At 33.9% G+C, this 288,358-nt stretch overlaps 1 protein-coding gene and 1 pseudogene across 1 annotated transcript; one reads left to right on the forward strand and one right to left on the reverse strand.

Moving 5' to 3' along the window:
• Positions 1-865: 865 nt before the first annotated feature.
• Positions 866-137,351, forward strand: LOC149578732 (hyperosmolality-gated Ca2+ permeable channel 4.1 pseudogene; annotated as a pseudogene).
• Positions 137,352-199,741: 62,390 nt separating this feature from the next.
• On the reverse strand, positions 199,742-201,529 carry LOC149578733 (uncharacterized). The gene is made up of 3 exons (XM_089805103.1): positions 200,939-201,529; positions 200,117-200,533; positions 199,742-200,021 (listed from the first exon to the last, which is right to left on the reverse strand). Exons 1-3 carry the CDS (start codon positions 201,476-201,478, stop codon positions 199,950-199,952), a joined length of 1,029 nt encoding a protein of 342 aa, XP_089661229.1. The 5' UTR covers positions 201,479-201,529; the 3' UTR covers positions 199,742-199,949.
• Positions 201,530-288,358: the final 86,829 nt, after the last annotated feature.

Genomic DNA, 288,358 nt, shown 5'->3' on the forward strand with positions numbered 1-288,358 from the left:
GAAAGTTAAGAGTGACCAAACTGAACCTGCCACCTCTTCTTCAATCTCTTCCCAACATATCTCAGATCCTTTAAAGTTTAGAAGGATACACATTTGCACAAATATCACATTCGGGTGTTTATTATTATATTGATGATGAGATGCCCTGGTGGAAATACTTGTGCAGGAAGGCAAACATTTTATAATCTCAACTGCCATTTCTGAGATGAGTGAACTAAAGACTCGTATTGAGGAGCTTGAGCAAGGAAACCAAACTCAAATGAACTCATTCATGAGGAATATGATTCAAAGCCACAATAGTCATGCAAGAATTTCTTCAGAAGAGGGTGCATTGATGCATTGTACATCTGATGAAGTTTCTGTAATGATTGAAGAGACCCACATTAGAGATGAAGCAGTCATGGAAGTCATCCTGAAGAAGATAGCTTCTAATTCTACTTATATGGATCTGGTTGCTGCCATTCTCAAGTTCTTAAGGGATATGGAATTGGAGGCTGTAAGAGTTCATTGCAGGAATTTAGAGTCAACAAGCCAAGTGATTCAGGAGTGCATTCGTACTAGAACAAAGGTAATACTAACTTTATTTTCATAATACTGATCTAAAATATCAATGAAAAAATATGCACACAATAAACTTTTTCCATACTAACTTCTATTCTATACTTAAACAAGATTGACACTGGATCAAAGATTCATTTTCCTTGATTTGATGCTCATATTATTAACATAAAGTCTCTGGTGACAAAGGGGGGACGAGAGACATTTGAATGGAAAAAGATCGAAGAGGAGGTGAAATTGTTGCTCACTGCTTCACGAGGATGTAATACCTTTTATTAGGGTGGACATAAGAGGATCAGTAGGAGATATGTTTCTAAAGGATACACAGTTAAATCCTGATAATATCAGGATAAGAGGATCATTTTGTGTCTCAAATCGAGCTTTTGATGACAACCTTCATCCAGATTGGGATGCTTCATTCATACTTGGATACTTGATGTTAGTGCGACTGATTCATGAGTGTTTAAATTATATGCATTTCTTAGTTATCACAGAGAGTTCAAGTTTGAAATGTTAAACAATATACCGTACTCATATTTTTTTAATGTATATGTAAAATTTTGGCTTATTAAATATATTCCATTTTTGTGAGGTTTTGAAAGCTCATACTTGAATCCTTCGATTATTCTTTAAATGATTTATAATTTGAATATGCTTGTATTCAAAGTCAAGGCTTCTTTAAATAGTCTTAACGAGTTCAAGGCTCCGACATCATAAGGGATGAGGTCGGGATTGTGTCCCAAATGTCCCTCAGTCTTTAGCTCTAAGCCGAAGAAGTTTTAGGCACGAGTGGGCCCGTATTGGGTCCCTAAAAAGTCTATGTGGTGGCCTTCACTAGTTGGTTGCTCGCAAGCTTCGTGCCTCGCAGGTATGAACCCTCCATCAAAAAAAAATCAAGGCCTCTCTTTAAAATTTAAAAATGTCTAAATTATTAAATTCATTTTCTAAACATGTATTTATGAAGTTTGTGGTTGTTGAATGATAAACATGATATATAAATTTATAATATCATTTTAAATATAGATTGATAAAATGTGATTTATACTATTTTATTTTATTTTATTTTTAAACTTTTTTTTTAAAAATATCTTATATTTTTTATGTTTTTAAATTTTTATCTCATAAACATATGTTGTATTTATGATATCATATTCATATTTTATTTTTGTACTAATATGATAGGCATATTTAAATAAATGTAACTTTGATTACACAAAAATAATAATCTATTGTTCTGGTAAAATAACAAATTAATCTTTTTCAAATCTAATCATTTTTTGACACTTGAATTCATATAAAATTTGAAAGCTCTATTATATAATAGGGCTTCACAAAATTATTGATTTTCTTAGATTCCAAAGTGACATTAGGTTATGTCAATGATATTTGCTAATAATGATGGAAATGATGGCAATTATGCTAGAGACTCCTGAGTCACCTCCCAACTGCTATAGGGAAAGATGATAACAATAAACTACTAGCTTTCATTTCTAAAGAGAAAGTCAAGATTACATTTATTTCTATGGTTGCATACAAGGTCCCTAGCATAGATGTGTTCCCTCCAACCTTTTTCTAGGATTTTTGGGACATTCAAATTTGACATTACTTTGGAAACCAAGGATTTTATTTGGACCGGTATGATGCTGAGAAAACTAAATAGTAATTTTTATTGTGTTGGTCCTAAAGTCCAAGGTCCTACACACATGACTAATTTTAGACCATTAAGCTTGTGCAACATCATCTATAAGATATTTTCTTAAGTATTGGTTAAATGGTTTAAGTCTATCCTAGACAAATTTATTAGCAACAACTAAAAGAACTTTGCCTTGAGGTGAAAAATCCTTGATGTTGACATTTCCACCCATGAGATTATCCACTCAATAGACAAGAGTCATATCCATGTATGGTTTGTAATGCCTACCCCTACTTGATTTGTTTGATTTGTTTTGACTGGATTCTTTTAAGCCTGTTCTATTATTATGTTTTATGATTAGTGGTGCTAGATTACCAGAATTGATTAACTGTATTTCATATTCAATTTATATATGTATATGTATATGTATATGTATATGTATATGTATATGTATATGTATATGTGTGTGTGTGTGTATATATATATATATATATACACATATACATACATACATACATACATATATACATATATACATATATATGTATGTATGTGTATATATATACATACATATATACATATATATATATGTATGTATGTATATATACATACATATAGATATATATGTATACATACATACATACATACATACATACACATATACATATACATATACATATATAGATATATGTACATACATACATGTATATATATAGATATATGTATACATACATGTATATACATGTATATATATATATATATATAGATATATGTATACATACATATATATATATATATATATATATATATATATATATGTATATATATATATATATATATGTATATATATATATATATGTATATATATATATGTGTATATATATGTATATATATATATATATATATATATGTATAATGTATACATACATATATTATACTTATATATATATACATATACATATATATATATCTATACATATACACATATATATCTATACATATATATCTACATATATGTATACATATACATATATATATATATATGTTGAGGTACTTAGTGCCAATTATTTCAGTTATTGAATGATGTTAGTTAGAAAAATGATTTTTATGTGGTTTCTAGGGATACTTATCTCATATTTTGCATGTGTATGGTGTGCGCGTATATTTTCTTCATGTTTGACATTTCTGATGCGGTTGAGGAAAGGAGTCGTCGTCACCTGCTAGTTGGGATCTACACAATGAGCCACTTCCTGTCATTTCTTGTTTAGTTTAGAATATTGTGTTTGTACATGTGTGGATTTTATACAGATTGCAGGTACTAGTTATCAACTTCCTTGAATTGCCAGGATGAGCGTACCCTATCACAGTATTTCAATGGTATAAGTGGGGAGATAACTTTTGAGTCCAAATCCTAACCTAAGTCAATTGTCTTAGAAAATAGGACAAGTATCTAAGTTAGTTTCACCTTTTTGAATTCGTCAAATGACATGAACTCATGACTTTGACCTTGGATTTTGACTTTCAATTGAGTTGTCGTATTTGGTTTTGTGGGTTTGTTGTATTTTTTGTTATAATTAAATCAAATTAAAAGATAATTTAATGGAAATTTTATAAATAAATTTGATATTTAATTATATTTAATTAATTGATAAATTAATTAAATAAAAGAATCAAATTTAAATATTTTATTGAAGTTCTATTTTTGATGTATCTATATTTATTTTATTTAATGATAATTATTTAGGAGTTTTATTTGAACAATAAACTCTAAATAATGTTATTAATTAAGCTAATAAATATATTATTAAAAATATCTTGTGAATTACTTAAATAAAAGGATAAAATTAAAGATAAAGTTATAGTTCTAATTTTGGCACATTTATAATTATTTAATTTAATAATAATTTATTTAGGAGTTTTATTTTAATTAATAAACTCTAAATAAAAATATTAGTTAGATTAATAAATATGATAATTAAAATGTCTCATGATTAATTAAAGTGAGAAAGAAAATTAATTTAATAAAGATATTTTAATTTAAATTGCTTAAAGTTGTTGCATGAAAATTGTATATAGAAAATTCAATATTTAATTATATTTAATTAATTGAAAAATTAATTAAATAAAAGAATTCAATTTAAAAGATTAAATTAAAGTTCTAATTTTAGCATATTTATATTTATTTAATTTAATAATAATTATTTAAGAGTTTTATTTCAATAATAAACTCTAAATAATATTATTAGTTGAGTAATAAATATTATTTTATTAAAAAGAAAATATTAAAATACGTGAATATTTGATTAATTAAAAATTAATTAAATTTATGATTTAAATAAAAAATTTAAATTTAGAAGTCTAAATTAGAGGTCTAAATTTAGAAAATTGGTTAAAGAAAGATTAGAATATGATGTTATTTAATTAATTAGAAATTAATTAAATATGTACTTCAGTTTAAAATATTTATTTTAAAAGTCTAATTTAAGAAGTTGGATGAAAATAGAATTCAAATAATAGAAGATTAAAGAATTAATATTGTTTTATTATTATTATTTAATTAATAATTATTACATTAGAGTTGCATTTAAATAATGAGCTTTAATTATTCTTATTAATTTAAATAATAAACTATGCTTTAAATAGTGCTTACACTAATTAATGAGTGGACGAAAAGAAAATAGAAAAGAATATTTTAATTAAAAAGTTTCTAAAATGTGCATGAAAAAATTAAATTTAAAAGATTTGATTAAACTTCTAATTTAGACGTATTTACATTAATTTAATTTAATAATAATTTATTTAGGAGTTTTATTTTTAATAAACTTTAAAAAATATTATTAGTTAAATTAATAAATATTATATAAAAAATGTCACATGATTTAGTAAGGGAGAGGAAGCTTTAATTTAATAAAAAATATTTTAATTAAATTGCATAAAGTGTGTGCATAAAAATTAAAATATAGTAATTAAAGACAAAGGGTTTTCGCATGATTGCATGATCAAAGCCTTGATTTGGGAGAAAAAATCTTTATTAAGAAAATTAGAGCTCATTTCTAGACACACAGGTTTGGAGGAGCCAATTTCTAAAAAGAGATTTTTTGAAGGAAAAGGAAGATTCTTGCGTGTTTGTGCGTTCATTGTTTTAGCATTAGATCCAGGTAGGATCTTGTGGGTTTGTGCAATAGTTGCTCATTCTTCAAATAATTGTCTTCTTCATGTTTGTTGTGTTTCTGTTTTCATAATTTCTTTGGGTTGAAACCCTTGTTTGAGAAAATTGATTTCCATTATAGAATTCTCTATGATTTAATTTGAAAACCTTTAGTAAATATTGAACTTTAGAGTTTTCAAAACCTAATGAATTATGAAATTCACTTTTGTATGCACTTTATGTGACATGTGATTTACTTGTGTTGGGGTTTTTGGGTTTGTCTTAGCTTTAGCTAGTCAGGATGTTTACCAGAGGCTCAAGAGTTCTATTTTGTGATGTCATGATGATGTTTTGATCTCAATCTTTTATACTTAACCATGGTAATGTGTCTGGTATGCTCTATGAGATGTTTTGATCTATTGATTGTTATTGCTTTCCAATGTTCTTGTGTGAAACTGAGGTGAATGGTGTGACCTATTTGATATAACCTTTGAGTCTTCAATCAATTGTATTTGGATTGCTTTCTAGTTACTTTTATAGGATTGAGGTGTTTCTATGATTTGTTCTTGGTGATGTCATGTTATGACATGGGTTGGTTTATGTATACTTGATTTTGGGATCAGTCTTATTAGGATGATCATATTGGTAAAATTCGTGATTATGATCAGTGTTTTTTCAATACTTGTCAATTGGTTGTTTAAGAATTGATGTATGGTATGTGGTCTTTTGTGATCTTTTGATTTTACCGAGCTTAGGGTAGGTCATCTATATGTCATGTTGGGAAGTGGCTTGCAATGGAGGCCGGGGCCCAAAGTGGCTACCAGGGTAACTCTTTGTAGGTTATTTAATAAGTGATAACATTTCATTAAATGGGTTTAAAATGAATTAACAAGATATTGGTACCACAAAAAGTCACTAAGGGGCCGAAGGATTAAAAGACTATTCGAGTAACCTTATAGTTGGCTCGTCAGTATGCCTTGTCAGTATGAAAGGGTATTAGTGCCACATAGAGTCACTAGGGGGCCAGAGGATTAAAAGACTAGTCGGGTAACCCTAGAGTTGGTTCGTACAATGACACTTGTCCACTTGCATAGTAGATTTCCTACGTGTCTATGTTGCCTCTGGGATTATTTGATAGTTGTGTCTTGGTACCCTTTGAGATAGTTTGCTTTTAGGTGATTCTTTGAACCTAAATGTTGGTTTTTGACTTTTGAGTTTGTTATCTTATTTAGGACTTGAGACTATCTCCTTAGCATGATGGGAGTGGGATTTTTTGGGGTCCACGAGATCGGGTGGTAACACTTTTTCTTATACTAATGAGATATGACCGTCAGATGCCACTGCTGGATGTGTTTGTGTAGATGTTCCTATCTATATGTTCTTGTATTTTTATGATGGATGGTTATATTTAGTGTATTGTATTTGATTTCATAGATCTTACGAAATAATGTGATCTATTTCATGATGTATATTATTTCAACCTTTCATACCCTGTGACCTATACAGTGGATGATTGTGCATTTTGTTTATTGCCAAGGGGCATCAAATATAATTGTATATTATTCAAGTGGATTCATACTGGTATATTATTATTTTATGTGGATTTATTATATATTAGATTTATTATTAATTAAACTTAAATGTGATCCAACGTCATGGGACCCATAAGAATTGTAATCTATTTTATGGTATGTGTTTTTGTGAATGTTAATTGCTTCTGCTATGTTATAATTGTTATTGTTAAGTTATTATCTTTAACTTTTAAAAAAAAATGTGTTTGACAAACTTAATAAAACTTTAGGCTAACTTCTTTTGGGTTACATGGCGGGGTGTTACATGGTCTTTAAACATGATATCTACAAGGCTTACAAATAGAGTTAAATGACATGTTTTGTATATGATCCTAGCTAAACTTGGGTTTAGTAATAAATTAATTAGAAATATTAGAGAATGCATCAAGTCTATGCATTACTCAGTTCTAGTGAATGAGGTCCCTGTTGTTTAGTGTGGAGCCTGATCAGTCCCCAAGTGGGAGATTGTTAGATTGTGGTGACTGATCAGGAAAGTACTGTACATACTTCATAAATAGTGGGCGAAATTTTTTTTTGGGTAGTGGCCGATATGGTAGCTGACATATTATGGCCGACATATGGCCGACATGTTATAACCCTAAAGCGGTTTAATACTTGTATAAAAGGGCTTAGGGTTGGGTATTTTTCATAATGTTGTGATGCGAAATTGGTTCTTGCAGTGGTATTGAGCTGTAAGGGATTACGGATTGTAATCAGGTTGTAATCACTGGATTGTAATAAGATTAGACTTGCTTTTTGGTGGACGTAGCCCAGGGATTGGGTGAACCACATTAAATCTTGGTGCCTTGTGTTCATTTTTTGCGTGTTCTATTATTTTCTGTTATTGGTTATATTTGCATGTAGTTTTTATTTCTGTCCGTGAGTCCCTTGTGGGTTCTTTAAAGCTTATAAGGACATTAGGAAGGTTAAGCCACTAACACCCTATCTCTTTATCATAGTTATAGAAGTTCTTAGAAAATATTTCCTTAACCTCCCTCCTTGACTCTTCAATAGTTTGTCGATGATATGTTTCTCTTTAGAAAATCCTTATTGGTTAAAGAAAGGGAGTGAAAATATCTCTTCAATTATTATGTCAAGGCTTTAGGTTAGTAAAATAATTATGAAAAAAGAGAAACTTATTTCTCTTTCACACCAAGATGGATCTACAGGTTAAGACCAAGGGTATCTTAGGTTGCCAATGTGTTGCACTTGTAGCCACCTACCTTAGCTTCCTTTCTATTAAAGAGGTCACCCCATATTTTTGGAATGCTGTAATATTCCCACTATTAGGGTTAGTTTGGGACAAGTAATACTTGAAAAATAAATGTTAGAACTTAAAAACAATAATAAATCTAACTGCACTACTCTACCCTCTATCTTAAAACCCAACCTTAAAAGCATCTATATATCGGGTCTCATAACCCTTAGTTATTCCATTGTCTTTCCTATAGCATAACCCTTAGATTCTTCTTTAATGAGAAATCCTCTATCCAAGACCAATCATATATACATATGTTGACATCATCATAATATACTAGCACATGGAAATTATCTATTAATCCTAGTCATGGTGGTCAGATGGAGACCTTAACACATCACATACCCCATGATAAAGATTACCTTAATCTCCATGGTGTCAGTCTAATGGATTAACACAATATTATTCATTTCTCATCTAGCCATTTGCATAGGGTTATCTCTCGCATTGGCATGAAAATCATTCATATGGGGATCTCACTTCCTACACTAGCAAGTTATGAGTATACATTTATTCTATGTTAGTCATTCATATAGAGATGTTACCAAACCCTACACTAGCACATAACCATTCATATAGGGATGAGCACAATCCCTATATTAATACTATAGAAAAATGTTATATCAATATTATAACATATGGATTTATTATTTCTAATCTTTAAATATCATTATTAAAATTAATTTTTTTTTTTCCAATGTTCATAATCTTGAACTTAAATGTCTTTCTAAAATTCCATATAATATAACTAAATTTAATAACAAGAAAAAAATGTCGCATAATAATTTTTCCTTATATCAACCTTTCTACTGAATAAAGCACATTACCATCATATTACATACCCTCCATTTAGTACTCCCTATAATTTTGGGATTTAGCTCTATATTTGTTGGTTTTGAATACGGTATCCCCTTTACATTTTCCCTTGTATCCCTTTATTCCTTAATTTCCTTTAACATGGTGGTGGTTACTATGGTGGCACCTACTTGGAATTGATGTTACAAAATAATTATTTGTGATTGAGTGTAAATGTTATGTTTTCTTATGCCAAGGTGTTAGTCATGTAGATGGAAAGTTGGGTATTCACCCTTCTATAAATTACTATTGGTATTTTTTTTTAAATATCTTTCTCTAGGATGGTCTATTGGATGGTGGGGTGGGTGTTTATATACCACCTATTCCCCTTCATAAAAGTCATGACCATGCCTGAAATTTGATAGCTACCCCTACTTGTCATATGATTTTTTAATCAAGACAAATTTTTTTCATGTCTTTCATTTTATGTTTTAATTAAAAAGATTGATTGCCAATTTTTTTTATTTCATTTTAAATTTAAATATTTTATAAATTAGAAAACAATAAAAATAAATTAGTAATATTGCTTATAATTATAAATTAGCAATATATATAAAATCTCAAATAAAAGAAACAAGTTTCTAAGTTCATGTATGTTACTTTAAACAAAATATAAATTAATGTAATTATATAACAAATAATAAAAATGAAAAACCAAAATTTTAAAACTTATTATATTATATATATTAATGATATTCTAAATTAATATAAATATATAATCATCATAATAGAAACACATCTAAATGGGAAAAATAAATATATCTAGTACAAAATAATATATATTTATTGTACATATACATTATACATGTTATAAAATTACATTTATCTATATTATTAAATAAAATACTAAGTTTCCTTTAACAAATATTAATAGTTTAGTAAAAAAATTACTTGGACCATATTGACACTTCGCTAAAAGTTTACCTTATCAATTCATATGGTCTTACAAAACTTTAGCCTTTCACATACGGTTCAAAAGTGCAAAATTGGCGAATATGACCATCAAATTCCAGGCCTAATAATGATCCTTCTTTCCATGATGTTGCTAAGTTCATTTATAATTTAAGGAGTGATGAAATTTAATTTATATTGATTATTAAATGTAGCTAAAATACATTGAGGATCCCTCACTTTAATTTAATAAATATTGTAAGTTAAGAGTGTTGATTTAATTTTTGATAAATATATTGATTTAAATAGAATATGGATTGCAATTATAATACTTAGATACGTGTTATCCATTTATACATGGAATAGTATCATCAATAGATGGTGGTGTATTTGATGACTTATAAATGGTTTATGAAAATACATTTAGCTTTTGTATGGATAGATAGGTTTGTATTTATTACCTATTTTATTTATTATTATAATTTATAACTTATATTTTATCTCAAGGAGGGGATATTACAAATGCTATCACAAAGAGAATTTAGAATAAATAGCTCAATAGAAGGGAGAGCTCCTAAGTAGAGTGAGTAAATGCCAATTTCTAATTTCTTCCCTCTAGGGAATCCCGATCTAATTTTTATCCCTTCTCTAAATTTTAAGAAATATGGATATGAATCTTGAATGAGTCCAAAGGACCTTCCTCTAGATAGGTGTTGAAGATAAAAAGAGTTTGGCTCAAGTGTTAGGTGTGATACATTTTGTAGACATAAAAATAATGTTTGACTTGAAATAAGGAAGATGACTAAATTGAATAAATATTTAGTAACTAAAATCAATTGGAATATGCCAATAGTGGCATGTTGTGATGGTTAAGTTGTTGCATTGTTATTCTTGCCATCAAGGTTCAAATCTCATGGGGATGAGGTCCCCCATTTGTGGCCTCACTAGTTCATAGCTCTAGGTCAAAGTGTTTATTTAAAAATAAATAAATCAATTGGAATATGAATATTGAAAATATAGATTGGTTTAGTATTATGAGGGATAAGTACCTTAATGAGGTTACTTTTATAGAGTTCCTGATTTAAATGGATTTGTACTAAGATAAAAAATATGGAGCACCATTAAATAAATTGTAGAACTCTCATTAGGGAAGGTCTAAAATAGTAGATCAACAATGAAGGGTTAATTAGATTTTGGTAGGAAAAATGGACTAGGGAAAAATATCTTCCTAATAGTCTATATAATAAACTTAGGAGAATGATGAAGAACTTAGTTGGAACTTATATTATTAGCTATATTAATCCTAGAGAGGGAAGTGGAAATTTATTTGTCAATGTTTTATGGATGAGCCAATCTTCTTCCCAATGAATTCTATTAGGATCCTTCTCTCCCTTAAAGAATATAAATTATATGAAAAAGGAATAAATCTAGAGTCTTTTTGGTCAAGTCTTCTTACAATGTTTTGATAAAGGATAATGGATATCCTTACTATTAGAGGAAAGTTTGGAATTCTCATTTGATGCAAAAAGTTAATTTTTTTTGTGGGCCTCTATGCATTAATCTAGAATAATCATTCAACCCGAAATGAGAATTCATTTGTACCCCTACATACATTGCTAAGAGGGCATTTTAACTCCCTTATAGATGTGATCTTTCTAAAGAGTAGGAGGAAATGGTTCCACATATATTTATTCACTTCTATTTCTCTATACATTTTTAGTAGAATGACCTCCAAAAGTTTGGAATTCAATGGGCATTGAACAGGAATATTAAATAATTCATATTCAAATATCATTCTCCATATAAGGACCCAATCATTACAAAATTTTGGAAGAAAAATCCCCCACATTCTTTCTAATCTACATTTGGGCAAAAAGATAGAACACAATCTTTAGGGATATTGAGAACACTATTAATGCAATGTTTATAAGTTTTAACAAGGTGTCACTGAAGAACATTAATTTTATTAATTTCAATTTTTTGAATATCCACCCAAATATTTGGGATTGTGTGAATAATAAAAGGTGTCATTTCCCAGAGGCCTTCTATATCAAAAAATATTGGGTCTATAGGGGACTGGGGGTGTTATTTGACCCTTTATATACATTAGAGAAAGAGAAAGAGGAACCTTCAAGCATAATCTTCAAGAGAACCCAAATTGGATTAGTACAACCCAAAATGTATGTAGGGGTACAAATGCTAAAACTAGGTCCTTTCAAATGTGTATATTGAAAGGTTCACTTTTAATAGTTTTTCTTTCCCTTTATTGTTACAAATTGATTGATTATTTTGGATTAATGCAAGTTGATTGACTAAATATAGCAAGTAAAGTTGAGTCCTTAATTAAAATCAAGTACACAAAGATATCTAATATAATATACCAAATTAAGTGCTCTGAAATGAAAAATAAGAAATCAAACTTACCTTGAGGGATAATAGAAGAAACAAGATCAGATATTAAAATAGACCATCAAAATATAACAAAAATAGAAAATGAGATCCATATCTAGAAACTTTGAACTAGAATATGCTAATAACAAAAGTCTAGAAACCCCAACAATGGGTTAACTTCTTGGGTTTAAGTAAACTTGGGTATATGTAGAGGTGAACCTATACTTTCTCTATACAAAAAATATTAAAATCCAAAGTTTTGACAGAGATTGTAGCCCTAGACTTGTAATTTCCAATTTTGTGGATCTAAAAGTTCACGAAACTTCTTCCACATAGAATAAAAATAGAATTTTTTTTTTTTTTTTTTTTGGGGGGGGATTGGATTTCCTTGGTCAAGTAATTATTCATGAATTAATCTTGAAACTAGAAACCATGCAAAAAGTAAGACAAATATAAATATTTACTTTGGTTGAGAAACCTCCATAGATGGATTCAAATCCACTATCCATGAAGATGTGTTAATTATTATACATAGGCGCATGTATAATCTATGATGTATTCACAAATTCAATATATCTACAAGTTCCAAATCATAGATCATAGATGTACCTGTATGCTCATGAATTTCTTTAATGAATAAATACTTGGTCCTCATGCTTGTACAATGTTGATGAATGTAGATCACCTTGTTTGATGGCCAACTCCACCATCTCTAGTTTAAAAATCAAACTCAAAAGGGATGACTACAATGGGTAGGAAAGAAATGAAGAAACCCAAAATGGGCCTAGATTCCCTAAAACAAAACTCCTCATGTATAGATCAAACTTGATCTACTAGGTATAGACTAACTCTGACTATATGAGGATCATCTCTATCATCTATAGAGTAAGAAAAAACTAGTTTAAAATAGAGAAAATCACAAAAAAAATGTGTCAAATCAAGCATAAATGCATCCATGTTCTAGGAGATCTCTAAAATAGGGCCTAAGAAGTCTTTGAGCTTCCAAATTAATGAGTTCTAACTTTTAAGATGGTACACATCTCATAAGACTGATATGATGAATAATATTTATGGGAGTAAATGCTAATTAGGAACCTACTCATCAAGTATAGTATAAACTAAATATTAATGGTATTTTTCTAGAGGAGAAAAATGGTTTGGGGGATGTGTGATTAAAGTGATAAGAAAGGTAGGTTATTGGCTACCTATATTGAAAACTTAAAAAGGACTACACTAATAATCAACCAGAGGGTATGATTTTGCTATGGGGTCTTTGAATAGATTTTTCAGTTGATGTTGAGGTCATCAACATTGAACATGAATCTAGGTTGATTATTAAGGTGAAAAAAAAAACGCTGTGACTATTTGTTGGAATTTGGAGGTCTAATTAATTAGATTTGATGAATTTATCATACAAAAAAGTTTAGTGAAGGAAGTGCTATTGTTGAATAAATGGATGTCATAGGGATGAATTTAGATGGCCTAAAGTGATAAAGTGAGGTTAATTCATTTCTCTTTAGGGGAACATAAAAACCCCTTGATCTCATGGAAATTAATAAAAAAATGTGTTATTTACATCCTATGGAGTACATGGTTCATGGTCCATACTATTGCCAGGGATTTTGATTTTAATAAAATCCATGTATTCCTAAAGTATTTTATCATGGAAAGGTGTGGAATGACATACTTTCCTAACTTATTTAGTCCCTTATTATATAATAATGGTTTGACATTATTGGCTATCAATTTCATTAATTTTAATGGTCCCATACTTGGTGATATAATAATAATTCCTATCTCCTTAAAGAGTTATGAAAGATTGCACAACATGTCCAAACTTTGTATTTCCATTAATCCCATTTTGGTGACAAATCATTCACATAGAAGAGATATCATTTGTGGGTTGGAAGTTGAGTGTGGCACAATTTTTTTCATCAAAGAATATTTTTCTTCAGTCATCTCAAATTCATGTGTCTTCCTTCTTCATTGGATTTAATTTGAGATTTATACAAATTAGAAACATCTAATCTCTATACTATAATACTATGGCTGAAGATATGGTGAATGTAGACCACTTAAGAATGAACTTTTCAAAAATAATCTTTTAGTATGACACTTGTACAAAGAAGTAGTTGTATAGTTTATAGGAAAAGTTAAAATGAACTATTGGTTGGTAATAAATATTTTATCAATTCTTTATAGTTGTTAAGACTACAAAAACATAAAGAGTATAGAGTAGGGACATGATTCTATGTGTTATATATATCCTACATGAAGAGATCAATTAATCTCACATCTTCACAAGGGAAAGTGATGTCAAAACTTGTAAGGGTGCAAGGATATAAATGAATACCATGTATTTGTTATAAAAAAATCAAGGTTAATAGATAAATAAGAAAAAAAAAATGTATTCACAACTTTGTTGTGGTTATCAATGATTGCAAATTTTCCTTGCAAAGCTGCAAACTAGTTTTATGATGCATATATATATATATAATGATCTTGTGATTACACTAAAACCTGATATGAATTGGCATGTGAATGAAAATGAAGATATTACCTCTTAGTTTGGTTTATTACTATACAAGAATAAGACTAGTTATTCTAAGTGTAGAAGAGTAATTAAAAATTTAGAAGAATAATAAGATAATGCTTGGATTCATGATGAAAATTTGTACGGATTAATACTTTTTCTTGCTAATAAAATAGGGTTTTAAGGGACCTAAAACCCTCTGCAATTTGATTACAAAAGATATTTCATTGAAACAGCCTAACAAGAAAGAAAGAAATGAAAAAGAAAAATAAAACCAATCACAAAACTAGCACATTCCCAACATAACCAACTCGAAGTGAACTCAAAGCCAAAAAAACACAACATAGAAAAAAAAATAGAACTAACCCAAAGTATTAAGGTCACAATGGCCTCTTCTTCGAATTAGCTCATTCTCTAAGCCACATTCTTTAGATCCTAAATATCCTTGTACAAAAGAGAAACTTTCTTCTTTATATTGCCCATGATTATCTGTCTAGACCCTTCAAAATCTCCAATAAGTGCCTCCTACTCTTGATCAAGATCTACATTGGTCTTCCCTTCATGAGTATCTTCCATTGTTTCCATGATAAATTTTATGTTCTCACTATAAAACTTTAGAATTTTCTTATTTTTGTCCATAATTATATTGAGGGTACCATCATTTTTCTCTACCTTCTTATTTGCTTCAAGGCTCTAATTTTTATTCATTCATTTCTCTTTCTTTTCCTTCAACCTCATAATTGTCCATTAAAAAATTCTTCTCATGAGAAGATAAAAGATAATAAGGTGGAAGATCAAGAATGGACCAGGTGGTATTAATCTCAACTTTCTACTGCATTTCTTGAAATCTATCCAAGAGGGAATGACATTTCAAGTTTACGATATTAATTTTGTAAAAGGTCCATCTCATAAGCTTGGAGGATTATATGGGACAAAACTTCATGGTCTGCAAAACCCCAAGAGAGATTACCCTCTAATCTTCAAAGTCAATAAGACAAAGTTCCACACAAGAATCCCAAACATTACCCTTATAGTGGGTTAAGGAATTTAACTCATAATCGAAAGTTAAAATGTACAAATCATAATAAACTACGTTATCATAGTCCACTAAAATAAGGATCCTACTCTTACTAGCCACATCTTTTCCAGTGTTATTAGTGTCCACAAAGATTAATTATTTTTGTTAGGAATATTATAATTATAATTTTCTTTTTCAAGATTTGTTTTCCACATCTTTTGAGGATAAAGATAAAAAGTTAGTTTGATTATGTCCTATAATTTTGAAGAATCTAATACCATCCTAAAAAGTAAGCACCCTTATTAGGTGCTCATATTTAGCCCCATATTAGTATGCATGTGTTACTACATTTATTTCACATCCTTCTAACATTTATGTATCCATCAAATCAACATTATTTTTTTCAAAACATGAGGTTTTCTCTAACTATTATGTATGATTTCCCCTTTTTCAATCCAATAACATAATTAATTTTCTGCCTAGTACCTTTCTATTTTCATATTTTGGTTTTCTCCCTAATCCCCTTGCAAGTTGTAAATTTTACCACCATTTATTATCACACTTCTCACCATCTCAATAAACTTTGAGGAAAATTTACTATACTAGGTCAACCAAGTTAATATTATCCTAGCTTTTTTCAATCAAATTTGGCTTGGAGCTTGATGGGGGTATTCTTCCAAGGTGTAAAATTATAGTTGACCTTGATTAAATTTAAGTCATACATTTTTTTGTAAATATATTCATTCATCTCATATTTACATCTACATCTACAAGAAAGTTTTTATTATCTATTGTATATTCAAGACATCTAAGTGCAAGAAAGAATCCATTAGTGAAGGCATCCATTATCAAGAATCTAAACCGATAAAAAATTCAAGTGCGAAGAATCCATAAGGAGCCATAAAGGATTTCAAAGCTTCACTCCATTATATATTCAAGAAATTTCCTTCTATATATCAAGCTTGTTTACCTCATTGGAGGTCATGAAAATGAGTTTTCAATTAAGGAAGGTGATCCATATTCATCCATCAAGTCCTCTTCTCCTCTTACTTCCTCGATCAAGAATTAGTATTCATTATTCAATGGCTTTTTTTCTATTGATCCCTAAAGTTTGTTGTCTCTTAGTTTCAACAACTTAGTCATTCATTTGGAAGTGTTGGTTAGTCATCACTACATCCAATCCATCCAATAAAGGCCAACCTATGTATGTTAAACTTATTCATATTTCAATTAAAGTTGAGAAATTTTTATTGCCAAGCAAGTCTATGGTCATTGAGTACTCCTATACATGTCAAGAAAGTTAGAAGACTATACATGTTGAGTGAGAAAAAAGTCAGTTTAAGTTGAGCTATACAAAGTTAGTTCATGCCAAGTCATACAGTAAGTGGAAAGCATACAAAAGATTAGGGACAACATGAAGATTAGTTATGACTAAGCATCAAGGTATTCATGCGTTGAGTGAACCACTTTTGACATATTTGTTTGGAATTGCACAAACTCTAAGGTAAACCATTTTTGGCAAACTTAATACTTGTTTTAATGATTGAGTAATTTGTGGTGGTGATTACACATTTTGGCATGGATCATCAATACCTATGCAAGGTGATTAACCATTAAAAAAAATGGAAGGTTTAAGAAGCAAAAGGGAGAGATCTGGATTCTTGATTTTGATCTAGAAATTTCTCTAGTTGATTATAAAAGAGGGATCTAAACCCTATTTTCAAGAAGTGATTGTGTATGTGCAAGATGCGAAGTTTGGATGCTTGAAGAAAGTTTTGAAGGAGAATTAGACAGAGCAACTAAGGAGAGAAGTGAAGTGCAGAGTAGAGTTATATCAGATTAGAGAGAAAATCAAACATTGGAAGGAGAAGACCCATTATCAAGTGTTAGAGTGCTAATTGAAGGATACAATACTGATACATTTTCACAAAGTGAACAAGGGTAAATATCTTAATAGAGTGGTCCTAATAGGCCTATTTAAATCTCCTAAAAAAGTTAGATTAATTTGTTTTAAGTTTTAAATCCTTTAATCAAGATAATCTGAATAAGTCTTGTAAGCTCTGAACAGGGTAGACCCCTCATAGGGCAGATCATCAGAAGTAATCAAAATTGTAGCCCTAACATATGAAATTTGTTACTATATCAGTGAAGATTTGTGGTTGTCATCCCCAGCCCAATTTTACCTTCACCTTGGAGAGTTTCTAGGTTACCAAATCTTTATGTTATGTATTGATCATTTACTTTCATGTTTATGGATGTGATTAGCTATTAGATCTAATACATCATTGCAGTAAATGTTTATGTGATTCATGTATTTGTTGAGATAAGGGTTAGTGGTGAAAATCTTATTAGTTTGATAATTGATTTAAAGGATAAAAGTTCTATAGATCTTGATTCACCTCCCTCTCAATATCTCACTTTCCCAATAGACTCCCAAAAATTGGTACCAGAGCATTGTTCTCTTAGCAAAAGTCTAACTACTTGAGAGTCAAGATCTTGGAGATGGAGGCCTACAAGTTGGGAAAGATCACTAAAAACTAGAAGTTTGATATACAATTTGTACTATAACTTAAAGAAGAAAGAGAAGAATTGGGGAAATCCTTAAAGAAAAGGAAGGAGTTGGAAATTTATAAGAATGATATTCAATATCAAGAAGATAGTGAAGGTCTAATTGATGGTAGAGATTCTAATAAAAGTGATGCAACAATAACATATCTATTGGAGAAAAAGAAAACATTGAATGAAAAAGTAAGAGCACTAAAGAGATAACATGAAATCTAATTAGTAATATTGTGTGAAGTGACCAGACCAAAAAAGAAAGCTAAAGAGGACATGATTTATATGTCTACAAAATCTTGATGAAAGGAACAATTAAGTACAAAGGCTTAGTGAAAATTAGCTAGACATTGCTAAAACATTGCTCCTTACAACTCAATAGTTCAATAGGAATGATGTGGAGATTACAAATCTGAAATCTAAAAATGAACATCTTAAGAAAGAATTGAAACATGAGAGACAACTCATTGAAGGATTTATCAAACCTAAAGAAGCTATGAGATACTATGAAGAATTGATGAGATCATAGAGAAGACCCCATGAAACATCTAGACTAGTCTATATTGAGTACCTATCATCTATTGAGGAATGAGAGTCATCAAAGAGTGGAGAGAAAAGAAATGCTAAGCCAAAGAAAAAACTCACATGCTTTCATTGTGGAAAGATAGGCCATACAAAAAATATTTGTAGAAGCAAATTTGGTAAGAAAAATCCTAAGCCCAAACTTACTGGTAATTATTTTAACTACAAGAAGAAATGACATCAAACACATGAGTGTAGATTAAAGGATGGTAATACACCAGTTGCACCTAGATTTGAAGGTTATTTCTATAATTGTTAGAGGTATAGACATGAGCTCAAGAATATAGATAAAAAATAAAACCTAACTGGAGACCAAAGAATCAAGGAAATTCACCTAAGAAAGGAAACACAATAAATTGGAACTAAAACACATGGTATGACTAATAGTTATGTGGTGAGTATGGTGATGTTTTAATAAATTGCATCAGCACAAATTTTAGAGGAAAATCCAAGAGTTGGATGAATGGAAGTTTGGTTTGTTATGGTTGTCACAAGATAGGACATGTGAGTAGGAGCTACAAGACCTAAGCACCAACACCTAGTAGTGAAAAAAAAATGCAAAAACATGGTTGAATAGACAAAGAGCTAGATGAATCAAACTTGGAAGAAGAAGGACGAAGCCAATAATAGTGGAAGAAGTGAAGTTGAGATTTCCCAATCAAATGGATCAAGTGATCACTCTACTTCAAACTAAGAAAATAAGGTATGTGAAGAATTGTAATTCAAATGATTTATCATACATTAGTTCCTAGCATGTGATGTAGTGAAGTCCATATCTATATAATATAAGATGCATAAGGATATTTTTGAAGTGTAAATTGAGAAAAGAACACATATACTGAGTTTGAGCATAGTTGATATTGGGCACCAATAGCAATGTTATTTGTGACTGAGTCATAGTGTAGACTAAGATACTATGTTGAACAAGCTATTATGCTTGACTGAGCAAGTGATTGAAAATAGGGATGTTTTCATGACCAAGATAGTGAATGGCATATGAATGCTGAGTTGTCTTATGTATACTATGACAAATGCCATACATTATGTGTATACCTACTATACGTAAGGAGCATTAAATGCAAGGTTATTTTGACTATTTGAAGGTATTTAGTCAATTTTGAGTTTATTTCTTCATTCACTTAGCAATTTGAGAGTTTTTAGAGCAATATCAAGGTGATTCTAGAGCGATTTGTGCAAATTTTAGAAGGATCTAGTGCATACCATCGACGAAAATGTGTACGTTTTAAAAGTCTTTTGAACCAACTTTGTTTAGTTTGTGAAATCACTTATAGTTTAGAAAACCTAGTTTGCAATGACTTCATCTACATCTAGAATTGGAAATAAGGAGGCACTAAAGAACATCAAGGCTTGGATTGTGTGAAATGATACATGTCCTCCTCCAAAGTTCAAAGCATATCCAAAGACTGTGATGATTGGAGACAAATTTGGAGCATTATCATATATCCCTCTATGAGTCATTATGGTGCATGATGTGAGATCATGCTAAATGTGTAAGATTGGAGAAATTAGTGATTTTGAGCTGAGGAATGCATATGAAAAGCTATGCAAGAATGGAGAATTGAAGGAGGAAAATAGAGTCATGACCGAGAAAGGGTTAACTCATGCCCTAGCTTTTCCTAAAATTTTAAAGGTTGTGTGGATTAAGATTATTTTGAGAATATTAAACAACATGAAGTTGTGTTTGGAAAATGGGCCAATGAAGATCACTAATTCAATCACCCATCAAGTTATTGGTTACCCTACCCTTGACTGAGTGAAGAATTTATGATGCTAGGCTAGTAATATAATTGAAGAACTTACCAAGGTGAAGTGAAATGGCCAAGGAATGTCTATTGATACAATTGATGATATTGTCATTGAGTTTGCAGTCCAAGTTATTTCTCATAAATTCTATCATTCAAGCCGATTGAACAATATGCTTTGTGTAGTTGTTGATTTGGGATATAAAATTGTCAAGAAGGACCATAACTATGACTTGGATGAGTTTTAGTTGATTTAGTTATTAGAGAGTCTTGGAGCCATTAGGAAGGTAAATAATACATCATGTATGTTTGGCTCACTTATACTGTGCATATTCTTTTTATAGAATTTATTTCTTATAATTGGAGATATAGTATGGGATAAGGATAGATCCATAACTGAGAAGATTAATGTATATATAGAGAAATTAGGTGAAAATTCTGATACAATTTTGGATGATTATTTTGATGAATTTAAAAGGAAAATGAAGAATAGGATGAGAATGATCAATATTATGATCACATATGCTTCATAGTAGATACTGACTATACTTATGCTTAGGCTACCATACCAAGAGTGGCATGGCTAAGGCCAATGAAATGTGAATTAAATGTTGAGGAAGTACTTGCAATAGTAACAACATAATTATTAGAGGAGATTGACAAAGGTGCCAAGCCATTCAACACATTTTAAAATACAAAGACTAAGATGATGATGTAGAAAAAGGTCCCCAAGGGCCAAAATGGACAATAAAAATAAAATTATTCAAGATCTAGAAGGAAAACTTGGAAAGGCACCCCTACAAATCACTGAAGGTAAAGGGGAAGATCAAGATAGTGATGATGAAGATGATGAAGAAGATGAATCCAAAGGTAAAGATCTTGTAGTTTCCAAGCCTCAAACACCAAAAGGTAAACAAAATGTGATTGTTGATTCTAAGGTCAAAATGAGCATAAAGAAAGTGGTTACACCACCCACTTATACACCATAAAAAAGAGTGACAAGACACGAATCCAAGAAAACAACCCTTATAGCTGCTAAGCCAAATAAAGGGACAATAAAGATTACTAGACCAAAAAAGAGAAATTCTCCCACAAAGAGAAAATTAAAGGTCAAGGAGACCAAGAAAGATCGAAAGAAGAGGTTGAGGAGGAAACTTATTGTTAAGCTTGATGATGAAGGTGAAAGGATGGAATCAGATGATCTGAGAATATTTTAGATTGTTCCTAGGCAAGCTCCTTAGGATGTTTACAAGGTATGTGAAAATATTAGAAGTTTAGTAGGGTTAATAGGATTCAAATGTGTTAAATATGATTCTTTAGATAGAGGTGATAAAGAAAAGTAGAGTAGGAAGTTTTGGATATGATGGTTAATTTTAAATACAAGCCCATTGAATTAGGTAAATAATTACTTGAGGAGTTATATAATAAAATTCATTCTATGTGGAAATGGGCATTGACCACTACAAAACATATGAGAGAGGCCACATTGGCCCAAGTAATACTAGACATAGGCAAGAAACATATGGATATCGCCATGAAGGAGTATGTGAAGAAGTTTATTCCTAACACTAGGGCTTATAAATTTCTGAGGAATAGGATTGAAAATGTAGTTTAAGAAAGCAAGGTTGTGTAGAAGAAAGTTTTTTGGATTGATGTCACCAATTGTAGAAGAGAAAAAGGAATATGAATAAGTAGAACTAGATAATATAGAGGACATGTATAATGATGCTAAACAATTGGTAGAGACAATGGAGAAAATAGCTCAAGACAAGGAAAAACATACATAGACAATCATCATTGAGGATGAAACCCTTGCTACAATAGTTCCCAATGTGACTCTAGTGTCACCCGAGTCATAGAAGATAATGTCTACTAAGCTAGAGAAGATAGTGTCTATCGAGCAAGAGAAAGGGGAGAAAGCTCCAAAATCTATAGAAGACACTCTAATAGATACCTCCAATCCATTTATTGTGAAAATTAAATAATATCAAAGGATATGGGAGAAAGGAATGGAGCAAAAGGTAATAGTGACAATAAATGAAACCCATAAAATTACTAAATTGATTACAATACACAATTGCAACAAAAGACACTAGTCATAGATTCTGAGGAACAAAGTGTGCTAGCTACTAAAGAGAAGAGAAATGAAGACCCATATAAGAAGGATCAAACCATAGAGGGTCATACTAATGTATAGAAAGCTCAAGTAGATAATATTACTATACGTGAAACAAGACCAATAGTCTCAAGACCTCTTATAGAGGGAATAAAGGAGATAGAGCTATCTATTGCTTCAATGACTAAGGGACAGGGTGAGGAACAAAAGAAAATAGTAGAAAAAGAGGAAGGACCAAGTGTGGATATTTCCTTCACTCTTTGCAAGTAGCACTATCGAGAAACAACACCCCAAGGAAGAAAATGCTAAAGAAGAAGGAAAGGTCACATAACAAGCCAACAATTGTAGACACCCTAAAATTTCCAAAGACCTAAACAATGAAAATTTAAAGCAAAATCAAAGAAATGAGAAAAATAATGGACTTTCAAATCAATTCAAATGTTAGTTCATTTGAGTAATTAATTACCTAAACCCTTGATCAAATACAAAAAGACCAAAGTCACCTTCAAAGAGGAAATTCAATTCATAAAATCAAAAAATAAAATAAAAAGGAAAAAGATAAAGACAACAAGTTGAAAAGAAATGCAACATTTAATAAATCAACTAAAATTATTTATCCTCTAAAAAGTAAAATCCACCATTTTTGGAATTTAAAAGAATTGAAAATCCTTATTTATCCTCACAAACCAATTTTGTTGGACTGTTCCTCTTGGGATTTTGTGACATATTTTCATTTTCACTCTTACCCTATTAAAAGGTAAATCCTAGATCTTTACCCCAACTCCCTTCTGAAATCCTATAAATAAAAAGGAAAATAAAGAGCAAAAGGAACCAAGTTTTATGCATCCTTACTATAGGCATACTAAAGCTATCTTTTTAATCATATTTTTAGCATCATTGTTATAGAGATTTTAGTATCATTTAAACATCATTAAAGCATTATTTAGCATTATTTAGCATTGTTTAGTCTCATGCATATACACATCTATAGAAATTTCATGTCCTGATCTTAATATATATTGCACTTCATATATATCTCATATAGTGTTGCATAAATCTACATAAATAGAATAATCTCATTCTAGAATTATCACTAGGATGTTGGTCTAAGAGAGATTTTAGTAGTTGTAGTTAGGGAAACATGAGATGTTTGTAGATGCATTATATAATGATTGCTTCTTTAGTCTAGCTTGGTTATTATTATTCTAACTGTATTCTACACCAAGGTCTTACGAATACACATTTACCCTGTACACAAATTGATGCCCATCATGGGGCTTTATTTTGAAGCCTTATTCTTATTTAACTTTTCATGCTATCTTTGACTCTCTTTGTAGATCTGTGTGTTGCTCTTATTTCTTGTATAGATCTAACTTATTACAGGCTTAACAACATTTGGGAAGACTCATAATAGGTGCAACAACCTTTTAAAGACACTTCCAAACTCACAAATACCAGATCTGAGATCTTTATGATATTTTAGCACTTTCAAACTATGTTTTGATGTTTTTGAAATATTTTATTTAGCATTTAAAGTGTTCTATAACACATTAAAAATATTATATAGCACGTTTGCAATATTTTATAGCACATTCAAAATATCCTATAGAACATTTGCAATCTTCTTTAGTGCATTTGAGTTATTCTATAGTACATATGATCATTTTTATAACAGATTTGATTAGACCTAAAATTGGTCATATCTAACTAAAAAATTTGATTTCTTGCTACTTAGAGGTCTCTTTTGAATTGAACAAGATTTCCCAGATCATTGACATTGTAGAAAAGGAGTGAAGAAAACTCAAAAATGCGCCTAGCCTTTTGCTAGCTCTGAATTAGGTAATCCTAAACCCTCCACGCATCTAGTACTTAAATTTCAACATTTTCACTTTCAAATCTAGGTTAAGCTAAGAAAAACTATTTCAAATCTCAGGCATGGTATTAGGCCTATGCTCTTGACTTCTAGGAGTGAATCAAGATGCCAAAAATGCCTAGTTTGTTATGAGGATTAGCTAAGGAATGAAAAAAAACACATAGCCTAATCAAGAGTTTCCTTCTATCCATAGATTAAAGGCTCTAGAATTGAATAGGTCATGTTTGGTGTGTTTAGAAGTTAAGATAGTAGGGATATGCTCTCACCCTTATAAGGTGATCAAACTCTTGGACCTATTTCTGATTTCAATTTTTCTCTCTTTTTCATGTGTAGATTAAAAAGCATACCTCCTAACATTTGCCTTAGCAGGGCAAGTGAGAGGGAAAATCTTCCAACTTTTATTCTTAATGGAATGCAAGATGGCTGTGTTCAAAATATAGCTTTCCTCTAGTAGTCTCGAAAGAGATTGCACATTCCCCATGTTGGTGGGAAGCTCTTTTTCTTAAAGAGGTAAATTTGAACATAATTGGATAAATACTAAACCTCATAGTCACCAGCCTTAGCAAGCCATTATCAGGAAGCCATTTTTTACATCCCAGGCTTGTGTGTGGAATATTTTATTTTTACTATTGCTATGATTGAATATGATTGTTTTAATACAAGTTAAAGAACTTAAGATTACAAATATTTAATGCAAAATTAGACAAAACTACAAACTAACCCTAAATCTAGTCAAAACATTATTGTATACCATAAAATAACACCTTTACAACCTGAAACATTGCATTTTCATAATAATATATTACATCTGATACACAAAATAACACATTTGAATAATTTAATAGTGCATTTGAACCCTGAAATAACACATCTTGATTTAAAAAGAACTCTTTCACACTATAGAACAACACTTGGTAGAGAAAGATATGACTCATCTGAGTCATAAAATAGCACTTATAAACATTTCTATAGTGCATTTGAGAGAATTTGCAAAATAGTGGCTACTTGCACATAAAATATCCCAAACTTGAGAGCATATCTAAATACCCTTTTCCTTTATTAACGCTCTACAAATATGAAGAACTTTGAACATGACTAATATCTTTAAGATCAAGCAAGAAAATTTCCATCATCCAAGTCATTTAAATGATCCTACCTAGAGATTTTTCCCAACAAACATCATTGATCCATCCTCATACATCAAGTCAAATACAAAATGACACACACATCCTTTCACCACTTGACTTCACGAAGCTAAATCCTATCGCCAAAGTTTCATGATTATTGGTCTTGTTAGAAATATTTGAAAGATAGCTTGATACTTCATCATAACTTGGTCTAAAAATAATCTCCACATTATGCAAATGTAAGAGGATTAAATGGTTTTCATTCACATCTCATGCCACTATGAAAAACCAATATAGGTGCTAAACAAAAGGAACTGAAAAGATTGGTCACATGAGTAAGTGAAAGAATAGCAAAGAAAACTATGAAATTTTCTCAATATTTAGACACTATTGATCCCATAGTACCCATTGACTTTTTGTTAGCCATCATTGAAAAAGTATCACCCCTGTTCAAACAACAAAATTTAGAACCCACTAGTGAAATGGGTTCATCCCAAATCTAGAGTGAGAGTAGTCTTGAGTCAAGGATTCAAGACTTTCAACAAAACCCAGAGTTTGTTGATATAATGGAGAAGCTTCTTGAAAGACATAAATAATGCTACTTGTTATCATTGGCACAAAAATGTGCAAAATTACCCATTGATTTTGATATATCTAAACTCAAGAGAGATTAAGAGGATTCACCTCTAGAGGTCAATACCCAAAAACTCCAAGATCTAAAAATAGAAATGGAAAAGATGAAACAAAGAAAATTCCAACCGACCGAATTCAGTCTAGAGAGGATATGCTCTCTCCCATTTGATAGAAGTGTCATCTTGATGTTATGATGTGGAGCCTAATTAGACTCATAGTTTTTTTCATCATGGTTTCTACCCAAATTATTTCTATGAGGGTTTGGGGGTAGTGCCCCTGTGGGGTACTAGGGTAGTGCCTTAGGTGTGCTCCCTGTTGTAGTATATGGTGGGGTCAAGGGGAAACACCCCTACAAGGGTTTTTAGGGGCAGTGCTCCCAAAGCCAAAAAGGACTTTGTATTGTAAAATGCATTGGTTGTTATTTTTCTATTGGATGACTTATTCAAGCCCTAATTTTGTAAGCCACAAAAGCTTGTAGAAAATGGCTTAGGGTTAAGGATTTCATAATGAATGGTTATATTGTAGCTTCTTCTAGTGGTATTGATCTGTATGGGATTGCAAATTGTAATCACTCGATAGTAATAATATTTGACTCACTCCTTGGTGGATGTAGCCCAAGGATTAGGTGAACTACATTAAATATTAGTTTCTTGTGTTCTCTTATGTGTGATTTATTATTTTATGACATTGGTTATATTTGCATGTAATTGTTATTTTTGTCCATGGTTAACCCTAACAAGTGGTATTAGAGCAAGACTATCATTATTATTTTTTAGCTAGATTGTCATTATTATTATTTGAGCTATCCTCTATAAGAAGGTTTCATAGTTGAGTGAGAGTCTCATAGTTGAGTGGGAGAAATGATAGATGAGGGTAGGCTAAAGATTGAGAAGTTTAATGGGTAGAACTTTGAGTTATAGAAAATGCAAATGGAGGGCTATCTTTATCAGAAGGATTTATAGAAGCCATTGGAAGGAAAAACCAAGAAACAAGGAACTATGATAGATGAGGACTGAGATATTTTAGATAGAAAGGAACTTGGAAGCATTCGATTATGCATGGCACAATCAGTGACATTTACCATTACAAAAGCAAAGACAATGGAAGAGTTGATGCAAACCCTAGCTAAAATATATGAAAAACCCTCTGCTTCAAACAAGGTATTTCTAATGAAGGGTTTATTTAATATGAAGATGGTAGAAGGCATATTTGTTGCTGATCATTTAAATGAGTTTAATACAGTTACTAGTTAGTTATCTTTTGTGAATGTCAATTTTGATAAAGAAATTAGGGCTCTTGATTTTGTGTTCATTGCTAGAAAGTTGGAATGGCTTGATAATGACTATTAGTAATTTTGTTTTTGGATCTAATACCCTAAAATTTGATGATGTGATTGGTGTTATTCTAAGTGAGGAAACTCATAGGGAAACCTCAGGTGGATCTACATCAAGATTTATTTGAACAGACAAAGTAGAGGAAGAACAACTGAGAGAGGAAATAATTTTGGAAATTGTGGGAAATCAAGAGGAAGAGCAAAGGGGAAGAGGTCTCAATGTAGAGGACCAAGATATTGCTGATTCTATCAGAAACTAGGGCATAAGAAGATAGAAAATAATTATGTAGTGCTGGATGATACTCAAAATGAAGATGTTCCACCAGTCCCTCATGCTTTGCAACAAACACAACAACAAATACCACACACCCCTATGAATGTTAGCCAATCAATAAGGCTAAGTAGACCTCTAGAAAGATTTTCTCATTCTTTTTACTCTACTTGACTAACTAATACTAGTAAACCTCAATGTTATGATGAATTTGTGCTAATGGATACAAAGATTCAGTGGGATTCTATAATGAAAGAAGAAATGGACTCTTTACTAAAAGATAAGACATGAGATTTATGCAAGTTGCATGTAGGTAAAAGAGCTTTAAAAAATAAATGATTGTATAGGTTGAAAGAAGAGGATGGAGGTAAGAAAATATTTAAAGCTAGGTTAGTGGTAAAAGGATTTTCATAGAAAAAGACATTGATTTTAATGATATATTCTCTCATTATGTTGAAATGACTTCTATTCACACTATTTTAAGTATTGTGGCTACTGACGATTTGTATTTGGAGCAGGTTGCTATTTAAATAGCATTTCTTCACATTGATTTGGATGAAGAGATACATATGGCATAACCACAGGGATTTGAGATCAAAGATAAGGAGAACTTAGCACACAAATTGCAAAAACATTTATATGGCTTGAAGCAAGCACCTCAACAATGGTATCTAAAATTTGACAGTTTTATGTATGAGAATGGATACAATAGGTGTCATTTAGATCATTGTGTTTATTTTTAGAGGTTGGATGATGACATCTACATTACTTTATATTTATAGGTTGGTGATATGCTTGTAGATGGGTCTAACATGGATCCCATTAAGAGGTTAGAAGAATAGTTAGCACATTCATTTGCTATGAAGGATTTGGGGGAAATGAAGAAAATCCTTGGTATGAAAATTTGCAAAAATAGAAAGAAAAAAAAACATTATCTTAAGTTGATTATATTGAGAAGGTGTTGCAACATTTCTCTATGGAGCATGCTAAAGTTGCTAGCACACCTTTACTTGGCCATTTGTAGTTGACTAAGGAGATGTGTCCAAAGATACAAGAAGAGGAAGATATGATCTATTTGAGGTACCTTATGCTTCACCTATAGGAAGCTTGATGTATGCTATGGTATGTACAATGCCATACATTGCACACACAGTGGGAGTCATTAGTAGGTATATGAGTCATCCAAGAATTGAGCATTGAAATATAGTCAAATGGATTCTTAGATATTTGATAGGAACATCCAATAAGTATTTACACCTTGGGGGCTCTAATACTAACTTATAGGGATATGTTGACTCAAATTCGGTAGGGATATTAATACTAGATGGAGGAATAAAGGTTATGTATTTACTGCTAGTGGGGCAACAATGAGCTAGATTTCTTGATTATAAAACGTGAATGCTTTATCCACTACAAAGGTAGAGTATGTTGCTTCTGTAAAGACAACCAAGGAGATGATATGGCCTTAGTTCTTAATGGAAGAATTTGGAAACCCACAAAGGGATACTTATTTGTTTATAGATAGCGAGAGTGTCATCCATCTTGCAAAGAATTGTACTATACATTCAAAGAAAAAACACATAGAATTGCAATATCATTTCATTCTATTATTTTTGGATGATGGATAGTTAAAACTGGAGAAGATACATATAGATGATAATCCAAAAGAAATGTTTACCAAGGTAGTATCAAGAGAAAAGTTGAACTCCTCTTCAACTTTTGTTAATCTTCTAGATTAAATAGAATAAGAGAACAACAAAGTCCAAGATGGTTTGATATTCCAATGGGAGCTATACATTTAGTGGTGCTATGATTAGTCTCTAAGTGGGAGGTTATTATTATGGAGTTTGATCAGTCTCCAAGTGGGATATTGTTGTGATGTGGAGCCTAATCAAACTCAAAGGTTTTTTTGGCACAATTTCTTCCCACATTATTTCTATGGGGGTTTGGGGGTAACACCCCCAAGATGAGGTTAAGGGGAAATTCCCCTGTCAGGTCCTAGAGTAGTACCCCAGGTGTGCTCCCTATCACAATATAGGGTGGGGTCAAGGGGAAATGCCCCCAAAGCGAAAAATGACCTTATATTGTAAAAGGCATTGACTACTATTTATCTATTGGACGAATTATTCTAGTCCTAATTTTGTAAGCTAAAAAAGCTTGTATAAGATGGCTTAGGGTTAGGGATTTCATAATTAATGGTGATATTATAGCTTCTTGTGGTGATATTGAGGTATAAGGGATTGTAGATTATAATCAATAGATAGTAATAATATTGGACTCACTGTTTGGTGGATGTAGCCCAAGAATTGGGTGAACCACATTAAATATTGGTGTCTTGTGTCCTCTTCTTTGTGATTTATTATTTTCTAATATTGGTCATATTTGCATTTAATTTTTATTTCTATCTGTGGTTAATCCCAACACTTGACACCTTTTCCTCAAATCATGCAAATACTAAAATATGACAAATATTTTGGTACATCTAACCTTGAAGGTCATCTCCACTAGTTCTATACATTTAAGTATGGGTTTCATGCACTATACAACCTACCTTATGTATCTATTTCCTATAATTTTGGGAGAACACTTGCCATGGAGTGGTTCTCAAAATTCCCCTCAAATGTTAGATTGTTTGATCAACTAGCCTTTGTCCTCATTGCACAATACTCCTATAACATCAAGAGAGAGGTTACTACAATTGACTTATTCATCATGAAACAACTTCCAGACAAATCTTTCAAATTTTTCTTACAAACATGGCAGCATACCTTCACCAAGTACTATCAAGACATCATAGACAAAGATAGAACTAATATATTTGTCAATAGCATCTCTAAACCTATGAATTATTGGTTGCAACTTCAAGGTCCTAAGATTTCAAAACCACATTAGAAAATGCAACCAAAGCTGAAGAAACCTTGTTGAACAATGATATCATTAAACTATCAAAAGATGGAAAAGCTTTGTCCAATAAATCCTCCCAACAACACAACTCATTTGAGTGATCAAATGATAAACAAAAATCATGGTGGAAAAATAATAACAAAAAATGGTAAATGATGGGGTGTAGAAGAAAATAATGCTAAAACACAACTTTATCACACCCCCCACCCCCCAAAAAAAAAAAAAAAAAAAAAAAACAATCTCCAAATGTTAATAACACTAATGTACTTACTCCCCAAAAAACACAAAGGCAAAACAATGTTCAGCCATTCTATCAACAACACATGGCTACTCCACCAACACAAAATACCCCCAATCAACAAGTGGCATACAACCAATCCCCTCCACCAAAAGGGTATATGTCTACCAACCCATTTAGAATATACACTCCGATAGGTGAAATGTACAAAAGAGCTTTGCAAACACTCCTAGCTAATAAGATTTTTTGTATTACCAGAAGCTAAGCCATATGAATCACAGGTCAAACCTTCATGGTGGAACACAATTTATTTTTGTGCCTATCATTAAAATCGGGGGCATGCTGCCAATTAATGCTATGCCCTTAAAGGATCCATTTAAAAACTGATTGATGATGAGACCATTGTAGTCCACACTCCTCATATCAATGAGGATCATATGACCCTAAAAAATCCCTTCATGAGCCATGAGAAAGGATAATCTTCCAAAAATAACTAGAACAAATATTCTAATGACAAGGTCAATTATGCCCACGATTATAATAATAAAATCAACATGATATCTTGATTTGATGATGTCATCAATGTTATTGTTGTCAAAGAAAAGCACAAGAAAAAAACCCTTGAATTCCAACACTCAAGGTCAAGCCTCTAAAGTGCTCTTACTGGGGGCAACACCAGTTTAGATAAAGAAACCACAAGCTCTTCCATCTCCAAATATATATTGGTTAGTCAACTACTAAAAATCCCTACCCATATCTCCATCTTTGAATTTTTACAAATATCTCCAAAGCACAAAGAGATCCTAACCAAAGCCTTAGTGCCAAATGATATTGATGTAAATAGGTTCCAAAATATGGTAAGAAACCTTGTTGCACCCCATTGTGTATCCTTCTTAGCACAAGATGACATGTCCTTCACCCATCCACAAAAATACCCATTACATATTGAACTCTTTGTACATAGAAATAGAGGAAAGAGAGCTTTGGTTGATGCTGGGGCCGGTTTAAAAATCTACACACTAAAATTGGTAAGATCACTAGGATATAGAGAAGATGCCATTGACCCTAAGAAAAAAATTACAATTAAGGCTTATGATGATGAGGAAATATCCTCTAAGGGCATGGTCATCTCGCTAATAAGGGTTGGCTTAGTCATGAAGGAAACTGTCTATCAAGTTCTAGACCTAAAGTTAACCTACAACATTCTTTTAGGAAGACCATGCATCCATGAAATGCAAGTTGTTCCCACTACTTATCATCAATGTTTAAAATTTCCATATATGGGTCAAGAGGTAACTGTTAAGCACAAATTCCTCCTACCAAATATTTGAATACAAATGCCATGGTCCACCCAATAGTCACATTCCACATTTAAATATTAATTTTTTTTAATGGAAATATGAAATAAAGCTTTAAATATTTCTATGTTCTCCTAAGTTTGTTTCATAGGCCCCACAATTTTCTCCACTATCAGATCTTGCATAGATATATGGTGGTCACTTTCCCATTTTCTAAATAGGCAAGGCTTTTTAACAATATGAGGAAGCAACATTGTGCCATGTGGATTTGTGGGTCTAGCTTCCTTCAGTAGGCCATCAAGACAAATAGGCTAATGTGTTAGGGTTGAGATGGCGTACGGGTGATTTTTTTTTGGCTACAAGTACTAAAATGAGTTATAAGTGGATCGAATGTTTCTAGGTTATCAGACTGAAGATGATCTATGGTTGGTGCTTTCCCACTTTATCAAGATGCAAGACTTTTAAGGAATGTGGGAAGGCACCTTGCCACCACATGGATTTTTTGATGTCATCTCGTTCAATGGGTTGCAAATTTAAGCTTGTTAGAGCAACTCAAAGACATATCATGATGTGTTGGCATACCTAGAGTATTTCAGTGGACAAAGTTGATGACTGGACTAGGGAATAATGTAGATCTTTCCTAACCATTGATCTTGTGGAGATTGATGGTTTTTGTTTCCCCATTTATGAAGTTGCAAGGTTTTAAGGAATGTGGGGAAGTGTCATGAGGACACGTGTCCTTGTGTTCCCTGGTTGTAAGTAGTAGTAACTTTTATGTTGACATCACAGTTAAGTCATGGTTTCATGGGTAGGCAATTAATGAGCTAACAAGGTAGTCAACACTTGAAGACTTTACAGGGTGGAAAAAAGATAAAAGACTATTGGTCCACATGGCTCATATTGGTTTCTTGAATGGGTTGACCTACTAATTTTGATGATTTGTCAAGCCAAAAATGGGAGAAAATTGGTTTTTTTGCTCGATCTAATCTTCTTGATTGATTCCAACCACTCCCAAATGAATGCCATGTGTGGTAAATGAAGGAAGAAATCTACCATCTCTTGTTTTATCCATCTACTTGGTTAGAGCATTAATGGCCACTACTTCTCAAGAATCTATTTGTGAAATATATGATTTCCTACATCTAGCTATCTACCAAAGATTAGATTTTCTTGATCTATAGTGATTGTTTCTTGCAAATCTTAAGGGTAGTGGTTGAATCATGTCTTTCAGTTAAAGATATCTCAATTATGCTTGCACTAGAAAATCAATTTTTGGTAATCTTTGTTAGATTCAACTTTTCTCTATTTTCTTTGATATTGCTCTACAAGTTCACTATAAATCCCCTTTTCCTTTGGACCTAATGACATTTTTCCTTATCTCCTTCAGCCATTGATGATTGTAAGTGATCTATTTGCCTCTCTTCAATGTTTTGTGGTTATCTACAATTTGTATGATTGTATCTCTTTTGACCTATGAATGATATATAAGTTAACTCTCTTCTTCCTTACATTATTCATTTTGGTTGTCTGATTGGCATGTGATTGTTGGATTTAAACAAGTTTGAATCTGTATATCTTTGATGGCATAATAGTTCAAGTGTGCATGTATGGGTAGAGAATGGTTTGAACACTCTATTTTGGTACACCACCTCCTTAGGATAGATTAGGTTAGTGTCTTGTACATGTGTTCTCCCATTTTCCCTTGCAAAAGTAGTCAGGTGCATCTTGATAGTAAAGGAAGCTAACCTTCTCCAGAGACTCAACCTCATAGTTTAAGTCCCACACCTTGGAGGTTGTTTCCATGTTTCACAAGGTTTTCCTTAGGTAAAAAATTTGGACAAGGGTGCAATATTTTGTGAAAATAGTGACCATACCTAGGGGCTAAAACTACATGTATATTGCAATTCTCTTGTTCCTCATAATAGGGAAGAAACCCACATCACTAGAAGAAATTTCAAGTAATCTATACCAATAGAGGCTTCAAATTCCACAATTCAACACAAAAACCACTCTTCCACAATGACTAAGGGAAAAGAGAAAATGGGTTGTTCTAGTTCTTCCATCCCGTCACCTCTTCCACCAAAAGAATTTAAGCAAAAACATCACTAAGAAATGAGTTTCTTAATGAAGGAGTTTGAATGAAAGTGAAAATTTAAATGCAAAGGGGTAGGATAATACTCATTTTCTTTGTCTAACCCACCAATATCTCCTAAATCTCATGGAAAACCAACTTCAACCACTCTTCCTAGACCCTATAATGAAAACTTTGTCAAAGGAAGTTATATATCTCTAAGCATCAAAGAAGAGGAAAAAAAGAGGATACAAAATGTCCAAATTTCCCCATAAATTTTTGGTAAGGGTTATGACTTAATGAAGAAAATGGGTTACCCAGCTGAAGGTCCTTTGGGAAGAGACACATGTATTGTTGAACCACTAGTAACACATTTCAAGCCAAATAAACTAAAGACAAGAGATATGCTATTGAAAGAAATAAAATGAAGGGTTTCTACCCTATCCTAAGCCACCACCTCTTGATAAGTCATGACCTAAATATGGAGGTCCATCCTCGTCTACTTTGATTTGGATACCCAAAGAAAAAGATGCCATATATTAAAAGGAAATCGATCTAAAGAATGTAAACCTATCCTTCCAAGATCTCTACCTTGTAGAAGGACCATTCATGGATGCTACCAATAATGAGGATGGTGATGACTCCACCAAGTGGGAACTTGATTCATTATCTAAGGAATCTAACCATGAAAAAGAATGTGATGTAATTCACATTTCCACATAGAGCACTGCCACAAAACAAGAATCTACTTCTAGCTCAGACTCCAGTCCACTATAAAGAGTCATTTCACACCATAATGGTTTTAAAAAAAGTGTGTCATAGAAACATGATCTTTCATCCATGAAGAAAATTAAAATAATGATGCATTCCAATTCCAAACCCTATTTCTAGATTTCTTTCTGATGGAAATTTAAAATGAAGATAGTGAGAAGCTCAAAAGCTTTAGTTTCCTAGATAGTTTAGAAGAAGAAAATGTTGTAGACTTACCTAATAAAATGTACAAGCCATAAAACAAGGTTATGTCTTTGAATCTAGCCACACCATATCCATACCTTGATTCATTACCCTTCACCCATCCTAAGCTTATCAACTAGGACATGACTAAGCCTCATGACATCCCTAACTTTGACATTAACCAAGACATCTTCATATACCTCAATATAGTTGAATCATCTCCAAGACTAGAACCAAGTGAAGTGCCTATGAATAGGTCAAGTATCAATTATATCTATCACACAAAAATGGGTTAAGAATATCAGAGATCTAGCAGCCCAAACAACATTGTGGTGGGTCTCAATGAAAAAATATAAGAAAAAATGTAAGTTATGTATTTGAGGGTGAAAACCTAACTGTGACACCCAATGATGAGATAATTGATACTTTACCTAAATATTTAGAAGAGAGGTCATCTATTCTAATCAAGCCAACATAGAAAGTAAACATTAAGATAGAGGTAGAACCCCAAATTATTCACCTAGCTCAGTCATTAACATAAAAAAAAAGAGGCGAATTGATTTACTTCTTCAAGGAAAAGAAAATCAAATTTTCATGGTCCTATGCTAACATGCTAGGTTTAGATCCTAATTTGATTCTCCATCATCTTAATATTTTCCCAAAGGCCAACCAATCAAACAAAATCTAAGAAAAATGAATCCACATATAACAGTATTAGTCAAATAAGAGTTGGAGAAATTACTCCACACCAACTTTATAAGGCCATTGACCTATGTTTCATGGACCTCAAAAATTGTGCATATTTCAAAGAAAGATGGTAGCATATTGATCTACATTAAATTTTGTGATGTAAATAAGGCATGCCCCAAAGATTATTTTCCTTACTAAGAATTGATGTCATTATTGACCTAACTACATGACATTCTATGTTCTCTCTCATGGATGGCTTCTTTGGTTATAACCATATATAGCTAGCATTTGAAGACCAAGAGAAAACAACCTTCACTTGTGCATGGGGAAAATTCTATTGGAATATCACGCCCTTTGGTCTCAAGAATGTAGGAGCCATATGTCACTGAGCTATGAACATAATATTTTATGACATGATGCATACATTTATGGAAGATTATGTACATGATATTCTAAAAAAATGTCATACCCATCAAGACCATCTTCCAATTCTAGACAAAACTTTTACTTGTCTAGAAGCTTTCAAAGTTAGGCTAAATCCTAAGTGCACTTTTGGGGTGCAACTAGAAAACTCCTAGGCTATATTATCTCCACCATAGGGATAGAGGTAGACCATAAAAGGTACAAGCTATTGTTGACATGAACCCTCCCAAGAACTTGAGCCAACTACACTCCCTCTAAGGAATACTTCACCTTGTTCGAAGATTCATATCTTAGTTGGCCAAAAAATGTGTACCCTTTACTCAACTCCTCCACAAAGATGTAGTCTTCAAATGGGATAGTCAATGTCAGACAACTTTTGACCTCCTCAAAAACTATTTAATGAATCCACCTATCTTACTTACTACTCAATAAAAACCTTTGTTGTTGTATATCTACCTCACAAATAAATCAATCAGAGCCCTCTTGACACAAGAAAGTGACCAAGGAAAGGAACAAGCCATCTTCTACATTAGTTTAACTTTGGTTAATTATGAGCTCAATTATACTTTCATTGAGAAGGCATATTTGGAAGCAACTTTTTCTTTCCAAAAACTATACCACTACCTATTAACACACATAGTGAAGTTCATAACTAAGATAGACCCTCTAAAGTACCTTTTGAGAAAAACAACATTAATAGGAAGGCTAGCCAAGTGGGTAATGATCTTGAGTTAGTCTGACATAGAATATGTTGATAGGAAAGCTATCAAAGGAAATGATCTTGCAAATTAGCTAGTAGATGCACCCTTAGAAGATTTGAATCATATACTAGCAGATTTTCCATATGCACAAATTCTTCATATAGAGCTAGTCACATGGAAGTTTTATTTTTATGGTTCTTATACACATCATGTCTTATGCATAGGTATTCTATTCATCACACCTTTAGTTGTCACGATACCAAAGTCATAAAAACTTTTTTTCCCTTGCAATAATAACATGGAAGAATATGAAGCATTAGTTCTTGGCCTCAAATTAGCATTGGAATGGAATTTAATAGCAATAGATGTATATGGAGACTCTCAGTTGGTCATCAATTAGGTAAATAACACATATCCAACTAAAGATGAAAAAATTCTTCCGTACAAACATTTGGTTGACACAATCAAAGAATGCTTTGTTAAGATTACTTTTAAGAAGATTCCTAGAGATAAGAATAGTGTAACCAATGCTATGGCTACTTTGGCCTCTTTTCTCTACTTACTCGACCAATGTAAATGTTATGAATTCTTAGTAGAGATGGTGGTTCAACCTACATTTACTTAACCTAAATCCCACATCATTTTCTTCCTATACACTCCCAAATCCCCTTGGTATGATTACATTTCCACCTACTTGAGAGGTAACCTTATGCCCAATGATCTATCCAAAAACCAAAAATGAAACTTTATATAACAAGCCTCACATTACACATTGGTGGTTGACACATTGTATCAAAAATTTCTAGATGGAACTTTGTTTAGATGTCTAGAAAATGATGAGTACAAAGCTTCTCCACAATAGGTTCATGTGGGTATTTATGGGTCACATTATAGTGGGTTCACTATAGCTAAGAAAAATCCTTAGAATGGGCTATTTTTGGCCCACCATGGAAAATGATTCTATTGATTATTTCAAAACTTCTAATAATTGTTAGATTCATGGTAACCTCATTCATGCATAGGCTAGGGAACTCAACCCATTGGCCACACCATGGCCTTTTTATTAGCGGAGTTTTGACCTAAAAGGTATGATTCATCCACATTCATTTAACATCCATAAATATATTCTTATGAAAACATAATGCTTCACCAAATGCGTTGAGGCTATGCCACTCACAAATGCCATCAGAAAACAAATTTCTTTCAAAAAACAAATTTCTTTGTTATACTTAACCACACCATTTTTTGGTTTGACATACCTCATGCCATTCTAACAAATAATTCCCTATACTTCAAAAACCAAATAATTGATGAGATATGTGAAAATTTTCATATCATTCACCATTCCTCTTTAACTTATTATCCCTGAGGCAATGGCCAAGTAGAGGCCACCAAAAAAAAAATCATTAAAATCCTCACGAGAACCATCAACAACACTAATTAGGACTGACATTTACAATTAAATCCTACACATTGGGCCCATAGGACAAGTGTTCAAATGCCTATTGGGGCAACCCCCTTCTCTTTGGTCTATAGAAATGAAGCGATTCTCCCCTTGGAGGTTGAAATTGCATCCTTAAGAGTCACCCTACATGATGTCATGATAGATGAAGATTACAGAGTTGCCTGCTTGGAGGTATATCAACATACCACCTACAAACACCTCAAAGTGTATAAGAATAGGTTGTCTAGATACTATAACAAGAAAGTAAAACCACATATCTTTCAAGTCAAAGATTTAGTCCTCTGTAGGAACCCTAAAAATTAAGTAGATCAAGAAAAGAAATGAAAGTGGGAAGCCAATTGGATTGGCCCTTATATCATCACAAAGTCTTTTGGGATAGATACCTACAAACTTGCTGATTGTGATGAGAATGAACTAGCATAACCCCTTAACATCATCCATCTCAAAAAGTTCTATGTCTAAAGCCTTGAGAAAACAACTCATATATGAAAATATAAATAACAAGTAGAAAACATACAAAAATAAATAAATAAAATAAAATATGGTATAAAAGGAGTTAGAGATAACACTTTTGAGCTTCCTCCAAACAACACAAGTCCTTCAATGTGAAAAATAAAACAATAGTGGCTATGATAAATGGTTCATGCCAATTTTTCTTCTTTATGGCCTTTTCATTGCTTACTTTAGCACCACCTAGTGCAATTAATAGAAGACAGGAAAAAGGGGAAAGGGTTACTAAATGCGAATTATTTATACACATACCCAATTGAGAAACACTTAGGGATTTTAGACTGGTGATTTTTCAGCATTAGAAATAACTCCCAATAGAGACAACCAACAAGAAAGAAGAGAATGGGTCAAGGAAACATGTAGTCCAATAAGTTTTAAGATACCACATGCATAACTTGCAAGAATATCAATGCACATCTCCACCTTGTCAAACATATCATGCCTTCTCTGTGGTCCCAAAAAACTATTTTAGTCTCCATAAATACACATGTGATCCTAAAAATCCATTGTAGCCTTCATAAACACATGTGGTCCCAAAAATTCACTTTTAGCCTCCAGAAATATCCATGTGGTCCCAACATTCCAAAAAACTCCCATCCTTCCCCTTTCCACCATTATAAGGCCAAAAACATCAAAAATACCGAAACATAAAAAACATAAAAAACACCAAAAAAAAAAAAAAATAGTCAAAACCATAAAAAAATCTAGAAATATAAAAATCAAACAAACAATCAAAAGCATATAATAAACATGCTGTTAATTTTGCATTTCAATCTGATGATCCATTGATTTCATGTTGAGATTGTGTCCTATAATTGATGCTTCTTTGGGATGGATTTGCGTACCTTGACTAGTTTTATATGAAAGCAATGGTGAGATCCCTACATTAAAAAATATTTAAATATTTTATGATAGAATCCTTTCCTATTAGCTCTTAAAATGGGGATGTCACTACCATCCATTTTGCTACAACAAATTAAGAAGCAACATCATTATGTCTTGAAACATATCTCTGAGCTTGGGAGAATATGGCACAAGGTGGATACTGAATGAGTTTTTCCTACATTCCTCTTCACACCCTTATATTCCTCAATAAAAATAAAGAAGGATTTCCAAACTTATTTATGTTGTAGGGACCGCGATTGATCAATATCCTTTAGTAAATATATCAATACTATCCTAAAAGATCTCATGACCCCATAACTTTGGAACACACTTGTAGTTTTGGAAAATTAGGAATCACTCAGATTGCCATAGACATCCATTGCAATCTTTCATCACCATCCAGCCAGGTCACCATTTTGCTACACAATAATTATGCTGCTAGAACTCTACTAGGATGGCCTACTTCCTAATCGTAGGAAATAATACATGATAATAAATTCCACATAGGTTGAACACTTGACCCTTGGAGCTGACAATGCCTTAGAATAATAAGTGTTTCAGAGGCTGCATGAACCTCCATCACCTTTTTTGCCTCCCCTAGCATATTTTTTGGCTATCTAATGTCTTTTCAAGGCCCAAGAACCCTTTTCAAGGCCCCTAGCACCTTTTCGGGCCCCCCTCACACCTTTTCAAGCCCCATAACACCTTTTTAGGCCCACATGCCCTTTACTAGCCCCAACATGTCTGTCTCGTCCCACACCTAGAGAGTAATATCTCTTTTGGTTATAACTTGTCTGTGAATGCTATCAATATACACAGAATTTCTCACATCAAATTCTACCCACAATTCATGCATTAACACTTCATGTTTTTTTCACCTAGTGCACTTTTGCCTTCAAAATGTTGCACAAGTTCATACACATCTTTCATTAAGAGCCCACCTTAGATCCATTTTTTTTTCTTGGCATTCAATTCTAACACATAAGTGAAGTCTTCCTCAATATCCCTCATTTATGCTTTTTGTCAATATTGACAACTTTCCATTCTTGCAAATTATCAAAAAAAAAAAAATCTAGCAAAAATGTCAAAAATATCCAAAATAAACCCTAAAAATATAAAAAAAAATCCAACAAAAATATCAAAAACATCCAAACAAACCCTAAAAATATCAAAAAAATTAAAAAATCTAGGAAAAATGTCAAAAAATCCAAAATAAACCCTAATAAAAATCAAAAAATCAAATATACAACAAACGTGTCACAAACATCTAAAAAAAACCCTAAAAATATTTAAAAAAAAAAATCCAGCAAAAATGTGACAAACATCCAAAACAAACCCTAAAAATATCAAAAAACAAAATACAAAAAATACAACAAAAAGGCCAAAACATCCAAAACAAATGCCAAAAATATTAAAAAAAATTAAAAATTCAACAAAATACCAAAAATATCCAAAACCAACCACCCAAAGTACCAAACAACCTAATAAAAATAAACTCTTGAAATATACCAAAAGAACAAATCTGACACTTTTAATAACATGTCCAACAAAGCCAGTTACAACTCTATTCTCATTGGGTTACATACATGCTACTTAGACACACAAAACACACAATGTACCCTTTTGTTTGCAATGGAAAACACATTTTTAATTTATGATGGGGACAGAGCTACAATTACATCCAATGCAACACCTAGCAGAACCCACATATTCACTCCACCAACCCACTGCACCAATACAAGGTACATTTGCTGCTACACTTTGATATTACTATGCCATGGTGCACCTACCCTTCCACCACCAACACACATCTTCCAACACATTCACCACACATCCCACTACAAAATCACTAATGTTACACTCCATGAATTTTTTTAAGAATCATACAACAAATTTAATCCATAGAGACTAAAAAAATGTGACACTATTGCACATAAATGATGGCATAATGGTCCACAAATATTGGCTTTTTTACTATTGTGTATTTCTAGTACCTTGATGATGTATTTGACTGGAGGGGCTAGGATGAAACCATGACATTTTATTTTCCTTCTACTCTCATTTTTTTGATCTAGTGATCCTTTGATCTTATGCATTATTGGTGTACCTCAACCAATTTTTTGCATAAAATATTAGGTGAAGTTTCTTATCTAACATGTGTCTATCTGCGTGTGTATTAAGCTTATCTCTATGTTTTCTTTTATTGTGACAAAATTTTATGGTTACCATATTTTCCATGTATATTATTCACTTTCTTTGGTGATTCTTGTCATGATAGAGTATTCATATTACCATAGCTAAACTAGTGGTGTGATGTACTATATTACTTTTATCTAGTTGTTGAATGATGATATTTAATTTGCATCTCTTTACAAGATGTGATAGTTAGCTGCATCCATGTAGATTTCATTTCATATGGGATCACTTAAAATAAATGGTTGACACACAAATAGGGAATAAACAAGAAATATTACATAACATCATGCAATAGAATGGTAACAAAATTGAGACATGGAAGCAAATTACTAACAACAACATCACCATCACAATAGGCTTTCATCATTTAAGTATTGCGGACTTTGTTTTTCATCATGACATCACCACATTTAATCACACTTTATTGCCTCATTATCATACAATATTCATTTTGCCAGCTACATTACATGGCCTTTGAATCTAAAAAAAATGTAGGTTATGATTTCCTCTCATCAGCTTAATTTATTATCATTGATCATGTTTCATTCCTTCATTACTTCACATTAATCATTAGTTCATCACACGTACCTCGAGAATTCTTTGTGACCTTTGAATCTCAAACATTTGAGTTACACTTCTATCTCATTCCATGTATTTTCATCATACCTTCAATTTTTCCATCTCATTTTATTCATCCCTTCATTTTATTATCATTTAATTAACCCATTTCCACTCATCCTTATTTCATCCTTTTAATTGTTTCATTTTATTTTACTTAACCCATTTTATTTTATCATCTATCTCATTTTTATATCATCATCCTGAACTCATTTAACATTCATTTCATTAATCTATTTTTATTTTAATCATTTTATTTTCTTTTCATTATCCTATTTCATTCCATTTCATCTCCTTACATCATTTTATTTCTCATATCATTTTCATTTTTTCATCCTCTTATCATGTTTCATTACATTCATTTTTAATCACTCTAATCAATCTTCATCTCATCATATTGCATCATTTCTTTTTCATTCCATTAATTCATTTCCATTTCATTATTTTAATCATTCAATTTTTATTTCACTTTCTCATTTTCATATCATCTTCATTTCATTAACTCATTTTCCTCCCATCTTTATTTCATCATTTTAATCATCTAATTTTCTTTTCATTATCTCATCTTCCTATCATCTTCATTTCATTTTGCTTTCATTATCTAATTTTTATATCATCTTCATATTACATCATTTCATATTCATTTTCTTTTTCATCATTTTAATAATTTCATTTTCCTTTCATTAACCCATTTCATCCTATTTTATTTACTTATATCATTATCATTCCATTTCTTTAAATCATTTTCATCTCATTTTCATTTTATCATATTTCATTGTATTCATTTTTACTTAATCCAATCATCTTCATTTATTCATTTCATATAATGATCATCTCATTTCATCATATCATTTTATCACATCATTTCCTTAATTCATTTCCATTTTTTCATCATTTCATGTCATCATATTACAACATTTCATTCATTATCTCATTTTCATTTCATCATTTTATCAAACCATTTTTTTCATTCCCATACATTACCATCTATTCCACTATCCTATTTTTGTTATCCATATTATTGCATTCCATTAATCCATTTCACTTATCTATTTCATCATCTGCTAATTGTTTTGCTACACTATACATTTATTCCTGTACACATCCACTACATCCATATTTTATCCACATATAAGAACATCATAAAAATTAAACAACACATGAATATCATATAAAAACATCCATCACATTTTTGCATCCCACTATATAACATATAAAGTCCATGATTCAAAAACACAAAAGTCCAACATGAACACAAATGTGAAAAGCTCGATTTGTATGCTCATGTATCAAAAGGTCATCCTCAAAACATATATGATACATCTGATAGCCAACACATACAATAAAAATCATACAAAGGCTCTCCCCTATGTCTCATCACTTGAACCACCTGCACCATCTATCTATGTTCGATTAGGAGGTGCTTGATCTCTAGGGGCACTCATCCCATCTCGTTGAACATACACCTCTGTACCTACACCTTGTTTCCCTAGTATGGCTGGGGCTACCTAAATAGTGGTCACTCTATTTGTGCATATGATGGAGGTGGAGGTGGAGGCCTCATTGTCATAAATTCTATGAATGCTTGAATTGTACTCACCAACAAATTGATTTGAGATCCAATCACTCCAACCTGTGCCTCTATCATACTCATATGGAAACCCAAATTGGATGATCCACCTTGTATAACTATCAAAAATGCTGGAGCTACAAACACCTATGGCTATACCTATGGTTGTGATATTTATACTCCTATAGAGGGCTCCTATGCTCAATGCCTCTTTCTACTCACAAATTGCACCTCAATTGGTAGCGGCCCTGTGCTAGACTATCCTACCTTAACCCATATTATTAGCCCTCATGCTAGGACCTACACCATGAGTTGTTGTACTACCCATACTGGCTTCTATGCTTGATCTCATCACTGTCCCACCTTTCCCATAGACCTCTCTGGGTCTATCACTACCTACATCCCCTAGTCTCTATGCCAATATCTACCTCTATCTTAGAACCTATGGTTGAACTATCTATTGCGACAACAACACAACCATACCTCTACCTTTGTACCTCCCTTGACATCTCAGTCCTCTAGCTCTAACTCCAACCCTTCTTCTCTACCACCCACCCTCACTATCATCATCCTCCCCCCCATTCAACTACTATTTAATGCCTAGTATTGGCCCAACTAGATCTTTATATATCTAAAAGGGATTCTCTTTGAACCATTGGGCATAGTCCCCCTCCATCATAGCATCGACCTCATCATCCCTCAATGACCATCTCTATAGAGTTGCTATCATCTAAATGAAAGCCTCTCAACATTCCACATACTATAATGTAGAACCCCATAGTATCCTCTTTGAATGAACATAGACATAGCTTTCTACCCCTTGTGGCATCCCCTACTAACGCCTAAAATATTTGACTACCCTCATGAAACAAAATCTTTCAATCACTAAGGGGACCCAACCAATAAAATATTACAGATAAAAGAAATACACCATCTCATCATCATCCTCCACCCATGGCTTTGTATACCTATAAGGCCTCCACACGACCTCATCTATATCATTTAATATCCATCTCCAATACTCTATCTTGCCCAGATGGGCTGGACAATAATACCTAAATACACATATATGAAAGGCATGTCCCATGTCTACTAATGAACACATATAGGCTAGGTGATGGGAAGGTTCTCCCATGTCCATATCTATACAAGTACAATGCTCACAAAAAGTAATGCAACCCTTGAATATAGTACCACTTGATGTAAATCATGATACAAGTAGGCTAGAGTGCAATTACCCCACAAAAATCTCTGTGGTCAATCAATCATATCTTGAATAATGTGACACCATCCAAATAGACATACATGCCCTCACTAACCTCTCTATCAAATTTTCTAGCACAATTGGTAAGGGATCATCCTAAAGCATCTAGAATCATGACACACTATCATCCCCAATATCATCATCTGTAAATAGATCTCTGAAGGCTATCCCATTATCTATAAATAGATCTTTGAAGGCTATCCCATCATATGTTTGATAATAATATACTAGATCCCCCACTGTAGAAATAAGAAGAATCCTATATACATCCTTTGGGGTCATCATCATCTCCCCAAGTGGCATATAGAAGGTGTTGTGGTCCGAATACCACTACTCAACCACCACTATCAATAATCCTTAGTTCACCTAGAACTAAGGCATCTAGAAAAGATATGTGAATCCACATCTATCAATGATTTGTTGATCAACCATTAACAATCTATTAGTGGACTCTAATGGCTATGGATATAATCCCTAAACCATGAGCTTACATCCATGTACCTATTTAAAAAAATCAAATAATTACATCAATTTTTCATTACAAGTGATTATCATCCATCAATCTAAGTTAACTTATAGCTGTCCCAATAATGGTTCAATCCCAAATTTGGTATTTGTACTCCTTTATAGCTTGAGATGGACATGTTGGTTTTCCCTACTTTGTATCCTAAAGGGGGAACCTTTTCTATCTATCCAACATACTTGATTGATCCTACATATCACTTTGTGATGACCTATTTTGTCTAGGTTATGGCATGCACAAACTTAAGGGTTGACCTCAACATTATCATTACCCATTGGATATCGGGATTTTATATCAAACTATGATTGAACAATCACCATGTTCACATTTACCTATCTAGACACTTTTCTATTTGAAGTGTCCTACATTAGCTCTTGCAACATCCATTCAACCTTCAAAGACTTATTCCTTAAAAGTGCTAAACTACATCATGAAAGTGCTATAAGACTCAAAAGTGCTATTATAATAACTAGATGTGTTATCTAATGCCACATATGTGCTAAAAGATTCCTATGTGCTACAACATAAAATATATGTGCTATCTACAAACACAATTGCTATTGTATATATAAAGTACATTAAAATATTTATAAGTGCTATTAACCTCAACATATGTGCTATTCCACTCATCAAATGTGCCATACTATAGAGATGCACTATGGAACTTTTCTTATATGCTATAGGATTCCTATTTCACAAGCCTACATTCCTCACATTGGTGATATCCTTCCAAAAAAATCAAGTGTGCTATTGTGCCTTATGAATGCACTATAAGAGACTACTTATGCACTACAAAACATAAAATTGATATATTTCTATACATATGCACTACAATTTTAACATACACACTCTATTATCAATCTAGTGCATCGTTAAACACACTATTTCACAACACAAATGCACTAATACAATTTACATATGTGTTAAACAAATTTAAATATGCCACAAAAAGCTCTAAATATGCTAAAACACTTAGAACATGCATCTACTAATTCAAATCATGCAAAAATTCAAAAATTCCTATCAAAACTCAAAAGTTTGAATCATTGAGGATCTCGACAACTTACCAGGGCCCTAGTGTCAGTTGGAAGCTCGTACCTATGACCTCTCTCAAATGTGTGCTCTCATAATGGGACCACCATTTTTGTCAGATTAGAGTTCAAAATGGAGGAGGGTGAAAGGGGCATGTAAAAATGAAAAGGGTAAAAGGTCTTTTGACCTATTTAACCCTCACTAGGGGAAGTTTATGACATTTTTGAACATTCTTTTCTTTGTTTGATGCCTTTAGACCCATTTTATCAATTAGGGTATTGTTCCATTAAATCAAATGATATACATACTATCTAGTTCATCTTCACATTTTTTCATCACCATTTTTCAAAAATAAAATTGGATTTGAAAATCCATATCTTGCAAATCAACCTTTCTAATTTTATTTTTGAAGGGGCAGTAATATATCAAACCAGGGCATCAAAATTTCTCAAGAACGTTCCACCCTAGCCAAAATTCAACTTCAATCAAAATTAACTAGGCTATCCATTTTTTTTAAATTAAGGTTTTTAAACATCATAGTATTAGGATTAGGCATAAAAAAGGAGGGGCATTAGTAGACACCCTAAAATTGGCAAAGACCTAAACAATGAAAATTTAAGACAAAATCAAAGAAATGAGAAAAATAATTGACTTTCAAAAAAATTACAATGTCAAGTCATTTCCCTTCATCAAATTCAAAAAGACCAAAATCACCTTGAAAGAGGAAATTCAATTAATAAAATCATAAAATAAAATAAACAGGAAAAAGAGAAAAACAAAATGTTGAAAAGAAATGTAACATTTAATAAATCAACTAAAATCATTTATCCTCTCAAAAGTGAAATCCAACCTTTTTGGAATTTAAAAGAATTAGAAATCCTATTTATCCTCACAAACCAAGTCTGTTTGATTGTTCCTCTTGGGGTTTTGTGAGATATTTTTAGTTTCACTCTTACCCCTAGTAAAAGGTAAATCCTAGATCTTTACCCCAACCCCCTTATGAAATCCTAAAAATAGAAGGGAAAATCAAGAGCAAAATGACCCAAGTTTTATGCATCCTTACTATAAGCATATTAGAGCTATCATTTTGATATCTATTTGACATCATTGTTATAGAAATTTTAGTATCATTTTAGCATCATTTAAGCATTATTTAGTATTTTTTAGCCTCATGCATACACATATTTTTAGCATTTTTATTCCTTATCTTAATATATCTTGCACTTCATTTATATCTTGTATAGTCTTATATAGATATATATAAATAACATAATTCCATTCTAGAACTGTCACTAAGATGCTAGTCTGACAGAAATTTTAGCAGTTGTAGTTAGGGAAATGTGAGATGTTCATAGAAGAATTATCTAATAGTTGTTTCATGGGTATAGCTTAGTTATTTATTATTCTAATTGCATTCTATACCAAAGTCTCATAAATACACATTTTCCCTGTGTATAGTAACATTAGACAAAATTATAGTGATCCCCAAGTTTGATACTAATCAGTTGACCTACAAGAAAATGTAAATTTTGCAATATATGTTGGGCAGGAAGACTAGAAAAGAAGAATTAAGAAGGGACCATCAACATGAATAGGTACTTAAAGACATTAAGAATATCATTGTTGATGCATGTGATATCAAAGATGTTGATGGGCAAGGCCCACTAATGGACCAATTAGTACATATTGTTGAAAAGATAAATAATAATGATACAGATGCAAATGAGAAGTTATTGCAATGGTTTGAGAATAAATTTGAAAAGAAAGTATCAATTGAAATAGAAAGAACACAAGTTGAACTTTATAACCTTGTAAAAAATGTAGAAGGTGTAGTGAAGAATATTCAAATTTTGTATAAGACACTATCTGATGTACCAATATTTACTCAGGATACTCAAGATCAAATTGAGAAGTTGTAATTGGATCTGAAGTCAATAAGACATTCTTTGAACATGGACACATGTTAAAGTTCCATTATTATAACAGATCAATTTTTGCTCAAGGGAGATTGGCTGAATTGTAAGCCATAGATGACAGAATTTGAGAAAAACTAATTTTCATTTAGTCAATGTTGATACCTAATTTGGAGGTGATGGAGAGATATTTATCACTTGAAAAGGACATAGCTAAAAGAGATTCATATTTCTCCATTGAAAAAAGTTTAGTTGACCTAGTTACCTAGCTAGATTTTTTTTAAAGTTTTGCAATCTATTAGATCAAGTTGGGATAACCCATTATAAATGATTATAAAGATTCAAGAACCATTTTTGAACAAGTGTGGTTTGACCCCATCACCCTAATGGACATAAGTGCCAAAAATAAGGGGGAAGTGATTTGAAAAAAGTGTGATGCACAAGGGGTAGATAGAAGGAAATAAAAGTAAAGAAAGGTATAATTATGTGATTTATACTCATTTTAAAGTCAGATTATGTTAAAAATTATGTTTATATGTTTTATATAATAAAGTCTTTATGAAGACCAAGTCATAGTCTAAGGGGGAGTACTATTTTTAGTCATGGATGTAATGCTAAATCATAACAAAGTGTTTTTGCCACTAATGTCAAAGGGGGAGAATGTTTATCCCTAAAGTTTGTTGTCTATTAGTGTCAAACACTTAGTCAATCATTTGGAAGTGTTGTCCAATCATCACTATAACCGATCCATCCAATGAAGGCCAAACTATGTATGTTATACTTGTTCATATTTTGGTTAAAGCTAAGCATTTGTTATTGTTGAGAAAGTTATGGTCACTAAGTACTCCTATACATGCTGAGAGAGTTAGAAGACTATACATGTTGAGTGAGACATAATTTAGCTTAAGAGAGTTAGTTCACATCGAGTCATACAGTAAGTTTTGAGCATACAAAAGCTGAGGGACAACACAAATATTAGTTATGACTGAGCATAAGGGTATTCATGTGCTGAGCAAACTAGTTTTGACATATTTTCTTGGAATTTCACAAACACTAGGGTATAGCATTTTTGGCAACTTAATGTATGTTTTAATTATTGAGGATTAATTTATAGAGGTGATTAAGCATTTTAGAATGGATCATTAATCCCTATGAAAGGTGATTATCCAATTAGAAAAATCAAAGATTTAAGTATAAAAATGGAGAGATCTAGATCATTGATTTTTATCTAGAAACTTTTCGAGTTGATTATAAAAGGAGGATCCAAATCCTATTTTCAAGAAGTGATTGTGTATGCATGAGAAGTAGAGTTTGGATGCTTGAAGAAAAGTTTGAAGGAGAATTAGATAGAGTAACCAAGAGGAGAAGTGAACTATAGAGTAGAGTTATATCAGATCAGAGAGAGGATCAAATATTAGAAAGATGATATCCATTATCAAGAATTATAGTGATAATCAAATGATCAACTACTAATACATTTTGGCAAAGTGAATCATGGTAAATCTCTTAACAGAGTTGTCCTAATAGGTATATTTAAATCTCCTAAAAAAGTGGTTACTTTATTGTAAGTTTGAAATCCTTTAATCGAGGTAGACCAAATAAGTCTTGTAAGCCCTTAACAGGGCAGGCCCCTCACATGGTAGATCATCATAAGTGATCAAATTTTTTTCCCTAATAGGAAAACTTCATTATTGTAGTAGTGAAGATTTTTTGGTGTCATCCTCACCCCAGTTTTACCTTCACCCTGGAGGGTTTATGGGTTACCAAATATTTGTGTTATGTGTTGATCATTTACTTTCATGTTTATGGATGGAATTAGCTATTAGATATAAAAAATCATTGCAATATATATTTGTCATATCCTTATTTTAAGATATAATTTTAATAATTACTAGATAATACAATTTTATTAAATAAATAATAAAGTTATATGAAAATGTCATGTCCTCTTTTCAAATAATTAAAAAATAATAAACTTTGTTAAGGCAGGCAAGCTCCAAAAAGGTGAAGTTTCGGCAAAAGGGGCTAATCTTTGGAAACCAATGGACTAATAAATAAAAATTATTATTGAATTATATTTTATTAACCCCTCTTGGACATGATTTAGGGTTATGCCCTTTTTTAAGGGGTTTGGAGGCATTTTGGGCTTATTCCAAAACTTGATTTTTGCTCATTTCTTTGTTGTTCTTCAGAGGCTGGCAAACCTGTGGAGAAGGAGACCCAAGAATGGGAGTTTGTAGGTTTATAGGAAGGCTAAGGATGGGAGTTTGAAGCCATTCCATGTGCATGCTCATACAGAGTTTTCCTTTGTGCTGAACAGTGCAGATTTGTGGGTTTTTGGGTGTGTTTTTTGTATGAGTTTGGTGTTTCGAGTTGAGTATTTCATATCAGTTTGGTTTGCTGCTGTATTTCAGACTTTAAGATATTAAAATAGATTTGAATATATGTATTGAGACATGATTAAACTTCTGAGGTAGAATTAGTGTTTTTGTGGTGTTTTCGGGCATTTTTGTGTTAATTTCGGGAGCTTGATGAACATAGTTTTTGTCCTACATTTGTGAACTATTGTGTAAAGGCTTTATAGATCTCAAAATTTCATTTTTTAGGCTGTTATGCTGCTGAAATTTCTGTAAAAATGTCCATTTTCAGATTTATTAATAATTTGTGAAGTTGTGAAGTTTTTGGTACTATTTTGGACATACCCGATTTGGGTTTTATTGAGAAATTGGTAGATCTTCGTAATATTGGATTGTTTGATTTTAAAGATCTGATTTGAGGCTTGAAATATCATAAAAAATCAGTAAAGGGACATTTCAGTGATATCAAAGCCATGATCTTGCCAGCCTGAGGGTTTGTAGAAGTTTGCATGTCAGTTTTAACAACTACCCACATCTTGCATGTCAGTTTTGACAACTACCCAGATCTTGCATGTCAATTTTGACAACTACCCAGATCTTGCATGTCATATTTTATGTGCATGTTGCTTCTAATCAGTTGCATGTCAAAATTTATGGTCGCATGCAACTAAGTGAAAGAGAAAAAAGATATTTGCAGCGAGAAAAGAATAAAGAAATTTTGATCAAACCTCCAGTTGAAGGTAAAAGTACAAAATCCAAGGAAGGAAAAAGTATGGCTGATCCAGATGAGATGGAAAAGAAATTCTTCCAAGAGATCCAAAATACTTAGAAGCAAATAGTGGATGGTTTGGCAGAAACTAGAGAGGCTTTGTGAATATTGACAGAAAAAATACAAGGAGTTGGATCTATTAATGAGAAAGGGAGCACTTTAGAGGAGCCAAGAAATCTGAAATCCACACCATCTAAATCAACCAAAACTATTTTCTTGCCTGTAGATGAGCCACCAGTACCAAATCTAGCCATTAATCCCATGGAAGAGGTTACAGGTAACTTGATTGCATTAAGAGCTACTTATAATGGCTTAGATGATGACTTTCGTAGTTTGGTTCCTTTTAGAGAATATGTGGATATGATGAACACTTTGATGCCTAAGAAAGAGAATAGGAGGGAGCATGACATAAGTGGAAGAGAGCTCAAAAATAAAATAAGCAAGTTTGTAGCACCTACTTTTGATGGAACAAATAAAATTTCAGCTAGAGCATGGCTACAAAAATTATAGACTTTCTTCACACTTAACCCCATGAAGGAGAGTGATGCTGTTCAATTTGCAAGTCTACACTTGGAAGATGCAACTTATGATTGGTGGTATCATGGAATGACTACTCAAGGTCATGATCAGGTAACTACATTTGATGATTTCAGTCAAAGAGTGATAGATAGATTTGACCTCAAGGATGATGAAGAGTACTTTAAAGAATTGTCAAAGTTGAAGCAAACTAAATCAGTTAATGAGTATATAGAAGAGTTTCAAAAAGTGGCTGTTATGGTACCTAATATGAGTGAAAAGAGGATTTTTTATTTGTTTCTTGATGGTTTAGAAGATTTTGTTAAGGGTTTGGTTAAGACTTTCTCACCCTCAACCTTACAGGAAGCTATCAAAATAAGCTTGCAACTTGAAACTTGCATGCCTATGAAATCAATCACTAATCAAAAAACCCCAAATCTTTGGCAACATAAGGTAAATTTTCAGAAAAAGACTTTCCCAACACTACCACTAAAAGATGTGATAAATGTGGCAAAAGAGAAGGTAGATGAAGAGACTAGGAGTGAATTATGAAGGAAAAAGCTTTGTTTTACTTGTAGAGAACCATGGGTTCCAGGACACAGATGTTTGGGGAAAGGTCAAGTGCACTATATTGAAGTTGCTTCAGAATCTGATTCAGATGAGCATGAGGAATTTCATGATACTAAGGAGGATGTAGAAGAAGAGAAAGAAAAAGAAATCAGCAAGGATGGCACTTTAGTAGCATTATCGGGAGTCCCAAGATACCATCCCTTTTGAATTTGAGGGGTACTAGCAGGGCAAAGGTTGACAATTCTTCTTGATAGTGGGGCAACTCACAATTTTATTAATGAGGGATTTGTCATGAAAAAAGGGCTTAAAGCAGAAGATTTTGAGGGATTCAATGTTACGGTAGTTGATGGATTCACTATGCCTTGCACACGGGTGGTGAAACAACTCAAGATGACCTTAGGAGATTATGAGTTATGTGATGACTTCTATGTGGTTGGTATTGGGGAGACAGATCTTGTATTGGGTGTTCAATGGTTGCATTCTATTGGAGGTTATTACATGAACCATCAAACTATGGAGTTTAAATTTCATTCCAATGGGAAAGAAGTCATATTGAGAGGTTTATCGAATGGAGCACCTAAGGCGGTCTCTACAAAGAGGATGGAGAGGACTTTTCAAAGAGGACAAGTAACATGGGCAACAGGAGTCATAATCCATCCAACAAGCTCTCCAAAGAATCAGGGTAATTTCCATTTTGAAATTCAAAATATTCTTGATAAGCATAGTATAGTTTTCAATGATTTGCCTCTAGGATTACCACCAAATAGAGGTTTTGAGCATGTTATAGAGTTAGAACAGGTTGCCAAACCAGTTATGACAACCCCATACCGCCATCCAAGAGGTTATAAGGAAGAAATTGAAAAAACTATTAAAGAACTCCTGGACATGGGATTCATAAGGCCTAGCTCTAGTCCATTTGCATCATCTGTGGTACTTGTCAAGAAAAAGGATGGTACAATGAAAATGTGTATAGACTACAAGGCTCTAAACAAGAAGACCATAAAAAATAGGTATCCCATACCATGCATAGATGAACTCATTGATGAGTTACATGGTGTTGTATACTTCTCAAAAATTGACTTAAGATCAGGGTACCATCAAATCCGAATAAGGAGTGAAGATGTGGAAAAGATTGCTTTTAGATGTCACTATGGGCACTTTAAATTTCTTGTTATGCAATTTGGCCTCACTAATGCACGTACAACATTCCAATCTTGTATGAATAAGGTATTCAGCCAACATCTTTGAAAATTTGTTTTGGTATTTTTTGATGATGTCTTGATTTACAGTAAAACATGGGAAGAGCATCTAAAGCACATAGACACTGTTTTGGGAATCTTGGAGCAGCAATCCTTCTATGCTAAGCTATCTAAATGTGAGTTTGGTTTGATAGAGATCCTAAATTTGGGACATACTATAAGTTCTAAAGGAGTACAGGTTGATCAACAAAAAATCCAGGCAATTTTGGATTGGCCTCCACCCACTAATCTTACACAGTTGAGAGGTTTCTTTGGGTTATGTAGCTACTAGAGGAGATTTTCCAAGGGATTTTCTCAGCTTTCTGCCCCCTTGACTTATTTGACAAAGAAAGGAGCTTTTTTTGGACAGAAGAGGCACAAAAAACATTTGATAAGCTTAAGGAGGTAATGAGTTCATGCCTTGTGCTTGCAATTCCAGATTTCTCTTTACCTTTTGTTTTTGAATGTGATGCTTCTGGAGAAGGTATAGGGGCTGTCCTAACTCAAAGGGGACATCCAATAGAATTTGAGAGTAGAAAATTAAATCAATCAGAGAAAGGTTACTCCATCTATGATAAGGAAATGTTGGTAATCATGCATGCACTTCATAAGTTTAGAGAATATTTGGTATGTGGGAGATTCATTGTTAAGACAGACCATAATAGCCTTAGGTTCTTCTTGAACCAAATGGATTTGAATGACCATCAACAAAAATGGGTAAGAAAATTGCAAGCTTATGATTTTGATATTGAATACATGAAAGGAAAGAATAATGTGGTTGCTGATGCTCTCTCAAGAAAGCCCACTTTGTGTTCCTTATCATCTATCTCTATTGATTGGAAAGTCTCCATAATTTTAGAGTATGCTAAAGATTCCTTTGCAACCAATATTTTGGATAAGTTAGTGGATGATAACAGGTACAAGGTTGTTGATGAATTGATTTATTACAAGAACAGGATCTTCTTAGTGCCAGGGTCAAAAACTAAGGAGAGGATATTGAGGGCCTTTCATGACACACCTTTGGCTGGTCATCAGGGATACTTCAAGACATACAGGCAAATTTGAGAGCAGTTTTCATGGAAGGGTATGAAGGAGGATGTCTTTAAACACATTAAGGAATGTATGGTATGCCAACAAAGCAAGAGTGAGCAAAATTTTCCTGCAGGGTTGTTGCAACCACTTCCTATTCCCGAACAAAAATGGGAAAGTATTTCCATGGACTTCATCACTGGGTTGCCCAAGGTTCAAGGTAAGGATTGCATATATGTGGTGGTAGATAGACTAACTAAGTATGCACATTTCTTTCCTATCACATCTGATTTCAAGGCATCACAAGTGGCCGAATTGTTCTTCAAGGAAATTTTTAGATTGCATGGTTTGCCTAGAAACATTGTTAGTGACCGAGACAGTAGATTCCTCAGCTCTTTTTGGAAGGAGCTCTTTCATTTGGCAGGAACTAAACTCACTCCCAGTACTAGCTATCACCCTCAAACAGATGGACAAACAGAGATAGTTAATAAATGGATAGAGGGATATTTGAGGAACTATGTTTCAAATCAAAAACATGCTTGGGTGAAATGGTTACACCTAGGGGAGTATTGTTACAATACATCTCATCACATGTCTATTGGTATGCCTCCTTTTCATGCTCTTTATGGTTATGATGCCCTTTCCTTTGTCAATCTAATACTTTTCGATAGCAGAGTACCCACAGCAAGTGATTTCGTCAAGCAAAGCCAAGACATAATAAGGTCCCTCAAGGATAATCTACAACATGCATAGAACCAAAAAAAGATATATGCTAACAAGAAAAGGATTGAAAGATATTTTGAGGTGGGAGATTTGGTATTTGTTAGGTTGTAGCCATATAATCAAAGCACCTTGAAGAGGAGTGGGGTAGAGAAACTCAAGCCAAGGTTCTATGGGCCTTATAAAATCATCAAGAAGGTAGGAGAGGTAGCTTATGAATTGGAGCTCCCACCAAACAACAAAATACATAATATTTTTTATGTATCTTGCCTAAAGAAGGTTCTAGGCCAGAAAACCATAGTATCTATAGAATTACCACCTCTTGATGATGAAGGGAAATTAGTTTTGATACCAGAAGAGATTTTGGATACAAGAGAGAAAAGATTGAGAAATAGGAGCATCATAGAGCATTTGGTCAAATGGAAAGGATTACCACTAGAGGATGCAACTTGGGAAGTAGCACATATTCTTGAGAATTACAACCTTCATTGCTTGAGGACAAGAAATATTTTGGAGGGGAGGACTTGTCATGTCCCCTTTTCAAATAATTAAAAAATAATAAACTTTGCTAAGGCAGGCAAGCTCCAAAAAGGTGAAGTTTCGGCAAAAGGGGATAATATTTGGAAACCAATGGACTAATAAATAAAAAATATTATTAAATTATATTTTATTAACCCCTCTTGGACGTGAGTTAGGGTTATGCCCTCTTTTAAGGGGTTTGGAGGCATTTTGGGCTTATTCCAGAACTTGATTTTTGCTCATTTCTTTGTTGTTCTTCAGAGGCTGCCAAACCTGTGGAGAAGGAGACCCAAGAACCGGAGTTTGCAGGTTTCTAGGAAGGCTAAAGATGGGATTTTGAAGCCATTCCATGTGCATGCTCATACAGAGTTTTCCTTTGTGCTGAATAGTGCAGATTTGTGGGTTTTTGGGTGTGTTTTTTGTATGAGTTTGGTGTTTCCAGTTGAGTATTTCATATCAGTTCGGGTTGCTGCTGTATTTTAGACTTTAAGATATTAAAATAGAGCTGAATATATTTATTGGGATGTGATTAAACTTATGAGGTAGATTATTAGTGTTTTTGTGGTGTTTTCTGGCATTTTTGTGTTAATTTTGGGAGCCTGATGAGCATAGTTTTTGTCCTACATTTGTGAACTATTGTGTAAAGGCTTTATAGATCTCAAAATGTCATTTTGTAGGCTTTTATGCTGCTGAAATTTTTGTAAAAATGTCCATTTTCAAATTTATTAATAATTTGTGAAGTTGTGAAGTTTTTGGCACTATTTTGGACATACCCAATTTGGGTTTTATTGAGAAATTGGTGGATCTTTGTAATATTGGATTGTTTGATTTTAAAGATCTGATTTGAGGCTTGAAATATCATACAAAATTAGTAAAGGGAAATTTTAGAAAACTAGTACTAAACTATAAGGTAAATTTTAAAGAAGATAATTTAGAAAGATGGATGGAAGATTGTAGGAGGGTGATTCTTGGCCTACGGCTAGGGCCTATGTGCCCTAGCTCGACCCACAACTTTTCTTGCTCCTTGTGCATTGTGTCTACTACTTTGGGGTTCATGGTTTGCTATAGTTTGGGGGTGTGGTGGTGTTTTGGTCATTGGTTTTTCTTTTTGCTATGGGTGATTGCTGACATATTGTTTCTTTTTTTTTTCTTTGCTGCACCTTTGGTGGAATCTGTGGTAGTGCGAGGTTGAGGGGCTTCTACCCCATTTTTTACCTCATTTTCTTGTTTAATCTAGGCTTGAGGTGAATGGGGGACCTTGGTGTCACCTCTCCCCAACCTTCTGGTGGAGATTTGGAGATGGGTGAGCTAGCTTCAAGGGTGCATGCTAGTAGTAGGGCTCTGAATGGTAAATCCTAATAAGGGGAAGGAGAATCCTCTTCAAATGGGAAGCTCTAACTACAAAAAATTAATGGATGTTTGCAGAAAGCTAAGGTTTGGCCAATTCGAGTCATTCAACCTAAATAGGTTTCAGAGGATGTTGAGTACTAGAGTAATCATTCTCTTATCTACAAATTTCTAGGTCTTCGTGTTTCATTGCTTGTGTTGGATTCCTGGGTCTGTCAGGTGTGGAACCTAGAAGGAGATATGGAGATTCTATTAGTAGCTAATAATTACTTTATGGTCATCTTCTCATGCATGTCAGATAGGAATATGGCCCTTATTTCTTTAACTAGGTGGGGTTATTCATGAAGCCTTAGCACATGGGCTTTAACTCTATCAAGGAAATCCCTTCTTGATTTCTAGTGTGGGTTCACTTACCGAGGCTCCCTTTGGAATTTTGGAGGGAAGATATTCTTCACTTAATCTCTACGCTTCTGGGAAAACCTGTGGGATCGGCTTCATAGACTCAAGATCAAAAGGTAATTTCTTTTGCCCATATTTGTGTTGAAGTCAATTTAAATAATCTATTTCTAGATTCTATGGAAATTTGTATGGGCTCTATTTCCTAGATTCAATAGTTGGATTATGAGACCCTACCATTTAGATGCAGAATCTGCCATGAACATGGGCATCTTCTTCATAGATGTCCTAGGTATAAGAACCCATCCTTGGATGCTCTAGGCCCCCCTAGGGAGGACAAGGGAAAGGCCATAGTATCTAATGGACCTATTGATAGTGAGGGATTTACTCAGGTAAGAAGAGAACTTGGATGGATAGGAAGACCGATGACACCTTTAATAGGTTTAAGGCTCTTAGAGACATGGTCCAAGAGGAAGGTATCTCGATCAAGCTCTCTTTTGAGGCTAAAAGTTAGCATGAGATTCAAGAAGTAGATATGTAAAGAGAGGATTATATTCTAGTTATAGGGGACCTACAAGCTAGGCAATTGGATATTGATTTGCTCCCTCTTGTTCAGGATATTAGGGATCTTCATGGATCACAGGGTTTGTAGGGCCTAGTCTTGGTGGTCACTGACCCCCTTAGGTCTAACGGGACATCTAATTCTACAAAAAGTAATAAGAGTCCTCTTGTTTTAGGCATTCAGCAGAAACCCTTCAAAAGGGGGCCTTTAGATAAACCATCAAAAAGTGGTAGGAAGATTGATTAGGAGAAAGTGAAGATAATGGGTGAAAATTTGGTTGAGTCTGGGTCTATGAAACCCATTGATTCTCATTTCTCTCAACCCCATAAATGATTGTGCTATCATTGAATGTAAGGGAGTTAAACAACATCCCTAAACAAAAGGTTGTTCACAGATTAACTGAGTCCCAATCTCTTGATATGGTCTTTATTCAGGAAACTAAACTTTCTTTGGATGGATTGGTTAATTGTGCTATGTATATCTAGCCCTAGGGCTCTTGGCAGTGGGTGGGTGCCTTGAATAGTTCAAGTGGGGTGGCTTGCTTCTGGGACTCAAGAAAAGTCTCCCCATTATGGTGGATCTCCAGTCAGTCATCCATTTCTTTGATTTCCACTAGCTTTGAGAATGGAGAAAGGTGTTTCTTATCCAATATTTATGCTCCTACAGACTTTCTAGGTAAATCCTAGTTATGGTCCCATATTAGATTCATCCAATCCCTGGAACCTTATCTCCCATGGATTATGGTAGGATATTTTAATGTAGTTGTTAGCCTGGAGGAAAAATGAGGAGGGTTAGCTAGGCTGGACTAATCCTCAAATCTGCTTAGAGATACAATTGGCTCATTTTTTCTCATTGATGTGAAGCTGACTAATGGTGTCTTTACTTGGAATAATTAGAGATGTGGTGGTGAGGCTATCTCAGAAAGGCTTGACAGATTTTTGGTTTCTTGTTATTGGATGGATAACAAGTGGATCACTAGTTCTAAAATTCTTGACTGAAGGGGATTGGATCACTAGTCCATTAAGCTTTCCATCACTTCATATAGAGTAACCATCCCTCTTTCAAATTCTAGTTGATGTGGCTTAGAGACTTGTCTTTACTTAATCTTATGGTGGATTGTTGGTATAAGGGGATGCCTAATCATGGTACGACCATGTCTACTTTCAATAAGAGGCTTTAATATGTGAAATACATGCTTAAGAGATGGAATAAATAGTGTTTTAGGTATCTACATGTTTAGAAGACTGCTACTCAAACCAAGCTAGATAATATTACTTGCCAAATTTGGGACCATGGGTTGAACTCTGAGATGAGTGAAGTTGAGTCCCTAGCTCTTAAGTAGCTAGAAGAATGGGAGCTTTGGGAGGATATTTTTTGGAAGTAGAAATCTCATATTGAGTTGCTTTAGGAGGGGGATAGGAATACTACCTTTTTCCACAACTCTGTTAAGGCATGAAGGCATGGGAACTCCCTCTCCTCTCTTATCTTAACAGATGGAGTTCAAATCTTTTCTTGTGAAGATATTTCTAGGGAAGTAGTTAATTACTTCTCTAATCTTTTTTCTAGGGAGGATCCTTGTGCTAGACCTAAAGAGCAAGACATATTGGATTGTATCCCTCACCTAGTCTCTACAGAGATGAATGCCACCCTCTTAAGCCCTATCTTGCTTCCAAAATTGGAGAAAATTGTGTTTAATATAAAGAAAGGTAAGGCCCTTGGTCCAGATAGGTTTCTAATTGAGTTTTTCCAAGAATTCTAGGAGATAATAAAGTATGATATCCTAGATGTGGTCCAAGAATCATATAAGAATAAATAGATGTTGAAGTCTTTAAATTCTACCTTCTTGGCTCTCATACCTAAGAAGGAAGGGGCTAATAAGTTGGATCAATTTAGGCCTATAGAATTATATAATGTTGTCTACAAGATCATCACCAAATTGATTGCTGAGAGGCTCAAGACATTCCTTGGTTTTTTGATCTCTACTGAACAGGGTGGCTTTGTTGATGGAAGATAAATTTTGGATGGAATTGTGATAGCAACAAAGGCAATCCACTCTATGGCTATTTCTAAGGAGAAAGCTATGTTCATTAAACTAGACATGGCCAAGGCTTATGATTGAGTGAGTTGGGAGTTCTTACAAAAAATCGTTTTGACCTTTGGGTTTGCCATGGAGTGGGTCAAATGGGTTCTTAGCTGTGTACATCACCCTCCTTCTTAGTTCTTATTAATGGAGAACCTTCAAAGTTTTTTGGTGCCTCTCGGGGACTTCAGAAAGGTGACCCTCTATCTCCTTACTTGTTCATTATCATGGCAGAGGGTCTTGGTAGATTTTTAAAAGCTCAAGTGCGGCAGGGTTTTATCCAAGGTTGTAGCTGGAATAATAACTTTCCTTCGTATTGTCATCTTCAATTTGTGGATAATATCAAATTGATGGGTATGGATAGAATTAATGAGGTAGTGAATATAAGGAAAGATTTGGATATCTATTTGAAAGCTTCAAGATAGAGAATTAATGATGACAAGTCTTCTATTTATTTCTTTAACACTCATCAGCTTATTTAGAATAGGATTGCTATAATTCTTAGATTCCAAATTAGCTCCCTCCCTCTGATGTATCTTGGGATCCATTTGTTCTTGGGTGCTCAGCAGAAGGATTACTAGTAGGGGATTTTGGATAAATTTAGGAGTAAGGTTAGTCATTGGACCTGTAGATGGTTATCTTCTATTGGGAGAGTGGTTCTACTAAAGACTGTAGTGTAGTCTCTTCCCATTTACAAGTGCTATGTTCAGATTTCCCCTTCTAATTTTTTGAGGGACTTTGATGCTTTATCTTGGCAATTCCTTTGATCTAGTAGTCTTCTATCCTCAAAGTGGATCTTGGTCAAGTGGGAGTATCTGTGTAGGGCAAAACATGTGGTGGCCTTGGGCTTCACTTGATGGCTCTTGTTGTCATGGCCTTGGCTGCCAAATTGTACTAGCGATGGTGTAACAATCAAGATCAAGAATGGCCCAAGATTCTCACCCATAAGTACTTTCCTAGTGCAGATTGCTCTGAAGTGCCACATCTTCCTTTGGTGGGTAAAGGTTCCTATATTTGGCATACTCTTAAGAAGGAAGCCCAACTTGTTAAGGAGAGACTCTTCTAGATTTTTAATAAAGGCTTAGATACTTTGTTTTGGTAGGACTTGTGGGATGGCCATCCTCCCATTCTTTCTAGTTATCCCCAATGTCTTCCCCTTTCTCAAACTTTCACTAATGCAGGTTGGCTTAAGGTGGAGCATTTTAAGACTTTCAAGTGCCTAGGACAGGTTGAGATGACTTGCTAGAAGGATTCTCAGGAGTGGCCAATGGGTGACTCTAATGAGGATCGAGCCCTTCTCTCTAGAGCTTTGGAGGATAGGTTTTACAACTCTCTCAATGGGAGAGAATACTTGACTTGGAGTCCTAGTCCAAAAGGTAAATTTATAGTGGCTCAAGGCTATGCTATTCTTGACAAGAACTTACAAGGTACAACTGATGTGAACTGGTGGAAGAAGGTTTGGAGCAACTTTTTGTGGCCCAAGTGTAACTTTTTCTTATGATTGTTGGCTTAGAAGAAATGCCTCACTTAGGAGAATCTTTGCAAATGAGGTTTTTAGGGACCTTCAATTTGTGTTCTTTGTTTGCATAATGAGGATTGTGTCTCCCACTTGTTTTTTGGTTGCCCTTTTTCGAGAGAGATATGGCATAGATGGTGGGAGGCTTGGTGTCATGGTTGTATTCATGCTACTTCTATTATTGATTTCTAGGAAAGCTTGGGTAAACCTCTAGCGAAGACTTCTTTCTTACAGATTGTCTAGATGGTTGGTCTGATCTTCATTCTTTGGAACCTTTGGCTAGAAAGGAATCACATACTCTTTTGTGATTCCAAGTTAGGAAGCTCCCAGTTATGGAAGTTGATTCTTAATAGGATCCAAGAGACAATTTATGCAAAGTGTGATATGTTTGTTAATATAGATCCTAGGGATCAAGTTATTGTGAGGAATTTGAACCTGGGATATAGCTATTGGGGATGCATTCCCAGAAAAAGATTGAGCTATAGTAAGTAGTGGGTGTATCAGGATGGGAGGTGGTCTCCTCCCCCAACTAGGTTCTTGAAGATCAATACAGATGGGTCTTCTTAGGGGAACCCTAATCATGTTGATATTGGGGCTGTTGGTAGGGGCAATGATGGGGGTGCAATTTTTCTCCTCTCTGTTTATAAGGGTCAACATTCTAATAATCTGATGGAGGCCCTAGCTATTAAAGTTTCTATTGAGCATGGCTATTCATTAGGGTGGCACAAGATCATCTGCGAGTCTGACTCTTAGATTGTTGTGGATATGCTAAATAAATAGATGTTTGATGATGTTAGTTGGAAACTTGCCTCTCTGGCTAGACAAATTCTTAGTCTCTATAGTTCTTTGGACTCTATCTCCTTTCATCATATCCCTTGTGAATGGAACAAAGTGGTGGATTGTCTGGTAAAGTGGGTTTCAAAGAATGTGGGTAGATGGGTCATTAATGGGAGGGATGAGTTACCTTCTAAGTATTGTGAGATCATTGATTAGATGTTACTAGAGGACATGAGTATGTAATGTTGTTTTGGGCCTTCGGCCTTTTCTCTATATCTTGGATTTGATTGAATAAATTTTTACCCCTCTTTAAAAAAAACAAAAAGCACTAAAATATAAAACAAGAAAATAATAATAATTTAAATCTATATTAATAATAAAATAATATTTAGTATGATATTTTAAATAATTAAAAAATAATAAAATTTCAATGATTAAAGAAATAAATAAAATTAAATACAAGAGACAATAATGTAGAAAGTATGTTAACTTTCTAAATAGAATTTAATAATAAATAAAATAAACACAAATAAGTAAGTGAATAATTAATATAATATAGACTAATATAAATTAACTAAATCTAATGAAAAGTCAAGAGTTGTTTAAAAAATAGACATGACTCCTTAAAATTAAGATAAAAAAGGGAGGAGAGTTTATTTTAGAGAGGAGAAAAAAGGAAGAGAAGAGGAGAGGAGCACAAAAGGGAAAAGGGAAGAGGAAAGTAATATCATGAAGAAAATAAAGAAGTGAATTTTTAAAAAGGTATAAATGATATTAAAAGGATGTGAATCTTTGAAAGGGTCATAATTATGAATGGTTGTGACTCTTAAAAAATAATGTGATTATAAAGTATTGTGATTTTTCCAAAGGATTTTAGTTATGAAGTGTTGTGACTTTTCAGAAGGATTATAACTATGAAGTGTTGTGACTTTTCAAAGGATTTGTATTATGAAAGGTTGTGACTCTTAGAAAAGAAAAATGGTAATAAGGTAAACATTTATTATTTTAAATTTTGTTTAATATTAATTATGATAATAATGAGGTAACATTATTATATAGAAATACCAAGGTAATAAGGAATGAAAATTTTAGTTCATTTGACATAATTAAATAAAAGAAATAAACATCTAATAGATGTTATTTATTAAGAGATGATAATGACTTGAAAATAATCCCAAGAATTACATTAATCAATAAGAACTAGGTGGATAATAGGGTAGGGCTAAGTCCTAAGGCAAGAGGGGAATATACTGACTCTTGGGCTTAGGTTTATCGAGCTATGGGACCCCACCACAATGTTCAAGGACTGAGGTATGGTATAGCATCTAGGCATGGTGAGTGATGGAAATCACTCATTTGAAAGGCGATGACCAATGTCTTGTCAAGCCTTTAATGTAGTCTCCTTGTCCAATCCCCGAGTGACCTAGCATATATGTACAATGTAATAGATTGGGTAGGAACATATACATATATAAAGGATAATTAATAATACAATAATAACCTTTAAATTAATTATTTGGAAAAAATAGGACAATATTATAAGCCCTTGCAAGTAGGGACATTACAATATTTATGTGATTCATGTATTTGTTGAGATACAGATTAGTGGTGAAAGATATCATTTTGATAATTTTTTCAAAGGATAAAAGTTTTATAGATCTTGATTCTCCCCCCTCTCAATATCTTGCTTTCTCAATATAATTCCAATAGGTTTCATGATTTACTATTGGGTTTTTGTAGTGTCCAAGTTCTTACATAAACACTTATGATCACCTCCAAAAATTCATTTCAGCATTGAGGTATAAGGTGATTTATGTTTTATATTTATATTCCATTTCAAATTTCCTTATGTAATTTCAATTTCATTCACCAAGGAAAACCCCTTTCAAAAAAATAGTTCCCTTCAAAAATATGTATAGCAATAATATTGGGAGTTGAAAAACTAGATTTAGGAGTTGCATAAATTTTTGGCTGAAAATTACATAGTAGATAATTATAGGCATCAAATTCATGAATCCAAAGTTATAAATAATTTTTACATTTTGATGATAGTGAAATTTACATTTTAGGGTCATTCTTACTCTTTTTATTTTAGGGTGAGTTTATTCTTTCTATTTTATTCCTTCCCTTACTTCATAGATCAAACTTAATATCATTTATGTTGGTGTTTGAAAATGCTGGAGGATTTTCAATTATCCCAATGAGAATATGACACATCTAGGGGTAGCTAACTCCCATTTTCAACATGCCATTTTAGACACCAGGCCAACTATAAGGCTAAACCCTTCTTTAGGCTCTGCAAAACCTAAGTGGGTGGACCTCAGATTCAATCAATATGGTACCAGTGCAAAACATACTCCTGAATCTAACAAAGTAGATAAAAGCCCATATATCTCCTAATGACTTATGAAATGACATAAATCTATAGTAGCTGAATGCAAAACCATGGAGTTCATAAGCTGCGTGAGGGTTAAACTGTTCTAGCTCTTCAACGTAAAATTGTAAAGATGATTTGAATTTTATTTTGATTTTAGGTGGGTGGGGAAAGTGGATGAAAACCATGTATAGACAATAGCTTAATGACCTTGTAGCTGATCAGTGCTTGATCCATTGGGCAAATTCATAAATCTCTCTTATGAATTTTGGATATCTGATACTTATTCATATATTTAGATATCTAATCTATCCATTCACCTTGTAAATAGACATCAATGTTCAACTTAAATCTCATTCTTACCTAATATCCTCCTCAATAAACCTACAACCCTGTTGAATCCCTAAAGCATTTACATAATTCCTTGAATTACAAGCAACAATGAAACAACATACAACCTTAAGGGACTACAACTATGATCTAGGCTCTTTGTTCAAAGATCATAAAATGTTACAACTCACTGAGAATGGAGACAATATTTTACATGAAACTCAACCCTTATTGTTCTTTGTATTGATTTCCTTGAAATAATACATGAAAATGCATGAAATTAACTTACAAATCATCTAATAAATTAGACTATACAATAACATATGCTTTAATACAAGAGAGAACATGGTGGGAATGAGAAATTGATGGGATGGGAAGGGGGTATCATAGCCAAAGCAGAGCTTCATGGTCTAGAACCAACACATCCTAGATCTTCCAGTCAGAATTCATCAATTCCAAGGCCAATTTTACTAAATACCTTCATTCCAAATAAAAATTTCCAAATTTTTCAACCCCTACAATGAATGAATGAAAGAAAGATATAGGAAGAAGTGAACTCCTAGATCTGATGTGAGATTGACATGTGTCCACTTGAAATTCCCTCTCCTAGCAAAGAAGAGACTCTCTGTAATCTCTCTCTTCCACGGGTGAATCAAATCCCTCAACTGCTAATCATATCCTTTATGTTTTGCCTTTCCAAATGTAAAATATCTCAGCAAAAGACAAAGATCTGCTAATAAACTCAGATATGTGCCAATTTATCAAATTGAAGCCAAAACATCACTAAAACTCAAAATAGTTTGATACAAGAATCACTGAACACTTGAACACTTTTATGATATTTTTTCACTGAATTCTACAACTGGTGACTTGAAACACCTTATAAAACATGTAGATCAGCCTCCAAAAGAAAACCTCTTGTAGCATGAACTAGTGGAATTATGTGCAAAAACTAACTCCATATTCAAAAAATTTGGTTTCTCCCAGTTTCAGTGATATATAACATCACATGTTTTGCTTACCAGGAACCTCCAAAATATTTGTTTGAAATATACTCCTCTGCTAGGGCTCTGTGACTTGTAACCTTTAAATTTTTTTTAAAAATCAAATATTTATAAAGGTCTGAGGATTGAACTTTAGAATAAATGTCTTTTTTGATTTAAAAGCCCTTTGAATGTGCAACCATTTGAAAAATAATAAAATATTTATTTTTTCTTATTTCCAAATTTTCCCTTTATCCTCTAAAAATTGAGGTCAAACTTTTGTAGACTAAGCACCATGTGGCGGCCTTTGATTAGTTGCTCAAATATGCATCCGCCATGTCAGCACCATCAGGGGCCATTGCCACATGGCGCACACCTACAATCTCACATTTTTTATCAATTGACCACTTTCGTAATGCGGGCGTGTGTTGACTGTCAAATCATGACACGTGTCATGATCCTATGCTTTGCATTTGAACTTGCACATCTCTACCACATCATTACCAGTCAAGACCCACTGCCACATGTCAATTAGGGGCATTCTCACATTATTTAACTTGTGAGCGTCTTCATCTTGTGGGTATGCGCCAATTGTCTAATCTGGACACGTGTCTAAATCTCATGCAATCTCCATTTTGTGCATGCTATGTCATCATTTTTTCTTTTCCATTTAAAATTTTGTACACCTCCAGCTGGTCGACCAAGGTGGTTCCCTCCTTACATCATGCGGCTTCCAAAAGCCCAACCCTTTAAGACACAATGTATTATGTGTTAGATAGTATTTAAACTTTTAAAATTTAACCGCTTGTTGCATGTGGGATATATATGACTTCAATGGTTTTCATATTGTTCTCTGGTGCTTCAAATTTGGATACTGCCTTCCTTTGCCCATGCATAGTTTTGAAACATTTGGGCACCCTGCAACTTCAAACACCTTCATCAAACTCACATATAGTTGAGATTGGAGATCATTGCCAATCATATTGAACTTTGGGTTTTATACTTGGTTCTGAGTTTCAGGAGATTGGAAATGAAAATAGGGAAGGAAATTAAAAGCAAGAAAATCACAGAGCACATTGTGGTGGCTTTTCTTCACATGTTGTAGCTTTGACCTACTCTTTCAATGAGGCATGTAACTTGTTAGTCTCCTTTGTAGATTTGCTGTGGATAAAGCTTTTATTTTTACAAAATCAATTTTGTACATATTCCACAAACCCTACATTTATTCTTATTCCTATATCCACCTTTGCGTGGCTCTAATCTTTTTATGGCTTTCTCTAGTGGAAATTTCAAATTCTTCATGAGTGGCTCACAGACATCAATTAGCAATTTCATACGTTGAAACTCTTTTTCCAAGCTGTGGGCTGCCTTGCAACTAACATGCCTTCCACTTGGCTGCTACCTCTTGACTTATTTATGTTTTTCCCAATATGCGTGGGCTTACATTCTCCAACTCTCCTTCTTGGCATGAGTCAATGTCCCTCTCTATTTAGAAATTGTATCCAATAGCCCCATGATCCAACTCTAGTGTTTCCAAAGAATCAATAATATTCACTAACGGTAAAGATGTGTCAAATGTTTTTCCCTACAAGTTTCCAGTTGTAGAATTGGATACAACATCCATTTTATCCTCCTTAGTAGGATAATCTGATAGTCTCTCATTTTTCCAGGGTTATTATCATTAGGCAAGGAAAGCTTTACAAGTTCATTGACAACTGATTCTGCTAGCTTTGCATCTTGATTGATTTGAATTGGCTTATTGGTATCTAGTGACTTGACCAAACTATTTTCTTGAGATAGAGATGAGCCATCTCTATGGGAAAAGCTTTTAGATTATGGAAGTTGTGTTGCAACTTGCATGCTATCCTTTTGGAAACCATTGGCCTTAGCCAAAGGTTTAGCTCTAGAAATCATTTTAGATCTCTTGCCTACAAAATTTGGTGGCTTTGCCCTTCCAATCATATCTTGCTCAGATGTTGCTATCTATGCTTCTATCTGTTGATCTTCCACTCATATAATAGCAGTCTAGAGTCTCCAATTCTAGTTCTTTCTTTGCAAGCAACTCTACTTTCTTTGCTGATTCAAAGATCGCTCCCTAGCTGCTCACGGCTTCAAGATGGGGCTGCATTTTTTAAATTTATGTGAATGTTTTTTTCTTTGACTTCTACAAAAAGTCGCTCATTCATTTTTAAAAATTAAAAATGAAACTACATTGCCTTTCAAAAAATCCTTTAACGTCATAGGGTGTTTTCATCATGTAGACACTCTTTCAATGTATTTGAGAAATTTAATCATGTATTCAAATAACTTGAATTATAATAATGTTTATTTAATATTCCCAATCATCCATGCCTGAAGAAATTAGTTGGATCCCAAAGCGGGTCTGGCTAAATTTTTTTTGCCTTACAAACAACTGGCATCCTCAGATTTGTCACTTGACCCCATTGAACATCTTAGACTGACCGAATTCAAATTCAATCATCAATTCATTATTTAAAACTCACTTTTAATCAAATCTGAAAATTGTGAATTTGTGTCTGGAGGCTCACCAGTTGGCTTTAAAAACTGATTCAATCAAGTAACCAAGCCATGAAAATTGGCATGAGTGTTCAATCCTACACACTCTACCATACTGCAAATTCTCAGCCCATAATGAATTCCTAGTCAAAATATTTTAATTGCCGAACATCCATACTTCAATTACCTTGCAGGCAAACAGTGTTAAAAAACATAAACTGGGCTCGGGTTCGATACTATAAACTGGTTTATTAATCATTTGAGGTTTTGAAAACTAGGATACAGGTTCTTTGCCATGAGGAGAATATAATTCTATGTTTTGGGCTCATGAAGAATCAAAAGATGCATTTGGCGAATTTTTGAAAACATGGACTTGGAAATTTTAAACTGGCAAATATGTCAAAAAGTAATTTTTTGCAAACAGACAGACATAAGAAAGTATGCAAATGGATTCATCATGACTTAAGAATTGGCATAATTCAAGGATTTCTAGGACAAAACCAAATGGTACAATCCATTTAGGCTTTCCAATCACAAGATCAAAGTTATAACGTGCCAAACAGTGATACAGATCAATCTGGATACCTTAGCCGTAACAAAATTATGCAAACTAGGTTTTTAATCATGTTAGCAAATTGATCAAATGGATTCATCATGATCTCAAAATTGGAACATATGAAGTGTCTGACCCCTGGAACACAATGCAAAAAGAATTTTTTCATTTGGGTCAATTGGGTCAAAGATATCATTGGTCGAACAGGGCTTCCCAGAATTGTGAACAACTACACAAATGCACAAAATAGTAAATGACCAACTTTAAGGGGTTCAAAAACTAGTCAAATGGATTCAAAATGACTTGAAACTTGGAAAATAAGTTCTTTGATATGGAAAATAAATAATCCTAAAGCGGCGAGTTATAAAAGATTTATGGGTAAAAGATATATGTGCTCTGTTCACTGATCTTGTTACTAGAAACTCTCTAGAAGAAACCACAAACACTTTTCTCATTCCTTGGTGTATTCATAGTAGGATGGGATAAATTTTATGAGATATGTGGCATATGGTATTTTACCTACCACCATATAATAATTATGAGTTACCTTTATATTTTTTGAGAAAGCTAATCTATGAGTTCATCCTTGGTGAGAAGCCAAATTACTTTTGTTGGAAACTACAATTGGAACAATTGTTATATTTTTATTGATGTCAAACCTTATTGGTGAGATAGTTTTCTATCTACTTTGAATATCACATCTAGATGATTGATGAAGAGGATTTGAGAAGTTGGTCATAAAAAAAAAACCTAGAGGAAAAGTTGAGTTATGAGAAGAAACTAGAATGGATGCTTGATTAGTTAGACTTTGACAAGATAAAGTGACTATTTAAATCATGTTGCAAATGAAGAAGACAATTTTACTAAAGCCTTGAAGAAGTGATAAAATAGTTATCAAATGGATAGGCTTGACCAAGAAAGAAAGAAAAAGATTAAGGAGCTTAAAGTTTGTGTCGAGTGATGCTAGTGTTGACCAAGCCACAATATGTATGGATCGGAGATAGTGTTTACCAAGCATCAGTAATGACCAAGTGATAGTATATGTGACAAGTAGAAAGTTAGTAGTGACCAAGTAACCCAATGATGACCTAGCATCAAAACATAGTGTTGGTCAAGGGACAATAATTTGATAGTTTATGAGAAATTATAATTTCTAGCCAAAAGAGTTGATTTCTTGCAATATGTAAAGCATATTGAAGATAAGGATGGATGACCTAGAACATTTAAATCAAGGGAAATAGTGTTTTCATATTTCTATGAAAAGATTCAAGGATAAGTTTCTAGAGCGAAAAAAAAGAGATGAAATATTGGAAGGATTCAATGAATCATACCTAAACCTAAGATCTATGGTGGAATTTAAGTGGAAAAAGATCAAAAAAACTTATTTAAGGAGGGATAAGAGCTAACCTAGAAAAGTTGGAGTAGTTGTTGATGTTATTGATTGATGTAACCTAATCTTGTCAAAGAATAATTCAAAAATTGAGACAAGACAGATGTTTCAAAATACCATAACTCTTCATTAAAACTTCTACAACTCTACTTTGCCTCCACAATGAAAACCAACACCTACTTATTAAAATTCTAAAAATTACCATATTTGGCAGATTTTTGGGAAAAATAGATTGTTTCCATTTTTGGTAAATTTTAAAACTCATCCTATGAATCACAATTTTTCCTAGGAAAAGCCCCCAACTAAAGCAAGATGAATTGCCAACTAATCAACGAAATCAAAAATATGATTTCAGATTTATTACAAAATTTTTTTTCTAAGAAAAATTAGAAAAAACATAAAAATCCAATTTTAGAGGTCAAGATGATATTTTAGGCTCCTGAAAAAATGTTAAAATGGCCATCTTTTGAGCTAAGCTCATTAACAATCCAAATAACTTCTTCTAGTGCAACTATCTATAAAATTTCAGCCAAAACCCACATTCGAGTCAAAACTTATGACCCCCGAAAGTAAATCTCAACCAAAACCCACATCTGAGTCAATAGCCTTGACCCTCGCCTACCCCTCCATCATTGATTGGATAACTTAAGAAGAAGGCTAAGAAGAGTTGAGAAGAGGTGAAGTGTGATTGCTTGAAGGGTTGCCAAACGAATCAAAGACTGAGATGAAAATGAAGTCCAGTCAATGGATCAACATTTGAGCTAAACTGAGATCTGTATTTACAAAGTGAGTTGTATTTTTGAGATCAAACATGTTGTTACTTTCTAACCATTGTATTAGTCTTGAAATCCTTTAATCAAGGTTGACATAAAATTTATATATAAATCCTTTATTCAAGGTGCTATTCTAATGGAATGTTCTAAAGTCTGAAACAAGGCCATCCCTAATAGGGTGATTAAATCATTTAACAATGTGTTTTGTAACCTTTAACATGGTTAGCTCCTAACTGAGCTCACTTCAAAAAAGTGAAAGATTGGTGGTATGATACTAATGTTTTTTTTTTCTTTTCCAAATTGGGCTTCCATGTTAAAACCTAGTGTCAAACATGTGTGGATGTTATTTTTGATGAATATTTGTTAATATTTACAATTTTCAAGTCTATTATATTTAGGAAAGTGGATTGCTAGTTTATGTTACTAAAAGTTTACTATAGAGGCAGAGCCAATGGATGTTATGAAATAGTTTAAGTGTTTGTTTGTTCAATTGATAAATTAGGACCCCCCTTTTGGTTATTCTAAACATTCTAACAATTGGTATCAGAGAATTGGTGCTTGTAGAGAAAAGTTTGAAGGTACATAAAGATAAAGATCAAGATGTACCAAGAGGAGGTGCCAACGTTGAACAAAGAGAGCTTCTCTGGATGAAATTTTTTGATGAGGCTACATGTAGTAGGAATTGGAGAAGGTGCAATACATTTTTTGGACAATGTATATGTTGAGATACAAAAAGTTCATCTGACAGCTCAGTGGCTAAAAGAGAAGCAAGAACACAACCAAGATATGTTGTAGATTGCATCAACTCTATGCTATGATGAGTTTGATGACATTGAAAGTTTCAAGACTACCAAGGAAATGTGGGATACCCTTTAGACCATCTATGGAGGAGACAAGAATATCTTGAGGGAAAAATCAAAGAGCTTGAGATGTAAGTTTGGTGAAATGAGAATGATAAAAGGTGAGAATATAGTCTCATATTATGGAAGAATCAAAGGGGTTGTAAATTCTATAAGAGGAGCCAATGGAAAGATTTATGATGAAATTGTGATCAACAAGGTATTGAGAAATCTATTTCCTATTTATGCTATTAGGGTTTCTGTAATACAAGAACTAAGATGTACTCTAGGTAATGACCTAACTCTAGAAGGTGTGATTGGTAGGCTTACTGCTTTTGAGATGTCAAATTTTGATAATTTCAATCCTACCACTATTGAATCTTATTTTAAATCACAAGTTATTCTTCATAAGAAAAGAAAATGAAAATATGTAAAAAGTGACAATGATACTTCTAATGATGAACTTAATGAGCATGAAGCACTGATGGCTAGAAGACTATTAGAAACAATAGTCCACCAAGACAACTGAGAAGGGGGGGGGGGGGGGTGTGAAGTAGTTATCCAATAATTAAACCACTTATATTCATTAAGAATACTTAACCATTCAATCAAAGTAAAAAAAAACCATGAAAAGATGCACATAAATAATTACACCATATATGTTGACTAGGGAAATGCTTGATCAGAGGGAAAACCCCAGTAGGAATGGTGCTCACAAGATGATGTACTAATTTATAAATATTCCTTGTTAGAGGATGGACCCTATTAGGAGTTTGTTACAACATTTAGTATAATGAGTCACTATTAGAAGACTTTGAATCCCTGTCAGGAGATTCCAATCCTATTAGGAGTTGTGTTATAATGTATGCAAGAAGAGCCCACTACCCAAACATGCAATTTCAACTACAAGAAGAGCTCATTGCTCAAACAAGTAATTTATTGGTATCTACTTCTTTCCTCTATCCTATCAACCAGACCAATCACTATCAAACCTTGTAGACCAAGTCATGAACCTAAGATCCAAATACCAAACCTAGGATCACTCAAGAAAACCTCATCAATGAAGTTTCCTTCACTTCTGCACTGCTCTACTCAATTTCACATTCCACATTCTTTGCTACTTTATGAACATTCACAATTCACATATCACCATATCCACATATGTCATGATAAAGGAAAATATCCTTCCTTTATATCGAGTCTATAAAAAAATTCCTGAGTTGGCTGTTAGTCCTTCTCAATTAATTATTATAGGGCCTCACTAAGAACATAGTACACTTAAGTATAGCCTTAATCTTCCACCTTGCAATTTGAATAACTTTCCATACATGAAATATTATGATGAGAAAACTTAGTCATGTCATCCTCAACATGTTTTCTCCATGTCCTCAACCTCGATCCTCAAGATATCAACTCTACTAAGAGATATAACAAGTTTAGCAGAACATGTCTCTGCAAACTCTATCTCATAACATACATCACCAAAACTTACATATCTTCTTCTAAACTTGTCCTTTTTCTTTTGACATTAACTATACATACTAGATACTCCAAAATATCTCCCATAACCTCAAGTGGTTATCATGCTCAAGTAGCCATCCATACCAACTTAATCTTTCTATTGTTATTCTATTAGATACCACAAAAGACATTAAACATGCTATGTTGATATGAATGACAAACTCAATCATGAATGCAACATGTCATCAACAAACCAATCTTCCAATATTGCCAATCTTCTAACAATCTCCCCCTTTAGCATTGATGGCAACATAGATGAAAAACATCTAGATCCAAGAATAGTAACAAAAGATAAACATTCTTCAAATCCTCTCTATCAATCATATTCCTCCATTGATGTACCTCAATGTTCTTTGTACCAAACTGTTATTACAAATTCATGCCAAACTTCTCCTTTAGTATAATACTTTCCTAAAATGCTTCTCCCCCATAGTATAATTTTTTTCATGCCAAACTCTCCCATAGTGTTATGTTTTTCATACCAAACTCTCCCCCATTGAAATAAATTTCAAAGGTTTCTACAACCAACATCTCTACATCAACAACATCAATAATAGTCCTGAGTGACTTTGTCCATCATATATACTCCCCCATACAAGAAGCATCAGCATCCAATCAAGACAAACAATGGAGTTCTATTACCTTAGACTGATGCACTCCTACATCTTCTTACTCTAATGTAGGAAGGGGCATAACCCCAAGCATACCTCACAAATAATTGAAAAAGTCTCTTTGGGAAGAGGCTTAGTGAATATATTTGTAATCTGCTCTTCAGTACTCACATACTCCAATCTGATTTCCTTTTTTGCAACTTTTTCTCTCAACATATGATAATTGAAATGTGCTTAGTTTTCAAATCAATACTAGATTCTTAGACATATTTACTATGCTTGTATTGTTACAATGTATAAAAATAAGTTCTCTGATTTCTATCCTTATATCCTTCATCATCTGCTTCATCCATATTACTTGATTATAATTATTTTCTGCTACAACATACTCTACTTCTGCTATACTTTGAGATGTACAATCTCACTTCTTGCTTAACCAAGAAACCAATATTCTTCCAAGAAAGAAAGCTACTCCACAAGTGCTCTTTTTTTCATCCATACTACCTGCCCAATTTGCATTAGTATAAGCACTTAGAGTAAAATCATTAGATGTATCATACCATAATCCAAATTTTGAAGTTCCTTTTAGATATCTAAATATCTTTTTTACTACTACATAATGTACTTCTCTAGGATCAGCCTAGAATCTTGCAACAATTCCAACTGCATTTGCTATATCCAACCTTGTGTGAGTCAAATATTAAAAACCTTTAATCATAGATTTTTACTTCTTCTACTCAATAGTAGGTGTCTTATCCTTTATAGATAATTTGTGTCCAGTTACCATAGGTGTTCCAAAAGGTTCACATGTTTCCAAACCAAACATTTTCAGAAAATCCTTCAAGTACTTAGTCTAAGAAATAAAGATTCCTTCTTTATTCTATACTATCTTCAATCCTAGGAAGTATTTCATCTCTCCTATTATACTCATTTCAAATTCTTTTTTCATTTCTTCTACAAACTTCTTACTTTCTTCATCATTCCTCCAAAATATAATATCATCAAGAAATATTATCAAAATTATCAAACCATCTTCAGTTTATTTCCAATACAAATTACTATTTTCTAGATCTTTGCTATATCTGATATTTGTCAGATGCTTCTCAAACCTTTCATAGTAGGTTCTAGGTGCTTGCTTCAATCCATAGAATGCTTTCCTTAGTCTACAAACTATGTCCTTGTCATCTGTCAAAGGACATTCTTTAGGCTGCTTAATGTATACCTCTTCTTCAAGTTCTCCATTCAAAAATGCTAACTTGACATCCATCTGATATACTTTGAATTTCTTCTATGTTGCATAGGCTAAGAATAATATTACGACTTCTATTCTAGCCACTAGAGCATAAGTCTCCTCATAATTTATTCCTTCTTGCTATGAGTAACCTTTACATACCAATATTACTTTGTTTCTTACAACTTCTCCTTGCTCATTCATGTTGTTCCTAAATACCCATTTGGTTCCTATCATATTCTTATCTACTAGTCTAGGGACCAATTCCCATGTCTCATTCTTTACTATCTGATCCAATTCGTCTTTCACAGCTTGTTTCTAGTAACCACCTTTACATGCTTCACTTGCATTCTTTGGTTCAACTTGAGATATCAATCATAGTTCTTCATTAACTCTACTTCTTGTCATCACACCTTTGTCTTTACTTTTGATGACCTATTCAAATGGGTGATGCTTTATCATGTTCTTTCTTGAAGTAGGAGTTGTTATCTCAACTCTTGGCTCTACTAAAGGTTCCAAGCTTTGTTCCTACCTTTTATCTCCTTCATTCTACAAATAATTATTAGTCTCAAGAAATATCTCATCATTCCTTGGCTTAGTGACAACATCCTCATCTAAATTGTAATAAATTATTCTCTCTTGTACTCTAAACTTCTCATCAATTCTTACATTAGCACTTTCCATAATAGTCTTAGTTCTTTGATTATAACATTTATAAGCCTTGCTTTTCAATGAATAACCAAGAAACATACCTTCATAACTTCTAGCATAAAACTTATCAATGTCATAATATCTCTTAATGTAAAATTTACTTCCAAATATTCTAAAATACTTAATTGTAGGTGAGTGACCAAACCATAGATCATAAGGTGTCTTGTTTGTATCCTTCCCGACTTGAACTTTGTTCATAGTGTAGACTTCTATATTCACTACTTCTCTTCTCTCCTAAATCTCTTGGATACATCATTTGTAGCTCTTGTAGCTTCTGTAATAGATTTGTTCTTTCTCTCTGCAACACCATTCTATTCAGGAGTTTTCAACTCAACTCTTTCTTCTACTCTAGCATCAGATCTCTACTCTTCAATGTGATTCCCATTCTATAAATCATTGTTAATGACAACTTCCACATTTTCATGGTTAGCCTCTCAATAAAAAATAGTTACCAAAGCTATCTCTTCTAATAATTTCTTTTCTTTAACCAATTCAAGCTCATTATCTTTCTCACAATCATTCAATAATCTTTGCATACTTTCTTGAAATTCTTCATCTTCATTAGAAAGTGAACTCTTTCTAGATTTCTTCAATCTCTTAGGGTATGTAGATGCATAATGACCAAATTTATTAGATATCCAACAAGAATTTTTTTTCATACCTTCTTTTCCTCTTTTCATAACTAGATCAGTACCTCCCTTGATCTTCATGTCTTCTTCAAATAACTAACCAAGAGCTTCTATGTCAAAATTTCTACTATTTGACTTAGGACTATCTTCTCTCACCATGATCTAGGCAAAGCTATTAAAATTTTTCTTCAAGTACTTGATGCTTTGATACCAATTGTTAGAAATAATAGTCCACCAAGATAACTAAGGGGGGGGGGGGGTGGGGGGGGCGAGGGGGGGTGAATTAGTTATCCAATAATTAAACCACTTATCTTCATTAAGCAGACTTAACCATTAAATCAATGTAAACAATAACCATTCATAGATGCACATAGACAATTACACTAGATATGTTGACTAGGGAAACCCTTGATTAGAGGGAAAACCCAGATGGGAATGATGCCCACAAGATGATGTACTAATATAAATATCCTTGGTAGAGGATGGACCCTGTTAGGAGTCTATTACAAGATTTATTTCAATGAGTCCCTATTAGGAGAATTTGAATCCCTATTAGGAGATTGCAACCCTATTAGGAGTTGTGTTATAATGTATGCAAGAAGAGCCCACTGCCCAAACATGCAATTTTAACTACAAGAAGAGCTCACTGCTCAAACAAGTAATTTACTGGTGTCTTCTTCTTTCCTTTGTCCTATCAACTATACCAACCACTATTAGGCCTTATAAACTAGGTCAAAAACCTTAGATCTAAATAACAAACCTCAAATCACTCAACAAAACTTTGATAATGAAGTTTCCTTCACTTCCGCACTGCTCTGTTTAACTTCGCATTCCACACTCTTTGCTACTTTTTGAACATTCAAAATTCACATATAACCATATCCACATGTTTCCTGATAAAGGAAAATGTCCTTCATTTATATTGATTCTGTAAAACAATTCTTGAGTCAGCTGTTAGTCCTTCTCAATTAATTATTATAGGACCTCATTAAGAACATGTCACACTTAGTGATAACCTTAATCTTCTGCCTTGCAACTTGAATAAATTTCCATACATGCAATATTATGATGAGTGAGCTTAGCCATGTCATCCTCAACATGTCTTCTTCATGTCCTCAACCTCGATCCTCAATATATCAATTCTTCTAAGAGATATAACAAGTTTACTAGAACATGCCTCTGTAAACTCTATCTCAGAATAGACAGCACCAAAAATTACGTATCTTCTTCTGGACTTGTCCTTTCTACTTATGACATTAACTAGATATACTAGATACTCCAAAGGATCTCCCATAACCTTAGTTGGTTATCATGCTCAACTAGCCATCCATGCCAACTTAATCTTTTCGTTGTTCTTCTATTAGATACCATAGAAGACATTAAATATGCTATATTGACATCAATGACAAACTCAATCATGAATGTAACATATCATCATCAAACCAATCTTTCAGTCTTTCCAATCTTCCAATAAAGACTTCAAAGAGGAAAAGGGAAATACATAGGTAAACTTCCTATAATCTATTTTTGATGTAATAAAGTTAGCCATATTGCTGCAAGATGTCATGATAGAGAAGACAAAAATAAAATGAGGGAAAGCAAGTGCAAAGGAAGAAGAGATGACCAAGACAAAAAGAGAAACAAAGACTATAAAGACAAAGGTAAGAAATCTAATTACATTGCTAAAGAAGGAATTGATAATGAATTTGAAAGTAATGATGAAGAAGTTGTCTATATTACCATGAAAGAAGATTTAGATGAAGATAAGAAAAATGCATTGATCTATTTTGTGAATAAAAGAGATAGGTGGAAAATTGATAGTGACTGTTCAAATCACATGATTGGTGATAAAAGTAAATTTGAGACCATTGGACCATACAAGGGTAGTTGTGTTAAGTTTTGTAATGATGTACCATATCTTGTGAAAGGTAAAGCATAAATAAAACTGATTGATAAGATCAAGTGTATTAATTATAACTTGTTGAGTGTTTCATCACTAAATAAATCAAGATACATAGTTGAGTTTCATCACAAGAAGGCCAAGATATTTGATGCTAATGGTGAATTTATTAGAAATCACAATCAAACAAGAGGTAAATCATTCTACCTAGACTTATCTGATGAGACATGTTTGTTTGCATAGTATGAAGATACATGGTTATGGCACAAGAGGTCATGTCATGTAAATTTTGACAATTTGGTTAGCATTGGTAAGATGAAAAGAGTAAGAGGTTTTCCAAAATTTAACAAACCTAATAATTCTATGTGTAAACAATGTCAATTGAAAAAAATAATAAGTCTAATTTCAAGAGCAAGACATATTCATCTGATGATATTTTGGAATTGGTTCATACTGATCTATGTGGACCTATTGGTGTTCAAAGCTATTGTGGAGGAAAATATTTCATTTTATTTGTTGATAATTATTATATAATGATTATTGTGATGTTTCTTAAAGAAAAATTTGATGCTTTTCAATTGTTTAAGTGGTATGTGGCCAGAGTTGAAAAGGAGACAAGAAAGAGCCTGAAGTGCTTGAGATCTTATAGAGGTGGAAAATTCATTTTCAATAAATTTAGTATATTCTATAATAATGGACTATGCTAGAACATTGATGATGGAGAATAATGTGTCACAAAAATATTGGAGAGAAGATGTAAGTACAATAGTTTATACTTTGAATAGAGTGCAAGTTAAAAAAGGTACAAATGTTGAACCTTTTGAATTGTGGTATGGATATGCACATAATGTAAAGTATTTTAATTTTTTTGGAAAAAAATACTATATAGTACTAAAAGATAATAAAAATGGAAAAATTGATGCTAAAAGTGATGAAGGAATATTCTTAGGTTATGCTACTGAGAGAAAAGCTTATAAGTGGTTGAACTCTAACACTAACAAAGTTGTGGAAAGTACAAATGTAAAAGTTGATTAATATGCATAAAATAATGAAGTTGAATACAAGACAATGCCTAAGGAAGAGAAGAAAGCTTCTAATTAACAAAAAAATGCAAATGCAAAGTTACAACAAAAAGTTGATGAGAAATAGACTGTGGGTGTCAAGAAACAACAAAATGATGACAAGCCATAGATAGATGAAGCAAAACATCAGGAAGATAATGCTAAGAAAGAAGTGTTGGATACAATTAAGTAATTTTGTATTGTCTTTGATGTTACACAAATGTCATATCAGTTATCAGACAGAGTCTACCGAGTTCTATCAACCAGGAAAATAGTTTACAGAGTCTACCGAGCTCAGTCGGTCAGTAAAAGCCTTTTGCAGTGTATACCGAGCGTTCCTGTATGTCACACGATGAGTTAGTGTTAACCGAGTTCACACGGTAAGCTAAGGAAAGTTTAGTTCTTACCGAGATCACTTGGGTATCAAAGGATTTTGTAGCGAACGGTTAGTGTTAACCAAGTTCGCACGGTAAGCTAAGGAAAGTTTAGTTCTTACCGAGATCACTCGGGTATCAAAGGATTTTGTAGCGAACGGTTAGTGTTAACCGAGTTCGCACGGTAAGCTAAGGAAAGCTGAGTTTTCACCGAGCTCACTCGATAGTCGAAGATAGCTTTTATTGAGTCCAATCGATTTCCAAAGGAAGTGGCAGGTTTACTGAATTCCCCGGTAATTGTAGTTTTTACCGAGTTCTACCGATTAACACAGGAAGGAAGTTTTTGTTCTGTATTGACCGAGCAGCGTCGGCCAGTGAAGAATTTTGTTTTTTAGTTCAAGCCGACTTTGGAATATGTTTCGTCAAGTTGGTTGGGCAAGCCGACTTTGGAATTGTTTTGACAAGTTGGTTGGGCCGACCTGGTATTATGTATAATATATAAAGAGGTGCTCAAGATGCGAAAAAAAAAAAAGGATAGAGAGTATGTATGGATAGTGCAAGGAAGTGCAAGGAAGAGACTTGCGTGTGCCTAAGCAGAATTGAGCAGAGGAAAATCTTGGAGCTGCAGAGATATATTTGATCAGTAAGGATCTTGTGGAGCTAAACTGAGATCTGTATTCAGCAAGATAAGTTGCATGTATTTTCAGATCATTCATTGTTGCTTTCTAACCATTGTAACAGTGATTCCAAAATCTCCTAACAGAGTTGGTTTAACAGCCATTTCATAAATCCTTTAACAGGGTGGCAATTCAATTGAATTGTTCAAAAGACCTCTTACAAGGCCACTCCTAACAGGGTGATTAAATCCTCTTATAGGGTCACACCTAACAGTGTGTTTTGTAAACTTTAACAGGGTTGGCTCCTAATAGGGCTCACTTCAGAAGAGTGAAAATTGGTGACTAGTTGCTAGTGGTTTTTCCCATATTGGGTTTCCACGTAAATCTGGTGTCTACTGTGTTAATGATTACTTTCTTTTGCATAGTCGCTTATTTCAGTAAATGCTTCATAAATTAACTAAACATCTATCAAGTTTTAAGCAGTAATTTTTGTGTTTATCGAGTAGCAGCAGCAACTAAGTTTAAGGCATCTTTGGGACTTTTGAAAATGTTTTTGTGGTAACTGATTCACCCCTCCCCTCTCAATTACCCCATCTTCATTTTCCAACAATTGGTATCAGAGCTTTTGGTGCTTGCAGGAGAAGATTTCAAAGATCTAAGCCAAAGATCAAGATGTCTTATAAGAGGGAAATGCCAAGGCTTAACCGAAACAACTTCTCAGCATGGCAGGGATTAATGAGACTTCATCTAGCTTCCATTGGTGACACTAGTCTGAAATATCTTGATGAGAAATATGTAGAACCATCAGGTACATTATCAGTCAATGACATTGCTATAAAGAAGACTCATAACATTATGATGATTGATATTGCATCTGCCTTGAGTTATGAAGAGTTTGATGATGTCAAGGACTGCACTACTGCCTATGAAATGTGGGAAAGACTGAAAGAGATCTATGGTGGAGATGACAATGTCAGAAGAGCCAAAGCTGAAAGTCTGAGAGGACAGTTCGATCAGATGAAAATGAAAGAAGATGAAAATATTTCCAAATATGTTGAAAGAATTAAAGCATGTGTCAGTGCTATCAAAGCTTATGGAGGAAGTATCAGTGAAGAGACAGTCATAAGTAAAGTTTTTAGAACTCTACTTCCAGTTTATGCCATCAGGGTATCAGCCATTCAAGAAAGAAGGTGTGAGGCCAATCACAAGATAAACCTAGAGGCCATAGTTGGAAGATTGATAGAATTTGAATTAGATAATTTTGATAATTATGTTCCAGCTGCAAATAACATTGAGTCTGCATTTGAAGCCAAGCTTTCACTCAAGGACAAAGGCAAAAAGAAGAAGGAATCTCAGTCAGAGAGTGAAGATCAATCAGATCAGAGCTCTGACAGCGACCTTGAAGTAATTGAAGCCCTACTTGCAAAGAAATATTCAAGAGGAAGAGGTAAATACAGAGGTAAAGTACCCCTAATCTTCTTTTCATGTGAAGAAGTCAGTCATATTGCTGCAAGGTGTCCAAACAAGAAAGATAAAGATGAAAAGAAAGATAATAAATGGAACAGTAAGAAAGATTTCAAATCATTTAAGGATAAAAGTAAGAAATCATGTTTTATGGCTAAAGATTCTAATGATTCTAATGATGAAGAAGAGGATGAGATTGTTTACATTGCTGTAAAAGATGAATCTGACAATGAAGAAATGGCACTCATCTCTCACATAAGTAAGAATGATACATGGATCATTGATAGTGGCTACTCACATCATATGAATGGAGATAAAACAAAGTTTGATCAATTTGAAGAGTATGATGGTGGTAGTGTAAGATTTGGAAACAATGAACCTTGTTGCATCAAAGGAAAAGGAAGAATCACTCTAACCCAGGAACTTGTATGTGATAATGCTTATTGGGTAGAAGGACTAAAGCACAATTTATTGAGTGTGGCACAGTTACTCAACAATGGACTCAAAGTAGAATTCATCCAAGGCAAAGCAAGACTGCTGAACGGTAAAGGAAAGTTGATTGGATCTGGTATTCAAACTAAAGGTAACTTGTTCTATCTTGAACTTGATGAACATTCATGTTTTATTGTTCAAATAGAAGAGAATTGGTTATGGCATAAAAGATTATGTCATGTGAATTTTGACAATCTGGTAAAGATAAGAAAATTCAAGAAAGTGAGAGGCATTCCTGATTTAAAGAAACCAGAGGTCAGTTTATGCAAGAATTGTCAAATTGGAAAGATGGGTAAGTCTAGTTTCAAAAGCAAAAATTACCAGTCTGAAGATTTATTAGAAATTGTGCATACTGACTTATGTGGACCTATTGAAACTGAAAGCTATACTGGTGAAAAATATTTTATTCTTTTTGTTGATGATTATTCAAGAATGATGACCATCATGTACCTAAGGAACAAATCAGAAGCATTTGAAAAGTTCAAATGGTATTTGGCAAGAGTAGAAAAAGAAACAGGGAAAAGATTGAAATGCCTAAGGTCAGACAGAGGTGGTGAATTTATTTCACATGAATTTAATAACTTTTGTATTGAAAGAGGAATCAAAAGGCAGGTTTCAGCACCAGGTACTCCTGAACAAAATGGCATAGCTGAAAGAAGGAACAGATCCATCATGGATTGTGCAAGAACCTTGATGATAGAAAAGAATGTTGCTATCAAATACTGGAAGGAGGCTATCAGTACAGTAGTTCATACCTTAAACCGAGTACAGTTAAAAAAAGACTCATTCAAAACTCCCTATGAAATATGGTATGGCTATAAACCCAATGTAAGTTATCTGAAAGTATTTGGAAGCAAATGTTATATCTTGAAAGAATCTAGAAAAGGTAAATTTGATGTAAAAGGTGATGAAGGTATATTTTTTGGATACTCATGCAAGAGTAAAGCATATAGATGCTTGAACTTATCTACTCACAAAGTCATAGAAAGTATACATGTGAAAGTTGATGAATTTGCAGAAAAGACTGAAGAAGAAAGCAGAAAAGAACCAGAAGATTACAAAAGATTCGTCTTCAGTGATTCAGATATAATATCAACTGCATCTAAGAATCAAAAATCTTCTTCTATCGAGTCATCACTAACTGAGTTGCAGGAAACATCTACCAAGCCAACATCTACCGAGCCAACGTCTACCGAGTCAGAAAATACCGAGTTAGAGATTACCGAGCCTGAGGTAACTGAGCAGGTACATACCGTGCTAGTTGATACCGAGCTAGACCAAACCGAGCAAGGAGGAGAAATGCAAGAAGATAACGACAAAATTCATCTGAAAGAAAACGAACCTGTTCTAGCCAAATATGTCAGGAGACATCATTCATCAGATCAGATCATTGGAAATAAATCTGATGGAACCATCACAAGAAGTAAGTTGAAAGGTACTTGTTTACTTGCTGATTTTGAACCTAGAACTGTCAAAGATGCATTAGAAAATGATAATTGGATTGAAGCAATGAATGAAGAAATACAACAGATAGAGAAAAACAAAACATGGACTCTCATACCCAGGCCTAAAGACAAAAATGTAATCGGTACAAAGTGGGTTTTCAGAAATAAGTTAGATGAAAATGGTAAAGTATCAAGAAACAAAGCTAGATTAGTGTGCAAAGGATATTCTCAAGAGGAAGGCATAGATTATGGAGAAACTTTTGCTCCCGTTGCTAGATTGGAAGGTGTTAGAACCTTATTAGCATATGCGGCCTACAAAGGATTTAAAGTTTATCAGATGGATGTCAAGTCAGCATTTCTAAATGGTATACTAGATGAAGAGGTCTACATTGAACAACCTGAAGGTTTTATTGATCCAGATAAAAAGAACATGGTTTGCAAATTGCACAAGGCATTGTATGGTCTGAAACAAGCCCCTAGAGCATGGTATGAAAGATTGCATAGCTATCTTATTCAAATTGGATTTCAAAGAAATAATGATAACAGTAGTTTGTATATCAAGGAAGGACCAGAAAATAAGATTGTCCTGGCAAAAATATTTGTAGATGATACTATTTTCACAGGGAATGATGATCTTTGCAAAGAATTTTCAGAACAAATGAGCAAGGAATTTGAAATGTCAATGTTCAGTGAAATCAAATTTTTTGTGGGACTTCAAATTCAGCAGAACAAGAATGACATCTACATCACTCAAGCAAAATATATCAAAGAGATATTGAAAAAGTTTGGTATGGAAGACTGTAAACCAGTTGGAACTCCCATGTGTACTGGACTAAAACTTACCAAAGAAGATGATTCAAAGGAAATAGATCAGACATTGTACAGATCTATGATTGGAAAGTTGCAATGTGTAGTTCATACTAGGCCAGATATTGCTCTTGCAGTTGGAATTGTGGCAAGATTTTCAGCCAAACCAAGAGAAAATCACATGATGGCAATCAAGAGAATAATGAGATATCTGAAAGGAACTGAAGATTATGGATTATGGTATAAACTTGGAGGAAACCTAGACTTAAAAGTGTTTACTGATGCTGATTGGGCAGGAAACTTTGACGACAGAAAAAACACAAGTGGAGGTGCATTCTTTCTTGGAAAGAGGTTGGTTTCTTGGATAAGCAAAACACAAAACTGTACAACTCAATCAACAGCAGAGGCAGAGTATGTTGCTGCAGTAGTAAACTGTTCTAATATTGTTTGGTTCAAGCAATTGCTACAAGGCATGAAGATGGAAATCAAGGAACCAGTCGTCATGTTTTGTGATAACACAAGTGCAATCAATATATCTAAAAATCCAGTAATGCATTCTAAGACTAAGCACATTGCAATCAAGTATCACTTTGTCAGAGAATTGGTGCAGGACAAGGAAATCAGATTGGAATATGTCCATACAAAGGAACAGATTGCTAACATATTCACAAAGCCTTTACCTAAGGATGCATTTTTGTATCTCAGAGGTAAGTTAGGGGTTATTCCCCTATCTGAAGTTCACTAAAATAAGTTTTAGTGATGCATCAGCTCTTACAAAATTGAACAATCATCAGTTGATGCAGGAAATCAAGGAAATATTGCATATGAATTAGTACTAAAGGTACAATGAAATTCATTTGAAATTAGATGGTCTTTGGCATGTGTTTTCAAAGAGGGAGAGTTTTACTATCATATCTTTTTCGAAATTTGAAATTTGATTAAGTAATTTCTTCACAGAGGGAGATTACTGTAAGAGGGAGAGTTCTCTATCTTAGAGGGAGAATTGTTAATTGTGTTGTGTTGCAGTAAACTTACTTTCAAATTTCATTTTTGCTATGACATGTTGTGTTGCCATCAATGCCAAAGAGGGAGATTTTTGGATACAATTAAGTAATTGTGTATTGTCTTTGATGTTACACAAATGTCATATCAGTTATCAGACAGAGTCTACCGAGTTTTATCAACCAGGAAAACAGTTTACAGAGTCTACCGAGCTCAGTCGGTCAGTAAAAGCCTTTTGCAGTGTAAACCGAGCATTCCTGTATGTCACACGGTGAGTTAGTGTTAACCGAGTTCACATGGTAAGCTAAGGAAAGTTTAGTTCTTACCGAGATCACTCGGGTATCAAAGGATTTTGTAGCGAACGGTTAGTGTTAACCGAGTTCGCATGGTAAGCTAAGGAAAGTTTAGTTCTTACCGAGATCACTCGGGTATCAAAGGATTTTGTAGCGAACGGTTAGTGTTAACCGAGTTCGCACGTTAAGCTAAGGAAAGTTTAGTTTTCACCGAGCTCACTCGGTAGTCGAAGACAGCTTTTACCGAGTCTAGTCAATTTCCAAAGGAAGTGGCAGGTTTACCGAATTCTCTGGTAATTGTAGTTTTTACCGAGTTCTACCGGTTAACACAGGAAGGAAGTTTTTGTTTTGTATTGACCGAGCAACGTCGGCCAGTGAAGAATTTTGTTTTTTAGTTCAAGCCGACTTTGGAATATGTTTCGTCAAGTTGGTTGGGCAAGCCGACTTTGGAATTGTTTTGACAAGTTGGTTGGGCCGACCTGGTATTATGTATAATATATAAAGAGGTACTCAAGATGCGAAAAAAGAAGAAGGATAGAGAGTATGTATAGATAGTGCAAGGAAGTGCAAGGAAGAGACTTGCGTGTGCCTAAGCAGAATTGAGCAGAGGAAAATCTTGGAGCTGCAGAGATATATTTGATCAGTAAGGATCTTGTGGAGCTAAACTGAGATCTATATTCAGCAAGATAAGTTGCATGTATTTTTAGATCATTCATTGTTGCTTTCTAACCATTGTAACAGTGATTCCAAAATCTCCTAACAGAGTTGGTTTAACAGCCATTTCATAAATCCTTTAACAGGGTGGCAATTCAGTTGAATTGTTCAAAAGACCTCTTACAAGGCCACTCCTAACAGGGTGATTAAATCCTTTAACAGGGTCACACCTAACAGTGTGTTTTGTAACCTTTAACAGGGTTGGCTCCTAACAGGGCTCACTTCAGAAGAGTGAAAATTGGTGACTAGTTGCTGGTGGTTTTTCCCATATTGGGTTTCCACGTAAATTTGGTGTCTACTGTGTTAATGATTACTTTCTTTTGCATAGTCGCTTATTTCAGTAAATGCTTCATAAATTAACTAAACATCTATCAAGTTTTAAGCAGTAATTTTTGTGTTTATCGAGTAGCAGCAACAACTAAGTTTAAGGCATCTTTGGGACTTTTGAAAATGTTTTTGTGGTAACTGATTCACCCCTTCCCTCTCAGTTATCCCATCTTCATTTTCCAACAAGAAGAACATGAACTAGAGGCTGACGAAGAGAGACAAAATGAGCTTGAAATCATTTTTCAAGATGAACCTATAAAAGAAGAAACAAGGAAAGAAATTGTACAAGAAAAATATGTAAGAAGATATCATACACCCAAGAGAATCATTAGAGATAAATAATTTGGTGTTATGACAAGGAAAAGACTCAAAAGTGAGACATGTTTACTTTGTGAATTTGAATGCAAATATGTAAAATATGCTTTGGAGAATGAGGATTGGATTTAAGTAATGAATGAAGAAATTAAGAAGATAGAAAAGAACAAAACATGGACATTGGTACCTAGACCTAAGGACACAAATGTTATTGGAACAAAGTGGGTATTTAGGAACAAGCTAAATGAAAAAGGTGAAGTCACAAGGAACAAGGCTAGAATTGTATGCAAAAGATATACACAAGAAGAAGGAATGGACTATGGGAAAGCATTTTCCATTTTTATAAGATTGGAAGGAGTTAGAACACTACTTGCATATTCTTCTTGTAAAGGATTTAAGGTGCACTAGATGGATGTCAAATCTGCATTTATGAGTAGATTACTTGAAGAAAAAGTTTACATAGAACAACTAGAAGAATTTTTTGATTCCAAAAAGAAGAATATGGTATGCAATCTTCACAAGGCACTACATGGTTTGAAACAATCCCATAGAGCATGGTATAAAAGAATACACAATTATTTGGTGAAGATTGGTTTTGTAAGAACTAATGATAATTGTAATCTATACTTGAAGATTGGTAAAACATAATGAGGTATTGTTATCTGAGATCTTTTTTGATGATATCATATTTGGAAGAAGGGAAGCATTATGTAAATCATTTGAAGATGAGATGAAGAAGGAAATTGAAATATCTATTTTTGGTGAGATCAAATTCTTTGTTGGATTACAAGTATATCAAATGAAGCAAGGTATCTTCATTGCTTAATCTAAATACATCAAGGATATATTGATAACATTTGGAATGGATGATTCAAGACTAATTAGTACACCTAGAGTCACTAAACATAATTTATCTAAGAATGATGATTCTACTAATGTGAACCATACATTGTATAGATCAATCATTGGAAAATTACAATATATTATTTACAATAGACTTGATATTGCATTAGTAATTGGTATAGTTGCAAGATTTTCTATGAGTCCTAAGGAGAATGACATGATGATAGTGAAAATAATATTGAGATATCTAAATGGAAAAAAAGACTATGGATTGTATTCCGAGAAAAATGGTAAATTTGAACTAAAGGTGTTCACTAATTCAGATTGGGAAGGAAATGTTCACGACATAAAAAGTACTAGTGGAAATAAATTTCTCAATCAATAGCTGAAGTTGAGTATGTCATAACACCAGAGAATTATTCAAATATCATATGGATCAAGAAATTGTTGAAAGAAATGAAGGGAGAGTTACTCATCCGGTTGTTATCTATTATGATAACACTATTGCTATTAACATATCAAAGAATCCTATAATTCACACAAAGGAAAAAAATATTGTTATCAAGTATCATTACTTAAGAGAGCTAGTTCAAGGAAAATAAGTAAGATTGGAGTATGTGAACACTAAGGAGAAATTGGCTGACATTTTCACTAAAAGTTTACCTAAGGATGCTCATGAATATCTAAGAGGTAAATTAGGGGTGATTCCCATAGACAAGGCTACTTAATCCTAGATGGATCTTTGCATCAAATGTGTTGATCAAAATACTTTACAAGTTGTTGTAGACAATCCTACTTTAGGATTTTCTTAAAGTAGCAGTGAAGAAAGAAGGATATAGTGGTGTATCAGTCATACATAGATGACAAGTGATAAATTTAGTACTCACATGAAAATATCCACATGATCAATATGCATGAGATAAATAGTGTCTTTGGAATTGTTGTCAAAGAGGGAGATATTGTGAAGAAATTACCACAAGAAAGAGGGAGAAGATGTAATTCAATTACCTATATAGTGGTTAGTAAGAGAAAGAGATCGAATAAGAAAGAGAGAAAATGACTGTAAGGTGTTGTCAATAATACAACATAATTTGATTGTTTTCATAATCTAATATGATAGAGGGAGTTTATGTGTTTCATATTAGAGATGCATGGATGAAAATTAGAATGAAACTAAAAGAAAGAGAATACTAGACATATAGATGAGAATCATAATGAAAATAAGGATATTAATGAAGATCTGATATTTTACACAGAGGGATTTTTCTTGATTCAGTACATGTTTTGGATTGCATGGTAACTAGAAATGTTTCCATCAATGCCAAAGAGGGAGATTGTTGGAAACTATAATTGGAATAATTTTTATGTTGTCATTGATGTCAAAGCTTATTGGTGAGACAATTTTCTATCTTCTTTGAGTGTCATATCTAGATGATTGAGGAAGATGATTTGAGAAGTTGGTTATAACAAAAGAACCAAGATGAAAGGTTGAGATATGAGAAGAAACTACAACAGACACTTAATTAGTTAGACTTTGACATGATAAAGTTATTGTTTAAATTATTTTGCAAGTGAAGAAGACAATTGTATTAAATCCTTGAAGAAGTAAATAAAGATTGATCAAATGCATAGGTTTGACTAAGAAAAATAGTAGAAAATTAAGTAAATTGAAGTTTGTACCAAGTGATCATTATTAGATGAACTATTAGGGTCATCACAACCTCTTCTAGCTTCATCATCATCACCTACACCACTAGGGTCACCCCTACTTGTGCCACATGCATCATCATCACATGTATCATTAGAGTCATTAGGGCCCATTCAACATACATGTTTTAAATAGCAACACATATGTGATAGGGAAGATAGCAAGGTAAATAAGGATGGATTGACATCCAATCCATGTATACATTATGGGAGGAGATATCATGCATCCAAACCAAAGAATTGATGCTGACTAATGATTTGATGAAAATGGTCTTTGGTGGAGAGGAGACCTAGGGTTATTTATTTGAGTTTTTACATGTTATTAATTAATCACCTAAATATCATAAAAGTAAATAAGTTTTTACTTTATAGAATACTCTAGATTAATATGTGAACAATATGCAATATCAGGTGCAGTAGGTAGTAGAAGTGTTGGAATACTTTAGAATAACTAAGAGGGGGGGTGGTGAATTAGTTATCTAAGGTCTAGATGTATAAATAAAACTTTTCACAACTTAGTGAACCCATAAATCATTTATCATCATGCATGTGTCCATAAGATTATGTAGTCACTTAAAATTTGTAGGTTAGTATCAAATCAATTTGTAGAAATGTAAACATGAAACATAAAAAATTTAGCAACACATTTGACACAATGATTTATGTGGAAACCCAATTTGGGAAAAACCACCATAAACATGCTACCCTTTTTCACTCTTCTAAAGTGATTCTCTGTGAAAGGCCTTCCCTATTAAAGATTACAATACACATTGTTAAATGTGACCCTATTAAAGGATTTCAATCACCCTATTAGGAGTGAGCCTTGTTAGAGGACTTTAGACCATTCACTTGGAATGTCACCTGGTTAAAGGATTTACAAATGATTGTTAGGTCAACCTTAATCCTAAGGATTTATCCTAGATTGATACAATTATTAGAGAGTAACAGTAAGGCTTGATCTGACAACTTACAACTCCATTTGTGAATTATAGATCTCTATTTCAGTCCTCCATTATGCTTAGCCTTCACACATTTCAGCTCTAACAACTTGTTCACCTTTCAAGCATTCATACCCTTAAGCCTTCTTTCTTAACATGCCAATATAGGCTCTTTTCTTAGGTCACTTGATGAAAGAAAACCCTTAACTCCTTGTGTTCCTTAGGTTCTCACACATTACAACCCTTTCTTTTGACCAACCATTCCTATAAATGGGAAATTAAGATCTTTTTATGCTCATTCTCCATTATCCAATTTAGGGTTAGGATAGACTAGGTAGTATATAATGAATCTACCCCATATTTCATATCTCTTCTAGAAACTTCTCCTTCAATTCTCTTTGAATTTTCCTCAAAATGGTTTACCTTAAATTTTGTGCCACCAGCTCATCAATCTTATCTTCCACTTGGTTCACACAATCCAAGAAAAAATAATTGTCAGCTTAGATCCATCAAATTCACAATCTTTCAAATAATACAACCACTCAACATTAACTTTCTTCTGATGCTCGACACATACTATGTTGCTTGACATCCTCTTTAAAATCACTCAGGATGAACTAAAGTTTACTAGTGCTCAACATCAACTAAACTTTACTCAATATCCACTATTTTTCTTGGCATACACTAGAATAGACTTTTACTCAACTCCAACTAATTTTCTACTTAGCTTGCATTGACTTTTCTCGGCACCTACTATCTACTCGGTCAAGCTTGGGAGACAAACTTTGTTTAACTTGTTCTTCTATACTTGCTTAGTGTAGCTAGTCTTTGTAACCTTAAGTAGATTATCAATACATCATGTTATCACTGTCTTAACTAATTCTTGTACTACTTTACATATCATAACCCAAACTTTTCTCTAGGTGCTATTATTACATATTTTGATCAAATCCTCTTGATCAATCAAATAAGTGATAGTACTTAAATCATATAAGCAGCTATCTTACCAGCAAATAGCAAGTTTGACATCAATGACAAAAAAATGATTGGAACATATTGATTATACTTGTATCAATCTGTTCTCAACAATCTCTTTCTTTAACAGCAAGAACACCACATAATACTCATTTCACTAGACATGTGGGGTTGGGAGCCAAAACACTTGAGGTAATTAAATTTTAAAATAATAATAATAATAATAATAAATTAGTTTCTAAATAGTGTTTCTTAATTTCTATGACATTAAGCTTGTCCTTTCAAGTCACTAATCATATTGTCCAACTAGGAACAATACAAGATTCTATATACCAATCTACTAACTCCTCACACACAAAACCTTTCAATGGTCAAAAGCCTCATTTAGTTAATTTTCCTACCCACCATATTCCACATATTTATTATACTCTAACTCTATCCAATCATCATTTCATTCTTAGTTTGAATGTTCTTACTTCAAATTCCTATAGATATGATGTAGAGAAATATGGGGCTTTACCATTTCTATGAAAAAACTTGTCAAATGCATGACACATACTAATTGATTCCATCATAAAAATTTACCCTTATGAAGATAGATTTTCTATTGCAATAACCTACCCTCAAAATCAATGTTCCTTTTACCAAAAAAGAATTTTTGTTCAATCACCAACTTTAAATACTTCTTTGTAAAATCTAGTTCATTTCCATCTTATATGTTATTTCATGACCATCCAAAATTATTTGAAAATTTGAATTTTTAAACTCCATTTAATTTATTTCCTATGAAATATAATTTTCCAACCTTTGGATTATGATTGGACTTGAATCCCTTTACCATGTAAATGACCTTATTAACCTATTTGATGTCTTGGGCACAACTTCCCCCCAATACAATCAATTAGGTCCTAAGGACCTTAGTAGGATCTTTAGGAATTTTAACCAATACATTTAATTCATCATTCAAAATTCCCATTATTGGCTATAAAACATTCAAATTCAACTTGTTTGATCCCTTGTAGATCTTCTTGCTTTGTCAGGTTCCTCTACACCAAGATAATCCTCATCATGGATCCTAATCTTGGACCTTAGTTCTTTCTTTAACTCACAATAACCAACCTATAAGGAGCACCTTGACACTTTATTACAATGCCTAACTATCTTATGATGTATTGATGACATCCACATTACAACCTTCTCAATAGACCTTCTCTTTCTATCAACAATACAAGTAAAGTAGTAACCTTATTCTATTATTTAGATGAATCCCTCTCTAACTTATCCGATAGGTAACAATAGATCTTTCTAAGGCTTTGTTCACACTTCTTCTATATCTTAGACTATACCAATATTAGACTGCAATGTTCTTTAAATTTAATATTTTCAAGGGAACCCTCACCCTCTCCAAGCCTATACTCACTCCATAGAGTCCTCTATTCTCTTCTCACAACCCCCAAGATCAATATTGATCTTCCACTATAAATATAACCTTCACTCTAGTCTATAAAAGAAAAATCATGGTCTATTATTGTCATAGACCTTCTATGTCTTTGAATAATATGTATCTAACTATATGATCTTCTTTAAGCTCTTATAGGTCCTCATAGGTCTTTGTAGTCTTTGAAAATTAAAGGTCAACCATGTGACCCTCCTAGTTTCCTTCCAAGTCCTACGTGCTCCCAAGTGTTCCCAACTCATAGGTATATTTCAAGTGTTCACTCATTAACCCTACATTTCCAAAATAACATTCTCTCTAATTTCTAATGATTCCCTTTATATTTTTATAGGGCTTGTTAGGGGCTAAAATTTCTCAAATTGATGATGTTATATTTTCTACCATTAACATTAGGCTAGAGAGATTTGTAGTATCATATTTTGTACACATTTTTAGTTAAATTGTTTAATTGAACTCATGTTGTATGATATTCATTTAGCTTATGTTATTTTTATTTCTACATTAGGCTACCCTAAGTAGCTCCAGGTTACTCAAAAAGAAAAAGAAATCAATGAGTACATCCAATTACAATAAGGTATTAAATAAAAGTTAAGTTTATATTTTGAAATTCATTTTGAATAAAAATATACATGTACTCAATATTCATAAATATACCCAACTTAGATTTTTTGAATAAATGTTGAAAAAATTAGGCTTTATAGAGTTGATGAATACACCTAATACTACTAATGTTTAGGAGAGGGAATGGGTAAGATTTTCATATTTTCTTTCAATTAAATATCATCAAGTTGTGTCATAACATGTTATGTTTTTTCATCTAGGAAATTAAAAAATCTTTCTCATCAATAGTGTTGCATTCCATGAGTATAGTGTTGAAATGTTCAAAATATGGGATGCATACTTTTGAGGCGGGGGGGGGGGGGGGGGGGGGTGGTGGTGGTTTCGAATTAGAAGTACCACACTTTTAACCTTATTCAATCCTTTAAACATATAACTAAAAAATTAACTGCATATAAAGGAACATAAAGTAAATCACATGCAATAACACATAAAACTAGAATTGATAACACAGAAACCCTCTAGGAATAAGAAGGTAAAACTAGGGTGGGGATGATACCCACAAAAATCACTACAATAATATATGTTCAACCACTTATGATGGTTTGCCTTGTGAAAGGCTGCCCTGTTAAAGGCTTTACAATGTGTTAATAGTGCCATGTTTAGAGGATTTACAAAAACTTACATGAAGTGTCACCCTGTTAAAAGATTTACAATAGGCTGTTAAGCTCACCTAATACATAAGATTTTCAATCACCTTCTCCAAGGTTTTCCACCTAGTTGTTAAGCTAACCTATCAGTATAGGATTTCGACATCTAATACAATGGTAAGAAAGTATTAGAACATTTGACCTGATAGTATGCAATCTCTAATTGCTGGATTCAGGTGCTTGATCTACTCTCTTTTGATCTTGATCATCTAAGATCTAATATCTGATCTTGTCTCTTATCCCTTGTGCTATTCTAATCAACTAGATATGAAAATGCTACTCTATTCCTCTAAGTATTTTCTTCTTCTCATTGAAATTTCACTATAATCTCCCCATACACTATTTTCATTCACATATGCATTGGAGTATTCAACCTCCTTTTAAAGAATGCAAAGACTTAGGGTTAGGTATGGATCTATGATCCATATTGAATCTCAAATTCCTACTCATACCTTGCATTTTTTTTCATTGGTTGCACGCCTTCTCCATTTTTTTGATTGGCTACAGATAGATCATATAGAGAATGTAAATGATTCGTCCTTATCCTTTTTCCTTTTTGAAATCTCTCTATGTTGGCTCCAAAAATGGTTTACATCTAAGTTTGTGAGGGCACAAAATCATGTGCTAATTCTATGCTACTTGACACATATTGGACTACTGATGCTCGACACATACTATCTTGGATTGCTTGACACCAACTACACTCTATCTTTCTTGGCACATACATGATTCTAGCTCACTTAGCATATATTGCATTTTGGCCTTCCTAGCATCAACTATGACTTAAAACCTATATACCACTCGACACCTATTGAAATGCTAGCTCAGCACACACAGTGGCTCAACATACATGGTGTACTCGGCTTCAATATGAAAAGTGATTAAGTGTGTTGACACTCAAATGTCAAAACTATCTAAGGACTAAAAATCTCCCCCTTTTAAATGAGTGTCAAAAACACTTAACTAACCATTGTTATTCTATCCTTATGAGTGTGTTATCCACAAAATTTCAATTTTTTTCAAAATACCTATACTTCCCTCGAGTTGATTTATGCCTTGTCATTTTTGGAATCAAAATTCTGTTCTTACTGTGCCTGATAGTCTTTGTCTTTTGTGCTATACCTATATTCTATACCTGTGTCTCTATATCTATTTTATTAGAGCTTATGGAATTTTTGCATTTGCATCAGACTATTTTCCATATGAGTGCCAACATTTTAAATTTTTTGTATCCCCCCCTCTTGGCTATCAAAATTTATAGGTATTCTCCCCCTATCTTATATCTTCCTTATATTTCCCTTAAACATATAACTCCTTCTTTATTAATTCTCCCCCTTTTTTGACACTAATGTCAAAGGGTTCTAAGGAGTAATACCATATTATGCCAAAAAATTACTATTTACCTCCATTATTCTTTTTAGAGTTGCATCCCAATTCTGCAAAGCAATGTCCAATGACTTGTGCTGGATGGAAGGCCCTACAGCAAGGTGTACAAGTCCATCAAGAGTAGAAAGATTTGGATCTTTCTTTAAAACTATCTTAGCATAAACTTGTTCCTTGTGGAGGACTTCTAAATGAGGGGTTATGGAGGATTGGATCTGCATTAATTTTTCCTTAATATTTGCTTCCTCTACTCTTAGTACAACTAACTCCCTTTGTGTGTGAAGCAATTATGAAAAATGCTTCTCACTCTGAGCTAGATCTCTAGGTAATTGTATGCTAGAGATTTTAAAATTTCTTTCCAAGCTCATTATTTGTTGATTAGTTTCTCGTGTGAAATTGGAAAAATCACACAACTTCCTATACAATGAAAAAATGTTTTCAAGAACAATTTTGGCCTTATCTATTGTCTTGGCCAACTCTACCTATTCAAGTGAAATTCCACTTGATATATTTCATTAAAATTTCCTTGAAACTTTCTTTCTAACCATTCCTTGAGTTTAACATTGGTTTCCTAGTCATCATTTGTCACCTGGTCAACTATGTCTGATAGTTGCTCAATTATTGGCTTTCCTACTTCTGGTGACTATAAGTTGAAGGCATCCATGAAGATGTCCTTGATGTCATGAAGTGCTTGCTTGTGTTTAAACTCTTTCCTAAATATTTCCTACCTCATCCTTCTATCCAATGCATTTTTTATTTTAGTCATTTGTGCCATTGTGATAGTTTTGGAATCATAGGAGGGTATCACAATCTCTTCATCTAGTTCAGGGTCTCCATAGTGAAGTATGCTAGCCACTCTTGTTGAACTCAAGATTAGTGTTGAAAAATTCAAGGGAATAGATTTAGTGCTCAAATTCTAAATGGTCTTAATAGAAGTGCCAATCTTTGGTAGATCTACCAATTTTTGAATGGTAGCTTGCTCCTTTTCTTTTGCTGCATCTTCCTTTTCATATGATTTTCTCTCCTCTGCACTTGACATCTAAACATTATCAATTCTTGCACTTGGTGGAGGTGATGCTGCAAGCATAAAAACTTTAGTTCTAGTAGTAGTGTATGTAAAAGGTTGTTCCTTTGGCTTCACCATTTCTCTTTGTGGTGCTACTACTGCTCTTTGTAGTTCATCTACACTCACCAATACAGGGCTTGTGAAAAATTGTGCCTGTAGAGTAGATTGGTTATGGATCTTTGAGAGATCCTTTGCAATAAGTGGATTGATGTTTTGAGCTATCTTGTTAGTAACATCCTTTATGATTATTGTTTCTATAGGTGTAGTGGTTACATGAGGTGGACTGAGAGGTGGCAATTGTGTGTCTTGCACACTCTGTTCATCTTCTTGCTATTGATCAGCTATTGCCATAGTTTCTTCTCCCTTAGCTAGTTCCTCCTCTTCTTTCTCCTTATTCTCCCTTCTCCTTTCTCTTCTTAACCTTTCTTTTCCTCTTCCTTCTTTTCTTCTTCATTTGCTTTCTCCTCTCCTTTTTGTTCTTCTTCTTTCTTTCCTTCTACCTTTTCTTTGGCACTAGATTCTACCTTATTTGTTTCTTCCACCTTATCATTAGTTAATTCATATATTTTTTTCCATATCTATGTAGATTTATTTAAAACATCTTCAACTTTTTTTTGAAGAATGCAAAAGGCTCTATATTTGGGTGCAAATTTCCCACTATGTTTCTTGTTTGCCTTGGTTATTTGAGCCTTTTTCATATTAGGCTTCACTTGGGCTAGGGTAGATTCTCTAATCTCAATTTCCATTTTAAAACAATAATACAATTTATGCTCCACTATCTCATTATCAAGCTTTAGAGGTGTGTTTTTGAATTTTGCCATCATGGCATACACAAATTCCTCTATTTTATTCTACTCTTCCCTATTGAGCTTATTAAAATTAAGAGACTTTAAATCATTTACATTTACATTTTTTATTTTGTCACAAAGTTTATCAATTACAAATTTTGGAGGATGACTTACCACTTTAAATTGGCTTATGTCCTTAGGTTCTATCCTTTCATCATCTGTATTTGGTTGAGCCGCATACCTTCTTCTTTTCTTGGGCTCTTTAGCTGGCTATGCAATAGCTTTCTTCTTTTACTTTACTACCACTTTGGCCTTTTGAGTTGATGCTCTTTTTGTGGACCTTGTTGTTGCTAGCTTAGCTAGAGCTAGCTTGGTTTGAGCTAGTTTTGTTACCTTTTTGGGCTTGGGCTGAGCTATAGGCTATGGTTTTGCATCTCTCTTCTTCTACTTGGTAGGTGTAGGTGATTCTTCAACTTCTTCTTCCTAGACACCTTCCTCTTTGTCTTCTCCTTGCCCTTGTGTCATCTCTTTTAGCTCTTGACCTTGCTCATCTTCTTCCTCACTATCTCCTTCTACTTCTTCCACTTCTTCTTCTCCTGCTTCACCTTCAATGTTTGCTCCAAATGTCTTCTTTATTTTTCTTAGCATTTTATCCTTCTTCTTGATAACTAAAGAAATTTCAAATTTTTCTCAACTTTGGACCTAACAACATCATAAGTTCCAAAGTGAGGAGCTACCTTATCAATTTCTTCTATTAGCAATGCTATGATTTCTGTTGAGGCTTCATCAACATCCAGTTCATATCCTAATGGCCTTAGCCATCTTACCCTTGGTATTGCTTCATAGACTTCTTAAAGTCTTCAAAATAGCTAGTCATCTAGGCTTCAAAATTATCTCCCATTTGATCAATGAATTCATTAATTTGAGTGACTGCTAACTTGTTAGAATTCTAGTTCACCTTCCCAATTGAAGGGAATTCTTCCATCACATAAAAGAATATGTAGATGATAACTAAGCCAAATTTTCATTGAGGACCTTTTGATCTCCTTATAGCTCCTAGGTTCTCATTGATTTTCTGCAACATGAGTTTAGCTAGATCATAAGTATGATCTTTCTTCACCAACTTGTATGCCACATAAATAGCTATGCAAGGTAAGCTATTTAGTTTGCTAGATTGATAGAATTTATGTGAAATTATCCTCACAACAAAGTCAAGTAGGGGTTCGATCACAGTATCAATAGTCATTCCCCTATTGTTCCATTTTGCACTAGTATTCTTTTCAATAACTTCCTTTTTGTCACTTCTCAAAGTCTTTGGCCAATCTAGGGTTGGGAGACTAGTAACTCTATGCACTATCCTCTTAGTAATCTTGATAGGTCTTATTTCTAGCCATAAACATCCATCATGAATTCAGCTCAAAATAATATGTATCCATTCTATCTTAAACACTATAGGGAAAACTAGGGTTTTGTTCATACCCTTCTCAATCATTTGAAACTTATCCTTTAGTATTTTGTTACAAGATAGCTTATCATAGGCATGAAATATTAGGTCACCTATGGCACCAATTTTTTATTTGTAGCACTTCCTTACATCTTGAATGATGACAACTTTGGGTGGAATGATAGATAGTGTGCTAGCCAGGTTGTTTTTATAAGAAACCTCAGGGATTGGCCCAAATTCAGGCTATTTGACTTCATTGCTAACTAGTTGAATCTCATGATCTTCCTTAGCCTTAGGGTTTCTTGAGCTAGAAGCCATTTGACTGAACTAGGGTTTCAAGTGTATTAAAAACTATAACTCTACATAGCTCAACACTTGATAAATACCTTTAAATCAATGAGTTTGCTCTAAATTGCTATTGGAATCGATGCACATGACTATAAGGTAGCTGCTTGATAACCTCTTCACTCTTCTCATCTTTTCTCTTTGTTTGAATGGCATAAAATGAATTAAATTCAACCTTATATTTGTCAAAGACCTAGAATTAAATGCTTCATACATACAGCTGTAAACTCAACACTTGAAGGATTCACCATCACTTGGCTTCCATTATATTTTATTTACTTGGCCTCCACTAGGCTTCCTTTTCACTCGGATTCAACTATCAAATCATTAGCTATTGGAAACTTGGCATCCATTTGAGCTTCACTTAGCACCTAAGAGTAACTTGGTAGCTTCTTCAAAATTTTGCTTAGCATCTTTTCTCATGCAAATTTCTTCTTTGTAGTACTTCTTCATTCTTTGGAATTGATGTATGATTTGAATTTGTATATTAGTCCCATACTTTTCTTTGCTTAGTTAGATGAAGTGTGATCACTTGACCTCTTGGGTGAAGTGATCCCTCCATTAGATGTGCTGCATTCACCTTTCTTCTTCCAAGTCTTGTTCATTTGTCCTCTTATTTGTTCAACATCAATCTTCTCTTTTCCTTTGTTGACTTCTATCTTTGGTGTTTTTGACTTTGTAGGACAGTTCCTACTAATATGACTAGTCTTCAAGAAACTAAAAAATATAGTTTGGTTTAGCCACCTACTGTAACTTCCCTTGAAATGTGTTCTTATGCAATTCTTAGGGATGTTTCCATACTCCTAACAATAGTGGCAACTATACCTAGTATTGTAATCCCAATTGTAGTGATGTACATGATTGGTTCCTCTTATAGGCTGATTAGGTGTCCACATAGGCTTTGATCTACACTCAAATGCTCTATGTCCATACTTTTTGCAATTGTAATAGTGACCTTCAAATCTTGGTGTCCTCATGGTCTTGGTTCTATATTCATGTGCTTGATGTCCTTACTTTTTGCACTTGTGACAAAAGCTTGCATTTGTAGGCTTACTATGCTGATGACTATTCTTGCTCTTACACACATTAGAGGTATGTCCCTTTTTACCATAGAAATGACAAGTAGGTTTAGTGTTCATACCTTTGTTGCTTCTTTCTTTTGTATTCTTGGATGATTCTCCTTGTTCAGTGCTGGTGTAACCAAGTCCTAAAGTGTCATTATTGGCCCTTGGTGATTTCAGCAATTGCTCAAAGCACTTGATAGCCTCATTGGGTTTGTTGTAGCTTTTTTCTATCTCCATTTCTCTCTTCAATTCATTCTGCAATTGTTCATTTTACAACTTTAGAGTGGAAATATCAATGTCCTTCATGTTTAGCTCATGATGAGCATTCATCATCTAGCTTAAGTTGTCTAGCTGCATGTTTGAGATCTTTTCAAATTCAATTGTCTTCTCCTCTAGTCTATTGTTTAGACTTCTTTTTTCATCTTCTCTCATGGCCTTATCTTCAATGGCTCTTTTCTTTTGTTTAGTCACTTCATAAAGAATTATGGCTTGTGATTCTCATTCAAGCTTAAGTAATTTAATTTCTTCAGCTTGTGCTATGTTTTTCTCCATTAGTTCTGCTATTGTTGCATAAAATTCCTTGGAATCTCCATTTGAGAAAACTTGTGTAGTATCAATCTCCCTATAGTGTACGTCATTTTTAGCTATGGCTATCTCCTTTCTTCTTTTTAAGGATTTTCTCAATTCCACTCTGGCTTCCTCTACCTTGTGTAGAACTAGGTGCACATCAATGACTTGATTGTCAATAATCTTTCGAAGTTTGAAGAATTCCATGTTCTGATCTTTTTCTCCAACTTGTTAGGCTTCTTCCTTGTGAGAACCAAAGGCTTTGATACCAATTGTTGGAATGTTCAAAATGGGAAGAGAACTTCTGAAAGGGGATGGGGGTGAATTAGAAGTACCACACTTTTAACCTTATTCAATCCTTTAAACATATAACTAAAAAAATAACTGCATGCATGTAAACATATAAAGGAACATAAAGTAAATCACATGCAATAACACATAACACTAGAATTGATAACCCAAAAACCCTCCAGGAATAAGAAGGTAAAATTGGGGTGGGGATGATATCCACAAAAATCATTGCAGCAATATATGTTCAACCACTTCTGATGGTCTGCCCTGTGAAAGGCCTGCCTTGTTAAAGGCTTTACACTGTGTTAATAGTGACCTAGTTAGAGGATTTACAAACACTTACATAAAGTGTCACCCTATTAAAGGATTTACAATAGGCTATTAAGCACACCTAATACATAGGATTTTCAATCACCTTCTCCAAAGGTTTTCCACCTAGCTATTAAGCTAACCTATCAGTATAGGATTTCAACATCTAATAAAATGGTAAGAAAGTATTAGAACATTTGACTTGATAGTATGCAATCTATAATTTCTAGATTTAGGAACTTGATCTACTCTCTTCTGATCTTGATCCTCTAAGATATGATATCTGATCTTGTCTCTTATCCCTTGTGTTGTTCTGATCAACTATATATGAAAATGCTACTCTATTCCTATAAGTCTTTCCTTCTTCTCACTAAAATTTTGCTATAATCTCCCCATACGCTATTTTCATTCACATATGCAATGGATTATTTGACCTCCTTTTAAAGAATGCACAGACTTACAGTTAGGTATGGATCTACAATCCATATTGAATCTTAAATTCCAACTCATACCTTGCATTTTTTTTCATTGGTTGCATGCCTTCTCTCCATTTTTTTGATTCATCCTTATCATTTTTCCTTTTTGAAATCTCTCTATGTTGGCTCCAAAAATGGTTTACATTTGAGTTTGTGAAGGCACAAACTCATATGCTGATTCTATGTTACTCGGCACATATTGGACTATTGATGCTCGACACATACTATCCTGGATTGCTTGGCACCAACTACACTCTGTCTTTCTTGGCACATATATGATTCTAGCTCACTTGGCATATACTACATTCTAGCTCGCTTGGCATCAACTGTGACTTGGCACTTGTATACCACTTGGCACTTGACATCACTTAGCACCTGTTGAAATTCTAGCTTGGCACAAACTATGGCTCAACATACATGGTGTACTTGGCTTCAATACAAAAATTGATTAAGTGTGTTGACACTCAAATATGGAAACTAACTAAGGACTAACATATAGGACATGCATCTAAGCTTATAGTATGCATTTGTTTTATATACATGTTAAAAAGTTCATTTACAAATGAGTACATGTATTTTTAAGTTGTATAGTGGTTGTCAATTTTTTTGGGTTATTAACATGCATTAATTTCATTTTTTAGGAGTCCCAATCATCAAATATGGGGTCAAACACAAGAGAGGCTAGAGGTATGTATTTAGATTCTTATTTGAAGCCCTCTTTTTATCTCAATTTGGATTTATTTTGTGTTTTTTAAGAATACCTAACACCTACATGTTTACACTGCTAATATTTTTATCACCCACCATACAAGTTGTGCTTCCTACCAACACTGATTCATCATTGGTTGTGCCTCCTACCAACACAAGAGATCCAACTCAGACTTTGGTGCATATATTTTTTTACTTCATTTATAAATCCATAGCACTTACATCTACAACACTAACATTTTTATCACTTACCATATAGCTTGTACCTCCTACCAACATTGATTCACCACTGGTTATGATTCCTACTAGCACATGAGACCCAACTCAGGCTCTGGTATATAATTGATTTTTACTCCATGATATTTTTGTCTAGTATTTATTGAGTATTACATTTTTAAATTTTAACATGTAGAAAATTATACTGACTAACTTATCATAGGTTGTAGCTCCTACAGACAACATGAGACATCTTGATTCATTTGTAGTGATGTCTCCTATCAGAACATGCCATCTATTTGATGCTTGGTATGCATTTGATTATTAGTCCATGCATTTTTGGTTTATTAATATATGTTTACTTCTATAACTGTTGTATTCATTGTGTATTTCATCTTATAGGAACCTTCAGAACTACCCATCATCTCTCTACCTCATCATTTTGTTGGGAGTTCTTCTCATCCATGAAGGAGATGATTACATTTGTATTGTATACACCTAAAATTTATATTTATATTATATATATCAATATTGACCTATTCAAGATAGATTTAAAAAAAAAACTATATTATTGGTATGACATGCTATTGTTAATTTGGATAAAGATAAAACTTGAATTTCCATCCAAATAGTTCATCGTGCACATACAAATTTATACTTCATCTTACTTTCTTCTATTGGTGTAAATAAGTATTTACTATTTTCACTATACTTAAGTTTACTTAGATTAATACATTTACATATTAGTTGTCATCTAGATACCTAGGAGTTTGCATATTCATATGAGTTGTCATGTAGATAAAACAATAGTTTTCACTCCAATTGAGCACATGTTGCCTACTAGATCTCTTTATGAGACACAACTTTGTATTCTTGTCCTCTCATTATTGCACATATATTCATGAACAATCAAGGATACTATATTCTTGTTGGAAATGTGCTTAGTTGTTATGCTTGTCTCTTGTATGACTCCTAGACATATCAGTTGCCTTTATATACATGCACCCTCTATGATGTATTCATCTAAAATCTATTATCATTTGATCATTATTAAGATTCTCATTTGATCATCTCTTGTCTCTCTTGTGCTATCTCTTGAGCTTCTAGATCTTAGAATTGCATTATTACCTTAGGAAAATTCTTACATGGTATCAGAGCCATAGGAGCGTACATTTGGTAGTCATTGGAGAGCTTCACTTTTTCAAATATTAGAGGGGCATGATTTAGATCTGGGATCACAATTCTTGTGGGAGCATTCTAAGAAAAATGAGCCTCACCATTGTGATCAGGTGGTCATTCTGGTGAATTTTGACTATAAATTTGCTTATGTTGGAAAAAAGTAGAATCTGAGGAAATTTTTTTTGCAAATCAAACTTGGAAGCCCAATTTTCCAATTTGAGTTATTACAAGTATAATTATTCATGGCAAGATTTCTCACCATGGTATTATAGCCCATCCCACATAGATAAAAAATTTGTAATATTGTGAGTCTTGCAATCTTGTAGGGATCACATTACTCTTCTTAGTGGCCAACCATTATACTCTAACAAAAAGTATCACTTAATGCATTTTCTCGAATAAAAAATGATAAATGTGGGACATCTATGGTGTTTTTTATTCTTGGACCTTGAGGCCTAATAACAAGATCTACACACAGCTCAACATCTAAGTCATTCACATAACAATTAGCATCATTTCATAACCACAATATTTGACTTGCTTTGATGTCACTGTGCAATGTCAATGATTCATTGAACTCGATTGATCTAGCTTTGGAGTTGTACAAAAATAATGACATTGGTGCTAGTGATATCATGATCCATTTCAAACATAGTTCTTAAAAATTGGAAAGCTCAAGTCCTATTAGTTGTATGAAACTTGTAGAGAAGAAGTCCACTTTGACCCATTTTGATAAGTGGCTATTGTACAGACACTAAATATAAAGTGACAAAGAATCTATTTTGGAGGGATTATTTGATTAAGTGATTTGGGGGGTGTCTTGTGTGATTGTTCATGCATTCTTTTAGTTTTGCATCATGAGTTCTTCATTTTCTAAATTAACTTCACATAACTATGCCACATTGAAAAAAAATGTATGGAGCAAGTTAATGAAGAAATGTTTCAATCTCTTTTTGAATGAAATAATTATAATTCCCTCTAGTCCTGATGTAGATACTAAGGGAAAAAATAGATGGAAAAATGAAGAATTTAAGGCTATAGGAGTCATTAGAGATTTAGTCACTAAAGATGTTTTGTTTTACATTACACCCTTGAGTAGCTATTAGGAAGCTTGGGATAAACTTTATATTTTTTTATGGTAAAGTAGATGAAGATAAGGGATTCAAAATTCAAGAAAAGCTTATCAAATTTGATGCTAAAAACTTTGACACAATCCAAGATTTCATCAACAAGGTTAATGATTTTAGAGTACAACTTATGGGTTGTGGTATTACCATAAAGGATTCCTAATAGATTCATCATATGATGGACAATCTTCCCTTAGAATATGCAACCTTTGTTTCAAGATACAACATTGACAAGTTAACAATGAGAAATGCATTAAATACAACTTCATTTGAGTCATTTAAAGAGATGTTGATGTTGGAACAATCAAAATTGATTAGTATGTGAATCCTCAAGTCTTAAAATTCTAATTTATTTGTAGCTAATTGAGGGAATCAAGGCAAAAAGAAGAAAAAGAAGTGGAAACCTAAGACACAAAATGAGAAAGAGAAAACCACTTCCTCACCACAAGAAAACTCCAATAATAAGGGGAAATCATCCAAGAAGGAGTTGCTCACTTGTGCATATTGCAAGAAGAGTGGACATGAAGAACATTATTTCTATGAGAAGGAAATAGATGAGCTCAAAGAAGAATCAAATAATTATACCTTAAAGAATGAATACTTCATCCTCTTCTTTACATTTAGATAAAGTAAGGATCACATGGGAAAAGGTCAAGCATTAGTTTCTACTTCAAGTGAATATTTAGGTAGATGACTTTTAGATTCAAGGGCTTCATATCATATGGCATCTTCACTATCTATGTTTTCATCATTTGATCCTTGTCATACTCTACCTATTTTGATGGGAAATAATACTTACATGAATGTGATTGGGAAAGGAACTATTGATAAGGGGGATGGATACTTCAAAGATTTTTTGTGTGTACCTCACCTAAGTTTCAACCTTCTTTCCATTTATCAGCTCACTCATGGGGATACAAGGAGGAGTGTGGAATTCAAACATGATTTAGTGTTTATTAGAGGCTTGGAGACTAGAGATATCATTTCTACAAGGATGGTTGTTCATGCATTTCAATCATACTACTTCTCATATTTTTCTTATGATGTTGATATTGATTCTTCAATAGATTTTGATCACATTTATAGTGATGATTTAGACATTGAGGAGGATTTTGGATACTTTAACTTGGGTATTCTAACATGTGATCAAGTTCTTGAGCCATCCATTTCTTCTCCTCCCGTTGATATTACATCTACTATTGTTCTTCATGATGCTTGCATTGAAAGAGTCATGGATTTAGGTGATTTGGTACAACAAAATATTCCTTGTCTTTCAGACTCAATTCTATGGGATGAATTCTTGATAGACATTACAAGTTTGTTTATGGAGTCCTATGTTGTAGATTTAGGAACCACTATGGGTGACATTCATAATCTCTTTGGTGAAGATTATCATTCTTATGTTGTTGCAAGAGAACATGCTGACCCTCATCTTTATTCTTTACTTGATCAATCTTTTGAGGTAAATAATAGTAGATCCTTTGATACAACTATTGGAGGAGGTCACTTTCTCTTTAGAGGAGACATTTGAGTATTTGACACATGTTCTAAATTCATCCTCAGTTAATCCTAATTTTTATTTTTCAACAGAGTGGCATAGTACACATGATTTGGAGGAGGCACCTTTTAGTATTAACATGGGGACACTATCAAGATTAACCTTAGATAGAAATAATAGTTACATGCAAATATAACCAATACCAAAAAATAGTAGGTTGTGTATATGTGAAATTGGGGCCTCTAATCCTCACATACACTTCAACATGGTCATTACCTATGAGATCATCCTGAAATAAAAATTGTATTGTTTATCCAAAAAGGATCCAATAGAATGACCTATTGCCTTCTTACTAGAATGATTTTTCCTATTTGCTCTTAGGCTAAGAAGAAGGTAACCAAACCTTTTAGTATGAAGGATTTTATAGAAATTTATGATCATGTAATTAATCTAAATGAGAAATGTAGTTTAATCTACGAAATGAAGAAGCATAATATGCTAAATGGATGCATATTTAAAATCTAAATGATATTACAATGAAACAAATAAAACTATACAAATCTAAGCAAAGTGAGTAAGAATTTCAGCATAAGTTCGATGCAAATTCCAAAATTCATCCTCTATAATGAGGAATGGAGAGCTTCCAAGAGGTGATCAACAATCGAGATTAATTAGAATGGAAAATCAAGATTGAAGAGGAGAGCCAGTCATAAAGGTAAATTCCTCATGAAAAGGGAGTTAAATGGTTGCCTTTGAGTGATAAAAGGAGTTAACTGGTTCCTTTTTGAGTGATAAAAGGAGTTAACTGGTTCCTTTTTGAGTGATAAAAGGAGTTAACTGATTTCTTTTTGACTAATAAAAGGAGTCAACTGGTTCCTTTTTGAGTGATAAAAGGAGTTGACTAGTTCCTTTTTGAGTGATAAAAGGAGTTAACTAGTTCCCTTTTGAGTGAATATTTAATTTAATAAAATAGAATATGACCTTATAAATGGATAACTTTAACTAATTGAATAATTAAATTCAATAATTAAAAAGAGGAGATATCTTATTAAATTAAATGTATTTAATTCCTTTTTATATTAACTAAAGAGGTAATTTTAATTTAATTAAAGTAGAACACTTATAATTAAATTAAATTAAAACAACAGGTTTATGTAGCTAATTTGAGTCAATATTTAGGGCTTAAATAAATAATATGATTAATGGAGATTAGGATTTTTTGCATTTGACACCTAGGTCAAGTAGCAAATATCAGAATTAGAATTGCATAATAAAATAGGACTTAGGAATAATTGAATAAACCAAAGTTGGTTAATATGGCAATGTGCCAATTTTGGGGTATTACAGGTTGCTAAAAAGAGAACACAAGACACTAAGATTTAACATGGTTCACCCAATCCCTAGGCTATGTCCACAACATCAAGTCCATATTATTATTATTATCTAGTGATTACAATCTACAAAATCATTGCAAGAAGCTACAATATCATCATTTCATTATGAAATCCCCAACCCTAAGCCTTTTTTATACAAACTTTTTTCACTTACAAAATTAGGACTAGAATAAATCATCCAATAAGACAAATAGTAGGTGACACCTTTTACAATACAAGGGCATTTTTGGCTTCAGGGGTGCTGCCCCCAAAAACCCCCATGGGGGTGTTTCTCCTCAACCCCACCTTGTACTATGATAGGGAGCACACCTAGGGTTCTACCACAGGACCCCATAGGGTGCTACCCCTTGACCCCATCTTGGGGACATTGCCCCCAAACCGCTATAGAAATAATATGGGTAGAAAACCATGTCAAATAAATTGTTGAGTCTGATTAGGCTCCACATAGGCACTTGAGTAGGTTTAAGAGATTCCATACATTTTTAGGTTTCTTCCTACAAATGGGGGAGTCCTCTTTGGTACGTTTTGTTTTGTTTCTTCCTAAAGGGACAAATGTGTTTCTACACTCATGGAGCATTTTCTACATCAAGCAAGGAGCATCTACCATAGGTGTACATTCTATATTGAGTGGGAGGAGGGTATTTTGTCTCTCTTCCACTTCTTCTCTCTAATTGGGGGATCTTTTCCTCACATGAGGTATTCTTCTCTCTCATTTTATCTTATTGTAATTATCTCTATTTTTGGAGGGGGTTTTTCCCATATGGTTTTCCCTCTTTCTCCACTTGTAACATTTGTACATGGGTAGCTAACATGGGCTAGTAGTTGGGACCCATCTTGTATTATTCTCTAGCTTCTATGAGCTTAAGTATATTCCTCTAAGTTGCAATTAAGGTGGGGTATTGGTGTAAATAATTATTTACTATTTACACTTAAGTTTACTTAAATTAATGTATTTACATATTAGTTTTCATGTAGGCACCTAGGAGTTTTCATATTCATATGAGTTTTCATGTAGACAACACAATATTTTCCACTCCAATTGAGAGCATGTTGTCTACTAGATCTCTTTATGAGATAAACCTTTGTATTCTTATCCTCTCATTATTGCACACACATTCATGTACAATGGAGGATAATCTACTCTTGGTGGACACATTATTGGTTGTTATGCTTATCTCTTGTATGACTCCTAGACATATTGGTTGCCTTTATATACATACACCCTCTATGATGTATTCATTTGAAATCTATTATCACTTGATCATTATTGACATTATCATTTGATCATCTCTTTTCTCTCTTGTTTTATCTTTGTGCTTCTAGATCTTGGCATTGTATTATTGCCTTTGGAAAATTCTTACACTTACAACTAATTAGACATATAAAAATTCATTATTTTATATAAAAAATGTAACTTGTTTATCAAAGCCTTCGTGCCATGGATAAGTAATCAAACTCATACGTGACTTATTTTGATGTAATAATATAGAAAAATTAAAATATGTAATGATTTTGTGTATTTGTGCCAAACTATTAAAAAAATACAAATAGACCCTTACTAACCCTTAGTGACCCTTAGGGACACGTCCATCTAGTGTGCTTGAAAAAAATTGAGGGACTTTGTGTTCAAAATTAGGTTGGTACTAGCATTTACCTGACTAATCAAAGCTAACAAAAAAGATGGTTTGATCCCAAGATAAGCAATTTGAAAGATATCCACACAAGTAGAATTTTGGCAAATAAATGACCATGTGACTACAAATTTTGGTTACAAGACTAAGAATTTTAGTCACATGACTAAAATTTATCAATTTCTAGTAATATTTTGCAATTTAGAAATATAAGTTACTAAATAAATGATTAGTTTGGTCATTAGGTAAAATCACAAGGTTAGACAAAATAAGTGACTAAATAAATGATCAAATAAATGACTAAATAATTGATCAATAATAGTTATTCACCCAAAAAATGAATAAATTAATGATCAATGGACACACTCTAATGAATGCTACTTATTGTTTCTAATTTATAAGGATAAATGACTATTAATCACACACACACACACACACACACACACACACACACAGAGATATATATATAAATTGATCACACTGCATAGAGTTTAAGCCACCTCATTAAAACCCTACCTAATCAAGCCATTTGGTCACCTAGGTCTGGTTTGGTGATTCACAATGGTTCAATATCTCTAGTTACTAATCGTATGACCCATGTTCTTTCAATTGATATTGCTCTTTCTATAGATGGCCATGATTTTAGTTTCTTGCATACAATTTTTTTGTGTAGGTTGTGATCCTCTAGCTCCTTCAGGTACCTGCTCATGTACAAGCCTTATATTATCAATAGTTTAAGACTCCTCTCTATACTAGAGATTCCCTTTTTTAGGGATTTTGGTTTACCTAACTCACTTACTGTAGTTCTTATGGACCAAGTATCACTACACCCTTTACTCCCTCAAAGATAGATATTTTCCCCTTTGGAGTCATTCATAGAAAGCAAAAGAATCATTCATTCTTATCAAAAAATACATATATCTATTGGGTGCAATCTTTGTACTAGCTAATTTGATCTTGATTAAAGGTGAACAATTTTTTATTTTGACTATATTTTTGAAATAATATTTGATTCATTTGATTTGCTTTAAGCATTCTGTAGCCATATTGCTTCTAGATTGGGTGGTTTGAATTTCTCTTTCTAGAACTAGATCAACTCCAATTATAGTTTTGATAGTTTGATCAAATTTGAATGAAGTGGGGCCCTTCCACACTTGTTTAATAAAAAGTGACTTTTATATCTTATTATTAAATATTTTTTTAAGTTATAATTTTCTTAAAATATCATTTATTTTTTTCAACCTTTTGAAATTTTAAGAAGATTATCTTATATTTTATTAAAGATATATTTATAAAATTATGTGAGAGGTTTTCATATACTATTTATTTATCATTATTTTCTAATTTATGTTTGTATGTGCATACATATATGTATGTATACATGTATATATAAACATATACACATAGATACATAAATACACACACATACACACATATGTATGCTACATAGGCACATACTTATGTAAAGACATACAAATGAGACAAAAAATCTTTATGGAAATATATTAACTTTGATAGACACCCTTTATGGGAGGGAGCTCTTTGTGGAAATTTTATAAACATTTAAAAGTATAGTTGATACAATCTAATTTAAAATAATATGGAGTGTAGTTTAGAAGCATTCAATATAAAATAACCGCAACATTTCTATTTACACTTCTATGTTGAATTACATATACAATGATATGCCCTTTATTTTTATGATTGCATGTATATCATTTCATGTAGTTTTATTAAATAATTATTATTTCACTCTTCTAGACACTACTTTTTATATCCTTCAATAATTAACTGTTGAAATATTTTAAAAACCGATCACAAATAAGAAACATCTTAAACTTTGGTGACTAAAGTGATTAAAACTAAAATACATGTCTTTAATAAAATAAGAAAATTAATTAAAATACTTACATATAAAACAATCTATATACAATTCCTTATATATTTTTATTTATAAGTGTTAATTAATTAATAGTAGTTAGTATATAAATTACAATTCACATAATTATAATTATTGAAGCTTATTTATAACAAATAACATTACATCAAATTCTTCATTTTATCATATAACTTCTATTACCTATCATATTGACTCTGGTAAAAAACTTTTGGTATATGTTTGACTAAAAACTCATCAAATCTATTAGATTTCCATAGTCCATGTAAATGAGATTTTAATATCTGAATTTCATTATGTAGAGTTTTCCAATCCATTCCAATAAGTTTGAATCTATCCCATCTAGGAAAATAATTTTGTACTTCAATTCTGCTTCAGTAAAAGAAATATTCTTAAAATATATGGAAAATTAACAAACTAAATGGGATGAGTCCATTTACACTTGAACTCGGTGCTTGACATCCACAACTTTGTTGCAAGAGAAACCTCACAGAACTAAATTTCAAAAAAACTTGATCGACCCATTTTTGAGTGAATATTACGCAACTCATATTTCCTTTCCACTTCAACACTTCCAAAAGGTCAATACTATACATTGATCTATTTATATTCTTTGATAAATGTGTATTCTAATCTATACTGTTAGGGGACACCCCAATTTTTGAGGTTTCTTGTTCTGTATTATTGGTGGCTTTTCATCTGCAATTACAACTGATCTACCAATAGATTTCAAAATATTAGACAATCTTTGCTCCTGGGTACGTAATACTTAACTGTAAGTCCCATCTTTAATGATCCTTGTAAGAATGAAAATATTTTCCTTGTAATTAGCAACTTTTATGATAAAAAATGCATTCAATTGTATAGGTTATATAGACCATGTTGCAATCATAAATGTGTGAAAAGAATACATGACCGAGAGGGTCGAGGGTTGATGAAAACTTACCCATGCATTTGGATTTAAGGAGCCATTGATATGTGCTAGAAAATGGAATTTTTAGAATTGTATTAATATTAATATTTCTTCACTTGTGTCCGAGGCATTGAACCTTGCCAAGCTTTGTATGGACTGAATGGAACTCAATGTGATTACATGATAAGCAGAAATGATTAGTAGAAATAATGAGATTTTTTGAAATAGACAACTTTGTTTCTTATCATGCTCCAAAAAATAAAATCTACTAAATTAAGACCTAAATTAGCCTATGCATTTTACTATGGAACAATAATGACCATAAAATTGATAGACATTGGGAAACTACTTGATACCCTGAAAACACTAGTCACTAATTATTTCTTGATTAAATTTAGCGGTGGGAAAAAATGATTTATTTTTTATAGTATTGTCTTGTACCCATAACCCAAGTTCTATGGAGATATTAGAGGATGTGGTAGTAGATGATTTGTGTGCTAAATTGAGAGTTTTTGAACAGGGTATGAAATTCCATCGACACATAATCCAAGTTGGGTTTGTATGTGATGTTGTTGCTTTGAATGCTCTTATAGACATGTTTGCGAAATACGGGTGTATAGAAAAGGCACATGACCTATTTCACAAAATATTTCAAAAAATTATGCTTATGGAATATCACAATTTTAGGATACATAGATATTTTATTATTGATGAGGCTTTTGAGGTTTTTGAAATAAAACCCTAGAAGAGATGTGGTGTCATGGAAAGTAATTGTTGAGGGATACACTCAAAATAGGTTTGTGAAAAAGGTTTTGCACACATTTAAGAAAATATAATTAGTCTAAAGCCAATCTTCACATCTTTTTCTAGCATCCTTTTAGCTTGTGCCAAAATGGGAACTCTAGAATAGGGTTTGGATATTCCCCATATGATAATCAAAAGTGGAAGTTATTTAGATTTCATAGTAGCAAATAAATGTGTAAGCATATGGAAGACAAGGAAAGTGTTTTAAAAAAATCCATAGAAGAGACATGTTCTCCTGGAATGCAATGGTTATAGATATACAAAAATTGGATCTATTACGATGCTTGAAGCATTTTCAAATAGATGCCACAATGATATGTGTTTTAATGGAAGACTTCAATTGTAGGATATTGAGAAAATAGGTTTGTTGAAAGGGGTTTTCTGATTTTTAAGAAAATGTAGTTGGCATTTATAAAACCTAACTTTACCAACATACTCCCAACTTGTGCTAAATTAGGAGCTTTAGAACAAGGCATGGACTTTTTTCGAAGAATAAATGAATATTTATCAAAGAATAATTGAATGAAAATTTTTGTTAGATGTTATAGTTGTGAATACACTTATAGGGATGTATACCAAAATCTAGAACTCAAAAGTCTAACTAGTGTATGTGTAACATTCATTGATCTTTCACACTCTCTTCTCTATGAATAAAATTTTTAATTTCAATTTAATTAGATCAGAAGAAACCCTATTCATTTATATTGTGAAGAATAAGAGGAACTTAATCAACCTCACTATATTTGATTCAAGCCTTGATTATAGCTCCCTCTTATGCATTGACATATATATTTAAACTGTGAACACAACATATTCTTCATAATATCACTGCTATTGACCTATGAGTGTTTTGAATATTTAACATATTGACTTGTGAGTGTTTTGAATATTTAACCTATTGACCTATAAGTGTTTTGTATTTAACATATTTATGCAGAGCACATTGGGCCCAAACACACATCCTTTAATTCAAGGATAAATTCTTCAATTTCATGATGGGATACAACATCTTACATTATTTCTTGTTTTCAAAGACACTATTTCCACTCAACGATCTTGGATCAACACAAGGATCCTCCCAAATTGATTGCATACACTCAATACCTCTTAATGTGAAAGGCCTCTCATTTCCCATTATACTCCACACCTTAAAACTGAACTCACTCATCAATTTCTAATTTCATCTTCAAATTATCTAATTTTTTCCATAAATTGTCTTCATGAGACTCCATAGGTTTGTTGAAAGGGGTTTTCTAATTTTTAAGCAAATGTAGTTGGCATTTATAAAACCTAACTTTACCAACATACTCCCAGCTTATGCTAAATTAGGAGCTTTAGAACAAGGCATGGACTTTTGTCGAAGAATAAATGAATATCTATCAAAGAATAATTGAATGCAAACTTTTGTTAGATGTTATAGTTGTGAATATGCTTATAGGGATGTATACCAAAATCTAGAACTCAAAAGTCTAACCAGTGTATGTGTAACATTCATTGATCTTTCACACTCTCTTCTCTATGAATAGAATTTTTAATTTCAATTTAATTAGATCAGAAGAAACCTTATTCATTTCTATTTTGAAGAATAGGAGGAACTTAATCAACATCACTATATTTGATTCAAGCCTTGATTATAGCTCCCTCTTATGCATTGACATATATATTTAAACCGTGAACACAACATATTCTCCATAATATCACTGCTATTGACCTATGAGTGTTTTGAATATTTAACATATTGAATTGTGAGTGTTTTGAATATTTAACCTATTGACCTATAGGTGTTTTGTATTTAACATATTTATGCAGAGCACATTGGGCCCAAACATGCATCCTTTAATTCAAGGATAAATTCTTCAACTTCATGATGGGATACAACTTCTTAAATTATTTCTTGTTTTCAGAGACACTATTTCCACTCAACGATCTTGGATCAACACAAGGATCCTCCCAAATTGATTGCATACACTCAATACCTCTTAATGTGAAAGGCCTCTCATTTCCCATTATACTCCACACCTTAAAACTGAACTCACTCATCAATTTCTGATTGCATCTTCAAATTATCTAATTTTTTCCATAAATTGTCTTCATGAGACTCCATGCCCATATGGTCTATTTGCATTATTTTTTGACTAAATATACATCTCTTTCACTATATTCCTATGATAGTGATGCAGAGCATCTTTGATCACTTCCAAATCTCCATAATGAACATTCTTTTTGTAGACACCTAAAAACCTTTAGAAAATAAAGTATTTTTATTTTCTGAAAAAGTCCTGATGACATCATCATTAATTAATTAATTAATTAATTTTTATGCCATTAAATCCCTTTATCTTAATTAAAAATATTTAATTAAGGAATCCCTCCCAAAAATGTTTAAATCTTATTTAAACATTATTTCCTTATTTATTAATTATTTAATTAATAAATTGACCAAAAATCCTAAAATAAATAAAAAATTTTTTTTTTGCCCAAAACTTGGCCAATTTCCTTAAGACCACTAACCTCTTCCAAAATCTTCTAATCCTTCTTTAATTTTGATTAAAGGCTAATCCCATCATTTCCTACCCCTAATCCCAACTCAAAATATTTAATTAAGATTAAATATTAATCCTCATGTTTATTAAAAAAGTTTTAATAAATATCTCCTCAACCCAAACCCTTGAAATAAATAAAACTTTATTTATTTTCTAAAAATCTAATTTATCCTCACCCTAAGAAGTTCTAGACTCTTCTAGAAAGTCTTCATCCTCATCCTAGGAAATTCTAGACTATTCTAGAAAGTTTTTATCCTCATCCAAAGTCTAGACTCTTCTAGAAGATGTCTTTAAAACTAATCCTAATCCCCTCCTAACCTTGTCACATTCCCTAAACATGGGTTAAAACTTACTAACCCAAGCCAAAGTTAACAAATATCTCCTCCTTCACCCACCCTCATTAAATGCCATCCACTTGCCTATCCCTAAGCTAATCCTAAACCATCCTAATCCATCCTCTAATCATTTGCACAAGCCTAAACAAGCTTGAAACCTTCTTAATCAAGTCCAAGTCAAAATTGCTCTCATCACCCTCAAAATATCTCAACCATAAAACTTTATGAAGTCCACTAGGTCATAAATGACTCTTACAAGCCCTTTTATTGCTCTTACAAGTCATTGTGAGGGTCTTTATGAAGATTTTATCCCTTGAGCCTCCTTTTTTGACTCATCCTTCCCCTTTCCTCCATCCTCTCACCATGTGACATGTGTCACTCCTTGATTGGCTATAAGGAAGCACAATCCATGTGCTCTCCTCTCATGCAATCTGAGCCCTCCATGAGCTTTTTCCCATCCTTGCATCTTAGCCCTCAATCCCTCAAGCCTCTTGCCTATAAATTGGATCCTTCCCCTTTGCAAAAGAACACAATCCATGAAGTAAAGTTATAATGCTATTTTGAGAGCCAAATCCATACTAAAGCCATCTATCCACACCAAAAATCCACACTCATCCATTGAAGCCTTTGGAAGCATATTGAGCATACATCCTATCCATTTAGATAAAGCTACTCAACAAGAGAGCTTCTTATTGAGAGAGTCCATTAATGGCTCATATTCTCAATTGAGAGCTCATATTAGTCTATCTTGAAGTTTATGAATTTTGTTTAGTTTGTAGAAGCTTTATTTAAATTTGGTTTCTATTACCATACTAACATTGCTCATATACATTTTGGCACGCCCGGTGGGACCCCGCATGGGTCATCTTTATTAGCTTTTTTAGTCAAGTTTTGTATGTCATTTGCTAATTTTGGATAATTTTTTTTGTTTTTGTGATTGGTAGGATTGTATAAATTGGTTTTGTAGGTCCACATGAGCATGAAGAAGACAAAGGAACTCATAGTCAATCTCATAGTGTTTGCAGATTTTTCAAGCTTATAGGTGGACAAAGCACTTGGAATTCTTCTTCCTCTTCTTGTCTATATTCTTCTTATTCCATCTACTTCTTCTTCTTCTTCTTGTAGGAGATCTTGGCCATTTTTTTTTAAGGAAGCAAAATCATACACACTATTTTTTAGTGCTTAAAATGAACCCCCAAATCATACTTAAATCCATTGAAAAATTAAAAATTTGCAAAAAAGAAAAAATCTTTTAACAAGTGAAACTAAACCAATCTAATCATTTGCATCCTTGCAACATCAAGGTTTTAGATGCATTCATGCAAAATTAGGAAGACTTCATTTTTGGGAATTTAAAAAAGAACTTCAAGTTTCCATTTCAAAAGGTTCAAAATCAACACTAAGTGCACACTAAAGTTCTTTTAAAAAATCTCATGAAAACTAAGAGTCCTAAATGGTTGCCAAAAATTGTCCTAAAAGCTTTGTTATTTGTTCCAAACAAATGTCTTATTGCAAAATCTTGAATGTTTCTTAGGTTTTTCATGCATCAAAACAATCTAGGAATATCATTTTTGGGCTTAAAACATGCAAACTAGAACACAAAATCTTGAATGAAAACCAAAGTCCAAAGAGTCATTTTCACTTTTGAGTCCAAAAAAATCTTGAATGATCTAAGGTTAAAACAAAGCACTTCAAAGTTCTTAAAACAACACACAAAATCTCAATCTTGAATGCTCAAAAGAAAACACTTGAATGTTTAACCACTTGTCTTTGAATGCATGTTGCTAAAATCACTCTTGAATGCCATGGATTAAAATCAAATTTTCCTTGAATGCATGATTAAAACAACAAATCCAATCTTGAATTCTAAGGATCAATTAACCATTGCAATATCAAACACTTCATTTGGAGCTTCTAAAAATTGAACAAAACAAATCTCTTTTCCACATGCAATCTAGGTAAAGTTTGATTTTTGGACATTTAAGAAACCTTGTTAAGTTAAAATACAAATTTGCAAAAATCAATTTGAGTAGTTCCTTGGACTCACCTTTTTTCTAATCACCCATCAAATATTAACCATTGGTTGCAATCTCAGCGCCATTTATGGGGATGGGTCTACTTGAAAAAGGTGTTAAATGTTCCATAATCTAACTCACTCACTTGGTCTTTGAATGTTTGCTTTAACTTTATCAAAATTCTTAAATGATCAAAACTCTAGATTAAATCGATCACACTTCAAGTTTGGGCACTAAAATTGAACAACAACTGACGTGGAGAGCCTCCGGGCGCGCGCTTGAAATCGAATCTCACACACTTTTGTTTTGGGCTTAAAACAAACTCACACTCAATCTTGAATGCCTTAAAGAAAATTAATCGATACTTGACGTGGAGGGCCTCTGGGCGCACGAGTTTTCTTTTGTTGACCCTAACTCTTCTTATTGTTTGCATTCTTCGATCAATTTACTTTTGTTGGTGCTTCAAGTTGGAATAAACATTGTCTCTTTAACATGAGTGCTTGCAAAGTCTAGATCAGAAAACTTAAGCGTCAGTTGGTAAAAGAACAAGCGTGTTTTTTAGCCCAAGATCATCCAAGTCTTCTCTCCCCTTGTCGTCTTTTGAGGCCATCTTGGGTGCATAAGATTAGGATCCAAAACCTTGTTTCTTTTTAGGAGGCCTACTTGAGGATTTCATCACCCCTTGGATGACCTCAACTCCAGCGTTCTGGTGGAGTATAAGAATCGGAAGGTGAATCAAAAGACACCTCTCTTGGGATCAAGACTTTGTCACTTGGGCTAAGCCTCAAGGAACTTTATACCCTTGAGAAGTGAAAGAGGAGAAGTGGGTTACCACTCCTCTCGGCTGTGTGACATTTTTTTGATCTCATCTACGGATTTGGGCCTCACGTACCTTGGGTATATCGAGGACTCCTTAGCTAAACCAACTGTCAGCCTTGTAGACAACCATCTAAGATGTTAATGTGTTTGAGGTGACTGATCGAAACATTTTTAGAACATACACACTCCTTGGCGCAAGTGTCACTTTCTGAGAATCAAAAACTTCTATCTGGTTGTTTCTATCTATTGCTTGATCTTTTATTTGTTGAATGAATGTTTGCCAAACTTGGTCAATCCTAGCTTAGGGCATACTTAGCATAGTCACTGCCTATTCCAGAAGTTGAACGAGTTGAAGCAAAACAACCAAGATCTCTCAAAGCCAAGAAGATTCAGGAATTGATGTCAGAGCAACCCAAACCCAAACAGAAGTTCCACAAAGTTAAACTCAAACCATCTCTAGCATACCAAGAACTTTCAGCCAAGAGAAAAGAAATAACACCAAGCCCACGAATTGCCAAAATCAACAAAGCAGAGGACAAAGCTACCGATGAAGCACTTCAAGAGGCTTGGTTAGAGCGCACCATCAAATTTACCCAAAATCGAGGAGTTAATCCTGCTTATATGCCTTACCAACAAGGCATGATTTTTATGATTAGACCCCCTTGTTTCTCCACATCCTCTTGGATAAGCTTCACTTTAGAGTCATCTTTGTAGAAAAGCCAGCCATCTTAGGTTATCCCCTTAAGCATTATTAGCTCATCCATCTCATTTAGAATCAAACCATCTAGCCAGCAATCCAAAATTTTCACATCTAAGCTTTCAAATTTGTTGTCACTTTTGCCAAAAGTTTACCACTCCTAAAATCTTCCAAATCCATCAATCTCACCAAGGTTATCCCTTTGATAGAGTTTTGTCTAGGGTAATCCAGCTTTGTCACTTGTTATCCCTCATCACCTTGAGCTAAAGGTTGGGATCCACAAGTGGTCAATCTCGTGTTCTTCCTAAAGGATCATCAGTCTATCCTTAAGTTGACACAATCACCACCAAGCTTGCACATAGGAAAGCAGACCTTTCGTGCTTTGGCAACATATCTTTGAAGTTAGAATCTCCAACCCAATCCTCCTTAGGTTTTGTCATATAGCTTTGCCTTAACCTAGGAAATCATTTGCATAGAGAAGCCTTCCCCCTTTTGCATCCATCAGCATTATTGCATCTCATCCCTAGGAGCATTTTTCATGCCACCCGTCACTCGCTTAGCCAAGAAGAAAGAAACAATGGAGCCCTATCATTTGGATCGAACAACCTCACCCCCCTTGAGCACTCAGCCATCCTTCAGCCCAGAGAAAGCTATGCCATCATGTACTGACATTGAAGCTTTCATGAACCAACCAGGAAATGCAGTATTGGTAAATGCCATTATAGACAAGAACAAAGAGACAATCATGGCTAATTTTTGAAGGGAAAATGTAGGAACCTTTGACTTTGGAAGACCCCCTCCATTATCAGATCCATCTCACCCATTTTTTGGGCAGCTACCACCACCCATAGGCTCTTATGATCCAAATTATCCTCAATATATGCCAAAAGAAGAGCCTCCAGCCAATCCATATGATCCAACAGACCCAAACGTACCATCATCCACCCAAGTTGAAATCTCCATGCCGCAAGCCAACCCAGCCACCACCACTCCATCTTTGGTTCATACCTCTCCGCTCCAAACCCCCTTTACCCAAAATAGCTCACCGTTCACCCCCTTCACTATTGCTGCTGCTGCTCCCCAGCCCAGCCTTCCAAATCCACCCATCTCCTAAATCAGTGCTAGCATCTTTGGCCAACCTCAGCAATATACAATAGGGATGCCACCCATGGGGCCAAGTAATCAACCTTTCATCACCCCCAGCTTGTTCACTGCAGCCCAAAGCACAATCCCATCATTTCCATTAGGTCTTGGGAGCTCAATACCATTAGCCACAAATCTACAAGCTACTACCCTCACTCCATAAAGCTATCAAATCTCACAAGCTACTACCAATTTTCTACCAAGCTCCCAAGTGACCCCAGCCCCTACCACCACTCTACCAAGCTTCCAAATCCAACCACAAAGCTATCAAACCCCATCAGTTCCATTCCCAAGCTTTCAATTCCCACCACCTCCACCACCAACTAATCCATTACCTCCAATTACCAACTAATTTTCAATGCCACTTCTAGGAGGTAATCCACCACCCCAACCAACCACCAATTATTTGCAGATACCATCCCAAATGGGGGCACAACCCACATATATTGGTCAAACCCCACAAGCCCCCCGATCCTTTCCCCAAGCCTCTCAACCATCTTATACCTTACCTCCACAAAGAAATCCATTTATCCCACAGCCAGCTTATGTTCCTCAATCCCAACCTCAAATCCCATATCAACAGCAAGCCTCGTAGCACATGCAACAATATGCGCCACCTCTCCCTCAGTAACCTGTCATCCACCATGTAGCTGCCCAAACAATGTACAATCCCTATCAGCAAATCCCTCATAGCCATCCATATTCAGTGGCCCCATCCAGCACATACCTACCTCAAGGCACTCTTACATTGGGGGCACCCCAGCCATCACCTATCAATTTAGAATGGGAGCAAATGAAGATAGCTCTGAAAGCCATCCAAGAAGGGAATGATCTAAAGACATTCAAGTTTGAGAATGTGTGTCCTTACCCATTTGATAGAGCCATTACCATGACACCATTTCCCGAACACTTTGAGGTACCCAAATTTGATAAATTCAGAGGAAAAGGAGACCCTGTCACACATATCAAAGAATTTTACATGCACTGCCAGGACGTAGCATACAATGATGTCTTCCTCTTGTGCCTTTTTCCCAAAAGCTTGGTTGGACCAGCTCTTGAATGGTTTTATAGAATCCCCTATGGCACAATTAAAAACTTTGCTGAATTATCTGAGGCATTTGTAGCCCAATATGCCCATCTTGTTGAAATAGAGCTATCAATAGTTGATCTTGTCCACACCAAGCAAAGAGGTGGAGAAAGCCTTGCCGAATACCTGCAAAGATGGAAAACCCTTACCACCCGCATATCCTGCACCTTGCCAGAACGCCATGTGGTGAAAATGTTTATTGATAATGCCCATCCTAGCTTGGCTCACCACATGACCATGAGCTGTTTGCAGACCTACAAAGATATCAAAGAGAAAGGAATGATCCTTAAGCAAGGACTCATTAAAGATGGTGTGGTCAAGATTTACAAGGAAGCCAACCAAAATCAATCACATTCCAATGACAAGTCTAGGTATTGGAAGAAAAACAAGCACGTTGCAATAGATGGCATCATTGACACCAGACATGTGAATATTGTTGGTCCTTCTCACAACCAGTCCAACCCACCATATCAACCAAACAATCAACAAGCTATCAACTACCAACAAAAGAATAACCAAAGCTATCAAAACCATAATCCAAGACCCAACTTCCAAGGGTCTAGCAATCAAGCTAATGCCATCAATGTAGCTGCAAGACAAAAGCCTAGATTCCAACCTACACCTATAAACTATACACCCCTTGGTGAGCCATTGGATGTCATTTTTGAGAAATTAGTCAAGGAAAACCTCATCAAATTTCCTCCTACCCAGCAAATTGACCCAAGCCAATCCAAAGCTGCATGGTACAAAGATAATGAGTACTGCAAATTTCATAGGGTAAAAGGTCACACTACCCTCAGATGCATGAAACTGAAAGACTATGTGCAGGACCTCATTGATCGGAAGGAAATCACTGTTGGTGCCCAAACCTCTCCCAATGTAGGCTTACAGATCTATCAAAATTCTTTTCCTCCACACCACAACCAAAATCTTGGAAAAGCACCTATCCAAACCAACAACAACAACACCAACAACCGTCAGCCAAACCAACAGCATGGGAAGAACAATGACCACACTTCATCCTATATAGACTATGGTAGCCTTATAGGTTGTATATCCGAGAAAGAGCCTTTCATCAATGTTATCAATATCCAAGGACCAAACAATGAGTGTGCAGTCACCACTCGAAGAGCGCAATTTAACATCGCAGGCCCACCTGTTAGACCAACACCATCAGCTCCATCAAAAAGCCAGTACAATATCTTGGAACACCTTGGGAACATGCCAGCCCAAATATCCATTTTAGACCTTCTTCACACTAGTCCTGTGTACAAGAACATCCTTGACAGTGCTCTCATAGAATCCTGTGTCCCTTCTGATATCAATGCTACTAATTTTCGTAATCTTGTTGGACACCTCTCATCCTCATGTGCCCTATCGTTCAAACCCACTGACATACCCGTGGTCGAGCCAGATCACACCCTTCTGCTTCGCATAGACATCATGGTATCCAACTTTGCTGTGAAAAGAGTAATGATAGATAATGGATCAGCCTTGAATATTTGCACCCTAAAATTCATAAAACAAGCTGGGTATACTGAGGCAGATATCATCAGTGAGGTTATCACCATCAAAGCTTATGACAACTTGGAAAGAACCACAAAAGGAACTATTTTGCTGCCAATCAAGGTTGGGCCAGTCATCCAAGAGACACTCTGCCATGTTATTGATCTAAACCTACCATTTAACATCCTCCTTGGTCACCCATGGATTCATTCCATGAAAGCCGTTCCATCCACTTTCCATTAGTGCATCAAATTTCCACATCAAGGCACTGAGGTAACCATCCATGCCGATCCAGAACCCTTTGCTTACTGCAATGCGGTTGAAGCTTCATATACAAACCATTTCCCTAGAATTGATATCGGCACATCCATCGCCAGCTCATCCCACACTTATAATGACCCAGAAACCATCCTTGCCTCTACCCTGTCTACCGTGAAGATCAATAACAAAGGTTGTGGAGAGTATAGTCTGTCAGATGCATTTGCTGTCGGGGCACTCCCACTTGATCCACATGCCCATGGACGACCGGCATATCATAAAGCTAAGGAGATTCCACCTCCTCGATACAAATAGTTTGGCCCAACAACCTTTGTATCCTCGAAAGTCCCTCTTCATGAGGAGCTCACTCCAGATATCAACAAATGGTTACATAAGGATGCACCTTAAAGAAATCAAGCACGCCTTGATCACTTCAGCCAAAAGTATCCCCAAGAACATAAGCTCATCACTGACAAATGGAACTATCAAGGTGGTGGTCTAGGACCAGAAGAAAGAGGCATGCAGTGCCCCATCGACGCACATAAGTGGGAATCAAAGTCAGGTCTTGGCTTTGGCATACCCACAACTGGGGGCACCAATGAGAATGGTCATGCTTTTTCGAACATTCACCGCAACCTTGTCAAAATCGAAGACATTCCCGAGGAAGTTGAAAAGAGAGCCTATGATGATATCCTAGACCAAATCTCCCTCAGAGACTCTATTCTCCAAGAACTATCCATCCACCTCATTGACCTACCACTCGCCCATCCACAACTCATAGATTGGGACCAACCAAGTGTCATACACATCGATGAGTTCACATCAGAGGAGGAACTTCTAAGATTCATGGGAGCTAAAACTCCTCACAAGAAAACAAAGCCAGATTCTGCCTATATCTTCAAGCTAGATCCCAAGGGGTATTTTGGAGAAAATCCCCAACCTAGTTCCGATACACCCAAAATTGGAACTAAGGTGAATCTGAGACTAGCTAAGGCAATGAAGAGAACCCCTCAGCAAGAAAATCCAGAGCCACAAGAAGAACATGAGGATTTAGCATTGCCTCCTCAAGATAATCAACCAGAGGTGTCTTCTATTCTAATTGAGGATACTCAAGAAGTCAACATTGGTTCTTCAGAGATCCCCAGACTTGTTCAAATTGCTGCATCCCTATCACAAGACCAAGCTGACCTCCTCTTTGAGGTCTTAAGAGAGAACATTGGCCGATTTGCATGGTCATATCAGGACATGCCAGGACTTGATCCAAAGCTTGTAGTTCATCATCTTACAGTTGATCCAAAGATCAAGCCCGTCAGACAAAATCTTAGAAAAATGCACCCCAAGGTGGCATTATTGGTCAAAGTTGAATTAGAAAGAATGTTAGCTGCTAAGGTTATCTGACCTATCGACTACTCAGAGTGGATCTCCAACATGGTCCCTATCACTAAACCTTCTGGTGACATCAGAATCTGCATTGATTTTAGAGATCTTAACAAAGCTTGTCCAAAAGATGATTTTACCTTGCCCAACATAGATATGATTGTAGATCTTATAGCTAGACATGAAATTTTGTCCCTCATGGATGGATTTTTTGGGTATAATCAAATAAAGATGCCAGAAGAGGATCAACATAAGACATCATTCACTACCCCTTGGGGAACCTTTTGCTACAACATGATGCCTTTTGGACTAAAGAATGCTGGGTCTACCTATCAAAGAGCTATGACAACCATTTTTCATGATCTCATCCATAGCATTTTGGAGGATTATGTGGATGATATCTTGGTCAAGTCTCATACCTTCATGGATCATCTTGCTGACTTGGAGAAAGTCTTTGATAGGTTAGCCAAATATCATCTCATGCTGAATCCCAAGAAATGTGTCTTTGGGGTCACATCTGGCAAGCTTCTAGGCTTCATAGTTTCTAAACAAGGTATAGAGATCGACCCCAAGAAGGTCAAGGCTATCTTAGACATGCCTCCTCCCCAGACACTGCAACAGCTTCGCTCTCTTCAAGGAAAGCTCCAATCTGTTTGGCACTTCATCTCCCAGCTTGTAGATAAGTGTACACCATTTTCACATTTACTGAAGAAGGATGAGAACTTCAAGTGGGATCCTTTATGTCAGCCCAGCTTCAACCATCTCAAGCAGTATCTCATCAATCCCCCTATCTTGGTTCCACCAATTCCTGGTCATCCCCTAATTTTGTACATATCAGCAACACCTACTGCTCTAGGGGCACTTCTAGCACAGCTTGATGACTACAACAGAGAAAGAGCCATCTACTACATCAGTAGAACCCTAGTTGGTTATGAACTCAATTACACTCCTATGGAAAAAGCTTGTTTGGCAGTTGTTTTCTCAACTCAAAATCTACGCCATTACATGCTAAGTCATACCATCCAACTAGTCTCCAAGATTGACCCTCTCAAGTATATGCTCTCTAGAACAACACTTACAGGCCGTTTGGCCAAATGGGTTATGCTCCTTAGTGAATTTGACATCCAGTATGTGGACAGAAAGGCAATCAAAGGGCAAGCTATAGCAGATCACCTAGCTGATGCACCTCTAATAGATGCTTATCCGTTGATCACAGAATTTCCAGATGAGCATATCTGTCTAATTGAAGAACAACCCCCATGGAAACTTTATTTTGATGGCTCATACATCTCATGGATCAGGGGCAGGAATATTGTTGGTCACACCTCAAGGAGATTACATTCCAAAAGCCTTCAAGCTACAATTCCCTAGCACCAACAATATAGCTGAATATGAGGCCCTCATAGTAGGATTAAAGATAGCTACAGAATGGAACATTATTGAGCTACAAATCTTTGGCGATTCTCAGCTCATCATCAAGCAAGCCCAAAATGAATATCAAACCAAAGATGAAAAGCTATTACCCTACAAAGAGCTAGTTGATCAACTAACCCAATATTTTACAAAGCTTTAGTTTACACAAGTGCCTCGAATACAGAACAAAGTAGCAGATGCTATGGCTACTATAGGCTCACTCTTGGAAATTCCCCAAGCAGCTACACAGTATGATTTTTTAGTGGAGCAACTCCTCACACCCGCCTATGCGAATGAGGATTCAAACCGTGTTTGTATCTTGGTTGGTCCCCAATCCCCTTGGTACCATGAGATTCATGCTTACCTTAACAATGGTATCATATCCCCTCACCTCACACGTACCCAACACCAGAACCTCATCCGAAAATCATCTCGCTATGTTATCATAGCCAATACCCTATATCGTCGGGGTTATCACGATACTCTCTCTCGATGTTTAGACCAAAATGAGGCTGCAATGGTGTTAAAGGAAGTACACTCTGGACTTTGCAGTGCCCACACGAGTGGTATTGTCCTAGCGCAACAAATCCTTAGAGCAGGCTACTATTGGCCTACCATTGAAGAAGACTCCTGTGACTTTGTCAAAAAGTGTCTCCCATGTCAGTAGCATGCAAATCTTGTGCATGCTCTAGCACAGGATCTACAGCCTATTGCACCACCTTGGCCTTTTGCTTGTTGGGACCTTGATCTAGTTGGAACTATCACACCCCTCTCATCTGATGGACATAAATGGATAATAACAACTACAGACTATTTCACTAAATGGGTGGAAGCAGTCCCCCTAGTCTCAGCTATAGGAGTTCAGGTCTCCAAGTTCATCTTGTACCACATTGTTTGCCGCTTCGGCATCCCATCCACCATCTTCATTGACCACGGAGGTAACTTTGAAAATCTCAACATGGAAGAATTATGCACTTCCCTTCGCATCCATCACCGCTTTTCTAGCCCATATTTCCCACAAGGAAACAGCCAGGCAGAGGCAACTAACAAAACCCTCCTCAAAATCCTAAAGAAAGTTGTCAATGATTCCGGCCGTGATTGGCACCTACAAATAAATCCATCCCTATGCGCCTATCGAACTTCTTTCCGTACATCCACAGGCACAAATCCATACTCCCTAGTCTATGGTGCTGAAGCGGTACTACCTATAGAGGTTGAACTTCCCTCTTTGCGCATATCTTTGCAAGGGAAAATATTAGATGAAGAATATAGAGTAGCTCAGCTCACCCAGCTAGATCTCTTAGACGAGAAGCGACAACAAGCCTATGATCATCTCACAGTCTATCAAACTCATCTCAAAAGGAATTTCAACAAGAAGGTGCTTCCATGACACTTTCAGCCAGGTGACATGGTCCTTAAAGAAAACATGAAATTCCAAGCAGATCGAGAAAAGAAAGGCAAGTTTGAACCTACATGGCTTGGTCCTTATGTTGTCACTGCTTCCTTTGGCTCCGGAGCCTATCAGCTATCTACACTGGAAGGAGAACTCTTGAATGATCCTACTAACATCATTCATCTCAAGAAGTTCTATGCTTGAAGATCCTTGGTATACCTAGCTTTTGAAAAATACAAAAAAATAAAATAAAATAATAGTAAAGAGAAACAAGCGTCCAATGGTGAAAACTTGGCAATTCAAGTGCCTTGGATAGGTACCTTGGTGAAAACTTGGTAATTCAGGCACCTTGTGTACTAAAGACTAATCCATTATCTATCACTATCCTATCCCTCATCCATTCAACCACCATCCCATTAGACACACTTGCTTGTTCCCTTGGTGTTCCAACCAAATATCCAAAATCTGATGAAGCTTGTAAATACCTCCTGTACAGCTTGTAAAATCTTGTACCAAAGCTTGTATTATACCTTGTAAATCTTGTACCATACCTTGTATATCCAAATCTTGTCCAAAGCTTGTACCATACTTCAGATTGTAGATAATCTTGTATCCTAGCTTGTATCCTATCACATGCACCCAAAGAATTCCATTTTCCTTAAGCTTTTCGCAAACCATCTACCTATCCACCTATCAACTATTATAGACATCCCATCCTTCACAAACATTTCCATCTCACAAAAAACCAAAACATGAACAAACTTGTACATTTGTAACATATCTTGGTCGGTCAACCTGTACATCCTCTTTAACTTAGTACCATTGTATCTATCCAACTTTTGTGCCATTTCATCCTTGATCAGCATCTTGTACACACCGCACAACTTGTTTAGCTATTTCAATGCATCCTTTAGCTAGATCTCCTGTCACCAAAGTGTTATCCTTCTTAGTTTAGCTTGCCAGATGTACCACTCATCCCGATCCACCAACTTAGGTGCTCTCCGATAGGTCCTTGTAAGATATAGCTTTCCTCAAAGTCTAATCTTGGTCCGTTAGTACCTCGTCCTACCCATCTCGTTGGCAAATGGCTCTCTTTTGGATTTTAACTTTCTTTTGATTTGGAATCTCCCCTTTTGGGTCTTAAAGTATCTTTTCCAAGAAATCTCCTTGTTCCCTCCTCAAGGTTGCCACGATCTTCCATATCATGGTATGCTGCGAATGGGGCAATTAGAGTGTAAGGTCTTGATCAAGTCTTTCTTTTGTTTTTCTTTTCTGCTTGTGGGTTACCTAGTGTCGGTTCCACACTGCTTCCTCTGGGATTCATGTGTGATGCTCGGGCAACCCTTGTGTGTTTGTTTCAAGTCAGTTTGTCAGTCCTTTGGACAGTTGGTGAATAGGCCTTGATGTTCTTGGTAACCTTGGCAATTAACCAATAGTCCTATAGCAAATCTAGTGCTCAACTACATGGTGGTACTTCTCTTTGAAGTATCCCCTCGCTCAAAAAGCTTCAATGGTTTTCCTTCATCTCCATTATCCCCCATCCATATCCAGCATCCATATCCAACATCCGTCTCTCCTACCCCAGCTTATGCATCAATATCTCTTTGAATCACTCATCACTCTTAGCTTTAGGGATCCACAATCCTAGTCTTAGGGATCCACCAATCCAAATCAATCCACCAAGCCTCATCTTTCGAGATCCACAATCCTAGTCCTAGGGATCTCCAAAACCCATCTTCCACCAATTTGACTCTTTGAAATCCTGTTGCATCAGCTTTATAATCCCCTCATCCATCTCCCTATCCTAGATTCTTTTTTATACCACTCCGCTCCTTCATCCTCCACCTTCCCTAAAGTCTTAAGCTTGCTTCCTCTTCTACATCTGATTCTCCTTTATCATTCTCCCATAGTGAGAGTTTGAGCTAATTCAGCCCCTTCTCTTTGCCACTCTGAGTTTCCTTGTTCATCCGAGATTATTATACTTTTCAAGAAGCCATCGAGCCTCACTTTCTCTCCTTACCGCCTTCTTGAGGGGGCAACTCGCAGTCCATTCTCTCCTCTTTTGCTCTAGCCTTGGGCATCTTATTTTCTTATCTTTGATGCCATGCCACTTGCGGCATCACATCAAAGAGGGGCAAAATGTAGACACCTAAAAACCTTTAGAAAATAAAGTATTTTTATTTTCTGAAAAAGTCCTGATGACATCATCATTTATTAATTAATTATTTAATTAATTAATTAATTAATTTTTATGCCATTAAATCCCTTTATCTTAATTAGAAATATTTAATTAAGGAATCCCTCCCAAAAATGTTTAAATCTTATTTAAACATTATTTCCTTATTTATTAATTATTTAATTAATAAATTGACCAAAAATCCTAAAATAAATAAAAAATTTATTTTTTGCCCAAAACTTGGCCAATTTCCTTAAGACCACTAACCTCTTCCAAAATCTTCTAATGCTTCTTTAATTTTGATTAAAGGCTAATCCCATCATTTCCTACCCCTAATCCCAACTCAAAATATTTAATTAAGATTAAATATCAATCCTCATGTTTATTAAAAAAGTTTTAATAAATATCTCCTCAACCCAAACCCTTGAAATAAATAAAATTTTATTTATTTTCTAAAAATCTAATTTATCCTCACCCTAAGAAGTTCTAGACTCTTCTAGAAAGTCTTCATCCTCATCCTAGGAAATTCTAGACTATTCTAGAAAGTTTTTATCCTCATCCAAAGTCTAGAATCTTCTAGAAGATGTCTTTAAAACTAATATTAATCCCCTCCTAACCTTGTCACATTCCCTAAACATGGGTTAAAACTTACTAACCCAAGCCAAAGTTAACAAATATCTCCTCCTTCACCCACCCTCATTAAATGCCATCCACTTGCTTATCCCTAAGCTAATCCTAAACCATCCTAATCCATCCTCTAATCATTTGCACAAGCCTAAACAAGCTTAAAACCTTCCTAATTAAGTCCAAGTCAAAATTTCTCTCATCACCCTCAAAATATCTCAACCATAAAACTTTATGAAGTCCACTAGGTCATAAATGACTCTTACAAGCCCTTTTATTGCTCTTACAAGTCATTATGAGGGTCTTTATGAAGATTTTATCCCTTGAGCCTCCTTTGTTGACTCATCCTTCCCCTTTCCTCCATCCTCTCACCATGTGACATGTGCCACTCCTTGATTGGCTATAAGGAAGCACAATCCATGTGCTCTCCTCTCATGCAATCTGAGCCCTCCATGAGCTTTTTTCCATCCTTGCATCTTAGCCCTCAATCCCTCAAGCCTCTTGCCTATAAATTGGATCCTTCCCCTTTGCAAAAGAACACAATCCATGAAGTAAAGTTATAATGCTATTTTGAGAGCCAAATCCATACTAAAGCCATCTATCCACACCAAAAATCCACACTCATCCATTGAAGCCTTTGGAAGCATATTGAGCATACATCCTATCCATTTAGATAAAGCTACTCAACAAGAGAGCTTCTTATTGAGAGAGTCCATTAATGGCTCATATTCTCAATTGAGAGCTCATCTTAGTCTATCTTGAAGTTTATGAATTTTGTTTAGTTTGTAGAAGCTTTATTTAAATTTGGTTTCTATTACCATACTAACATTGCTCATATACACTTTTACTACCATACAAATGATCAAATAGAGGAAACATTACATATTATTACTCTTATGATAATAGTAATAATATGATAATACATAAATATAAATAAATGGGTATAAATCAATAAGTATGATGGCTTAGCAGCTAGTATTATATATAATAAATATGATTAAGTGTGGATTACTATAACTAGTGTAATAAAAAGAAACATTTAACAACCGTGATCTGAAGGTGGGGAACTATGTCCATACTCAACTGCTTTTTGTGTGAAAGAAGTAAGCTGTAGACTGACCATTCATTTTCCTTCCACAATCTCCTCTGAAATCTATTGCTATAGGGTCACTTACGTAGTTCTCAAAAAAAAATCCTTGGCATAATAGTTTAGCTAATGGAAAAGGTATGACACAAAAAGTAACTTGTATAGGCATGATAGTGTATTTGCTAGAACATTCTGTTTCTTCTTCTTTTAAATGATCTCAAACTCATAAGCCTACAAACAATCAATTCATTTTCTTCTCTTCTATGAGGATGTTCATAATCAACAAGTACTTGAGGCAAAAATGATCAATTCAATGTAAGTATTTGATCCCCAATAGAAATAGAGACCATTTTTCAACCACATAAAGGGTGGCTATAGGCTACATCTATATGGGATAATGTGCCTTTTTATCATTAAACTACTAACATTTAAATACAATGGAGTAACATGTAGAAAGAACTCCACACCAAGTTTTATTAAATTTGATGGTGGACAACTTCAGTTCATTAGGACAAGTTGGCACCCAAGCAATCGTAAAAGTTCTCTTGAGCTCTTCAAAATCATTTTTCACCACTAAAAACCAATTAAAAGCATCCCTTTTAGTTTAGTATGTAAAAAAAGGGGGCAATGGTGGACAAAAATTTCAAAAACCTTTGATTAAAACTTGCCAAGCCCAAGAAATTACTAAGTTGCTAAGTTATTTTGGAAGGGTCGGCATATATCCCTTCAACAAAATGACATGACCATGATGATTTAGAATTTGCACTTACAGATTTAAGCATACAACTTTTGTTTGATCAAAATGTCAAGTCCAGTATTTAGATTCTCTAAATGAGATGCTAATGATGTACTAAAAACCAAAGTATCATCAAAAAATACTAGAAAGGATCTTGTGAAGGCCCTTAAGAAAATGTAGTCTAAAGGAAGCTTCACTTATCAGAACCAATTGTATAACTACAAGGTTTATAGAGCTCAATGATTCCAACAATTTAGCATGGATTGATAGGTATACTGTAGGGCCCATTCGCCATTGCACCAAAAGCCATGACTGTTAGTGAACATGGAACACCACACAATTAACCACCTATGGGCAGGGGAGCGCATCGCATCACCCAACAATCTCCCCCTCGACGCGCATACCAGGTGCTTACGCGGGTCAGGAAGGCACCGAGGAGATTTGAACCCATGACCAAGCCAAAACCAAGCTCTGATACCAATTGTAGGGCCCATTTACCATTGCACCAAAATCCATGACTGTTAGTGAACATGGAACACCACATAATTAACCACCTGTGGGTAGGGGAGCGCGTCGCATCACCCAACATATACTTTGTCAAAAGATAAGTTGGTCAATGGAAACTATATGTAGCTCCACAATTATTGTGCACACTTGCCATTTATCTTCTCTCATAGGTTTCAAATTCCTCTCCTACTGAGATGAACTAGTCTCCATGAAGATTTGTCTTGTTTCTTAATAGGAACAAACTTACCTCTATGAAAGAAAAAGAAACTTGTTATATATATATATATATATATATATATATATATATATATATATATATATATATATATATATATATATATATATATATATATATATATATATATATATATATATATATATATATATATATATATATATATATATATATATATATATATATCATCTCGCATCTCACGATTTAGAAACCACCTAAGTATATGTAAAGTGCAAAAACAAAGTGGGATGTAGAGACCAAGGAGCCACAATATTTTGATGTAGAGTAGGATGACTAGTCAGGAGCTCACATTGCAAACTCTAGATATAATTCATTCTAATAGTTCAAATGATGAGCCTGAGTTTCCCATATATCCAGTGGAAAATAACTCCAATTTTTTAGATTTATGCTAAAACTAAAACTAGCTATGCATATCTTTTCATGGCATGCCTATTTTTCCATTTTGATGTTTTTCCATTGGAGATAATAGTTGTACTTCTCAGCTTGTCTTTGCAAATTTCAGTTTCAAGTTTCAATCTTTCATCAATATAAATCTACGAATTGAAATTTTGTGTTATCAATAATTTATGCTATTATAATAACTTAATGGGTTATTGGCTCTCTCCTTTTCACTTACTTAAGTTAATTGTAATTTTAAACTTTGAATATAAATATCTTCTATAAAAATTAGGGATGATATCACATGGTTGCAAGCCCACATTGATGGTAAGGAAATCTCTGAGAAGCATGAAATTTTTTTATATTTCTACAAGCAAGATACAATAGCCCACAATGATATTTTTGTTGAAGAGTGACATCATAGTTCATACTATGCCAAATTAAAGTATGAATGAAAGCAATTTGTTAAAGAATTAAAGGTTCAAGGAGTGGGCTGCATTCCATTTGGGTTTAACTAATGAAGATAGATTAAGGAGACTTGAAGCTCACCATGAATAACTTGAAAGTAGGCTGGCATATTTTAAAGATGGGCGAGCTTAGGGAATTGGGGTTGTATTTTTCATCTTCAAAGATATCTACACTACAAACAAGGCTCTTCAGGATGCCAAAACTAAGAAAAAGAGACCATGAATTGGAAAGTTTGTTTCTATTATGGAGTTGCAGCTTGAAAGGAGCCCTTGGAAGGTAGAGAGAGCACCACCATCTGCTGAAATATATTGGTGCCATTTTGTTACAAAGTGCTAGATGAATTATTGATGTAAAGGGTATGCACAATGTAGCATCATGGTTGGCTTGGGTACAAAGCTCGAGTTGGGCTGCAGCTCTATTCTTCTAGTTCTTACCAAATATGCTAATTTTTGTATGCATGTACATAGTTATTCCCATAGCTCTATCATCACTTTCCAAGATTGAAATCCATTTGACTGTCTTAGGAGAGAATTAAGCTGTACTAGTTTAAAACATTTTTATATTTCCTTGTTAATTTTATTTTCCTATGAGTGCTATTGGAGTCATCATTGGAAGGTGCTCTCTTGAGGATAGGTCAATGCTATATGGATGGGAATGATTGCAAGAAAATTGAAGAGTATATGAGTGCATTTTTTTTACTAGGTCCTTTCTATCCTTTCTTTCTTTCGTGATAACAAGCACTTTTCTAGGAAAATCTTTTGATTTGTTAGCTCCAATTCCTTAGATAAAGGAAAAACTATAAAAGTTTGGTAAAAATGGCTTGCTGCAGTCATCACTGAGGTGTATGACACTAAGAGTCAAGAGGACAATTTGGAAGCATCTCTGTTATTAGAAAGATACTTTAGTTTTGATAATGGAGATGGCTCAACACAAAGGGAGAGTGTAAATGGGCTTGATCTACAAGGAAGAGATTGACCAATCTATCCAATTAGCAAAAAAGATCGCCATTAGATGGTTTAGACTTTTGATTTTGCATAGTATTATGCATTTAATCTTACAATATTTTCATTGACCCTAATTTATTCTACCTTCACACCTCTCATGCTACCTATAGGTGCATGTTACTTTGGATATCAGTATGTGGTGGATAAATACAATTTTTTCTATGTCATTTTCATGGACTACCTGCAGGAAATTATCGAAAGCCCATGACAATATTTTTGAGAATAATGTGCTTGTGTGTGATTCTATTCCTTCTATCTATGCTATTCTTCTTCTTAGTCCGAGGAGATTCTAGGAATTTGTAATTTATGTGTACTTTTGTGATGATCATAGTTTACTATTTTAAATATAGTGTAGGTAAACTAATATCCTCAACAAAAACTAGTTTTCCATAGGATATACTGGAGGGTGTATGGACCATTGACTGTATTGTTGATGGATCCACTGAATATGAGGTGTATGCAATTGAGATGTTTCTTCTATTTAATTTTTTTCATCAAGGATCCATTTTGATTGATACTGAATACATGTATTTATCTCCAAATTATCTAGAATTTTCAATTCTAATCTAATTGGACTTTTATGAGGTAAAACACTTGGAAGTATGGTTGTAATGTCAAATGTATGAAATAGTTGCAAGATAACTGATTTTTTTTTGTTTGGGTTGAATCATGTAAAGTATATCAACTAATTCCATTCAGGGATTTTTTTAGTGGCTATTATTTTCCAATTGGCTAATATGTCCCGATTGGGCTATAGAAATTGGCTAAAAAAAACATCGTATACTAGTTGACCGGTTTGCCCAGATTTTATAAAATATTCATATAGTGGTTAGAACATTCGCCACTATTATTACATAATTTTAGTTTGGTAGTCGGGTTCTTTGCCCATATTTTTCTTTAATGTTTACTCTTATTCACCATGGAATTAATTGAGTGTCTCTTTTGATGATCATCATTAGCCAAATTCCCATTTTCCTATGTGAATTTTTTTTTATGAGTGAAACTGTACTCCATAGACAACTTACCTTGAAACGTGTCAAAATTTCAGTGACTACCTCGACAATTCTTCTTCCTTCAAGAAATGTTGGCTGAAATTAAACCTCAGCCATCGATCTTGGATCATCAGATGGTCTGAGTTCTCAAATAATACATTTAACATAATTACATTTCAAAACATAGTTTGCCATCAATATTAATAATTTTATTTTAAATTTTTTTTATAATTGGCATTATTTTATAAAAATTGTCTAAACTATTAAAAAATTTGCCACCAAATATCCATCGATTGACACATAATTCGCCAACACTATTAAATTTTTTTCACCCAAATGACATGTGATTTTCCACAATAATATAAATCTTGGGAGGCGGGGGTGTTCGTTAAAGTTATCCTTGATTCCATTTTTAGACATTTTATCTTCCCAACTCCCAGACATACCCCTTGCCCACCTCTCCTTCTGCAAAATTGGCCAATTTTTATTACTAAAAAAAGCCACACCAAACATGAGGCATTTTGGTTGAACCTTGAGGACTTGGCCACAATATGCAATGGATTAATTTCAAAAAGACATTAAGCATGGAAATGGTAAATATGGGCATTTGGAATGGTAAATTGTTTTCTTCAAATAAAATCTTCTTATTGTGTATAGTTTTCTATCTTCATGTTAGATGGATGAAATGATTTTTCTCTAGAGATCTTCACAAAGGAATTTTTTTTAACAATGTTGTTTATCAAACCTATTTCTTGACATTTTAGGAATGTTTTACTATGTTTCTTGGAGTTTGAAGGATAGATGGATGGGGTGTGTGAGAATGCCCAATATATTTTTGGATCATGGGTGTGGAAGGGGGTCAACTACCCAAATATTATATAAAATCACTAGTTAAATTAAGAAAATATTAACAAAACTAATATAAGCTAAAGTTTTGTGCTGAATTTGCTACGACTAAATATTGATCCAATAATGCATATTATAATTATAATATGCATCTCATTTCAACAATCTTAGTTACAAACTTGAAACTGAAGAGTAAGAAATCAGCCCTGATAAATGAATTGATAATATGGTTTAGTGAATATTAAGGGTTTCTTTGGGTTGGGAGACCTAGTTGGGCTACCGGTAATGCTATTTGATATTCCAAACCTATTTTGCATCATTTAGAAATGTTTTCTTGTGTTTCTTAGAGATTTGATGTTAGATAAATGGGTGTGTGTGAATGACCAACCTATTTCTTGATTATGGGTGTGGCTAGGGGTTAGCTACTAAAATAATATATAAAAACAATAGTTGAATTAAGAAAAAATTGACAATATTATTTAGTGCTTTGTTACATTTATGAATTTGCACCACTTTCCCTATTACTAGGAATAACTTAATTATAGATCATTGATAAAAACTTTCTTTTCATGTGTCTTATTTATAACAAATTCCTACTTTTATGTTGTTTGTAAACTAAGGTTCAATATAATAAATGTCAACATCAAGTGTAATGAACACTTTTAGCACCCACTTGAGCATAAGGAACAATACTTGTGTGTGGCCAAAGTACTCCAAGTTGTATTTTATAAGAGTCTATCACTAAAATAATTTAGAGAAGTGTAATTGACATGAAATGTAATTGTAAAATGCTTGAAAAAAATAATTTAAAATTGTTGAATTGTTATTGATAAACATTTAGATTATTATTTTTCATAATAACTAAAATTTGTGTTCTTTGAGAAGAGTATATCATGTTACAGTGGCTATGATCATGGTAGATCTAATGTTGGGAAGATGAATTTGTCAATTTTTTGCATTATTCTTTAAAGGGTACTAGCTCAATGGAAGAGCACTTGCTTTATAAGTAGGAGGATGGTGGTTCAATTCCATCATGCCCTAATATGACTAAATTAATGATTAAATGAACTACCAAATATTACCATATATACTACCATATATACTACCAAATATACTACCATATATACTTTGCAAAAAATACCAAATATACTAACAAATCAACTACCAAATATACTACCAAATCAAGTACCAAATATACTACCAAATCAAATACCATATATACTACCCAAAAAACTACCAAATAAACTACAAAATAAACTATCGAAATTACCAAATAAACTACCATATAAACTACCATGTAACAACAAAAAATGACTAAATCAATGACTTAATCAATGATTAAAATAGTTTAGTCATAAATTTGGTTGGGAGATAAATGTTTGGCAATCAACTAACATTGGTCATATGATCAAAATTAGTCACATATCTACAATTTTTAGTAGTTTATTTAGTAATATATTGTGTTTTTTGTACTAGTGCCAACCTCACTCATTTGAATTGAGAAACAATACAACATTTTCCATTAAGAGAGAAAGGGATACCAAATCAAAATGAAGACAAATCTCTAAAAAAAGAAGATAGGTTACTATCTCCCTCACTAATGTAATCCTATATCACTTAACCATTAATTGATACCTCGCATGAGCGTAGAGAAATTCCTAGTCAAATATCACTTTCCAATGTTGCACAATGTTCCTTAGTGACACTTCCATCCAGTGTGCTAAAAATGTTTAAGAAAAACCATGGTTGAAATGAGGTTGGCACTACTATTTAACTACCCAAGTGGAGCTAATGGAGAAGATAATCACATCCTAGGATGAATAGTTTGAAAGATATCCAAACTTTCTCATTTAAATGAGCAACATTGTAATTTTTGGCATTAAGTGAGAAAGGGATGCCAAATCAAAATGAAGTTGAATCTCCCAAAATTGAGATTGTTTATTATATGTGAAGAGAAATTGATCTTGTAGCACCTAAGTATTTTTTGATACCTCATACAATCTTGGAGGTATTCCCACTTAAAGATCATAGACCTATTTTTCTTAGTGACCCTTAGGGAAACTTCCATCTAGTGTGCTTGAGAATGTTCAAGGGACTTATTGGTGAAAACAAGGTTGGCACTAGAATTTACATAACTAAATGGAGCTAAAAAAATACTATTTAGTCTTAGGACAAAGAATTTGAAAGATACCAAACCTTTCTCATTTGAATTGAGAAATACTACAAGTCTTGGCATTAAGTGAGAAAGGGATGCCATATTATAACAAAGTTGAATCTCTAAAAGATGAGATTGATTATTATGGGCCTAAAAAATGGGATCATGTAGCTGTTAACCATTAATTGATGCCTCACACAAACTTAGAGATATGTCTACTCAAGGATTACAACTCAATATTGTTTAGTGACCATTAGGGATACTTTCATCTAGTGTGCTTGAGAACATTTGAGGGAATATGTGGTCAAAATGAGGTTGCGATTAGGATTTACCCAAAAAATAAACCTAATAGAGAAGACAATTTTATTCTAGAATGAATGATTTGAAAGATATGAAATGATCATTATCATTGGAATTGAGAAACACTATAAATTTTTGCATTAAGTGAGAAAGGGATTCCAAATAAAATGAAGAAAAAATCTCACAAAAATGAGATAGGTTATTATATGCCTCAAAAGTATGATCCTTTAGTAGCTAACCATTTTTTGATACCTTACATGAGCTCATAGATCTATGCCTACTCAAATTTCACAACCCAATGCTACTTAGTCACCCTTAGGGACACTTTTTTCAAGAGCGATCAAGAAAGTTTGAGGGAATCCATGATTGGAAAAAGGTTGGCACTAGAATTTACCTGACCAACCAAAGCTAAAAGAGAAGATTATTTGGTCCTACGATGAATGGTTTAAAATATATCTAGCCTTATTCATTTGAACTAAGAAATGCTACAACTTTTTGCATTAAGTGAGAAAGGGATAAAAAATCAAAATGAAGCTAAATCTCTGACAAATGAGATAGGTTATTGTTGTCCTTGACAAATTTCTTCAATAGTACTTGACCATTTTTTGATAGCTTACATGACCTTGAAGATATGCCTACTCAATGATTACTTTCCAATGTTGCTTAGTGTCCCTTAGGAACACTTTCGTCCATTGTGCTCAAGTATATTTGACAAAATCTATGGTTGTAACAAGGTTGAAAATAGAATTTACTTAGCCAATAAGAGCTAATGGATAATATTATTTGATCCCAAGGTATGTGCAGGATCATGGTGTGCCAAAAAGTGGCGATCTAAAAAGTATGTAGTTCTGAAATATCTCAAAGCTTTTCAAAATATATTCCAAAATGCTTCCCACCCATCTTGATGCCAAACTTTACAAGGCCTAATATATCTTTGGATTGCAACACTACATGGTCAACTTTAAAAATACCCTAAAAATGTGTTTTTGGCTTGTTCTTGTGTGTTTTTTACTTCAAACATGTATTTAACGACTTTTTTTTGCCCAATTTTGATGAAATGAAAGGGGTTTCTTAAGAATGTTCTTATATTTCCATAAATATAATGGTTGTCAAATTATAAGTTTAGTAAGTAATTATTACTTATTTTCTAATGGAGTTACGTATAAAATGTTAATTGACACAGTAATTGAAAAACAACTATAAGTTTCAAATGGTACAAAATTTTTGAAATCCAAAAGATGCATCACATTCTATACTTTGTTTACTATAAGGAAAAATAAAATAAAGTAAAATTTTGTAGAGTTTTAAATTAGTTAAGGTGGCCAGACATTAGAGTTTTTTTATTTAAAAAATACTATAGTAGAAAATTCATAATTAATTATTTATTTAGAATAAAAATACTAAAAAATATGTGCCACATGTGGGCATGAGTATACTTCTTATATATAGAATCTTATTATATTATCATTTGATTTTGGTAAAGGTGGTTAGACATACATCTACTTCTTATTTTTGTCCTAAAAGTTTTGTATTATTGCATTAAAATTCAAATTTTTGAGCAATCAAATTTTATTCTTTTCAGACAAGGCCTAGTAGTTTAGAAACTAAATTCAATTTCTTAGATATTATTTTCTCTCAACATTTTTATAGAAAGTTCATCACAAGTTGAAAATTGTACGTCAAGCTGACATAGCCCTGATTTTCTAATTTTTCATTGCCACTTAAGGGCATAGTTTGGTTGACCATGATCCTGCACATACCCTCCAGGGTGAACAACTTGAAAGATATCCAACCTTTCTCATATCAACTGAGTAACATTGACTTTTTACATCAAGAAAGAAAGGGATACCAAATCAAAAGGAAGTCAAATCTCCCAAAACTAAGATAGATTATTGTAGGCCTAAAAGCCTCCATCTTTTAGCTTTTAACTATTTATTAATACCTACCTCACACAAGCTCTAAGATATGTAGGCTCAAAGATCACTTCTCAATGTTTATTATTTCTCCTTAGGGACACTTCCATCCTATGCACTTGAGAATGTTTGAACTTGGACTTTATGGTCAAAATGAGTTTGGCACTATTGTTTACCTTCTTAACTAGAGCTAATAGAGAACATGATTTAGAAGTTACCAAACCTTGCTAATTTGAACTAAGCAATAATGAAAGTTTTCACATTAAGTGAGAAAGGGATGCCAAATCAAAATGAAGCCAAATCTATCAAAATTGAGATAGTTATTATAGGCCTAAAAAATGCAATTTTTTACCACCCAAAATTTTATCAATACCTCACACTAGCTCTAAGATATGTTGGCTCAAATATTGCAACCCAATGTTACTTAGTGACCCTTAGTCAATGGTGATCAACTAAGTCATTTTATGTTCTTATCATTGCAAGACTAATCTACACTACCATAGCATTCAACTTGGAAGGTTTACATTACGAATGCTCTCTCTTTTCCTTTGGTCACCCAAAAATGCTCTCTAACATACTCTATTGACGATGTCCCTTATGTTCTGTAAGGGCAAAAAATGGAAAACTTTGACATATTATTTCTTAAAAATTGGGGCTCTTGTATAGGATTTTTTTGAATCTATGGGGTCATGTTAGGCACCCCTAAAATATTATGGCTCAATATTTGAATACTACAAGTCATTTTTGTAGGGAAACAACTTTTCTATTTATATAAAACTTGTTAGATGCACTCAGTAAATGGTGACTAGATAAGTCATTTGATGTTCTTCTCATTAGGAGCATCAACTGACTTTTTCACCATGTCTAATTGGGCAGGTTTACCATAGGTGTGCTCTCTAATTTCCTCTGACCACCTCCAAAATATCACTAACATACCCTATTGACAAATTGGAGCACATGTACATGATCTATTTGAATCAATGGAAGCATAGCCAATATTTTTTTGCACCATGAATTTAATGAGAATATTTTTATACAAATTTTATTATCTAAATATGCACATGTTACATGTCTTATCTTTTTTATATATAAAATTTGTAATCTAAATATGCACATCACTATGAAGTGACAATATTTTGTGCAATATATATATATATTCTACCATATGTAGTATCATAATGCTAGATAGCCCATAATTAATAAAGTAAACCTTTTTGGATCATCTCTAATGCTTATTTTATCACGTATTTCCTAGTGATAAGATTCATTGACTTTGCACAACTTCTTGTTGAGAGGTCTCATACAATACTATATCAATTGAATATTTTTTGCAATAATAAGGTTAGAGTAATGAAGAATATGTCTATGTGTCTCAAAATAATTAGACAACTAGGTTCTAGAATTCTTGATAGGGTACTTGCATTTAATTATAAAAATAATTTAAAGTCAAAATTGATACATTACACACGATAAATTAACTTAAAAGATGTCTCAATTCCATTGGAAAAAAATGTACTACTTTCTAAGCCACGTGCCTATTAAAATGATGAATCATATTGGGTATCAATACTCTCACTATCAATGAGTATAGCTATTGATTTCTTTTTGGCCTCATTATAATGACATAAAAAGTAATTGGTTACCTCTTCATTATTCTCATTAGCAATAAATATATATGCATGATGCACATTATACAAAATGATAAGTTAATGCCAAACTTGAAATGGAATTTATTTTAATGAAGTATTAAATTGATAAAATACCTCATTCAACTAGGTTAGATACATGGTCAGAATCTATTGATACTTCAATTTAGTTCAATTGTAGTGTTGTAGGGAGTTGATATGAATCAATTGGATACAAAGGTATACAAGACTATTGGTCAACCCACTCTTTTGATTCATAATTCCCATAAAAGATGCATACAAGAAGAGAAAAAACATGCATCATTTCTAGTATGAATAGCTAGTGACACTACATCTGAACTTCTAAATAAATGCATGTCACTTGATCCTAAAAATGTACAAAAATATCTAAAATTTTCAATGTTAGGCACACATATTAACCAAAAATATCTAACAACCATAGACTTGCTTGTATTACTTGGTCCCATCATAGAATTACACTATTGCATAATTATTTCTGCATTATCTAATGTTGTATGACATTTGTACTTTAATTCCTTTCTACTAAGATATTTTCTCACAGATGCTCCTACACCATCATCTCTTCCTTTCAATTTCCTTCCTTAGTGTAATTCCAAAATTTTTGCACTCTACTTATCACACATGCATCTTACTCAACCAATAGAAAATATTTATACTCTTGAATTTTGGAGTACAATTTTTTGACCATATTATATGTTGATTTTATCTTACATCTATTTCACTTAAATTGTCATATAAAACTCTAAAACATCCTTGCAAAAAATCTCATGAATGTGTTTTATAATCATTGATATAGAAGTGACACTCTCTTAAAACCTATCTATCCTCTTTTGTACTATCATGTGCATGAATGAGTGATAAGTGTAAAAAGCCCGACACTTGCATAGGGTGGTAATACATTTTTCTTCACTTCATTTTGAGGTTTTTATGATAGTTTCTAGTGAAGTCAACAAAAAACAAAATAGTACCTAGGGGAAAAATTCCCTTACACAACTTGAATTTCTCATCTAACTATTTAGCTCTATGTGTATAATGTATGAACTCAAAAACTAGTTTCTCTTGAAATTTTATCATAAAATCAGCTACATATGAACATTTTTTACTAGCTCACACCTCTTTAATTCTTTTCCATCTTTAACAAATAATGTAATCCTGACATGCATTTTCCAAGAGAAACTAGTTTCCTATCAATTTAATATGTTCTATCTAGGTGTAGGCATTTATGCAACTATTTAGGCCATCACATTTAGGGAAAAAACTTTTCAAACACATGGTCTTATAATAAATGCACCCATCATCTCACTTACATAGTTCACTTGCAATAAATTCTTTCAGTGACTTAGGAGGTATTTGTAGACCACATTTTTATAGTATATAGTTAGTGTACAAACTACAATAGATAATGATAATAAACATCATAATACATAGAAAACTCAACATGAACCCTACAACAACATGTAGTGCATGTATTATTTATCTTAACATACATTAGTTTTTAAATTTTAAAATGTATTTGGATGATTTTGGTTTGAGGAAATATTTGAAGAAACATTTCATAAAATTGTGTTCAAGAGTCATATTTGAAAAAATGCTTTTTATGTGGCTTATGATTTCTTATTCCAGTTTTCCTTTTGATGAAAACTTTTTTGTTTGGTAAAGCCATTGGATTTTCATACCAAAATTTTTCTATTAATGTTCTTAGTGCATCGACACTAACCTTATCCTTACATGGGAGTCAACCTAGAAAGATAAAAAATAAGTATTGGTAGGATCCTCAATTTTCTTTTGCATCTTTAATGCTTTGACTAACATTTTTTCTACTTATTCTTATGACTTACTTGTTTTTCTTATTATAAAAGATTTTGTCATTTCCTTCACTATTATGGTTGATGTGAGGATATATCAAATAAAATTAGCATTCTTAGTGTGTGATTTTAAACTAATGGATTGGTATGCATCAAAGAAATTTGTAACAATGGTTCTTTCACTACTATTTAAAGATGTTCTTCAACCCAAAATGCTCATGTTGTCTCTCAAAATTTCAGATTTTTATGCATTTTTGTTGGTGTAAATAAGTATTTACTTATTACACTTAAATTTACTTAGGTTAATGCATTATTTAATTATTTTTCATTATTTAATTATTTTTATTTGTGAAACACTTAGGAGTTTGCACACCTTTTTGAGTTGTCATGTAGACAACACAGGAGTATGCAACTCTATTTTAGCACATGGTGTCTACAACACTATTTTGTGTGTCACACCCTTGTAGGCTTATCCTCTCATCACCACACTTACTTCCATGCTTAATGGAGGATAACCCATATCTGGTGGACATGTTCTTGGTTGTATGACACATCATGGCACTGAATACGAGGCATTCTAGATGTATCTTAGAGGCCTTTATATACAGGCACTCCTAGTGTACTTTTACATTGCATTAATTATGGCATATTGAATACATTGTCATTCTGATTATACTCTCTCTCTCTCTCTCTCTCTCTCTCTCTCTCTCTCTTTGGTCTATTGTGTGCTTGTATTTGAGTTCTCAGTTCCTGGGTGAATTTTTCTCTTAGGCAAATTCTTACATGGTATCAGAGGAACTTGGAAATTTTCTCATCACATAGCCATTCAAGACCATTCTTGCTTCATCACCTTAGCTCGAATCTAGAGTGCTGTAGAAAGTGGGAGTGCCTAGAGTCAGATCTGACCTTGCCATTGCATCCAAAATGCTGAATTGGTGAAAATTGACTATTATCTTGGCTACCTTGGCCCAAAGTTGACCATGAGGAATTTTTTTTTTGCAAATCAGAACCCGGAGGCCCTGATTTGCATTACGAGTATGGTCTATAATTTTAAATTTCTCTATTATTTTATTTCCATTAATATTTTTGAAAAAATACTTTTTGTCCTTTTCGAGCATCGCAGAGAAAATTTTATTGTAGAGAATATTCTGCACACAAAATATTCCTCTTATTTGGCCAACATGTCCATCGGGTTTAATTTTTGTAGGGGGAACACATCAAATTTCTTGACGTCAACTCCCAACTAGCCAAATCACTAATGGCTACACCTACAATTGGTGGCAAGCTCTTTATTTTTCCTTGTAGGGCATTTCACTTTTAAAAAGTGCATAACACTATCCCACCATAGATGTGCAATTTTTCCTTGAGGTACCTTGCAGACCTGCACACAACATTACCACTTTTTGGTGATGTCCATGAAGATTCTGACGTCGCTGTTTACACATTTCTCCCACCTGTGATTTAGATTCTGGCTCCCATGATCTAAGATTTTGGCATCGCTGCATATTTCTTGTCGTTATTAGACTCCTGCCCGCGATCTATTCTTCCTAGCATTCACAACTTTCATGGTGATGCTATAGACTTCCTTTCTCAAAGATCGAGTCTCTCCTTCAGATGCTACATAAAACATTTCCTAACAGTCTATGAGGGTTTTAATTTGGTGGTAACATTTTTAAAAAAAAATCCAGTCCAGCACCTGCAAACTTCTTCTGGCATCCTTGCACAATTTTTTGGCAGGGGAATACATATTCCTCTAGCAGACTATTTTTTGGCAGTTTCCCCAAATGCCACATGGCTTAAAATAGATAACACATGCAGACTGATCTGCATTTGCCATGCAGACACATACGTCAGTGACATGCGAAGTTGACTTATCATCCAATCTGGGACTCCCACATCACCCATGGAACCAAAATTTTGCCACGTTAGCAGTATGGATTATGCCATGTGCACTACTTTGTATAGTACAGATGTGAAGCCATCAGCCACATCAACAAGGGCGTTATTTTTTACTGACATTAGCAGAACACTAGGTTAAATTTGATGATAATCTAACCATCATTTCTTGGCATTATACAATTGCAATGATGCCCATTTGACCATGAAATTTAGACTCATAATTTTTCTTCTAGACCCTTATTCAGATTACATTTCAGTTTGGCAGCCTAAATTTGCGAGTTAACATCTTAGACATTTGGACTCTGATTCAAGTGTAGTTTTTTTTGAAATTGGCTAAAATTTCTAGAATTTTCCAGTCATGGTGTTGTTTTTCTAGTTTTGGTTCATATATTTTTTAGAAATTATGTTTTTTGGTGATTGTACCTACATAATCCTATGTTTTGCAACTTCAGAAGCTCCATACGGGCACATTTGGTCACTTTTTCAAGTTTTATTTTTTTTGAAAGTGCATATTTTTTTGTCTAATTTCTAGATTTGAAGTCAAATTTAAGGGTTGTGTGGACCAATTTCTCACTTTTAGAATTAGGCCTTTTTCGGCATTGTAAAGCTTTGGTTCTCTTTCAAAATTGTTGTAAAACTAGGCTACAGTGCGTAAGTGATAGATTTAAGTCTCATAAGGCAGTTGTAAAAGAAAAATCAAAAAGTCCACTTTGTTCATTTTGACAAGTGGCTCATTGTAAATGCACTACTAATAAAGTGCCAAAAGCATCTTTTTTGGGGGGGTCTTTTGATTGAGTGAAAAGGGGGGGTGTGTACTATATTTTTGTGTCTCTCTCTTTTTCTCTTTTCATTTCTACATCATGGGTTTTAAATGTCCTCCTCTAACTTCACACAACTATTCTACATGGAAAGCTATTGCATGGAGTAGATTAATGGAAAAAGGATATAGTCTTTATGTTGATGGTACAATTACCAAACCTACTGATGCTAAAGAACTCATTGATTGGAAAAGACAAGACCAACAGGGTTTAGGTGTTATCAGGAGTTGTGTACATGGGGATCTTCTCTTTCACATTAAAAATTGTTCAGAATTTAAAGAAGCTGGGGATAAACTTGAATAGTTGTATGGTAAGGTGGATGAAGTAAATGGATTTTAGATTGAAGATGATCTACTTCTCTTAGATCCTAAGAATTATGACACAATTCAAGATTACATCATTAAATTCAATGAGTATAGGGCACTTCTTAAAGATTGTGGAAATCCCATGAAGGATGACAGGTTGATTCATCACATCCTGAAGAGACTACCTTTTGAGTACGCAAAATTTGTTTCGAGTTTCAATACTCACAGGTTAACCATGGGATCTACTTATTAGAAGCCTTCCTTTGATGGATTTTCAAAAATGTTGATTGTGGAAAAATCTCACTTGGTGGATTTTGGACTTCTCAAGTCATCAAAGACCAAAGCCTTGGTGGCTAGTGATGATCGCAAATCAAGTCAAGGGGGGAAAAGCAATAAGAAGAAGAAGTAATGGAAGTAGAAAATAGAATTTGAGACACAACAATCCTCCTCTCAACAAGGCAATTCTTCTTCAAATAAGAAGGAAAGTAATGAAAAGAAGGAAAAACTCTTTTGTGCATATTACAAAAAGCCAAATCATGATGAGCATCATTACAAGAAAAAAAAAATTAATGAGTTAGAAAATCTACTCAAGAAGAACAAGATTCAAGTGCCAGGTACTTCCAAGGATTCAACTCCAACCTCTTCCAAAGGTAAAGGTCAATCACTTATGGAAAACTCAATTTCTTCTTTGGAATGGATACTTGACTCAGGTACCTCTTACGATATGGGTTCTTCAAAGGATGACTTTTCTTCATTGAAGCAGTCAAAGGTACCACACATCTTCGTGGGAGATGAGACTAAGATGGAGGTTGAAGGGAAAGGACATGTGGAAATGGAAGATGGGGAATTCAAAGATGTTCTCTAAATTCCAAATCTAAGCTCCAATCTCCTATCAATTTACCAAATCACTCACCTTGGAGATGGTCATAAGGTTGAGTTCCTTCCATATTCAGTGATGGTGTAAAGTCTCAAAGATGATTCATTGGTAGCAGTGGGGAAAGTCAATGACGAAAAAAGGCTTTATTCCTTCTCCCACTTTGTGCCTAAGGGTCCTTCCCAAGCTTTGTTAACTCACTCTACTTCACACATCAACTTATGACATGAGCGGTTTGGTCACCTTGACTTCTGCTCTCTTCAACAACTTTGCTCTAAACATATGGTCAAAGGTCTACTTAATATTAGCTTTTCTAAGGGAGAGTGTTCATCTTGTTCAGTGGATATGAATATCAAGGAGAAGTATGATAAAAGGAAGTCTTCTTGAGATCCAATTGTTCTTTAGCTAGTTCACATGGTATTAGCAGGACCCTTTGTAGTGACTTCGGTCAGCTAAGGCTGCTACATACTCACATTTGTTGATGACTTTTCGAGATTCACTTGGGTCACTAGTACATTTGAGGTGATTTTGCAACCAAAATTTGTGACCATTTATTAAAATGTTTTAGATTGGTTGCAATATGGAAGGAAAAATCTCTTTTTTTAAAAATCCAGCTCGTGTTGGTCAAAATTTTGACCAACACTTAGCATTGGTTGGAATTTCAATGAACACTTAGTTGAACATGTCAAAATGAAAAAGAGTTGCACCTGCCCATTTCATTATTTTGTTAAATAAGGGTTTGGCCGCCCGTTTCATTGCATTTTGTTAAAATGAGAGGAGATTAGCACAGAGGGTGGGAGGTATATCGCTTGTAGGGCATCTTGATTTGGATGTGAATACGCTTGGGATACAGATGTGAACACCATCTTTCTCATCTCCGCTAGTTTGAAAGATTCTATGGAGTGCGTGTGGGGGAGCTACACAAGCAATTTAGGAGAAGAGGCAAAAATCAAGGAAGAGGCAAGGAATCAAGGTGCTTATCACATTTTTTTACCATTTTTTGCTCAATCTTAGCCATGGCACCAGGTAGTTGTATTCAACCTTTCAATTATGAAGGGATCCCTTCATATGTAGAAATTTCTTTAAAATATGTCATGTTGTTGCTAATTATGACCTTGTGAACTCTAAATAATTTGTTTCTTAGTGGGAAGATTACTCTTTCCAACATTATACTATTGAGAAGAATTCATCCATGCTGAGCTTGTCCTAGATGGTTGCTCATGATTATCCTATTTCTTCTCCTCTAGTAGGTGTAGTTGGGATAGATTCTTCCCAGATGGGGGATGATGCTATTGTAGGTGTTTATGAGAATTTTATTTCTAGTTCTTCTCATTTTTCTAGCTTAGCATACACTATTGTCCTTGTTGGCACTATTGGTTATGTTGTTACTTTTTTGGTTTTTCCTACTAGTTCTTTTCTTTCTGTAGGCTCAACAAGTAATAGTGTTCCATTTCAATTTACGGTTTTGCTAATATTTTTGATAAGGCCTCAATTAGTGCTTCTTCTATGGTTCTTGAAGGTGTTTCTAGTGCTATCTATTTAGTGGATGTTGGTTCCTTTTCTATTGGTCCTTTTGTTTCCTTAGTTTTGTTGGCTCTTTGATTTGTGTAGGGACTCCATTACTAGATTCCATTTTCTAACAAGTTAAGGCTAAAAAGGTGAAAGAGGATTGGATTATTGTAAAATGGAAAAATACTCTAAATTTGTCTTCTCTTTTGATATGACTATTAAATCTCATATATGGGAAAGAAGAATGGTAGCTCTTAGTGTCTTTTTGTTGGTGGTAGGACTTGACTAGTTTTTTTTCTAGTCTATCCTTCTTTTATTTGGACGGATATGATCTTTCACTATCTTGTCTCTTGTCATGCAAATCTATTTTTTTGGTCCATTTCAAACATGAAAGATGAATTAGCATTTCAAACACCTAAAGTATTGATAGTAGGGAATCCATTTCATCTAGTAATGAACCTTAAACTAGGACACCAAGAACAATAAGTGTAGTCATCGAAGCTATCATACCTATGTTATAACTTAATTGTTTCATTAATAAAGATTCAAGAACCTATAAAAAATTTTGTTTCTTTTTAGAGATGTGAACCAAAAATGACTTTATACATTATTATTTCATTCATTAGAGGTTCACTCACTCGGCAGGGGTGCTACTCCACCTGCACTTGCTTTTATGACTTTAATTCCTTTTCCATGGGCCTCTTTAGCATATTTTGCCATTCTATCAAGTATTCAATGAGCAGATTCAATGGTTATCTGCAACACAACCAGAATTCAAATATCTTATCAAAATGTGTGGTACCAAATATTGTTGCATTCCATTCACTTAAGCATTTCATAAAATTATTCTGTAGGAAATTGTGTGCAATTCAAATAGGCTTCACAAACCAACCTCATATGAGACACTAAATGATTTGAGAATTTCTACAGTAGCTTTCATGACTGGCAGATTAGAATCTAAGCCCATTATAATACCCACTTCTGGGCTACCTATAAGAAATAGACAAAAGGAAGAAATCTTAAGACAATAGTCTATGTATGTATTGAAACAAATCATAGAATGAAAAATAAGACATAAAATAGTAATGCTGAAGAATAGAGATATTGGAACTACAAAATCAATTGGGACAAATGCCTAAAAATATTGAATAAATAATAAATAGTCAATTCATAAAACTGCAAGCATATGTCATGATCAATGAGTTGATATTGTTTTACATCAAGGGTCTAATACACCAAGATGATGGAAATGAAAATAAACATATTCATCTGTCAATTGAAATTGCTCCATTTTTTTGATCTATGTGCTACTAATCCTATGTATTCAAGGTATGATAAATTGAGATGTTAGAAGGGAACTCAAACTTGATGGACTGTGAAGTCTGATTTGCAATCTCTGTGAGCTATTATCATCCAAAAAAATACCCCCTTTCATTCATCTATCCACGAGCTATTTCTTGTGATTGTGATTGCGATTGAGCTTGTAACTCAATTACCTACTTTGGTTGCTAGTGTAGTTTTAGTCTTTTGCTTACTTAGATTCACTCCTCTATCACAATGTAATGTCCCCAAATCTTATTTGATATACTAACAGATTAGATCTATCAGAGTAAATATTATTCTAAATAGAATAGGAAAATGTGGATTATAATTAATGAGGATTGTCATCAACATTTATTTTCCAAATATAATTTTCAAGCCTCTTGGAGCATGCAGGGGAAGAAGCTGACATAGCTTATGAAATTATGCTATGCTCTTATCCTATAAAACCAATTTTTTTTGAGGTTGGACACCAAACATATAACCTCACAACAATGTTCATGGTTGATAAGGAACTATTAGAAAAGATTTCTCAACATATACATTTTGTTAGAAAAGAGTCAATGCACAAAAAAATTCATCAATGCACATAAAAATTAAAAAATAATTCCTAATGGATATATAAAATTAATGAAATATGGGGGATATGATCATATTGTGTGACTTATGAAGATAGATATTGGAACCCTTAACATGAACTAATATACTACTATAACCTTGTTAACATGTTTTTTTTTAACAGCAGATGATCTATGATGTAGCCACATTTTTCTTTGGCATTGAGATCTCGGTCATGTTTGGAGGCTTCATAGATCAAAATTTACAATTATTTTTGACTGATCTTTGAAGGATTCATAGATTAATTTACAATATTTTCAGTAATCTTCAAGGGCTTCAAAAAAAATTTCACTTTGTGTGATCTATGAAGGCATCAAAGATAAAGTCATGATATTTTTAGTTATCTTTGAAGACTTCATGGATAGATATGTCAAATTTTCCTAAGTTCAAAGATTTTAGAATTTATGTATTTCATAGAAGGATAAATCCCACAGCGTAATTATATTGTTAGTATCTATTTTCTTAGAAACTATTTAGAGAGGAGTATATCATTGAATATATAGATTTTAGTGGCTTAAAATGAAATTCCATGTGGATGCATGGCCAGGATTGATATGATGCCTAGTTATCTAAAACATCTCGGGGACAGGGGTATTGCAAAATGTAATGACAAACAAAATGATTACCTAGAGATTCAATATTAATAAAGGAGTGAAAGTCTCAATTAACAAGAGTAACAAACCATGTCTAATAAGGATAAGATTGAAAACGAAGAAAAAATGACAACTAAAAGAATAATATAATTTTCCAATCAACTAGAATGTTAAAAACTTTCAGCAAATCCAATCTAATTGGATAAAATGACTCACCTCTAGATTTTTGAAGCAATGCTAGAATAGAGCAATGCCACCACCACCCATGACACCCATTCAAAATACAATTTGAACCTACCAAAACTCTAAACCTTATAGAAAATCCAATGCAAATGGATATTGGGTCCACCCCTGAACCTCATTTGAAGCTCAATTTTATGAGGAAAAAAAGAAATTATACATACCCCAATTCTCTCCCATTATACCTACATAATCAAAATACAAATTAAAACAAAACATTAAGATCAAGATTCAAGGATATGGAAGTCAAATCATAAAAAAAGAATTTATAATAAAACCTAGCACTATAATCTTCTCTAATTCGAATATGTACCTACCAAAGGATTCAGTCCACAACATAGCTTTTTTGCTTTATAAACTATTATCCAAACCAAAACTACTCTCATAAGGAAGACAGGGCTCAACCTTTTAGACCAATAATTACATGGAAATGTATGTGAAATGTCTGATCCTATAACCCACTTCAATTTCCTGATCTTTTTTTTTGTTCTCTCTCATAAGATTTGGCAGACATTTGTTGCTTTTGTGTTTGGATGAACTAATTTTAGAAGTTTACATTACAATATTTGTGAAATTATCCTTCCAAAATTGAGAAGGGATTCCATTTATAGGAGAGATTCTTGGATGAATCTATCCACTTATTTACAGTAGCTATCTTCATCTAAAGGAATTTGGCAATAAAGAAAACTTGAGGAAATATCACCCTTGCACAAATGGCTTTATGCCTTTAATATGTTGATTTGATTGTACAAAAAAATAAGTTATCAATTTGACACTCATAGTCCCTGGATCTGGGTCTGATATAAAGGTTATTTGAGATCTAGTTTGGTGTATTTATGCCTATGGGTTAAACCCAACTAACTCAAAATGAACTGAGTTGGCCCCTTTCTGGAAGAATGCCTTTATATATCATCTTAAAATGAAAGGATGTTGTTTTGTTTGCCTAGAAAATATTTTTTAACTCTCTGTTCATGATTTTCTATAGACTATTTGTAAGGAATTATTCCTTGGCCAAGTAGGAGCTAATAAAGCCCTATTGTATTCAGTTATCTACTATCAAAGAGTCTTCCCCAAATTAGGCCTTTTTATACTATGTGTCATCCAATTATTTTCATTGTCATTGTTTTTGTTTTTATATTTCAATATGTGCAGATGGAATATATAGAGACATGATGCAACATAAAGTATTGCAAAAAAAATCTTGGTGGGCATCAGTATAGTAGGGTGTCAAATAGTGCCTGACAGGTTGTGATGTGTGCTGGAGAGTTAGAAAGTGCTTAAAAAAATTTATGCCCTCTTGAACTTCTCAATCGAACCAAGAGTAGCTTTTTCAAAATTGAACCATTGAAAATAGGTAAATACAATGGATGTTTGTATGAACCAATTTTAATTATATTTAGGATTATGAAACAGACAAAAAATGGTTGTGGGCATCATTTCTTAACCTTGTTATTAGAGTAGCAATAGTAGAGTTTTGTATCTTCCACTCACCATCAAGCTTTTAACTATCCAAGGGAAAATAGGTAAGAGAAGCCATTGATAAGGCATTGAAAGAGATCATTCAAAAGCCTTATAGCATGGAAGGAGTAGATTGTGAAGACTTCTAGAAATTCTATTGGCTTACCAAATGACATATGTTGTTACTATCAAACATACTTTTCTTCAGTGGATGAGAAGTAGAAATCCTTAGGACATATCCTAAAGTTGGATCTCATCTGCTAGATCCAATATGGATGAGAAAAAAGAGTCGGCTTCCCTTAGTAATGGCACTCCTCTCATCACTTTCCCATATGTCCCTTGAGTTTTGTTTTCAAAGTGTTGCTTCTTAATAATTAGTAGGTAATTTTTCATGTTTTGATGGGAATTGTGCCATTTAACTAACAATTCCCACATGGAGTAGTGCTTGCCAAACTACATGCAGGCTTTTTATTTTGATCTTTTGAAGTTTTACCTATATGGGTGCATGTGTAGTTTTTAATGTGCATGAGAGTCCCTCATAGAAGACCTCAAGGGGATCATTTTTAAGTTTTTTGAGTTAGTAACATCTGAACTTTTGTTCCTTTTTCTTCTCCTTATTATGTGACCATCTTATTCCATCAGCTTGTGTGTTGGTCTAGGTCACAAAAGCCTCGGGCTTATCATGAAAGTAGTATTCTAAATCTTAGATGAGGATTTTTTGTATTATAATCTAGTATTATAAACTAGTATAGGAGTAGTTATGCATATAATTTCATACATCTACACTATAATTTTATTTTTATGCATAGTTAGAACACTAGCTATAGTTTCTTAGTTTAGGAATTGAAGCATTATATAAAAAAGTATGTACAATGTAAATAATATTGAAATTTTTTTTGCAATAAAGCTTTATGCAATTGTTGCTTCACTCATGGTGTGAGAATGCTTATATCTATGTCATTTGATTTTTTTCCACATCTTGTTCAAAACATATAATGCAATCTCATCTATGAAGTGTATTAAAAGCTAAGGGTTTGGAGTGACTCGTATACAATTCATTTTTTGTCATTCTATTATATAGTTTGAACAAGTGTGGAAAAAAGTTAGATTTTTATTATGAATTTTCTATTCACCAATCTATGTTAAACTAATCAGCAAGGTCACTTTCCTAATACTTTATGAACTAGATGCTATTCACAAGGTCATTTTCCTAATACTCACTATAGTACTCGCTATTTAATTGAGATAGAAATGGCTCATTAGTTTGTTTGTATTCTCTTTGGATTTTGTTAAAGAAGGAAGCTGAATGCTATATGAACTAAAAGTTCTGTGGTGTCAACAGGATTGTGCATCTCTTTAGCCAAATTACCAACCCTAGTGACATTTTTTGTTGTTCAAAAGCGACACCATACTAGACTATTTGCAAACAACCATGCAGATAGGCATTGTATAGATAGACTTGGGAACATCTTGCCAAGTCTTTAGTACATAATAAAGCAACTAAATTTCATAAATAGTTTTTTTGATAGTTGATTTGTTTAAATATTGCGCATAAAAAATTACTTAGTACATCTCATCTTTTTTTTGCACAGGAGCTTGTAGTTATGAAGAATCTAATAGCGAAGAATTTGAAGAAGATATTGTAGCAAAGGTATATTTGGTGTTCTTTTTAAAGTGAAAATGTGATTGGAAATTTTGTATGTTGTCATATTTCACTTCCAGAAAGGTCAAATTGTAAATAGAGGTGAAGTTGTATGGATTTAAGTTTCTTCTTCATTATTTATAATGCTCTCAATTCCTCCTTTGTAGCTATAAAAATACTTTTTTATTTTAACCTTTCCAGATACCCTTTACTGAGTTCTTCAAGATTCCAAAATATCTTGGGCTGACCCCACTCTAGCATGTCCTAACTCCTACTTGGTTCAGAGACCTAACTCCTTTTTATATGTGTCTTCCTCTTACTACTCCATCTACAGGTTGCAAAAAAATCATCCTTCTTCCACCAACGAGTCATTCCATTCAAGAAAGACCATGTCTGACGATATCAACACACAAGTAAATAGGGAGAAAATTGCTAGACTGTGATCTAACTTAAAAAGAAAAGGTGATGGAAAATGTTATTTTCCTTGCAAAATGTGTAAGCGCTTAAAGACTCGAAGATATCTAATCACAACACTTGAGCAACATTGTAGGCAACATGGTCACATTGAAGGGGGAAATGAGTATCACCTATTGGTTTGTCTTTTAATAGTTTATAAATTACATAAGATATGATTTGATGGTGACATCATGGTCATGGTTAATATAAGGTCATCATTTTCATATAGGTCAACATCCCTAAGTTTCATGTTATGGACCATGGCAATTTTGAGAATGCAGATTTCCAAACAAGGGAACATGGAGGTGTGAATATTTAAGTAGAAGGTAATGATACCATGGAAGAAGACTAGGATGATGAAGATCATGATGATCAAGATGATGATGATGATGATGATGTAGAGCTTGATGTACCTTTACTTTAGAAGGCACAACAGTCCCTATATGAAGGCTCCAAAATAACTCTTCTTGCTGTTGTATTGCTATTGGTGAACTTGAAGGTTATGAATGGTTTATCCAACATAGCAATGACACGTATGTTAAGGTATGCCATCATCTTTCATTATTTTACTTGTAGTTCCCTTACAATTAACATTGGGTTCATGTAGAAATTAATATTCTTTAAATTAAGAAATTATATTTTTGGTCATAGGTTGATAGGTGAGTGTTTGTTACCACCACCAAACATTCTACCTCCCTCGTACTGAGAATTATCTGCCATTATGAAAGATATTGGAATGGAGTATCAAACAATACATGCATGTTTGAATGATCATATTATATATCATAAACAACATGAATTTGCAACACAATGCCCTACTTGTCATATCAATAGATATCAATCAGATCGATTAACAAAAAAGGTGCCTCACAAGGTTCTTTGGCATATTCCCATTATTCCACATCTACAACGATTATTCAAGTGCAATATCTTGGCACAATTTATGAGCTCATCAAAGATATAGAGCATGAGTTTGGTAGTAATATTTTTGATCATAAGAAATTGTTACAAAAAGGTTCTAGACATCTTAAGGTTGTGACAAACACATATAGAAAGAGCCTCATCCTAAACTTGAAGTACGAGTGTCCTCCCTTTGTTTCAGTGAGGGATAGGAATGAGTTCATTTTGGATGTAAAGGAGAAAATGGAACATCCAAAAGAAAGTACACCAACAAATCCAGAAGAAAGTACACCAACAAATCTGAAAAGGTATGCAATAGTATTAACTACTAGTACATTAATGAGCAAATTTAGGGTTCAACTTTAGTATCAACAATTTAAACTAGCTCAATTTAATCTATCTATTGATGAAAGGTATGTAATTCATATGATGACACAATTTCTTATAAATCTCAATCTCAATCTGGGCATAAATCCTACATAAGATATAACTGACATAACTACTTATAAATCCTAAATTCATATGCTGACACAATTGCTTATAAATCTCAATCTCAATTTTGACACAACTGTATATATCTCAATCTGGGCATAAATCCTACATAAGATATAAATAGTGCACTTATAACTTTACATATAGCTATATTATGTCTTGAAAATATAGTAATGCTCAACTACATGTACCATAGTTGTATGTGTTAGCAGTATAGGTGATAAATGATATTCAGTAATTGTAATGACAAGTAATTTTTTTTTGAAAAACTTTGCAATAATTTTACTAATGGTCAGTCTCCTAAAAGTAATAAGCATCATGGCCAATGCCAAAAACACAAGTTAATGACAACAATCACATTCCTATCTTTGAGGTCTGACAACAACCCATGTAGATTTATATTTATTGGTATTGTGGAGAGATGATCCAGCCTACACTAGGTAAGAAAAACTATTTGAGACTTCATTTGGATGACATGATGTATGTTACCTATAGACCATGGCTAGGCGTATGTCATGCCCAAACCTCGGGGGCAAAAACACACAATTTTTTTTTTTTATAAATAATAATTATTATAATGCTCAAGTTGATAAGTTTGCGATCCCATAACAAGAAGAGATTCACTTCATTACAACATAAGTTTGTAACTCTCATGGAGGAAAACATTGATAAGATTGAATTTTCATTATTAAAATGTTATCAACATAAATCACATTATTTTATTAACTACACAACAAGATATGAAAGTTATTTAAATAACATCCTAAAAGAGTTCGGGTTAAGATTAATCTAAAAATATCTAATCAAATAAAATCTACATTTAAGCTTGATTTAAATAACCAATTAACCTTAAAAAATAAAACTACTTAATAATCAAAATTTAAATTTTATTATCAATGTAAGACTAACTTAGAAACTATATTAATTTAACTATCATCACAACTTACAAAATTCTAACTCATAAAATTTAAAACTAACTTAATAGTAAACAATCCTGACTAAATATATATATTAAAATTTAAAACAATTAACCTAAAACAAATAACTATTAAACGACACAATGAATAACTAATCTTGACAAAACAAAATGAAAATTGAAATAACTTAAATTAAATACTTACTAACTCATAACGTTAACTAAATTAATTAAAACTATACTAACTAAGTCTAAACTTAATCAAATTAAAACTAAAACTAAATTCTAACATTACTAACTACCAATACTTTTTAACACATACGAATTCTTATAAGGAATTCTATTAAATCACTAATAAAATTTAAAACTAACAATTTAACATTTGACTATATTTAACATAGGCTAACTAGGACATAACTAATCTAACAAAATAAACTAATATACTAAGAATTACCCAAACAAAATAATTTAAATAAACTAAACTAACATACTAAAACATAACTAAACTAACTTAACACTAATCTACTTTCTAAAAAATATTACTATAATCTAACCTTAACCTACTAACTTACTAAACAATACCTATTAACATAGACTCTACTAAGCCCCTAACTCCATAACTAACCCCAACCACTACTCTCACATCGCTGCACGTGACCCTATACCTGCACACACAAGCCTAGGTACTGCACAGGATCCAAGCTTGCAGCAACATTCGATGGCCAAGAAAATTCGCAAGGCATGGAGAGGGGATTTGTAAAGTTTAAGATGTCACTCATAAAGGTTACTTGCCCCTTCCCCTAAAAAACTCATCATTCAAATGATAAGATCAGACATGGAAATGCGTGGCAGTAAAAGCTCTCAAGTCTTTGTCAACGCCTAGGTTGTAAGGAGCAATAGAGAGGAAGTTAAGTTCATAAATTTTTTTAGGTAGCAATATATATTTAGGATATTGAACTTTCTTTTTATAAAATTTTCTTTGTTTACTTCATCATTATTTTTAATTCTCAAAAGTAATTGACTAATATTCTTTTTATATGAATTAATATTAGATTTTAATTGTAAGACAAAGGAATTTTACAAAGAATATTCTTTGTGGCAAAAGAGGGAATTAAATTTTTTCTATTTATTTTTCAGATAGGTTTTTTCACTCCTGGAGATGCAATTATTTTTGAAGCCCATTTTAGATTAAGTGTTGGCATATTACTTTTGCTATATTTATATTATCTTAAGAGTACATTCTCCCCTAAGGATTACATGGATCCTAACAAACATACTAACAAGGATAAAAAAAGGTTTATAATTTCTCCTTCTCTGGAATAATCTAAGTTTGATCAATCGTACTATATTCAAGGTGTGTGTTCATGCTTTAAAAATTCAAGGAGATTCATAATCTCTTAGTCAAATTGATTTGTTCATAAGAAAATTTAACAAAGAAGAGATAATTTGAGTTCTTAAAGTAGGAATCCTAATTCATCCAATACTTATAAATCAACTTGGAGGTTTCATCATATCAAATTACTCTTCATTAACAAATTAAAAACTTGAAATATCACAATTCAAGACATTATCTATGATTCTATTTTCTCACCTATATATACAAATTTATTTATTTATTTTTGAAATCACATGAGGACAATGCAAGGAGATTTCCATAATCTTTTCCTTTATCTATTATTCATCCTATTTGATGTGCATCCATCTAAATAAAAAAAATTACGATTAAAACACAAGATAACCAATTATACTTAAACACCAATTTTATTGGCAAACCTGATTCAAAGGCTCAGCCAGGAAAGAATCAGGAAGAAAACCCAACTTCGTTGCCAATCCAACAAAGTTTTGAGATACAAGTTACATAGGATTTCAATCCTAAATTACAACACTTAAATGAAATTTACTTCATGACCCTCAACAAGGGTTCCATATCCAATTCTGCAACACATCTCTACGAACCGTGGAGGAAACAAAATCTGATCACGTGATAACAAGAATGACCAAGAAACAAATCAAACATGCGTAATCATACAAGGTTTTCACTATAGGATTCACAACGAATCAACACTAGGGAAAGGTGGATTCTTCCAACTAGGAGAATTCAAGCACAAAACCAAACAGATGCCCAATCGGGGCTATAAACCAAGAACCTCCGTTCTTCCATTTCAACATACCATAATCATACCAGGTTTGTGCTCATAGGTAGGGGCCCATAACACCCTACCCTTTCTCCCTCTTCTCATCCTAAGATTGGGTAACAACCCCAACTAGACCAAAAAAGGCCTCTAAATAAGCCTCAACTCAACAACCCAAAAGGATCAATAACTACTCCCACCCACTTACAAATCTAGAAACTCCTAAATCTACCCTCAGGATGGTTAGACCCTAAAAGGAGGTGAGGTGAGGTGACTCAAGATAACCACTTGCAATTTTCGCACAAAGGAAAAATGAAACTTTTTGAGTGGCCTCAAAAGTCAATATAAGGGACTTGGGGGTTGGAAAAGACCCCTAACCCATACCCATACCCTTTGGGTATAATTATTTCAAGTTTTAAAGCCTTAGGAAAGGGTTTAGAGCCAAAAAAAAGCTAGGTAAATAATTAGGACCAACTAACAACTCTAACAAGGCAAATTAAGCACTAATCTAGATTAGAGATGACTAACCTCAATTAAGAACCAATTAACAAACTGACACTAACTTAAACCAACTTGGGTCCAAAGGTTACACAACTAACCCTAATCAGCACACTGAAAAACATAAACAATTCATGAGTGTCAAGCGACACTTAAAAGAACATAGTTATGAACATCAACATTCACTGAACATAGAAATAAAATACATACATCTCACAGTACAATACTTGAATTACGAACAACAAGGTTTCCAAAATTAGCACATAGAGATCAGTTCTATTCCTCCATTGGTTTCCTCGGCTAAAATCTCTGCACACTCATTGCACACATCAGTAGTCCCAAAAATCACATGTACATATGTATATATATATACGTATCAGGAATCACATAAATTAAAACATACATCAATCATGGTTTCTTGCATCCTACTTAATTCTTAATCATTTAAAATCTCTTAAATCAAAGTATCAATCCTACTTTTACTAATTTCATCGACATACATATACATAAAACATTAAATGACGAACTCAAATATCTAAAAATATCATCACACAGCATGAAATAATATAATATGTTCTAAGCATCAGATAATGTCTCGACATCTCGAATCATGAGTAACAAAAAGATAAAGTAACAACTAAAGCCACGAAGGGTTGGGGTGAGGCCTCACATCCTCCCCTACTAGGCATGAACTTCCTCATGGATTTCATCAAAAGATAAGGGTATAGAGATCGCATCCGTGGCACATCCTTCCATGAAGCCGTGACCTCATCGTACCATTCCTACAAGACCCTAAATTGGTCCAGCTCTCGACCTCGAGGAGCTAGGGTCTGTCGGGAAATAATATGGATAGTCTCTAGCACTAATTGGCTGACCAACTCCACCTAAAGCCTCAATAACTGTACCCTGATGCTCAATCTGGCGGTTGTCAACCACTGCAAAAACTCTGTGATACCTGCCCATGTCTCCAACTGTCGGCTTTGAAAAAGCCCCTCTTTGACCACTAGATGACTGTCCCTGTGAACACTCTCTAGCTATGTGACCCATGCCCCCACAAGTATAGCATGGTCCTTAGGTATAAGATCGTCCATCCTATGATCCAGACTGTTGTGGACCTCTTGACCTGCTAGACCCACTGTATCCACCCCTAGAAGACTGTTGAGTCTGCACTGACTGTGACTATGGGATATGTACTCTCTGATCCTGCCATGACTACCACTGCTTGGGCTCGGAGCCCTGGTAACCCTGTGAGAGTACCTGCTGTTGCTGAGACTATTGGCCCTTAGAGGACCCCAGTGTATAGTTTTGATTCCCTTTCCCAGGGGGTTTCTGTCGGGTAGAATTTTGGTTCTGAGACCGATCCCGTGATTCTTGTCTACCCCGAGTATCCTCTACCACTAGTGCTATCTCCACTACCTATCTGATGGTGGTAGGGAAGGCCATCCAAACTGGACCCTGAAGTGAGAAATTCAAACCCATGATAAAGCGATGTACCCATAGTTTCTCATCCTTCATGTATTCCACATAAGGAAGGAGCTCAAGAAACCTGCTCTCATATTGAGCCACTGTAAGACCTCTCTGATAAAGAGAATGGAACTCCTCTATCTGTTTCTGTTAGAAATGCTCTGACAAGTACCTCTCTCGAAATCTTTCTAGGAATGATTCCCATGTGAGGGTATCCATCCTCACTCCACCTATGATCTCCTCCTGATGCCACCAATTGGAGGCATCCCCTCTCAATTGATGAACTACTAGGCATGCCTTTAGATTACTCCCATAGGGTCATAATCCAAAGCACTACTGTAGGCTCTGCAACCATGCCTCTGCCACTATCCCCTTAGTAGAACCAATAAATAATGGTGACCCAAGTAAAATCAATTCCCTGATATCATCTCCTACATGTCTAGGAGGTCTGTCAAGTGGGGGCCTTCTCTGGTGTATTGACTCACCTTCATGCTCATCCTGCCCCTCTAACTGTCTTGGTTGGGGACTTCTAGTCCTCTCTCTACCACTGGGCCCGCCTCCTCCGGTTCCCTCTGCTTCCACTACTAGAATCTGCTGAATTGGCTGAACTATCGGTACTACCCTCTGCTAAACTATACCGATCAAAGTCTGAAGTGCATCAATAATGTCCTAGTTTGGGTTCAGTGGTGGTGGAGGTGGAGGTGGTGGTGGTGGAGGTGGTCCATCCCCATATCCCGCTCTACCACTTCTCACCCTATGACCTCTACCTCGTGGGTTGCTCCGAGTAACAGGAGGCATCCTAAACAATTTAATGTTTAGTCTTAGTTTCAGAAGCATAAGGATTTAATGTTCCTAGTGTTGAAACTAGGCTCTGATACCAAAATGATATGCCCAAACCCCGAGGGCAAAAAAAAACAAATTTCTTTTTTAAACTAATAATTATTATAATGCTCAAGTTGATAAGTTTGCGATCACATAACAAGAAAAGATTCACTTCATTACAACATAAGTGTATAACTCTTGTGGAGGAAAACATCGATAAGATTGAATTTTCATTATTAAAATGTTATCAACATAAATCACATTATTTTATTAACTACACAACAAGATATGAAAGTTATTTAAATAACATCCCAAAAGAGTTCGGGTTAAGATTAATCTGAAAATATCTAATCAAATAAAATCTACATTTAAGCTTGATTTAAATAGCCGATTAACCTTAAAAAATAAAACTACTTAATACTCAAAATTTAAATTTTATTATCAATGTAAGACTAACTTAGAAACTATATTAATTTAACTATCATCACAACTTACAAAATCCTAACTCATAAAATTTAAAACTAACTTAATAGTAAATAATCCTGATTAAATATATATATTAAAATTTAAAATAATTAACCTAAAAAAAATAACAATTAAATGACACAATGAATAACTAATCTTGACAAAACAAAATGAAAATTGAAATAACTTAAATTAAATACTTACTAACTCATAACATTAACTAAATTAATTAAAACTATACTAACTAAGTCTAAACTTAATCAAATTAAAACTAAAACTAAATTCTAACATTACTAACTACCGATACTTTTTAACACATACTAATTCTTATAAGGAATTCTATTAAATGACTAATACAATTTAAAACTAACAATTTAACATTTGACTATATTTAACATAGGCTAACTAGGACATAACTAATCTAACAAAATAAACTAATATACTAAGAATTACCCAAACAAAATAAAATAAATAAACTAAACTAACATACTAAAACATAACTAAACTAACTTAACACTAATCTACTTTCTAAAACACATTACTATAATCTAACCTTAACCTACTAACTTACTAAACAACTACCTATTAACATAGACTCTACTAAGCCCCTAACTCCATAAATAACCCCAACCACTCCTCTCACATCCCTGCATGTGACCCTATACCTGCACAAGCAAGCCTAGGTACTGCATGGGATCCAAGCTCGCAGCAACATTCGATGGCCAAGAAAATTTGCAAGGCATGGAGAGGGGATTTGTAAAGTTTAAGATGTCACTCATAAAGGTGACTTGCCCCTTCCGACAAAAAACTCATCATTCAAATGATAAGATCAGACATGGAAATGCGTGGCAATAAAAGCTCTCAAGTCTTTGTCAATGCCTATGTTGTAAGGAGCAATAGAGAAGAAGTTAAGTTCATAAAGTTTTTTAGGTAGCAATATATATTTAGGATATTGAACTTTCTTTTTTTTAAAATTTTCTTTGTTTACTTCATCATTATTTTTAATTCTCAAAAGTAATTGACTGATATTTTATTTATATGAATTAATATTAGATTTTGATTGTAAGACAAAGGAATTTTATAGAGAATATTCTCTGTGGCAAATGAGGGAATTAAATTTTTTCTATGTATTTTCCAGAGAGGTTTTTTCACTCCTGGAGATGCAATTATTTTTGAAGCCCATTTTAGACTAAGTGTTGGCATATTACTTTTTCTATATTTATATTATCTTAAGAGTACATTCTCCCGTAAGGATTACATGGATCCTAACAAACATACTAACAAGGATAAAAACAAGGTTTATAATTTTTCCTTCTCTCCAATAATCTAAGTTTTATCAATTGTACTATATTCAAGGTGTGTGTTCATGCTTTAGAAATTCAAGGAGATGCATAATCTCTTAGTCAAATTGATTTGTTCATAAGAAAATTTAACAAAGAAGAGATAATTTGAGTTCTCAAAGTAGGAATCCTAATTCATCCAATACTTATACATCAACTTGGAATTTTCATCATATCAAATTACTCTTCATTAACAAATTAAAAACTTGAAATATCACAATTCTAGACATTATCTATGATTCTATTTTCTCACCTATATATACAAATTTATTTATTTATTTTTGAAATCACATGAGGACAATGCAAGGAGATTTCCATAATCTTTTCCTTTATCTATTATTCATCCTATTTGATGTGCATCCATCTAAATAAAAAAAATTACGATTAAAACACAAGATAACCAATTATACTTAAACACCAATTTTATTGGCAAACCTGATTCAAAGGCTCAGCTAGGAAAGAATCAGGAAGAAAACCCGGCTTCGTTGCCAATCCAAAAAAGTTTTGAGATACAAGTTACATAGGATTTCAATCCTAAATTACAACACTTAAATGAAATTTACTTCATGACCCTCAACAAGGGTTCCATATCCAATTTTGCAACACATCTCTACGAACCGTAGAGGAAACAAAATCTGATCACATGATAACAAGCATGACCAAGAAACAAATCAAACATGCATAATCATACAAGGTTTTCACTATAGGATTCACAACGAATCAACACTAGGGAAAGGTGGATTCTTCCAACCAAGAGAAGTCAAGCACAACACCAAACAGATGCCCAATCGAGGCTATAAACCAAGAACCTCCATTCTTCCATTTCAACATACCATAATCATACCAGGTTTGTGTTGACAGCTAGGGGCCAATAACACCCTACCATTTCTCCCTCTTCTCATCATGAGAAGAGACTCTACACTGGTTGGAGTCTGACTAAACAAGCCTTTCCCAAAATTGGTCAATTCTGCCCTCTCCAAGGGTGAGTTATACCAAAACACCCATGCAAGAAAAGTCTCAAAATTGCCAACATGAAAGTAAATCATCCAAAAATACATGGTTTTCAAAGCTTCCCAACATACCCACAAACATACAAACATTGAAACAACAACAAGGTATCATAAGCATGAAACTAGAAAGAAATCTGAACAAGGGAGATGAGAATTCCAACCTGCACAAAGAGGTAATGGCAATGAACAAGTAATATATGACACTAGATGCGAATTGTCCACTCTTAGAAAGAATTAGAATTATTGATTGCAGTTTGCCTAGTAATATAATGGTAAGCTTCTATTTACCTAAATGTCTCTATTTAGAAACTAACACTCAACTTCTGGAACATTTTGCAAAAGTGAAATTGATCAGGAAAATCACCTATTCTGATGATGAAGATTTTGGTAATGTCAAAGTTCTACAATGCTTTCCTTATTTGAAGGAGTTGTGTATGCATTCTCCATTATTGGCCGTGTCCCCTACAAGTGTAAGCATTTATGTTATTTTAATATGCATGAAAGCATTTTTTTGCAAGCATTTAAAGTTATGAATTTTTTTTTGGAAAACTCCAACCCAAATTTCATTCTTATAAATAATGCTGATAATTTTTGCTATTTCTTTCCACTCTATGAAATTTACTATTTCTTAAACTCTTATACCTTATTTATAGGATCAAATTAATGTGGCATTATTAAAGCGAATGGTTTGAACATGATCACATACTAATTTTCTTAATTTCTACAATAAAAGTATTAAAGTTGACTTTTTATTTTTTTCTATCCTTAATTCTTCTTTTACTGTGTGACTTTTAAGAATAGTTGAAGCTTATCTAAACAGTTTTCTATCCAAGTGTCAGCTTTGAAATCATTTGTTGTGGATGTAGACTATATGAAACATCCTCCAAACTATGATGTAATGTTTCTAATCTTCTCAAACATTCTGAATGGTGCTCCACTACTAGAAGCAATCAAAATAAACATAGATTAAGACAAGTCTTAAGTCATGAATCTTCTGCTAGAACAATGCTAGGTAGTTCATGTTAGTTGCTAGTTATCTTAGCAAATCAGTGGGGATTTTGTTTTAGTTACAACCACCATTTATAAAATCAGTTCCATGCAATGTGGAGGCTAAAGAAGCACTTGATGCACAAAGGTGATTTCTTTTAAATTGAAAACAAAAAAATACTTACTTTTTAGCTACAGGTAAAAAGGAATGCTACTAAAACAATTTGAAATTTGACATTCACCCTCAAGTAATAAGTTTATACGTGTTGCAACCTTGGGGATAAAAACACTTTGAGTGTGGAACCTAGGGATAAAAATTTAATCTATAAAATCTACTAGCTATTCCAACTTTTAGCTTATTGTTTACTTTGTGTGACAATGGATAATATAGATTGTCGAAATTGATGTGTAATTTTATGGAGAGGCATGTCAGAATATGGATAAATACTTAGCATGAAATCCATGGATAAATAGCATGATTACACATGTCAATTAAAGGTATGATGCTATAATTTCTTCCCTTTTTTCATATTTTTGGTGGAACATGCTACTTTATGCTAAAACCTTCATACCATATAATAATCCATATTTAGTACTGATCTTTATATCTATGTCATCTAAGATATTTCAAACTTTTCATAGGTTGCAAGACACATCAAAGGCAACAAAGGTGAGGTTGGAAAAGGTTGGGCAACACAAACTTGGCTTTGGGGGATATTCGAAAATCAAAGCACACATTGTAAGTAGCAATAAATGAATTGCAAAGAAAAATGATTTATAAGATTCAAATAATTTTTTTAATTAATAAAAAAATGTAGGGCGCTGATTTTAATCTGGAGGCCACAGAAGAACACAAAAAAATTGCCTTCAAGCAAGGCTATGCAGCGGTGGCTGAATGCCTACGGCAAACTTCCATTGCCCCAACCAAAAAATCTCCTGCATCATGTGCACAGGTAAATATGCCAGCATATATATTAGAAATTGAATACTTGAGCAACAATTTATTTGATAATAATGTGCATGACATTGCAATGCAACCTGTTAATCATGACACATATCATACACAACATCATGAAGCCCCTAATGTGCATTGTACTATCGATGGAGGTGCTCATTTTTTATTTAAAACTAATTATATAATTATTAGTACAATTTAAATTCTTTAATTGAACTTGGTGTAACCTTTTTGTGTTGAGGATATAGAATCATGTCGTGCTGAGCGAGTGCTGGAGGATGTTTAGACTGATCAACAGGTAGATGATGTCACACATTTAGGTAAAGAAAATCTATGTTTTTTTCTTTTAAATTAATTTTTTGAGTTACAATTCTTTTACTTAAATAAAAACTCATAATTCACTAATATAAAATAGTGTGAATTTAACTCATGGAGTACTTGTTATTGCAGCGGACCCCCCTTTGGTGCAATAGCCTCACGATGTTCCTGAACAGATGAGGAGGAGACATGTGTTAGAACTAGTAGAGGAGGGGGATGACGAGGACATTGATATTCCTCTTAGAAATTTTATGAAAAAAGAAATGGCAAGAAAGAAAAAAAGAAATGATTATTCATGAATGACTTACTCTTGAATATTGTTAATGAATATTGTGTTAATGAATATTGTTAATGAATATTATTCATTAATGTTGGGTGTTAATGAATTATTTAGGAATGACTTACTCTTGAATGTTGTGTGTTAATGAATTATTCACAAATGTTGTGTGTTTATGAATTTTATGTGTTAATGAATGTTATCATGTCATTATAATGATTGAATGTTATATTTCAAAAATGGATGAATTGAATGTTATTAAATGTTAATGGGGATGACGAGGACATTGATATTCCTCTTAGAAATTTTATGAAAAAAAGAAACGACAAGAAAACAAAAAAGATATGATTATTCATGAATGACTTACTCTTGAATATTGTTAATGAATATTGTGTTAATGAATAATTCATGAATAAATTGCTTTTAAATTATTCATAAATTTTGTGTCTTTATGAATTTTACGTGTTAATGAATGTTATTGTGTGATTATAATGATTGGATTTTATATTTCAAAAATGGATGAATTGAATGTTATTAAATGTTAATAGGGAATTTAGAGTGATGTTAATGGGGGGGGGGGGGGGGGGGGGAGGGGCTAAATGAGCTTCCACCTTCATGTGGTTGGCCCTGTTAAGTAGAGAATATTTAACTATTCCCGAAACCAAGTGAAGCTCAAACTTTAAAGATATGCTTATAGTTAATAGTGACAACCAATTAGCAAGTCAAAATGAAGTTCTTTGTTATAGGTACCTTTTTAGTTTTTAAAGCACAATATCATGTTTTAATATTGTATAGTTTTTTTCTTAAGTTAAAGTATTCTTTTACTATAACAACATAATTTATGACCATTTTAGTAACTATTCTAACATCACTTTATGACATATCCTATTTTGGCAAAGATGGCGATACGTGGTGCTGTCTATTCCTTGGGAGATTGGATTGCATAGGTCTGTATCTCAACATCAACATGGAAAATGGTATGAAATTGTACTTTCCTTAGTTGTGGTTGCATACCTACTGCTCTTTCATTTGAAAAATGAATAGATATACCATATCTAGTAGCTTCTCTATATTGTATTCATTTATTGGTAATGATTCAATGTCATGCCATTTGATGGTAGCTTCTAGAGTTTCATTTAGTTGTAAGGTGTGTCTTATCTTTTCAAGTTTGTATACTCCATTTGGTAGTTTGGTATTAATTGATGATGTCTGGGATCTTCTACCTTCACTGTAGTCTTCATCATCATCCAACTTGTTGTTTGGTATTTTCCATGTTATCATCTATTTCCATGGTCTTTAGCATGGTCGTGTATTTTATCTGTCTAGTTCAAAGACTCTATGCACCTAAGGTGGAAGCCATTTAGAACTAATAGTTGGAGAGATCGTGTTTCCCCCTATAAAAGTAGAAAATGTCATGAGTTTAAGGTCAAGAAGGAAGAAGTCATAACATTTTGAGTAGCAAATTTTGTTGCAATCCTAACAATAGCATTGCTTAGACTTTTGTCCAAGTGCATAGGAAAAGGTTTATTTTGTTGTGTTGTTGATGCCCTATGTTTATGCTTTCATCCCTTGTTTGTGTAAAGGTTAATAACCCCTTATTTTGGCTGTTAGAAAAACAACATATCAATATCATCCTTTTAGATTGAACAATACTAGATGAGTAATGATACTATCTTGAAAAATAAAAGAAGCCAAGACTACAATATACACTCATTTGATGAAGCAAATAAAATACTTCCAACAATAATTAGTAAGAACTATCAAAGTGAATTTTTAGGATAGTATAAACACAATTGGAAAATGGATCAAGAAGATTTCAATTCTTTCTCATGGAAACTTTGGTTATTATGTGTAAAATTGGCCTCATTCTTTTAACAATTATTTTCATGTTATCCGTAGATTTTTTTTTATCATTTAAGTTTCTTGTTCTTGCAACATGAACTACGAGATGCAATGTTACTGGTGTTTGCAAATAAGTAGGATATTCCCAATGCAATGAATGCTACAAAGATCATGATAAACTTGGGTGGCATTCTCTTAGGCAGCGACACTTGTGAGTATTAAATTCTTTATAATTTTCAGTATTAAAAATTCTAGATACTAATCATCTATTATGCTACACTATTTCTACTTTGCATATAGTTTATCACCACTCTAGTAAACGAGAAAAAAATTGGAATGTTTAGTGTTGCTTGTGAAACAACTTGTATCATGTCCTAAGGTATATACAAAGCATCTGTGATAGTTTGTTAGAAATAAATCCTTTTATTTTAGTTCTTATGGCTTTTGTTTTATTTTGCAGGTTTGAAAGATTACAGTCGAATATGGTTCAAGAATTTTGTATTACAAAAACATCTTATTTCTTTATTGATACAGATAGATTGAGGAGGTAAAAAGTCAGTTTTGATGCATACTCATATGTAGGATGCAAACTTATTTTGATGTGACATTATGTGTGTTCTCTTTCACATTTTACTATCAATTTTCTATCCAATTTAATGACCCAAAACTACTGAGAAAAACTGTGAAGGTCATAATTGCTATTAAAATCTTGTACTACCTTTTTATGTTTATCGCTTACCTATCTGCAACTCCACAATTGATATTGACAATCTCTTGCCCTCACCGTGCAACTGAACTACTTTAGTTTTATTGGTCCAACTGAACTACGAGTGCCTTTTGTGTTCTTGACAAATCGTAAGCTTTCAACTTTTGTAAAGCCATTACAGATGCAAATGAACAACTAGTGAGGTGTCAATTTTAAGGAAATTTTTTGTTTCTATAATGTAAAGTTCAATTGCTAGAAATATTTCATCTAGATTGTTAACTTTTCATGTCATTTTCTACTTTGGTTGGGTAGTTCTCCTTGCTTTTGTAAATTGTAAATCTTGTTGCAGTCTTTAGCCTAATGATAGTTTGGTATTACATCCAAGGTGATAACATAGTTGACTTAAAACTTTGAATTAAAGAAAACATCAAAGGATAATATTTGAATTGTGGATATTTGTAAATTATGTTGGTTTTAGACATAGTTATAGTTATATATGCGCTCTTATGATGATGTGATTGGGAATGTAAGTTTTTTTGTCACGTTTATCTGTTTGAAAAATAGATGAAATTATTGGCTTTCATTCCTGATAAATAATTATTTCCTAATTTTATTCTTCCCTATAAGAACCAAAATTTACATGCGCTATGCCAATTATTGCAAAGGCTTTGCTCTCATAGGAGCCTTTTAAACTGCACAAAATTTGAGTTGTAAAGCATAATTGCTTGGTGGAGACTCAGGATATCATGCACATTTCTTCCTCCTTCCTATTATTTTGTATGAAATAAATCATGTGATGAACAAAAAAATGGTCTCAATGTAGAAATGTGCACGATACCTTGAATCTCATGCACTGAGCAATCACGCTTTAGAATCAAGTTTTGTGTAGTTTAGGAGGCTCCTATGAGAGAAAAGCTTTTACAATAAATGGGATAGCTTGTCAAAATTTCTACATATCTTGGTCTCAATTTTGACACAAATGCAATATTTTGGTCAAAATTTTGACCTAAAACTGGTCCCCTTTGGCGTCACTTGTATGGCACCAATGGAGAAAAGTAAATTACTTTCATCATAATTTTGACGCAAAATTATGAGGTTTACGTCAAAATTTTGACTAGCACTACTCGCAAATGAGGAAATACCAGTTCAGCTTGGACCAGGGAAATTGATGAAATTCGCATCGGTAAGTCCACCTTTATGTAGTCAAAATTTTGACACAGAATGTATGTGGCAAAAAATTGACCAAAAAAGATCGACAACAAGCTTGGTTGCCTTATCAACCTACTCTTGTCAAAATTTTGACCTTTTGCATCACAATTTAAGCCTAAATTTACTAGTGGGTCTTCTTCCTTCATCATAAGAATGAAGTTGTTCATAAGCTTCAAGACTTCAAGAATCATGTTGAACACAAGCCAAGGAAAGCCATCAATGTACTAAGAGTGGAAAATGAGAACATATATGTTGACAGAAGACTTAAGAACTTTTGCAGAATTGAGGGGATTGATCTTCAGAACTCACCAACATTTAGTCTGCACAAGACAAATGTTGCAACTATGAGGATTAGGACTCTCAAGACCATGGCAAGTTGCATGATTAAGGCCAAGTCTCTCGATCCTACATTAGAAGTTGAAGCCATTAGCAGTGCTACTCACATAATTAATAGGTCTCCTCATCTAGCCTTAGATGGAAAGACTCCTTTTAAGGAATGGTGCAACAAAAAACTAGTTGTGAGTCACCTGAGAGTCTTCGGTTGTCTAGCATGGGCATACCTATCTTCCAAGAATTGCAAGACTCTAGCACCTAGGCCTTGTACTTTCATCAGTTATGAAGATAATGTGAAGGCTTACAGACTAATGGATCACAAGACACATGGGATTTTTGTGGAGAAGGATGTTCACTTTGAGGAGAGTTCACCAAGCTTATCCTCTACTCCTCTTTACACATCATACACAGTGGAAATTGATAGTGACTCTAGTGATAGTGCTTCAACAGGTTCATACACATGGGGTTCTATAGACAGTTGTAGTGAGAGGTCACATTAGTCCAGTCCACATGCTTATATTTCCATAGTGAAAGGTACAACACAACATGGTACATCTCATCTTCCACTTATAGCTTTTAGTTGACTTGGGAGACAGACTTGAGGACTTACATCTTCTCATTGATGAAGGTGATTCTTCTACAGTTGTTGCAAGGGCTCACTCTGACCCTCATGTCCATTCTCTACATGATCAATCTTCATAGGTTGGTGTGATTATGGATCCTTATGAACAAAAATTAGTGGAGGTCTCTTTGTCAGTTGAGGAGATTGATGGTTCAGTGGAACAGGTTCAATAGACATCCTTGATGGATTTGCATTCATTCTTTTCAGCATAGTTGGAAGGGGTGAACTTTAGCATTAGTACAGGGATACTTGAGTAGGTTTCAGGGCCACCATACATCTTTAAGAGAAACACCATTCTGCATTCATGGACCAGATTCTTCATCAGAGTAGCTTTCACTTGTTGGCATTCTTCTTTTGGGGGGGAGCCTATTCTGTCTCTCTTCCTTCTCTCATTCTCTTATGTATATACTGGATGTATGTCATAATGGGGGGGTCTTGATTACTCCATCCATGCATGCATCCTTATTTATCTCTCTTTTTGGGGGAGGGTTTTTCCCATGAGGTTTTCCCTCTTTCCCTACTTTATGGGAGATTTCCATTTTCATTATGTACATGGGTACCTAATATGGCCTAGTAACCGAGACCCATATCTTCATCCTAGTTTGTAAGCTTAAGGGCATTCCCCTAAGTTTCACTTAAGGGGGGGTGTTGATGTAAATAAATATTTACTTATTACACTTACTTAAGTTTACTTAGGTTAATGAGTTATTTAATTATTTTGCATTATTTTATTATTTTTATTTGTGAGACACTTAGGAGTTTGTGCACCTTTTTGAGTTGTCATGTAGACAACACAAGAGTACACAACTCTATTTTAGCACATGGTGTCTACAACTCTATTTTGCATGTCACACCCTTGTAGGCTTATCCTCTCATCACTACACTTACTTTGGTGCTTAATGGAGGATAACCCATATCTGGTGGACATGTGCTTGGTTGTATGACACATCATGGTATTTATTACAAGACATTCTAGATGTATCTCAGAGGCCTTTACATACAGGAACTCCTAGTGTACTTTTACATTGCATTAATTATTGCATATTGAATACATTGTCATTCTGATCATACTCTCTCTCACTCTTTGGTCTACTGTGTGCTTGTATTTGAGTTCTTAGTTCCTATGTGAATTTTTCCCTTAGGAAAATTCTTACAATTTCAACATGTTGGCATATTATAATTTGATTTAATTTTTTAAAATAGTGATTCCGATTTTTAAAAAAAATTCTTCTACAATTTCTTTTTGAGATTTTATCATGCATTGGCTTCAAAATACTTCCATCAATGTCAATTAAAAACTTTGGTCTTCTATTAATTATTATAGGATATGTTAATGTACATACATGCTCAACATTTTCATTACTTCATTACATGCATTCATCATGTCAAATTGACATTCCACATTAGGTGCATTAGCTAAATTATGTGTATTTGTGATAATCATTTCAATTGGTGTATGTTGAACATATTTTTTTGTTGAATTAGGTGCATTTTTTGCATCAATATCAATAGGTATATGATTATGATTTTTATTTTCTACATGAGGTACATTGATCATGTCATTTGAATTTTTATGTTTTCATCACTTACATTGTGTTTATTTGATAATGTACCTTGATATAATATCCTTATATGCTCCCTTGTTTATGCTTTTTCTACTTCTCATTTTTTAGTTGTTCCTCTCTTAATCTTTTCCATTATAGATCCAAATTGTCCTCCAAACAATAGCATACAAAAAAATAAATTTGCATCATTATTTTATACTTTGAAACAAAGAAACATAGAAACAAATAAGATAAAATTATGATGAATGACAAGATACAAACATAAAATAACATGGACACAAAAAAATGACCAAATTAATCATTTCCAAGAAAAAAGATAAAACATATACAAAGTTGTTGCAGGAAAATATGTAATATGATAGTGGAGCCTAGTATGACACAATCAAACAATGAATTATACATTGACAAGTTAATATATTAATATTTTGCAGTAACTTGATCTAGTTTTGCATAACCCCGTTGGATTATTAACTCTTGAGTACAATGTGCATATGATCTCATAACTTGATTAGGCTTTACAAAACCTAATTAAGGGGGATAAAGAGAGGTTAGGGGGAAATAAGATTGAGAGAGAAAAGAAATATGTGTTAGGAGTTAGATGGAGGGGTTAGGGGTATTAGGGGAGAGAGAGCTTATGGGCTGTGATTAAAGAGACGGGTTATGGATTATGGGTTAGAGAGAGGGGTAAGGGGTTTGAGAGAGAGAGAGAGAGAGAGAGAGAGAGAGAGAGAGAGAGAGAGAGAGAGAGATTATGGTATTCCTTTAGGGGAGTATCCTAAGAATTAGAGAGTCTATTAGCATGATTGAAATGTTGCATCCATGACTATTTTTGTCATTGATGTCAACATAGTATTGTTTCTATAAAGACTGACAGAGTAGCTGATAGAGAATAAGGTCATACAGATTGTGTATTGATGACGAGGTCAAGCATAGTTGACACCATGTTATACATTGTGTCTTGATGAAGTAGACAAGTGCACATACAGAAAGTTGAAGACATGCAAGAGTTATTCAAGAATTACAGAGGATAGTGTGCATACAAAGTACTTGAGAAGTGCTTTTTGATGTTTGGATTGTATTTGTTAAAGGGGTTAAAATCATGATGAGAATAGTTAGACAGTGATAGTAGAAAAATTGATGATAACATAAGTGAGTGAGAAAGGTTCAAGGTCACATGTATGATAAGTTATATTTACCATGAGTTGACAGTGTTTTGTAATTGTGAAAAGATGTAATGAATTTTAATATCTTAATGAGGTCCTATTATAATTAACTTGGAAAGCCTCAAGGATAATTTAGTAAATTATTTTGAGTATATGATACAAAGGAAGGTTATTTTCATTGTGATGGTGTGTGTGAAATCTATTTTATGTGAGCAAGTGATATGCAAAGTTGGTAAATGTGTCTAATTGTTCCAAGGGATTATTGGATGTGAAGTTCATGATTTGGTATTGAGATCAGAAGATGTTTGGTTTAGTCAAGAGGATAAAGAATGAGTTCAAGTTATTTCATTTTACTATTATACAAGGAATAATATAAAGAATAGTTGGATATTGAGTTTGGTGGTCTTTCCCCTAAAGCTATTTGGATAGTGGGCCCATCCGCCTTTGACAGTTCCTAATAGGGTTGGAATATCCTAATAGGGATTAAAAGTATCCTAATAGGGATTGATATGTACTGAATGCATTTCATTGGCTCCTAACAGAGTTCACTCTATTATAGGGGAATTTTATATTAGTAAATCATTTTGTGGGGACCATCCCTATCGGGGTTTTCCCTCTGATCAAGGGTTTCCCTAGTTAACATAGCTAGTGTTATTGTGTATGCATATCTTCTTATGGTTGCTGGCTATATTTTTTTCATGGATAAGGATTAATAAGGTTTATAAATATTATAATAGTTGGATAACTAATTCAACCTACCCCCTCTTAGTTATCTTGGTGGACTTGACTTTCTAACAATTGGTATCAAAGAATTAGGTCCTTGAAGGAAACACTTAAAAACTTAAGGAGATCAATGGAAGGTCATTTGAGAAAGGATAGTCCTGAACTTGATGGATTTAATTATGAAAGATTGAAAGAGAAGATGAAGACTCATATTATATGTATGGGTCTAGGATATTGGCTGATGAAAAATAATGGAAAGAAGATCACGGAACAAAGAAAACTTGATAGATGCAGTCAAATTTAAAGGGATCTATTTATGTGCAATATGCTAGTAAGAGAAGCATTATTGTTAGCTCTTCCTATAAAAAAAAGTTCAGTTAGGTAAAATCCATAGAGAAATCTCATAAAATTTGAAAATATTTAGAATCTACATTTGAAGGTGGTGTGCATGCTAAGAGAATCATATTACAAAATTGGATATGTTTATTTCAAGATGCTACAATTGTGGAAGATGAATCTATAAAAAGCTATATTGGTAGAATATTAGATTTTATTGTAGGAATCAGGTCTTGTAATTGATCTAAAGATGAAGATGATATTATATGGAAGATCTTGAAAACCTTGAAACTACCATTTAGAAAGACAATGCTGATGATTGAGCAAGTGATACCTTGCACTAAGAAGTTTACTAGAAAGACTATACTTGGAATATTGGAAGCAAAAAAAGTGAGCTTGAAGAAATCTTAAGATTTTCCAAGAGTGGAATTTTTTTTAGTGCATTAAGTGTTCACCCTTCCTTGTTAAGAAGTGCAAGCAATAGTGGAGACTATACTAGTAGTACAAGATTTAGATCTAAGGATGATAGTCAAAGAATTCAAGAAGGAATTTCCCTACTTGTATGTAAGAACCCCAAATAGGCTCTACGCTGATCACTATTTGTTTCCCTGAGTGTAATAGTTGTTTTTGGTTTTTTTTTGAATGTTTTAAGCTATTTTTGGGTTTTTGAGTTGATGAAAAGAAAATAAAAATATTGAAAACTAATCTACCTCAAATTATAACTCAAATCTGATTATAATGCTAATCAAATTCATTTATTCAGATGGCTCCTAATGTTTGTACAATACTTATTGCTGGAAGCATACATTAAAAACATCATCATTAATAGTTGAAAAAAACCTGATTTTTGTCTCCGATACACAACCACGCTGCTGGTTGCTTCCTCCTTGGGCAGCGCCTATCAAAAACTGCAATATTAAATCTTTGATTTTTAAATTCATTGGAGCGCTGTACTGTTCACAGCACTGTAGCTGCTGTTATAACCCCTTCCAACCTATAACAGATTCATCCAATTCTTTCCTACTAAACACAATATTGACTTTAGAATGAAGTCAACTCACAGGAAAAATTCAAGTGATATTTCACACCCTCAAATTGCATCAACTCTGAAGAGACTACGTCCTCCATAGTCTGAATTCTTCTCAAACTTGTAGAAACCCTTGTTGCCACAACTTCAAGAAATTTCACAAGGAAAAGTTTTTAAACACTTCTCATAACCTGCTCTTGAAGGAAGACAAGGTTTGTTTATAAGGACTCCTCAACTCTAGAATGAGTCTCCATGCTCAATGTGGGATAAAAGATATAATAATAACATAAAAAATGTTATTACATTAAAACTTAGAAAATTCCTTTTAATTTTTCCATAAGCTTAGACCCACAATTAATTGAAACGATGGCCCCTTTTATGATATCATGACCCTCACTTAAGTTATATATTATAACTTAACAATATAGGCTTAAAACCAATAATGTTTATTTTAACTAAATAAACATTAATATCTCCATTATTACTCAACATTTTTGAATGTCGTTTGGACTGGGAGCTAACATGATAAATTTTCATATGACCATACCCCTTTTATAAAAATAGCAAGGGTCTATCTCTATAACTCCAAAACTGCTAAAAATAGCTTGACCAAGCCAAACTCCAAGGAAAACTCATCATAAACAAACTCTGGCAACCCAAAAGAGTACTCTGCTCTAGTCCTTGGAGGATCTCCACACCAAGGTGACCCTCTATCCAATCTTATTAGCCTACATGGGTCTCTGATAGGCTAATCACCAGCTAAAGTGATGTCTCTAGCTAGAAGGGGACATCACAGTCCACCCTCCTTGAAATTGCTTGTCCTCAAGCAATCTCAACTATGGATGCTGTAAAATCTCCTCGCTCTCCCAAGTAGCATCCTCTATCAGCAAATCCTTCCACTTCACCAAATATTCTCAGATGGTACATTTCCTCAAGTTCCTCTCTCTAAAATCAATGATAGCCTCTAGTATCAAAACAAGTTTTCCCTCATCATCCAGGGGTGGTAGCACTGTAGAAGGCACAATATGATGCCCTAGCGCCTTTTTGAGGCGTGATACATGAAAAACATTGTGCACCTTGCTCTCCGCTAGCAAGTCTAACTCATAAGCCACCTCTCCCACTTTCCTGATAATCCTAAATGGACCATAGTATCGTGGCTTGAGTTTCTCAGCACCACTCTTCTTGAGAGTGGATTGACGGTAAGGCTGCAACATAAGATACACCATGTCTCCAAACTCAAAAGTCCACTCAGTCCTCTTCTGATCTGCATACTGCTTTTGCTGATTTTGTGCCTTAGTTAGATTATCCTTGAGAGTCTTAACAAGGTCTTGAATCTCCTGTAACAAATCACCTGCACTGGGCACTCTACTGTCACTCAAAAGAAGATCCATAAAATTGGGCGCCTCATACCCATACAGGGCCATAAAGGGTGACATCTGAATAGACATGTGATAAGTGGTATTGTAGCAATACTCACAAAGATAAATCCACTTTACCCATGCCCTCTGTTGCCCTGCTATATAATTTCTGAGATATCCCTCCACCCATTTGTTTACTATCTCTGTTTGACCATCTGTCTGAGGGTGGTAGCTAGTACTCGGAGTGAGCTCTGTCGCACACAACCTGAATAGCTCCTGCCAAAAGTGACTCATAAACTTGCTATCTCTGTCACTTACAATGCTTTGAGGTAAGCCATGTAATCTGAATATCTCTTTGAAGAACAACTCTACCACCTGTGTAGCAGTGTATGTAGTAGTGATCGGAAAGAAGTGTGCAAACTTCGTAAGGCGATCCACAACCACATATATGCAGTCCCTACCTTGGGCTCTAGGCAGTCCTGTGATGAAGTCCATAGACAAACACTCCCACTTCCTATTAGGAATCAGAAGTGGCTGAAGTAAACCGGCTGGATAGGAGTGTTCTTGCTTATTCTGTTGGCAAGTGGGACACTCCCTAATATATTGAAGTACCTCTGCTTTGAGACCTTTCCATGTGAATCACTCTCTAATCTGTCGGTATGTCTTGTAGTAACCAAGATGTCCTACCATAGGTGAATCATGAAAAGATTTCAAAACCAACCTCCTCACTACTGATCCTGGGACCAAAAATAATCATCCTTTGTAAATGATGAGCTCATTCACAAGGGTGTATCTGCTGTCCTGAATAGTCCCATCTATGAATCCAGCTGCCCAAGTGTCCTTTGCATACTCTACAAGAATCAAGTGTCTCCAATCCTCTGATATGTTTGTCAGTAAGCTCAAATGGGGCCTACGTGATAAGGCATCAACAACTACATTTTGTGTCCCCTTAAAATATGTAATGTCAAAGTCATAGGACTGTAACTTGCTCACCCACTTTTGCTGCCTATCATTGAGATATCGCTGCCCCAAAAAGTGTCTTAGGCTATTATGGTCGGTTTTGATACAAAATTTGTTACCTACCAAATATTGCCTAAATTTGGCCAAAGCATGCATAATGGCTAACATCTCCTTATCATATATGCTGAAGCTCCGCTCTGGCCCTCTAAATTTCCTACTCTCATAAGCAATAGGGTGCTTCTCCTGCATAAGCACCGCTCCAATGCCCTCTCCGGAAGCATCACAATGTAGCTCAAAAGGTTTGCTGAAATCTAGTAATGCTAACACTGGACAAGAAGTCATCAACCCCTTAAATTTCTCAAAACACTCCTGTGCTTCAAGAGTCCACAAGAAAGCTCCCTTTCTCATCAAATCTGTCAAGGGTGCCGCATGCCTAGAATATCCATCCACAAACCTTCTGTAGAAACCACATAGTCCTAGAAAGCCCCTCAACTATGTAAGGTTCACCGGTGAAGGCCACTCCAAAATGGCATGAATCTTTTTAGGATCCATGCACATGCCCTCTGCATTGATGATGTGACCCAAGTACAACAACTGTGTCATGCCCAAATCACACTTTGACTCCTTTGCATACAAGGATTCTCTGTCCAATATACCCAGCACCGTGTCCAGGTGAACCAAGTGCTCCTCCCAAGATCTACTATATACCAAGATATCATCGAAGAAGACAAGTAAAAATCTCCTCAACTAAGGATGGAAAACCATATTCATTGTTGCCTGAAAAGTAGCAGGTGCGTTAGTTAGCCCAAATGGCATAACTACAAACTCAAAATGGCCACAATGACATCTAAAGGCTGTCTTCTCGATATCCTGCTCTCTAACTCTGATCTGGTGATAACCTAATATCAAATCTATCTTTGAGAAGAAGCAAGCTCCATGAAGCTCATCTATCAACTCATTGATCCTGGGAATGGGGTATCTGTTTTTAATCATCTTCCTATTAAGCACTCTATAATCAATGCACATCCTCAATGTCCCATCCTTCTTTTTTACTAACACCACTGAAGAAGCAAAAGGAGACTTACTTGGTCTAATGTGGCCCATAGCAAGTAACTCCTTTATGGTTTTCTCAATTTCATCCTTCAACCTCTTCGGATGCCTGTAAGGTGTAATCATGATGGGCTTAGCCCCCTCCTCTAACTCAATGATGTGCTCAATACCTCTGTCTGGTGGTCTACCTGGTGGAATGTCACTGAACACCTTAGAGTGTTTAACTCTAAGCTCCTGAATATCAAGAGGATATTCAATCTTATGCTGTCCCTCCTGTGATGGTATCAACATGCACTCTGCTGCCCACTCTACCTGATCATGTTGAATCAATCTAGCCATTCTACGAAAAGAGACCATCCTAAGAATCACTGTCTCTGATTGCCTTAAGAATATGTGTCTTCCCATTCACTTTAAACCTCATCTCCATCTCCTTGAGGTTAAGAGTGAATTCACCAATATCGTGCAACCAACTCATTCCAAGAACTATATCTGTATCTCCCATAGGTACAACATAAAAATCTGCCTTAAAGTCATAATTATTAACTTTCAATGGGAGTCCAGTGATGCTACAATCACATTTGAGGACATAGCCATCCACTACCCTCACTCTAATTCCCCCAAACTCCTCTGTTTGTATGCCACGCTTCTCCACCATCCTAGCATCAATGAAATTATGAGTGGCACCTGTATCAACCAAGGTTATGACTCGCTGTCCAGCAAGTACTCCTCTCATCCAGAATGACCCTTCTTGCTTAATACTAGTGAGACGAGCTTCCCTAAGTTGCCCATCTCCTTCCCCATCCTTGGACTCCATTTTAGACAATTTTTCAGCCTTGTCTTCCTCTTTTTCACCATCTATTTCCTCTATATCAGACTGCTGATCTGAATTATCTGATTTTTATTCCTCATAGTATGCACACATAACTTTGTTAGCTTTTCCCTTTGGCCTAAGAGAACAATCATGGTTTGCATCATAGGGTCCCTTACAGTAGAAACATAATTTTTTCTTCCTCAAATTTTTTAATGTTTCCATGTCAAAAGGTGCTGGAGTTTTATCTTTAGAATCATTTTAAAAATCAGTCCTCTCTGGTTTTTATAAAATGGTTTGTTATTCTTACTAGAAGATGCTCCTTTGGACTGAAATTTGTTTGTTGGGACTGCATGTTCCATACTTCTTGCCTTTCTCATTGCTTCCTATAAAGAAATAGGATCAAATGCCTTTATCCAACCTCTCAGTGGTTCGGATAGGCCCTCAATGAAAAGAACTATCAATCTATGCTCTAAAATGTTTGGCACCATGACTGCCAACCGCTGAAATTCACCAATGAAATACTCCAAGTTGCCTATTTGTTTCAGCTGTGCTAAGTCCCATAAGTAAATCTCTAGATCTTTCTTGTCAAATCTTTCAACCAACCTATCCACGAAGTCCTGGTATTCTGTCACTTGGTTATGCTAAAGTGTTACCATACCATGGTACCACCAATCATGTGCTATTCCCTCCAAATGCAAGGTGGCATATTTGATAGCTTCAATCTCTGTCATTGGCCTCAGTGCCAAAAATGTGTCAAGCTTATGAATCCAAGCTTGAGCTGTCATCTTACCACTCCCATCAAATGTAGGCCTAGTAAGCTTGCCTATAGCCCTCTTCAGCTCACTATTTTGACCTCTAGGCCTCCTATCCTGTCTGAGTGACCTGTAATGCTCTCTCCTCTGATTTACAAAGCGTTCAAAGGTCATCCTCTCCCAAACCTGTGGAGCTAATAATTCCCATTCATCATTTGCAGCCATGAGTGTATCTGCGAATATGGGGTCTCTTGTCGCCTCCTCTATCGGAGCTTCTTCTGGCTCCTCTGAAACAAATGTAGGGTGTGTAGGCCTATCAGCTATTCTAGAATGGGTCCTTTGTGGTCTCTGAGTACCTTAGCACTCTTCTTATCTCCCTATTCTCCCGGCTCCCCATTTTGTCTAACAGGTGGGTTCATCCTTTCTACCATAGTAGTGAGTGCCTGTAATGCCTGTGCCATCTGCTGCTGCCCTGTAACCATAGCACGGTAGAATTCTTTGGTATCCTGATCATCATTATTCCTCCTGTTTCTAGGTGGACTACCATCATGCCTCTCTTCCATATTTCCTATTTCCTGTAACTGTTCTCTTTCAATCAGAGCTCTCCTACGAGTATGGTACCTGTGTGGTCCAATTTCTAGTGGCTGCATATGACTCCCCAAACCCTTAGGATGGCAGGAATGAGGCTCTGATACCAATGTAGTAACCATTGCACCAAAAGCTCAGACTATTAGTAAATGGCACCTCCCCATGTTAAGGGGGCAACCCCAGGATAGCCTTGTTGGCGAGGACCCCAGACACGTGGTAGCGACAAACCGCACGGACAGACCTACGTCACCTTCCATTAGGGTCCCACTCTGGGGACATCACATTGTAAAGAGAGAACTAAATAGTAAGAGAACCTTTAAATGTTGGAATTGCAATGAATTTGGTCATTATGCTTGTAACTGTCCTAAAAGAGAGAAAAAGAATAAGAAGAATTTTAAGTCTAGAAGACCTAGAGATTGTTTGTATGCAAATAAAGATGATGAATCTAATGAAAGGCTTTAGAGTGAAAGTGATGATGAACTAGGATTTGTAGCTATTAAAGAAGTCAACAAAGAAAGACCCCTAGTTTTGGAGATTGAAAAGAAAGTTGATTGGATCATAGATAGTGGTTGTTTTCATCATATGACTGGTGACATGAATAAAATTGTTAAGTTTAGTAGTAATGATGGAGGGATTGTCAAAGTTTGTAATGATGCAGCTTGTCATATCAAGGAAATAAGATATATTACTCTTGATGGAAAGACTAACACTGATGTTGTCTATTTTGTTGATGGATTAAACCATAGCCTATTGAGTGTTGGATAGTTGGTTGATAAAGGATATTAATTATAATTCATAGAGAAGACATGCATTATCAAGGATAAATATGGTAAGATGATTGACATTGGTACAAGATCCAGAGATAATGTTTTTAAATTGAACCCTACATAGATGAAATGTTTGGTTGAAGAGGTGGATAAATGTAGGTTATGAAATAGAATATTTTATCATATAAACTTTGATAATATTATGAAGGCTAGCAATACATTTTCTATCAGAGATTTAGCTAAAATTGTGATGCCTACTAATTTTGTGTGCAAAGAATGTGTCATGGCTAAGTAGAAGAAAGTTTCATTTCTTAGCAAGAAGTTCTCTACCATAGTGAAATTGGAGATTGTTCATATAGATTTGAGTGGTCCTACACTACTATACTTACACCCAAATTGTAATGATAGGTTCATCATAGTTATGGCATCGTAATCTTTCACCATCACAACTACAAAAATGATATGTTGGGATGCCATAACTACGATGAACCTACCATCACAATTTGGGTTCAAATATAGTGGTGCTACCAAAACAAGAGGATTCTATAGTGAAAGGTACTTCACGATTTCTATTGATGATTTTATTAGGATGATGTAGGTAGTATTCCTTAAAGAAAATTATGAGGCATTTGAAAAGTTTAATTTGTTTAAGAATAGAGTTGAGAATGAATCTAGAGTGAAGATTAAATGTTTAAGATAAGATAAAGGTGGAGAGTTTTCCTTGAATGAGTTTAAAATATTTTGTGAAGTGAATTGAATAAAGAGATACTTTCCAAAACCTAAGAACCATGAGAAAAATGGTATTACTAAGAGAAGAAATAGGTTTGCAAAAAAAGCATCAAGATCCATGATCTACTTGAGAATTATATAGCAAAGACATTTTGGAGAGAAGCAGTCAATACAACAATATACAAAATGAACAAAGTGTAGATTATAAAAGGTACAAAAAAGGCTCCCTATGAATTATGGTTTGGACATGCACCCTCAATGAAGTATTTCAGAATTTTTGGAAGCATGTGTTACATAAAGAGAGAGTTAATGATATTAATTAGTTTGATGAAAGAAGCGATGAAGGTATGTTCCTTGGTTATTCATTGAAAAGAAAAAGATTACAGATGTTTTAATTAAAGAACTAAGACTTTTTTGAGTGCACAAATGTAAAAGTGGATGAAAAGTTTGGAGTCAAAGAAAGAATGCTGGATTATAATTTTAATGAAGAAGAAGGTAATCCTAAGCCTACCATAGAAAATGTTGAAACCTTCTTTGAGACTAACAACGATTTGTAGAATGATGTTAAAATTGTTGAACATAGAGAAGAACCAATATCTAAACCTAGAGAAGAAGCAAGAGATGAGCTAGTAATGTCTACACCTAACAAAAATTTGACAAAGAATTACCATGCAAATTAGATTATTGAAAGCAATGAAAAATGAGTTATGAAAAGAAACATAGTACATGAAGGATTGTGTTTGATTTCTCAGGTTGAACCAAAGAGTACAGATGAGACATGTAAGGATGATCATTGGATTCAAGTAATGAAGGAAGAACTAGATTAGATTGTGAAGAATGGGACATTGGAATTGTTTCCTAGACCTAAAGATACTAATTTTATAGTAACTAAATGGGTTTTTAGAAATAAGATGAATGAACAAGGTGAGGTTGTTAGAAATATAACATGATTGGTATACAAAGAATATTCACAAGAAGAAGGTATAGACTATGAAGACACATTTGCCCCTATTGCTAGAATTGAAGTAGAAAGAATGTTCTTGGCTCATGCAACAATTAAGAAGTTCAAAGTATATCAAATGGATGTAAAGTCAACATTTATGAATGAAGAACTTGAAGAAGAAGGCTACATTGAGAAGCATGAAGAATTTTATTTGATAAGAAAAAATGATATGATATGTAGATTGAAGAAAACATTGCATGTTCTAAAGAAAGAACCTAAAACTTGGAATGAAAGATCGGACAAATATTTGGAAAAGTTGGGATTTTCTAAATGTACAATAGACAGTAATTTGTATTTGAAAGAAATTGAGAATGAATTGTTGATTATTGTGATATTTGTGGATGATATAATCTTTGGAAGTAATGATGAAGTAGGTGACAAATTTGCTGATGAAATGAAGAATGAATTTGATATGAGTATGATAGGTGAGATTCAAAATATTTGTTAGGTATTCAGATTTTGCAAAACAATGATGATATCTTCCTATCATAGACTAAGTATTTGAAAACCTTGTTGAAAATATTTGGCTTGGAAATTTGTAAGCCTATTGGTATACCTATGATAACTGGTCACAAGTTATTTAGAAAAGATTAGACACCTAAACTTAAGAAGAAGAAGTACATATCCATAATTTGAGGTTTGCAATATATGACTCACACCAAACTAGATATAGAAAATCTAGTTGGTATATTAGCAAGATTTCAAACAGATCCTAGAGAAGATGATTATGCAACAGTAAAGAGAATATTCAAATATTTGAAAGGTACATCTAATTTTGGATTGTGGTATGAAAAATCAAGTGACTTTACTTTGTGTGCATATATTGATGTAGATTGGGTAGGAAATATGGATGATAGGAAGAGTACAAGTGGTGGAGCTTTTTTCCTTGGAGGAAGATTAATTTCTTGGATAAGAAAGAAAAAAGACTATATCTCACAGAGTACAACATAAGAAAAATATGTAGTAGCAACAAACAATTACAATTAGATCATGTGGATGAAGTAGATGATAAAGAACATTGGGATAGAGTTTTCAAAACCTCTTATCACACATTGTGATAGCACAAGTATAGTAAGTATGTCTAAAAATTCTGTATTACATTTTTAGACTAAGCATATATCCATTAAGTATCATATTTTGAGAGAGGAAGTTGCAGAGAAAGAAGTTAGCCCATAGTATGTGAATATAAAAGAGCAGATTGCAGATATCTTTATGAAGCCTTTTCCTAAGGATACATTTGAGTATTTGTGAGGTATGCTTGGGGTTATGCCCTTGTCTACTTCAAAGTAGATGATGCAGAGAGTGCATTAGTGTAGTGGTACATATCACTACTATTTATTTGGACTAAATGCTGATGCTTCTTGTATGAGAAAGTATTTGTGGTGAGTAGAGTCATCAAGGACTCTTGTTAGTTGGTATAGAACAATGTCTTTGGACACTTGATCTGGTTGAAGACTTTGAAAAATTGATTGACATAATGTTTCCTTTTTCATTGATGTCAATGGGGGAAAATCATACATGAAAAATATCTTTTGGAAGTATGTTGCAGATGTGAGTATGAGGAAGAATTATTCATGGATAGACTGATTCAGTTATATCAATTGGGGGAAAAGTGTGGAAAATTAATGTTGATCCATGTAAGAATGAGGAAGCACAAATGGAGAGTTGTTCTTGTGAGTTTCAAATTTGACTAATGAAGAGGATTTTAAAAGAAGAGAGAAACATCAACAATAGAGTTGGATTTGGTATTTGTGGAACATAGATGTTTTTCATCTATGTTGCCATCAATGCCAAAGGGAGAGATTGTTAGCATGGAGTTTGATGGTATTCCTTTGGGGGAGTATCTTAAGCATTGGAGAGTTTATTAGCATGATTGACATATAGCATTCATGACTTTGTTTGTCATTAATGTCAACATAGTATTGTTTATGTAAAGAATGAAAAAGTAGAAGACATAGAATGAGGTTGTATGAACTATGTATTGATGATGAGGTCAAGAATAGTTGAGGATATGTTATACATTATGTACTGATGAAGTAGACAAGTGCAGATAGAAAAATCCAAAGACATGCAAGAGCTATTGAAGAATTACAGAAGATAGTGTGCAGAAAAAGTACTTGTGAAGTGGTTTTTGATGTTTGGATTGTATCTCTTAACATGGACAAAACCACGATGAGAAAATTTAGATAGTGAAATAGACATCCTAATGATGATGTCAGTGAGTGCACAAGGTTCAAGTTTGCACATATTTAAAGTTGTATTTATTGTGAGACGACAATGTTTTGTAATTGTGAAAAGATGTAATAAATTGTAATATCTTAATGAGGTCCTATTATAATTAATTGGGAAAGCCTCAAGACCAAATTAGTGAATTATTTTTGAGGATATAGTATAAAGTAAGGTTATTTTATTTGTGATGATGTGTGTGAATTCAATTGTATGTGAACAAGTGATATGTGAAGTTGGTAAATGCGTGTAAGCAATCCAATGGATTATTAGATGTGAAGTTGGTGATTTGGTATTGAGATGAGAAGATGTTTGGTGTAGTCAAGAGGACAAATAAAGATTTCAAATTATTTCATTCTATTATTTTAAAAGGAATAATTTAGAGACCAATTGGACAATGAGTTTGGTGGTCTTTCCCTTGAAGTTATTTGGATAGTGAGTTCATCCATCTTCTACAACTCCTAATAGGGTTAACATAACTCCTAATAGGGATTCAAAGTCTTCTAATGGGAAATGACATGTACTGAATGTATTTAATTAGCTCCTAACAGAGTCCATCCTCTTTTAAGGAACTTTTACATTAGTACATCATTTTGTGGGTACCATCCCCACTAGGGGTTTCCCTCTAAGGTTTTCCCTAGTTAACATATCTAGTGTTATTGTGTATGTGTATTTTTTTATGGTTGTTGGTTATATTTTCCATAGTGTTTAATAAGGTTGATTATGTTTTAATAGTTGGATAACTAATTCACCCCCCTCTTAGTTATCTTGGTGGACTTTACTTTCACACACACACACACACACACACACACACACACACACACACACACACAGAGAGAGAGAGAGAGAGAGAGAGAGAGAGAGAGAGAGAGAGGGGGGGGGGGGGGCTCTTGTTTATAAAAAATGGGCTCCCATTATTTTATCAACATGCCAAATCAAAACAAGCACCCACTTTTTCGATTGTAAATAATGACACCCATTTTATTAGACATGGGTTAGAACTATACTTTCACTTTAGATTTTAGTTTGGGATAGGCTTGGTGGGACCAAGCCTATGTACCCTTCACCTCCAAAAAATTGGCTAAGGCACTAGAATTCTATCATTTTATATTATCGTAATTTTTTGAGGGCCTTCCTAATCTATTTTTTTATTATAAAAAGTAAAACCCATTATAGTTTTCACTATACTAATTTCAGAAATGTAAACTTCATAGTAATATGATTATATTTACTATTTAATATATTATTTATTAATTAAAAGTGACACCTAAATGTAAAATAGAAGGTTCACTAAAACTTTAGTAACTTTTTAGTTTTTAGTTTTTTTTTGAAAAATAAATAATATAACATCAATCTAGATATGATTCTTTTGAAAATAAATAAAAAATTCAAAAAAATCAAAAAAATCAAAAAAGTGAAATTTTCATCAATTTATGGTGGTCATACACTAGAGGTTTCGAAATAAATAGTTTATAGTCAATATTTTTTTTTAAAAAATGAAAAAATATTCTCATCAGTCTTTGCTGTCTTAGGTAGCTTCTCCAAGAGGGACTTATATAAATTCATTTATTCAAGTCAAATTATGGTGGTTGTACACGTGCGTTGGATGGTGTTGAAAAAAACATTTTAAAAAAAGTGGTTTTTAAACATGCCTATTGAAAAACAATTTCTACTATGTTGGTATTTATATAAATTACACATTTAAAAGTAGATTTTGAGCACTACTCTACTACTAAAGATTTTTGAGAACATCAATATTTGACATCAATTTACAAGATATTTGGAAAATATAGAAAAAACTTCCACTTTTTTCTCAAACTCTAGTAGCCATGCAAAGAGTTGTTGAATATCATATGAATCTAAATTTGAGTTACCTTTTTGGATCTTTCTCAAGCTATTATACTTTATGTGAGGAACTAAGATGAGATACTTATTGTTGGAATTAGTGACCATTGAGAGGGGAGGAGGGATGAATCATTATTTTGCAATTTTTAGTTTTGATAACATGATTCTTTATCTACTTCAAGCATATGAAGAAAAGTAAAATGATAGAGGATAAGCTAAATATCTACACCACCATAACACCAATATTTTTTTTAATCTTTGAAACTCGGTGAAGGGAAAAACCACAGTGAGGATGAACCCACAAAAATACTATGCAAAAATATTATACCCTACTAGAATTTTGCAAAATGGAATTAACATGCATTCAAGCACACTTGCTAGAGCTCATAGCTCAAATACAAAAATGACTTACTACATATATGACAAAAAAATGTCACTGAGAAAATTGAAATGACACAGATCTATAAATGCTAAATTGTAGATCCTATTAGGCACAAGATATTTATTTCTTGCACTACATAAAATAATATTTTGTAGCTTTGATCTAAACCTCATGTCATGACCTTGTACATGTGCATTTACACATAATAGATATATCCACACCTTCCTCACATCTATAATTTTTATGTGATAGAAGATATTGATTTTATATATCCATAACATTTTTTTTCCATTTACATGTTGGTTCATGAATACTTAGAAAAATAATGTAACATTTATGAAAAATTGGCTTTAGCTACATTTAAATCTCAATATTGATAAAAAGTTTCAGCACACTCTATTTCACACATTGGATGATCATCCTTCAACACAATAATCAATCAACGAAATTAATCCTATAGAGTTTCTACAATCTACTATATAGCATGTTTATTTTCTTCACTACTTAACAAAAACATAACTATATAAAGATCTTCTTACCATCCACACTAAGTAACACCACACTAAGCACAAATTAGGGATATGGTAAGTTAGGAATCCATGAATCTTCCTTGATATTTGCACCGCAAGATATTTACATCAGAGTGTATACCAAACCTAATACTATCATATAATCTATTCACTATCATACTTCAAATAAGTCTATCCATCTTCTGACTTGAACAAATAAAACCATGTAGATGGGTGGAAGAATTTTAGTTCCCTTCAGCATGATAACATCTAAACATTTAAGTAATGAATCTTTCCAATATTTTGTTGTCCATATAAGTTATATTCTATTTTCCATTATTTCATAATAAAGTAACCATGATTCATGAATCTATTAAAAAAATCTCTACAAAAGTTAAGTAACAAGGAACACACCAATTGATACCACCATAATTGAGAACAATACAAACAACCTTCTCTAAATGTGGACTAAGATTGTACATGTGAAAATGCAATTTTATCCCTATCTAACAACCTTGAACATTCATCTCTTTCGAGACCTACAAAACTAGTTATTTTAGTAAACATTCAAAATAAAAAGCACAATAGAGGCCTTAAGGTGAAATTATAAAACTATGCAAAATCCTTCCATTAAACAAAAATATTTTTTATACAAAAAAACAATCCTTTAGGTAAAAATTATTATTGAGGGTAAAGAAGTAGACTAAATTATGTATATTTATTGCAACTAATTTTGAAAAATCTAATAACCATTTTTTTTTTTAGAAGATAAAATGTGCCTACAATTTGTAATGTCCATTGGGCCCAAAACCACTTTTTGACCATTGGTCATTATCCATATCATCAATTCTAATGTTATTTCAACCCATGAACATAGAATATAGGTACATTTTACCTCATGAAATAATCCTAAAGTAACTAATGTCCATTGGGCCCAAAACCACTTTTTGACCATTGGTCATTATCCATATCATCAATTCTAACATTATTTCAACCCTTGAGCATAGAATATAGGTACATTTTACCACATGGAATAATCCTAAAGTAACCAATAATTACAATTCACTATTGGCAAATAAATGTAATATTTTACAATAAATTATAAAATTTAGGTAAATCTAATCTAATTATGAATCAAATTTATAATGAATATTTGAGTTTAAAAAAAAAAAAAAATGTTCTAGAGATTTAAATAAGCCACCATTTTTTTTTTTATAAATTTATTTATGTGAAAATCTAGGCTACCTTGAAACTTGAACTATCAACCAAAATTTGGTACTTGAATTTTGAATATTAACGACGTGAATCCTCCAGTACTATGTATATGTGGGAGACTATACTCCATGACCTCATTTGTTACCACAAGAAGCTCTTGCCAATTGAGCTAGGCTCCCAACCCCAATATGATATTCAATTATCATATTATAGATATGGCATTCACTTTTTTCTCTATTACTACAATACATAAATGAATTCAAATTCACAAATATTGTGTTTGATTTTTTTTAATGTCAATTAAAATAAGTGGTGTTGTAGAGATCTAAAGAGACCATTGTTGAAGATCTTCTAGACATGGATAAAACTAGAAATTTGCATGCATGCATATATAATGCTTATATGTGGTTGAGTTTTATTTTTATCAAGTGTGGAAATTTTAACTGGCATTTTTTGTGTTACTTAATATTTCTAAAATTTTGTATAATAGGTTTGTAAATCGTGAACCTACTTTAGTAGAGATCTACAAACTAACTTATTTCAATTAACATTAAGAATTATAAAAATGTAATATTTATAAATTTGAATCCATTTAGTAATGATAATACAAAAAACAAATTTATAATATGAAACTATATATTATCACATGTAGATATGTAAATCCACATAGTTTAAAATAAGAAATCTACATAATTGATAAATCAAGACAACATGATTTGCAACCATGAAATTAAAAATATATTAAAAGATTGGAGATTTTCCTAAAAAATCTAAGCCACCAAAAAATAATTCCATGACTATCAATAAGGGCATATAGATAGAGCTATATGGTTTCCCATGATCTTCCAAGCCACCAATACATCACCTCTACAACTCACATGCAACTATGGAGCAATTTGATCTAGTGATTTCATGAAATAAGAGGTTAGAGAAATGCACATAGGATAAGCACTCCTTAAACTACCACCATAGCTAGTGATTTTCTTTCACATGACCATATGATCCAAAATAAGCACCCAACTTGATCACTCTATACTATAAATGACCATAAGATAACGAATACTACCACCACATTAGAACTTAATCACACATTTGTTAATAGGACTTCTTTGCTAGTGTTTCCCACACCATTTTTGGAAACAACAAACTATATCTACAATTAAATCTCACTTATATTAGAGTTAAATTAATGAACTAATCCACTACAACATATTCTCATAAGCTTGCTAGACTAAGAAGATAATAGAAAAATATCAATATAGTAAGGTTTTTAACCTTGATGACAAGAAAGACAACATCACATTTTAACAATTACATTATACTATTGCCAATCAATCTTTGTCTTTGTTACTATAAAATAGAATATATATGCTTTTTTACTATAAAACAAAATATATACAGTTTCATGATAAAATATTATTTTACAATTTTATCTACATACTCTAACTTTATGTAAAGCTCTTCCACAATTCATTTGACTCCAAACTCTGTACTTTGATATTTTCATTCTTATATTGTTGTTATATTGTTGTTTTCTAAGTTAGGAATAAATAATTGCTAGGGTTATGAACCAATAGAGCCATAATAAAAGAACATAAACACTAAATCTATAGTGCAATAAGATATGATTTTGGAGCTTGGTAACAAGAAATATTACACCACAAAGTTAGCTATTGCACGATGCCACCAACCATTCTTTGTCGTCACTGTCATGAAACAAAATATTCAATCATAAAGTGAAAATAATTAGTCCATAAAATAATATTTATTTCTTGCACTACATAAAATAATATTTTGTAGCTTTGATCTAAACCTCATGTCATGACCTTGTACATGTGCATTTACACATAATAGATATATCCACACCTTCCTCACATCTATAATTTTTATGTGATAGAAGATATTGATTTTATATATCCATAACATTTTTTTTCCATTTACATGTTGGTTCATGAATACTTAGAAAAATAATGTAACATTTATGAAAAATTGGCTTTAGCTACATTTAAATCTCAATATTGATAAATTTTTTTAGCACACTCTATTTCACACATTGGATGATCATCCTTCAACACAATAATCAATCAATGAAATTAATCCTATAGAGTTTCTACAATCCACTATATAGCATGTTTACTTTCTTCACTACTTAACAAAAACATAACTATATAAAGATCTTCTTACCATCCACACTAAGTAACACCACACTAAGCATAAATTAGGGATATGGTAAGTTAGGCATCCATGAATCTTCCTTGATATTTGCACCACAAGATATTTACGTTAGAGTGTATACCACCCTAATACTATCATATAATCTGTTCACTATCATACTTCAAATAAGTCTATCCATCTTCTGACTTGAACAAATAAAACCATGTAGATGGGTGGAATAATTTTAGTTTCCTTTAGCACGATAACATCTAAACATTTAAGTAATGAATCTTTCCAATATTTTGTTGTCGATATAAGTTATATTCTATTTTCCATAATTTCGTAATAGAGTAACCATGATTCATGAATCTATTAAAAAAATCTCTACAAAAGTTAAGTATCAAGGAACACACCAATTGATACCACCATAATTGAGAACAATACAAACAACCTTCTCTAAATGTGGACTAAGATTGTACATGTGAAAATGCAATTTTATCCCTATCTAACAACCTTGAACATTCATCTCTTTCGAGACCTACAAAACTAGTTATTTTAATAAACATTGAAAATAAAAAGCACAATAGAGGCCTTAAGGTGAAATTATAAAACTATGCAAAATCCTTCCATTAAACAAAAACATTTTTTATACAAAAGTAAAATCCTTTAGGTAAAAATTATTATTGAGGGTAAATAAGTAAACTAAATTATGTATATTTATTGCCACTAATTTTGAAAAATCTAATAACCATATATATTTTTTTAAAGATAAAATGTGCCTACAATTTGTAATGTCCATTAGGCCCAAAACCACTTTTTGACCATTGGTCATTATCCATATCATCAATTCTAATGTTATTTCAACCCGTGAGCATAGAATATAGGTACATTTTACCTCATGAAATAATCCTAAAGTAACTAATGTCCATTGGGCCCAAAACCACTTTTTGACCATTGGTCATTATCCATATCATCAATTCTAACATTATTTCAACCCATGAGCATAGAATATAGGTACATTTTACCACATGGAATAATTCTAAAGTAACTAATAATTACAATTCACTATTGGAAAATAAATGTAATATTTTACAATAAATTATAAAATTTAGGTAAATCTAATCTAATTATGAATCAAATTTATAATGAATATTTGAGTTTTTTTAAAAAAAAAATGTTCTAGAGATTTAAATAAGCCACCATTTTTTTAAATAAATTTATTTATGTGAAAATCTAGGCTACCTTGAAACTTGAACTATCAACCAAAATTTGGCACTTGAATTTTGAATATTAACGATGTGAATCCTCTAGTACTATATATGTGTGGGAGACTATACTCCATGACCTCATTTGATACCACAAGAAGCTCTTGCCAATTGAGCTAGGCTCCCAACCCCAATATGATATTCAATTATCATATTATAGATATGGCATTCACTTTTTTCTCTATTACTGTAATACATAAATGGATTCAAATTCACAAATATTGTGTTTGATTTTTTAATGTCAATTAAAATAAGTGGTGTTGTAGAGATCTAAAGAGACCATTGTTGAAGATCTTCTAGACATGGATACAACTAGAAATTTGCATGCATGCATATATAATGCTTATATGTGGTTGAGTTGTATTTCTATCAAGTGTGAAAATTTTAATTGGCATTTTCCGTGTTACTTAATATTTCTAAAATGTTGTATAATAGGTTTGTAAATCATGAACCTACTTTTGTAGAGATCTACCAAATGACTTATTTCAATTGAAATTTGAATCCATTTAGTAATGATAATACAAAAAAAAAATTTATAATATGAAACTATATATTATCACATGTAGATATGTAAATCCATATAGTTTAAAATAAGAAATCTACATAATTGATAAATCAAGACAACATGATTTGCAACCATGAAATTAAAAATATATAAAAAGATTGGAGTTTTTCCTACAAAATCTAAGCCACCAAAAAATAATTCCATAACTATCAATAAGGGCATATAGATAGAGGTATATGGTTTTCCATGATCTTCCAAGCCACCAATACACCACCTCTACAACTCACATGCAACTGTGGAGCAATTTGATCTAGTGATTTCATGAAATAAGAGGTTAGAGAAATGCACCTAGTATAAGCACTCCCTAAACTATCACCATAGCTAGTGATTTTCTTTCACATGACCATATGATCCAAAATAAGCACCCAACTTGATCACTCTATACTATAAATGATCATAAGATAACGAATACCACCACCACATTAGAACTTAATCACACATTTGTTAATAGGACTTCTTTGCTAGTGTTTCCCACACCATTTTTTGAAACAACAAACTATATCTACAATTAAATCTCACTTACATAAGAATTAAATTAATGAACTAATCCACTACAACATATTAGCAAGAAGATAATAGAAAAATACCAATATAGTAAAATTTTGAACCTTGATGACAAGAAAGACAACATCACATTTTAACAATTACATTATACTATTGCCAATCAATCTTTGTCTTTGTTACTATAAAATAGAATATATATGCTTTACTACTATAAAACAAAATATATACAATTTCATGATAAAATATTATTTTACAATTTTATCTATATACTCTAACTTTATTTAAAGCTCTTCCACAATTCATTTGACTCCAAACTCTGTACTTTGATATTTTCATTCTTATATTGTTGTTTTCTAAGTTAGGAATAAATAATTGCTAGGGTTATGAACCAATAGAGCCATAATAAAAGAACATAAACGCTAAATATCAATAGCGCAATAAGATACGATTTTGGAGCTTGGTAGCAAGAAATATTACACCACAAAGCTAGCTATTGCACGATGCCACCAACCATTCTTTATCGTCACTGTCATGAAACAAAATATTCAATCATAAAGTCAAAATAATTAGTCCACTTCCAATCGGAGAAATTTAACTATACCCAAAACTCCTTAGGTTGCATTGAGAGCACGTTTCACCGCTTTCCGCAACTGTTTCCTTTGGAAAGGCCCCCATTCTTCTTCCTTCATCATCACACAACAAATAATTCAGTTTCGGTCTAAGATACAAAACCCTAATTTTGTACTTACAACAGAGCAGTTTATGTAGAAGAAAATACCGTTGTTTGCCTCTGGATTGTCACTTCGATTACTTGGTTCATTGAATCTAACTCCCGGCAATGGATTCTCCCCACTCTCAGTTTCATTTCCTTGAGGCACTTGACCAGGGCAACAATGGCATCCATATAATTATAATTGGAAACTATATTTTTCAGGGTTACACACATGATTGCTTTTTCATCTGCAATGTCGCTCTCTTTAACCACAACAACAACTTCTTCACAAATGGAAGCCATTAATGGATGCTTTCCTAAATCTTCTGCGTTACCATATGATAAACAACTTGAAGCTTCACAAGTATGTTGGATAACTTCACTCATTAGCGAGTTGTTGTGTTGCTCAAGCTCTTTGATTCGAAGCTTCTGCTGATTCAGCTCCACTATAGCATTTGACAGAATGGAATGCTTACCAAATTTCTGTAAAACTGAAATAAATTCAGGAAGGAAGGAAAAAACACCCAAAAGGTCTTCAAAGGATTAGAAGACATGACTTTCATTGTGGAGATATAAGTTCAATTTCTGTAAGAATATGTAAAGTAGAAATTTGGATTTCCTCAATTCCTTACAGAAATATTTAAAATTGAATCCTCGACTCAAATTCAATTACCCACACGAACATCTAAAAGGATTAGAAGACATGACTTTCATTGTGGAGATATAAGTTCAATTTCTGTAAGAATATGTAAAGTAGAAATTTGGATTTCCTCAATTCCTTACAGAAATATTTAAAATTGAACCCTCGACTCAAATTCAATTACCCACACGAACATCTAAAATGGGATTCTTAGTTTTAAAAGAACAGAGATATGATAAAGATTTCACCTTGGGATTGTGAGGAAGAAGATTCCGCAAAGCCAAAAACTGCTGACTGAGTTTGATTCTCCTGTTTCGCTCAGCAGTTCTATGTGTGGATGCATATGACTCCTCCATCACACGATCATTCACTTCATTTCTTGATTTCTTTCTCTCACTTTCATGTATTCTCCTAAAAAATTCAAAGCATCTCTTGATTGATTTCTGTTTCATTGAAGCTTTTCGGTTCAGTTGGAATCCATTGGAAGACTCCTTGTTGTACCTTATGAATGCACTTTTCGCTTCCAATGTATTGTGGGCAACAAAAATGTCATCAAATAAGTGAGGTTGAAGTTGTAGAGAGGAGCTCATGGCTTGGCTACAAGTATTCATTTCCTCAACAGCAGGAGAAATATGAAATTGTTGAGGAAGAAGCCCATGAGTAACATACTCTCCATTCCAAATTGCACTCTCTATATCAACTAAATCTTGTATCTCTGTGGTCACCTCTGCAGCTTCCTTCAATATGATATCTTCCATTAAATTGTAGAGAATAGAATTGCTTCCCATCTTCTTGAGAAATCAACTGTTTCTTGGAGAAACACAACTATATAGCGAGTCTCAACCTACTATTCATATTCCAATAACGTGTTTCAACTTTGGAAAAATAATCAAAAATGGTGTTTTAGATTAATTAAGGTGGTCAAAGAAAGCCATGGTAGGCATTATTAGACCAGCTACAGATGCTAATTTGTAGTTTTGTGAGATGACGTGAAATGATGACGGCTGAAATTTAAATGTTTTTTATAGCAGATTGATGCATTTCAGTAGTCATTGCCTACTGTCTTTATAAATAGTTGTCATATATGATCTACACTAAGTTTGATTCTCCTGTACCGCTCTCTGTGTGGACAAATACGATGCTTCCAACAAATAATCAATCACTTCCCAAAATGACTTCATTCTCATTTTCAACTATTCGCTTTAGAAAATTGATTCTCTTGACTGATTTATGTTTCATTCAAGGTTTGTACTTTTGTTTCATTCGAGGTTCTAGTTTTAGGTCTTCAAGAAACCATATCAACTTGGATGTAGATTTACCTAATATAAATAGTTTTACAACTCATCACTGCATTGTAATTGATAATGTTAGATCACACTAAATAGAATGCCACAAGGAATATCATGACAAAAGTTGGTAATTAGATTACAATGATCATTATTTAAATCTCTAATTGTAAATTTAGTCAAGCATATATAGAAGTATTTCATGATGTAATGAGTATCTCATACCTCACATTCTTTATTAAAAATTTCCAAAATATTTAAACAGAAATAAGTTTCCACATTCTTGTGTTCCAAGGATCATCCATTTAAACTGTAGTTAAACTATAGGTCACATCTAGGAAAACTCAACAAACAATCCAAGATTCATCTATGAAGACAATGTATTAAAATATTCAAAAGAATAAAGATGGGTATCCTCAATTAATAAAACCAATGGTGTTGATATACTCTAACTACATATGAAAGATATGTCTGAAATTCTCCTTCATGACACCAATGACTACTATATAAATTTACCCACTGCAAAATGATGAATGCCAATAAATTTCAAGTCTCTCACTAAAGGCAGTTTTAAGGAACTTCATATAAGCTTCATGACAAACACCTCCTAAATGAAGATCACCCATGACTCATACAAAATCACTCAATTGTAAGACTGGCATCTCTAAACAATAAAATTTGAACAAAATATATTAAATAAAGAGATATACCAACTAGGTGACAATACAAAGCTCTCATTGAGTTGTAATATAGAATCTTTCATGCCACTATATTCAAAATAATAAGTTAAAAACTATGACTATCTCAAATGCTCCAAACACCATCTCAATGTCTCATTGCAATGAACATAAAAATGCACCAAATTGATTTAAAAAGGTCAAAGATATACACACATATGATACATCAAACTTGAGATTATGCAAAATAAAGAATTTTTCTTTAACTAAAATTAAATAGAAAATAAAATCCATAGTTCTAAAATTGTAAAAAAATAGATTCAACTCTAGACTAGTAATAGATATTACCATTATATCTAAAAATTAGCTCTTTATGGATTAGGAAGTGAATCAAATCTAGATTTTATTTTCCACAAATCCAATAATAGTGAGCTCTACACTTTAGGAACCCACTAAAAAACCTTATAAGAAATTTAAGGTGAAAAGAAACATGTGAATTGGAACTCTCACACATAAGGAGAATATAAAAAACCTCCTCTAACCTTGGACTACTCATGGATGCAAATATGAAACTATATATAGATATAAAATGTTGAATAATAGTTAATTCAAAGACCAACAAAACCACTTATTTTAATTAACATTACAACTTGCAAAGTAATCTATGCAAATTTGAATCTATTGATAAATTTGATTTAGGAAAGTAGATAGAAAGGTAAATAGTATATTCATCTTTTATAAACCCTTATGGATAGATGCAAAATCCCCCATACCAAATAGATGCTCAAATATGCTTGAAATCAAAGGAGTTAACCCTAGAATGAGATGTAGATGTTGAACTAGATGAATAAATGTGAAGGGTAGGGGTGAGTTAGTTATTCCAAAAGAAATTCTTTAAACTTTGTTTATTTGCTAAAAACATAAACCATTCAATTGATTATGACTGTTAAAAAATTGAAACATAAGAAAAATAAACACCATAACACCAGATATAACATGGAAACTCAAATTGGAAAAACAAAAACAAATTATAATGAATGTAAACATTGATTAAAGTGACACCAATTAAGGTGATTTTTACATAGGGATCACTGCCAATTTTCTCACTTCTAGGTGGGATCATTACCCATATATAAAATGTATATTACAATATATTTTATTAAAAAAATGTCAATTTATAATATTCCATCTTGTTGGTGTAAATAAGTATTTACTATTTACACTTTACTTAAGTTTACTTAGGTTAATGCATATTCATATTAGTTGTCATGTAGACACCTAGGAGTTGTAGATTCATATGAGTTGTCATGTTGACAACACAATAGTTTCCAATACAATTGAGCACATGTTGTCTACTACATCTCTTTATGAGATACACCTTTGCATTCTTATCCTTTCATTGTTGCATGTACATTCATGCACAATGGAGGATAATCCACTCTTGGTGGACATGTGCTTAGTTGTTATGCTTATCTCTTTGTTGACTTCTAGTCATATCAATTGCCTTTATATGTACAAAGAACTTCTATAATGTATTCATCCAATTATCTACTATCCAATTTGATCATCATTTGTCTCTCTTGTGCTATCTATTGAGCTTCTTGATCTTGACATTGAATTATTGGCTTAGGAAATTTTTTACATGGTATCAGAGCTATACCAAACTCTTACATGGTACCAGAGCTATACCAAATTCTCACATGGTATCAAAGCTATACCAAATTATTACATGGTATCACAGCCATAGGAGTTTCATTGCATAGCCATTGGAGAGTTTTTTTTTTTTTTAGGTCACGATTGGAGCTTGCTTGTGTAAATCAGATATTGGTATCTCATTTAGAAGGTCAAAAAGCCCCCAAATTGACTTTTGTTTCATCAAAATCAGACATCTGAGGTGAAATCTAGAGTCATTTAATTTTTGGAGGTGTGACAACAACAATTCTACAAAAATAATTACAAAGGTTATTTTCAAACATTGATATCTCCCTCATATAGACTCCTTTTTTTGAGCAATTTTTTTTTTGGGGTTAAAATTTCATGATCTACACATTGGTGCAAGTAGTTTGTGATCTCTATTCCTAACTTTTTCTAAAAATTGCCAATCCCAATTTTCACAATTTCAGAGGCTTCATTCGGGCCCATATGGACACATATTCAAGTGCTATTTTTTTTTGAAAGTGCATCATTTTTTGTCTACTTTCCAAATCTGGTATTAGTTTAGAGTAATTTTGAGTGGACATAGTACTTTCAGCACTTGGTCATTTTTGGCCTATTTTGGTACTTGTAATTAATTAGATCCTTAAGAGGTCTTGCATCTTATCTTGTTGAGTCATATATAGCTTCATATTTTCAGTTGTAAGTATCAAAAATTAGAGTTCCACTTTGGCCCAAAATTGGCAAGTGGCTATTGTACCCGCACTAAGTATAAAGTGCCAAATCATTTTTTTTTGGAGTGGGGATTCTTTGATTGAGTGAAAAAGGGTGTGTCTATGTCTTGTGTTCTTGTGTCTCTCTTTTTCTCTTGTGCTATTTTAATTTTTTGCATCATGGGTTCACCTAAAACTCCACTTTTAACTTTGCAAAATTATATTACATGCAAAGATATTGTATGGAGTAAGCTGATGGAAAAAGGTTTAAACCTATATGTTCATGGTACAATTGTAAAACCCATTGATGATAATGCACAAGTTGATTGGAAAATTAAAGACAACCATGCTTTAGGAATTATTAGGAGTTATGCTCATAGAGATCTCTTCTTCCACATTTCCAGCTTTAAGGATGGCAAGGGTGTTTGGGACAAACTTGAAGGCTTGTATGGTAAGGTAGATGAGGAAAAGGGATTCCAAATTGAGGATGATCTACTTCTCTTGGATCCTAAGAATTTTGACACAATTCAAGACTATGTCAACAAGCCAATGAATTGAGAGCACTACTTAAGGATTGTGGTAATCCCATGAAGGATGATAGAGTATGCACCTTTTGTTTTGAGTTAAAACACTCACAAGTTGACCATTGGAAGTGTGTTCACTAAGCCTTCATTTGATGCATTTTCAGAAATGTTGATGTTGGAACAATCCAAGTTGATAGATATGAGAATTCTCAGGTCATCAAAGTCCAAGGCATTGGTGGCTAGTAATGAGAACCAAACAAATCAAGGAAAAAAAAGTTTGACGAAAAATAAGAAGAAGCAGTGGAAGCCAAACTCAAAATTAGAGGCACAACAATCATCCTCCTCACAACAAGGAAATTCTTCTTCCAACAAGAAGGGAAACAACAACAAGAAGGATAAACTATTTTGTGCATATTTTAAGAAACAAAATCATGATGAGAATCATTGCAAGACTAAGAGAATATATGAGTTGGAAAACTTACTTAGGGAGAACAAAATCAATGTGCGAAATGCTTCCAAGGATTCAAATCCATCCACTTCAAAGGGAAAAGGTCAAGCACTTATGACAAGTTCAAGTTCTTCAAGGGAATGGATTCTTGACTTAGGTGCCTCACATTATTTGGGTTCTTCAAAAGGACACTTTTCTTCATTGGAGCAATCTAAGGTACCTCACATCTTTGTAGGGAATGATACACAAGTGGAAGTTTAAGGGAAAGGGCAAGTTGAGATGGAAAATGGAAAGTTCGAAGATGTTCTCTATGTTCCTAACCTTAGCAGTAATCTCCTTTCAATTTACCAAATCACTCACTATAGAGGTGAAAATAAAGTTGAGTTCCTTCCTGATTCAATAATGGTGTGAAATCTTAAGGATGATTCATTGGTTGCAGTGGGTAAAGTTAATCATGACATAAGGATTTATTCTTTCTCCCACTTTGTGCCTAAGTCTCCTTCACATGCCTTGTTGACACATTCACAATCACAAAGTAAATTATGGAATGAGTGATATGGACATCTTTCCTTCCACTATCTTCACCAACTTAGCTCACAAAATATGGTCAAAGGTCTACCTACAATGAAATTTTCTAAGGGTGAATGTTCAATTTGTTCAATGGATAGGCATCTAGAAGAGAAATTTGACAAAGGGAAGTCTTGGAGAGCATTAGTTATTCTTGAGTTGGTTCACATGGTTCTAGCAAGTCCTTTTTCAGTGACATCAGTTAACAAGGGTCTCTATGTCCTCACTTTCATTGATGACTTTTCATGCTACACATGGGTCTACTTTCTTGATCAAAAGAATGAAATGTTTGATAAGTTTCTAGCCTTCAAGAGTCATGTTGCGAAGAAATAAAGTAAAGCCATCAAGGTTCTTTGTATGGACAATGAAAGTAGATATGTGAAATCAAGACTTAGAGACTTTTGTGAACTTGAGGGTATTGGTCTTCTGAATCCTATAGCATTTAGTGCACAAAAGATAAGTGTTGCAGAAATAAGGATTAGAATTCTTAAGTCAATGGCAAGTTGCATGATTCAAGCTAAGTCTCTTGATCCATCACTTGAGGTAGAAGCTATAAGTAGTGCCAATCACATCCTTAATAGATTTCCCCATAATGTCTCAAATGGAATGACTCCTTTTGAGGCATGGTCTGGAAGAAAACTAGTTGTGAAACACTTTAAAGTTTTTGGTTGTCTAGCATGGGCACACATATCTTCAAGGGAATTCAAGGCACCATAATCAAGGCCTTGTACTTTCATTGGATATGAAGAAAGTGTTAAGGCATATAGACTTATGGATCTTGAGACTCATGAGATATTCATAGAGAGGAATGTTCACTTTGAGGAAAGTTCACCAAGCTTATTCTCTAATCCTCTCCTTCATACATTGTGGAAACTGATAGTGACAATAGTGATAACTTGATTCAAAAGGCTCACTTGTAGGGGATCCTTTTGCAAAATGCAAGACAAGGTCACAACATTAGTGAATTCTACATGCATACATTGCTACAGTGATAGGTCCATGTAATTTAGTACAATTTGGTACACCTTGTCTTCTAGTTCCAGCATTAGGGGATGACTACTTGACATATATTTTAGATTTTTTTGTGGAGACCTATATAGCAGATTTGGTAGACATTATTGATGCTATACATCTTCTCTTTAATGATGATGATCCTTCTTCAGTTATTGCAAGGGAACACTCTAACCCTCTTTTCCATTCTCTACATGATCAGTCTCTCAAGCTTGATATGGTTGTGGATCCTTATGTACAATAGTTGAAGGAGGTCTCTTTATCATTTGAGGAGATAGTTGGTTCTTTGGGATATGTTCTACATCCATCCTTGCTAGATCTGAAATTGTTCTTTTCAACAGTGTTGGAAGGGGTGACCATTAGTATCGACATAGGGATAATTGAGCAGTTTTGAGAGACACCATTCATCTTTAGGATTCTTTCTACACATTGGGAAAGCATCTCATATGTATCTATGACATTGTTTCTTCTTAAGGGGAGGAATATTATTCAGCAGTCATGGATCAACTTCTACGTTCATCTTGGAACAACTATCACTGATGGGCATTCTGTATTGAGGGGGGACAACCCTATCTCCTTTCTTCTTCTTCTTCTATTTCGTCTCTCTAATGGGGGGAACTTTTCCTCTTATGGGGTTTTGTCCTCATACTTTTATATTGTATATACATGATGTATGTAATAATGCGGGGGTCTTAATTACTCTATCCATCCATGCATCTTATTTTTTCATCTCTTTTTTTGGGGGAGGGTTTTTCCCATGAGGTTTTTCCTATTTCTTTTCTTTATGAGAGATTAAATTTCATATCTTTCACACTTTCATTTTGTACATCGGTACCTAATATGGCCTAGTAGCTAGGACCCATCATGCATTATTATCTATCTTTTGTGAGCTTAAGTACATTCTCCTAAGTTGCACTTAAGGGGGTTGTCCGTGTAAATAAGTTTTTACTATTTAAACTTTACTTAAGTTTACTTAGGTTAATGCATATTTTGGAATTAACAAGTGGGAAGATTTACTTCTGAGAGGGGGCATGAATTAGAAGTAACTAATTTTACCCTTTACAAATCCTTTTAATTGATATCATCACATGCATCTAATTCATCTAATAAACATAAAAGTAAAAGACATGCATGAAAATAGATAACACACAAATTTTGTAACCCAAAAACCCTCCAAAATGAGAAGATAAAACTGGGGTGGGGCTAACACCCATAAACTATCACTACAACAATGTGTAACTATTCAAGGTTACAATGTTTGACCACTTCCAATGGTTTTCCCTATAAAAGGCATGTCTTGTTAAAGACTTTACACCTTGTTAAAAGTGACCTGGTTAAAGAATTTCACTACCTTGCTAAAAGTAGGCTTGGTTAAAGGACTTTTGTACATTCACTTGGAATGGCACCCTATTAAAGGATTTACAAATAGCTGCTAGGCCAACCTAAGTCCATAGGATTTCCATATCTAATACAATTGCTAGAGAGTATTAGAAAGTCTTTGACTTGATAACTTTGCAATCTTCAATTGCTGATTCTAGATCCTTATTCTGCTCTATCTACTCTAATCTTTTCTTGATTTGATATGTCACTCTTCAAAGTTAGGATACTCTGTTCTTGATCAATTGGATTCTACAATGTTGTTTTATTCTTCTCTAAGTCTTTAAAACACCCCTCTACACTTTTCTATAATTTACCCATACACTTCTCATAAATGCACATACAATGGGGTATTGTCCTCCTTATAAAGATTTTGAAGACTTAGGGTTAGGTATGAATCTACGATCGATATTTACTCTTCATTCCCCACTCAACTCTTGCACTTTTCCTATTGGTTGGATGGCTTCTCCATTTTTCTTATTGAGTGCATGTTGATTGCATAGGTAATACAAAATATTTATTCTTATCTTTAAGATCCTTCAAGACTCATCCTATGTCTTCTCCAAAAATGGTTTACATCTGAGTTTGTGAAGATACAAACTCATATGCTGATTATGTTTTACTCAGCACTTACTACTTGTTGATGCTCGACACATATAGGAATTCTATTTCACTCGGCTCCTATAGTAATTCTATTTTTCTCAACATCTATAATGACTTGACATCTATACTTTTCTTGGCACTTGAACTTCGCTCGACACCTAAAGGTTGCTCGACACCTATTGAATTTTGTGGCTCAACATACACTATATCTCAGCTTCTCTATTATACTTAGCATCATCTTGAAAAATGGTTAAGTGTGTTGACACTTAATTATCAAAACCAATCTGAGACTAACAATCTCTCCCTTTAACATGAGTGGAAAAAACACTTAACTAAACATTATAAATCTGATCTCTATGAGTATACTACATATTCTGTTCGGCATATGTACAAGACTTCAAAAACTTGTTCAAAATTCTATATACCTCAAAAAAATTGTAACTCCCTCTAACCTGATGTGCCATTTCCATTCCTATAACCAAAATTCATATGCTGAATGTGTTTCATGCTGATGTATCTAATACTCTTTTCCTTGTCTACCTTTGTTTTTGTATTTGTGTACCCTATTTCTTCTTCATGTACTTTGTAATTATTTCCCTTTCACATCTTTTTATAGTTTTGCATCCTTCTTGGCTTTTATTACTTCATCAAAATGTCAATGTGAATATCTCCCCCTTTGGATATTCATTATTTGTATCAAAGAACGTATTATTTTCCCATTATTATTCACATCTCCCCCAAAGTATTATATTATTTACACACTATATCTCCCCCTTTTTGACACTTATGTCAAAGGGTCGTCAGGATGAATACAATACTTTTCCAAAAATGTTTTATTTACCTCCATAATCATCTTGAGAGAAGCATCCCAATTATCTAAAGCAATATCCAATGACTTGTGTTGGATGATTGTCTCTGCTGCAAGATGTACAAGGCCTTCTAGTGTAGAAAGATTTGGGTCTTTCTTTAAAATAGTTTCTACATAGACCTATTCCTTATGTAGGACTTCTAGATGTGGAATAATGGAGGATTGAATTTGTATTAATTTGGCCTTAATATTGACCTCTTCTACTGTCCATACAACTAACTCTTTTTGTGTGTGAAGCATAGTTGCAAAATTCTTTTCACTCTAAGTTGGATCTTTGGGTAGCTATGTGCTAGAGATCTTGAGATTTCATTCCAAGCTCAATATCCTTTTGCTAGATTCTTTTGTGAAATATGATGAATCACACAACTTGGTGTACAATGAAAATACATTCTCAAGTACTTTCTTCACTTTTTAAATCTTCTTAACCAATTCTACTTGGGAAAGTGCTATTTCACTTTATATTTTCTCATTCACTTTCATCTGAAACTTCTTTTCTGACCATTCTAATAATTTAACATTAGTGTCAAGGTTCTCATTCTATACCTGGTCCTCTATGTTGGACAATTGCTCCATGATGGGCTAGGTTTCATCAGGTACTTGTAGGCTGAAAGCATCAAGAAATATATCTTTAATTTCCACCAGTGCGTGCTTCTGCCTATACTTATTTTTGAGTATCTCTTGTTTCTTCCTTCTCTCTAGTGCCTCTTGTACTTCATTTATCTATTGTAGGTTCATAGTTCTTTAGTCATAGATGGGTATGACTATTTCTTCATCAAGTGTAGGGTCTCCATAGTGAAGTACCCTTGCAACTTTGGTGGAGCTTGAGCCTAGTGCTGAAATCTGCAATGGTGCTACATCAATGCTTGGTTTCTTAGTGGGAGTCCCAGAGGTAGGCAAGTTTTCCAATGTTTGTATTGCCTCCTACTCCTTATGGGTTTTCTCCTCTTATTTCTCCTCTTCTCTACTACCTTGATCAATAATGATGATTTGAGGAGGTGTACCTTGGGTTTGTGCTGTAGGTACATCTTGTCCTATTTGTTCCTTTGCTTTCTCCTCAATAGTTTTTTTTGTGATAGCTGTATTATCAACCTTAGCAATTTTTTCTTGTGCTTCTTTCTCTTTGGGTTGATCTATTGTAGCTATGGGAGGTTATGAAGGTGGTTCTTGTGTATTCACCTTCTCCCTAGTGATTTTTACTATAGCCTTTTGTAATTCATGCACACTCACCAAAATTGGATTAGTACATAGTTTTGATTGTAGTGTAGTTTGGTGAAAGATATTTTTGAGATCCTCTATAGTGAGTGGATTGATGTTCTAACCTGAGGTGTCAGGAATATCCTTTAAAATGATTATTTCTACAAGTGCCGTATGTGGAGGACTTGGTGGTGGAAATTGGGTGTCTTGGACACTCTATTTAGTCTGCTACTCTTTAGCTATTGCCTCTTCAACATGTGTTTTCTCCACTGTTTCCTTTTCTTTTTCTTTCTCTAGCTTTTCCTCTTTCTCAATTTCCTCCTCTTCTTCATCATTCCTTCCTTCAATGGTTCTTCCTATGCTTCATTAATAGTTGTCAATCCATATATTAGTTTCCATATTTGTGTGGACTTTTGCACAACATCTTCTATTTGGTTCTGCAAAATTCTAAAGGCTCTGCATTTGGGTGCAAATTTTCTCCCATGATTTTTGTTAGCCTTAGTTATTTTACCTTTAGTAAGGTCTAGCATTACATGAGCCAGTGTAGATTACCTTATTTTCTTCTCCATTTTGAGATAGTAATGCCATTTATTTTTAACTAATAAGCTTAGCTCCTTAGACATTGAGTTGTCTAGTTCAAGTGGAATAGTCTTGAACTTAGCCATCATAGTGTAGATAGACTCTTTGAATATGTTTTCCTATTCCTTTAACAACTTATTAAAATCAATGGTCTTTAGAACAGTTAAATCTGCATTGTCTCTAATGTTATTATAAATGTTTTCCAATTTAGATGTGGTAGATCGGTTCACCAATTTGAATTGATCTTCATCAGACTCTGTCCTTTCTTCGTCTGATTCAGGAGGTGCGACATACTTTCTTGTCTTCTTTTTCTCTACAGGTCCTCCTTGTTTTGTTGCCTTCTATTTCTCCTACTCCTTTTCTCCTTGAGTTGTAGCCCTGGTATCAACCCTTGTTGTTGGCTTGGCTAGCCTTGGCTTTGTTGCCTTCTTCTTCCCCTTTGACTGTGCAACTAGCTGCTTTTGAGATTTTCTTTTCTTTCTCTTAGCCTTGGGTCCTTCCTGCTCAACACCTTCCTCCTCATCTGCATCCTCCCCCATACCCTAGGTTAAGGAAAAGTGGCCCTTGACCCTTCTCTTCTTCATCATCCTTAGCATCTTCTCCTTCTTCTAATGTTGCTTCTACAGTGCCTTCCCAAAATTTAGCTTTTAGCTTCTTAACAAGATTGTCTTTCTTTTTCACAGTGTAGGCATTCGTTAACTCCATATCCACTTTTGATCTCACCACGTCATAAGTTTCAAAATGTGGTGCTTCCTTATCTATTTCCTCTACTAATAATGTAGTTATTGCTGCTGATGCTTCATCTATATTTATTTCATACCAAAGAGGTCTTAGCCATCTCATTTTTTGTATGATAGCTTGAATGTATTTATAGTCTATATCTACAAGAAAACATACTTCATTTACATGTTTCTCTACTAATGACACTAGAATCCTTAGCCTTTGCTTCATTTGCTTCTTAAAGTCCTCAAAATAGCTAGTCATTAGGGTCTCAAAATTAGCTCCCATCTGTTCTATGTATTCATTGACTTGAGTTATAATAGACCTATTAGTTTTCTAGGCTACTTTACCAAAAGAAGGAAATTTATTTTGAACATAAAAGAATATACATATTAAAATGGTACCAAATTTACATTGGGCTCCCTTGGTTCTCCTGATAGCTGCTAGATTTTCATTTATCTGTTGTAGTTGTAGTTGTGCAATATCATAGGTATGATCTTTCTTCACTAATTTGTAACTGACATGCACTACAATGCAAGGCACACTATTGAGTCAACTAGATTGGTAGAATTTGTGTGCTATAACCCTAATAGTAAAATCAACAAGAGGGTCTTGGATGGTATCAATTGTCATCCCTCTCTTGTTCCACTTTGCATCAGTATTCTTCTCAATTGCCTCCTTAAAATCACTCCTAAGGGTCTTCGACTGAGCTAGGGTTGGATACCCTATCACTCTATGAACAATTATTTTCATGGTTTTAAATGGGCCGTCTTCCAACCATAAGCTTCCATTGTGTATTTGGCTGATTACTAGTCTAATCCATTTAGTTTTGAAAATGGTGGGGAATTCTAGGGCATGCTTTACACCCTTCCTCTCAACAATTTGGTATTCATCCTTTAACGCTCCATTTTCACACAATTTTTCATAGGCTTCCCTCATTTCCATGTCATCTATGGCTCCAATCTTGTAATTGTAGCATCTCCTTACATCCTAAACCATTACAACCTTAGGGGTTATTATGGGTAGGGCTCCAACTGGGACATTCTTATATGCAACCTCTAGTATTAGACAAAAATTAGGTTGTTTTACCTCATTGGACACTAGCTAGACTTCAAAAGGTTCCTTCTCCTAAGTTTTCCTAAAGCTAGAAGCCATTTTCACAATTCTAGGGTTTTAACACAAAGAAAATAGCAAACTATGTAACTCGACATAGAAATAAATAACTCAAGATTGATGAAATCATGTTGGAATGCTATTTAATTATACTTAATCAATGGAATCTCTACTTTAAACTAGCTTTGTGCTCTTTCTTGCCTTTGCTCTTTGTTCGTGATGGGGAAAAATGATTGAAAATATGATAACATACCCTATTTTCATTGTATTTAAAGCTTAGTGCATTTATGGTTATCCACTCAACTTCTAAAGGATCCTACATTACTCAGCTTCCATTTTCTTTCCACCACTTGGTTTCCACATGAGTATTCTTTACTCGGCTTCAACTAAAAATTTCTTCTTCACTCGACTTCCTCTACCAATTTGGTTCCTACTAATCATTCGGCTCCTATAGTCTTGATAATCAACTTAGCATGTACTAGATTTCTACTTGGCAACTAAGAGCAACTCAACAACACTTGTGAAATCTTGAAATTTTATCTTTGCATCTTTGTTCATGCTGATTTCTTCGTTTTAGTACTTGCTTGTTTAGGAACTAATGTATGATAAAACTTTGTAAATCAATCCCTCATGCCTTCTCTTTACTTAGTTTGATAAAGTGTGACCACTTGACCTATTAGGTGAAGTAATCCCTTCATTTGATGTGCTACACCAATCTTTCTTCTTCCATGTCTTATTCATTTCTCCTTTGATGTTTTCAACATCTACCTTCTTTTTATCTCTATCATTCTTTGAGTTGGGTGCCCTTGACTTTGTTGGGAAATTCCTACTAATATGACCAGTCTTCAAGCAACTGAAACATGTGGTTTGACTCAACCATCTGCTGTAGTTCCCTCTAAAATGTGTCCTTATGCAATTTTCAGGAATGTGTCCATATTCCTAATAGTAATGACAATTATATTTGGTGTTGTAGTCCCAATTATAGTGATGACCATGGTTACTCTCCCTTGCTTCCTAATTTGGCATCCACATAGGTTTTGATGTGCACTCAAAAGCTCTATGTCCATACTTCTTGCAATTGTAGTAGTGACATTCAAATGTTGGTGTCTTGATAGTCCTAGTCTTGCAGTTATGTGCTTGATGTCTTTGCTTTTTGCACTTATGACAATAACTTGCATTCTTAGGCTTGTCAAGCTGATGGGTATTCTTGCTCCTATACACATTAGAGGTATGTCCCTTTTTACCATAGAAATGACAAGTAGTTTTAGTGTTCTTACCTTTGTTACTCCTTTCTTTTGCAATCTTGGATGACTCTCCTTGTTGAGTGCTAGTGTATCCTAGTCCTGAAGTATTATTACTATCCCTTGGTGATTTTAGTAGTTGCTCAAAGTACTTGATGGCCTCATTAGATTTTTTGAATCTTTCTACAATCTCCTTTTCTTTTTTTAGATCATTTTGTAGTTGTTCATTATGCATCTTAAGTGTAGAGATCTCAATATACTTAACATTCAGTTCATGATGTGCATTCATCATCTAGCTCAAGGTGTTTAGCTACATGTTTGAAATTCTTGCAAGCTCAATAGACTTTTCTTTGAATATGTTGGCAAGGTTTCTCTTGTCTCCTTCTAGCATAGCCTTGTCTTTAATGGCTCTTTTCTTCTGTTCAATCACTTCACAAAGCATCATAGCTTTTGATTCTTGTTCAAGCTTGAGTGTTCTTTTCTTCTGCTTGAGCTCTATTATTCTCCATCAGGTCTACTATTGCTGCATCAAATCCTTTGGAATCTCCATTTGAAAATAGATTTGAGGTGTCAATCTCCTTGTACTATGTGTCATTCTCAGCTATGTCAATCTCTCTTCTTCTCTTATAGGATTTTCTCAGTTCTTCTCTAGCTTCTTCCAAAGCATTCTAAAGAAAGTTGTATATCAATTGACTAATTCTCTATGATCTTCCCAAGTTTGTAGACTTCCATTTCCAGATCTTTTCTCCAAGTTTTAAGGCTCCTTGTTGGGAGAACTTGGATTTGATACCAATTGTTCAAATTAACAACTGGGAAGATTTACTTCTAAGAGGGGGGTGAATCAGAAGTAACTAACTTTACACTTTACAAATCCTTTTAATTGATATCATCCATATGCATCTAATTCATCCAATAAACATGAAAGAAAAACACATACATGAAAATAGATAACACACAAATTTGGTAACCCAAAAACCCTCCAAAATGAGAAGGTAAAACTGGGGTGGGAATGACACACACAAAATATCATTGCAACAATTTGTAATTGTTCAAGGTTATAATGTTTGACCACTTCCAATGGTCTACCCTATGAAAGGCCTATCTTATTAAAGGCTTTACACCCTGTTAAAAGTGATCTAGTTAAAAGATTTCACTACCCTACTAAAAGTAGGCTTGTTTAAAGGACTTTAGTATATTCACTTGGAATGCCACCTTGTTAAAGGATTTGCAAATGGTTGCTATGCCAACCTAAGTCCATAGGATTTCCATATCTAATACAATTTCTAGAGAGTATTAGAGAGTCTTTGACTTGATAACTTTGTAATCTTCAATTGTTGATTCCAGATCCTTGTTCTACTCTATCTACTCTGATCGCTTGCTTGATCTGATATGTCACTCTTTGAGGCTCTGATACTCTATTTTTGATCAACTAGATTTTCCAATGTTGTTATGTTCTTCTCTAAGTCTTTAAAATACTCCTCTGCACTTCACTATAATTTACCCATACACTTATCATAGGCACACATACAATGGACCATTGTCCTCCTTTTAAAGATTTTGAAGACTTAGGGTTAGGGATAAATCTATGATCAATATTTACTCTTAATTTCCCACTCAACTCTTGCACTTTTCCTATTGGTTGATGGCCTTCTCCATTTTTCTTATTAGGTTCATGCTGATTGCATAGGTAATGCAAAAGATTCAATCTTATCTTCAACATCCTTCGAGATTCATCCTATATTAGCTCCAAAAATGGTTTACATCTAAGTTTGTGAAGATACAAACTCATATGTTGATTTTTTGTTACTTGACACTTACTACTTGTTGATGCTCGACACATATAAGAATTCTATTTCACTCGACTCCTATAGTAATTCTATTTTTCTCTGCATCTATAGTGACTCAACATCTATACTTTTCTCAACACTTGAACTTTTCTCGACACCTAAAGATTGCTCAGCACTTGGAGTTCACTTGGCACTTATTGAATTTTGTGGCTCGACATACATTGTAGCTTAGCTTCTGTATTATACTTGGCATCATCTTGACAAATAATTAATTCTATTGACACTTAATTTTCAAAACCAATTTGAGACTAATAGTATATTCATATTATTTGTCATGTAGACACCCTAGGAGTTTGTAGATTTATATGAGTTGTCATGTTGACAACATAGTAGTTTGCACTCCAATTGAACACATGTTGCCTACTACATCTCTTTATCAGACACACCTTTGCATTCTTATCCTCTCATTATTGCATGTACATTCATGGACAATGGAGGATAATCAACTCTTGGCATGCATGTTCTTAGTTTTTATGCTTATCTCTTTGTTGACTCCTATTATATCAGTTGCCTTTATATACAAGGTACTTCTCTAATGTATTCATCCAATTATCTCATATCCAATCATCTGATATCTATTCTCATTTGATCATCATTTGTCTATCTTTTGCTATCTACTGAGCTTCTTGATCTTGGCATTGAATTAGCGCCTTAGGAAAATTCTTACATGGTATCAGAGCTATACCAAATTCTTACCATCTAAATATGCATTAAACAACTCCATGTAGTAGAAAAGTAATCATTGTCAACAATAGATCTTGTATATATCTTCTACCATCATATATAAAGTTTTTGCAAGATAGTTTATAATGCATTCTCTCAATATCACATTAATACTTCACCCATATTCCTTCTTCTCGATATTCATTAAAAAAAATCACACTATATCATCTTCTTATCTCACTTTCTCATTTTCATACCATAAATACAAAATCATTTCTTTATTTAAATGTACATCCCATTAGATAGCTTCATATATGTTGTCGAAGTCACAAAATATGTCAGCTATTGTAAAGGAAAATTATAATTATATTTAACACTCCACCAAAAAACCTTATAAATTGAAGTCATACATGATTAATCTTCTAATCATGTTACCACATTCAACATATATATAGGTCCCACTTAAGATAAATATTTCCTTTAGATGTATTCCTTGATTGAATAGACCTAAAAGAGATCAATCCAATTGTGTAACAAGATTAAACATAGTGGAAACAACAAGAACTTGGAGAGAACCAAGAGACATTAGCATGCATTCATTGAAAATCAAATGTACAAATGTTTGACATTTGGCATTCTTACATGTTAGGTTCATATATGCATGATTACTTACAATATTTGGTTAGAGGCCTTATCCAATTCAAATGATTGATATATTTTTTACTAAGATCTTACTACCTCAAGGAATACATTATATTATAATATATAGGCATCATGTTGTGTAGTTTGGCCTTGAGATCTAGATAATTTTCTAAGAACATGAAACATTTTACAACAAATAGGTCTGGTCCCAAATCACAAGGAACACATTACATAAACCATTTGAATTCTCGCAGTCCTAGATTTAGGTCCTTACATGATCCAGAATAATTTTTTCCAAAGATCCATAATCTTACATTTCCAACATAAGATTAAAATCCATCAACGGTCATGGAAACTAGCAATAAAATATTACCCAAGAGAGAATGAAACACAACTCAGGAAACAAGGATCCACACTAGTTATAAACCTAAGAATAAGAACTAAAATAGTTCTAGATCATACTCTAAACATTGCAAGTGCTTCCTCAAATAAAAAAAGGACCACTAAAATGATTAGTAGATCACATAGGGATCATTGACATTTTTCTCACTTTTCTTTGGCTCACTTATAGGTGGGATCATTACTCATATATAAAATGTATATTATAGTATATTTTATAAGATTTCATGTAAATATGCATTAAATGAGTCCATCTAGTAGAAAAGTGATCAATTTCAGCAATAGATCATGTATATATCATCTACCATCATATATACATTTTTTTGTAAGATAGTTTATAATGCCTTTTGCCAATATCACAATAATACTCCACTCTACTTACTTCTTACAAACTTCTAGATATTCATTAAAAAAAAATCACACTATACCACCTTCTTATCTCACTTTCTTGTTTTCATACCATGAATTAAAAATAATTTATTTATTTGTAGGATCACAGTGTGTCAAAAAGTGGCAATGTAAAAAAAGTGGAGTTTTAAAATGTCTAAAATCATTTCAAAATTTTCTATGACTTTTTTCCATCCATCCTAATACCAAGGCAACAAGCTTAGACCAACCCTAATCGGTTATCTAGTCCATTATTAGGTACCCTATTTAATATCTATCTAATATGATATCAGGTATCTAATTTGAGATTGAATACCCAAAACCTATGACCAGAAATTTAAAAAAAAAAAGCCGAGAGTAATCAATCATTTTCATTTTCCATCGTTTGGCATTTTTTTTCTCCCCATTTAGGTACCTGATACAAAAATGGGTATATAATTTAGGTGATTTAATTTATTTTTTATTTGATAATTTTGAATTAATTATATTTAACATTAAGTGTTATTTGATCTCTATACCAGTGTAGTTCGGTTACCTATAATTGTTTTCAAAAGTTTTTAGTTGAACTAGGTAGATTTGAAAGTTGTGTCAAAATTTTAAAATAAGAAGAGAGTATATAAGTTTCTAACCGATAAGTTTAGAAGTGTTGTTTGATTTTTTGTCATAAGTTTTGAAATGATAAAAAATGAACCACAGTTGTGATTTCATTTAGTTCTCCTCAAGGAGATGGCGACTCTACAAAGGATATGATTAGTGGTGTGAGGAATTGAGATGAACACTAGGCCAATCAGTAGATTAGTGGTTTCATGCAACAACACTTGAGGTATTTCATTTTCATGATTTTTTTTTTTCTTTTCATGAAAGAAAGTAAGTTTTACAAGTGTGTTCTCCATCAAGTGAAGTTTCGTCACTAAGAGGAGGAGAATGATTTGATAAGTTTTATACATTTCACTGGATTAGTTTCAGCTTGTTATGATAAGTTTTTGAACTGTATAGTTTGAAGTGATTCATTGGTAGAAGGCTGCAAATTACAAATTAGGATATGGGTGAATGAGCTTCAAATTTTTTTAGAGAATGTCAAGATTCATTCCACCTAAGATGTAGTCTGTTAGTGAAAGTTTTAGATCTATTTCTACCAAGCAGTATATGCCATTAAATTTTAATGGTATTCATGGCTTCCCAAATACTATGCCCTATGATCTCAGAAAGTATTTACCTAAGTTTAGTGGGAACCATGAAAATTTAGCCAGTCATCATGTTTAGTTGTTTAGTGACTTGGTTGGTGATTTTGAAATTGCTCATGAAGATGTTCAGATGAAGTTGTTTGTTTAGACTTTAGAAGATAATGCTAGGGATTGGTTTTTCTTTCTACTGACATGCTCAATTTCATCTTGGGATGAATTATTTTCAGCACTCATGAAGTAGTTCAGGGAAAGAGTAAGCATCTCTAATTATTTTGATATGTTCTTGAAAATCCAAATAAGGAATGGTGAGTTAGTTCCTAACTTTAATATCAGATTTGCAAAGGTTTTAAATGATATTCTTGAAAGTCATAAGTCAGATGATCAAGTGTGTCTAGTTTTTTATTTTGATGCATTTGATAAGTAGATGAGTTACCTATTGAGGGATAAGGAACCTAAGGCTTTGCATCAAGAATTCATGACAGTGATAGAGATTGAAAACATTATAAAATGTGGCTTAACCCAGAGTCACTTCTCTAGAAATGTTTGCCGACAAGATGAGATGCAAAGCACAAATCAATGTCATAAGGAGTATTTGATTTTAGATCAGAAAATAAGTACCCCTACTATTGTAAGTAATCTTGTTGAAGGTTCAGAAGTAAAAACATGTGCAGATGAAGACTCTCTATTGCAAAGAGAATCTGATCCTTTTATTGTTGAAAATAGTGCATTTGTTGGTAATATTATAGCAGTAGAAGATAAAGTTAGTTCACTTGATGAGTTATATATGCAAGATTTAAATTCATTCATTCATTCTCCCATTGGTGATTTGCATTATGTTGAAAACATAATGAATCAGGAAGAGGAAAGGTATTCATCTCAGTATGAGGATGAAGAAGCCACAAGTGATGTATCAAGTGATGAAGTTGAAGTTGCTAATCCAATGTATTATGTAGAAGCATCATGTGAAGACAATTACAAGAATCATTATTCAAGTCAAGAAGAGGACAATGCTAGTATATTTTTGTCTTCATGTGAATCAGATGCAAATTGGGAAGAAGAAAACAATGAAAAAAGTTGTAACTCTTATGCTAGTAGAGGTATGAGTTCTTTTCTTAAATCTAAAAGTGAATTTCCAGTTTAGAATTGTGCAAATCAGTTTGAGGTTGAAAGTTATGAAGAAGAGTTTTCTACACAATATGAGGATAAAAGGATTATTTATAACAAAGAATTGATTAGTTGTGTCAAAAAATATCTTGAAGATACATGCACTGGTAATCAACAGATAGATGATTCTATGGCTAATGTATCTGCACCTATTGGTAAGATAAATGATAATTTGTTTGCAAGACATCTAAATAACCTTGATGGAGACTATGCAAATAATATCGATTCATATTTTTCATGCTTTGTTGATGGATTCAATGGTTTGTCTTTGAGTGATGATTTTGATTTTTCTTCACATGTTGAAAGTCTCCATGAAGATGAAATGGGTAGTGAATTTAAAGTGTATAGTAATGCTCTATATGATGAAAATCCTGATGATGATCAGCCCATTTTTTATCAAAATATTCAAAGAGGGTCATTGCATGAAGTTATTAATCCTCTATTTGAAGAGCGCATGGATGGTTCAGATTTAGTTGAGGATGATTTTGATGATGATACCTTGTCTTACTACTGTAAGAGATCAGAATGTTCTTCTTTCGAGTTTGATAGTGAAACTAATGATTATGTTGCATCTAACGAGGTAAATGACAAGGTGGTTGATGAAGGTGTTATTGAAAATCAGCATGCACCTTGTAATGAATTGTATGATGAATATTCTAATGTGATGACTAATCTATTTGCTAATTGCGAAGAACCATTTGAGGATTATGGATTAGTTTCAGACTATGATATTGATGACATGTGTGAGTACAAGTCAGAGTGTTCATATGAGTATCATCCGATTATGCATAAGGATATACAATTTGAAGGTATGTGTGATCCTTTTCCCCAAGTTGAATATGAAGCCTTCATATTTGAGAATTATAGAATCCATGATTTGTCTAATAAAGAAGAGTTTTAGTTTCAGTCTGATATGTTTGAGCATGCTGATTAGAACTTTCATAATGAGCAAGTTGTAGAAAATGAAGCTAGTTGTTATATGCATTATGAAAGTGACATTGTAGATTTAGTTTTGCCAAGTGAGTTGATTCAAAATGTTGATATGACTAGTGAAATTTATAGGAGAAGTATTTTCAATTTACCTCATGTAAGTTAATATGAGAATCAGGTGTATGACAGAAGTAAGGAGTTCTGAAACCTTTCGGTGGCCCGAGGTCATCATATCTACATAGTAGTTGTAGTTGTTTCCTGTTTTCAATAAAGTTGTTCAAAAGAGTTTTTGAGTTAAAGTGTGTGGTCTACTTATCCTAGAGATCTAAAATCTTGACATCCTCACAAGGGGCATGCATCCCCAGATAGAGCCACTCTTGGTGCTAAAAATTGTAGCCCAAATTTTGAGCACTGTTAAGAAAATTGAGCCCTATAAATGGTTTTAAATGATATGTACCCGGCTATACCTTTGAGCCTAATGAGTTGTTTAATGCTTCTAACACCTTCCATTTAGCCTGTCCACATGTTCCATGATGATAAATTATCATTTTGAGTCATTTTGCAAAGTCCTGTTTTGAGCAAATGTCAAATCTACATTTTTCACCAGTGTCAAACAATTATAGGCCTTGTTTGCATCTAAATATCTCGCACCCAAAAATGTGTCATAACCCACCACTTTGGGAGTATCTAGTGTCCATATCTAAGAGCCCATGTTTTAGATTTTGAGTTGTTTCAAGTCCGTTTGACTAGGTTTTGAATCCCTCAAAGTTGCTCAGATACTGTTTTCATGCTTTTGCAATTTATGCAATTTTGGGAAGCCCTGTTTGACATGCTTTAACTTTTGACCAGTTGATCCATATGTAAAAATTCATTTTGTGTTGCATTGTACATGTCAAAGACTTGTTATGTTTCAAGTTTAAACTTATGAAAAATCTGTTTGATAAGTTTTTCAAACGTGATTCCAAACACAATTTCTATCTTTTTGCTGGTGTCATAAAGTGTAGGTTATTTGGTACCCCTATTCATGACATCGTAACTCCTAATCTGTGATTGGTGAGATCAAATGGATTGTACCATTGTGTTTTCCTCTAAAAATACTTTAAGTGTGTCAGTTTGCAAGTCATGATGAATCCATTTGCACACTTTTCCAGGTCAATTCCATTTGCAAAAATTGATTTCCTACGATTGTTTTAATCTGCAAAATCTGAGTAGCCCACTTTGACTGCTTGCCAAATGTATCATGTTATTCATCATGAGTCCAAATCATAAATCCATAATTTCCTCATGATAGAGAACCAATGCCCCAATTTTTGTCTTCCCACGTGCCAGTTTTCCCAATTTTTGAAGTCAAATCCAAACACAATTTAGTGTTTTATGACATGTTTTCTTGCAGGCAGTTCTGAGAGGTCAAATTTGACATCAAATATCTTTTGACCTCAAATCCATCATGAGACAAGATTTGATAGAGTAAAAATTTGTAAAATAGAGAATCAGTATCCTAGTTTTTAGAGCTCGATCAGAGGTTTGGGTCAGTTTTAGGTTAACAGACCTCCTCGCGCAAAAGTGATAGTTGGCAGAAAGTGATAAAAAGAGTTTTCAATGATTAGTCAGTAATCAAATTTTATTTCAATTAGTATCAAATAGTGAATAGATCAATTTTTCGATACAGTTGTTTGAAAAAAAAAAATCAGCCGGACCCACTCTGGGGCCCGATTGACTCCAGTTAGATTGTCAAGATGTTTGGGAGTGGAATAATGTATTCAGGGGTTGTAATGTTGGAAATGATTGATCCTTTTTCTCTGATTGATCATTTTCTTCTCTACCTGATAGGAAAAGATGCTTTGAGATATTCACCAATTGGATAAAGCTCAAACCAAAGTCATATGCATGTCTATATTTTGGTCAAATGCATCTTTTTAAAAAGAGGTCTGAAGAATGGTGGTTGTTTTTTCAAATACCTACCATAAGAATTATGAGCTGAGTTTTTATTAGGAGAGTCTGGTTGATTTGAAGAGTGACCTACTGAAAAGAGGTTGCAATCTACTCATTAAATATGGAAAGCTAGAAGAAGTGCTTCCAACTATTGTTCAATCTTTTGGACCTCATATAGTTTATTCTCAAAAGGAAACATGCATTAAGAAGGAATGGCGAAAAATCATGTCACAAAGGGTTTGGAAAAAATTACTTTATCTTTGAGTAGATCTACTAGTTTGAAGGCTAGAAGTTCAACATTGAAATTAGTTTGGGGGAGTACACTGTATCATTTAGCAGATTTGTCATTCAAGATAGAGCATATACCTAATGTGCATACACAATTCCATAAGACTTTGATAAGTTGACTTTCTTAGGTAGTAGAAGCAAAGTGCAAAGTACGAACATCCTATAAGATGCCAACGTTACTTGGACCTCTTCCTAAGAATGGTTTGAATGAAATTGATGAGTGGAGAAAGATCCCTACCCTTGGTGAGCTTGGACTGAGTATTAAAGATAAGAGCTCCCTTGGTTTCATGCATTTTATTGGAGGAGAAAGTGCAGCTCTGGCAAGATTGCATGAATATTTTTGGGAAAAGGACATGCTGCGTTTGTATAAGGATACAAGAAATGGCATGCTAGGTCCAAAGTACTCAAAAAAGTTCTCACCATGGCTTGCATTTGGATGCATATCACCACATTATATCAATGAAGAGGTTCAGCATTATGAGAGGGAAAGAGTTGCAAGTGCTTCAACTTATTGGATTTTGTTTGAATTACTGTGGAGAGATTATTTTAGATTCATATCAATCAAATATGGAAACTTAATTTTTCATTTGGGTCATCTGCGCATTCATGAGTATAGGAGCTACTTTGCAACATGAAATGAAAGGAACCCTACTACATTGAAGGGAGAATTTACACATTTTAAATTATGAAGACCAAAGTGATAAAAACCCATGCTAAGAAGGAATAAGGCACCCTTAGTGGTTTAAAGAGCAAGGCATAACAAAAATGGAAGGAAATGCGAGTGAATTCCCACATTCCAAAGCATGCAAGGGAAGTTAGAGAGCCCACACTATGTAGAAATTGGTAGCTGAGCCACACTATGTTAGAAGAGAACTCCATGCCATCAGCAGAGCAATCCTATGCAAATCAACAAGATCCATAGGCAGCAAAGAATTAAGAAGCCCATAGCCACATAACAAGTAAGAAATAAAGAAGCCCACATTTTTAGTAAAGGACAAAAAGAGGAAGATCAAGCCTCTTAAAGGGAATTCCCACAACATTTGGAAATGAAAGCCATAACCATAAAAGGCATGATCCCTATTTCTGGAGGGAACCAAGAAACTATAGAACTCGTGCATAAAAGGGAGCAAGTTGCAATTTGAAGAATGAGGCTATTGCATGAGAGCAAAGCTAGTTCAAAAGAGCTCATGTTAGATTGCAATAAGTCACCAGAATAAAAAAAAACCCATGGCATGGATAAAAAGACAATCTACAGGGCACTCCACACCAAAAAGAAGAAGCAGGGGAGCTGCTTTGGATTAGCCAACGCATGAGAGATGGAAACTATTTGAACGTGAAGATCATGCACATGAACAAGAGCTTGTAGTGATGAAAAGGAAGTAGCTGGCCCATACAAAGAACATAACAAATCATTCTATGGCTCAGTCAAAGGAATCTACAGAGGAAGAAAGGAAGCTGCCAACTTGAAGATAGAGCAGTGTATGGAATGGGAGGCAGCCAAGCATAGGCATTTTCAAGGTTTTTCTTATATGCTTGAAGGATTCTTGAATACAATGTTTTTCTACAAAGGAGGAAGTGACTACTTCTTGAAAAATGCCTCTACATTGTGAGCTTGCATTTTTTGGAAATGGCACCAAAGCTGTGAATCCCAGTCTCAGCACCCATATGCCGATTTCTATGTGGAAAAAATGCATTCAAAATATTCTTGTTATGCTCGACATTCTTGTTCACTACCCAAACATTATCATTGATGACTTTGTATAATTAGCTAGGAGGAATTCACAATGAGAAACACGCCTACTGCCTTTATCCCACATTGGGGATGGAACAACTTTCTCATGTTTTTAAATACTCCTTTACACAACCCTAGTGTTCTCTAATAAGATGTGGGTGTTTTGTAAAGTGCAAGGCAAGTGCACGTGGGTCCCAGTTAGATAGATGGAGTTAAATAAATTTTGAATGAATAAGCATGCAATAAATGATGATGTTAGCAAGGTGCAGGCCGCCGAAAAACTAAAAAGGCTAGCACCTCGCTACCTCGCTAGCTAGAAAATTGAGGATTTTTGGCTAGTGACATAGCGAGTCACAAGAAAACTCAAAAATTTGGCTAATTTCCAATGAGTACGTGGGTCCTGCTTCTAATGTTGTCGACGAATCAGGTAGCATCAAGTGGCAACTGATAGACCAATTGAGTGATGATGTGGGAAAAGTTGGACCAATCAAAAGGTTCCACATGGAACAGAATTTGAGGCACGTCGTGACGTGGTGGGCAAGTTTCAAGAATGCACCAAATCACACCATGTGGTAGATCCAACAATTCTCATTATATCACCAAAGGAAAGTTGCAAGGAAGATAACATGGTGACATAACAAATCACGATAGGAAGATGACATGTGTCACTAACACTGTGGTGATGTGTACAAATGTCATCCTGACACATGGCACTAAATTAGAGGTGGATGACTAAGAAAAGGAATAAACCAATCATGTCTTGACACGTGTCATCGAGTTGGTCAAACTAGGTTTGACCTAAATTGAAAAGGCAGGAGAAATTAAGAGGTCTCAAATAAAAGTTTATTTTATTCTTCTCAAGGTTTCATGTGTAGGGGAAAAATAATATTTTAAATAAAATTTGATCTATAATATAGTTCAAACTATATCAAAATGTTAAATTTTTACAATAATGCAATGGAAGCCAAGAATGGAGACCTAATTTTCAGAAGGCCATAACCTGGGCAATTTTTGTGGAAAACTAGCACTCCAATATACCATCAGAACCAAAGCGAGATGAAATTTTTGAATTTGAGGTTGGCTTTTGCACATGTGATGACCAATTTGAGCTATAGGTCAATTTGTGTTTTTCAGGGTATTGGTACCAGAACAGGCAAATTTTAACACTGATAATCAGAAGTGGTTAGGAGGTAGATATAAAAGTTTGTTGGAGCTTGATGGTGAAGAAAATTGACTCAAAAAAGTTTTCTTGTTTTCTGGAAGCTAGTTAACTGATTTTTCACTCTTTACATTGAGTTCATTTTTACATAAAAATTAGTTACATCCTTTCAACATTACGTTTTGAGATATTTTATACCTATGAGGCCAAGTGGTGGGATTTTGATATTCAATTGAAGAGAGAAGGTAAGAGAGTCTTTTGATAGCAAAGAAAGGGAATTTCATGTGGACAGATGTACATTGTAGATTCAATTCAAGAATTCCTTCCTCTATATCAATCTCATTCTTTCTCATTCAACAGGTTCCAGTTTCTATGAAGAAAAAGGTCATTGCTATGAGACCATTGGTTCCATTATTTTGACATGTTTCCTTGACTATGACACCATTCTTTAGCATAATTCTCTCATGTGAATAGTAGTAGTACAAATAATACAGTAAGTTTTGATATGTTAGGTGTTTTCATGTTTTAATTGTGTGCATTTGAATGTATAGTTTCAAGGAAATGAATACATATGAGCAATAATTTCTCTAGTTTCATTTTGATTCTTGTCTCCTATCTCAACAATCTGTAAGTCTTATGTGGTCTTGGAACAAAGATCTAAGATTCATTTGCATCCCCTTTAGGTTGTATGTTTGATGCATTTTTCTGTTGGACCAAAGGGCCAAGTAAATACTTGATATGTTTAACAAGGTTACTGGTTACTTGAGAAGGATATTTTGTGAGAATGAGATCTGAATGAACACTGATGTCTAAATCAAAAGGTGATTAGATAGATCTGATGTCTAGGTATACGAAATATGTCCTGATGTCACAAATGTATCTTTTGAATTCATGGAATTTCCCAATGGATTAGGCACTGATCAGTTATAGGATCACTTGTTATACTATTGCATATTTGAGGTTGTGTTGAATCAACTTCATTAATCAAATGTTTCCCCTTTCATGTTGAAAGTTATTCAAATTTTAACCCACACTTAGCTTGCCAATTTCAAGAGTTAGGTCATTAGATATTTCATGCTTACGAAGTACTAGTTAAGTATAGAAGATTTAGGGGTTTTCATCTGCTATTCTAGATTCTGATTATACTGATTGCACTAATCACATAATTGGATCCTAAAAAGGTGACTTGCCTAGGTTTTGTAGAGCCTGAAGTGTAGAAGGAGTGTAGCCTTATAGTTGGCCCAAGTTCTTGGTAAATTATGTCCATTATTGGAGGTATCTTCCCATAGATGCATTCTTTCCTTGCATACTTGGTTGTTCAAATTTTTTTAAATTGGTAGCCAAAAAAATGGCAACTTTACTGTAGATTGTATTGAATTAGATTTAAGACAAACTTTGAGAAATTGAAAAGAAGATATTCAATACATCACAAGAAGTGCATTAAAAAGTATCAGTAGTACATTCTCTGATGTTCTTTCTAGTTTTCTTACTCAAAATCATGCACCCTAGTGAAGTTTTATCCATTTGTAGTAGCAGCTTTGAGGTTGAATGTAGATTGTGTTGTTCTTAAGTTTCATTTTCAATCAGTTCAACCATATCTTGTTTTCAAAGTGTTGTTGTAATTTCAGAGTTAGATTTTTTTAACAATGGTTTCTCTCTTCTAAGTGTTTAAAAGTGTTTCAAAATTCTACAAAGTAAAAATCCAATTCAGATCTATCATGTTATGAATCATGTGTTAAAAAATTTCTCACAATTGTGAGTGCCAACCCTCTAAAGGATCTTTGTACCAGTGTAGATCGGATACCTATAATTGTTTTCAAAAGTTTTTAGTTGAACTAGGTAGATCTAAAAGTTGTGTCAACATTTTAAAATAAGAAGAGAGTATATAAGTTTCTGACTGATAAGTTTAGAAGTGTTGTTTGATCTGTTGTCATAAGTTTTGAAATGATAAAAAATGAACCCAACTATGATTTCATTTAGTTCTCCTCAAGGAGATGGTGACTCTACAAAGGATATGATTAGTGGTGTGAGGAATTGATATCAACACCAGGCCAATTAGCAGATCAGTGGTTTCAAGCAACAACACTTGAGGTATTTCATTTTCATGATGTTTTTTTTTCTTATCATGAAAGAAAGTAAGTTTTACGAGTGTTTTCTCCATCAAGTGAAGTTTTGGCACTAAGAGGAGGAGAATGATTTGATAAGTTTTATACATTTCAATGGATTAGTTTCAGCTTGTTATGATAATTTTGTGAAGTGTATAGTTTGAAGCGATTCATTGGTAGAAGGGTGTAGATTTGCTGCAAATTACAAATCAAGATATGGGTGAATGAGGTTCAAATATTTTTAGAGGATGTCAAAGTTCATTTCACCTAAGATGTAGTCTATTAGTGAAAATTTTAGATCTATTTCTACCAAGCAATATATGCCATTAAATTTTAATGGTATTCATGGTTTCCCGAATACTATGCCCTATGATCTCAGAATGTATTTACCTAAGTTTAGTGGGAAACAAGAAACTAAAGAACGTATGCATAAAAGGGAGCAAGCTATAGTTTGAAGAATGAGGCTATTGCATGAGAGAAAAGCTAGTTGAAAAGAGCTTACGTTAGATTGCAATAAGTTGCCAGAATAAAAACAAACCCACAACATGGATAAAAAGATAATTTGCATGGCACTCCATGCCAAAAAGAAGAAGCAGGGGAGCTACTTTGGATAAGCCAATGCATGAGAGATGGAACTATTTGAACATGAAGATCACACACATGAACAAGAGCTTCTAGTGATGAAAAGGAAGTAGTTGGACCATACAAAGAACATAACAAACCATTCTATGGCTCAGTCAAAGGAATCTGTAGAGGAAGAAAGGAAGCTACCAGCTATAAGATAAAGCAGTGTATGGACTGTGAGGCAACCAAGAATAGGAATTTTGAAGGTTTGTCTTATATTCTTGAAGGCTTCTTGAATACAATGTTTTTCTACAAAGGAGGAAGCTGCTGCTTCTTGAAAAAGGCCTCTACATTATGAGCTTGCATTTCTTGGAAATGGCACCAAAGTTGTGAATCCTAGCCTCAGCACCCATATGCCAATTTCTGTGTGGAAAAAATGCATTCAAAATATTCTTTTTATGCTCAACATTCTTGTTTAGTACCCAAACATTGTCATTAATAACTCTGTATAATTGGCTAGGAGGAATTCACAGTGAGAAACACACCTACTGCCTTTATCCCACATTGGGGAGGGAACAACTTTCTTATTGTTTTAAATACTCCTTTACATGACCCTAGTGTTGTCTAATAAGATATGGGTGTTTTGTAAAGTCCAAGGTAGGTGCACGTGGGTACCAGTTGGCCAAATAGAGTTAAATAAATTTTGGACAAATAAGCATGTAATAAATGATGATGTCAGTGAGTTGCAGGTCGCTAGAAAACTAAAAAGGCTGGCACCTCGCTACCTTGCTAGCTAGAAAATCTAGGATTTCTTGCTAGCGACATAGCGAGTTGCTAGAAAACTCAAAAATCTGGCAAATGTCCAATGAGTATGTGGGTCCCACTTCTAATGCTATCGATGAATTTAGTAGCATCAAGTGGCAATTGACAGACTCATTGAGTGATGATGTGGTGAAGGTTGGACCAATCACAAGGTATTACATGGCACAAAATTTGAGGTAGGGCGTGACATGGTGGGAAAGTTTCAAGAACACACTAGATCATGCCACATGGTGGATCCAAAAATTCTCATTATATTGCCAAAGGAAAGTTGCAAGGAGGATAACATGGCGACATAGCGAATCGCGATAGGAAGATGACACATGTCACTGACACTGTGGTGATGCAAAAAAATGTCATGCTAACATGTGGCACTAAATTATAGGTGGACGACTAAGAATAGGAATGAAGCAATCATGTCTTGACACGTGTCATTGAGCTAGTCAAACTAGGTTTGACTCGAATTGAAATGGCAGGAGAAATTTAGAGGTCTCAAATAAAAGTTTATTTTATTCTTCTTAAGGTTTTACATGCAAGGGCAGAATAATATTTTAAATAAAATTTGATCTATCATATAGTTCAAACTATATGAAAATGTTAAATTTTTACAATAATGCAATGGAGGCCAAGAATGGAGACCTGATTTTCAGAAGGATATAACCTAGGCAATTTTTGTTGAAAACTAGCACTCCAATATACCACTAGAACTAGAACAAGACAAAATTTCTGAATTTGAGGTCAGTTTTTTCACAAGTGCTCACTAGTTCAAGCTATAGGTTAAATTGTGTTTCCCAGGGTATTGGTAGCAGAACAAGAAAATTTTAACACTGATAATCAGAAGTGGTTAAGAGGCAGATATAAAGGTTTTCTTATTTTCTAGAAGCTAGTTAATTATTTTTTCACTCTTTATATTGAGTTCATTTTTACATGAAAATCAGTTACATCCTTTCATCGTTATGTTTTGAGATATTTTATACCTCTAAAGCCAAGTGGTGGGATTTTGATATTCAGTTGAAGAGAGAAGGTAGAGAGAGTCTTTTAATAGCAAAGAAAGGGAATTTCATGTGGATAGATGTCAATTGCAGATTCAATCTAGGAATTCCTTCCTCTATATCAATCTCATTCTTTCTCATTCAACAGGTTCCAATTTTTGGGAAGAAAAAGTTCATTGCTATGAGACCATTGGTTCCAGTATTTTGACATGTTCCCTTGACTGTGACACCATTCTTTAGCATAATTCTCTCATGTGAACAATAGTAGTACAAATAATACAGCAAGTTCTGATATGTTGGGTGTTTTCAAGTTTTAATTTTGTGCATCTAAATGTATAGTTTCAAGGAAATGAATAGATATGAGCAATAATTTCTCTAGTGGGCTTGGAACAAAGATCTAAGATTCATTTGCATCCCCTTTAGGTTGTAGGCTTGATGTATTTTTCTGTTGGACCAAAGGGCCAAGTAAATGCTTGATATGTTTAACAAGGTTACTGGTTACTTGAGAAGGATATTTGTGAGAATGAGATCTAAATGAACACTGATGTCTAAATCACAAGGTGATTAGATAGATCTAATGTCTAGGTATACAAAATGTGTCCTAATGTCACAGATGTATCTTTTGAATTCATGGAATTGCCCAATGGATTAGGCATTGATCAGTTATAGGATCACTTGTTATACTACTACATATTTGAGGTTGTGTTGAATCAACATCATTAATCAAACATTTCCCCTTTCATGTTGAATGTTATTCAAAGTTTAACCCGCACTTAGCTTGCTAGTTTCAAGAGTTAGGTCATTAGCTATTTCATGCTTATGAAGTATTGGTTAAGTATAGAAGATTTAGGGGGTTTCATGTACTATTCTGGATTCTAGTTATACTCATCGCACTAGTCACATAATTGGATCCTAAAAGGTTCACTTGCCTAGGTTTTGTAGAGCTTGAAGTGCAGAAGAAGTGTAGACTTATAGTTGGCCCAGGTTCTTGGTAAATTGTGTCCATTATTGGATATAGCTTCCCATAGATGCATTCTTACCTTACATACTTGGTTTTTCAAATTCTATTAAATCGGGAGCCAACAGACCCTTTTCCCAATAGTAGAAAGCTGACACTTTTATCCCCCCTATTGATTTCTCCCCACCACCTTTAGTACAATGTTCTATTATCATTATAAAGGCTAGCTCTCAGACTATTAGAGTCATCCATAGATTGAGTAGCTTGTTGATATTCTAGGCTAGGTCACTATTGCCTCCTCGTGTTGATGATGCTAACATGAATTCATCATTAGAAAGTTCATTACATGTTTTTGTGTCCCATACTTGCATAGCATCCGAGAATATTTATCTAGATCCAATTGGTGATCTTTTTGACTATCAGTTTCTATTTGAGGATGAAGATGTAGAAAACACACCTAAAAATACTACACACCCTAACATGAGAGAGGATGGAAATGTAGAGCAATGGGATCCTTTTGTCTTGTACACGTATACAATTTTTTGTTATGACATATGTTATTTAAATTTAATCTTTATTATAGAATAATTTGAAGCCATATATATTTATACATATATGTCATCTTCATTCATGTTTAGTTGATGACTAAGGAGGAGCTCAAATAGTTTGATGATGTCATTCCCTTAGCTATTTCCTTTGGCCTTGAGACATCTACAATACATTATTTTGTGTTCTCATTATTTTTCTATTTAACATTAGAAGATATATTGTTTCTAATTTTTCTTTTCTCTTGCAGGTATCATCTATTAGTGGAGGACAAAGTGCGGGGGGTGAGGCACAACACATTGACAAGGGAAAGGTAATTAGGTTCCTTTAAAGTGATTTAATATTGATACATTCTTGTAAAAATTTTGTGCTAATGAAATTTAATTACATTCTTTATTGTACACGATGTGATTACTACTAATGAGTCAAGGTAGATTCAACATTGCAGAACCTCTAGCATTTCCATTCACATCAAGAGCCCCATTGTATGTATAAGTATCATTTATTTTTTATTTTCCTTATTTTAATAATAAAATAAAAAATGATTTCCATGATATTAGAAACTAGGATTTTGTATCTCATAAGAAACACCTAGTGCATAGGAGGTTGGACATCAGAGTTTTGTATCTTTTCTCACACAACCACTATATCCAAAGGAGGAGTCGATAGAGGTAACTTTTAGTTTGAATTCTTTATTATTTGTTATAAATTTAGTATTTTATGAATTATAATGTTATAGTTTAAGTTGTAGATCCATATGAAAACCATACATGAACATATATAGGTGACAATTAATGAGGTTCAAGCATTTCTAGGGACACATGAGAGGACTCCTAATTGCCATAGGAGGTCAACAAGAGAGGTATTTATGATGAAAGTTTAAAACTATAAATCTTCATTAAACAAGGAGCATTATGCATTTGAGTAATTCAATTTTAGATATATAGAATCATGTAAATTTAGTAGTCTAACTCTGGGTTTTCCATTCTTGTTCATGTAGGAGGCATCTAATCCACCTAGTTCAGCGAAGAGGCTACATTTTGATGATCCATCAGCAACATATGATAGTATAGTTGTCATAGGATGTGTCATGAGATATTTTGAGATGGAATATGCCACATTATATACATAAACATTGATATTATACACATTTTGATGGCATGATTCACCAATTTTTTTATATGGATCTATGTATTTTGATATATATTTGCATAATTTTTTTTATGGATACATGAAGTTTGATATATATATATATATATATATATATATATATATATTTGCATAATTTGTCTATGGATACATGTATTTTGATACATAATTTTGTCATTTATGTGCATGAGGATATACATATTAATTTAGTATAGTATTATTCAATTTATTGTGGATCATGTGTATTATTCATGTTTATGGAATATCATTCATTTTGATCATGTTTTTGATATTTGATTCAAATGCAATAATTTGTGAAGAACATTTTAACAACCTTTATTTTCAAATTTTGATGCAATTTTTAATTCTAAATGATCTCCTCAATCCCCTAAGATGTCTACAATTAGCCAAATCCATGGCCAATTTGGTCTTAGGAGCCCATCTTTGGTCTTACAAGACATTTTAGTATGTACTAGTCACAAATTATGTTATAGGGAATCTGGGCCAAAATAGGGGTGTCACTAGTGTTAGTAGGTTATTTTATACCTTGACATCATCATCTTGTAGCATTTTACATTTCATTGATAGCCCCCACGAGCTTCAAGTTATGATCTTCAAAAGATCAATCTCCAAATGGACTTAAAGGATCTTGTAGACTCTTCAATATGGGGTGGTTGCTCTCTTCATGAATAGAAAAAGGGTGTCACTAGGGTTCACCCACCCATCCAAAGATAATAATACTCTATATTTAATCCTAATATCAGTGGTTTCAAAGTTACATAATGATGCACCAATGAACTGAGGTACATTGCAAGTTTTGGCATCGTATGATATCATTGTACCAAATCAAAATGAAATGTGATATCTCTGAAATGAGATAGCTTATTGTAGATCTTTACATTGACATCTTTTATCATTTTATGTTTCACTGATAGCCCCCACGAGCTCCAAGTTACAGCCCTCAAAAGATTGATCTCCAAATGCACTTAGAGCATCTTGGAGACTCTTTGGTATGGGTTGGCTATGAATGATACAAGATCTCTATAGTAATAACAAGGGTGTCACTATGGTTTACTTGCCCATCCAAAGCTAATGGAGATGATGATTTGATGCCAAGATTAGTGGTTTTAAAGTTATGTAGTGATGCACCAATGAACTGAGGCACACTGCAAGTTTTGGTATTGAGTGAGATCATTGTGCCAAATCAAAAAGGAATGTGATCTCTCCAAAATGATATAGATTACTTTTTACTTCAACATCACCATTTTTTATAATTTGATGTTTTACTGATATCTTCCACAAGCTATGAGTTACGACCCTCAGAAGATCATTCTCCAAATGCACTTAGAGCATCTTGGAGACTCTTTGGTATAGGGTGGCCTTAAATGATGCAAGCTCTCCACATCCAAATCAAGGGTATTTCTATGGTTAACCTTCCCATCTATAATTAATGGCACTGCCATTTTGATGCCAAGACTAGTGATTTCAAACTTATGCAATGATGTACCAATGAACTGAGGCACATTGCAAGTTTTGGCATCGAATGAGATTGTTGTACCAAATCCAAAAGGAATGTGATCTCTTTGAAATAAGATGGGTTATTATATAGCATGACATCACCTTCCTATAGAATTTAAAATTTCACCAATATCCCCCATGAGCTTTGATTTGCAACCCTTGGATGATCGATCTCTAAAAGCACTTAGACCATCTTGTATAATCATCGGTATAGGGAGGCCATGAACATCATAGGCTCTCTATAATTGGAACAAGGGTGTCACTAGGGTTTACCTACCCATCTAGAGCTATGATTCAATGTCAAGATCAATGGTTTCAAAGTTACCCAGTAACACACCAATGAATTGAGGCACACTGCAAGTTTTGGCACTGAGTGAAATCATTGTACAAAATGCAAATCTAATTTGATCTCTTCAAAAAAATTTATACCTCAACATCAAAATCTTGTAGAGTTTGAAATTTCATTGATATCCCCAATGAGATTTGAGTTACAACCCTTAGAAGATCGATCTCCAAACATACATAGAGCATCTTGGAGACTCTTCAGTATGGGGTGGTCATGAACATTGCAAGCTGCTTGTGGCTAGAACAAGGGTGTTACTATAGCTAGCCCACCTATTTGGAGCTAATGGTACTGATGACTTGATGCCAAGATCAGGGGTTCAAAGTTACACAGTGATGCACAAATGAATCAAGGCATACTACATGTTTTTGTAGTAAGTGAGATCATTGTGCCAAATCCAAATAAAATGTGATATATTTAAAATGAGATAGGTTATTATAGACTTCAAAATAATTATCTTGTAGCATTCAATATTTCACCAATAGACCCCATGATCTCTTACTTATGACCCTTAGAAGATCAGTCTCCAAACACACTGAGATCATCTTGGAGACTCTTCTGCATAGGGTGGCCGTGAATGTTGCAAGCTCTATGCAGATAGAGAAATGGTGTCACTAGGGTTCACTTGCCAATATAGAGCTAATGGCCTTGATGATTTGATTCCAAGATTAGTTGTTTCAAAGCTATGTAGTGATGCATCAATGAGTTGAGGCACACTACAAGTTTTAGTATCTAGTGAGATCACTTTACCAAATCCAAATAGAATGTGATCTCTCTAAAATGAGATAGGTTATTGTAGACCCAGACATCATCATCCTATAGCATTTGAAAATTCATTGATAGCTCCCCCAAGCCTTGAGTTATGACCCTTATAAGATCGATCTCCAAATGTGCTTAGAGCATCTTGGAGGCTCTTCAATACAGGATGGTCGCAAATGTTGTAGGCTCTCTATAGCCCAAAGAAGGGTGTCAGTAGGGTTCAACCACCCATATAGAGCTAATGGCACTAATTATTTGATGCCAAGATCACTAGATACAAGTATATGTAGTGATGCACTAATGACCGAGGCACACTGCAAGTTTTGGCATCATGTGAGATCATTGTGCCAAATCCAAACAAAATACGATCTCTCTAAAATGAGATAGGTTATTTTAGGCCTCAACATGATCATCCTATATCATTCAATGTTTCACATACATCTCCCATGAGATTTGAGTTACAACTCTTAAAATATCAATCTCCAAATGCATTTAGAGTGTCTTAGAGACTCTTCAGTATAGGGTGGTCATGATCATTGTATGTTGTCTATGGTCAAAAAAAGGGTGTCACTAGGGTTAGTATTAAGTAAAAGCATTATTTTGTAGCTCCCTCATATTTTTGGCATTGGGCATAGTGAAATTTTGGTGTTAGTATTAAGTAAAACAATCATTTTTAGGTCCCACCACATTAATTACATTAAGTAAAAACATTCTTGTTTCTTACATTAAATCAAAAAGTTTATATTTACAATATCTCAAGTGATAAGTAGGACATGATTTCCACAGCTAGTCAAATTGTGATGTGAATATCAGGATTTAACTGTGTGATTTTGAGTCAAACTCGATGACCCATGTTTCATGAGTAGTGATTCAACATGAATCCATCTCTCATGAGAATAAATGGAACACTTAGCACTCATTGGATCTAGGTGATGCTCACAGGGGTGAAGCACCGGGACTTCCCGAGAGGTCACCCATCCCAGTACTACTCCAGCCCGAGCGCGCTTAACTACGGAGTTTCCTCCACAGTTAAACCCAAAGCTTGCAACCCCATTTGCAAAACCTTCACCAAGTGTTGTGCCTTATGAACCATTCATTAGAAAGCCCCTTAAGCTCATCAATTGATAAGTAGGACATGATTTCCACAGCTAGTCAAATTGTGATGTGAATATCAGGATTTAATTGTGTGATTTTGAGTCAAACTCGATGACCCATGTTTCATGAGTAGTGATTCAACATGAATCCATCTCTCATGAGAATAAATGGAACACTTAGCACTCATTGGATCTAGGTGATGCTCATAGGGGTGAAGCACCGGGACTTCTCGGGAGGTCACCCATCCCAGTACTACTCCAGCCCGAGCGCGCTTAACTACGGAGTTTCCTCCACAGTTAAACCCAAAGCTTGCAACCCCATTTGCAAAACCTTCACCAAGTGTTGTGCCTTATGAACCATTCATTAGAAAGCCCCTTAAGCTCATCAATTGATATTCACATCACAATATCTCAAGTGTTTCATCATTATTATATCAATACACAACTACCAAAAATTGTAGTGTCAAAAATCATAGTATAAAAAATAGATTATATTTTTCTTCATTCCTCTCCTTATTCAATTTTTATCTTCATCCGCGGCTACTCTTCATGATGTACCTACATTCCAATATCATAAAAAATATAAATAAACAATTGTATTAAACAAGATAATCACCAGTTCATTGAATCATTATGAACAAAAGAACATAAGAAGTAAATATACCTAGTGAAGTGTTCCTATAGGGTCCTTTGTCTACTTTAGGGTGTCCAATAGGGCTTCATGATCAACATTAGTAATAGTAAAAGGTTCTTATACTTTTGGTCTTCCTTGATGCTTCAACAACTTATAAATTTTTTGCCATAATAAGTTGTGAATATATGAGAATTATTTTGTGCTTCTGATAGTCTTCAAATGCAAGAATTTCATTCCTTTTAAGCATGCATGTCCACAACCATGTTCTAGAAACAACAATTGAACTAGTAGGATATGTGAATTCATCATCATCTGTAATCGGTTGTGCAATATTTTTTTTACCTCTTACACAATGTGTTAATGAGTAATCTAATTTCTCATCATTCCCCTATGGTACAACCATTGCAAATATATGTCTTGGCTAAAAAATATTCGATAGATGGTTAATGTCAACTAAACTTTCCATGTCATCATTTTTGATAAATGGTATGATAGATAATGGAGCAAGATAATTTGGATCCAATGTGTCCACACACTCACTCGACTCACAGTGATTCAAATCACACTAAAAAAAAATAGGACAAAAGAAAGCTAGCTTCCATGTCCAAATGGTCCATGTACTATAATTAGAGCTCTAGAATGAATGCATTTTTGATGAATCTCTAATAGTAGCACAATCTGATCTATCACCTATGGACCCTTTCTCAACCAACTAAAAGAACTTGTGTACTATTAAATCAAGAGCCCCCCTATGATAATGTTGAACTACACCAATAAATAATGCTATGAGCATCAAGAAGCTCTTCTCCTGAAATCTTCAATTTCTCCTTAACTAGAGCTCTCTTCACACATGTCCTTACTCCATCATGTTCCCCTTTCTCATGGTTGGACTAAAAAAAACTCCAAATATGAGGCAACCCCTTCTCTATGTGTATCCAACACAACCAATAAAACATTCGAGCATTCTTGAATTGATGTATGCAATTATCTGACCAAATGATATGTCTATCCATAGCAATGTCATGCTCCTGTAAGAAATCAAAATAATTCTCAAAATAATGTTACACAAACTCATGAGATTGAGATCTATTATCACTCATATAAAAATGGTACTCTCTAATAATCTTTCAATTATCTTCCATACTAATAGGGGCATGCCTATATGTTATGTGGACAAAAATAGCTTTTTGAATGGAGTTGTAACACTAAGATTGTGTTTGATTTTTGGGTTGCAATGTGTAGTTCTTTGCAAAGTCAACAATCAATATAATAGTGCCAATTGGAAAAGTCTCTTTACACTTTCTAAATTTTTGATCCAACCATTGAGACCTATGACTATGCCTTGCATAATTGTAGAAAATATTTTTCTTGAAATCTAAAATAAAACTAGCTAGACTGATTTCTTTTGCATCCAATTCACATGTAGAGCCCTCATCTCCACACTTCAATGTGTATTTCACCATTTGATATACCTTTTTTAAACTATTGTCCTCCTAGGGTCTTGTTCACACCCCTCATGGAAACATGTGTCAAACTTGTATAATCCACCATATTGTGAGCACTTCTCATTTAAAAAGAATGTCTATAAAAGAAAAAACCATCAACTCTAGGACATTAAAATTGATCTAGAAACTCTCTTGATTATTTTGGAAGCCCACTAGCACCACAATTCTCCAACATTTCATTACTAGACAAAGTAGAATGGATGGAACGTAATATTTCATGGTGCATAGAAAACTTCACATGATAATTTTAACAACATGTATTTCGAATCTTAAGTGGTACACAATGGCTTCAAGGATTGAAAAATCCTTTGTGATACATGCAATCTTGGATGACTCTCTCTAAATTCTTTAAAGAAAATAGTTTGATTTACCTCTTGAAATAATGTTATGGATGTGGTGTATGGTCTCTAATGCCAATTCTCAACTTCAAAATGTTTTTAGCATTGGGTGAGAATCTTGAGCTAGAGTACCAAAAATGTATAATTTCTTGCTTTACATCATCAATTGGCTTCTTATAAAATGTGTAAGTCTCCCAAAAAAAGCCCATGTATAATTTTGAGGAGGATCACCAATTCTCTTTGACCTAGTAAGTGTTCTCCTCAAAGTTGTATGATTTAGGTTTAAGTTAATACAAGTTTGTCTCATAGATCTACCCTTTCTCAAATGATGACTTACCAAAGAGGTTTTAAGAAACCTTTGAGCAACTCTCTTATCTTTCTCCTTGCTATTTTTACCAATGCTACTAAGAGAATTGAAAAGGTTCTTCACAATAATGACATTTCTTTCCATTTTTTATTGACATGAATCTTCAATTTGGAAAGCATAGGTCTCATCTTTTGCATCTTTAATAGGTGCATAAAAAGTTGACATTGCTCCACCACTGTCTTGTTGCTAAAAAAATATTATAAAGTCTTGAAGCTCACAATTGAATGGTTCTCTATGATTTTTTCCGTTCCAAATTATTAATAATCATTTCATCAATTTCTATTAACCATTTTGTGTTCTAGGACCTTCATTACAGTTATAATTAGGAGATACATAACACTCCTTTGCATTTAAATTTTTGACATGGCCAATCATGCCATTCATATTATGAATTGGTAAAATTTTACTTTCCAAATTTTCAATCCTGACATTGTCATTATCAATTGGTAAATTTTCATTCCCAAACTGCACATATTCATTTTCTAACTCTATGATTTCACCTTCGATCAATACATCATCAACTTGATTGACACTTACCATACCTTTTCTCTATCTTTAGTGATTTACCTTGTCTCTTTCCCTATATGTTGCAATGTCTTCATTCAATACCTTCCTTTTGTGTTTATCCTTTCAATAACTATTGCTCCTCATTCACCAAAAAATGTGATTGTCAGGTCTACACTGATAGAGAATATTTTGGTAGAAGTTTGCCAGTAAACATATTCAGATACCCAATCCTATATTAAGTATCCAATCCCAATCGGATACCCAATATGATATCGAGTAACTAAAATATGCACCCATAATTTGGATTGAAACTAGGTATTTACTAGAGAGCAATTATATATTATTATATAATATAGTACTTATCATCATAAGTATTATTTATTATATAATCATATATATAGTTGAGAATAATTACACACACACACACACACACACACACACATACACATATAGAATTTAATTATTATATATTATTATATACATTTATTATATATCATTTTTTCATCGATCATATGGGTCGAGTGGGGTCGTCTAATTATTTCATCATGACATGTGGCCGCAGGATTCCTAGGACCTCTAGGGACATATGATAATTGATCATATGGGTCGAAGGGAGTCCCAGGCTAACCTATGATTTGCTTTGACCCATTTCATTGTGACATGTGCACCTAGGAGTCCTAGGACACCTAGGGACATATGGTAATTGATCATATGGGTCAAATGGGGTTGCAAGCTAACCTACGAACCCCCTCTAACCCATTTAATAGTCCCTAGGGGTCCTAGAATCCCTAGGGACATATGGTAATCGACCATATGTGTTGAACGAGGTTGTAGGCTAACATATGATCCCTTTCAACCCATTTCACTATGACATGTGTCCCTAGGGGTCCTAATACCAACCCCTAGGAACATATGATAAACAATTATATGGGTTGAAGGGGTTTGTAGGGTAACCTATTGTTGAGATAATGGGTGTTGCACACATTGCATAATATTGTTATTTTATTATTTTATTTTTATTATGTAATGTTGTACCTAGATGGATGTGCAACATGTAAAGATTCCCATAGAATATTCTTGATGAGTTGTATTGTAACATTGTAAAAATATTTTATGTAATTATTTAATATTGGGGAAAAGAATTAAATGCCCAATATTAAATGTGGGGTTAGTGGGCTAGGTAGCACATGGTTTTAGCACATGGTTTATGTAATACCACTTGGTGGTTTTGTGGGACTTGCTACTATATAAGCAGCCACAAGGGTAGTTGTTGTATAGAGTGAGAGAGAGTGACAAGAAGAAGACAAAAGGAAAGAGTCGAGCGTGACAAGGCTTGACAGGTTAGCCAAGAGAGCATTTGTGAAGGTTGAAAGCATGGCATGGGATGTGTGGATTCATGCTTGTTCACATAGTTTGCTCGGTTGTGGCTATGGCCATGAAGGCTTCCATGGTTGTATGGCAATGATTTTTTTTGCAAAAATGACCTCTTGGGTAAAAAAAAACCTCACCATTGGATCCGGGTCGACATTTCCATAAAATTTGATATATAATATGCCGTAGTTTGGCCATGTTTGAAAGGAAATGAAAGAGTTTTTTGGTTTCAGCCCATGATGGCCGTCAAATTTAATCCCGTCAGAATTTTCGTCGCTGAAAAAAAATAAAAAATGAAAAATCATACTGAAAATGGTAAAAAGAATGTCTTAGTAAAATGACCATAACTTTCTCTCAGAATATCAAATTTTAGAGTTCTTATAGGCGTTGGAAAGCTAATTCAGAGCACTATAAGATGGTGTAGGTTTGGTTCTATAATTTTGAGATTTTGTCAAGTTTTAAGAGCCCTAAAGTTAGATGTTATTTATTTTGAGCACAGATTAGGGCATAACTTGCGCATACGAAGTCAGATTTTGGACTTCGAGTAGTCAACGGAAAGCTCTTGGAGAGCTCTACAAATTAGTTTAGATTTGGTGCAGATTTGGCATGATTTATTTGTTGATATATTGATCTAAACAGTTTATAAGTATATTTTGACTATGGTAACATTATGAGTTTATGGCATTAGAGATTTAAGTTTTGATGTCATTGTATACTCAGTTCATATTTTAGATTGGTCTCATGATGATATGGTTATCAGTGTTTGGTTTGGATATGCATGATGACTTGTTGGGTCTACAAGTTGTGCAGTGTTGTAAGCGGTCTATACTTACAGGTTGCATTTATAGCTTGGTTATGGGTTGTCTTTGCCCATTGATCTTTCATTATTGATGCATATTCAGATTTGTGGCTTGGATTTGGGTTATCTATGCCCTAAGTCACATGATTTACTATTTTCTTCATGTAGAAGGGATGAGATGTTGTTATCAGGTACAGTCATGGTGGAGGATTGTGGTTGACTATGCTGACAGGTTGGACATATTGAGAGCCAGATGCTTGGTTCATGGATGTGATCATGGTGTCATGGATTTTGGCATGACATGATTGGATATATAGGTACATCCTTGATGTTCATTAGCTTAGATTTCTGATATAGTTATGGTGGTATATCTTCTTGGTTGAGGATCATGGTTATTTGGTTTTCTTTTGAGGAGCTCATGATGTGCACTTTGAGTTCTTTGATGGTTTGATTCCTTAGTTGATTCTCATGGTTAGAAGATGGTTTTTCATCATTATGTCATGGATAGCTTGGATACATGGTTTAGTGGGAGCTTGTGATAGTGATGAGGTGACAGTGCAAGATTAGTTCATGGTTTGGTTTATATCTTCTTGGTTTGGAGAAGATAGATTTTATGATGCCATTGGTGACTTGGTACCACGGTTGAGTGGGAGTTGTTGGCATTGATATATTTATTAAGTTTTTGCAGATGTTGGAGGTTTTTCTTAGATCTTGTTGCTACGGAAGCATCTTTGACATTTGCATGGTGCACTTGTTATCTTCATGGTGTGTGGAGATGGTTGCATCTTGAAGACTCACAGGGTTCTTGGCAAAGGTGTGGTTTATGCTTTTATTTGGCATGTTATCCTTGGTATGAGGATGGTTTCATTATTATGTCATGGTATACTCTTGATATGCGTTTAGAGTTGTGGCATGTTATAGTGTGTTCATATGGAGCATGTTATCTCTTTGGTTGAGATGGTAAGATCATGTTGTCATGTTTATGTTCCTCAGGCCATGGTTGGAACTTTGACATTGATCTTGGTTTTGTTTCTTTGTATTGAGCACACTGATCATAAGCTGGATACTTCATGTTATTGCTATGTTGCATTTGGAGTTGGCATGGATTGATTGGTTACAGGTGCTCATGGATACTTAGAGACGATGGTGATGCTGATTTCTCTTGGATTAGAGAAGTATTTGTTGGGATGGTTGATGGTTTCAGCAGGAAGTTCGAGGGGCAGTCACTTGATATGGACTTGAGAGGAGATTGTTCTTAGATGAGTCTTGGTTGGAGACTTGGGTATCTTGATGAGCATTCTCATTCCCCACTCTTGGTCTACTCGGCGGTTTGCTACTTGAGAGGTATAGCCCATTGTTTCTCTCAGTTGCATTATATTTATGCTTCTCTTTCATGGATATGGATCTTGAGCTATGGTACATGAGTTAGTTCTAGAGGGATCATTTGAGAGATGGTTTAGCATTGGTTATCTCCATGTGCATATGTTGTTATTTTGGTTGAGTTTGGGAGATGGTTTTATATTGTTCATATTCTTTGGATTAGGAATGATTATTCCTTGGTTTAGGAATGGTTTATGAGTTTGATCTTCTTGTGAGAGGCTTACATCCATGATATGTTATATGTTATGGTTTTGGTATTGTTGAGGCTTCTTGTTGGGGTTTTATGGAGGAGATCATACTTGCACAGTTTACATCTAGAGGTGTGTGTAGAAGGACATGATACATGTTATGATTTGCATGGTTTCTCTAGTCTTGGTTATCTTCCTAGATGTTTAGTTTTGCCTAGATTGGATTTGAGATTGGTTAGAGATTGTGATCACTAGTTTGTGCTCATGCATGTCATGTGAGAGATGACATGGTTATTTCTTTCTCTTTTCTCTGTTGGTTGTGGTGAACTTGGGATAACATTGGAGACTTGTTATGAGAGTTGTTCTTGCAGGATATTGGTTTATATATTGTGGATATCCTTGATACTACATGGATTCACTTCTTTGAGATGTGTTGAGTGGATTGGTTATAGATTTGACATTATCTTTTGCAGTGGGAGCTTCTTGGTATATATGTGGCAGGTATTGCTCTTGAGGCTTGTGATTGCAGGTTATAGATTGGATATGTCGGTGATATGAGATTCACTTGTTATACTTTTGAGGTATGGATAGTTGGATGGGTTTGGCACTTGCTGTGGGTGCTATTTCAGCTATGGATATTTTGACAACTACGGATACATGTGATTACCTTTGGATCAGGTTTTTGTGCTTGGAATTTCAATTGGTACAAGATTTTATGATCTTCTAATGTGACAGGTTGGGTGGCTTTCTCTTTGGATGGCTTCTATGTATGTCCAGTGGTAGTGGCATAATAGGAGGTGAGATCATTCATGTTTGAGATGCTGGATACTTTGATTTTGTTGTGGGTACCAAGATGGAGCACTTGGTGTATTTTGATCCATGATGGTGGATGTGTTGGGAGGGATTGTTCCCTTGTTCATTTTGTGTGGCTACAGATTGACCCTATGCAATGTATACAACAAGTGGGAGATTGTTGAGATAATGGGTGTTGCACACATTGCATAATATTGTTATTTTATTATTTTATTTTTATTATGTAATGTTGTACCTAGATGGACGTGCAACATGTAAAGATTCCCATGAAATATTCTTGATGAGTTGTATTGTAACATTGTAAAAATATTTTATGTAATTATTTAATATTGGGGAAAAGAATTAAATGCCAAATATTAAATGTGGGGTCAGTGGGTTAGGTAGCACATGGTTTTAGCACATGGTTTATGTAATACCACTTGGTGGTTTTGTGGGACTTGCTACTATATAAGCAGCCACAAGGGTAGTTGTTCTATAGAGTGAGAGAGAGTGACAAGAAGAAGACAAAAGGCAAGAGTCGAGTGGGACAAGGCTTGACAGGTTAGCCAAGGGAGCATTTGTGAAGGTTGAAAGCATGACATGGGATGTGTGGATTCATTCTTGTTCACATAGTTTGCTCGGTTGTGGCTATGGCCATGAAGGCTTCCATGGTTGTATGGCAATGGTATTTTTTTACTGAATAATACATGGTGATGGATGCTTTTGGAGGCTGAGTTTTTTCCCTCAATGAGGGTTTCCCAGGGTATATCTTGTGTCACAATTTTGTGGGTATGTTGTCTATTATTTTGCATGTGGATTTTAATTTCGTGATTATTTTAGATCTATTATGGGTTATGTGGAAATAGTTATATTCTTTGTTGCCAAGTTTCCTTACACCTATGACTCCCTTCGACCCATTTAATGATGACATGTATCCCTAGGGGTCTTAGGACCCCTAGGGATATGGTAATCGATCATATGGGTCAAATGGGGTCATAGACTAACCTACAAGTCCCTTTGACCCATTTCATTATGACATATGGGAGATATTGTAATCTATTTAAAGGATCAAATGGCATTTTAGGCTAACTTATGACCCCCTTCAACCCATTTCAACATGACATGTGTCCCTAGGGGTCCTAGAAATCCTATAGAAATATGGTAATTGATCATATTAGTTGAATGGGGCCCAAGGCTAACCTATGACCCCTTTTGACCCATTTCATAGTGATATGTGTCCTAGGACCCCTAATGACAAATATTTGATCATATGTGTAAAATGGGGTATTAGGGTAACCTACAACCCTCTTTAACCCATTTTATCATGATATATATGGTAATCCATCTTAAGGGTTGAATGACCTACAATCCATTTCATTATGACATGTGTCCCTAGGGGTCCTAGGGTCCATAAGCAAATATGGTAATCGATCATATGGGTCAGATAGGGTCATAGGTTAACCTAGGACTCGCTTTGACCCATTTCATCATGACATGTGTCCCTAGGGGTCCTTAGAACCATAGGGACTTATAAAAATTGATCATATGGGTTGAAGGAGGTCATAGGCTAACCAACAACCCCCTTCAACTAATTTAATCGTGAAATGTGTCCCTAGGGGTCCTAAGATCCCTAGGGACAAATTATAATTGATCATATGGGTCAAAGGATTTGTAGGCTAACCTATGACCTCTTTTGACCCATTTAATTATGACATGTGTCTCTAAAGATCCTAGACTCCTAAGGAGATATGATTACTGATCGTATGGGACGAATGGGGTCATAGGCTAACCTATGACCCTGTTCTATCCATTTCATCATGACATGTGTCCCTAGGGGTTCTAAGAAACCTAGGGACATATGGTAATTGATCATATGGGTCAAAGGGGGTAATAAGTTAATGTACGAACCCCTTTCAACCTATGACCCCCCTTCAACCCATTAAATTGTGACATGTGTCCTTAGGGATCTTAGGACCCTTAGAGACATATGATAATCAATCATATGACTTCAATGGGGTTGTAGGCTAACCTACAACCCCCTTTAACCCATTTCATTGTGACATGTGTCCCTATGGGTTGTAGGACCCCTAGGGACATATCATAAACCATCTTAAGGGTCAAATTGGGTCATAGGATAATTTGACTCATTTCATCATGACATGCGTCCCCTAGGGACATATTTTAATCCATCTTAAGGTTTGAATGGGGTCTTAGGATAACCTATGACCCCCTTTGACCCATTTCATTGTGACATGTGTTCCTTAGGGTCCTAGTAATCCTAAGAAAATATGATAATCAATCATATCAATTGAATGGGGTCATAGGCTAACCTATGACACCTTTTGACCATAAGGATGTATGCTAATCAATCATATGGGTCAAAAGAGGTAGTAGGATAACGTATGACCACCTTCAACACATTTCATTGTTATATATTGTGTAAGCTATCTTAAGGATCAAATGGGTTTTTAGGATAACCTATGACCCATTTCATCATGACATGTGTCCCTACGGGTCCTAGGACTCTTTGGGCAATATGATAATTAACCATATGGGTTGAATAGGGTTGTAGGCTAATCTACAACCCACTTGAACTTATTTCATCATGACATGTGTCCCTAGGAACTTATAGTAATTGATCATATGTATCAAAGGAGGTCATAGGCTAACTTATGACCCTCTTCGACCCATTTAATCATGACATGTGTCACTAGGGGTTCTAGGACCCCTAAGTTTATATCGTAATTGATCATATGAGTTGAAGGGGGCAATAGGCTAACCTATGCCCCCTTTTGACCCATTTAATCATGACATGTGTCTTTAGGAGTCCTAGGACCCCTATGAACATATTGTAAATCAATCATATTGATATAATGGTGTTGTAGGCTAACCTATAACCTTCCTTCGACCCATTTAATCATGAAATTTGTCCCTCAAGATCCTAGGACTCCTAGGGACATATGGTAATTGATCATATGCGGTCGTAGGCTAACCTAAGACCCCCTTCGACCTATTTGATCATGACATGTGTCTCTAGGTGTCCTAGGACCCCTAGGGACATATGGTAATTTATCATATGGGTTGAAGGGGGTTGTAGAGTAACCTACACCTCGCTTCAATTCATTTAATCATGACATGTGTCCATAGAGGTCCTAGGAACCTTAGGGACATATGGTAATCAATAATATAAGTTGAACGGGGTTGTAGACTAACCTATGACCCCATTCAACCCATTTCATCATGACATGTGTCCCTATGTGTCACAGTATGCCTAGGGACATATCATAATCCATCATAAGAGTCAAATAGGATCATAAGATAACCTCTAACCCCCTTCAAGCCATTTCATCATGACATGAACATATATTAATCCATCTTAAGTTTCAGATGGGGTTTTAGGCTAACCTAAGACCCCCTTCAACCCATTTCATAACAACATGTGTTCTTAGGGGACTTGGAATCCCTAGGAATGTATAGTAATCAATCATATTGGTCGAATAGGGTTGTAGGCTAACCTATGACCCCTTCGACCTATTTCATTGTGACATGTGTCCTTAGTTGTTCAAGAACCTCTAGGGACATATGTTAATCAATCACATGGATTGAATGGGGTCATAGGCTAACCTATGACTACCTTCAACGCATTTCATCATAATATGTTTCTCTATGGGTTTGAGGACCACTGGACATATGGTAATTGATCATATCAGTTGAATGGGGTCTTAGGCTAACATACAACCCCCTTTGACCCATTTCATTGTGACATTTCCCTATGGGTCCTAAGACCCCTAGGGACATATGATATTTGATCATATGGGTTGAGTGGAATCCTACATTAAGCTACGACCCTCTTCAACACAATTCATCATGACATCTATCCCTAAGGGTCCTAGGACATCATATCCCATCTTAAGGGTTGGATGGGGTTGTAGGAAACCTAATGATCTACTTCAACCAATTTCATAATGACATGTATTGCTATGGGTCATAGGAACTGTAGAGACATATGGTTATCGATCATATGGGTCGAATGGGGTTAAAGGCTAACTTAGGACCCCCTTGAACCCATGTCATCATAATATGTGTCAAAGGGGGTTGTAGGTCATTCAACCCATTTAATTGTGACATGTATCCCTAGGGTACCTAGGGATATATTGTAATCCATATTAAGGGTCAAATGAGGTCATAGGCTAACTTAGTTGACCACCTCCTTTCTACCCATTTCATCATGATATGTGCTCCTAAGGGTCTTAGGACCCCTAGGGACATATGGTAGTTAATCATATGGGTTGAAGGGGGTCATAGGCTAACCTACTACCCCCTTAACCCATTTAATTATGTCATGTATCCTTAGGGGTTTTAGGCAACCTATTAACATATGGTAATCGATCATATGGGTTGAATGGGGTCATAGGCTAACCTTAAACCCCTTTCAACCCATTTCATCATGAAATGTATACCTAGGGGTCCTAAGACCCATGTGGACATATGATAATAGATCATATGGTTCAAAATGGGTCTTAGGCTAACCTATGATCCCCTTCCACCTATTTAATTATGACAGGTCTCCCTACGGATCCTAGGACTCCTAGAGAAATATGAAAATCAATCAAAATGGGTCAAATGGGTCATAGGCTAAGCTATGACCCCCTTAAAGCCATTTCATTGTGACATGTCTCCCTTGGGACATTTCATAATCCATATTAAGGGTTGAATGAGGTCGTAGGCTAACCTATGACCTCCTTCAACCCATTTTATCACAATATGTGTCTCTAGGGGCCTGACAACCCCTAGGGACATATACTTATCGATTATATAGGTTGAATGTGTTGTAGGCTAACCTATGACTACCTTCGACCCATTTCACCATGACATGTGTTCATGGGGGTCATAGGTCCCCTAGGAACATATTGTAATCCACCTTAAGTATCAAATGGTGTCATAGGATAACCTACGATCCCTTTTGACCCATTTCATCATGATATGTGTTCCTAGGGGCCCTAAAACCCCTAGGGACATATAGTAATCACTTATATGGGTTGAATGGTGTCGTAGGATAACCTATAACCCCCTTTGACCCATTTCATCATGACATGTGTAACCTATGACCCCCTTTGACCCTTTCAATCATGACATGTGTCCCTATGTGTCTTAAGATCTCTAGGGACTATGATAATCAATCATATGGGTTGAATGGGGTTATATGTTCGACCCATATAATCCTAAAATATGTCCCTAGGGTCTTAGAACCCCTAGAGACATATCATAATTGATCGTAAGGGTCAAATGGGGTTATAGACTAACCTATGACCCCCTTTGACCCATTTAATCATGGAATGCATTCTTAGGAGTCTTAGGACCCCTAGGTACATATGGTAATAATCATATGATTTGAAGGGGCTTTTAGGTTTGTCCCATTTTATTGTCACATGTGTCATTAGCAGTTCAAGGACTCCTATAGACATATGTAATTGATCATATGGGTCAAATGGGGTCGTAGGCTATCCTACAATCCCCTTTGACCCATTTCATCATGACATGTGGACCTAGGGTTTCCTAAACCCCTAGGGACATATCCAAATCCATCTTAAGGGTTGAATGAGATTGTAGGCTAACCTACAACCTCCTCTGACCCATTTCATTATGACATGTGTCCTTGGGGGTTCTAGAACCTCTAGAAACATATAGTTACTGATCATATTGGCCAAATGGGGTCGTAAATTAACCTACAACTCCATTTGACCCATTTCATCATGAAATGTGTCCCTAGGGGTCCTATGTTGGTGTAAATAAGTCTTTACTATTTACACTAAAGTTTTCTAAGGTTAATGTATTAGCATATTAGTTGTTTTGAAACACCTAGGAGTTTTTAGATTCATATTAGTTGTCATGTAGACAACACAATAGTTTGCACTCTAATTGAGCACATCTTTTCTACTACATCTCTTTATGAGATACACCTTTGCATTCTTATCCTCTTATTGTTGCAGATATATTCATGCACAATGGAGGATAATCCACTCTTGGTGGACATGTGTTTAGTTCTTATGCTTATCTCTTTTCTAACTCCTAGTCATATCAGGTGCCCTTATATACAAGACACTTCTATAATGTATTTATCTAATCATCTAATATCCATTATCATTTTGATCATTATTGAGATTCTCATTTCATCACTATTTGTCTCTCTTGTGCTATCTACTAAGCTTCTTGATCTTGGTGTCAAATTATTGCCATAGGAAAATTCTTAGATGGTATCAAAGTTATAAAAAATTCTTACATGGTATCAAAGCCATAGGGGTAAAAGCACAGATCTGTGTCACCGTTTGCGATACCAAAACCTATCTTGGTCAAATCTCATTTCTCTATCAAAACTCAATTTTTTTCAAAAGCTAAAAATACCCTTTTATAGATCTCAGATTCAATATCATCATTTTATAAATTTTTGAGTGTTTTGATTAGTTATAATATGTTATAATCTCAAAGTATTATAAGTCGATATTTCAACATTTCAGAAGATGCTCCCTCAAAAAAGGAAAAAAAAATAGTAAATCATATCAAAAATATTTACAAATTATATTTATCTCTAGAGGAGAGAATCATCTTCACGAATATGTAATTTTTTTTCAAGAAGGTATAGATTTGGTAGGAAAGTGTTGACGGGAGGAAAAAACTGGTGGATTCTGATAAGGTCAAATTTGAATACTTATAAAAAAGAAAATATATATCAAAAATAATTATTTATTTTTTTGTGCAGTAGCTATACATGTCATTTATAAGATATTTTCAAATCATAACAAAAAAAGATGATTTGCATATACCTGTTTGATGGGAACTACACCCTATATTTTTTATAGTTAAGAAAGGGACTTCAAAATAAAATAAAATGAATAAATTCCTACTAAAAAAATTATAAAAATTATGCACATAAAACTCATCCAATTCTACACATTTCATTAGTTTACATCATCTTCATATTTTAAATACGAATACCATTTTTTTTGTCACTAATGTTGAACTATCACATTCTGATATCACATTTCTTTATAAAAGGTGACACAGGTTTGTGCTTTTACCCATAGGAGTTTCATTGCATAGCCATTGGAGAGATTTTTTTTTGTAGGTCAAGATTGGAGCTTGTTGGTGCAAATCAGATATTGGTATCATATTCAAAAGGTCAAAAAACCCCCAAATTGACTTTTTTTTCATCAAAATCAGACATCTAAGGTTAAATTTAGAGTCATTTGATCTTTAGAGGTGTGAAAATAGAAATTTAGGAAAAATAATTATAGAGGTGAGTTTCAAACACCAATATCTCACTCATACAGACTTCTTTTTTGAGCAATTTTTTTAATTTTGGGGTAGAATTTTGCGATCTACACATTGGTATAGGTTGTTTGTGATCTTTGTTCTTGAATTTTTCTAAAAAATTGCCAATCCTAATTTTCACATATTTAGGTGCTATTTTTTTTTACGGTGCATAATTTTTGTCTGCTTTCCAAATCTGGTACCAGTTTGGAGTAATTTTGAGTGGACATAGTAGTTTCATTATTTGGCCATTTTTGACCTATTTTGGCACTTGTAATTAAGTAGATCCTTGAGAGGTCTTGTTTCTTATCTTGTTGAGTCATGTATAGCTTCATATTTTTTGTTGTAACCATCAAATCAGAAGTCCACTTTTGTTCATTTTGACAAGTGGCAATTATACATGCACTTAGTATAAAGTGCTAAAAATCTATTTAGGGGGGGTTGCATTGATTAGTACATCATGGATGAGGAAGATTTAATTACCTTGACAACATGAAACTATAAGTAGTGGAGTGAATTAGTTCTTACTTATCTTAGTGATAATAATGCATTGCCATATATGAAAGGACTTTCATACAATGGTGACACTATAACAATCATTTTCTGTGCACTCTTTCTACATATGGATAGGGAGGTCATGGATTCACTTGATGACATGAAGTGAACTAATTTTTATGATATTTGGATCCATCCTTGGGAGGTGTATGGAGATCCACATGTTCCTCCATTCCCAAAAGATCTTTTACCTCCAATTGTAGATGCTAATTTTCTCCTATTGATATTGAATCTACTATTTCTCTTGATGATGCTTGTATTCACATGATTCAGTGCAACAAGATATTCATTGTCTTCTAGACTCAGTTCCTTGGGATGACTTCTTGACATACATTTTAGGTTTTTTTGTGGAGTCCTACATTGATGATATGGAAGACATTATTAATGATATACATCTTCTCTCTATTGAGGATAATATTTCTTCAGTTGTTGTGAGGGAACACTCTAACCCTCATGATTCTCCACTTGATATTTCTTTCGAGTTTGACATGATTGTGGATAATTTATTACAAAATTTGTAGGAGGTCCCTTTCACTTCAAGGAAGACATTTGAGTCTTTGGACATTGCTTTACATGAATCTCAAACTTTACTTGAGATGCTAGATTGCATAGTTGATCATACTTGTGTTGCAGATTCTTATACAATTTCCCAAGGAAAATTACATTGTGAGAGTTCTTCCTATTTATCTAGGAGGATTCTTTTGTACACCCATGCCACCATTTCTTCATCAAGGGAGAAATATCATTTAGTTTTCATGGTGCATCTTCTACATTGATCTAGGAGAACATTTCATGTGTGTAGATTCTACATTGAGGGGGGGCTTCTTTGTTTCTCTTCCTACTTCTTCTTTTGAGGAGGCATCTTGTTCTTTGGAGTTTGATCCACATTCCTATACATAATAGTTTCCATTGGTTCCTTATCTATCACCTTCTTCAATTGGACTTGATCTTGATTAGTTCCTAACATCTTTAGTATTCAAGGACATGGTGACACATCTTTAGACTTTAGAGACAACAAACTTCATATGGATTCCCCTTCCATCTTCCTATCCACAATGTGAAGCCTTCTGGCATTTGAATTTGGTGTATCTTCTTCCTAAAGTGAGAAATTTTGTTTGTAGGCATTGGATTCTCTTTTGTCTTCAAGAACACAACATTATTCTAGGAGACCATTCACTATGAGGGGAATTTCATTTCTCCTTATTTCCTTTTTATGGAGGAATTATTTATTGTATATGTATGATTTATGTCATAATAGAGGGGTCTTGATTTCTCCATCCATACATGCATCTTACTTTATTTTTGTTCTCTCTTTTTGGGGGAGGGTATTTCCCATGATGTTTTCTCTCTTTCTCCACTTTATGAGAGCTTGCATGCTTTTTGCATTTTGTACATGGGTACCTAACATGGCCTAGTAGTCAGGACCCATCTTGCATTATTATTTAGCTTTTGTGAACTTAAGTACATTTCCCTAAGTTGCACTTAAGTGGGGGTGTTGATGTAAATAAGTATTTACTATTTACACTTTACTTAAGTTTACTCAAGTTAATGCATTAGCATATTAGTTGTCATGGAGAAAAAAAAATAGTTTGCACTCTAATTGAGCACATGTTGTCTACTATATCTCTTTATGAGATACACCTTTGCATTCTTATCCTCTCATTGTTGCATGTACATTCATGCACAATGGAGGATAATCCACTCTTGGTGGACATGTGCTTGGTTATTATGCTTATCTCTTTGTTTATTCATAGTCATATCCATTGCCATTATATACAAGGAACTTTTATAATCTATTCATCCAATCATCTGATATCCATTATCACTTTGATCATTATTGAGATTCTCATTTGATTACTATTTGTCTCTCTTGTGCTATCTATTAAGCTTCTTGATCTTGGCGGTGAATTATTGCCTTAGGAAAATTCTTACATGGTATTAGAGCTATACCAAATTCTTACAGGGTCCTATGGGCCCTAGGGACATATTATAATAAATCTTAATGGTTGAATGGTGTCGTAGGCTAACCTATGCCCCCCTTCGATCCATTTCATGATGGCATATGTTCTTAGAGGTTTTAGAACTCCCAACAACATATAGTATTTTATTATATGGGTTGAATGGTGTCATAGGCTAAAATGTGACCCATTTTATCATGACATGTGTCCCTAGGGGTCTTAGGGATGCTAGGTACAAATCATAATCCATCTTAAGTGTCAAATGGGGTCTTGGGCTAACCTACAACCCCCATTCGACCCATTTTATCATGATATGTGTTCCTAGGGGTCTTGCAATACCTAGGGACATACAATAATTGATTATATTGGTCAAATGGTGTCATAGGCTAACCTACAACCCCCTTAGACCCATTTATTATGACATGTGTCCCTAGGGGTCCTATGAACCCTAGGGACATATGGTAATTGATCATATAGGTCAAAGGGGGTCGTAGGCTTATAAGTCTAATATTTGAGTATATGAGTGTATCTTGGGTTTCCAAATGTGTGTTATGACTTATTCAATACCTAATGGATAAGGGATTGATCAGCTTGGAGATTGCATATTTTTATTGTTCATACCTTGACTATGATGTTAATCAACATCATTAATCAAATATCTTTTCCCTTTTATGTTTAAAAGCTGAAAAGAGTTACCCTCACTTAACTGATCAAGTTCATAGGTCATGTCATTAGCTATCTCATGTCTATGTTGTTTGCATAATCATAGAAGATTTAGGGGTTTTTGATGTAGGAGCATCTAATAGTGTAAGGGAAATCCTATATCACCCAAAAATATGCTTAGTGTTCATTTGTATTTAAAGTGCTTTCATTTTTGGATACCCATTTGGGTCAAATAGATATTCCAACCCTCATAGTTCCATTATTGGTTATTTGGGTTAGAGTTTTTGAGCACCTTAAGATACGTGCCAATGCAAAAAAAGTGTTATTTTTTTAATTGAGGCATAATTATGATGAATTTGAGGGTTTAAGTTGGAGGGGTGATTATACCTATAATTAAAAGCACTCTAGAAAAAGAATCAAGTCAAAAGGCCTTTATGATTTGAAAGTTATTGTAGTTTTAAGTAGCCTGGAGACCTCCTAAGAACACTTCAAAGTCATATTTGAGGCACTAAATGGTTTGTATGGGCCCAAAAAATGGGGGAAAAGAAAATATGGTCCACAAGGATATATAGCACTTGGAGAGCTTCCAAAAATGCAAATGGTTTGTCAATCAGCATCTTAGATCAAAAGTTACACCTCTCAGAAGTTGGACTACCATTTCTAATTTTTTCTAACTTTACACTAATTACTAACGTGTTTTCTAGAACCTTATATTTTGGTGATGAATGCAAAATGGTATTATTAAAAATGTATTCCTAACACTAAACCTAATTTAGGTTACTTAAGGGCATTTTTGGCATTATAAAGGTAGTTTTTTGGTGAAGTTTGGGAGAGGGTATTGTGAGGAGGATTTTTCTCTAGAATCAAACCATTGTAATCATGTAGGGCATGTATTTGAGTTTATTTTCATTGGAATAAATGTAATAGTAGATCTCTTTTGATAATAAAATTCCCCTTTCCCTATTGTGTTCATTTTGTCTTGGGTTATGCCCCATCAAATGGTATTAGAGCTAGTTTTCATGAGTGTGTAAACAGAGTACTGATTGTGAGGAAGTTTGTACCACGAAAATGTGGTTGTGGGTTTTGATACAAGACGATGGCTCCATGAAAAGAGCATTGTGGTTAGAGTTATTACTCTTGAGGCTAGAGCCCTCTAGAGACAAGTCATGACATTACAGGAGGAGATCTGTAGAGGGATGAATGTTGGTGTAGGCAACGAAAGTAAGGACGAAAGTGAAGAAGAATGAAACATTGGGAAGGAAGGGGAAGGAGAAGAGAAGTCCTAAAATAGGTAGAGGAAAGATATTTTAGGGCCATTTCCAAGCTTGGTAAAATACCTAAAATTAATGTTAGTACGTTTTCAAGAAATCTAAAACTGTATGAGTTGATTGACTGGATCAATGAGCTAATGGAATATTTTGAGTATGTGAATATTGGGGACCCTAATAGGGTTAAGTTTGTGAAGGAAAAAAATGAAAGACAATGCCAAAATCTGGTGGCAGGAGATTCATTTGGAAATAAATAGAAGAAGAAAGGAGAAAATCACAAGATGGGATCACATGGTGGACAAACTAAAGAAGCAGGTTATTCCTATTGATTATGAGCTTGATTTATTCAAGAAGATGCAAGGGTTAAAGCAAGCAGGAAAATATATATAGGAATACACAGAGGAATTTGATCGAGTCCTTATTAGGGTGGGGCAGAGTAAAAGCATAGATCCGTGTCACCGTTTGTGATACAAAAATCTGTTTTGGTCAAATCTCATTTCTCTATCAAAACTCAATTTTAAAAAAAAAAACTAAAAATACCCTTTTATAGATTTCAGATTCAATATCATCATTATATAAATTTTTTAGTGTTTTGATTAGTTATAATATGTTATAATCTAAAAATATTATAAGTCAATATTTCATCATTTCAGAAGATGCTCTCTCAAAAAATGAAAAAAAATAGTAAATCATATCAAAAAAATAAAAATAAAATATTTATCACTAGAGGAGAGAATCCTCTTCATGAATATGTAATTTTTTTTCAAGAAGGTATAGATTTGATAGGGAAGTTTTGACGAGAGGAAAAAATTGTTGGATTCTGACAAGGTCGAACTTGAGTACTTATAACAAAGAAAATATACATAAAAAATAATTATTTCTTTTTTTTTGCACTACCTATACATGTCATCTATAAAATAGTTTCAAATCATAACAAAAAAAGATGATTTGCACATACTTCTTTGATGGGAACTACATCCTATATTTTTTACAGTTAAAAAAGGGACTTCAAAATAAAATAAAATGAATAAATTCTTAGTCAAAAAAATAATAAAAATTATAGGCATAAAATTCATACAATTCTACACATTTCATCAGTTTACATCATCTTCATATTTTAAACACAAATACCATTTTTTTTGTCATTAATGTTGAACTGTCACATTTTGATATCACTTTTCTTTATAAAAGGTGACAGAGGTTTGTGCTTTTACCCGGCATGCAGAAGCAACCAAGGAGAAGGTTGTCTGTTACCTTAGTGGGTTAAGACCTAACATTCAGGAGGAGTTAATTCTAGTTAGAATGACTAGCATTAAAGAGGCATACTAGTTTGCCTTGCAAGTTGAGAAGAAACTAAACAAAAAGTTTGATGGAAGATAAATAGGGCACAATCAAGGAGGAAGGGGTAGTGGCAAGTCATTTGGAGGTTGAAATGAGAACTATAAGAAAAGTGAAGATGTGGGTACTAGCCACAACTAGAGGAATGAGGGTTTCAAGTGCTCCTATGATCAAAACTTTGGAGATTAGAGAGGAAGAGGTAGAGGATGTGAACAAGGTTTAGGAATAGGAGGCTTGTTTGGCATCTATTTTCATTGCAATGAAGAAGGTCATCATGCCTTCAAATGCCCTCAACACCAAGGAAGGACAAATAGGAGAGTTGGTGGTCAAGCAAGGGTTTCTCATGTGGATGATTATGCATAGTCATTGCATTTAGAGGGTGTAGAAAGAGGAGAGGCTGTAGTTAATGAAAGGGTCTTACTAAGAGGTGTGACTATACCTGGACAAAAGAGGAGTTTTTTTCTTACTAGATACAAGTACGAGGGTAAATGTTGTGATGTGATTGTTGATGGTAGAAGCACTAACAACTTGGTGTTAGAGGAGATAGTCTCAAAGCTAAAGCTCAAGAGGGAGAAACATCCCCAACCCTATTAGATTGCTTGGGTGCAAGATGATCATAAGATCCTAGTTAGTGAGAAATGTTTGGTAAAGTTCAAGATTGGGAGTTAACATGACGAGGCTCTCTATGACATCATTCCAATGGATGTCTACCATTTATTGTTGGGAAGGCTATGTCAGTTTGATAAGTATGTTATATATGAAGGTCATGCAAATACATACTCTTTGAAAAATGATGGAGTTTTCCACAAATTGAAGCCCTTGATAAAGGAGGGAGAAAAGGTATGCAGTAGTGCTAGGGTATGTCTTGTTGATGGAAGAAAATTTGTAGATGGCATGAAATATTAGCATATGTGTTATGCTTTAATTACTAGAAAAGATAAGCAAGGTAGTAATGAAATTCCACTTGAATTTTTAGGTCTATTAACTAATTATGGAGATGTCATCTCTGATAATATTTTAGAAAGGTTGTCACCAATAAGGAAAATTAGTCATCAAATAGATTTAGTCCCTGGAGCTAGTTTTCCTAACAAGGCTATTCATAGGATGACTCCTAATGAGACTAAGGAGCTAAACAGACAAGTTCAAGAGCTATTGAGGAAAGGTTTGATTCAAGAGAGCCTGAGTCCATGTACATTAGCTATAGTGCTGACACAAAAGAAGGATGGAGAGTGGAGAATGTGTATAGACTCTCAAGCTATAAATAGAATAACCATCAAGTATTGGTTTCCTTTTCCAATAATGGATGATCTTATGGATTGTTTGAGTGGAGCTTAGTACTTCACAAAGATATATCTCAAGAGTGGCCTTCACAAGATATGGATACAAGAGGGAGGTGAGTGGAAGACTAAATTCAAGACTAAGGATGGTCTATATGAGTGGTTAGTCATGCCCTTTGGACTGATCAATGCCCCAAGCACATTCATGCGACTTATGAATGAGGTACTAAAGAAAATTTTGGGAAAATTTGTTATTGTCTATCTAGATGATATTTTCATTTTTATTAAGTCTTTGGATGAAAATTTATTGCACATTCATAGTGTCCTTGAAAGGTTGAGGGAAGAGAAATTGTTGATTAATTTGAAGAAGTGTAGCTTTGTGAAATGGGAGTTAGTCTATTTGGGGTTTGTTGTATTAGTGAAGGTCTCAAAATGGACCTAGACAAGGTAAAGGTCATCTTGGAATGGCCTAACCCAAGATCTGCTACTAAGGTGAATTCATTTCATGGTCTCACTAGTTTTTACAAAAAGTTCATTAGGAATTTCAGTAGCATATGTGCACCCCTAACTAAAACAATGAGGGGGGATAGAAAAGAGTTCAAGTGGACTACGGGAACTAAAAGGAGTTTTGAATTGCTAAAGAAGAAGGTGATAAAGGAACCTATGTTGACAGTTCCTAATTTCAACAAGGTATTCTAGGTGGATTACAATGCTAGTGGCAGTGCTATTGGCACTATGTTGAGCCAGGAAGGTAAACCTATTGCTTATTTTAGTGAAAAATTGAATGATGCAAACAAGAAATATTTTGTTTATGATCAAGAGTTCTATGCAATAGTTTAGGCCTTAAAGAAATGGAGGCATTATTTGTTGCCAAAAGAATTTTTCTTTTATACTGATCAACAAGCATTGTAGTACCTAAATAACCAAGCTAAATTGAATCATAGACATTTGAAATAGGTAGAGTTCATGCAAAGCTATACATTTGTATTGAAACATAGAAGTGGAAGATCTAATAGGGTTGCAGATGCATTAAGTAGGAGATAGTTGTTGCTAACAATAATGCAGGTTGAAGTGGTTGGGTTTGATGAACTCAAGAATCTATACCCTAAGGATCTTGAATTTGTAGAGGCTTGGAAGGCTTGTAAGGAACTTGTTATTCTAGATAGGTCTAGTTGGATAGATTACATGATTCAAGATGGTATGTTTTTCAAAGGAAGTTAATTATATATTGTAAGGAGTTCCATGAGGGAAAAATTGATCAAGAAGAAGTAGAGTGGAGGGATGGCAGGACACTTTGGTCAAGATAAGACCATTTTCATTATTAGAGAACATTAGTTTTAGCCTCAATTTTCATAGGATGTGAAGAAGTTTGTGTAGAGTTGTCAAGTATGTCAAATAGCCAAATGATTTAGTCAAAATACTAGATACTATGGGCCATTTCCTATTCCATCGAAGCCTTGGGAGGACATAAGTATGGATTTTGTTCTTAGATTTGCAAGGACAAACGGGTAATGACTTAGTATTTGTAGTGGTTGATAGGTTCTCCAAGATGGAACATTTCATTCCATGCCACAAGACTCATGATGTAGTGCATATTGCAATTTTTTTTTTTTTAGAAAGGTGGTGAGGCTACATGGTCTCCCAAAAAATATTGTTCCAAAAAAAGATACTAAATTTGTTAATTATTTTTGGAGGACTTTGTGGAAGAAGTTGAAGGCAGAACTAAAGTTTAGTTCTGGACATCATCTGTAGATTGATGGCAAGCAGAAGTAGTGAATATAAGTCTGGGTAATTTGTTAAGGTGTTTAATAGGAGATAAGCCCAAGAGATGGGATTTGATTCTTCCACAAGAAAAATTTTCTTAAAATTATTCTATAAATAGGAGCACTTGTAGATCACCATTCCAAATTGTGTATGTGAGTAGTCCAAGGACTACACTGAAGCTGAGGAAGATGGAGCAAGGGGAGAGGAAAAGTGCAGAGGCAGAAGACTTTGTTGAACATTTCAAGAACCTACATAAGGAGGTGCAAGCACCTATTACCAAGATTAACCTATAGTATAAGGCAAGGGAAGATCAAAAGAGGAGACAAGGATTTCCAGGTTGGGGATTTGGTTATGGTATACTTAAGGAAAGAATGATTTCTAGTGGGTACCTACAACAAACTGAAGATGAAGAAATTTGGCCCTTGCAAAATTTTGATGAAACATGGTTCAGGGAATGATTACGAGGTGGAGTTGCTAGATGGGATTCAAATTTCTCCTATTTTTAATATTGCAAACTTAACAAAATATCATGATGGTGGTATAGATGAGGAGTTGATGCTGGAGCCTTGTCCAATTCCTACTTCTATGAAGGAAGAGATTGAAGAAATTTTGGATAGTCATCTAGGTCGAAGTACCAAAAATAGGTAGTATGAAGAATATCTGGTGAAGTGGAAATGACAAAAAATAGAAGACTCAACTTGGATATCTACAACAAAGGTTCCCTATTTGGATTTTCCTCTACCAGCTATAAAGTGATAGAGTCACTTTTCAATCTACCCTAGGTGTCTTATGCAGGAGCATCGAATGGTGTAAGGGCAATCTTGCATCACCCAAAAAAATGCTTGGTCTTAGTTTCTATTTAATGTGTTTTCAATTTTGGATACCCCTTTGTGTCAGATTGAGATTCCAACCCTCATAGTTCTACTATTGGTTTTTTGGGCTAGATTTTTTGAGCACCTTAGGATATGTGCCAATGTAGAAAATAGGTTATTTTGAAATTGAGGCATAATTATGATGATTTTGAGGGTGTAATTTTGTGGGATGATTATAATTGTAATTTAAAGCACTCTAGAAAAAGAATCAGGTCAAAAGGCTTTATGGTTTGAAAGTTATTGAAATTCTAAGTTGCCTAGAGACCTCTTAAGAGCACTTCAAAGTTAGTTTTGAAGCACTAAATGGCCTTGTATAGGACCAAAAAATGGGTGATGAGAAAAGATGATCCATAGGGCTATAGAGTGCTTTTAGAGCTTTCCTGAAATGTAAACAGTTCGTCAATTGGAGTCTTAGATCAAAAGTTATGCCTCCTGAAAGTTGGACTACCATTTCTAGATTCTTCTAATTTTAAATTGATCTATGACGTGTTTTCTAGAACCTTATTTTTTGGAAGTGGATGCCAAATGGAATATTCTAAAATGTATTCCTAACCCTAAACCTAATTTTGGTTACTTAAGGGCATTTCCGGCATTGTAAAGGCAATTTTTTGGTGTAGCTTGGGAGAGGGTACTATGAGGAGGATTTTTCTCTAAAATCAGACCATTGTAAGCCCGTAAGGCATGTCTTTGATTCTATTTTCATTGTATTGAATATAATATAAGATCTCTTTTGATAATAATATTCAACTTTTCCTATTCTGTTCATTTTTTCTTGGGTTGTGTCCACATCAATTTTTATCTTCTATATAGATTTAGTTGTATGTTTTGAAACTAGTACCATATAAAAGAATCTAAGGTTCACCCACTGAGGTCTTGCAGGGCCTGAAGAAGAAGTAGTATATAGCCTTATAGTTGGACTTGATGTTTGAATAGGTACATTGAACATGGGAAATATCTTCCCCTATGTGTATTCTTTTCTCATCATTGGGTTGTTGAAATCTAACGTTTTAAAACACCAATGGGTTCTAGGACCCCTATGAACATATCATAATTGATTATATGGGTCAAATGGGGACATAGGCTAACCTAAGATCCCCTTTGACCTATTTCTTCAAGACATGTGTCCCTAGGGATCCTATGACCCATGGGACATATGATAATTGATCATATGTGTCAGATGGGTTCATAGGCTAACCTACGATCCCCTTTAACTTATTTAATCATGCCATGTGTCCCTAAGGTTCCTAAGACCCCTAGAGAGATATGGTAATCAATAATATGGGTCAAATGGGGTCATAGGATAACCTACAACCTACTTCCTACCATTTGATTGCAACATGTGTCCCTTGGGACATTTCATAATCCATCTCAAGGGTTCTTTCGACCAATTTTATCATGATATGTGTCCCTAGGGGCCCTAAAACCCCTAGGGGCATATAATTATCGATTATATAGGTTGAATGGTGTCATAGGCTAACCTATGACCCCGTTTGACCCATTTCATAGTGAAATGTGTCCCTAGGGATCCTAAGACCCCTAGGGACATATCAGATCTTAAGTGTCAGCTATTTTCATAGACTCACCCACAACCCCCTTCGACCCATTTCATCACAACATGTGTTCTGAGGGGTCTTAGGACCCCTAGGGACATGTAGTAATTCATTATATAAGTTGAATGGTATTGTAGGGTAACCTAAAAATCCCTTCGACCCATTTGATCACCTATCCCTAGAAGTCCTAGGGCCCTTAAGTGCCTATCATAATTGATCTCAAGTGTCAAATGGGGTTGTACACTAACCTATGACCCTCTTTGATACATTTCATTACAATATGTGTCCCTAGGGGTCTTGTGACCCCTAGGTACATATAATAATCAATTGTATGGGATAAAAGGTGTCATAGGCTAACCTAAAATCCCCTTCAAAACCTTTCATCATAATATGTGTCCCTAGGGGCCCAAGGGCCCCTAGAGACATATCATAATTCATGTTAAGGGTAAAATGGGGTTGTAGGTTAATCTAAAACCCCCTTCAACCCATTTCATCAAAACATGTGTCCGTAGGGGTCTTAAAACCCCTAAGGACATAGAGTATTCAATTATATGGGTTGAATGGTGTCGTGGGCCCCTTTGACTGATTTCATGGAAACATGTCTAACGTATAACCCCCTTCAACCCATTTAATCATGACATGTGTCCTTATGGGTCCTAGGACCCCTAGGGACATATGGTAATTGATCATATGGGTTGAATGGGGTTGTCGGTTAGGACCCATTTGACTACGATGACATATGTCCCTAGCAATCCTAGAACTATCATAATCCATCTTAAGGGTCAAATGTGGTCATTTGGTAGCCTATGACCCCCTTTGACCCATTTAATAGTGACATATGTTCTTAGGGGTCATAAAACTACTAGGTACATATGGTAATCCATCATATGGGTCAAAGGGTGTTGTAGGTTTATCCCATTTTATCATGACATGTGTCCTTAGGTGTTTAAGGACCCCTATGGAAAAATATAGTTGATCATATGACTTGGATTGGGTCTTAGGCTATAATATGACCCCCTTCGATGCATTTCATCATGACATGTGTCCGTAGGGGTTCTAGAACCCCTAGGGATATATCCTAATCCATCTTAAGGATTGAATGGGGTTGTAGGCTAACCTACAACCCACTTTGACCCATTTCATTGTGACATTTGTCCCTAAGAGTCTTGGAATCCCTATGTACATATAGTAATTGATCATATAGGTTGAATGGGCTCATATGCTAACATACAATGCCCTTTGATCGATTTGATCATGACATGTGTTGTTAGGGGTTGTAGGGCCCCTAGGGACATATCGTAATCCATTTTAAGTGTCAAATGGTGTCATAAGCTAACCCACAATACTGTTCAACCCATTTGATCATGAAAAGTGTTCTTAAGGGACCTAGGACCCCTAGGGACATATAGTATTTGATTATATGGGTCGAATGATGTCGTAGGCTAACCTTAAAATTCCTTGGACCCATTTCATCATGACATGTGTCCTTAGGGGTTGTAGGGACCCTAGGGATAAATTGCAATCCATCGTAAGGGTCAAATGGTGTCATAGGATAACCTATGAACCCCTTTGACCCATTCCATCATGATATGTGTCCCTAGGAGTCTTACAACCCCTAGGGACATATAATAATTGATTATATGGGTCGAATGATGTCATTGGCTAACCTATGACCCCCTTTAACCCATTAATTCATGACATGTGTCCCTAGGAGTCCTAGGACCCTTAGGGACATATTGTAATCCATCTTAAGGGTCAAACCTTTGACCTATTTCATTACGAGATGTGTCCCTGAGGATCCTTAGACCCCTAGAGATATATGGTAATCAATCATATAGTAATCGATCATATGGGTCAAATGGGGTCGTATGCTAACCTAAGATCCCCTTCAACCCATTTCATCATGACATGTATCCCTGGGGATCTTAGGACCCATAGGGACATTTTGTAATCAATCATATGGGTGAAAGGGGGTCGTAGTCTAACCTACAACCCTCTTCAGACTATTCAATCACAACAATTTTACCTAGGCATCCTAAGATCCATAGGAACATATCATAATCCATCTTAAGGGTCGATTGGGGTTGCAAGCTCTTCTAACTTATGACCCCTTGCGACCCATTTTATTTTGAGATGTATCTGTAGTGGTTCTAGGACCTCTTGGAACATATGGTAATTGATGATATGTGTCAAATGGGGTCGTAGGCTAACCTACAAACACCTTCCACCCATTTCTTCATGATATGTGTCCTTAGGGACATCTTGTAATCCATATTAAGGGTTGAATTGGGTTGTACACTAACCTATGACCCCTTTGACCCATTTCATCATGACATGTGAACTTTGGGGTGGACTACAACCCTTAGGCACATATAGTAATTGATTATATGGGTCGAATGATATTATAGGCTATCGACACATTTCATTTTGACATGTCTCCCTAGGGGTCCTAGGAAACCTAGGGACATATGGTAATCGATGATATGGGTTGAAGGGGGTTGTAGTCTAACATATGACCCCCTTCAAACTATTTAATCATGAAAATTTTACCTAGGGGTCCTAAGATACATAGGGACATGTTAGATAAAAGTCATAATGAAATGGGTTGAATGAGGTTATAGGCTAACCTAACCTACAACCCCCTTTGACCCATTTCATTCTGACATGTATCTCTAGTAGCTCTAGGACCCCTTGGGACATTTGGTAATTAATGAGATGTGTCAAATGGGGTTTTAGGCTAACCATAAGACCACCTTCCACCCATTTCTTCATGATATGTGTCCTTAGGGACATATCATAATCCATCTTAAGGGTTGAGTTGGGTCATATGCTTGCCTACGACCCCCTTCAACCCATTTCATCATGAAATGTGAACTTAGGGGACATATAGTAATTGATTATATGGGTCAAATGGTGTTGTAGGCTATCCTACGACACCCATTGACACATTTCATCATGACATGTGTCCCTAGGGGTCCTAGGAACCCTAGGGACATATAATGATCGATCATATAGGTCTAATGGGGTCTTAGGCCAACCGACAACCCACTTCAACCCATTTCATCATGAAATGTTCTCCCTAGGGACACATGGTAATTGATCATATGGGTAGAAAGGGGTCATAGGTTAACCAATGACTCCCTTCATCCCATTTAATCATGAAATATTTCCCTAGGGGTCCTAGGACACCTAGCGACATATAGTGATCGAATATATGGGTTGAATGGGATGGTAGGTTAACCTATGATCCCTTTCAACCCATTTCATCATCATATGTGTGTATAGGGGTCATAGGACCCCTAGGGATGCATTGTAATCCATCTAAAGGGTGAAATGGGGTTGTAGGTTAACCTATGACCATCTTTGACCCATTGCATCATGACATGTGTCCCTAAGGCTTCTATCATGCCTAGGTACATATGGTGCTCAATCATATGGGTTGAATGGAGTCGTAGGATGACCTATGACCCCCTTCAAAACATTTCATCATGATATGTGTCCATAGGGGTTGTAGGACCCCTAGGAACATATGGTAATTGATCCTATGGGCCAAAGGGGGTCATAGAATAAACCATGACTTGATTCAATCCATTTAATCATGACTTGTGTCCCTAGGGTTCCTAGGATTCCTAGGGATATATCATAATCAATCCAATGGGTCAAAAGGGTTCATAGGCTAACTTTTAAACCCCTTCAATCGATTAAATAATGATATTTGTCCTTAGGGGTCCTAAGATCCCTAGGGACATATCATAATATATCTTAAGGGTCAAATGGGGTTGTAGTCTAACCTACAACCTACTTTGACACATTTCATTATGACATGTGTGCCTAGGGGTCCTAGGACCTCTAGGGACATATGGTAATTGATCATACAAGTCAAATGGGGTCTTAGGATAACCTATGACCCCCTTTCAACCCATTTCATTGTTACATGTTTCCTTAAGTGGTAATCGATCATATGGGTTAAAGGGGGTCATAGGATAACATATGACCCCATTCAACCCATTTAAACATAACATGAGACCACTAGTGACATATGGTAATCAATAATATGTGTTGACTGGGGTCGTAGGCTAACATATGATCCCCTTTGACCGTTCTGATCACACCATTTGTCCTTAGGGGTCCTAGGACCACTAAGGACATATCCTAATCTGTCCTTAGGGTTGAGTGGTATCATAGGCTAAGATACAACCTCCTTTGGCCCATTTAATTTTGACATATGTCTCTAAGGGTACTAGTACCCGTAATAACATCTGGTGATCGATTTTATAGTTCAAAGTTGGTCATAGGCTAACCTACGACCACCTCCAACCAAGTTCATCATGAAATGTGTCCCTAGGGGTCCTACGAACCTTATGGACAAATGGTAATTTCTCATATGGGTTGAAGGGTCTCATAGGCTAACCTACACTCCCCTTAAACCTATTTAATTGTGGCATGTGTCCTGAAGGGTTTTAGGGCCCCTAGGGACATATTGTAATCCATCTTAAGCATCAAATAGGGTCATAGGCTAACCTAACCTATGGCCCTCTTTGACCCATTTCATCTTGACATGTGTCCCTAGGGGTCCTAGAACCCTTAGGGACATGTTAATCAATCATATGGGTCAAAGGGGGTCATTGGTTAACCTATGACCCCCTTTGACCCCATTTAATCAGGACATGTGTTCCTAGGGGTTCTAGGATCCTTAGGGACATATGGTAATTGATTATATGGGTTGAATGGGGTCATTAGATAACCTACAACCCTATTTAACCTATTTAATCATGACATGTATCCTTAGGGGTCCTAGTGTTAGAAATAGATAATATTGAGAGGGGGGGTGGTGAATTAGTATTTTACAAACTTTTACCCACAATTGAATATTGTTAATTACTTTATAACTTGCATATGAAAGTAAACCAACAATTTTGAATAGTAAATATAACCATACACATAGACAACTCATAATACCATTATTTGTTAACTAGGGAAATGATGGCCAAGGGAAAACCCTGATGGGGATGATACCCACTAGATGATCCACTAAACAAAAGAATTCTGTTAAGCAAATTGACCGTGTTAGGAGTCTTTGAAGTACATACAGTGTCTTGAGTCCTTGTTAGAGGACTAGGCCTTCTTAGATGCCTCAACTATTAGGAGTTTCTTCAACCCTATTAGGAGTTGGTAGATCAAACACAATGTATGCAAAAAGAGTCCACTACCCTAACATGCATTTATACAATAAAGTTCTTCACAAGGATAGGTATATACACACACAATAATTTCTTACTACTATAATTTAGACATGCTCTAATAATACATCAGATGTATTTCACATAAGATCTCATCAACTTCACATCAATCAAAAATATCAAATAGATCACACATATGTTGCACACTTATCTTTGCAAGATAAGATCTTTACTTATACCTTGTATATTAGGAAATCTTTCCTCAGCTGGACTTCATGTGTTCACATGATTGACATAATATAAAATAATTTATGGAACAACATTCACAAAGTTGGCTCATGATGACTTAGTAATTATTTTGTTACCAAAATAATTCTTTAAGTCATACAAAGCAATTCTTTGCTATGCTTTGTTTTGCTTTGTCAAATACCTGTACTCATATTTCAATCATAACTCATGTTGTACTTTCCATACATATCTGTGAACTAGTATATGTCATCATGACACTATCACCTAGAGCTTTCCTCAATTGCACATAAGATAACTCTCAATTAGTCATCTGTACACATCTCATTTGTCTCTATGCTACAACAAACTATCTAATGGTTAGACAATTTTCTAACTCTAAATGCATAAATGAAATGTTGAATACATGTTTCCATAAATGAAAACTCTCTAGATATCTAACTAACCATATTTCCAATAATATACCCTTTTCACATTGATGGAAACATTTAGAAAAATTGGCTAAGTCCCAAAATGATGTCATACGTAACAAAAACAAATAAAATCAACTATAGAAAATTGCCTTCAAAACATAACAATTTTATTAATATTTTGATGGACAATTACATTCCTTATCAGTCCTTAATATTGATACATATGTGTACTCCCCTTTACATATACAATAAATACATACAAATTTCATTTACATTACTCCCCCTTTGACATCAATGGTGAAGGTGTCAAAAACTGTATCCAAAAACAAGATGGCCTATTACTGATCAACTTGTTATTCTGGAAAAACAATCTAGAAAAATAATCTACATAAACAAGTTTTATCTTTTTCACTTCCTTCTTTTAGCTCTTCTTTACTATATTAGAGATACCAAGTAGTGTGCATAGTTCATAGGATGGCACTTCAACTGCACTCAAGTCAGTATAGGAAAACTTGTCATAGGAAGTATTTTTTGAAAGAAATTCCTCTAGTTACCTTTGAAAAATGCCAATCTTTGGAGACAAGGATTCTTTAAGACTAGAGAGCCTTTTTCTACCTTCTACTTGTTTGATTCCAAGCCATTGATCATATTGTCAATATTCTCCACTTTTGTTCCACATTCTTCAATACTAGTCTCAACAAACTATACTTTTGCAATCAGGATTTTAGGTTCACTCATCTTACCTTTTATTTGACTCTCGAAGTCTGACAAGTACTTGTATGATAAGACACATCCATATAACTTCCTACCTTCATCAATGTGTTTCCTGAGTTCCTTAATGCTAACATCTAGTGCCTTCAAATAATTTTTCACATTTTTGCACACTGTATCAAATAATGCTACATCATGCTTGGCCTGAGCTTGTACTAATCCTACCTTAGCTAAAGTTTTGAATTCCTCATCATAGGTCTTTTCCAATTCCTTGGCATTTGACTACAAGTTTGGAATGGCTATAGTTGTTTTAACTATCTTCTACATTCTATCCAAGACTTTAGTTGGTGTCTTCTCTAAAGAATTTGTTCATTTGTTCATTTCAAATATTTTCTCAATGAGCTAACCAATCCCTTATGATGATGATGATGATGATCAGATGTCATTAATACTGTTGGTACTACCGCTATTGCCATAGGAGTTAAAATTGTAGTGGATATAACTATAATTTTCTTTTCTTCCTTAACTTTCTTCTTTTCTTCCTCCAACTTCTTAGCTTCTTCAACTTTCTTCTTCTTTTGTTTTCTCCCCTCTTCTTTTTCTTTCTTCCTTACAACTTCCTCTTGTTTTCTTTTCTTTTCTACCTATTCTAGCTTTTTCTTATCTTCCTTCCTCTTTTCTTCTTCATTTATCTTATCCTTAGCCTCTTTCTTCATTTCCTCTTCCTAATCATCAGAGCTAGTGTATGCTATCATATTGCCAAAAATGGTTTGGCCAAAAGATGCAAATAGATTCTCCTTTACATCCATAGTGATATGTGTACTATCCACTTGTATTGACTTAGTAGCCATAAAAATGTGTGTAGGTGCAAGTGATTTCTATGTCTTCTCTACTACTTCCTCATTATTAGAAGGTATACTAGCTTGTACATACACTAGGCTCTCAGCTTTGGGCTATGTACTCACTTCTAGTATTGAGGTCATGAATTTTACAATTGCCTCCACTATTTCTTTCCTAACATCCTCATAGTTTCCTCCCATTATAAGGATTGCTCTTCTCTTTTTCCTCAACAAGGGCTCAATACCCTTCAAAATTCTATCAGAGTTCTTTTTGGAGCTAGTTTCACACAATTTTGTTAGGATTAAACCATAGATAGAAATAAAAATTACATGCAAGTATAAACAATATCAAAAAATAATAAATCACATAGAAAATAACACAAGACATGAAGATTTAACTTGGTTCACCCAATCCTTGGGCTACGTCCACCAAACAACAAGTCTAATATTATTACGATCCAATGATTACAATCTGTAATCCATTAGAGCTCAATACTACTGCAATAACCAAGTTTTGCATCACCACAATGAAACAATCCCTAACCCTAAGCACTTTTATACAAATAATTTTGCTTCTTTAGGGTTATAATTAATAATTACATGTTCACCCAAAATCCCAATAAATTATGGAGTATGTATAGTACTTCTCTGATTAGTCACCACAATCTAACAATCTCCCACTTGGAGACTGATCCTGTAGCTATGCCTCTACTCCATGAGACTCTCACTGGATCAAACCACCCTGCTACTATTTTTTTATTCATGTTCAGTCTAGAAGACCAACTGGAGTTGAAGAGGAGTTCAACTTCTCCACCTTTGTAAACATATCTACTAGATTGTCATCTATATGTATCTTGTCCTAATTTAATTGTCCATCATTCAGAACTAACCAAATGAAATGGTACCGCGACTATATGGGTTTGGTCTTTGAATGCAGAGCTGAATTCTTCACAAGATGAATGGCACTCTGACTATCTATAAAAAAATAATTATCCTTCTAAGGGTGTCCCAATTCCTCCAAGAAGAACTGAAGCCATATCATATCCTTGGTTGCCTCTATAGTAGCAACATACTCTGCCTTTGTAGTGGATAAAGCATTAACCTTCTGTAACCTAGAAACCCAACTCATAGTTGCCCCACCAATAGTAATTACATAACCTATAGTACTCCACCTGGTATCAATATCACCTCCCAAATCTGAGTCAACATAGCCCTATAAATCAGTAGTAGAGCCCCCAAAGTGTAGACACTTACTAGATTTTCCTCTCAAATATTTGAGAATCCATTTAACTGCATGCCAATGCTCAATTCTTGGATGACTCATATATATGCTAATGCCTCCCACTACATGGTTAATAACTAGTCTTACACATAGCATATCATACATCAAGCTTCCTACAACTAAAGCATAGGTTACCTTTGACACCTTATCCTCCTCTTTTTGTGTCTTCAGACACATCTCCTTAGTCAACTTTAAATGACTAGGAAAAGATGTGCTAATAGCTTTAGCATTCTCTATAGAGAAAATTTGCAACATCTTCTCAACATAATTAGTTTGAGATAGTGTCAATTTCCTATTCTTCTTATCTCTACAGATCTTCATACCAAAGATTTATTTTCCTAGCCCCAAGCCCTTCATAGCAAATGCATGTGCTAACTGGCATTTTAGCCTGCTAATGTGATCCATGTTAGACCTAGCTACAATTATATCATCAATATATAAACATAAAATAATATAGCTATCATCATCAAACCTCTGAAAATAAATACAATGATCTGAATGACACCTACTATATCCATGCTCAAGCATAAAATTGTCAAATTTTAGATACTATTGCTGAGGTACTTGCTTCAAGCCATATAGAATTTTCTTCAATTTGCATACTAAGTTCACCTTACCTTTGACCATAAATCCTTGTGGCTGAGCCATATACATCTCTTCATCCAAATCATCATGAAGGAAGGTTGTTTTAACATCAAGCTACTCTAAATGCAAATCTTCAGTAGCCATAATACTTAAAACAGTATGAATAGAAGTCATTTTAACAATAAGAGAAAATTTCTCATCAAAACCAATGCCCTTTTTCTATGCAAATCCTTTTACAACTAACCTAGTTTTAAATCTTTTCTTACCTCTATCCTCTTCTTTTAACTTGTAAACCCACTTATTTGGTAAAGACCTTTTACCTATAGGCAACTTACATAAGTCCTATATCTTATTTTTCAAGAAAGAGTCCATTTCATATTTTATTGTAGACTCCCATTGAATCTTAGTAACCACCTGCATAGTTTCATCATAACATTTAGGTTCACTAGCATTAGTAAGTAAAATATAATACAAAGAGGGAGAAAATATTTTTGGAGGTCTAATTAGCCTTGTTGACTGTCTAACATTCACTAGTGTGTGTTGTATTAGTTGTTGTGGTTGTTGCACATCATGAGGAATGGCTAGAACATCATCTTTTGGAGTATCATCCAGCACTACATAATTATCTTCTTTCTTCTCATGTTGCTTCAATAGATCTTTGTACAACACTTTCGCATTGAATATGACATCCCTACTTCTTACAATTTTATGATTTTCAAAATCCCAAAGCCTATAACCAAATTCATTAATGCCATATAAAAAAAAAACACATTTCTTTGACTTGGCTTCCAGCTTGGTTCTATTTTTAGAATCTATGTGAGAAAATGCTTCACAACCAAAGGTTTTGAGAAAAGAATAACTCACCTTCTTACCAGTACATGCTTCCTCTAGAATACCATAGCTCAAAGGAGTAGAAGCACCTCTATTAATTGAATATATAGTACTATTTACAATCTTTTCCCACATGTGTAAGGGAAACATAGCATGCAACCTCAAGCTCCTTCCATGCTCCATTATAGTCATGTTCATGCGTTCAACCACTCCATTTTCCTGTGGAGTCCTTGGAACAATTTTCTATTTTTGAATACCATTAGTGGACCAATAATATTGAAATTCATGGCTACAATACTCACCACCATTATTAGATCTAGGACATTTAAATTTCTTACCAGTCTCATTTTCAACCAAGCATTTCCATTTTTTAAAAGTTTGTAATACATCAGATTTCTGTCCAAGGAAATAAACCCATACTTTTCTAGTTGCATCATCAATGAATGTAACATAATAATGAGAGCCACCAAGGGAAGATACTTGAACCAGTCCCCATACATCTATATACACAAGCTCTAATTTCTCCCTTTTATTTTCCTTCCCTGTCTTCACAAAACTCATTCTCTTTATTTTCCATACAGACAACTTTCATAGAAATCCATATCAACACATTTCAGAACTGGTAAGACATTCTTTGAATGAAGTACTTCCATACCTTTCTGACTCATATGCCCAATTTTGTTGTGCCACAATGTTGTATTAGAATCTACAACAACTATTTGTTCTCCCTGCTCAACTAAAACAATTGTTCTTGAACATTCATTTTTCTCTGAAAAAATTAAAGTAGAAGGAACAATATGACCTGTAAAAAGATATAAGGTGCCTATTTTCACACCTTTTTTCTACTACAAGGGAACCTTTTGAAACCTTCCAATTTTTATCATTAAAAGTAAATGCATAACTCTCATCACTGAGTTGCCTTGCTAAAATTAAATTCCCACTCAGCCTTGGAACATGTCTTACCTCATGCAGTAGCCAATGATTCCCATTCTACAACTTAATCTTAACTTTTCCCTTTCCAACAGTTTGACAAGGTTCATTATCCCCCAAATAAACAAGTCCAAAATGCCCTTAGATATAATCAATGAAATAACCTCTATGAGGTGTAGCATGAAATGAAGCACCATAATCTAAAACCCATGAATCATCAACACTTTCTAAAGATAGAATCAAAGCATTCTCTTTAGATTTTTTACTGACCACATTTGCCTCCTTATCTCCATCTAGTTTGTCTCTTCATTTTTCTTTTGAGTCCAAAAATCTTTCTTTTTATGCCCTAGTTTCTCACAATACAATAGTCATTTATTCATCTCGATTGAGACCTCCTCCCCTTTGACTTTCCTCTTGATTTCTCATGATTTTCAAAATTACTTCACCTCTTAGTCATTCTACCTCGACTTTGTGCATTCAAAGCACTTTCTGATGTAGAAGTACCTAAGGATTTCCTATGATTTTCCTCACTCAGATTAACACCGATTACATCATCATATTTTAGGGTACTAGATCCAGGAATAGAATTACTCATAGTCATTACCAAGCCATTCCAACTTTCAAGCAAAGAACACAAAATCAAGAGAGCCCTAATTTCTTCATCAGAATTGATAAACACATAAGATATCTGACTAGTAATACTATTAAACTCATTTATATGACCTACAATAAATCTACCTTTTGTCATTTTCATATTAAATAAATGCTTCATGAGAAATACATTGTTTGAAGTGGAGGTCTTTTCATACAATTTCACTAGGGTTTGCATCAACTCTTCTATTGTCTTCACTTTTGTAATATTAAATGCCACCAATGGTGCTAGGCATAATTGAATGCTTCCAAGTATCGTTCTATCCAAAAGATCCCATTTGTCATTTGACATAGATCCTTGATTCTTGGTGTTGCCTTCCAATGACTTCCATAAATTTTTTGATAAAGATAGTCTTCCATTTACATCTTCCATAACTAAAATTTCTACCCATTAAACCTATCAACCATTAGTTGACCCTTATCTATCATTGCTCCCACTCAACCATGAGACTCCCACTCAACTATGAGACTTTCCTACAAAGGATAACTAAAAAAAAACTCACTTTGATACCACTTGTTAGTATTAAACAATAAATAGAAATAACAATTACTTGCAAATATTAAAAAAAATAAAAAATGATCACACAAAAAAGAACATAAGACACCAAGATTTAACGTGGTTCACCCAATCGATGGGCTACCTCCACCAAATAGCAAGTTCAATATTATTACAATGTAGTGATTACAACTTGATTACAATCCATAATCCCTTACAACTCAATACCACCACAAGAAATAATTTTTACATCACCACAATGAAACAATCCCTAACCCTAAGCCATTTTATACAAGTATTTTTACCACTTTAGGGTTATAATTAATAAGTACATGTCGACCTAAAATCCTGATAAATTTTAGAGTATGTACAGTACTTCTTTGATTATTCACCAAAATCTAACAAATTTGTTTATCGTTGTTATTCTCAAGTTGTTGACTTCTTCCAGCATTCTCTTCTTTCTATTTAACAATCTATTGAGTAGATCTTTTGTAATCTTGTTCTACATACTACCGAACCTCTTAATTTATAGTTCCATATTCCTTGTTATGGAATTATCTAATTACCTTCTATCCATATTATTATACAAACTATAATACTTGTTCAAATGTACAAAATTATCATCATTAATAATTTGGATGTTAAGGTTTTCTACCTTTGGGTTCCATGCTTTCTTGCTTGCTAGAGTTCTACCCTCCTGTGTTACTTGCTCCACTGGCCTATCTTCAACTTCATCCTTAAATTTTTTAGAATCACTGACTTGCAGTATCTTCCTTCTCTTTCTTGGTGTACTGGTGGTTTGCTTGACCCTTTTCTTGGTGGATGGCGCATCTTCTTGCTTAGCCTTCACCAGTCTCTTTGATTTCCTTTGTGCAATAGGTGTTTCCAACTCTAGCTTCCTCTTAGATTGTTTACTTCTTGTCTTTACTAGTTGCACTTGAACAACTGTTACATATGGCACAATAGGGGATTATGCACATGCTTGTGCAATGATTACACCTTTTGAAGGTCCTGCAACAACAATAGGAGTTGCTGCTAGCACTTTAGACTACCCACTTGTCTTCATCTCTAGCCCCACTTGTTGTCATCTCTAGTACAATTCCCTTCACCTCATTGAACTCTTCTAGGCTCATACCTAATTCCTTAAGGATGGAATCAATTACTTTCTCCACTTTCTTCTTTCTTTCCTTTCTATGTAGTTTAGAATGAACTATTCTCATCTTCTCATCATAGGTTCCCCATTTAGGGCACTCAATGCCCTCTTATTGAAGTATGATTTGCAAACACCCTTCTATAAGCTTTGTGTTCATCTCATATTCCATGGGCTCAATGACCTTAACCCTTGGTTCCATAGCTTCAATGCATGTGTTGTTTGTCTCCACCATGAAGCATAAATCATCCTTGTACTTCTCTACCATGGATGGAGGTATTTTGTACCTTTGTTTCAATTTAGGCTTGAAACTCTTCATCATTCTATCAATATCATCATATTTGACATTCTTCATCTTTGATCTATAGCACTGAGCCATAAATTTCATTGCACACTCATTGCTATCCCAATTTGTCACTCCTGGGAACTTCCTTGTTACATAGAAGAATAAATGAGTCGGTAAGGACTCAAATCTGAAGACTTTTCTCTTTGTCTTCATCACTTTTCAAATTTTATCTAGTAGTTGAAATCTAATAATCTCACACAAATTTATTTTTCTTCCTTGAATTTCCATTAGATAAGCTGCATGTAAAAATTGAGCTGGTACTCAGTTAACTCTTAAGCCATCGTTAAACTTGTACCCTAATAGTTTACTCAATAATTTCACTCCTTTGTCCTAAATTGAACTTACCTTGATATTTTTTTTCATTGAATCTTGTATTTAGATTTGTCTCAACCATCTTCCTTACATTCTTCTCATTTACAGGATTACATCCCTCTTTACTCAATCCTGTGACCTTATGAATTAGATCATTATCAATTTCAACTTGTACATCACCTAACCATAACATATCATCATGTACCCTACTTAGAATGATTTGGGTCCAATAATTATTGTCAAACTCTATATAAAACATATAATTTATCAAATTCAACTTGTTTAGGTATGCATACTCAAACTTCAAGGATAGGTCACTATTACATGCATAGTCCCTAATTCCTCATCTATATCTTCATCACCTATGCTCTCAATTTTACAATGTATATAACTTCTAATGTCTTGAACATTAAGCACATTCTTTAAAACTTGTAAAAATGATCCTAATAGGTCATCCATAAGTGAAATAAATAAATGTTTCTTGAATACATATGATGGCCTTTCACTCACATTATAAACTATCTTACTAGCCATTGCAATTCAACTATATGCATTCAAAAACTTAGTTTTTAGCTCTATAAAATACCTTACAATCACATTTTAGGGCTTTTTCAACTTTGCACTTCAAATGCCTTTCTTTGCACTTCTCTATCAAATTGCTCTTCAATTCACTCAAGACACTTCACATGAACAAATGGTACACACAATCTTGTTTGTGATCCTTAAATCATTTCAAATCAGACTACACATTAAATTCATGTTTACCACAAATTCAAATACTATCTTTGTTCACTAGTAAACCCATTTTCTAAATTCCCACTTATTGCAATCATATTTAAGCTTGCACACTTGATCATAGCTTCCTCTCTATGTCCTCTACCTTTCATTAACTGCACAACTTCCAACTTGATCTCTAACATCAATTCTAATCAACTGACGCTTTGCCTTTCTTGAAACTACTTAATTTAGGTAGGATGAGTCACAAAAAACCTATGACTTCAATGTCTCATTAGGTGCATCAAAATATTGTTCCTCCAAAAACTATATAAGAGCTTTCTAGATCCTTAGCTATCACAAATATGTCTTTGAATTCATCTTGGCATGTTCCTTGAATGCTTCTTTCTTACTATTATCACTACCATTTCCATTCCTTCTATCATTTTTGTTGTTGTTCCTTCTCTAGTTAGGATTCCTATTGAATTTTCTTCTATCCATTCTACAATATCTCATTGTGTGTTTGAAGTTATTAGATAACTGACATACAAGTTTATTTCTTCTCTGATTGGTTCCATTTCGACTCTTATGTGCTCTACAATTTCTTACAATGTGTCCAAGTTTGTTATACTTTTAACACACACAAAAATTATTTTCTCGATTAGGTCTCTCTACATCATTGGATATGCTCTGCGATCTCCCTCTTTCATTACCTATAGGGTTAGTGTTCCTAAACATTCTACCATTTGCATTATTACCATCAAAATTAGGTTTCTTGCAATCTACTGCTTTATGTTTAAAACCATGAAAATTATTACAATAGAAATTAGTAATAGGTTTAAAAGAATTACTTGTGCAACCTCTTTTTATAGGACCAACTTTGTTGCATATGAAACATCTACCTTGGAATTCATGTCTTACTTCCTTGGCTGGTTCATCTTACTTAGGTTTATCAACTTGCTATATTTTCTTAGGTTCATCATGTTTCATTGATACTTCAGTAGTTGTTCTTGAGTCTACTTTACTTAGATCAAATTCTTTAGGGGAATCAATAACTAGATCTGGTTCTCTTCTACTTTCAAATTTCTTTGTTGATTTCTCTCCAATAAGATTTCCAGGTTTTGTCTTATCATAAGAAGGAATTTGGTGAAATATTTGTTCATCAATCTTCTCACTACTAGGATAAAGTTTCTCTAACTATTGCTTAGCTTGTGTCAATTCTCCTTTCACAATGATATTATACTTTTCTAACTTTCCATGCTCAATCTTGATAGTATTTAATTTAGATGTTACTTGAATTAATTGTGATCTAAAGTCTGCATTCTTAGTTTTTAGTTTGGGTTCATTCTTACTACCATCTTTCTTAAAGCTCAACTTAAGTTCAACAATTTTCAATTCATGATTCAAAATATAGTTTTATTTCTTGAGATTTTCTATTTCACCATTGTCACTATTTTTCCTAATTGATTCCTTGCCAAATTTCAAATTATCAATCTTGTCTTTTAGCTTACCAATGTAGCCTTTTGCATCTTCATATCTATCTTCCAGGCTATCTCTTTCTTCTATAAGAAGGTCAATCTACTCAAGAACTTCTTCAAGGTTTTTCTTCAACTATTCCATATCTATAGGGATCTTACTCAAGTTGGCTAAATTATTCAGATTAACTATTCTCTAATACCAATTTTTAAAAATAGATAATACTGAGTGGGGGGGGGGGGAGGAGGGGGTGTGTGTTGGGTGAATCAATATTATACAAACTTTTTCCCACAACTAAATATTTTTAATTACTTTATAACTTGCATATGAAATTAAACTAACAATATTTCATATTAAGTATTACCATGCACATGGAGAACTCATAACTTCATTATTTGTTAATTAGGGAGATCCTGGCCAAGGTAAAGCCCTGGTGGGTATGATACCCACTAGATGATCCACTAAACAAACCACATTAGGAGTCAATGAAGTACATATATTTTCTCAAGTCCTTGTTATAGGAATATGCCTTGTGAGAAGCCTCAACCTTGTTAGAAGTTTGTAGATCAAATACAATATATGCAAGAAGAGCCCACTTCCCTAACATGCATTTATACAATAAAGTTCTTCACAAGAATAGGTATACATATAATACTTTCTAACTAGTATAATTCACACTTTCTCTTATCATACATCAAATGTAGTTCCCATATCATCTCATCAACTTCACATCAATCACCAATATTGTATAGATCATACATATGTTGCACACTTAACTTCACAAGATAAGATCTTTACTTATACCTTGTATATTAGCAAATATTTTCTCAATTGATCTTCATGTCCTCACACACTTGACATAATATAAAATAAATTATGGAATAACATCCACAAAGTAATCTCATCATGACTTAGTAATTATTTTGTTACCAAAATAATTCCTTAAGTCATACAACTCAATTCTCTGCTATGCTTTGTTTTGCTTTCTCAAATACTTGTACTGGTATTTCAATCATAACCTATGTAGTACTGTACCTATGCACTATTTTATGTCACTGTGACATTGTCGTAGAGATTTTCTCAACTATGCATAAGCTAACTCTCAATGAGTCATCCATACACATCTCATTTGTCTCTTTCTAGCTGCCAATTGTCTAACACTTAGACAATTTTCTTACTCTAAATGCATAAATGAAATGCTGAATACATGCTACCATAAATGAAAACTCTCAAGATATCTATCCGACTATATTTCCAACACCTAGGACCCCTAGGGACATATCATAGTCCATCTTAAGGGTCAAATGGAGCTGTATGCTAACCTATGATCCCCTTCAACCCATTTCATTGTGACATGTATCTCTACAGTTCCTAAGACCCCTAGGGACATATTGTAATCAATCAATGGGTCAAATGGGTTTGTAGGCTAACCTACTATACCCTTCAATCAATTTCATCATGACATGTGTCACTAGGAGTCCTAGGACCCTTACAAACATATCATAATTCTTCTTAAGGGTCTAATGGAGTTGTAGGGTAACCTACGATCCCCTTCGACCCATTTCATTATGACATGTGTCCCTAGGGGTCCTATGACCCCTATGTACATATGGTAATTGATCATATTGGTTGAAGAGGGTCGTAGGCTAACCTAAGACCCCTTTTGACTCATTTCATTGGAACACATGTCCCTAGGGGTCATAGGTTGCCTAGGGACATATGACAATCAATCATATGGGTCCAATGGAGTTGTAGGATAACCTATGACCCCCTTCAACTCATTTCATCATGACATGAGTCCCTAGGGGTCCTAGGACTCCTAAGGACATATGGTAATCAATCATATGGGTCAATGGGGGTTGTAAGCTAACCTATGACCCCCTTCAACTCATTTTATCGCAACATGTGTCCCTAGGGGTCCTAGAACCCATAGGAACATATCATAATCTATCTTAAGGGTCGAAGGGGGTCATAGGCTAGCCTACAACCTCCTTCGACCCATTTAATTGCAGCATGTGTCCCTAGGGGTCCTACCCCTAGGGAAATATTGTAACTGGTCATATTGTAATTTAATAAACTATATAATACTACATAATACTTTCTAATACTATGTTAAAATATATATTATAGTAGTTTATGTAATATATATAATAATAATAATTATTATATATAGATAATATTTATAATATTATAGATAATATAGAATACTATATAATAATATATAGTAATATGATCCTAATATACTATCTAATCATATTTGATATCATATATAATATTATAACAATGCAATTTATTGTGTAATATATAATAATAAAATAAAAAATAAAAATATTCAAATATCCTTATATATTAAATGTAAAAAAATATTCAAATATGTTTGTAAGCCTTTTGGTTGAAAATGGAGAATTGGTTCCCACTATCTCAAATTTAAAATTTTGTATTTTTCCACCACATTTCAAGTATGCTATATCAAATCGGGTACCTGATTAGGCTTGGTATTTACCTAACATCTTTGGTCAACTCAAAAAATGTGTTTGAGATATGTTTCCCTCACATTCAAATTTTGACTGACCATCTAACAATATTTCTTTCATCCAAATTTAATGAAATGAAAAGGTTTTTTTGAGAACAATCTCAAGATTCCATCCATATAATTGCTATCAAATTATGACTTTGATAAGTATTTATTAGCTAATTTCTACTAAAGATGTCTGTACACTACTAATTGACATATTGATTGAAAAATTGCTATAACTTTCAAACATTATAACATTTTTGAAATCCAAAAGGTGTGTCACATTATATATGCTTCACCTTGTATAAGAAAAAAAATGAAAAAAATAATTTTGTAAAGCTTTCAATTAGTTAAGGTGGTTAGACACAGGAATTTTTTATTCTCAAAAAGTTATAGTAGAAAAATTATATTTAATTATTTATTTGGAATAAAAATACCCAAAAATATGCGTCACCTCTGGGCATGAGTCTATTATTTATATCTATAATTTAATTAATAAATATTATCATTTGATTTTGATTAAGGTGGTTAGACATACACCTTCCTTTTACTTTTTCTCTGAAATTTTTGTAGTACTGCATTAGAATCCAAACTTTTGACCAATCAAATAATTTTTTTCTCCACATAAGGCCTCATATTTGAGAAACTAACTTTTAGTTTCCTATAGATTCTTTTCTTAAAATTTTTTGATATAAAGTCCATAACTACTTTAAAATTACATGTCAACATAACCCCGAATTGTTGGTTTTTCACTACCATATAAGGCCATAGTTTGGTTGACCATGATACTGCACATACCCTAGATAACTAAGCATATTTGTTGATTGATGGAAGTATAAAAAAGATAAAAAAATATTGAGAGGTTGTGGGGTGGGGGAAGTGGAATCTTAAGCACTTTCACTTTTTAGTCAATTCATTCACACATTCACTAGTTGTCTTATGAATGTATTTAACTTATAAAAGTAAACTTGTTGTAACTGTTGGAAATATAATGATGACCAAGTTGTTGTGGGGGGGGGGGGAGGGTGGTGAATCAAGAACCACCTAAAACTTCTTTCACTTAATCAAACTTTATTACATTAACTAATCTACTTGCATGCATGGAACATAAAGCAATAAAGGTAACAACACCATAACACTTCGGCACAAGAATTGGTAACCCAAGAACCCTCCAAGTAGAAGGTAAAACTAGGGTGTGGATAACACCCACAATGCTTCACTACTTTAGTAATAAAGTTGGCCTATTAAGGCTTACAATTGACTGCTTATGATGATCTACTCGATTAAGAGTAAGAAAGACTATTAGGTCCACGTTGTGAAAGGATTTATAAAATACATTGAAGTATGTACTTAGTGACAATATTTTCCAAAGAATGTTAATTCCACTTGGTTAGAGGATTTGATAGATGCACTTCTTAGGATTAATCAGTGGATTGATCTTTGCAACTTGATTTGCTGAATAAGATACTTTGATGTAAATTGATCACTTGATTGTGATAGATGAATCTTGTCATTTCCTGTATAATGCTTGTTTCCTTCTAATTACTCTACTCTATCATATTCACTTCTTTTTAATGTTCCTTAATTGATACTTCTCATTTGGATAAACAAATTAAATTGTATTTATATCCATCAAAAATAATTGTATTAATAAGTCAGCTACAAAGATGTCATAATAGTTCCAAACAATAATATATCAAGTTGGTTTAATGCTGATAATCAAGTTCAATTATCCACTTGGGTGATATGTTGATACTTGGGAAACATAGTGGAACTCGATAACTATGGAATTCAATTAACACTATGCACTTGGTTTGCATTGATCACTTGGTGAGCGAAGATGACTTGGTCAACACTAGTAACTTGACAGGTAATGCTTGAAGTGAAACACTCGGTTGACACTACAATTCGATAGATACTGTCAACTTGGTTAATACTACTCATTGCTAGCTTAGTTAATATTGATAACATGTTTTATACTAAAGCTCAATTAACACTATTTTATCTAGTAGCTCATGCTATGTTTTCTTCCATGATGACTTAAGTATTATGTGGTAATTGACAATATGTCTTGCCATAGGGTCAATGGTAAAATGTAGATCTAATCATCACATGCATGAAAATAAACACATAACACAATATTTAGTTTCCCAGGAACCCTACAAGGTGAAGGTAAAACTAGGGTGGGGATGACACTCACAAATATTCACTACTATAGTAATAAAGTTAACCCATTAGGGTACAATGTTTGACCACAATATATGATCTACCCTATGAGGGGTCTTCCCTGTTAAAAGATTTTGAGACTATTAGGTCTCACCTTGTTAGAGGATTTAACACTTACATTAAAGTAAGGACTTTGTTAGGAGATTTATAAAGATCTATTAAGACCACTCTATTAAGAGATTTACCTCGATTCAAGTTGACTAGAACTAATTTAGTACCCAACTCTTAGTTTTCTCTGTAAGCTAATTTTGAGTCTTCTCTTTGCAAACTAAATCCTCTCTTTTGATTTGATAAAGCTTTTCTTTCCCTTTCACTGCACTTTTTTAGGTCACTTTTTCTACTAGAGATAACATAACACTTCTTCTTGACTTTTGATCTAATATTGATCCTTTACTTCACTATTCGCATGTTACTTTTTGTTTATCACACTGTTCACATGTCACTCTTCATCTATCACATTGTTCACATGTTACTCTTCATCCATCACACTATTCATATCTCTCTCTCCTATCTCCCATCTCTCATCCCTCATCATCTTTAGCTTAAAATATTCTCTTTTTAAAGAGTTCTGTAAAGAGTTTTCTAGATGCTTCCATAATTTGCCTCTTTATTTGAGTTGTTGATCAAAAACATAGGGATATGTGATACACATCATAAAATGCGTAAAACACTCTGTAACAACCTCTACAAGTATTAAATGTTCTCTCCATGTCATCTCAAAAATAGTTTACCTCAAAGTTTATATCATTTCTAAATTATATGTAAACTCTACATTGCTCGACATATGTATCTCAACACTTAAATGCTTGAACTGCTTGGTAGGTGTTGAACTCAACTTGTATAGAAAATACTCAGTGACTGCATACTTTATTGGCTCCTATAGAGCTCAATATATACAAGTTTATATACAGGACTTAGCCTATATAGAGTAGCTCGATCGTAGTGATGACCATTTGACTCTGCCTAGTAAATGACTAAGCGTTTGACACTAATTGATAACAATAATTAGAGATACCAACAATATTATTTCCAAGGCACAAAATGTGTCACCTATTTTAAAGGAATAATTATAAATATATTTAAGACACTACCACTAAACGGAAATAGAAGTAATACATGATAAATATTCTAATCATGTTACCACATGAGATAAATATAGGTCACCCTTAAGATACATATATTGCATATTGCCTTTAGACGTAGTCGAACTAGTTGAAGAGACTTGAAAGAGATAAGTCCAATTGTGTAACAAGAGTAAACATAATGGAAATAAAAAGTATTTGGAAAGAGCCAAGATGTATATTAGCATTCATTAAAAGAAAATTGGATGTACCAAGGTTTGACAATTGGCCTTTTTACATGCTAGATTCATACATGCCAATTACTTACAATCTAAGTTGGTCAAAGAACTTAGATCCAATTCAAATGTATGATGCATTTTTACTAAGATATCAATACCTCAAGGGATACCTTACATTTTAATAGATAGGTATCAGATTGTGTAGATTGGCCTTGAGATCCAGATGATTTTCTAAGAACATGAAATGCATTATAACAAATCATAAAAAACACATTACATAAACCATTTGAAATATTGTTATCCTAGATTTAGGTCCTTAGATGATCCAAAATCATTTTTGGATGTGCCATGGAAGATACCTAATCTTAGATTCCCAATGTATGATTAAAATCCACCAACGATCATGAAAACTAGCAATAAAACTTTACCAGAGAGAGAATGAAACACAAATCAAGAAAAAGGGATTGGAACTAGCTACAAACCTAGGAATAAGAACTATAATGGTTCTAGATCATACTCTAAACATTGCAAGTTCTTCCTAAAATAAAACAAGGATTATCAAAATGATCAATAGACTAAAATAAACTAAAAACATATCAAAACAAGAAACAAAATATTTTTGGTTGAGGCAAGACTAAAATAAACTAAAAAATATCAAAACTATCAAAATGATCAGTGGACTAAAATAAACTAACAAAAATGTCAAAACTAGAAACAAAAGATGCTCCTATATAAGATGGTCAAGATTGATAAGAATGTGAGTCTCACACTTTTGTGTCTAAGAAGAATCAAAATCATCCAAATCATCCTAAGAAATCCATAAAGAACCTTAAACTAATATATCCTTCCACTTGATTAAATACTCTTTATATTCTTTTCCTCTTGTACTTCTAAACAAACTCTTGAATACCTTATCTATACTGTCCAACTGCTTCTTAGGATCTGCTACTTCACTTATACTTAGTCATTCAAACTTCCTTGAACCTCTTTAAACTCGTACAAAATATGCAATGTTGAATATATGTAATGTACCAATTTCTTCAAATGACTCAACTTCATTAGAGTTCTCAGAATTAGATCTCTTCATAATCTTACAAGATCTGAATATCCTCATCTTCAACTTGTTATAAGTTGTAACAAGAAATGTTTCTTTTCTTTAAATTAACCATTAATTAATCTCCTATTAATCTTATGTCTTCTAGTTCTATCTACCTTCTCAATATACTTTTAATTCATACCTTTTAAATGATACCTAACCTCATGTCACGACTTTAGGTATTTCA

The sequence above is a fragment of the Cupressus sempervirens genome, chromosome 1 (assembly GCF_028749045.1).
Source record: "Cupressus sempervirens isolate cs-2001-9-10 chromosome 1, ASM2874904v1, whole genome shotgun sequence".
In the NCBI taxonomy this organism is placed as follows: domain Eukaryota; kingdom Viridiplantae; phylum Streptophyta; class Pinopsida; order Cupressales; family Cupressaceae; genus Cupressus; species Cupressus sempervirens.

Excerpts from the sequence above, each read along its gene's own strand:
- LOC149578733 (XM_089805103.1), bottom strand. The coding sequence starts at position 201,478 with ATGGGAAGCAATTCTATTCTCTACAATTTAATGGAAGATATCATATTG. Across the intron at positions 200,534-200,938 it reads TTCTTCCTCACAATCCCAAG|AAATTTGGTAAGCATTCCAT; the intron begins GTGAAATCTTTA and ends TCAGTTTTACAG. Across the intron at positions 200,022-200,116 it reads CAATCCAGAGGCAAACAACG|GAAGAAGAATGGGGGCCTTT; the intron begins GTATTTTCTTCT and ends GTGATGATGAAG.